Here is a 288,358-nt window from a genome sequence, read left to right as displayed (position 1 = left end):
TCATAACAAGCATGGAGGCAAAGTGCTTCTGTGAAAAACGTCCTGCATTTAGTGTGTGTTTTTTTTTTTTTTTTGATTGGAGATACACGTTGAATATAACTGTCCATAGAAATGCACAATTTAATTTCACTGTGAGAAAAAGAACCGAGCATTTGAGCAACGAGGTAGAATACATTTCGAAAAGATTGTTTAGGTTTAAAACGTTCTTGAGGGAGATCAGGTTGCAATTTTTAAAACCGACAACCTCAGGGTTTTCCAGGAAGTGCAGTGAGATTTTTTTTGAAATTAACTTTTGGAATGTGTTTTTATTCAATTAATAATGGCATAGCAATGTAGGGAATTAACATAGGCTTTCCTTTATCATCAGTGGCATTTAGAAAAGAGAAACCGGTAGGCAGAAATGAAATGAACATATTATTGAAAGTTCTCATTTTCCCCAGGTCAAATCCCTGCTCTGTAATAGAACAATTATCTGTCCTGACCCATGGTGTGCCCCTTCTCTGTTTGCTGTCAACTCTGCCTGTTTAATATCACCCAGTAATAAAGCTAAGTTTTCCTATTTGTTGATATTTCTTTAAAAATACATATATATCTGGCTGTCATCTCTCTTTTGAACTTCAAATCAGTAACCCCGAATGTCTAGTGGGACAGTTTTGTCTCCATATAATCAATCTCAAAACATTCATAATAAAATAGTTACTTTTGTGCTGCTACCATCCCTCAATCTACTTCTCCCTTTTCTGATTCTTTTCTGGGTTGGTTAGCAATAACTCTATCAAAACTTTAATGCAAGTAATAAATTGTTTAAAAACTAACCTCATCCTTTTTTGTTACCCTTTAAGTCCAATAATTTACAAGTTCTTTTTAAGCTTACCACTCGAGATTCTGCTGCATCTTCCTTTCTTTTCTATCTACAATACTGTTTTTCTAAATGAGGTTTTCATTCCTACCTCAGAGCTCTACATCCTTCAACTTATTCCCCACACTACTGATTGTGTGACTTAAAAAATGTAAATGTGACAGTCTTCATTGCTTCTGCATCACCTACCTTACAAACTAAATGGCATTCAAGGCCTCTTCTACTTATATATTTGCTCAGAAAACTGTATACCTTGAAAAACTCTCCATGTGGAAACAACACAAAATTATTGAAACAATATTTCAGAAAATCACCTTTATAAAATTATTACAGAGCTGCCAAGAAAATAAGTGACTTCCTCAGACACCAAAAATGAATATTAAGACAGATTTGTAGAAGCATATAGCAGGAAAGATGGAGCTGCCTTATGGACATCTACGAATCAGTACTGATCTGATTCTTCATTTCTTTTGGCTGTAAAATGAACAATAAACAAAACCTTGGAAATGAGCATGAAACTAAGTTCAGTTTGGAAACTCCCCTTCCTTTATTAAGCCAGGATTTAGAGACAATACAGCTCTTTAGTTATGTTGTGACAGAGAAATTCCCAAGCTGAAGTGTAAAAATGCCAAAGGAAGGGAAGGAGGGAAGGTAGGAAGGGAAGGAGGGAAGGTAGGAAGGGAAGCAAGGGAAGGGAAGGGAAGGGAGGGGAGAAAGAAAGAAAGGAAGAAAGAAAGAAAAAAAGGAAGGGAGGGAGCGAGGGAGGAAGGAAGGAAGGAAGGAGGAAAGAAAGAAACGTCCACACTTAGACATACTGTTGTTTTTTAAAGAGTTTTTAAAAGAGTTTAAGTTTTTTAAACAGGACTATTAAGCAGTTAAGAAAAAAAAAAAAAAGATTATTTATAAAGAATCCAAAATTAAGTCCAGGCAAGCAATCAAGACGACAGAGTAGTAGAAAGTGAAGCTCACCTTCTCCCACAAATACATCAAAAATATATCTACATGTGGAACAAATCTCACAGAAAATCTACTGAACGCTGGCAGAAGACCTCAGACTGCTGAAAAGGCAAGAAAATCTCCACATAACCAGGTAGGACAAAAGAAAAAAAAAGCGAGAAAGGAATTGGGACAGGACCTGTGCCCCTGGGAGGGAGCTGTGAAAAAGGAAATGTTCCTGCATCCTGGATGCCCCCACACCTGCGGGGAGATCGGCTGGGACAGAGGGGGGCTTCAGAGCCTTGGAGGAGAACGCAGCTGCCAGTTTGTGGCAGCCAAAGTGGAGGGAAAACTGCACAGATGGTCAGTGCCACCACCCTGCACTCCTCAGCCTGAGACACATGACCACCTGTGCTGGTGGTGGCTGGCAGCTGGAACTCAGGCTTCAGAGCTCAGAACTAGGGAGAGGACTAGGATTGGCTGTGTGGAAACAGCCTGAGGGGGGCTGGAATCCAATGCGACCACAGCTGAGGGTGTACATGGAGGAAGCTTGGACCGCCTTAGAGGCCAGTCACCATTTTTGGGGGGATGCATGAAGGGAGAGACAGGACCTGGATTGTAGCCTTTTTCCCTGTGCCAGTACTGCCTACATGGGTCCAGGGGCAGTCATGAACCATCACTACTGCCCTGCGGTCACTAGCCACCGCAGCTGCCCACCCAGACTCCAGGAGTGGTTGCAAGTTGCCTTGGCTCCCACTGAGTGCTCCGGGGATGTGTCTGAGCTGCCACCACCACATGAACTGCCACCGCCACCAAGAACTCCAGGACTAGGCACCAGCCGCTGCATCTGCACATCCCCATCCAGGGGATAACAACCAGTACACGCTGAGGAAAGAAGCGACAGGTATCCATACTAAAAACAGCCTTCACACCCAATATATTAAATCCACACAAGCTACCTGGGGACACCCCCACATATAAATAGCCCTCTAAGACCATAGTAGATAATTGTTTCTCCTAAACTCACAGAATAAGAGAAATATAAGTAAAATGAAGCAGAGGAACCACTCCCAGTTAAAAGACCAAGAGAATTCCCCCCAAAGTACAATGAGACAGACCTCTTCAGTCTAACAAACATGGATTTCAAAAAGGAGATAATGAAAATACTGAAGCAATTAAGAAAGGCTAGCGACAGAAATGCAGAGTACTGTAAAAAGAAACTAGAAACTATAAAGAGGAACCAAGAAAAATTAGAAAACTCATTTGCAGAGGTGAAAGCTGAGCTAAAGGCAATGAATAGCAGAATAAATAATGCAGAATAATGAATAAGTGACCTGGAAGATAGAATAATGGAAATCATCCCATCAGGACAGCAGACAGAAAGCCAAATAAAACAAAACAAAAACAAAAAAAATGAAAGCAATATAAGAGACCTATCGAATAATATAAAGAGTGCCAATCTATGCATAATAGGGATTCCAGAAGGGGAAGAAAGAAAAAAGGGGATCAAAGATGTATTTGAAGAAATTATGGCTGAAAACTTCCCAAACCTAAAGAAGGAAACAGATATGCAGGTATAAGGAAGCAAAGAGGGTCCCAAACAGACCTACATCAAGAAATATTATAATAAAAATGGCAAAAGTTAAAGAGAAGATTCTAAAGGCAGCAAGAGAAAAACAAAAGAGTTAATTATAAGGGAATCCCCATAAGGCCATCTGCTTATGTTTCTGCTCTACAGAAACGCTGCAGGCCAGAAGAGAGTGGAAAGATATACTGAAAGCCCTGAAATGGAAAAATCTGTAACCTAGGATACTCTATCCAGCAAGATTATCATTTAGAATAGAAGGAGAGAGAAAGAATTTCTCAGACAAGCAAAAATTAAAACAATACAGCAATATTAAACCTATCTTAAAAGAAATATTGAAAGGTCGTCTCTAAATAGAAAAGAAGAATCTATAGAAAAGAGAAAATCACAATTGGAAAGCAAATTATTTAAATAAGTGAGTACATACATTTTAAAAAATCAAAAAATGTCTGTGAACGTGATGATAACCACAATGAGCAGCAAAAGGATGAGCATGAAGATGTAAAAGAGGACATCAAAATCATAAAATGTGGGGGAGAAGAGTAAGAAGGTGTAGGTTTTTTTTTTCCTAGAACGTGTTTGAGCTATATGACTACCAGTCTAAGATCATGTCAATAAAATCATACACTTATCATGAAAAAAAAATTAAGTCCAAACTCACCTCTTAAAACAGAAGGCAAATGAACAAACTCCTCCCCCCAAAAAACAAAACACAAAACGAAATGACACCTTCAAAATTTAGAGGAAAATAATTATCTAAAGATAAGTACAGAAAAGCTGAGAATTTAACACTAACAGAACCTCACTCAAGCTTTGTTAGTTTTCTCTTGATTCATGATAAATTACCACAAAGGTAGATGTTGAAAACAACCCCTATTTATTATCTCATAGCATGGCAGGTCAGAAGTACAAGCAGACTTGACTGATTTCTCTGTCTGGGTCTATCAAGTTGAAATCAAGGTGTCAGAGCAGGGCTAGGCTCTATGAGAGAATCCACTTCCATGCCCATTTCTACTACTGGCAGAATTCAAGTCTTTGTTATTTTAGCACTGAAGTCCCTGTTTTCTGTTGATCAGGGACCGCTCTCCGCTCCTAGGTCCTTGCTTTACGGCATCTTCCTGATCAAAGCCTCCAGTGGAGGACCTCCTTAACGTAAATCCCTCTCATAATTTGAATCTAAATTCCTCTCCTGCAACCAACTAAAGAAATCTCTCTGTTTTTAAAGGGCTTAAGAGATTATGTTAGGCCTACTTGGACCACAGTAAGTCAGAGACTTAACACACATTGTTTTATTTAATATAACATAAAATCTTCACAACCATTATATTCATAGTACTAGTGATAAAAAGCAAAAGTTTAGAAAAAAGGTAAATGAACATGGTCAAGGTCACAAAGGAAGATAGTGCAGGGTGGGTGTTTGAACCTAGTTAACTCCCGAACCCAGGCACACTTCCTAGAACCACACCACTTTACCCCCTTTCAATCTACAATACTTGCTTAAGACTACTTATTTACCTAATAAATAAAATAAAATAAACAGTTTACCTAAATTATTCCGTAACACTGTTGCCTCAGCACACCCATTTTGTGTGGACAAGAAGCCTGCAGGGGCCTTGAAGTGACACTAGCCTCCCCTGCAAGCACATGCTCTAGATAACAGTCCTCAGTCACAATTAATCTAAGTTCCTGATAGGACTCAGCAATAGTCCTTGTACGATAAGCAGTCTCCCCCACCTCCCAGGGTCTTCCTCTTGTATGTCCCTTTGTAGCTTAGCAAAACCTGCTCTTTGGTTTGTATTGACCAATCCAGCCTTAGCCTAGGAACCCAAAGGACTCTACCCACGGACCTTAATAAAGTCCACAGGTCCTGCTGCTCTCTCTGCTTATATTCTGCCTTAACCTTCCCATGTGACCCTTCAGGCTGTGCTGTGTGTACCTGTTCCAGGACCTGTGAGCAATAAACTTCTCTATTTCAATTCTCTGGTCTTTTGTTGAACTGCAGACACCCTGAGGCTCTACTTAACAAATGTTAATTTAACAAACTCACAATACTACAAAAGCTGCATTTTTACCCTGTATACTTAATTTTTTTTTCCCCCAACACAGTATGTTCCTACCCTGCTCCCAAAATTTTGTGATGCTTCTCTTCTGCCATTATCATTTTCAAGACTTGCTGACACTTCCTTTGAGCGTTTTATGCTTCCTAAATACACAGGACAATGCCAAGGCAACAATCGGTCTCAAAACAAGTTTGTGATGACACATTTAATCAAAAAGAACTGCCACCTAAGAATCTCGACAACACTTTCGGAGCACAGGTGTAGCATTTCTTCATGTTTATTTACCAAAAAATATGTAGTCTCATAAAAATCTATATTCAGATGCAAAACGATTTGCCTTGCACAGCTGTCTCAAACTCTAAGTTGACTAATCAGCTAAGGATTGTGTAGGGGCCTCACAAGACTACTTATTGTTCTTGTTCAGGTATGGGCACTTTTCAAAATGCAGGAACACTGCAACATTCTGAGTTTCCTTAAGACAATTATATTCAGCTGTTAATTAAAGTGGAATGTTGCTGATTTTTCTTTCATAACTCCACAGGTATAAGACATGTGCCAAGAAGGAATGAGGAAGAATAGCTCCACCATCACTGGATACCGACTGCTGAACATTTTGAAGTATATAAACAAAGCTATTTTTAACACCATTGAAACAGAAACCTTATGCCTATATAAAAGTGATACTTTTCTGCTTTTTCAAGGATCTTCTCAAAAATTAAAACATAATTGTTGTGAATTCTATTCTTGTCCCTGAGACATTCTGGGTTTTTTTGGGTTTTTTTACTTTATATTTATGCATTTATTGAAAAATAAGTGAGCAACTATTATGACACATGCATAATAGACAACTGAAAAAGTCTCTGCACTCAAACAGTTTATGATTTGGGTAATGGAGAAAAATTCCATAGTCCTCAGATTTATTGTAGAGTAGAAAATAATGCTTGTCCATCTTTGTTATGTTCAATTTATATTTAATGACTTATTTTTGGTTTTCATATCCAACTCACTGAAAGTCCCTTGCCATATTTTGAGCATCCATATTCATTTCCGGACAGCCTCTCTAGTCTAGATCCTCTTCATCTAGCATTTACATTATTTCAAGAGCCTCCTTGATGTCTTAATCTCATTGATTTCCCCCTACTACAATTCCACTCTCATAAAATTCTCATGAAGAAAATGTTATCAAACTATTCAATTGTTGTGCTTCTCAACTATAGGTAAATAAAAATCATGTTCCTTTATCCCATCACACATTTAACAAATTGTTATTGAGCATCTACATTTGCAAAGCATATGCTACATATTACAGTCCCAGAGACAGATAAGATGTCCAAACATGTCTCTCTGTAGCTAACTTATATCAAGTTACAGCAGTATTACTTTGAAAATAAGTTGGCACAATTTGCAAATACATGAAAATATATTTCTCATTTAAAAGATAAAATATGTCCAGAAGACTCATGCATGGCAACAAAAGAGAACTGTTTATCATCCAATCCCTGTTTGGAAGTGGCCAGTTTCTCTTTCTTACAAAAAAATTACATCATAACTTCAGTATGACTTTAATATTGCATTTATGAAACATATACAATGAAGTTACAATGTATTTGTAATACACTTCTGCCCAGAAAAGGAAATCTGATTCATATTTTTCGTACCATTTAAATAATAATTCTGGCAACAAGAATAACTTGTTAACATGAAAATTTTTTTTTATCCAGTTCCATCAACTACTTTATTTTGTTATTGTCATGAATTACAGCTTTATACACTGTGTGCTCATTAACATAGGTTTATAATTCGCACTATTATTTTTCAACATCTTTATTGGAGTTTAATTGCTTTACAATGTTGTGTTAGTTTCTGCTGTATAACAAAATGAATCAGCTTTATGTATACATATATCCCCATATCACCTCGCTCTTGCATCTCCCTCCCACACTCCCTATCCCACCCATCTAGGTGATCACAAAGCACCGAGCTGATCTCCCTGTTCTATGCAGCTGCTTCCCACTAGCTATTTTACATTTGGTAGTGTATATATGTCAATGCTACTCTCTCACTTCGTCCCAGCTTACCCTTCCCCCTCCCGTGTCCTCAAGCTGATTCTCTACGTTTGAGTCTTTATTCCTGTCCCACCCTTAAGTTCATCAGAACCATTTTTTTGTTTTGTTTTTAGATTCCATATATATGTGTTTGCATATGGTTTTTTTTTTTTTTTTGCATTTTGATTTAACTTCACTCTGTATGACAGATTCTAGGTCCATCCACCTCACTACAAATAACTCAAATTTTGTTTCTTTTTATGGCTGAGTAATATTCCATTGTATATATGTGCCACATCTTCTTTATCCATTCATCTGTAGATGGACATTTAGCTTGCTTCCATGTCCTGGCTATGGTAAATAGTGCTGTAATGAACATTGAGGTACATGACTCTTTGAGTTATCGTTTTCTCAAGGTATTCGCCAAGTATTGGGATTGCTGGGTCATATGGCAGTTCTATTTTTAGTTTTTTAAGGAACCTCCATACTGTTCTCCATAGTGGCTGTATCAATTTACATTCCCACCAACAGTGCAAGAGGGTTCCCTTTTCTCCATACCCTCTCCAGCATTTATTGTTTCTACATTTTTTGATGATGGCCATTCTGACTGGTGTGAGGTGATACCTCACTGAAGTTTTGATTTTGCATTTCTCTAATAATTAGTGATGTTGAGCATCCTTTCATGTGTTTGTTAGCCATCTGTGTATCTTCTTTGCAGAAATGTCTATTTAAGTCTTCTGCCCATTATTGGATGGGGCTGTTTGTCTTTTTGATACGGAGCTGCATGAGCTGCCTGTATATTTTGGAGGTTAATTCTTTCTCAGTTGCTTTGTTGGCAGATATTTTCTCCCATTCTTACGGTTGTCTCTTCATCTTGTTTATGGTTTCCTTTGCTGTGCAAAAGCTTCTAAGTTTCATTAGGTCCCATTTCTTTATTTTTGTTTTGGTTTCCATCTCTCTAGGAAGTGAGTTAAAAAGGATCTTGCTGTGATTTATGTAAAAGAGAGTTCTTCCTATGTTTTCCTCTAAGACTTTTATAGTGTCTGGCCTTACATTTAGGTCTTTAATCCACTTGGAGTTTATTACTGTGTATGGTGTTAAGGAGTGTTCTAATTTCATTCTTTTACATGTAGCTGTCCAGTTTACCCAGCACGACTTATTGAAGAGGCTGTCTTTTCTCCATTGTATATTCTGGCCTCCTTTATCAAAGATAAGGTGATGATATCTGTGTGGGTTTATCTCTGGGCTTTCTATCCTGTTCCATTCATCTATATTTCTGTTTTGGTGCCAGTACCATACTGTCTTGATTACTGTAGTTGTAGTATAGGATGAAGTCAAGGAGCCTTGATTCCTCCAGCTCCATTTTTCTTTCTCAAGATTGCTTTGGGCATTCGGGGTCTTTTGTGTTTCCATACAAATTGTGAAATTCTTTGTTCTAGTTCTGTGAAAAATGCCAATGGCAGTTTGATAGCGATGGCACTGAATGTGCAGATTGCTTTGGGTAGTATAGTCATTTTCACAATGTTGATTCTTCCAGTCCAAGAATATGCTATATCTCTCCATTTGTTTGTATCATCTTTAATTTCTTTCATCAGTCTTATAGTGTTCTGCATTTAGGTCTTTTGTCTCCTTAGGTAGGTTTATTCCTAGGTATTTCATTCTTTTTGTTGCAATGGTAAATAGGAATGTTTCCTTAATTTCTCTTTCAGATCTTTCATCATTAGTGTATAGCAATGCAAGAAATTTCTGTGCATTAATTTTGTATCTTGCTACTCTACCAAATTCACTGACTAGCTCTAGTAGTCTTCTGGTAGCATCTTTAGGAATTTCTATGTATAGTATCATATCATCTGCAAACAGTGACAGTTTTACTTCTTCTTTTCCAACTTGGGTTCCTTTTATTTCTTTTTTGTCTCTGATTGCTGTGGCTATAACGTCCAAAACTATGTTGAATAATAGCGCTGAGAGTGGGCAACCTTGTCTTGTTCCTGATGTTAGAGGAAATGGTTTCAGTTATTCACCATTGAGAACAATGTTGGCTGTGGGTTTCTCATATATGGCCTTTATTATGTTAAGTCAAGTTCACTCTCTGCCTACTTTCAGAAGAGTTTTTATCATAAATGGGTGTTGAATTTTGTCAAAAGCTTTTTCTGCATCTATTGAGATGATCATATGGTTTTTATCCTTCAGTTTGTTAACATGGTATATCACATTGATTAATTTCCATATATTGAAGAATCCCTGCATTCCTGGGATAAACCCCACTTGATCATGGTGTATGATCCTTTAATGTTCTGTTGGATTCGGTTTGCTAGTATTTTGTTGATTATTTTCACATCTATGTTCATCAGTGATGTTGGCCTGTAGTTTTCTTTTCTTGTGACATCATTGTTTGGTTTTGGTATCAGGGTGATGGTGGCCTCGTAGAAAGAGTTTGGGAGTTTTCCTCCCTCTGCTATATGTTGGAAGAGTTTGAGAAGGATAGGTGTTAGCTCTTCTGTAAATGTTTGATAGAATTCGCCTGTGAAGCCATCTGGTCCTGGGCTTTTGTTTGTTGGAAGATTCTTAATCACAGTTTCTATTTCAGTGCTTGTGATTGGTCTGTTTATATTTTCTATTTCTGCCTGGTTCAGTCTCAGAAGGTTATGCTTCTCTAAGAATCTGTCCATTTCTTCCAGGTTGTCCATTTTATTCGCATATAGTTGTTTGTAGTAATCTCTCATGATCCTTTTTAATTCTGCAGTCCCAGTTGTTGCTTCTTTTTCCGTTGTAATTCTGTTGATTTGAGTCTTTTTTTTCTTGATGAGTCTGGCTAATGGTTTATCAATTTTGTTTACCTTCTCAAAGAAACAGCTTTTAGTTTTATTGATCTTTGCTACTGTTTCCTTCACTTCTTTTTCATTTATTTCTAATCTGATCTTTATGATTTCTTTCCATCTGCTAACTTTGGGGTTTTTTTCTTCTTCGTTCTCTAATTGCTTTAGGTGTAAGGTAACGTTGTTTACTTGAGATGTTTCTTGTTTCTTGAGGTAGGATTGTATTGCCATAAACTTCCCTGTTAGAACTGCTTTTGCTGCATCCCATAGGTTTTGGGACGTCGTGTTTTCATTGTCATTTGCTTCTAGGTATTGTTTGATTTCCTCAGTAATCTCTTGGTTATTAGTAGCATATTGTTTAGCCTCCATGTGTTTGTATTTTTTACAGTTTTTTTTTCCTGTTATTCATATCTAGTCTCAGAGCGTTGTGGTCAGAAAAGATACTTGATACGATTTCAATTTTCTTAAATTTACCAAGGCTTGATTTGTGACCCAAGATATGATCTATCCTGGAGAATGTTCCATGAGCACTTGAGAAGAAAGTGTTTTCTGTTTTTTTGGATGGAATATCCTATAAATATAAATTAAGTCTATCTTGTTTAACGTATCATTTAAAGTTTGTGTTTCCTTATTTATTTTCAGTTTGGATGATCTATCCATTGGTGAAAGTGGCATGTTAAAATCCCCTACTATTATTGTGTTACTGTCGATTTCCCCTTTTACGGCTGTTAGCATTTGCCTTATGTATTGAGGTACTCCTATGTTGGGTGCTAAATATTTACAACTGTTATATATTCTTCTTGGATTGATCCCTTGATCATTATGTTGTGTTCTTGTCTCTTGTAATAGTCTTTATTTTAACGTCTATTTTGTCTGATATGAGAATTGCTACTCCAGCTTTTTGATTTCCATGCATGGAATATCTTTTTCCATGCCCTCACTTTCAGTCTGTATGTGTCCCTAGGTTTGAAGTGTGTCTCTTGTAGACAGCATATATACAGGTCTTATTTTTGTATCCATTAAGCCAGTGTATGTCTTTTGGTTGGAGAATTTAATCCATTTACATTTAAGGTAATTATCAATATGTATGTTCCTATTACCATTTTCTTAATGGTTTTGGGGTTGTTTCTGTTCCATCTCTTGTGTTTCCTGCCTAGAGAAGTTCCTTTAGCATTTGTTGTAAAGCTAGTTTGGTGGTGCTGAATTCTCTTAGCTTTTCCTTGTCTGTAAAGGTTTTAATTTCTCTGTCGAATCTGAATGAGATCCTTGCTGGCTAGAGTAATCTTGGTTGTAGGTTCTTCCCTTTCATCACTTTAAATATGTCCTGCCACTCCTTTCTGGCTTGCAGAGTTTCTGCTGAATGATCAGCTGTTAACCTTATGGGGATTCCCTTGTGTGCTATTTGTTGCTTTTCCCTTGCTGCTTTTAATATTTTTTCTTTGTGTTTAATTTTTGATAGTGTGAAAAATATGTGTCTTGGCGTGTTTCTCCTTGGATTTAACCTGTATGGGACTCTCTGCACTTCCTGGACTTGATTGACTATTTCCAATCCCATGTTAGGGAAGTTTTCAACTATAATCTCTTCCAAATATTTTCTCAGTCCCTTTCTTTTTCTCTTCTTTTTCTGAGACCCTTATAATTCGAATGTTGGTGCATTTAATGTTGTTCCAGAGGTCTCTGAGACTGTCCTCAATTCTTTTCATTCTTTTTTCTTTATTCTGCTCTGTGGTAGTTATTTCCACTATTTTATCTTCCAGGTCACTTATCCGTTCTTCTGCCTCAATTATTCCACTATTGATTCCTTCTAGAGAATTTTTTTATTTCATTTATTGTGTTGTTCATCATTGTTTGTTTGTTCTTCAGTTCTTCTAGGTCCTTGTTAAACGTTTGTATTTTCTCCATTCTATTTCCAAGATTTTGGATCACCTTTACTATCATTACTCTGAATTTGTTTTCAGGTAAGACTGCCTATTTCCTCTTCATTTGTTTTGTCTGGTGGGTTTTTACTTTGCTCCTTCATCTGTTGCATATTTCTCTGTCTTCTCATTTTATTTAACTTACTGTGTTTGGGGTCTCCTTTTCACAGGCTGCAGGTTCACAGTTCCCGTTGTTTTTGGTGTCTGCCCCCAGTGGGTGTGGTTGGTTCAGTGGCTTGTGTAGGCTTCCTGGAGGAGACAACTGGTGCCTGTGTTCTGTGGGTGGGACTGGATCTTGTCGTTCTGGTGCACAGGGCTGCGTCTGGTGTTGTGTTTTGTGGTGTCTGTGAACGTAGTATGATTTTAGGCAGCCTCTCTGCTAATGGGTGGGGTTGTGTTCCTGTTTTGCTAGTTGGTTAGCATGGGGCATCTAGCACTGGAGCTTGCTGGCCGTTGTGTGGCACTGGGTCTTACCACTGAGATGGAGATTTCTCTCACAGACTGATATTATGTTGGGCCAGGAGGTCTCTGGTGGTCCAATGTCCTGAACTCAGCTCTCCCACCTCAGAGGCTCAGGCCTGACACCAGGCTGGAGCACCAAGACCATGTCTGTCACATGGCTCAGACGAAAAGGGAGAAAAAAAGAAAGAAAAATAAATAAATAAATAAATTTTTATGTATTAAAATAATGGTTTTTAATTATTAAAATAAAATAGAAAAATAATCAAAAAAAGAAGAGAGCGACACCAATAAACAAATCCACCAATGATAAGAAGTGCTAAAAACTATACTAAGATAAACATAAAAATCAGACACAATTCGGTTGCAGAAAGCAAACCCCAGGTCTACAGTTGCTCCCAAAGTCCACCACCTCAATTTTGGGATGATTCGTTGTCTACTCAGGTATTCCATAGATTCACGGTACATCAAGTTGATTGTGGGGATTTAACCCACTGCTCCTGAGGCTGCACGGAGAAATTTCCCTTTCTTTTCTTTGTTCACACAGCTCCTGGGTTTCAGCTTTGGTTTTGGCCCCCACCTCCGTGTGTAGGTCGCCCTCAGGCCTCTGTTCCCACCCAGAGAGGATGGGGTTAAAGCAGCAGCTGACTAGGGGGCTCTGGCTCACTCATTCCAGGGGGAAGGACAGGTACAGTAGTTATAATTGGTATGCAGGGCAAGCCTGCAGTGGCAAAGACCAGCGTGACATTGCAACAGCCTGAGGCATGCCGTGTGTTCATCTGGGGAAGTTGTCCTTGGATCACAGGACCCTAGCAGTGGCGGGTTGCACAGGCTCCCCGGGGGGAGGTGTGGATAGTGACCTGTGCTTGCACGCAGGATTCTTGGTGGCTGCAGCAGCAGCGTTAGCAGTCATACCCATCTTTGGTGCCTCAGCTGATAGCTGTGGCTCGCGCCTGTCTTGGGAGGTGGTTTAGGCGGTGCCCTGCCTTCTGTGGGCAGAGTGGGAAGGAATCCCCTCTCCTCGCACACCCTGAAACAATGGCCTCTTGACTCTAAGGAGTTCCAGACTTTTTCTCGGACTCCTTCCCGGCTAGCTGTGGCTCACTAGCCCCCTTCAGGCTGTGTTCACACAGCCAACCTCAGTCCTCTCCCTGGGATTCGACCTCCAAAGCCCGAGCCTCAGCTCCCAGCCCCTGCCTGCCCCGGCGGGTGAGCAGACAAGTCTCTCAGGCTGGTGAGTGCTGGTCGGCACCAATCCTCTGTGCAGGAATCTCTCTGCTTTGCCCTCTGCACCGCTGTTGCTGTGCTCTCCTCTATGGCTCAGAAGCTCCCCCCGCATCCACCCCTCGTCTCCGCCAGTGAAGGGGCTTCCCGGTGTGTGGAAACGTTTCCTCCTTCACAGCTCCCTCCCAAAGATGCAGGTCCCATCCCTATTTTGTCTCTGTTTTTTCTTTTTTCTTTTACCCTACACAGGTATGTGGGGAGTTTCTTGCCTTTTGGGAAGCCTGAGGTCTTCTGCCAGCATTCAGTAGGTGTTCTGTAGGAGTTGTTTCACATGTAAATGTATTTTTGATGTATTTGTGGGGAGGAAGGTGATCTCCACGTTTTACTCCTCCGCCATCTTGTAGGTCCCCCCAAACATAAAAACTTTTAATGTGCCAAGGATTTATTATAAATTGGTATTAGTTCAGATATTGTGCCATTAGAGGAATTTAAATTAGAGGATTAAAACATACTGTTCCACATACTCATAATAACTTGCAACAATGTATTATGTTAATTAGCTCATAAAAGAGAAAATTTGGCAATTTCCGCGAAGTTAGAAAAACCAACTTAAAATGTGAGAAACACCAGAATCATTATTATAGATATGAGTACATAATCATACACACTGTTTTACATTAGCTCAAGGCCTTTTAGCTGGAGTTGGTCAACAGTAGAAAAATGTCAGTTATATTAATGTAGATGGTATGCCAAGATTAGAAAACATGATTAAAAAATAATTCCAAGTTTCCAGTGGAGATACCAAGCCTATGATCTGAAGAGCAATGGAAGAATCAGGACTGCAGCATTAGAGCTGATTCTCAGTTAAATGTAATCTCTTATTTTTAGCACCTTCAGAATCTGTTCTGTTAGTTCCTCAAAAGCAAAGTGTGGCACTCAAACTTTACAAGTGATAGCTAAAGCCAGTCTTGAGTCAGTTTGAGGATAACAATAAATTTCCTGTTTCCTCTGTGTTCTCTATTTCATATTTTTTCAGATTCTTATTTTTACTCATGTTTCTATTTTGGATAGGTATAAACTCCTTGAAGAAAAAAATCATATATATTATGAAATAAACCACAATCTCATGATAACAAAAAGTTTCAACTATACTTAGTGTTTCTTAATAATTTGTTTAAATATCAAAATTTATAAACTGAAAGTTCATCATTACAACATGGTCATTATCCAGCCCTTAACTACTTGCTTCGAGCAAATAGTTGACATCCATTGAGAAAAATAATTCATTGTCTAAAAGGGGTTGATTAGAAAGAAGCTAATAATTTCTGAGTGTCTTCCTATTTGGCAGACAGTTTGCAAAGTGGTTTTTAATCGTTCCCCTATTTATATGGCCATGGACTCTGATAGTTGTGAAAATGTTTTCTCCTTTGGGTACACCAATAGTTCAGTGCTACAGAGATGAGACAGTGAGCTAATGCTAATACACAGCAGGGCAGCCTATTGTAAATTTTATTCTGCTAGCAGCTAGTCTTCCTGTCTGAATGTTTACAGGTTCACCAGCCACTTTCTATCTGTAAATTTTCTATTACAGATAAAAATATTTTTAACCAGGGGAGAAGACGTTTGATTTTGCTTTTTATTTTGAATGGCTAAGATGCTAGGGATTATGTGTATACTATATACTCCCCAACACACCTCAAAACTTACCTTCCAACCTATAAGATCTGACTATTTTGTGACTTTTAAAGAATTTTTTTTTAACTCCAAGTTAGGGTGTGTAAAATACAATTAGAGCAGAAACTGTAAGTCCGCTTAGAAAAATCAACAGAGAAGAGAAAGTCCGACTGAAGACTTTCAAAGGTTTTTTTTAATCCCCCAACAAGACCCAGAAGTATCATAAACCTAAGCAATTCATTTGTTTTTTTAATCTTCTACAACTTCAAAATCAATAAGCCGTCTTTCCACATATTTTAAAAATTTATTTATTTATTTATTATTATTATTAGTAGTAGTAGTAGTAGTAGTATTTTTTGGCTGCATTGGGTCTTCGTTGCTGCGTGCAGGCTTTTCTCTAGTTGCGGTGAGCGGGGGCTACTCTTGTTGCAGAGCACAGGCTCTAGGTGCACGGGCTTCAGTAGTTGTGGCACATGGCCTCAGTAGTTGTGACTCACAGGATCTAGAGTGCAGGCTCTAGAGCGCAGGCTCAGTAGTTGTGGCGCACGGGCTTAGGTGCTCTGAGGCATGTGGGATCTTCCTGGACAAGGGATCAAACCCGTGTCCCCTGCATTGGCAGGTGGATTCTTAACCACTGAGCCACCAGGGAAGTCCCTCCACATAATTTTTGCAAGATCATTTCTATTTGTTAATATTATTTCTGTATGTAAACTGTATTTATATTAATATTTCATTTCAGTTCAGAATTCAATGCAATTGTGTAATATAATTTCACTTATTTCTTAACTTTCAATAATTATCTTTTGGTCATTGTAGACATATTTGTCTCACCACCTCAAATCACATGGGGCAACCCTCTGAATTTAATAAGCATATTAGTCAGCAGAGGAAAACATACTAAAGATTCTCTCAGTAACGTGCAGTGAACAGGGAAGAGTCAGAACTGAATCCCTGCCTGGTGATGCAGCTCTGGAAATGTAGCACAGGGAAGATCCACTCCCTGGTACTACCTGCTGCTAGGAAACCCAACTCCTTCTGACGGAGGCCCAGCCCATGGGAGGTGTGAGGCCAATAGAGACTCCTGGCTCTCATCTTCCTGGAGTCCTGCTGCTTAGCAATGCCGCCCACCTACAGAGCAGGTGGTAAATTCCATCTAAGGCTAAATGTCAGCACAAGACCAATAGTAGATATGGCAGACATATATTTAAGACATGATCAGCCCTTAAGCAATCAACTCTATGTCTTGAAAAACCTCTTCTAAGGTAAATACAAATAAGAACTCCCTAAGTTCAGTTAGAGATACACAAAGTAAACAAACAGCTTACATGAGTTACAGGGCCTTCTAGAATACTCGACAGGAAAATACCTTGTAATATTTATTTTTTGCACAGCTTAGTTGCCTGTTTTAAGCTAGACAACTCTTACTAGTTACTTGGTTTCTCCCTCATATGAAGTAATAACAGTTATTTCTTTTAAGTTATTTTATGGAAAAGTAATGCAGCAAATGTTGCAAGTCAGTCATAAAATTCTATTATGGACAAGGTTTTAGCAAGAAACTAGTCTTATCTCTCGGTCAATTAATGAAGCAGTAACATTCAATCCTGCTCCAGTCCTCAAACTCTACCTGATCAATACCTCAGAAATCCTTCAAACCAAGTCTCTGCAAAGTTTCTGAGCAGAAACTCCTCTTACTTTACATCAGACATTTTCCACATTTGAAAAGTTCTACTATTAGTATATATTTAATATATTGAAATGAAACTCTAATATTAATTTGTATCAATAATTTATACTTTCTAGGCAAAATGTACTTGAAGCATAGAATAAAATATGCATATATAGTGTTAAAATTGATTAAAAATATAACTGTCATGAAGAAATATGTATGATTACACATTTCAGTTTATCAACCCATGTTCTATACAGAACTTAACTCTATATTTGTGTTCTGATGTGTCACATACACTGATCATGAAAACATCCATTAAAATCAAAGATGGTAAACACAAGAGCTATATAGCTACTTACATTACTGAATTATGCAGTGACAGATCAAAATGGAATGAGATATAAAGGACTTCTAATACAAAGAAGTAGACTGACATTGTTATATCTGTGGTTTGTTAGAAGCATTGGAAAGGAAGGCAAGAGCTAGCACCTCCTTGGCTTACAATGAAGCAAAGACATTAGAAAAAATTTTAAAGATGTATGTATTTAGTTTGTGGAAGGATACATTAACATTTCAAATGCAATTTTGATTTGCAGGCACAGAAAACAAATGTCTGTCCAATAATATTTGATAGAAGCATGCAGGTATGCATATAGATATTTATAGATACAGATATATAAATATGCTAGTTTTCAAATATGACAATTAATTTTGGAGTGGTGTAGTATTTAGTAGTATCTATACACACACACAGAGGAAAAACAACAAATCATCATACTTGGAATAAAAAATAGTTTGGTTTAAGTCTAGTTTCAGTTATTCTTTAGTTATAAAATCTTAGCCAAGTCATTTATTTTCTCAAATAAAAAATATATTTTACTCAATTAAAAGTTAAGCTACGTATGTAAACATTGTTATGCTGTTCATTTATTAAATACTTGTAACGTGAAGGCCTTCTATTCCAATAAAAAATCTTTCATCCTCTACTGGGTACCATGGTAGATGAAGAAAATTACTGAAAGCAGGTATTTCTCTTCTTTACTCTGTATCATTATGCCTCTAGTTTCCATTATGTTAAATACTATGTAAGGTAGTTTATGAAATTGAAATATGGCAAGATAAAATAATTTTAAATCAGTAAGAAAACTGTTACAAAAATATAATGAAAATAGAAAAATTAGATGGAACTAATAAATAAATTTAGATGACAAAATACCATGACGTCTCATACTCCTGATACAATTTATCCAATATTTGGTCCTAAGGTTTCTAGAAGCCATGTGGGTAAAAATGAGTAAGTCACCATGATATTAATTAAAAATTACTCAGAAATATGACAATTATTATTCACCTTTACAGACACCAGACAAAAATTTCTCATTTAGGCTGCAATATAAAGATAATATTCTCATTGTGTGATGAAAAGGATAATGTTTTCATCTGAAACACAGTGAAAATATCTATTAAGTTGCTTCTAAATGTATTCCTTAAACATGCATAAGACTAAGCCAATCAGTTTAATAGAGGCCAATATGATGTGGTTCAGGTTCCTCTCTGAAGAACTACCACTGTACATATATAGGTGCTAAAGTAATGGCTCTTAAAGTCTTTTAGACAGTGCCAAATATGAGAAATATATTTTGTATCATGATTCAGTAAAAACATATACACACATATCCACCCAAGAGAAATTTTAAGAAAAAATAATTATGTTTACACTATTTCTAATATATTCTATTTTATTAAAAACATGATATCTGCAACAAATAAATTGATTTTATGATCTACTAATGGTTCAATAACCATGGCATGAAAAATACTGTGCTAAGTGATATGTAAAAATAGGTAAGGTAAAAAACCTCCATAAATAGAATCTTAGGTGAGCTACTGAAATGTCACAATAAAATCAAGACTGTACCCCTGAACCAGTACTTTAGTCACAGACTTTAGTGGTCAGCTAGGGTTGCCTATATTCCTGCCAAACTACACCCCAGTATATCCTTGGACCATCATGTACTTTCCCACATCAAGCCACTGTACATCCTGTTCCCTCGTTCCCTCTACTTGGAAGGCATTTCCCTCCTCTCTAGACTGACAGGTTCCTGCTGTTGCCTCCGGTTTCACCTCAGCTATAAACCTATCAGAAAGGATTTTTTGACATCACTAATTAAAGCCCATTCTCTCTACTCCTTCTAATCCTACTCCTCATTATTTTACATTCTCTGTCAACACAAATATATCTTCTTCATAGCATGAATGGGCTAAATTCACCATGTTCTTCTAAAATTAAGGTGTTTTAATAATTTAGACCATTGAGACTCATCTTGGACTTCGCTTTCTAGAACTGTAAAATAATAATCTGTTTTAATCACTAAGTTTGTGGTAATTTGTTACAGCAGCAATAGAACACTAATACATAGATTTTTAAGGTAAATTAATGTTAAACACATGCCTAAATTATTAGTTCTATATTTCTAACTTTCCTTATCCCCCCAAATCAACTTGAAATAGTCTTAATGAAGAGTTTAATGGCTTTGTTACATCCTATAAAAATGGTTTTCCACAATTAATAGCCTCTTATGTGGATATTTTGATACAGCACACTTTATAAATAACACTGTAGAGAGTATCTTTATTCATACTTTAAGCTTCATTTGCTCCTGTATTCTTTAAATACATTTGCAAAGGTAGGATTATTAACAAACTATAAAATTTTATACGATTCTGGAAGTACATTACCAAAATATTTTCAAAGAGGACTGAACCAATTATTCCTACCACTAGCACCATTTATTCGTTTTACTTGAAAGTATATTAACACCATTAATATTGGTGTTAATATACTTGAAAGTATATTAACACCATTGATTAATTTTGCAAATTTAGTAGGCATAAAATGGTACTTATTTGAAGCTCTGATAATTTACTTTTCTGCAATAACTAGTGACGCTGTCATATTTTCATATAAATTTTTATGGACTTAACAGTTCTTTCCCAAGTTTCCTACAGATGTCCCTTGTTCATTTTCAAACTGTTCATATCTTCTTCTTGCGAATTAACTTCAAGGATATTTTCATTACTTACAATTTTTGTGAGTAATGGTCCATTCTTCATTCTTTGATTACAGAGTGGATTTTAAAGGAACAAATTCATTCATTTCACATTCATTTCATTATGAAGATAGCTTATTCATTCATATTTATTGTCCAAAATAATTTAATATGAAATTTATAAAATATAAACATAATAGACACAAATCACCGTCAACAGAAAGAGCGTCAAAAAAAGTATAAACAGTTTTCCTTTTTTTTGTTTTATTTTATTTTATATTTTAACTAAACTCATTGAAAGTGAAACAATCCCCCAGCTATACATGCATAGCCACCATTTGTAGGTTTGCCCTTGTTAACTCATTATGATTAATAATATGGAATACAGAAAGAGAATCACTCTTTGGAACTGTTTATTAAGCACTTGGTATGTCAAAGATAATTGTGAGTTCTGGAAAAGTAAAACATTAACAAATAATATACAGTCCTTCAAGTTACCCACTTTGAATGAAAAAAGCGTAAATTTTAAATTCAATGATATCATAATACTAGATTTAGAAATATGTACATGATGCCACTATGCTTAAGGAGGAGGAGATGCCTGACTCAGGACAAAAATGATGAGCTTACAGCTAAGTTGATGAGAATGAGAAAGAACTTAAATAAAGACTGAAATCAGTTCCAGATATAGGGATCAGCAAGAGTAAAATCACAGAGGCATCAGAAATAGGCATGCTTGACAAACCACAAGAAATTTAACAGGTCTAGAGTTCAGGGTATGTGTGGGTAAGTATTAGGAATGGAGCAGGAAACATTTTGATATTACCAGATCATTTATATCTTCATATGCAGAGAACAAATTTAACTTTTACACTGTGGATTTTGTGGAGCCTTTTACACTTTATAAGCAGGAGAGTGGCATGATCAGATTGTGATTCGGAAATACTAATTTTGTAACAAGGTGTAAAAATATTTTGAGTAGGAATCTTTGGAATCAGACAAGAAAGGATGACTCTGAGTTATTCAAGTCATGATATATGAAGCCTCTCTCACCTCTTAAAACATGTTTCAGAAGTGCTGAAACAGCCAGTAGGTCTATAAAGGTAGTGACCATATAATTTATTGTCCAAACTGAGATACTTTGTAGAATAAAAAGGGGTGTTATTAATAATTATATCAGGTTGACAGGCATATATTAGAATCTTTCTGGGCAAGTTAAGACATACGGTTACTTTATCTTTAATAACTTGATCTATCATTCAAGATCCGGCTGAAAGTGTATCTACTTCCTGTTCGTAAATAAAATGCCTACATAGTAAGGCACTGAAGATACCTAAGTGGGAAAGGGTTAAGTGAGTAGCCTCTGAATAGATTAATTTATATAATGTACTGGGGAGACTTCGAGGCATAACAAAAAGAATCTGAAAGTAGTGGCATTAGAAGGATTGCTTCAGCTGCTATAATCAGATGGCTGTAGAGCCTGCACATTCTGATGAATTCCTGTGTGAAAATCCTTTTCATTCTTGACAGAACTATCTTGGATAGAAGCTTTGCAATTTATTTATTTATTACTTGGTGGGGGGGAGGGATAAATAAAGTAATCCCTTTAATCCCACTTCCCCTAAGGAACTGTCAAAAGATGTAGTAAAATGTCACTTAAGGGAAATGTCTATGCCTGATTTTCTTTGTATTCCCAGATAAATTTGTGTTCCAATAAATAGAAAAGAATGATGAAGTAATGTACTTTGTTTTTCTTTATTGTTTTCTACATTTACATGTTTTACCTAACTAGGAGAAATTTTAAGATGTAGGTTTTATTCAACTTTGAAAATATCACAACACCAACACAGTGTGATATATATATAGTGGGAGATCAATTAAATTTTATAGAATTTAATTGAGTTGAAATAACATGCAGTCAGATTGTCTTACTCCATGTTCTTAAAGAACGTGAATTTCATTTTCTTTATTTTTGTAAAAGCATTCTTCCCAATGCTTGTTATTCATATCCTTATAAAAGGCTCATCTTCAACATAATTTTTTTTTCTCCATCAGATTTATTCCCAAAATGGAGAGTCATTTAACGTAGGTGATCCATTTTCTGTATATTTTTTCTTTTGTCACTCTAAATGCATTATTAATTCCTTTATTTTTTGAGTAAACATTTATTGAATAATCAGTTGTGTTCCAGGTGCTTAGCTGAACACTGGAAATAAAAAGACTGACATTAAGAGTTCACAGTAGAGCAGGGGAGAAAGATCTTTTAACAATATAGTAATGGGAAAGTATAGTAGAGAATACAAAAGATAATTGTCATTATTATGACCTGTTATTTGCTAGACACTGCACATATCTCATTACAGTCAAAGAAGTTAAGTACAAAGCCCTTTGGGAATAAAAAGGAGAAAACGATTAATTCAACTGATGAAGTTAGGAAAAGATTGAAAGTAGATTTTATTTGAGCAGAGTCTTGAAGAAAATCTTGAAATTCAGCACACAGAAAATGAATAGAGAAATACCAAGAAGAATGCAAAATATTATGCAAAGACTCTGATACCCTGTGTGAGAGCTTACAAAATAATGTCTTTGATTTCAGAAATAGTATTAAGAACCTAGGTGAAAAGATGTTCTGTACAAAAGAATATCATATTGAATCATTAAACAGTATTTATGTGTTAAATACTGGTGACTATGTATATTCTCCCTTTATAATCTGATATGTATTACAGAATTGTTTTTTTCCTCCCAATTCAGAGATGTGCAGATAACCATCTAAAACTACAGAAATTTAAAATTAAAGACACAAACAGATTATTTTAACATAAATCTATCAGATGCCCTTGCACCAATTATTATTTTCATGACTAATTTAAATAAACATGTACACATATATGTATGTATATATGTGTGCATATATATGTATATGTATTTTTAAAAGACTGAGCAAAAGTTCAATAAATAAAGGTATATAAGCTAAGACATCTCTTTATACTCATATACAGACAGAAGAATAAACAGACATTTTAAAATCAGGGGCCATACTGTACATGTCAATTTTTATGTACAAAAGTACTGTTAAATGTAATTGAATTTTATAGATAAAAATAACACTCAACTGAAATAGGGAAATTTGTTCTACTTCATACAAATGTTTTCATCACAATTAGGGATATTAGTAAAAGAAAATCCCCTAAGGTCAAGAAATTTGACTACAAAGAATTTACAGATATTCGAGTCTTTTTGTTTTGCTTTTCCTTTATTCCATCTTTCATATTTAGACAGTACTGATTGATATCCTGTTACTTCAGTTGCATAAATTAGCAGTAACACCTCATTACACCTCACCTTCTGTGATTTTTCAGTTATATCATATTTTTAAATGGTGTTTAAACAAAAACATAAATAAATAAAACAAGAACCTTCTGTTTAGTCAGTTCAGGGTGCTATAACAAAAAATATAGGCTGAGTGGTTTAAACAATAAACATTTACTTCTCACAGTTCTGGAGGCTGAAAGTCTGAAAGCAGGGTGCCAACATTAGTAGATTTCTTGGTGAAGACCCTCTTCGTGGTTTACAGAAATAAACTTAGGAATAAACTTAACCAAGAAAGCAAGAGACTTGTACAATGAAAATTACAAAACAGTGCTGAAATAAATTAAAGAAGACAAACACAAAATGGAAAGACATCTGTGTTCATGGATAAGAAGACTTAATATTGTTAAAATATCCATATTACCCAAAGTGATCTACAGATTCAATGCTATCCCCATCAAAATCCCAATGACATTTTCTGCAGAAATAGAAAAAAAAAAATCCTAAAATTCAAATGGTACCACAAAAGACGCAGAATAGCCAAAACAATCTTGAGAAGAACAACAAAGCTAGAGGCATCACACTTCCTGAATTCAAAATATATTACAAAGTTACAGTAATCAAATCAATACGGTACTGGCATAAAGACAGACATAGAGACCAATAAAACAATGGAGAGCTCAGAAATAAAGCCACATATATGCAGTCAGGTGATCTTCAACAAGGCTGACAAGAATACATAATGGAGAAAGTAGAATCTCTTCAACAAATGGTGCTGGAAAAACTGAATAGCCATATACAAAAGGAAGAAGGTGGACCCTTATCTTACACCATACACAAAATTCAACTCAAAATGGATGACTGAAACTTTAGACCTAAAACTACAAAACTCCTAGAGGAAAGCATAGGGGGAAATCTTCATTGGTCTTGGTAATGATTTCCTAGATATGACATGGAAAGAACAGGCAACAAAAGCAAAAATAGACAAATGGTATTACTTCAAACTAAAAAGCATCTGTACAGTCCCCTCCCCACCCAGTGCAGCAGGAAACAACAGAGTGAAAAGACAACCTACATAATGGGAGAAAATATTTGCAAACCATATATCTGGTAAGGGGTTACTTTCCAAAATAAACTAGGTACTCATATAACTCAATAACAAAAAAAGTAAATAACCTAATTTTTTTAAATGGGCAAAATACTAAATAGACATTTCTTTTTAAAAAAGACATACAAATGGCCAATAGGTACATGAAAAGATGTTCAACATCACTAATCATGAAGGAAAAACAAATTTTAAAAAATGAAATGATGTTATCACTTCATACCTCTTAGGATGGTCATTATTTTAAAAATAATGTTGACAAGAGTGTGTGAAAACTACAGCCCTTGTGCATAGCTGGTGGAAATGTAAAACGGTATAGCTGTTATGGAAAACAGCATGGGGATTCCTCAAACAATTAAAAATAGAACTACCATATGATCCAGCAATCCCACTTTGGGCTATTTACCCAGAAGAATTGAAAACAGGATTCCAAAGAGATATTTGCACTCCCATGTTCATCTCAGCAATTATTCACAATAGCCAAGAGGTGAAAAAACCTTAAATGTCCATTGATAGATAAATTAATAAAGAAAATGTGGCATATACATACAATGGAATATTACTCAGCCTTTGAAAGGGAGATCCTATTATATACTACAGAATGCACAAATCTTGAGGCCACATGCTAGGTGAAATAAGCCAGTCATAGAAGCACAAATATTATATGATTCCACTTATGTAAGATATGTAAAGTAGTCAAATTCCATGTGAGTAGAAAGTAGAATGGTGGTTGCCAAGGCCTGGAGAGAAGAGAAAGTGGGAGTTGCCCTGCAATGGGCATACAGTTTCACTCATGCAAGATGAAAAAGTTCTAGAGAACTGTTATACAAAAATGTGCATATAGTTAACAATATTGTACACTTGAAATTTATGAATAGGGTAGATTTCATGCGCAGTGTTTTATACCACAATGAAAAAAAAAAGTTCCCTTATTGCTTATCCTTAATAATGGTATTCATTCTCTGTCATTCTCACAGGTATGTACTATTATATTTATTTTAATTAAAATTTTTGAACAACCTTGCTTTATCTCTTCACTAATTGGATAATAAATAGCTAATTGTAGTTTTTAATACATGCTCAATTTTTCTGTTTACCTCCATCCTAGGTATTATATGTATACTGCAGTTCATATCATTATGTGTGATACATAGTTCATACATATCATAATACAATTTTAATAATAATAATAGTAATAATACGATTTACCAACAACCCACCTTAAGAAATGGAGGTCAAACATAACTTTAAAATCGCTATTTTCTCTGATCCCATCTTCCTTCCATTCCTCACATCAGTGACTATCATGATAAATATGTGCTTATCCTCTTGTTTTATAGCTTTATTACAATCCCCATACTTCCCTGAATATTGTATTTTTTAGTTGTTTTTTTAAGCATTTTATTTACTCTATTTATTTAATTTATTTATTATTATTATTTTTTTTATTTTGGCCACGCCACGTGGCATGCGGAACCTTAGGTCCCCGACCAGAGATCCAACCCGGTGCCCCTTGCAGTGGAAGCGCCAAGTCTTAACCACTGGACTGCCAGGGAAGCCCCTTTAGTTGTTTTTCTTAATGTCAGGTTTATTTAAATATACAGTTCTATAAATTTAGAAAATGTATATTTTTCATGTACCCAATACAAAGAAACAACATATGAAACATTTCCATCCCCATAGAAAGTTCCATTTAGTTCTTTTCAGGTCAATCCTCTCTTCTTTCCTGCAGTCTCTAGCAACTACTAATCTGATTTCCATCCCTATATTTTGGCTTTTTCCAAAATGTAGTTTGCATACGATGCAGTATCTAGTCTTCTGTACCTGGATTTCTTTTATTGAGAATAATGTTCGGACATGTATCCATCTAGATGCATGCAGTAGTAGTTTTTTATTTCTGTTTTGTTGTTGAATAATACTTGTATGTGTGAATTGCATTTTGTTTAGTATTTCTTAGTTTTTTTGTGTTTTGAGATTCTAAAGCAGATTCATACTGCATAAATTTGTGACTTGCTTTGTTACCCATTATTATGCATGGGCCATTCAACCATACTGATGTATAAAAATGAAGTTAATTTATCTTCATTATTGAATAATATTTCATTGTATAAAAACACCATAATTTTGTTGCTATTCTTTAATGAATGGATACTTGGATTTTTTCCAGTTTTTCTTCTATCAAAACCTAGAATACTATTTACAGTCTTACGTAAGTCTCTTAGTTCACATGAACTAAGATTTGTTATTTGGAAGGAACACCAGGCCTACAAATTTGTTATTTGTACCAGTATCTGGAAATATTTCTGGCATTATTTTCACTGTCTATCTATGGTTTTAAAATAACTTAGCGAGAGACGCTGAGCTGGCACTGCGAGCTGGAGTGTGAGTGGCATGCCTGCACCAGGCCCACAAGAACTCTGCTCCCTCTCCACTGATGAGATCCCTATGAACCAGTCCTGCTGACTGACGCTCTTTCAGGGAGAGCATGGTTTCTAGAATGCAAGTTCCCACCTCTCAATTCTCTGACCAAAGAATAACACTTTCCTTTGCTTCTGAACTGGAATCTGCTTCTTCTGTTGGCTTGAATGACACCAGGCAGAAGGACCCTTGTTGGGGACCAACTTGGAAAGGATTTAGTAAATAAACAATCAAACCCAACAACTTAAAGAAAATTTTGGTCTCCAGCAAAACCATATCTATATAATTGCACTACAACATAGACTGTGAGGATAGTCCCCAAATTGTCAGCATCTCAAGACACTCATAAGTTCCCCATGACAGAATTTGGACCACTGAAAATCTAGAGATATGGCAGTAAAATAGATAGCTTCCTTCAAAACCTCCTCACATTTTAGAATTAAGAAGAATCAACTCGAGGACGTTCAAGACAGAGGAGTAAGACGTGGAAATCACCTTCCTCCCCACAAATACATCAAAAATACATCTACATGTAGAACAACTCCTACAGAACACCTAGTGACCGCTGGCAGAAGACCTCAGACTTCCCAAAAGGCAAGAAACTCCCCACGTACCTGGGTAGGGCAAAAGAAAAAAGAAAAAACAGAGACAAAAGAATAGCGATGGGACCTGCACCTCTGGGAGGGAGCTTTGAAGGAGGAAAAGTTTCCACACACTAAGTAGCCCCTTCATTGCTAGAAATAGGGGGTGGGCTGGGGGGAAGCTTCAGACCCACAGGGGAGAACACAGCAAAAGGGGTGCAGAGGGCAAAGCGGAAAGATTCCCACACAGAGGATCGGTGCTGGCCAGCACTCACTAGCCTGAGAGGCTTGTCTGTTCACCCACCAGGGTGGGTGGGGGCTGGGAGCTGAGGCTCAGGCTTCAGATGTCAGATACCAGGGAGAGGACTGGAGTTGGCTGAGTGAACACAGCCTGAAGGGGGCTAGTGCGCCACAGCTAGCCGGGAGGGAGTCTGGGAAAAACACTGGAACTGCCTAAGAGGCAAGAGACCACTACTTCGGGGTGCACTAGAAGAGGGGATTCCTTCCCTGTATGCACACAGAAGGCAGAGCACCACCCAAAGAAGCTCCGGGGACGGGTGTGAGCCAGAGCTATCAGTGCGGACACCAGAAACGGGTATGAAATGCTAACGCTGCTGCTGCAGCCGCCAAGAAGCCTGTGTGCAAGCACAGGTCACTATCCACCCCCTGCCGACCCCCCCGCAAGCCTGTGCAGCCCGCCACTGCCAGGGTCGTGTGATCCAGGGACAACTTCCCCGGAGGAAAACACACAGTGTGCCTCAGGCTGTTGCAACGTCATGCTGGCCTCTGCTGCCACAAGCTCGCCACACATTTCGTACCCCTCCCTCCCCCGGGCCTGAGTGAGACAGAGCCCCCTAATCAGCCGCTACTTTAACCCCGTCCTGTCTGGGAGAAAAACAGATGCCAGAGGGCTACCTACATGCAGAGGCAGGGCCAAATCCAAAGATGAATCCCAGGAGCTTTGCGACCAAAGAAGAGAAAGGGAAACTTCTCCGTGCAGTCTCAGGAGAGGTGGATTAAATCTCCACAATCAACTTGATATACCCTGAATCTGTGGAATACCTGAATAGACAACAATTCATCCCAAAATTGAGGTGGTTCACTTTGGGAGCAACTGTAGACTTGGGGTTTGCTGTATGCAACTGACTAGTTTCTGATTTATAAGTTTATCTTAGTTTAGTTTTTAGCACTTGTTATCATTGGTGGATTTATTTATTGGTTTGGTTGCTCTCTTTTTTATTACTTTTTTAAATTTTAATAACTAAAAAAATTTTTTTATTTTAATAACTTTATTTTATTTATTTCTTTTTCCCTTCTTTCTTTTTTTTCCTCCATTTTCTCTGAGCCATGTGGCTGACAGGGTCTTGGTGCTCTGGCCGGCTGTCAGGCCTATGCCTCTAAGATGGGAGAGCCGAGTTCAGGATATTGGACCACCAGAGACCCACGTAATATCAATTGGCAAAAGCTCTCCCAGAGATCTCCATCTCAACATTAAGACCCAGCTCCACTCAATGACGAGCAAACTCCAGTGCTGGACACCCCATGCCAAACAACTAGCAAGACAGGAACACAACACCACCCATTAGCGGAGCGGCTGCCTAAAATCCTAATAAGTTCAGAGACACCCCAAAACACACCACTGGACATGGTCCTGCCCACCAGAAAGACAAGATCCAGCCCCACCCACCAGAACACAGGCACCAGTCCACTCCACCAGGAAAACTACACAGCCAAATGAACCAACATTACCCACTGGGGGCAGACACCAAAATCAACGGGAACTACGAACCTGCAGCCTGTGAAAATGAGACCCCAAACACAGTAAGTTAAATAAAATGAGAAGACAGAGAAATATGCAGAAGATGAAGGAGCAAGATAGAAAACCTCCGGAACAAACAAATGAAGAGGAAATAGGCAGTCTACTTGAAAAAGAATTCTGAGTAATGATAGTAAAGGTGATCCAAAATCTTGGAAATAGAACGGAGAAAATACAAGAAACGTTTAACAAGGGCCTAGAAGAACTAAAGAGCAAACGAACAATGATGAACAACACAATAAATGAAATTTTAAAATCTCTAAAAGGAATCAATAGCAGAATAACTGAGGCAGAAGAATGGAAAAGTGACCTGAAAGATAAAATACTGGAAATAACTATGGCAGAACACAATAAAGAAAAAAGAATGAAAAGAATTGAAGACAGTCTCAGAGACCTCTGGGACAACATTAAATGCACCAACATTCAAATTATATGGGCCCCATAAGAAGAAGAGAAAAAGAAAGGGACTGAGAAAATATTTGAAGAGATTATAGTTGAAAACATCCCTAATATGGGAAAGGAAATAGTTAATCAAGTCAAAGAAGCGCAGAGAGTCCCATACAGGATAAATCCAAGGAGAAACACGCCAAGATACATATCAATCAAACGACCAAAAATTAAATACAAAGAAAAAATATTAAAAGCAGCAAGGGAAAAGCAACAAATAACATACAAGGGAATCCCCATAAGGTTAACAGCTGATCTTTCAGCAGAAGCTCTGCAAGCCAGAAGGGAGTCGCAGGACATATTTAAAGTGATGAACGGGGAAAACCTACAACCAAGATTACTCTACCCAGAAAGGATTTCATTCACATTTGACGGAGAAATTAAAACCTTTAGAGACAAACAAAAGCTAAGAGAATTCAGCACCACCAAACCAGCTTTACAACAAATGCTAAAAGAACTTCTCTAGGCAGGAAACACAAGAGAAGGAAAAGACCTATAATAACAAACCTAAAACAATTAACAAAATGGTAATAGGAACATACATATCGATAATTACCTTAAATGTAAATGGATTAAATGCTCTAAGCAAAAAACATACACTGGCTGAATGGATACAAAAATAAGACCCATATATATGCTGTCTACAAGAGACCCACTTCAGACCTAGGGACACGTACAGACTGAAAATGAGGGCATGGAAAAAGATATTCCATGCAAATGGAAATCAAAAGAAAGCTGGAGTAGCAATTCTCATGTTAGACAAAATAGACTTTAAAATAAACACTATTATAAGAGACAAAGAAGGACACTACATAGTGATCAAGGGAATATCCAAGAAGAAGATAAAACAATTGTAAATATTTATGCACCCAACATAAGAGCACCTCAGTACATAAGGCAAATGCTAACAGCCAAAAAAGGGGAAATTGACAGTAACAATAATAGTAGGGGACTTTAACACCTCACTTTCAACAATGGACAGATCAACCAAAATGAAAATAAATAAGGAAACGCAAGCTTTAAGTGACACATTAAACAAGATGGACTTAATTGATATTTATAGGACATTCCATCCAAAAACAACAGAATACACTTTCTTCTCAAGTGTTCATGGAACATTCTCCAGGATAGATCATATCGTGGGTCACAAATCAAGCCATGGTAAATTAAGAAAATTGAAATCATATCAAGTATCTTTTCCGACCACAACGCTATGAGACTAGGTATCAATTACAGGAAAAAACTGTAAAAAATACAAACACATGGAGGCTAAACAATACACTACTAAATAACCAAGATCTCACTGAAGAAATCAAAGCGGAAATAAAAAAATACCTAGAAACAAATGACAATGAAAACATGATGGCCCAAAACCTATGGGATGCAGCTGGGATGCAGCAAAAGCAGTTCTAAGAAAGAAGTTTATTATAGCAATACAGTCGTACCTCAAGAAACGAGAAAAATCTCAAATAAACAACCTAACCTTACACCTAAAGCAATTAGAGAATGAAGAACCAAAAAACCGCCAAAGTTAGCAGAAGGAAAGAAAACATAAAGATCAGATCAGAAATAAATGAAAAAGAAATAAAGGAAACTATAGCAAATATCAATAAAGCAAAAGCTGGTTCTTTGACAACATAAACAAAATTGATAATCCATTAGCCAGACTCATTAAGAAAAAAAGGGAGAAGACTCAAATCAACAGAATTAGAAATGAAAAGGGAGAAGTAACAACTGAATCTGCAGAAATACAAAGGATCATGAGAGATTACTGCAAGCAACATGTCAATAAAATGGACAACCTGGAAGAAATGGACAAATTCTTAGAAAAGCACTACCTTCCGAAACTGAACCAAGAAGAAATAGAAAATATAAACAGAACAATCACAAGCACTGAAATTGAAACTGTGATTTAAAATCTTCCAACACACAAAAGCCCAGGAACGGATGGCTTCACAGGCGAATTTTATCAAACATTTACAGAAGAGCTAACACCTATCCTTCTCAAATGCTTCAAAATTATAGCAGAGGGAGGAACACTCCCAAACTCATTCTACAAGGCCACAATCACCCTGATACCAAAACCAGACAAAGATGCCACAAAAAAAGTAAACTGCAGGCCAGTATCACTGATGAACATAGATGCAAAAATCCTAAGCAAAATACTAGCAAACAGAATCCAGCAGCACATTAAAAAGATCATACGCCATGATCAAGTGGGGTTTATCCCAGGAATGCAAGGATTCTCCAATATACGCAAATCAATCAATATGATACGCCATATTAACAAATTGAAGACTAAAAACCATATGATTATCTCAATACATGCAGAAAAAGCTTTGGAAAAATTTCAACACCCATTTATGATAAAAACTCTCCAGAAAGTAGGCATAGAGGAAACTTACCTCAACATAATAAAGGCCATATATGACAAACCCACAGCCAACATCGTTCTCAATGGTGAAAAACTGAAAAACCATTTCCACTAAAATCAGGAACAAGACAAGGCTGCCCACTCTCACCACTACTATTCAAAGTAGTTTTGGAAGTCCTAGCCACAGCAATCAGAGAAGAAAAAGAGATAAAATGAATTCAAATAGGAAAAGAAGAAGTAAAACTGTCACTGTTTGCAGATGACATGATACTATACATAGAGAATCATAAAGATGCTACCAAAAAACTACTAGAGGTAATCAATGAATTTGGTATAGTAGCAGGGTGCAAAATTAATGCACAGAAATCTCCTGCATTCCTATATACTAATGATGAAAAATCTGAAAGATAAATTAAGGAAACACTCCCATTAACAACTGCAACAAAAAGAATAAAATACCAGGAATAAACCTACCTAAGGAGACAAAAAACCTGTATGCAGAAATCTATAAGACACTGATGAAAGAAATTAAAGATGATACAAACAGATGGAGAGATATACCATGTTCTTGGATTGGAAGAATCAACATCGTGAAAATGACTATACTACCCAAAGCAATCTACAGATTCAATGAAATGCCTATCAAACTACTAATGGCATTTTTCACAGAACTAGAACAAAAAATTTCACAATTTGTATGGAAACACAAAAGACCCCAAATAGCCAAAGCAATCTTGAGGAAGAAAAAGGGAGCTGGAAGAATCAAGGCTCCCTGATACAAAGCTACAGTAATCAAGATGATATGGTACTGGCACAAAAACAGAAATACAGATCAATGGAACAGGATAGAGAGCCCAGAGATAAACCCACGCACATATGGTCACCTTATCTTTGATAAAGGAGACAAGAAAATACAATGGAGTAAAGACAGCCTCTTCAATAAGTGGTGCTGGGAAAACTGGACAGCTACATGTAAAAGAATGAAGTTAGAACACTCCCTAACACCATACACAAAAATAAACTCCAAGTGGATTAAAGACCTAAATGTAAGGCCAGACACTATAAAACTCTTAGGGGAAAACATAGGCAGAACACTTAACACATAAATCACAGCAAGATCCTTTTTGACCCACCTCCTAGAGAAATGGAAATAAAAACAAAAATAAACAAATGGGACCTAATGAAACTTAAAAGCTTTTGCACAGCAAAGGAAACCATAAACAAGACGAAAAGACAACCCTCAGAATGGGAGAAAATATTTGCAAGTGAAGCAACTGACAAAGGATAATCTCCAAAATTTACAAGCAGCTCATGCAGCTCAGTATCAAAAAAACAAACAACCCAATCCAAAAATGGGCAGAAGACCTAAATAGACATTTCTCCAAAGAAGATATACAGATTGCCAACAAACACATGAAAGGATGCTCAACATCACTAATCATTAGAGAAATGCAAATCAAAACTACAATAAGGTATAACCTCACACTGGTCAGAATGGCCATCATCAAGAAATCTACAAACAATAAATGCTGGAGAGGGTGTGGAGAAAAGGGAACCCTCTGGCACTGCTGGTGGGAATGTAAATTGATACAGCCACTATGGAGAGCAGTATGGAGGTTCCTTAAAAAACTAAAAATAGAACTACCATACGACCCAGCAATCCCACTACTGGGCATATACCCTGAGAAAACCGTAATTCAAAAAGAGTAATGTACCACAATGTTCATTGCAGCACTATTTACAATAGCCAGGACATGGAAGTGACATAAGTGTCCATCAACAGATGAATGGATAAAGATGTGGCACGTATATACAATGGAATATTAGTCAGCCATAAAAAGAAACAAAATTGAGTTATTTGTAGTGAAACATGTAAGACACATGTAGTGAGGTGGATGGACCTAGAATCTGTCATACAGAGTGAAGTTAAACCAAAAAGCGAAAAGAAATACCGTATGCTAACACATATATATGGAATCTTAAAAAAAAAAATTGATTCTGAAGAACCTAGGAGCAGGACAGGAATAAAGACGCAGACATAGAGAACGGACTTGAGGACATGGGGAAGGGGAAGGGTAAGCTGGGATGAAGTGAGATAGTGGCATGGACATATATACACTACGAAATGTAAAATAGATAGCTAGTGGGAAGCAGCTGCATAGCACAGGGAGATCAGCTCGGTACTCTGTGACCATCTAGAGGGGTTGGATAGGGAGGGTGGGAGGGAGACCCAAGAGGGAGGGTATATGCGGATATAAGTATACGTATAACTGATTCACTCTGTTATACAGCAGAAACTAACACACCATTGTAAAGCAATTACACTCCAATACAGATGTTTAAAAAATTAAAATTAAATTAAAATTAAAAAATAAAATAAAATAATTTAGTGATTACTGTCTAGAACTTTATCTCATTAGAGGTTTCAAAATGGTTTTGAATTAGTCACCTATTGCTGCTTAACAAGCTACCTCAAAACCAAATGGCTTAAAACAATAACCATTTATTATTGCTCATGAGCCTCTGGTCAGTTATGTGATTCTGTTGGGATACGCACAACTGATCTCTGCTGGGCTAGCTCGTGTATTTGAACTCAGCTGGCAGTTTAGCTACAGCTGGCTGCTCTAAAATGACATCCAACAGGGTAGCCAGGGCTTGATCACACGGCAGTTCAGGGTTACAGAAGTGAGAAGAAAAGCATGCAAAGCCTCTTGAGCTCTAGGTTTAGAACTGGCACAACATCATATTCTTTGAACTCTTATTATTCAAAGCAAGTTATATAGCTCGATTCAAAGAATGGGGAAACAGACTCCACTTCTTGAGATGAAAGGCTGTAAAGTATCACTGCAAATGACATGGTAGATAATTGTGGAAATGTCTGTAGCCCATCACGGTTATTACCCTTATTTTACCATTTCCTCTGAATTTATTAGTTGGAATACTTTTATTCTTTCCCTTATCAATTTGTTATTAACTTGACATACAGATGATACTGGAAAGTCAAGAATAAATGTCTAATTCTATGTGTGTGCATGTGTCTTGTTTTTGTTTGTACTTTTTTTTTGTAAATCATTTAAAAAAAATGAATTCGTGTCATAGCAATTTTCAATGTTGACTATAACTTCTTAGCTTCTCCTAGATTCAAAATTATTGTCAAATCCATTCCTGAAGATTCCACTCACAGCACGGTCTCCTCTTTTAAGTGTATGGTTTTTTGGTGATTTCTGAGTTCTAGCAATATTTCCTTTTTTAATACATTCTTCAGAGCGTATTTAGACATGTATATGTTAATCTACAAATGCTTCATGCAATCCATAAGAATAGACTATATGAAAAATTCACTTGGTCAAGAAACTGAAAATTAATAAAGGGAAACCTAAATGGAGTTGGGAGGTCAGAAGGGAAAGCTGTTATGCAGATATCACTCAACATCAATACAGATTTCAACAGGAAGAGATGTACCTTGCATCTCCTGTAGGAAGTGACAATATTTTATTCCCACTAGCAGAAGAAAAAAAGATTTTCCCTTTGCTTGGCAACAGCTTAACCAATGAGAGACTGTCACAACTCAGCCAATGAAAAGCTACTATACTTTGAACTCTCAGTTTGCTCCAATGGACATTTTGTTTATAACAGCCCCTCCCAACTTCCCCTTCTCCTCTATGAAAGAGTTTCCTCTTCTTTGCTTTACCAGACATGCATGTGGTTCACCATAGTGGTATGCCCTGATCCGCAGTTCTTTGCTGCTCACAAATAAATCCACTTTGCTAGTAAAAATAACTGGCCATTTTATTGTTTTAGGTTAATGAAACACATCCTTGGGCCATTTCTGATAATAATTTAAATATGCTATTCACATAACTGCATGTGACCTGCAGCATCAATTCTACACATAAGAAGCATGCTTTATTCATATATCTTACATATTCTAAACATTTAGTTTTTTAGTTGGTATCCCACAGATGCTACAAACTAAACCCTGTAAATAAGCTATATATATACACACACATAAATCATGAGTACCACATATATAATTTTAATTTTTCTGGAAGCCGCATTTTAAAAAGTAAATAGAAATGGGCAAAACTCATTTTAATAACATTTTTTATTTACCTGAACTATTATGGCATCGACAGAAAATCATTTGAGATATTTTTAACCATTTTTTAATAATAGATCCTTGAAATCAAGTGTATTATTTTTAAACTAATATCACATCTCAATTTGTATCTACATGTTAAGTGCTCAATGGTCAGATATAGCTAGTGAAGAGTGTATTTTACAGCACAATGAAATCTAGAATAAGCATGCATTTTATATTACCATAAGGCAATAATTTCCTTCTTCACTACTGTCCCACCTTGGGAGTAGAATTACAACAGATTTGCTAAAACGCACATACACAGGCACACAGACACACAAAACAAAAACAACAACAAAGGAACACTATACTTTATCCTGAAACAGAACTACTGGTCTTTTCGTTTGACCTGCTGCGAAGCTACATCCTTAGGATAGGACAAGAGTTCAGGAGGGTAAGGACCTGTACTCTGCCTCAGAAGATAGAGTGGGTAGCTTTCACATGGCTACTCATGCCTAACTTCATGCTGCAGCCAGAAGAAAATTATATAGTGGAACCATGAATGCAGACCTAAAGCTATACAATATCATCACAGCAAAGGGTTGATAAAAATCCTTATAAATTTCTGATTATTTTATCCCAAGACTATGGTAACCATGTACCTAATATAAGTTTACTTATTTCTGAGAATTACACTCAATACTATAATTTCCAGGTTTTCCTGATCATCAAATAAACTTAAAACACTTCATAAAACTGCCTTCATTATACTGAATAATCCAGCACAGAAGTAGATGCACTTTGCTTTCCATTCAAAGGAAAGGATTTAGTTATCGAATTGCAAACATTTTAAAACATACTCTTCCATAAAATAGTTCCATAGTATGGATCATCAAAAATAGCAATGAAGTAAAGATGCCACTGTGTAACTGTAAACATTTTAGATGCAGTAGTAGGGTTAAAATTATATTTATTCATCTTGTCTGCCCAATAAAATATAAGTTTTACTATAAAAGCAAAGGGCTCTGTCCACAGAACACTATAAACTCCTTAGCCCTGAATAGATATACCATTAACCTGTTAATACTTTTAGGAGAAAAAATGTGAATTCGAGAAAATAGTTATGCTTTACACAGAATAAATAACATTGTACTATTGCAGACTGGACAATTTTATTCCCTAATAAGTTAATAAAATGAGACTAATACATGCAGCTGCCTAACATGGGATCATTCGTTTGACTAAACTCCTCTGTATATTATGAAGGATGAGAGGTAGGAAAAACCAACATCCATGATTATTACAGGTCAAAACTATTCTAGGTACATTAAGTGTATCTTCACTAAACTTCACTACAATATATAAAGAAATTATCCATCTTCAATGTATACATAGGGAAATACGCTGTAATTAATTAATTCTCAAAGGTCACATAGCAAAATGTGGTGGAGCTGGGTTTCCAGGCAGATAAGTTTGCCCCTGATGCCCAGGCACTTCTATTACCACTTAATATGTTTTCTTCTACATTAACTGACCTTACACTTCAACTGAACACTGGAAAAAACTTGCAAATGGAAAGCACAGTTGGTGTTTTGGAACTGACAGTCAGCAATTTGCAGGCTAATAAATCTAAGGATCCAACTGTTTCTCTTATTGGCAGTAATGGAGCAGCCACTTTAGCTTCTGCATTTTTGGTTAATTAGAACACTTCTCAGGTGGTAAAACAGATAGCCTTCAGCTTGGTATGCTTTAATGCCACCTGAGGCATGCTGTTATCATTCAAAAATGCAGTGCCTGCCAAGTACTACTGCTAATCCAAATAATTAGTTTAGCACTATAATCATTGGACAGTTTTTCAAATAGGATATGGAAGAAAAAAAACTTTATATACATATATATACTATATATATATACATACATGCGCACATTTTAAATTATTTTTACATCTGGTATTAGAGATTCACCTTTTTATCACTTTAGAGGTCCACAGAATTTACCAATTGTCTTTAAAGTGAGAGTTAATAATACAAATATAACAATAAAAATCAGGAAAAAATGACTACTTATGTTCTAGTCACTCTGGTCAGATACCTGGTTTATTCCTTGAGCATACTCTGTGTTGTGGTAGCCAAGGTTATTCTAGTTTTCCAGATGAGCAATCTGAACTTCAAGGTGAAAAACAACTTGCCCCCAAATCATACAAATATTAAATGTTTGTCTGAGAGTCCAAAACAGATAGTCTTACCCTAGACCTTATACTCTTAATAACCATATATTTTTTAAGTTGTTAAAGGTTCTAAATATAGTAATTTCTCTATATAACTACCAATACATTCATTACTGATTCAAGATAAAGTAAATTTTAAAAATATTATATTACGAATGTTTAAATGAACATATATTAACATTGCAAAAGATGTAACATTTTAGATCATCTTAATAACATGTTTTAAGCCAGTTTTGATGGCATCTCATATTACATGAGGTATTTTATTTTGAAAAGCATCTTCTGTGAAGTGTCCCAATGTGTACGTTTTGTCCACCTTGAGAAAGATAACTAAATTGAGAGGTTCTTCCGTGAAGTAATGCATTAAATATCTAAAACATACTTTACTGAATTTATAAAACTTTGAATAGTTACTACTTTTACTTACTTATGTTCTGGGATTAATTAAAACTGTAATCCTGTTGGAGTCCCTTTGGCCTGAGAAGTATACATAAGATTTCAACATTTGTTCTCTCAAGTGGTAGCAGAAGGGTGAATTTTCAGTGCATAGAGAAAGGCCTGAGAAGATGGATAAACATAGAGATGTAAACTTACAAAGTTACTTTTATTGATCAAAACTAAAATGCTACAATGGTGGATATATATATATAAAATGTCATGATATAGATCATATATATCTCATATATATGTACCATATATTTATCATATATGTATGATGTCAAACTCATAAAATGTACAAGACTAACAGTGAACCCTAACGTAAACTATGGACTTTGGGTGATAATGATGTGTCAATGTAGGTTTACTGATTGTAACAAATGTACCAGTGTGGTGTAGGATGTTAATCCCGTGTGTGTGTGTGGACAGGGGGTATATGGAAGCTCTTTGTACTTTCTGCTTAATTCTGCTGTCAACCTAAAACTCCTATAAAGTTTATTAGTTTAAGAAAAACTAAAATAGGAATCACAACAATAAGAATCACTTGTGTTTGGTTATGCCTCTTTTAATACATACATAAAGATTCCATTTCAAATGTAAATTAGTATTGTTGCATGTCAGAACTTAACCAGGTTTAAATGTACTATATCCCTTAATGAATATTGCTAAATATGATAATTACTTTTGTTTTGTACTGCACACTAGAGAATTCACAAAATATTCACTGACACCCCAAAATAAAAATGATATGCACTGCTGCTTATACATAACACACAGATAACCTGAGGGAAACATTTCATTAGTGAACAGCTCTATATATGCCAATGAACTACAGTTGTGGAAAGAAAACTGTAAATTAAAAAATCACTTGAAAAAATACTTAATTATTTCAGTACTTATTTCCCTTGCTAATATTTAGAAGAGGTGAGAAGGGAGAAAGATATACAGGAAATGTGTGTGTGTGTGTGCGTGTGCACACGCGCGAGCACCTGTGCTTTCTCATAGAGAACAAGACTGTGTTAAATATAATAGTTGTGCTTAATTGTATTCCTAGCTACTGCTGTTTATTTTAAATTGCCTACCTGGAGTTCTACAGCACTGAAAATACTGAAAGGCTCTATCTTCACAGTCACAGAATTTTTAATTAAGATAAATTATTAAACATGATCTAAATTTTTTTTGTTTTGCTTTTGCTTCACATGTGAAATGATCCTTTCACTATTTGTAACTGGTAAAGGTGGGATATAAAAATTAAAAACATTTTATGGATACTCAGTAACATGACAGCAGCAATTGTAAGATATAAATTTTTAAATAAAATTTAAGAAAAATCTTAGTGAGCCATGGAGTTTAATCAATAGTCACTGTGTTATGGCGCCTTAAATTTTATTACAGGGCAATGAGATAATGGTGAAAAATATTTAATGTCACTTCATGAGAATTTTGTCCTTTTGATTGCCAACATGATAATGTTATCAAATATTTGCTGTCTGCATATTATGTGCCAGGCATTCTTCTAGTCAGTTTATAATAATATCCCATTTAATCCTCATAAGAACCATTTGAAGTAGATACCCAACTTTACAGCTTAGAAAACAGAGGCACAGAGAAAAGAAATAATTCAATTAAGGTCTCATAGCTAGTACATATTGGAGCTGGAATTTAAACAAAGTGAGTTTAACACCAGAACTTGAAGTCTTAAATACAGGGGCTAAAAGAAAAATTACAATGTGACAAGCTGGAAGCGTATCATATTTTATATATTTTTTACCTCTAATGTTTTCAGTGAAAAACACAGACATTTTGATCAACATTAAAAAATAATTTTTGTCACAAATGACATAAAAATTAACACTGCCCCTGCTAGGCCTGCCTCCAAAAGGCACTTCCTACCCTAGGATATTTGTCAGTCGAACGTATGAAATAAAACTGCATGTTAATATAGTTTAGTAAAACAAGCAATGATAGTTAAATCAATGTGGAATCCATGAATTACTATAAAGAAGTCAAGAGGGAATTTAAAAAAGCAGATTGACAAACTTAAATAGCCTCTATCTTCATATTAAAAGAATCAGATATATGTCCCATGGGGATTGCATACAGGGAATCAAATTTTAACTTCAGAAATGCATGTTTTTTACTAAGACTGTTACTGTTACAGTACCTAACATGCTGGAAATTATAGTATGGACATATCAATATACTTTTTCTCATGAAAGAATTTCTATGTTGTGATATATCTTCTCAAAGTTTCACTTCTAAACTTATGACTCCTGTTTTCACACTTGTCCTATTTACTGTCCTATGAACTGCCCCATGATATTGTCACCTTTAGACTCTAGACTCTCCACTACTATATGATACCTTGGGCTTATTGATGTTTTTCTTTTTTTTGGATTATTTCTATGCTAGCTTTTTCCAAGCTTGAAGCCTCAGAATTTCCCACATAAGTAAAAACAAAACTTTAATTATTTGCTAACTCTAATACTCTTGTGAGACTTAAGCTGTTCCTACTGGCTTTGGTTTACACTGCAGCATTCTTTCTATAGAAAATAATAATTTGGCATAATCATAGAAAATATTATTCCCTCATTCTCATTCTCACTCACACATTCAAATACACACCATATCCTGATCCATCACATTGTTTTCTCTCTCCCAAGTAAGGCAACATCTTCCTCCTAAGATAAGTCTAATCTATTTCATGCTCAACCATATGTTTACATTCTATCTCAGGCCCATAAGTATATAAGATTCTTCCCAAAGAGTAAACCATACTTCATCTGAGTTCAAAGTAGGTCTCAAATCTTTTTTAATTCTAGCCTCTTGGATGCTTAAAGCCTTAGTCTTCATTGACCTTCAGCAAGTCTCTTCGATTTATTGTCTCTTACTGTGGAATACATTTCTCGACTTTGTAGGAGACTACTGATGACAATATGATTCATAAGAGATCTGGAGTTTCAAGAGGAAGATTAACAGTGGTATTTCATTTTTACAGCTCCCTGCACCCATTACGTCATATTCCCTCTGATGTCATTACAGAGCTGAATTAAAGACTGCAGCTGGAAACCAGGTGCATAATAGAACATATCTTAAAGAAATAAAACTATTTCCGAGTTCATTTCCACGTAATATTTTAATTCTTCAGTGAAAGACCTGAGAAAACTACAGCACAACAACAAAGCAACTTATAATTCCTATTCTTATTCTACAGTTGCACAATCAAAGACACAGAAATTAAGTAACATGTCCTAGGCCACACAGGTATATAGATGGCCAAGCCAAGATTTACTCCAGAGCTTCTAGAACACACACACAGCTTGACAGTGCATTCTTCAAAAGATCTCTGAATGACCAAGTCAACTTTTATCTTTGTTCAGTAGCAATTACTTACATTGGTCTCTTTCTATATTTGTTACAATTAAAATCTGTAGCAATTTATTTAACATAAATAGCATTCTCATTGTTCTGTATGCCTTACCCTCGGCTTCCACACAAGGACAGGAACAACGTGATACTATATAAGCAAAGTCACTGATTTCTTTAATCCATATTCCTGTATTCTATAAAGGCATAGCTCACAACTAAACTAGGTGTGTCCATATTTAGAATCTAAATGTTGATCTCTATGTATTGCTGCTTAAAACCTGACTTCCTGGCTGCTAACCCTGATCCCAATTCAACTGTAGAACTTAACCCATACATTAGCCTGTCTGAGCCTCCTTTTTTCATTCCTTTGAGTCTTTGCTATTAGATTTCCAGGTCTCCGAATCCATCTAAAATGACCATTAATAAAAAACTGTCTACCTGAAACTTCTATGTTATTACTACATTGCTTTATGTTATCTCTTAAGATTATAATTTTGATTCTTTCTCTGGATCCCTGATTCTTAGCTTATTCTGCTCTTTTTGTCCCTGTCCTTGAGGATCTACATCACAGGCTTTAATTTCATTAAGCTGGAAATAACTGTTTCATTTTGTGACCATTTGAGACCTTAATAATATTCTCACTGTCTGCGTATATAAAAGTGGCTTGGCTACCATGTATTGGTTAGCTGATTTTAGCTTATACCCAAGTATATTTGAAGTTCTCAGCTACTTCTCCAATCCTTGACTTTCTTATATCATGTCTAAATATTTGAAATTTTTCTATTTATTTATATACACACTTGAATTTATATTTTCCAAACACTGATGTCTTCATTTTGACAAAGTACAATGATATAATCCTCAATAACACGAGGCTTCAAGATAATATTTTGGAATATTCGTCATAGGTACAAGAGACAGTATAGTATACCTGAAACATCTGTAAGTTTGTAATTTGAATTCATGTAAAATAAATGACATTCTAAATTTATCAATTTTGCAAAATATAGCAGACTGAGTTTAATAAAATCTTTTAAAAACTTCTAAAACTTAGTTTAAATGACCTATCCCTGTAGATCCACTTGGAAAATAACTCCAGGTGTGCACAAAGTTTCCACAACAGTACCTTTAATATGAAGTTTGATGCATTTAAATTAACCCTTTTAATGAGACTAACTGCACACCTACTGACTAAGGTACACTGACAGTATTAAACAGGCTTTGGAAACGCATTTCTTATTATCTGGCTACCTTTGTAGTTTCCCCAGATTCTAATCAAATTTTCTGCAGTTATTTTCAATTACCATTTAACTCATTTTACAGTGTAGTTTCTATGTGCCTCTCATTTAACTAGCAGTCATTGATTTTGTCTATTCAAACACTTCATATGAGTTTTCTTCAGCTTAATTCTTTCAACTCTTTACAGCTCTGAAATCCTCAGAATATCCTTTGAGATATGAAGAGGAAAACAGTCTTTCCTGTGCCTCTCTAATTCGTGTCTCTCTTTCAAAAGAGACACTAACACATTTATGCTTGATAACAGTACTGTGGTCACAAAGATGAAGGGTCTGGATAAATGAATCCCAGGGAAGATATCTGAAAAATGTGAGTGTGGTTAGCATGTAGAAGAAATAAGGTGTTGGGTACTTGAGCTTGGGATATCATAACAGACAGCTTCAAATATTGATGGGCTGCTTTTTACATAAGAACATAGGCTTATTGTGTAAAGTTTCAGAGGGCGGAATGAAGATTAATTTGTAGAAGATCCAGAGAGGTAGGCTTAGTATAATTACATTGGAGAACAAAATGAATAAATAATGAAATAATCCACACAACAAGAAGCTTTTATTCACTGTATTTCAATTTAATTCAACAAATATTTATCCAGTTCCAACCGCTGGCACAGTGTAGAATCAATTCAGATAGCTGTCTGTGCCACTACCTCTGGATCTCAAGAGCTATTTTATCTATAGGCTACTGACTATGCAGCTTCTCAATATCTTCTACAGGTTGGAGTACTTAACACCTAATGTGTTGAAGTTCATGTTTCTTACCACAGTGACCTCTGAGGACACTTATCTCTATTTTGTCACTCTGACCCAAAGCAGATGCACATGCATGACTCAATTTTCTTTTGTACTGAGACTAGGTTGAAATAGTTTAATAGCTCTTTACCAGAGATTCAAGGATAATAAATGGACAGTATTAAATAGATAATGCAAATAATTAAAATTAGCAGACATGACAGAAATTAAAATACACAGCCCTGACACATCTTATTCAATTCATTACAACAGGGCTTCTCAAACTTCAATGTCCATTATAAATCATCTGGGGATCTTATTTAAATGCAGATTGCGCAGTAAGTCTGAGGTAGGGCACATGCTCCTGGTGATGCTACAGTATAGAAAGAACACTAACAGAACATATTCAAGCCATTTCATTATTATGCAAAGCACTTTAACTCCTTACAATCATAGTCCCTCATCCCCTTTCAATTACAGTCTCTGTTATATTTGCATAACAGTCCTTTACTTATCCTTCAAGTATTAGAAAACAGACCCCTCCACAGGAGTTCTTAAGCTTTATCTCATATTACACAGAAAATGGCTTACAGTTTCTTCTGACTCCATGACCTATCAAAATGTTTATAGACATCTCTCCCCTTTTTATCCTACTATCGTCACTGTAAACACATATATATTTAAATCATAAATTAAAGGTAAAAAATTTAACCCACAATTGTGTTTGGAAAGGAATAAAAAGGGCATCTCAAGTTACCATAAATGAAGAGAGCTGAAAGGCAGTGGTAAACATATCATTTGATTCTGTGGTGGCCCAGGAAGCTCAAACAATGACACTAGGAGCTAGACCATAATTGCCATTAGAACAGGGGTCCCCAACCCCTGGGCTGGACAGCAGGGGGTGAGCAGCGGGTGAGCAAGTGAAGCTTCATCTGTATTTACAGCCACTCCCCATCGCTGGCATTACCGCCTGAGCTCCACCTCCTGTCAGATCAGTGGTGGCATTAGATTCTCATAGGAGTGCGAACCCTATTGTGAACCCTACTGGGAGGGATCTAGGTTGCGTGCTCCTTATGAGAATCTAATGCCTGATGATCTGAGGAGCTGGAGGATCTGGAGCTGAGATGGTGATGCTAGTGCTGGGGAGTGGCTGCAAATACAGATTATCATTAGCAGAGAGGTTTGACTGCACAGACACCATAATAAATCAATTGCTTGCAGACTCATATCAAAACCCTATCAGTGAGTGGCAAGTGAAAACAAGCTCAGGGCTCCCACTGATTCTGCATTATGATGAGTTGTATAATTATTTCATTATACATTACAATGTAATAATAACAGAAATAAAGTGCACAATAAATGTAATGTGCTTGAATCATCCCGAAACCACCCCCATCCCGCCCCAGTCTGTGGAAAAATTGTCTTCCACGAAACTGGTCCCTGGTGCCAAAAGGGTTGGGGACCGCTGCATTAGAAGATACAAAAGGTGGAATTAAACTCATGTGAAGTATAATGCTGTAACTGAAGATCCTCAACTAAAGCTTTTTAAAAAGGCTGACTTGACTTTGGAAAGGAATAATTTTAAAAAAACAAAAACAAAAACAAACACCTCCATTGGCTTAGAAAATATCAGGGAAACTTGTCACAGCTCAGAAATCCAGTGTGTCTTCAGTGTGGAATGTAAACCTGAGACTCACATAGTATGGGTCTGAATTTATATTTCTGATGAAGCAAGAGATACAGACAAAGGAAACTGAATTGTTCTGGGGGTGACTAAAACTCTGGGACCACAAGAGGAATCACTGCAACAGAAAAAAACATTCTGTGGCTACATCTTCCCCACTCGTGTTGAAGGTAGGGAGATGAAAGAAACTCTGCAATTCTAAATAAACCAAAAATGGATTAAAGACCTAAATGTAAGACTGGAAACCATAAAACTCCTAGAAAAACACAGATGGAACCCTCTTTGATATAAATCGCAGTATCATTTTCTTGGATTTGTCTCCTAAAGCAAAGGAATAAAAGCAAAACCAAACAAATGGGACTTAATTAAACTTAAAAGCCTTGGCACAGCAAAGGAAACCATCAACAAAATGAAAAGACAACCTACTGAATGGGAGAAAATATCTGCAAATGATATGAAATGATATGACCAATAAGGAGTTAATATCCAACATATATAAACATCTCATACAACTCAACATCAAAAAAAAAAAAACCCAATAAAAAATGACAAGACCTGAATAGACATTTTTCAAAGAGGATATACAGATGGCCAACAGACACATGAAAAAATGCTCAACATCAGAGAAGTGCGATGCTCTTAATCATCAGAGAAGTGCAAATTAAAACCACAATGAGAGATCAGCTCACACCTGTCACAATAGCCATAATCAAAAGGACCACAAATAACAAATGTTGGTGAGGATGTAAAGAAAAGGGAACCCTTGTACACTGTTGGTGGGAATGTAAATTGGTGCAGCCACTGTGCAAACAGTATGGAGGTTCCTTAAAAAACTAAAAATTGCACTATCCTATGATCCAACAATTCCACTCCTGGGTATACATCTGAAAAATATGAAAACACTAATTTGAAAAGATGCATGCACCCCAATGTTCACAGCAGCATTATTTACAACTGCCAAGATATGGAAGCAACCTAAGCGTCCATCGACAGATGAATGGAAAAGAAGATACATAAATACACACAATGGAATACCACTCAGCCATAAAAATGAATGAAACTTTGCCATTTGTAACAACATTGATGCACTTGGAGGCTATTATGCTTAGTGAAACAAGTCAGACAGAGAAAGACAAATACTGTATGATATCACTTACATGTGGAATCTAAAAAGTAAAACAAACTAGTGAATATAACAAAAAAGAAACAGGCTCAGATATAGAGAACAAACTAGTGGTTATCAGTGGGGAGAGGGAGGGAGGGAAGGACAAGATAGGAGTAGGAGATTAAAAGGTACAAGTTACTATGCATAAAAAAAATAAGCTACAGGATATATTATACAGCACAGGGAATATAGCCAATATTTTACAGTAACTATAAATGGAATATGATCTTTAAAAATTTTGAATCACTATGTTGTACACCTGAAACATATAATATTGTACATCAACTATACCTCAATAAAAAAATTTTTTTTAAAGGAACAAGCATGGAATATCATCTTTTAAATTTGTGTGTGGCAGGCCTATGAATTTAGGTCTGAGACCATGTCCTGTGATTGATTTAGATGAATCCTCTCATAATCATGTTCAATACTTAAAAGGGCTTCTCTCTTCCCTGGAAACTCTGAGACATAAAACGTAATAAGAACCTGGAAGGACCTTCCGGAAGAAGTCTGCTACCTCAACTAACCAAAAGATTTCATCTACATAAAAGTGATGTGCAGGAAGGACAGGTTGTCACTGCACTGGGAGAGACCCCTTCAAGTGCTGCTGATCGCCCATATGGCCATCAAAGTGGAAAAAACAACATCTGGCTTCATGCTTCCCATGTGAAGTAAGCACCTCAGAAGAACTCGACTGTGTTTCCTACTAAGGTCTTAAAATCTAAGTTTCCTAGAGTAACTAAAATTGGTAGTAAACTAAACTAAAAAGAGGTATTCTACAGGCTCTTTACTATTCTCATAGACACACTGCTGTCCTATTCACAGTAGGGTTATTTTAATCACTTTAAAAATCAAATTTTATTAGAAAATAAACATGATTTTTGCTACCTTATTTTTTGGTTCTGTGCTCCCACTTACAGCTCCCATAACCTCATCTCCAATTAACTCTAAATTATACTCCCAGTTCAAACACGGTCTGGACTAAATCCAACAGATTAATTACTGACAGAGTAAAGGTAGGAAAATATTCATTAGTAATTTTTGATAATTACAAAGTAAAAGTAATTGATATGCATATCCAAGTACTTATGCCCTAAATATGACACAAAAACATGTGACTAGAAGGATGATATAGAAAAGAAAATGGCATCCATTTAATAGACAAACAGAAATCTGGCATTTACAGATAGAGACTGAAAAAAAAAAAGCAGGTCTAATGTCACTAGATGAACTTTGGGATGTGAGTTTTCTCTGGACCCAGTATAAACAGATAAACAAAGATGAACTGTGTTATTTATGGAGATTTAGTTGATTATTATAAAAGTATAATTATTGATTTATACCTGATACAAGATTTGAAACAGAGCAATATGCATTAAACAAATTTCACTGGGTGCTACATAATAAGATTTTGACACTAGATGATGGCCATGAATGTCTTTGTGTATCGCATCTGGGAAAAATTACTGGTAAGAGAACAATTATTAAGTGACAGTCCAAACTGTCACATAAATGTTACGGTACTTATGTTACTGACTGACTCTCAGGTGACATTTATTGAGCTTCGCCAAAAAAAAAACAAAAAACAACTCAACTAAAAATGTAGATTATCAGTCTTCAGAGTTAAGCTACTCCTTAGGTTTGAACTGCGTAAGACTTCACAAGGAATTGCCAAATAATACTCAGAGTTAATCATTTGAAAACACAAGCAATGGAGCATCACAGCAATTTGTAAAATTAATGTATGACTAAGAAAAATGCTGCACAATGCTAATCAAGCATCTGATTTAACTTTTCACCACTGGTATGCCATACTCAAAGGTTATTCCCCCAGGCAAATAACGTACTGACTTTTAAATTTTTCAGTAATTCTATGGTAATTCTGATAGTTGCTTTTCTTTATTATGGACTTTTTGGATATTTAGACGACTGAGAATTACCCAGAGGAAGGTAGAAACAGCAATGGAGATGGCTAGAAAATTGCAATGCTACTATTTTACACTAATGCAGGGAGGATATTTTAAGGGCAAATACAACTTAAAAATAAGCTAATTTTTCCCTTGAAAACAAGGGAAGAGACTCACCCTCCTCCCCCATTTACCCCCTGCCTTTTTACAGCAGTTACTTCAGAAAACTTAAGTTCTTCCTCTGTCTTTCTGAAATCTTATAAATCTTTTTAAAAGCCAAATAAGCCTCTTGCCAGCTATGAGACCCAGTATTATTTTTCTTAAGCATCTAGGAACCATCTTTGAAATGCAATCATCAAGGATACTGCCCCTATCTCCCAGCTCCTATGGGAGTTCAGGAGCCTAACTTCAGTGGGTCTCACTCCAAGTTGCAAAAAGACCTCTTTCTTGGATAAAGAAAATTAGCTAATTACCAAGTATATTTAGAATGAATTATATGTGACACATGGTGCTATTAAGTCCTCTCTCTTATTTGTGAGCTATTTATTGTTTATCTTGAGAACATGTGTGTAATGAGTTACATCTGCTTGACTATATAAAGGGGTGAAATTTCTGTCTTTGCATCTCTTAGTGGGTTGCCTGTGATGCATACTACATTCTGATATAATACTTATTCAACAATAAAATTGTGTTTTCTCTTCTACCTTTGTGAAGAGGTTTTCCGGGTTGGGAGGTGGTCTGGGTTTTAATTGTATTTCCGCAACAGGCTGAAGCACATAATATTCAACAAAAAAATATAAATCAAAATATATCAGTGACCAGAGAAAATATCAGAGTAAATTTACTTGGAGTTTGATGTAATTGCAATGAATTTATGTTATCAACTGGGGGGAAATTATCTTTACAATATTGATTCTTCCAATTCATGCACATTGCTTTATTCATGTCTAAATTATAATTCTGTATTGAAAATCATCCTTTTTTCCTATTGTCATCATAGTCTTCTCTTTTTTCAACATTCATATTGGTTATTTTTAAATCCCTTGCTAGCTCAAACATCTAGATCATCTGTGCTTCTTCATCTATTGCTTTTTTTTCTCGTGACTATCAGTCATATTTCTAATTGCTTTTTTAAATAAATATGTTTAGGATGAATATTGATCTGTAGATCAGGGTCTTTACCCTATTGATGTGATGGATTACATTACTTGGTTTTTGAGAGTTGAACTCATCCTTCATGCATGGAGTAAGTTCCACCAGGCCATGGTGTATAATTATTTTTATACCTTGTTGGATATGACTTGCTAATATTTGAGGATTTTTGCATCTTAACGTTCAGAGATATTGGCCTGTAGTTTCTTGTGGTGCCTTTGTCTGACTTTGGAATCGGTGTTGCTGGCCTAATAAGACGAGTTAGGGAGTACTCTCTATTTTCTATTTCTGGAAGAAATCGTAAGGAATTGGTAACATTCTTTCCTTAAATGTTTGGTATACTTCACCAGTGAAACTATCTGGGTCTTCATGCTTTCTGTTTGGGAAAGTTACTAGTTAATGATTCTTTTTTTTAGTAATATAGGCCTATTGAGAGTACCTTGTTTCTCCTTGTGTGAGCTATGGTGCTGTATCTGTCAAGGAATTAGTACATTTCAACTAAGATATCAAATTTGTGGGCATAGAGATGGTCATATTATTCTTTTATTACCCTTTAGTGTCCATCAGATCAGTAGTGATGGGCCCCTTTTCATTTCCAATATTACTAACTTATGTCTTTCCTCTTTTTTTTCTTGGTTAGGTTGGTTGGAGGTTTATTAGTTTTATTGATCTTTTCAAAGAACCACTGTTTGGTTTTGTTGATTTTCTCTAATGATTTCCTATTATCAATTTCCTTGATTTCTTCTTTTTGGTTTTTCTTTTCTTCTGCTTACTTTCAATTTAATTTGCTCTTCTTTTATACAGTGGAGGCACAAATTATTTTAGAACCTTTTTTTCCCCTAATAAATTAATTGAATGCTCTAATTTTTCGTCTAAGCACTGATTTTGTTTAATCTTACAAATCTTGATAAATTAACTTTTCATTTTTATTTAGTTAAAAATGTTTTAAATTTCTCTTAAGGCTTCTTCCTTATCGCATGTGTTATTTTAAAGGCTTTTACTTATTCTATAAATATTTTGAGGTTTTCTAACTATCTTTCTGTTCTTGATTTCTAGTTTAATTCCATTGTAGTCTGAGGGCATACTTTGCAATACTTTCTATTCCTTTAAATTTGTTAGTGTGTTTTGTGTTCCAGACTGTGGTTTATCTTGGCAAATGTTTTGTGTGAGCTTAAGAAGCATGTGTATTCTGCTGCTTTTGGATAAAGTATTCTACAAATGTCAATAATATCCAGTAAATTCATGGTGCTGTTTAGCTCAACTATATCCTGAATTAGTTCTGCCTGATGGATCTGTCAATTGCTGATGTATTGAAGTCACGAACAATAACAGTGAATTCTTCTGTTTCTCCTTACTTCTCCTTCTCTATCAGTTTTTGCCTTATGTATTTTGATGCTTTCTTGTTACACCCATACACATTAGGGATTGATATGTTTTCATGGAAAGTACCCTTTATCATTATGTAATGTCATCTTCATCCCTGATAATTTGTCTTGTTCTGAAATCAGTTTTATCTGAAACTAATAGTCCAGTTTACTTTTGATTAGTGTTATAATGATTTATCTTTATCCCTTTGTTTTTAATCTTTGTGTCTTTATATTTTAAATGAGTTTCTTATAGACATAATTGAGTTTGTTTTTTTATCCACCCAGACAGTGACTTGCAATTTTTATATTTAGACCATTCACATTTAAAGTGATTACTGATACAGCTGAATTAATACTGATTATGTTTGTAACGTTTTCTATTCACTGCTCTTGTTTTTTATTTCTTTTTATTTGTTTTGGCTCTTTATATGCATTCTCTGGTTTTAACTGAACATTTTACATAATTCCATTTTTTTTCCTCTGTTAGCACATAATTTTTCTCCATCTCTTTTTTTTTTTCCCCTTAGTGGTGCCATAGAGTTTGTAATATACACCTAAAATTTAATCTGAGTTCACTTCAAATAATAGTATATCACTTCACAGGTAATGCAGGTACCTTATAAAAAATTATTCTTGATTCCTTTCTCCTATGCCTTTGTAACACTGTCATACATTTCACTTATGAATAGGTTATAAAAACCAAATACATCCTTGCTATTATTATTTTCAACTTAATTGTAGATAAATTAAGAATAAGAAAATAAAAGATTTTATTTTACCTTCATATATTCCTTCTCTAACACTTTCCTTTTGTTTATGTAGCTTTCAGTTTCTAAGCTATGTCATTTTCTTTCTCTCTGAGTAAGCTCTTAGTATTTCTTGCAAGGCAAGTCTGCTGAAAACAAATTCTCTCAATTTTTATTTTTCTGATATAGTCTTTATTTCTTCTTCATTTTTGAAGGATAATTTCACCTACAACTCTAGGTTGATTTTTTTCTTTCAATACTTAAATATTTCACTACACTCTTTTCTTGCTTGCGTGGTTTCTCAGGAGAAATTTGACATAATTCTTACCTTTGTTTCTCTCTAGGGTAAGGTGTTTCATTTTACTGCCTTCCTTCAACACTTTTTGTCTTTGATTATCCACAGTTAGAATATGATATGCCTACCTTCAGATTTTTTGAAATTTATCTTACTTTGGGTTCTTTCAGCTTCTTGCATCTGTGGTTTGTTGTCTGTCATTAATTGTCAAAGAAAAGTATTAAGAATTAATTCTGTCAACCGTTAAAAGTTCAAATATTTCTTCTGTTTCTTTCTTCCCCTTGTGTTCTCACTATGCACATGTTACACATTTTGTAACTGTCCCACAGCTCCTGAATATTCTGTTGCTTTATTCTTCATACTTTTTTCTCTTCTCTTTTCTGTTTGGAAGTTTCTGTTGACAAATGTTCAAGCTCTATGAGTCTTGGTCGTGTCCAGTCTACTGATGAAACCATCAAAGGCATTTGTCATTTTTGTTACAGCTTTTTGATTCCTAGCATTATGATTTGATTCTTTTTTTCTTTTCTTTTTTTCCCTCTTTACAGTTTATTAGCATCAAATGACATAATACGTGAAGAGTTCTCAGAATAGCACACAATACAGAGTATTGTACACACTATTGTTTTCTCTTTACTTATATCACTAAGCATGTTACTCTAGAATCTAGTCCAAAATTTATTTATTTTTCTTCCTGTTTCATTTTTGGATGTTCTTATCCCATAAGTTGATTTTCTCACTTCAAGTTAACATCCCAGTTGGATTCCTGAAGGGACTATTAACTTTTTTTTAAACATCTTTATTGGAGTATAATTGCTTTACATTGTTGTGTTAGTTTCTACCGTATAAAAAAGTGAATCAGGGCTTCCCTGGTGGTGCAGTGGTTGAGAATCTGCCTGCCAATGCAGGGGACATGGGTTCGAGCCCTGGTCTGGGAAGATCCCACATGCCGTGGAGCAACTAGGCCCGTGAGCCACAACTACTGAGCCTGCGCGTCTGGAGCCTGTGCTCCGCAACAAGAGAGGCTGCGATAGTGAGAGGCCCGTGCACCGCAATGAAGAGTGGCCCCCGCTTGCCGCAACTAGAGAAAGCCCTTGCACAGAAACGAATACCCAACACAGCCAAAAATAAATAAATAAATAAATAAATAAATTTTTAAAAAAATCAGCTATACTTCAATTTAAAAAAACAAAAGAAAAAAAAAGTGAATCAGCTATATGTATACTTATATCCCCATATCCCCTCCCTCTTGCATCTCACTCCCACCCTCCCTATCCCATTCCATCTAGGTGGTCACAAAGCACCGAGATGATCTCCCTGTGCTATGCAACTGCTTCCCACTAGCTATCTATTTTATCTTTGGGAGTGTATATATGTCAATGCCACTCTCTCACTTTGTCCCAGCTAACCCTTTCCCCTCCCGTGTCCTCAAGTCCATTCGCTATGTCTGCATCTTTATTCCTGTCCTGCCCCTAGGTTCTTCAGAACCTTTTTTTTTTAGATTCCATGTATATGTGTTAGCATATGGTATTTGTTTTTCTCTTTCTGACTTACTTCACTCCGTATGACAGACTCTAGGTCCATCCATCTCACTACAAATAACTCAATTTCGTTTCTTTATATGGCTGAGTAATATTCCATTGTATATATGTGCCACATCTTCTTTATCCGTTCATCTGTCGATGGACACTTAGGTTGTTTCCATGTCCTGGCTATTGTAAATAGTGCTGCAATGAACATTGTGGCACATAACTCTTTTTGAATTATGGTTTTCTCAGGGTATATGCCCAGTAGTGGGATTGCTGGGTCATATGGTAGTTCTATTTTTAATTTTTTAAGGAACCTCCATACTGTTCGCCATAGTGGCTGCGTCAATTTACATTCCCAGCAACAGTGTAGGGGGTTCCCTTTCCTCCACACCCTCTCCAGCATTTATTGTTTGTAGATTTTTTGATGATGGCCATTCTGACCGGTGTGAGGTGATACCTCATTGTAGTTTTGATTTGCATTTCTCTTATGATTAGTGATGTTGAGCATCCTTTCATGTGTTTGTTGGCAATCTGTATATCTTCTTTGGAGAAATGTCTATTTAGGTCTTCTGCCCATTTTTGGAGTAGGTTGTTTGTTTTTTTGATATTGAGCTGTATGACCTGCTTGTATATTTTGGAGATTAATCCTTTGTCAGTTGCTTCGCTTGTAAATATTTTCTCCCATTCTGAGGGCTGTCTTTTCATCTTGTTTATGGTTTCCTTTGCTGTGCAAAAGCTTTTAAGTTTCATTAGGTCTCATTTGTTTATTTTTGTTGTGATTTCCATTTCTCTAGGAGGTGGGTCAAAAAGGATCTTGCTGTGATTTATGTCATAGAGTATTCTGCCTATGTTTTCCTCTAAGAGTTTTATAGTGTCTGGCCTTACATTTAAGTCTTTAATCCATTCTGAGTTTATTTTTGTGTATGGTGTTAGGAAGTGTTCTAAGTTCATTCTTTTACATGTAGCTGTCCAGTTTTCCCAGCACCACTTATTGAAGAGGCTGTCTTTTCTCCATTGTATATTCTTGCCTCCTTTATCAAAGATAAGGTGACCATATGGCCGAGCTCTCGCCAGTTGATATTATGTGGGGCTGGGAGGTCTCTGGTGGTCCAATGTCCTGAACTCGGTTCTCCCACCTCAGAGGCTCAGGCCTGACAGCTGACCAGAGCACCAAGACCCCGTCAGCCACATGGCTCAGAAAAGAAGGGAGAAAAAAAAACAAAGAAAGAAAAAAATAAAATAAAATAATTAAAATCAAAAATTAAAAAAAAATTATTAAAATTAAAAAAGTAATAAAAATAAGAAAAGAGCAACCAAACCCATAAACAAATCCACCAATGATAACAAGTGCTAAAAATTAAACTAAGATAAACATAAAAATCAGAAGCTGGCCAGTCACAAACAGGAAACCCCAAGTCTACAACTGCTCCCAAAGTCCACTGCCTCAATTTTAGGATGATTCGTTGTCTATTCAGGTATTCCACAGATGCAGGATACATCAAGTTGACTGTGGAGATTTAATCCACTGATCCTAAGCCTGCATGGCTAAATTTCCCTTTCTCTTCTTTGTTCGCACAGCTCCAGGGGTTCAGCTTTGGATTTGGCCCCGCCTCTGCATGTAGGTCGCCCTCTGGTGTCTGTTCTTCACCCAGACAGCAGGGGGTTAAAAGAGTGGCTGAGTAGAGGGGCTCTGGCCGGGGGGAAGGGAGGGGTATGGAATGTGGGGCGAGCCTGCGGTAGCAGGGGTCAGCATGACGTTGCAACAGCCTGAGGCGTGACATGTGTTCTCCCAGGGAAGTTGTCCCTGGATCACGGGACCCTGGCAGTGGCGGGCTGCACAGGCTCCCAGTTGGGGGGGTGCAGGGGTGTGGATAGTGACCTGTGCTTGCACACAGGCTTCTTGGTGGCTGCAGCAGCAGTCTTAGTGTTTTATGCCCGTCTCTGATGTCCGCGCTGATAGCCATGGCTCACGCTCGTCTCTGGAGCTTATTTAAGCGGTGCTCTGCCTTCTGTGTGCAGACAGGGAAGGAATCCCCTCTCCTCGCGCACCCTGAAACAATGGTCTCTTGCCTCTTCAGCAGGTCCAGAGTTTTTCGCGGACTCCCTCCCGGCTAGCTGTGGCACACTAGCCCCCTTCAGGCTTTCTTCATGCAGCCAACCCCAGTCCTCTCCCTGGGATCTGACCTCTAAAGCCAGAGCCTCAGCTCCCAGCCCCCACCCATCCCAGCAGGTGAACAAACAAGCCTCTCAGGCTGGTGAGTGTTGGTCAGCACCCATCCTCTGTGCAGGAGTCTCTCCGCTTTGTCCTCTGCACCCCTATTGCTGCACTCTCCTCCGTGGCTCCGAAGCTTCCCCCCCGCCCACCCCCCGTCTCTGCCAGTGAAGGGGCTTCCTAGTGTATGGAAACTTTTCCTCCTTCACAGTTCCCTCCCAGAGGTGCAGGTCCCCGCCCTATTCTTTTGTCTGTTTTTTTTTTTTTCTTTTGCCCCACCCAGGTACATGGGTGGTTTCTTGCCTTTTGGGAAGTCTGAGGTCTTCTGCCAGCATTCAGTACATGTTCTGTAGCAGTTGTTCCACATGTATTTTTTTTTTTTTTAATTTTATTTATTTATTTTATTTTTGGCTGTGTTGGGTCTTCGTTTCTGTGCGAGGGCTTTCTCTAGTTGTGGCAAGCGGGGGCCACTCTTCGTCGCGGTGCACGGGCCTTTCACTATCACGGCCTCTCTTGTTGCGGAGCACAGGCTCCAGACCCGCAGGCTCAGCAGTTGTGGCTCACAGGCTCCAGACGCGCAGGCTCAGTAATTGTGGCTCACGGGCCCAGTTGCTCCGCGGCATGTGGGATCCTCCCAGACCAGGGCTCGAACCCGTGTCCCCTGCACTGGCAGGCAGATTCTCAACCACGGCGCCACCAGGGAAGCCCTAAAAATATATATTTATTTTATTTATTTAGGCTGCGCCGGGTCTTAGTTGCCGCACACGGGATCTTCCTTGTGGCATGTGGGCTTCTTAGCTGTGGCATGCAGACTCAGTTGTGGCATGCATGTGGGATTTAGTTCCCTGACCAGGGATCGAACCCAGGCTCCCTGCATTGGGAGTGCAGAATCTGACCCACTGGACCACCAGGGAAGTCCCACATGTATTTTTGATGTATTTGTGGGGAGGAAGGTGATCTCCACATCTTACTCCTCTGCCATCTTGAAGGTCTTCTCACGATTTGATTCTTTCTTTAGAGTTTTCATCTCTCTGCTTACATTACCTATTTGTTCTTGTGCATCTACTTTTTCCATTATAGCCCTTCGCATTTTAATCAGTTGCTTTAAATTCCTGTTGTGATAATTCCAAAATTTCTGCCATATATGTATTCAGCGCTGTTGCTTATTTTGTTTCTTCAGACTGTGTTTTTGCCTTTTAGTATGTCTTGTAATTTTTCATTGAAAGCTGGACATGATGTATTGGTTTAAAAAAAAAACTTAGGTAAATAGGTCTTTAGTGTGATGTTTTATGTTTATCTGCCTAGAAGTTAGGCCATGTCTAGTGTTTGCTGTAGCTATAGTATCAGACACTAAAATTTCTCTAGTGTCCTTATTTTTGTCTTCCCTATGGTCTTTGATTTTCCAAGAGACTCCTGGTTAAATAAGGTCTGAGCTTTGCAGTTATTTCCTTTGTAATCTCTGTTATTATAAAGGAGCATTATTGATGTGATGGTAAGGTATGGAACAGGTGAAGCATTCTAAAATTCTATAATTAAATCTTAGTCTTCTAGTGAGTTTGTGCCACTGGGCTATGACCTTCACAAATGCTTCTCAGCTTTTTTTTTTCCTCCCTTCAGTTGTAACAGGAATGTTTGGTGAAGTTGGAGCTGGGTTTTCCCTTTCCCTATATTGAAAGCAAGATGAGGCTGTAGTTGGCTATTTCCTTTCTCCCAGGATAGTTGGGCCCTGGTAACAGTTTCTCTTAATGGCAGTCTGTTAGTGTTTAGGAGAACAGAAGAATCTGGGTGTATTTCAAAAGTTTATCTTTCTCCTTTTCTTGGAGGATGGAGAGGATTTTTCTCCAGCCTTCATTCTGAGAACCTGGTGGGGCTTCGGGAGGTAAAACTCATGAAAAGTGTTGGACTCCTCCTAAAGTTGGGCTTTCAGGAGTTTTCTCTTTCAAACTTGACAGGGCTCAGTTTCTAGACATTAGTAATTACCTTTAAGTGTTCCTGCCAGTTGCTGGATCCAGCAGCTGCTCAACTTAAGATGTGATTTTCTGTATTCATCTATCTTTTCAAGTTTGGGGGATAGCGATTTTCCTTGCGACTTCAATTCTCTGATGGATCCGAGAAGAGTTTTTGATTTTCAGTTTGTTCAGCTTTTTCTTGTGATGAAGGGAGTGCTGAAGTCTACATTATTTATATGTCAGACTGAAACTGGAAGTCTTACTACATTTTAAATGCAAACTACTCAAATTATTTATCAAGTCTATTGCTAATAATAAAAGTGCACAGCTTGTAAACTTTATTTTAATCTGTACCTGGATGTACACTACAACTTTGACTGTCTAATGGCATTCTTTGCATCTCTCTTTCCTCTCACTGGAGTGCAGAGAGATGTTTCGATCCCCTAAACACCAAAAAACGACATCTATAGCCCAATTTCCCTCTTCTGCTGTTGCTCTCTTATGACCCTTCACCAATATTATGTAGGGAAGAGACTTCCTTGTGCAGTGGTTTCCTTCTCAGGGTTCCAAACAGGAACAAGTGAAAATCGTCCCTACTTTCAGTTTTCCTCCTAATGTTTCTAATGTATTTCCCATGTTGGACTTTGGCTTAAAGACATGGGTATATCCATGCTCTATTTCTTTGCCCCAGCTCTGTTTCCTTTCCTTCTTGTCCATTCTTATTGGATCAGAAAAATAATGGAATTTCTCCTTCCTCTTTTGGTTTGAATGGGATATTTTATGTCATATATCATTTTCCCTATCCTATAGTTTATAATGACAGTGATTTTTCAAGTATGCAAGAATGAGAAGATGGACTCACGCTCAAGTGAGCTAAAGTAATTAAAAACCTCTTATCTCAAAAAAGGGGCATTTATTTTTTTCTGGAAACTAAAAAATAATTTTAAATGATAGTCAAAGCTAAATGGTTACATCTTTACTCTGGTATACATCAATCCTTCTCTGGAAGGATTAACCATTGTTTTAACAAGTGGAAAGACCAAAGAAAAAAATTTGTAGGGTATATAATTAAAAATTGAATGTATTTCATAATATATATATATATATATGCTTAGTGAATAGTCATACTTAATAGTATATTTTTCACAGATTTTCTTCTTAGTTTCTTTTTAAATTTTTTCTCTTATGAATGAACAAAGTTACATAAGGCTCAAAAATGTCAAAAATAATAAAGTTAAACAAGTCCTCATTTTAGAAGTGAGACAGCTTATTTAGAGTCAACAAGTATGGAAATAAAATAGAATGAGCCAGCCAGCTTTTAACTTCAAGTTTTAGCATTCCACTCTGAGCCATATTTTACGAGATGCAGAAAAAAATATTCTTTTAAAATGAATAACAGTAATCCAATGCAATCAATGGCAACAATAAAACATAATTGGCTGATCTGCAAAGTGTAAAAACCTTTGATTGCATATATGCAAGATCAGATGTAGCAAATCCATATGCCTGCAAAACAAGCAACAATTTCAACAAAGATGTTGTCTCAGTTCAAAATGAGTGTGATGTGGCTAACTGAGACATCAATGCAAAAGTTTTTAGCAGCAGTAAGTTTTGGTCTGACTGCTTCTGGAGGCAATGGTTGAAATAAAATCTACTTATTCCTATTCAACGAGGAACTTCTATACACCAGGCATTGTCCTATTGACTGAGGATATAATGGTCACCAAAAGTAGACATAAGTCATGCTCTCAAGAATTTACATTTTCATATAAAGTAGAAGTAGTACAAAATACATAAATAGATATACATTTTCAAGTGCTATAGGTACTACAAAACCAAAGTGTAATGAGAGAGTATGATATAGTTTTGACCTGGTCAGAAAATATGTGAAATATTTTTTGAGAAAGGGATAAATTGACCTGAGATCTGAACAGCAGCAAAGAGTTAACTAGAAAAAACAAAAACTGGATAAATATGCCAGTCAGGGGAAACAGCATGGGTACAATTCCAAAGCCAGGAAAACAAAAGTGTAAAGGAACCAAACAAAGTCAGTTAGATTGAAGTAAAGGGGATGGGGCAGCATGGGAGAAAATGAGACCAACAAGCCCATTTATAAAAGGCTTTTGAAAATTTTGTCTCTTTTATTAAAAGGAAAGAATACCATTTGAAGTGTGTAAGTGTAAAGGAGTGTTAGAAGAAAATGAAGGTATTTTGATCAAATTCATATCTCCAAAGGATGGCGTTGGGAACAATGTTGAGAAAATACATAATGAGACAATAAACACAGGTAGAGTCATTACGCAATTATTTCAGTATTTAAGAGATAATAGTAACTCTGATTAGAGGAAAGAAATGCAGAAAAGTGAATCAGTTCAAGAGATATTGAAGAGGTACAATTAATAAGACTGATTATCTTAATCATCAGGTTCTGTGGCATATTAAAAAGCTTGACAATCCTTCTGGCTTACAACAATAAACATTTTCATGCTCACAGGTTACAGATTTGCAGGCGTGCAAATCAACTACCATTTATTTTATCCTGACTGGACTTGTCTGAGACTTAAGGGACCACAGGCTACTGGCTGGGTTCAGGTCTGCTCCATGTGCCTTTCCTCTGAGGCTTGGGATAAAGAGGTACAGCTACCTGTGACATGCTATTTTAATGGTGTCACAAAAGTGCATGAGGGAAAACTTAATCCCATCAGTAGAGTGGGGAAGTATGAGGGAAGTATTGTAAATAACATGGGAAATGGCATAGATAAATGATCCTACTCTAGGGGACTGAAGAATTTGAACTATAATCCAATCTACCAAAGTTTTATAGACAATACAGTGGTTATGGGTAGGTAGGTTACAGGGGCAGGTAGGTAGACAGAATGATGCCTATATTTGCATAACTTCTATACATTACTGGTTGGATGACAGTGTCACTAGTGAACTTTGGGAACAATAAAAATAACTCTATTAATTGGATGGAAAACTCAAAAATTCAGTTTTGGACATGTCAAATTTTAGTTGCCTTTTAAGGAACTAAAAGGAGAACTCAAGAAAACAACTAAATATAACACTCAAGCTCAGAGAAGAGATAGATGCTGAGAATGAAAGTTAGGATGGCTTCTTTGTACAAGAGGCAATTTCATCTTAGATATGAATAAGATTTCCCAGGGATATCACATAAGGAAAAAGGGGTAGAACAGAAAACTGGTATTGAGGAACTCCAGTATTTTATATTTGAAAAAAGAACTGCACACCTCTAAAAAGACAGCAAATGATCTGCTAGAGAGACGAGGAAAAGTAGGAGATTGCTTTGTTATTTAAATCAAGGAAGAAAGAGTTTCAAGTATCAAGGCTGTATCAAGATAAATAAAGCATGTCTACTGTATTTCGTTACCTAAGAGTTTATTGCTGACTTGGGATGAACAATTTGGGTAGATGATAGGGTTTACAATTATAGCTGTTTTAAGAGTGACTAAACAGCAAATAAATGAAGGTAATGCTTAAAACACTTCTTAAAAGTTTTGCTAGAAGGGAAAAGATATAAAAAATAGGATATCATCTTGAGATACAAGGATGGTAGAAGAAAAAATCTTTTTCTTATTTTTATATTTTCTTTTCAAAGGTCAGAGTGTTAAGGGTACTTAAAATCCAACGGGAAATATTCATTTCAGAAAGAATAGTTGAATATTCAGAAGACTGAGGAGGGGGTAAAGTTCATGCAGGAGGCACTATGTTCCAAGGCACATGATATGATTTAGCTTTAGATAAGAGAAGTTAGGTGAGGAAGAAAGATAAGATAGGAGTTAGATGAGACAGAAGAATTAGGACATTAGGAATCCCCAATTCAAACAAAATTAACAAGATAAATAATTTAGAGTAAGGGTAAAGAGAATTTAGTCTTGACAAGATCATGATTAACTTGATGGATCATGAAATATATGCTGGATATCAAATAATAATAGTAACAATTATTATTATTATTATTTACAGACAATGTGGATGTAGAACATCCAAGGTAATCTATAAAATAACCTGTTAAATCTAATAATTGAATTAGGTTACAGGGCCATTTTTCTCATGCTTTTAAAAACCACCCTAGTAGCATGTTCATACAATCTTCTAGGGTTCTTTTAGCATATTAAATCTTGTATCCCAGAAGACACCCAAAGACTAAATCACCTCTATTCTAATTTTGGTTCAACATCCCTTGATCAAACACACTCAGAAATATATCCCTTGCACACTCTCCCAGCTTCTGCTGGTATCCACTAGCTAAGTCTAATTTTGGGGGGGTTATAGTTCCTTGCATTTCTTATCACACCCTGCTTATCCTTAAATAGGACAGCTGTAACTTAACCCTGTTCACTGGGATTTGGGCAGGGAGGGAAATTGAGTACATGTTCTGAGAGATACATGTTGTCTTGGGGAGAAGTTTCTTCATCCTCTTCAACCAAGCCTTAGTGACAGCACTTAACCAGAAATATTGGGCCATTTATACAGGGTCAGAGGGTTCTGAAGAACATGGACTTCTGAGACTTTTCAGTGCACCAATCCAAATTTCTCATCTCCTGGATCAAGGTTCCATTCTTTCCTAAACAGGACCCTGAACTTGCAATATCAGATCTACCTCCTTGGGAGCTCAGCTAATCTGATGGTTTATTCCTGGACCAAGTCCTCAGTTTTCTCTGCTCTCCCTTGAAAGGGATGATGGACTTATAAAATGCAACTAAGGAGACTCTCAGGCTTTTGCACTTAAGATTTCACTTGCTGGGCTTCCCTGGTGGCGCAGTGGTTGAGAATCTGCCTGCCAACGCAGGGGACACGGGTTCGAGCCCTGGTCTGGGAGGATCCCACATGCTGCGGAGCAACTAAGCCCGTGAGCCACAACTACTGAGCCTGCGCGTCTGGAGCCTGTGCTCCGCAACAAGAGAGGCCGCGATGGTGAGAGGCCCGCGCACCGCGATGAAGAGTGGCCCCCGCTTGCCACAACTGGAGAAAGCCCTTGCACAGAAACGAAGACCCAACACAGCCATAAATAAATAAATTAAAAAAAAATTAAAAAAAAAAAAAAAAGATTTCACTTGCCTATTAATTTCTCTCATCATTTGATCACTGTACAACCACCAAGAGTGCTTACTAATAGCTACCCCAACCATCAACAGTGCTTAGTAATAGCTACCCAATACCATTGATCTTATAGTTACTATTTTTCTCATATTTTCAAATGCTGCCTACTTCATACCAACTAGCACATTTCTTCCCAGCAATATACCATCCCAGTTCACCAAAAGTGAAAATTTTAACAATTGCACTTTTATCTTGTGTCAGGATCTGTGTTCCACCAATAGGAATCATCAGTGAGAAGGCCTTATTGCCAGTCTGGCAGCAAGTAATCCAGCCATAACACATCACCCTATCATCTACTTTCTTGGTCCACTTCTGATATCAATTATCTTAGGTTGAGTTTCCTGGGAAGCAGACACTGATAGGAAGATTAACTTTCATGAGGCTTATTATGGCATGTGACTAATTCCTATTCTTCCTTGTTAAAGAAAAACTTTAAATAAAGTTTAAGTAAATTCTGAGGACCACACTGATCAATACTATCGATGTAAATCAACTCTGCCATCATGCTAAAATTAGTAGGATGACATTACATATACCAACTGCAAAATTTTGCTTATAGAAAAGGCTTGAGTGATCTGCTCATATAATTATCTTTACAGGAAAATAAATTGCTTTTTAAGTGTTATAAATAAAATAAAATGTTCTTTGAGTAGTGTTTCACACTCCTAAAACTGTAGCTTAAGAAAAGAAATCAGAGGTGATTGTAACTATGATTTTAAATACATGAAGTATTTTTGCTGGCAAATTTTCACAAGTTAAGGGTTATAATGGCTACAATAGCAAAACTGAGATCCCTAATGTACTTTTAAGATGTTCAGCACCAGTCCTGTCAACACTACAGTTTACTCTTTAAACCTGGAAAATTCATATAAGTTAATTTTTTGCTTTGAATGCATTTTCTCGGTAGTTTTATTGATTTAGATTACTTATACTGTTCTTCACCTTTTGGTTTTTCAAAAGTCATTTTATTCCTAAAGTAAGAGCAAACCTTGACAACTTCAGATCCAAGAGACAGCAAAAAAAAGAAACTTCTGCTGTTTAATTATTTAGCCACATTTTCAGTTGTTACCCTCAAATCCAATAAAACTGCACTCACTATATTCATTATATACCTCTCAATTTTCAAACGCATTTCACACTTTTATTCCTTAACATCCTTGACTTATAAACAGTGTTACATCACTTCTTTAAAAAAAATCTCTTTCCTCTCTTGGATTTGATGATCCTACTCTCGTTAAACCTCATTTGTTAGTACTTCTGTGGATGTCCCTTCATCTATCCTGTCCTGTGAAGGATTATACTGCCCGAGAGGTCTGTAGCTGACCCTCCTATTATTTTCATAATCTCTGCCTTTGAAATTTTCTGCATTCTTATGGCTTGACTGTAATAATCTGCTGCCTTAATTCTTACTCTTAATTCTGTATCACTAAAATCTCAGCATTTATTCCAAATTCTTTTTAGATATGTAAATTTCAGCTTGTTTAAAATATAACATATCTTCTTTTCCCAAATTTGTTCTTTCTTCTGTATTCTGTAACCATGATAATTGCATCATCCAACTATATATGATTATATTGACTCCACTGTTTCCCACAAAATTCACATCAATTCCTATGTCATGTTCATTCTATTTACCAAAATTAGTCCGAACTATAATTTTTATACCGTCAAGACTAGTTAAAAAAAAATGAGACTAAATTATCCTTAGTCTATGCTGTTATCATCTCTTACTTGGACACCTGCAAAGGGCTTCCCACTTTCTCCTTTCTCTTTCTACCACTCATTTTCTATTCTCTCTCCAGAGTGATGTTTCTAAAATGTGGAACTGATATATTAATTTCATATAACCAGTGCCTGGTATATACCAGGGGCTCAACAAATATATGTTGAATTCATTGAGACCACCACCTTCTCTCCCAGAACTCTCCAATCTATAACAGAGTACCTTCAACAGCACACAAGGTAATGGTAATGAAACTGCTATCTACATGTTGTCAGGAGCTTCTGTCTTTTGGAAAGGCTAGACATCACCTTGAAGCAGATTATATGTATTCTGCAAATAACCACTTGAATGATCCCCCTTAATTATGTAAATGTTGGGTGAGTCAGCATCCATTGACCTACAGAGAAAGATGTAGAAGAAACTTTGATGACTTCATCAAGGACATTACTGAAATGTAAAAATATTCCCGGACATTCAAAGCTGGCTGTGGAGCCTGGGGGCAGGAGTGTAAAATCTGCAACATCTTTCACAGACACAGGCCTTTCTAGAGGTAAGGAAAAAAAGCTCCAGAATGTGCCCTCCAGGTTTGAAGTTAGGGAGGCCTATCATGGTGGACCAAAGTGTCCCTGACCGGAGCACAAAGGCAGAGAAGAGCAATAGTTGCCTGAAATAAAGCTACCCTAAAAACCTGAATCTGGACTCCTGGCTGAAGTTCAACATGGAGGTCTTAAAATAGATAAGGGCATTTTGTCCTCGTTTTGTAAGCCTTGCTCAAAATTTCCATTTAGAAACTAGAATGCCTTGTGTTTTAACCCTGTGCGGTTCAGAGCAGGCTGCCCCAAAATATGCCACTTTGATCTATAGATTATTTTATTTTGAATGAAAGTTACTTAGGGAACAGCCAGGGCAAGAAGGACATTCTGAACTTCCTTTGTCCCCCTGAAAGCAGGAAATAAATTTTCCATGTGAAAGATACCACCCCACTCCCCCATCCCCATACCAGGAGGTAGAGAGACATCCTCATCACCAGAGATAGAGAACTTTGGGCTGAGAAGGCTATATAAACAAACCTTGTTATTCTTCACCAACTTACTACCCCAAGCCCAAACTCCTTTGTCTTGTCAATTCTTCACAAATGTATTGTTTCCTCATCTAAAAGGTATATAAACAGCCTGCTTTGGTCACTTCACGGGTTCCATATCTGTCAGACCTCTGTACATACAAAATTAATCTTTTGTCTATTAAACTGCATGTGTCAATTTAATTATTAGACCAGCCAAAAGAACCAAGAGAGGTAGGGGATATTTCCCCCTCCTGGATGGTTCCGAAGATACCCAATTAAATGTCATATTACCAATAAAACATCCAAAATAATCATATAGTTTTTAATATTTTACTTTATGTTTATGGAAAATTATATGGCTTTATTTTCAAATATTAATCTTGTATTCCTGGCATAAACTCTGCATTGACATAATTATTATTTTTTCTCCATACTGCTGGATTAAAGTTTGTATAATTTTATTGAGCATCCATTTACCTATGTTCTCCTTAAGGTTACTGATTCTTCTATAAGGTTGTTCTTCTGATTTCTTCCTAGGGTTTTGGTACTAATGATGGCATTAATTTTTTATAGTTAACATAAAATATTAATTTTACATTATTTCCTCCTCTTCTATTTTCTGAAAGAGGGTTTCTCAATGTGAGATAATAGAAAATATATATATTGGTCTCTGCCCCCAGTTCCTGGCACAGAATTCCAAAAACCTTTATAAATTCCTAAGTGATAAGAGCATTATGTACATCTTTTGTTCCCAGAAGGTGACTCTGAGTGGCTCCTGGATGGTTCCTGGATGGAGTCTGGTCACCAAGAAGACCAAGCGTGGAACTTTCAGGTCCAACCACCACCCTCCAGAGAGAGGAGAGGGGTTGGGAATGAAGTTTATAATTGATCATGCCTGCACAAGGAAGCCTCCATAAAATCCCAAGAGTTGGCAGTTCAGAGAGGTTTAGGGTTGATGAACACATGGGGGTGCTGGAAGAATCACACTTTTAGAGAGGATACAGAAGTTCTGTGCCCCTTCACTCATACCTTGCCCTACACATATCTTCAACCTGGATGTTCATCTGTATCATTCATTGTATCTTTTAATAAAGTGGTAAATGTAAGTAAATGTTTCTTTGAGTTCTATAAGCTACTCTAGCAAATTAATCAAACCCAAGGAGAAGGTCGTTGGAACCCCTAATCTAGAGCTGGTTGGTCAAAAGCACAAGATGATAACCTGGGTTTGCTACTGGTATCTGAAGGGAGGCGGGGCTGGAGGAGGGACAGGCAGTCTTATGGGACTTAGCCCTTACCTGTGAGATCGGATGCTATCTCTGGGTAGATAATGCCAGAATTGAGCTGAATTCTTGGATGCCCTGCTGGTGTCCAAGAATTACTTGCTGATGTAGGGAAAAACCTCCATATATTAAGTGACCAGAAATGTTAGAAGTGAAGTGTTTTGTGTTAATGGTAACTGAGACTCTCAGTAGAGAAACACATAGTAGGGAAGAACTGGGATTTCCCCTACTCAGGAAGGAAAAAATCTGAGTGTTTCCATTATACCCAACCTCAGCACTGTTTACATTTTGGGATAAATAATTGTTTGTTGTGGGGAGCTATCTTAACCTGGGGTTATTAGAAACATGAGTTTTATTTCCAAATAATTAAGGATTTTCCAGATAAGAGAGATGTAGCCAAGATGGCAAAGTAGAAAATCCTGAGTTCACTTCCTCCCATAGGCACACCAAATACAACTCTTTACACAGCAACTATATTTGAGAACACTTGAAGACTAGCAGAAAATATTTTCCATAAATAAACATATAAAGGATACATAATGAGAAGCCTAGGAGAGGTGGAGACATGGTATAGACAAGGCCCACACCCAGAGTCAGACAACCCACAAAATGGGAGGATAATCACAACTGCAGAGGTTCCTTCTACCCAAAAAGTGACGGGTTTGAGCCCCACATCAGGCAACCCAGCCCAGGGTTCCTGCACCAGGAAGACAAGTCCCCAGAATGTGGCTTTGAAGGTCAGCAGGGCTTGCATACAGGAAAGCCAGAGGACTTGAGAAATAGAGACTTGGCACTTAAAGGGCGAGCATAAAATCTCACATGCTCTGAGTCCCAATGCACAGGCAGTAATTTGAAAGGAGCCTGGGTCAGACTCACTTGCTGATCTTGGAGAGCCTTCTGGAGAAGCAGGAGGAAACTGGCTCTCCTCCAGGGGACACAGATGCTGGCAGCATCAATATTTGGGAGCTCATTCTAACAAAAGGACACTGGTGCTGGAAGCACCATTTTGTAGTACTCCCTATAGCATGTAATAGCCGAGGGCTTACCTACACACCAGTGGGCTGGCACCAGTCACAAGCCCCCTGACCTTGGCCCCAGAGACTGTCACCAAGACCAGGCCATGCTCACCAGCAGGTCAGGACTCTCAGCACAAGGCAGGGCCTGGCAGCCAACCAGACCAAGGGACAGCTCTGCTTAACAGAATGCCCACATTAGTCAGCCCCACCACAACAGAAGGGCCCTTGCAGCCCACATAGAGGGCATCCTAGAGCATAAGACTCTGGCGACCAGAGAGCACTGTGCTGCTGGGCCCCACAGAACATCTACTACATAAGGCTTCTTATTCATGACCAGGAAATGTAACTGACCTACTTAATACATAGAAATAAAACAGAGAATTGAAGCAAAATGAGGCAACAGAGGAATATGCTCCAAATGAAGGAACAAAAAACCCCAAAGAAGAAATAAGTGAAGTGGAGATAAGCAATCTATCTGAAAAAGAGTTCAAGGTTTTGATCATGAACATACTCAATGAACTTGGGAAAGGAATGAATGAACATAAAGAGAAGTTTAATTAAGAGGTAGAAAATAAAAAGAACAAAATAGAGCTGATGAATACAATAATGAAATTTAAAAAATAAAATAGAAAGAATCAACAGTAAACTAGATGATACAAAGGAACAGATCGGTGAACTAGAAGACACAGTAGTGTAAATCATCCAAGCTGAAGAGAAAACAATTTTAAAAACCTTAAAATATAAAGATAGTTTAAATGACATCTGCGACAACATCAAACATACTAATATTCACATGATAGGGGTCCCAGAAGGACATGAGAGAAAGGGTAAAGAACTCATTTGAAAAAATAATAGCTGAAAACTTACCTAACCTAGGAAAGGAACAAACATGCATGTCCAGGACGTATAGAGAGTCCCAAACAAGATGAGCCCAAAGAGGTCCACCCAAACACACACATATTTGTAATCAACACAGCAAAAAAGAGAGAATACTAAAAGCAGCAAAAGAAAAAGCTTTCCCAGGTTACGTACAAGGGAGTGCCTTTGAGACTATGAACTGACTTTTCAGCAGAAATTTGCAAGCCAGAGGTGATGTATTCAAAGTGATGAAAGTAAAATCTGACAACCAAGAACACTCTACCCAGCAAGGCTATCATTCAGGTTTGAAAAAGAGATAAAGATCTTCACAGACAAGCAAAATATATAAGAGTTTAGCACCACTAAACTAGCTGACAAGAAAGGTTAAAGGGACTTCTCTAAGCAAAAAAGAAAAGACCACAGCTAGAAACATGAAAATTATGAAAGGAAAAATGTCATTGGTGAAGGCAAACATACAGTAAAGATAGTAGACCAACTGCTTACAAAGCTAGTAACAAGGTTAAAAGACAATAGTTAATTATCTGTATCCACAATAAGTAGTACAGGAATACACAAAACAAAAAGATATAAAACAGGACATCACAAAATTAAAAGTGCTGGGGTGGGAGGGCAGAGGGGAATGCAGGATGGTTAGAATACATTCAAACTCAAGAGATCATCAACATAAAATAAGAGAAAGCAATCCAAACGTAATACTAACAATAGTCATCAAATCATAAACACTAAAGACAAGCATCAAATCATAGAAAACAATTTAAAAATAGCAATAAGTACATACCTATCAATTAATAACTTTAAGTGTAAATGTACTAAATGATCCACTCAAAAGACTGAGTGACTGAATGGATAAAAAATGAGATCCATAAAGATGCTGCCTACAAGAGACTTCAGATCTAAAAACATGCACACACTGAAAGTGAGGGGAAGGAAAAAGGGATTACATGCAACTTGAAGTGAAAAGAAATGAAAGCCGGAGTGGCAGTACTTAAATGAAACAAAATACTCTTTAAAACAAAGACTGTAACAAGAAACAAAGCAGCACTTCATATAATGATAAAGAGATCAATCCAACAAGGATATATGCCAACTGTAAATATATATAAGCAACCAACATAGGAGCACTGAAAACATAAAGCAAATATTAATAGAAATAAAGGGAAAAATTCACACTAACACTGTAATACTAGGGGACCTTAGCACCCAATTTATATCAATGGATAAATAATCCAGACAAAAAATCAATAAGGAAACACTGGCCTTAAGACACATTAGATCAGATGAACTTAATAGACACATATAGAACATTCTACTTAAAAGCAAGTATATACATTATTTTATTTTATTTTTTTTGTACATACTTTTTTTTAATCAGATTAAGGAAATTCCCTTCTATCAGTAGTTACAGACCTTTATTTTTTTTTAATAGATCTTTATTGGAGTATAATTGCTTCACAATACTGTGTTAGTTGCTGTTGTATAACAAAGTGAATCATTCACATGAATACATATATCCCCATATCACCTCCCTCTTGAGCCTCCCTCCCACACTCCCTATCCCACAGCTATAGGTCATGGCAAAGCACTGACCTGATCTCCCTGTGCTATGCTGCTGCTCCCCACTAGCTAACTATTTCACATTCGGTAGTGTACGTATGTCGATGCTACTCTCACTTTGCCCCAGCTTCCCCTTCCACCCCCATGTCCTCAAGTCCATTCTCTATGTCTGCGTCTTTATTCCTACCCTTCCACTAGGTTCATCAGTACCATTTTTTGTGTGTAGATTCCATGTGTATGTGTTAGCATATGGCATTTGTTTTTCTCTTTCTGACTTGCTTCACTCTGTATGACAGACTCTAGGTCCATCCACCTCACTACAGATAACTCAATTTTGTTTCCTTTTATGGCTGAGTAATGTTCCATTGTATATATGTACCACATCTTTTCATCCATTCATCTGTCAATGGATATTTAGGTTGCTTCCATGTCCTGGCTATTATAAGTAGTGTTGCAATGAACTTTGTGGTACACGTCTCTTTTTGAATTATGGTTTTCTCAGGGTATATGCCCAGTAGTGGGATTGCTGGGTCATATGGTAGTTCTATCTTTAGTTTCATAAGGAACCTCCATACTGTTCTCCATAGAGGTTGTATCAATTTACATTCCCATCAACAGTGCAGGAGGGTTCTTTTTCACCACACCTTTTCCACCATTTATTGTTTCTAGATTTTTTGATAATGGCCATTCTGACCGGTGTGAGGTGATACCTCATTGTAGCTTTGATTTGCATTTCTCTAATAATTAGTGACATTGAGCATCTTTTCATGTGCCTCTTGGCCATCTGTATGTCTCCTTTGGTGAAATGTCTATTTAGGTCTTCTGCCCATTTTTTAATTGGGTTCTTTGTTTTTTTGATATTGAGCTCCATGAGCTGTTTGTATATTTTGGAGATTGATCCTTTGTCTGTTGTTTCATTTGCAAATATTTTCTCCCATTCTAAGTGTTGCCTTTTCGTCTTGTTTATGGTTTCCTTTGCCATGCAAAAGCTTTGAAGTTTCATTAGGTCCCATCTGTTTATTTTAGTTTTTATTTCCATTATTCTAGGAGGTGGGTCAAAAAAGAACTTGCTGTGGTTTATGTCAAAGAGTGTTCTTCCTGCCCAGTCTTACATTTAGGTCTTTAATCCATTTTGAGTTTATTTTTGTGTATGGTGTGAGGGAGTGCTCTCATTTCATTCTATTACACGTGGCTGTCAAGTTTTCCCAGCACCACTTACTGAAGAGGCTGTCTTTTCTCCATTGTATGTTCTTGCATCCTTTGTCGTAAATTAGGTGACCATATGTGCATGGGTTTATCTCTGGGCTTTCTATCCTGTTCCACTGATCTATATTTCTGTTTTTGTGCCAGTATCATACTGTCTTGATTACTGTAGTTTTGTATTATAGTTTGAAGTTGGGGAGCCTGATTCCTTCAGCTCTGTTTTTCTTTCTCAAGATTGCTTTGGCTATTCGGGGTCTTTTGTGTTTCCATATGAATTATAATATTTTTTGTTCTAATTCTGTGAAGAATGCCATTGGTAGTTTGATGGGGATTGCATTAAATCTGTAGATTGCTTTCAGTAGTATAGTCATTTTCAGTAAATTCTGGACTTGATCTGCTTTGTGGTCATAACCACATTCCACATATCCTCATACAGGTTTTACAAGTACCGGCTTCCAAGTGCCATTATGTAATATTGTAACAGTGAAACGTGCCATTCTTTGATCTACCCAATCCCAATCAACTCATCATAGAGAAGAAAAGTTCCATGTTATTTTGTGACCAAGGGCATTAAAGAACAATATTTGCCACATTTTCCATGGACAACATGCCTTAATTTAGACTGGCAACAGATCCCATCCATACAACCTCCTGTTTCCCCTCTCTAGCACTCTCAACCACTGACCTTTAAAAATACTGAGTTCTAATAAATATTAGAATATTCACTAGTCCTTTCTATGAAAGTACAAGACTTCTCCCAACATTGGTAATGATTTTCCATGAGAATAATTATTCAATTTGTCCATTTGCTTATACCTTTATTAAATCTTTCAGGTTGATTCCAGCCATGGTCATTCTCCTTCGATAGAGATCCCTCTAGTTCTCGCTAGTGTTCCTAATTTGGCTTAGCAAGTCCTTGGCGCCTAATGACAAAGCTTTAGTAGTGTTATTTTGGCCACACTCAGTACTCCAAGACCAACTCCCTAAATCTTTCACAGATTATCTTAGGCTGCATGGCCAGTTCTGATCAAGCCACAATATACATTACTGCTATTGATATTTTATTGTTTTTGTACAATTTTGGAAACTACTTGCACCCTAAAACATTATGTGTCCCGTGAAACTGTCACTTAGGTATATTCAATCCCCTACTATATCCCCATCTGGGTGTGATATAAGGTTTCACATAAATATTCCTTACATATCTCCAGAGGGGTATTATTGGTAAAATTAGGACACCGTATCACATGCAAACTCCCTTGAGGCTCTTCAGGTTCCATTTGTACCTTCTTTAAATGCGTTCTGTTGACATTGACATTCTATATATTCAAAGTAGCAAATAAATTTCTGACATGCTGGGAAGGTAGAAGCAATCTGCTTTCTGTCACACCCAGGCAGCTGTCTTAGCAATGCATCACTTTGATTAACAGCCACACAGTGACAGAAGCTCTGCTGTTCAGCATTCTCCACCCTCTATGATTCATTGGTAGTATTTTTCTCAGGTAATCAGAAAAATAACCAGAATGGTAAATATAGACTATAAACCATGAATCAAATGGTAGTAGGTGGCTAGTGATAAGTTGAGTTATCAAGGGTAGTGTGTCACAGCTTTTCATCAAATTATCTAGGTGGAATTTTGGGGCAAAGCCCATAAATCATCAAGAGTCCAATTCTGCTTTTCTGGAGAAAACAGATCCAGAGGTTTCTCCGAGCCATCTGCCACTAGTGAATGCTAGATTTGACAAAGATAGCTAACGGTCTCCTTTTCTTGCTCTGAGGTACTCCTGTGGAAATAATTTGATTGTATTCTTACTTGAGATCATGATTCACTAATGAGCATACTTTGTTTGCCACAATTTCCCCTATTTCCATGTATCACTTCTTTGGACCCACATACTTCCCACCATGGTGGGGTTTTTCTAGCTCAGATATATGGGTCACCCACAGGCTGAGCAATAACAGTATACTTGCTAATGCCTCTTCTCTTTCCTAACCCAGAAGGATTTCTAAGTTTGACAGGTAACAAATATGCAGACAGGTGCATACTGCTAAGAGCATTTCATAGGAAAGGCCATTCCTTCTACTAAGCCCATTAGTGTGTTTATCAGAATTTCGGTAATCAGAATGATTCAGGTGGATTTTAGAACTCACTTATCTCTCTTTTCTGGGTATTCCAAATAGAGGATAAAAAGATTACAGGCCTAATGCTAACTCCTTCCTTTCCAGTAATGAATGGTCACGAGCATAGACAAGAATGCATGATGAATAAAGAATTATTTTAATGGAATTTGTACTATTAATGTGATTGGGTTTATATCTTTGTACTTGTTATTAATAGATAAAGAGAAAAATGAGCCATATGTATGAAATACATATGCCCTTCCACAGACCAATATAATGTTCCAACAACCAATGTGAAAGAACAATTATAAATGGTTTTGAATGCAGCTAAGTGTAAGTGTTTAGTCAAGATTTATAAAGAAAACACCTATACAGTAAGGAATATTTACCCTGTTGAACTATGTGTAAAATATACATATATATGCATAATATATATAACATAAATATATGATTATGTGTATATGTGTGCATCAATTGCTAAACATGCTTTGTGTATTTTCCATGTCTGAAATTGTCTGGGAAATTGATGCCACACACATTGATACATCTGAAAATCCATTTGTTTGGAGAGGTGGCAAACTTCTTAAATCAACTGATCAACTGGAAATATATGGAAAACTGGAACTAAAGACAGTAGAGGTACTGAAGGAAAGTTTTCAATCTCACTCATGATAAGGAAAACATAAATTACTAAAATGTTAGCAAAGCCATGTGCAGATGGAGAACAAGAATCAAAAATGTTTTTTACCTTTGAGTACACATCTACAGAAATAATGTGTAATAAAGGCAAATACTTCTGAAAAATATTAATTAACTTCTTTGAATATAAAAATTGTACTTTCTTATACTATCTTAAAATCCTCCTTTCTAAAACATATATTTTTCAGGCCACCTTTACCACAGCTGGAACATTCTATGTGGCCACAGGTTAAAGAAATAACTACTCAAACTTTTTCAAGGGAAACTGTAGGGTTTTTTCTTTTTGTTCATTCCAACCAATATTATGTTCTCAGTATCTCAGCAAGTTTTCTTAAAGATTCACAGACCTCTTGCTACAATGTCAATGTCAGAGATAAGATCACAGCAAGACAGACAGACTTCTCTTTATTTAAACTATCAAAATTTGGAAGAAGAAGATTAAACACTATATATAAACCTAGACAACCTGGTCACCCTCATCCACAGGATACTGGAATGCTGTTCTCTGCCCTACTTAAGTCTCACTTTAATTCATAAGAGGAACATAGAAAGTTCACAGAGTTCTGTATGTCATAGTTAAAAATTTACCAAAACTCTGAATAACATCACTAAAATATTTGATCTGGTCACTAGAGAAGGAATCAAAATTGGGACGATCATAAATCAATAGCTAGGAATACAAGGTATTTTCTTGAACTCTAGAGGGGGTACATGTGCAACTCTCAGAGAAAATCCATTGTACCCACGTCCCTAGAGATCTCTCTGGAATATTTAGAGAAAATACCTGAAAAATAAATTAACTGTTAAACCAACCCACGTCTAGAACCAAGATTTTTTTGTTCTGGAAACTCAGGGTTAAGAACTCTTCATGTACAATTCTGTTTTTTATAATTTGAGATTCCCTACTGAGTTCTGCTCAACTTTACTGTAATTATTTTCTTTATTGTAACTCTTCTTCATTCACCTAGGTTCTTCTATACTGCTCCTTAAGCTGGGAATTTCTTGAACAGTTGCAGACAGTAGCTCTAAGGTCCTTTCCCCAAAACTACCGAAGTTGCAAAGGTTTACTCCTAATCCAAGTATTGCCACAGAACTTAATGTACTGGGAATTTTGGTTATCACTGCAATGCACCCAAGAAATAAACCTTCAAGGCCACTTTGCAGATGCAGCTGAAAAAAGCCACAACTGTGTTTATGACTGCATTCTAACTGAACACTGAAGTCTGTAATCCCCCTTATTCATTTTCAAATTCAACTAACTGTGCTTATCTTTATTTTATAGATTTAAGATCAACTATATCACTTTCTATTTCTCTAGCTACATCATAATGAGAATGAGGATCAGTGTCTGAGTACCATGTTGAGTAACCATTTTCCTATTAATTTCCCAATTAATAATTGCTCCTCTTTGGGTGACATTTGAAGACAACCAATATTAAACATACACAGGAAAATCTTTAATATTTACTGTGTAATGGTCCTCATATAATTTCTTTTATAGCTATGTTCTAAATCTAGGCTTTGTTCCATTTTTCAGTTATCAATAAACATGCAATTTATGTTTCCTACTTTTGATTTACTGACAGAAAGCTGAGGTCTAGATTTAATCCTTAATTATAATTTTTCTTATTCCTTTTTTCCTGGAACCAATTTTGTTCACTTCCTACATAACCTCGTCATTTATCCTTTGTCTTAAAAGACCATGTAAACCCACTGGCAACCTTTATTCTTCATCCAAGTATTGATACCATACTTTAAAAAGGATTAGTTATGATGATGATATTAATAACAGCTAACATTTATATAGCACTTACTGTGTGTCAGGCCCTATGCTAAGTACTTTAAACATATTGGTTCATGTAACCTACATAGCAACTGTCTGAGGTTGGTAAAATTATTACTTCCTTTTTTTTTTTCTTTTTAGATGGGAAAACTGAGACTGAGCTGTTAAGTAACATGTTCAAGGTCACGCAGCTATTAAGTGGCAAAGTAAAAAAGGTGAACCTTTTAAAAAATAATTTCACATTTACAAGTGATCATTTGATATAATTCCAACTGGTTTGCAGAACACGTACAAATTCAACCATAAATTGATTGCTTGAACACAGTGTTGAGAAATTTGTCTTCTAAAATAAAAACTAATTCCTAGTAATAGACAAAGTATGTTTTGCTAGGAAAGGCATATATATCATTTGATGTCATAAGACCTATGTTTTATTTATAGCCTACCAACATTTTAGATTTATGCTAGTGGGCTAGTAAGATAGTCTTTGCTCATATTAAATGTAGAAATAATATTACTGGCCTACCTGGATCATAGGGTTCCTATGAGGATGAAATAGAGAATAGATAAAATGTTATAATCATTCAACTCTTACATACAGTGAGTTTTACTAACAAAATAGGTTAAATGACAAACAAAGCAGTAATTAAAGCTTCAACTGTGGAAATAACATTGACCCTATTCCAGAGGATTTTTCAGGAATTGACAGTTTCTCTGTACATAGTTAGAATCTACTTTCTATTCTAAGGTAATATTAAGAATGAAAGTGTCTCCTCTAAGCACTAGATATCCTAAAGCTACCCACTTATTAAAATATGGAGATAAAACTGAATTTATATGGGATGAATGGACTGAAGAATTTACTAGCTAAAGTGGATAGGTAAGCTCAGTTTCATGATAATATCTTACTGTTAGTTAAATATTTACTGACTCTCAATTACTCATTTAAATTATTTGGGAGTAAAACAAAACAGAAAATGTTTTTTTTTTTTCTTTAATCATGTATTAGTTTAAACAAATATAAAAGTACTGCTCACGGCTTACCTGAATTCTGGATATTCTTCGAATAATTGTAGAACCAACTGTGCCACTGGTGAATAGTGATGGCACATATTTAACCACTGGAGGAAAAAATCAGTTGAAAGACCATAGAGACCTCCCTTCACCACTGCCTTTTTCCTGAGTTATATACCCTAGGGTTTCTACCAAACATGGAACTGAGCAGAATTTTTTTCCTTATGTGTCTACTGTAACCCAAATCATTTTTCTCAATTCACCACCACCCCATGAAATTCCTCTCATTCTGTTTGCATACAAAGTTGCCATTTCAAGAAAACAAGAAAAAAGGAATAATACTGAAGCATCACCTGAAGGGAAATGTAATACTAACAAGAAAAATGCAATAAGAAGAAAATATAAGAAGAAATGTAAGTGTATGCTGGAAAAAAATAGATGAGCTAAAACACCTAGGGAAATAAAAGGAGGGGAAAGTATATCATAGATTATTATATTTTGCCACCAGTGAACTTTGAACCCTGTCCTGCTCTTCAGAATACCAACCCATTTTTCCCTCCCATTCCACTTACTAGCCATTTTAGGCATTTCTGTCACTGAACTCAAATAATGTATAAATATTAATGAGATTATGATTAGTCTTATTGGTTAGTAACTTACATACATAAGGTTTCTTTAAATAATGAAAATATTTTTGTCAAGAAAACTTCCAACAGGCTTTCATTGTGTACTCTGCGACTCTGAGCAATAAATCTTGTGTAATTTATATAATTGCAGTCCTGCTTACCATGCATATGTCACAATATAATTCTCAACAAGACAAATACATGTGATTACATTCACTAAGTAACACTGAAGAGTTCCAAATCATTCACGGTGAAAGCTGTAACTGCTTAAGTAAAATTAGTTCGGCTTTTCATTTAGTTTCTATTTCCTTTCATTCAGAGACTTCACTTTCAATACTTAGGAGGAAAAGAAAAGGGAATTTTTGCCTTATTCAAGTTTAGAGAGCAGAGGGATCAGGGAAGGCTTGGATGCTGAGCTAAATAACTGATCTCTGATGTTTTTATCTGAAATTAGGAACATTAATTTAGGGAGGGTAAAAGAGAAATGACTAATTTTACTTAAAATTATGAGTAACATCAAAGTGAAGGAAATAAAATCATTGTAACATTGAGTTTACTTATTCATCTATGTCCTATCTAGTTCTTGAAAATAGGGTTTTTTACACAAAAATAAGTATACAGATATAAAGTAATAGGTCACTAAAACATATATAATTATTGTATATAAGCACAAAGCCAGCCCAAAACTGGCCCCATCCTGTTTCTAACAAGATAATGAGTTGATTTTCAGAGGCAACAGAACGAACGAAACCACAAGTCATGCAGCCAAAGCATGCTCAGAGGAGAAAATTTTGACCTCATACAATACCCTGAACCAACGTTTCTCCCCTCCACGGAACGAAAGGACCATGACATGACTGGAAACTGAACGCGGGGAATCCTTTCACAAGGGAAGCGTCTATTGTCCAGAAAGATCCAGTACTGAGCCCTATTACCATACTTTACCATAAATGGCTGAGTTCCCAAGCCCTGCAATGGAAACCTGCCCTGCCGATGCTTCTGCATCTCAACCCTCTTGCCCTAAATCATAAAAGTTTGACCAAAAGCCAGATCAGGGAGACAGACTTCAGCCCTGCCTTCCCATCTCCTTGCTGGTTGACCTCAAAATAAAGCTTTTCCTTTTCCCAAAAGCTGGTGCCATGGTATTGGCTTCCATGCCTGTTGAGCAGCAAACCTTTGCTTGGTTACAGTAATAATTACCTAATTATTGAGGACTTTCTAGACACTTTACCATGTACTCTGTATGCATCATATATTTTAATCCTCACAAATCTCTTCAAGTAGGCATTGTTAACCCTATTTTACCACATAGAAAATTCAGACCTACAGAAAAGAGGTAACAAGTTCACACAGCTGCTAAATGGCACAGCTGAATTGGAGCAGAGTCTGTGTGACGTAAAATCCCACCACCATAGAGGATTAGCAGATGATGCCAGGAGTGAAGCTTCAGGCATAAACCTGCCTGGTTTATTAGGTTATAAACCATAACCTAATATCCTTTATAGCTGCCAGAAGTGAGTGACAGATTTGGCTCAGATTTTCCAAAAGGGAAGCATGGAAGCATAGGAAGTTAGTTGCATTATTTACAGTAGATTTTTCTTTTCGTGACAAGAGTCCCATCTAAACAAATACAAGTTAAAGGACTCCACAAAAGCTTTTAAAATGCTCCAGAAGGGAACAAGTAATTAGTATCAATTATCTATAAATACTTTCTTTTTTTAACATCTAAAAGAACGTACATTTTTCTCAGTGGATTTGGCCTTGTTCTATAATTGAAGCATTTGTAATACTACTAATTCATTCTCCTAATCACTGTATTTTTAATGTTTTTAATCAATACAACAGCATATTCAGAAAGGTACTCTTCACAAGTAAGAAAGCTGAAGGTCACAGAAGTAAAATAATTTTAAATCCCAGTTTGCCTAGCTCCTGACACATGCTCTTACTACAACACATCTGTAGCCAGAATGCTGAAACAGTACTGTGATATTGTGATTTACAGTAAGAAAAATATACTTGGCTTTCAGCCCCATTTCTGGCACAGAGCTCCTAAAACTCCTGTTTCCTAAGTGATGAGAGCTAGAAAGGCGTCTTTAGTTATGTTAATGAGGATGGGGCTGGTTGCCAGGACAGCAGACCACGTGATCAGAGGGCTTGGACTTTCAGTCTCCCCACCACCACCCCCATCTCCTGGGAGGGGAAAGGGGCTGGAGGTTGAATCAATTGCCAATGGCCAGTGATTTAATAAAAACTGTCTATGTAATGAAGTCTCCATAAAAACCCAAAAGGACTGGGTTCTGAGAATCTCAGGGTTGGTGAACACTTGGAGATTTGGGGAGAATGATGCTCTCTGAGAGGGCACAGAAGCTCTGCATTCTTTCCCACATACCTTGCCCTATGCATCTCTTTCATCTATCTGCTTCTGAATTATATTCTTTTATAATAAACCGAAGACCTAGTAAGTAAAATGTTTCTGACTTCCATGTGCCACTCTAGCAAATTAATCGCTCCAAGGAGGGAGCTGTGGGAACCTCTGATTTATAGTCGATTGGTCAGGACGGGTGACAACGTGGGGGGCAGTCTTTAATGTGTCGGATCTGATGCTATCTCCGGGATGCAATGTCAGAATTGAGCTGTATTGTAGGACACCCAGCTGGTGTCAGAGCATTGCTTGTTGTGGGGAGACATTCCCACAACAGAAATTGGGGTTCAGAACATCCATTCAAGTACTATATACCATTTTTCAATAGTTTGTTTTTCATTGAATTCTAGTCGGCATACAAATTTTATCTTAACTATCTGGCTTAATGTATTAGGGACAAAGAAAACATCTAGGTTTATATTCATCATACACTTTAATGTGATTTCTTACATAAACTGATGATAACAAATGATTAAAGAAATGAGAAAAATGTATAAAGCAATAAATACGTGCATTTGCACTATATTCTGAGTTATTACTACCAATAAGATGATACTTCTGGGACATCCCTGGTGGCGCAGTAGTTAAGAATCCACCTGCCAATGCAGGGGACACGGGTTTGATCCCTGGTCTGAGAAGATCCCACATTCGGCGGAGCAACTAAGCCCGCAAGCCACAACTACTGAGCCCACGTGCTGCAACTACTGAAGCACACACGCCTAGAGCCCGTGCTCTGCAACAAGAGAAGCCACCGCAAGGAGAAGCCCACGCAAGGCAATGAAGAGTAGCCCCTGCTCGCGGCAACTAGAGAAAGCCCACGCGCAGCAACGAAGACCCAACGCAGCCAAAAATAAATAAATAAATAAATAAATAAAATGTTAAAAAAAAAAAAAAAGATGATACTTCTGCCTACATATAAACAATAGCATCTTGTAAGAAGACCAGGTTACTATGACTAGATTGAGGACCTAAAATAAGAAAAGAAGAAAATATTTCCTCCTTTCCTTCCCTCTCCTCTCTTTATAGGAGAATTTATTTTGAAGGAAGGAGCTTTTAATATATACATTCCTCCTCTATAGCATTATGTGAAATTTTATTTCAGTTAAAAAAAATTAAAATAACACATACATCATTTTTCTTTATTCTCAACCAAAAATATAGATCACTTAGATTATAGAAATTAACCTAAATCATTAATTGAGGCATACAAATAAAAATCACTAGTGAGTTCTATAGTAGGTAAATGGATTATATGGATTTCCTATGAAGAATCTTTTGCTTGGGGAATATTAAAGTTAAAATAGTGTTTGAGACATGCAAACAACTGCTCATTTCAAGCAAATGACAATCCCTCCTCTAGGCATCCATAATTCTTTACTTGCACCTCTGTTAAAAACTTACTGTTAAATCTCTGCCCACCTTCTATTCTTCTCTCACTTTAAATCACCAAAGATTCAGCTAATGTCTCTCAATACCACAATTCTTGATGTATTTAAAAATATTTTTACATTTTCATTTATTTTAAATTAGATGATGTATGCATGCATAGGTACACAAACAGATTAATTAAGAACAATGCTCTAGAGATATTTAAAATGATTCGGTATAATTCCTGATTATCAACAACTTTCTATTTGGGACAAAGTGCAAAGAATCCATATGTTAACTGCAAACAATTTAATTTCAGAAAGGTTTGTGTTACTTAATTTAGTTTTCTTTGTTTTGGAGGGTTTTTTTTGGCCATGCCACACGGCTTGTGGGATCGTAGTTCCCTGACCAGACCAGGGATCGAACCTGGGCCCTCGGCAGTGAAAATGCAGAGTCCTAACCACTGGACCACCAGGGAATTCCCTGTTTTACTTAATTTAATACACATATGTTAGATACCTCTATTAGTGTGCACAAATCGTGACAGAATCCTCGAAGACAAACTGTAAGACTGTCCTGGGCTTGGAAGACAAAATTTCAGTTTCAGTTTCAAATATCAAGGTTACTGAATAAAGATGTACACATAGTAAACAAAACAGGGATATAAATGTTGCTATGTATCAAGGAATTTTAAAACAATATTTTTTGTGGGCTTTTTGTTTAGAGGGATAATTTTATGGCAGAACTCTAAATGCAAGAAAAGAAATGTATCCACTTGCACTTGAGCAACAACTGAAACTTGTCCTAAAATTTATAAGGGCTTAATACAAGCACTAGAATCTTAAGGAGAAATGAGGGCAAAATCAACAAAACAAATAAACACAAGAAAAACAACAAACAAAAAAAACAAAGCAAGGTCGGGACTTCTCTTGGTGGTCCAGTGGTTAAGACTCCCTGCTCCCAATGCAGGGGGCCTGGGTTTGATCCCTGGTCAGGGAACTAGATCCCACTTGCCACAACTAAAAGAGCTCGCGTGCTGCAACTAAGACTCGTGAAGGCAAATAAATAAATAAATAGTAAAAAAAAACAAAACAAAACAAAACCAAAAAAAACCCACAAAGCAAACAACCAACCAACCAACAGTATCACTAAAGATGTCCTAACAAGTCACAAGCAAAAAAACAACAGCTGTTAAACTGGCTTCAGAATTTGCCTCTATAACATTAAATTCAACACTGAAGTCAAAAATAAGATGAAATAAATAAATAATGTTAATAAATTTTGATATGAATATATTACAAACCAATAATGTAAATCCAACTATATTTTTCCTGCATGAAGAAAACAAAGTTTTCTCAAATATTCAAAGGATTAGAAATAACACCACCTGCTCACTGCGGCTGACAAAATTATCTTATAAATACTAAAGCCCTCTGTCAGGATATATATAAAAATTAAGAATTCAAGCCTGGAAGGGACATATACCTTAACTCCTAATCAAGGACCACCGAACCTAACACTGCAAGTGCATTATAAGGGAGTGGAAAGCAGACAAAGGTCAGAAACTCTCAATATGAATCCTGGATAAGTGTGTGACCTGGGACAAATCAATCTCTCTTAGAGCGCATAAATACACACACCTGCATATACGTAAAATATGAAAAATCACTGATGAGTTTTTAAATTATCTAGCAGCAGTAACAGAAGTTTGTACTGCTTCTAGCAGAATCCATATAAAAATACAGGTAAGCTTCTTCCTTATACATGAATAAAAAATTTGTATCTGGTATAGTATTGATATATTCCACTAATTGGAAAATTCTTCATTCCTTATGACAAAAATTAATCCTCAATTTACCCAGAAAGTAAAACAATTTGTCTTTGCTAAAGGAAATAAGTCTTTAACCTGAATACAATGCCCAGAATCTCACCCTTTTTTCTAGTCAAGCTCTTTTTCTCTATCTCCCATCATGAACCAGTTAAGCTTGCCCCCTTGCATATCATAATCCCTTTCTTGGGCTAACTGCTCAGAACATGTTCAGTTTTGTCTTATGTTTTCTTCTCATTGTGCTCCCTGCTCCAACAGTGTGACATTCTCTGTCCTCCACTAATTTCAATTTGCTTATTCTGTACGGTACTGCTGATGATTTTAGCTATTATTGCTGTTCTATAACTCACCATTTAGCTTATTCTGTGAATGGCAAATTATATTTTATTATAATCATGATTCTAGATTTACGTACTATGCATGTTAGTAATACACAATTTTAAGCTTTACATATCTTGTATATATTTTTTACATGAACTTCAATGTCATTGAATTAAAGAGCAAGGGATAGAATGATGAATTTAAATAGCAACACTAAATATTATCTCAACTAGTTTGGACGTGTTCACTAATATAAAAGTTATTTGAAAGTTCAGGCTTGCTGCTCAATGCCCAGAAAAAAATCTGTCCTTACGTGCCTAATCTGACAAATATAAACTAATAGATGTATACAATACCACAGTAGACGACAGAAATTCAACTTATTAACTTATACAAAGCTATTGAACTTAAACGCACTGCCATTAGCATTCAAAGAGATAATGCATGTGAAGCCTGAAACGTAGTGAGCACTTAATATACACATATCAGTTATTATCTGTTTTACTTCTTATTGTCCAGTTACATAAGAATCAAAGCGATTATAGTTTCTTTGAATTTCTGATTGCACATTGACCATGTTCAATATGCACTGAACATTGCAATTTCAATGCAATTAAAAACATTTATTTTCAATATTTATTAGAATATTTCAATATTTATTAAATAGACTCCTTTTCCTTTGGGTTATTTTATCTTCTCTGGCTATCTTTAATTTTCCCACTGTGAGTATTAATGTCATTTTCTGTGGCCTAAATTTGTCTTGCTTCTACAGAGCAACCTGGCCTTAAGCTATACTCAGATAACTTGACTAGGAGAAATCCATAAACTTTTCTTAAAACTTACTGTAAAAGTCTGTGATTTAAGAATTTAACAAATTCCCCTATTAAATGTTTGTTCCCTGTTTAACTGTCAGAGGTCAGTAAAAATTAATTCCCTCATTTTCAAATTTTAGGGAGTTGCCTCACTGTATCACCTAAGAATTGAAAACAAGCATGCATCTAGAACATTTAATGCCCCAATAAGCATGTTGGAATCTGAACCAGTATTTTTTTTATGATAGCTATGAATTTTTTCCTAATGACATACCCATGGCAATATATTTAGCAAAATTTATTTGGTTCACCTATTCATCTTTGATTGATTCATTGCAAGTAATTAAGTAAAACAGATATGTGCTTTAATTTGTGCTAGTCAATCAAGCACCAGGGAAACTGACCCCCAGACCGTATATTCCCTTACAAACAAGTTTAAGGTATCTACTTTATCTTAAATTAGTAAGCATATAGCATTTCTGAAGAATAAAATGGCAATATAAAGATTATATATAGATTTTTAATTCCCCTCAAATACTTATAAAAGCAATTTTGAATTTTCTGTTGACGATTCAACACATCTAAATTAATCCAGGCTATTGTTCCTGAACATATCCAGAATATGCTGTCACTGAGGATATTTGCAGAGCTTAGTGAAGTTTGAAAATTATATAATGCAACAGTAACATTATATAATTTCAATAAAGTTAACCATTAACTTACTATCAATTGTTGTAATGGAAATAAAATATGAGACAAAGAACAAACATGACTGATTCGAAGCCTTGCTATTTCCTGAGCATTTAAATATATTCAAGTTACAACCCTTCTATGAATGCTGCTTAGAACAGGAGGTAATATATATTGAGGATAAAAAGCTATAAAGAGATGTTGTAAGATACGATTCAGAACTCCTATATATATATATAGGAGTATATATATACACACACACACACACACACACACATAATGCAAATTGTGAAATCTGTGCAAATGTATCTTAGCACTGCCTAAAATTGAAGACACACATCATTCACTAGGGAGCAGGAAACCCATGCCAGCCCCAGCCCTGCAGCTTCTGGCTCCTCTTCCCCCACTTCCTTGCATGGAGGTACAAAATAAGAAAGAATAAAAAAATAAAGACAAGGACTACCACTTCCAGCATGATCAAGTAGTTCCTACTGGACCCAATCCTCCTGTGTAAAACAACTATAAACTCCAGACAAACTACAAAAAAGGAATGACTAGAAGGCAATGGAGAATAATCAAATGAAGGTACATTCAGGAGCTGAATTGACACTTGTTAAAAAAGAATGGTACTGTGTGAGTATGTGGTTTTTTTCTCCTGGCTTTTAGTTTGAAGTTAGGCCAACATTTTCTATGTGTGAAGTGACTATAATTCTTAGAGAAATCCTGCAGGCTTCCTGACCTGAAAAAACAGAAGACATATCTCAAAGCAACTGTATTTCTAAAAACTGAGAGGAGACTTCCAGAAGGAGAAAGCCACAGAGGAGGAGACCCAAATTATAAGCTCTACCCAAGTCTCTGGCTTGCTTCTGACCCATAAATGCATAGGGCAGACTCAAGGTAGCTTGCAATGGTTCTAAAATAACTGAACAGAGATTTGAGATGTAATAAAAGGTTTGAAATTTAAATGTAACCAAATCGATTTCCTATTAAAACAAAACCAAAAAAATCACCATTCTTAAGAATATAACCAAATGCAAATATATCACATATACAATATCACATTCAGAATCAGTGGGATATAGTCAAAATTACTCATGTATGAGGAACCAGAAAAAATTGTTCCTCATTCTTAAAGGAAAAATTATCAACAAATTTGAACCCTTAAATTATACAGATGTTAGAATCATCATAGAAGGACTTTTAAAGCAGCTTGTGTGTGTGTGTGTGTGTGTGTGTGTTGAGGGAGTGTGAAGAAGAAACACTCATATAAAAATCTAGGAAATCTCAGCAGAATAAAAAAATAAATAGAAACTCAATAGAAATTCAAGAAAAATACATATCTAAACAAAAAATTCTTTGGATATGCAGAATGCAGATGATAGAGGACAGAATCAGTAATCTTAAAGGTAGATCAACAGAAATAATGCAATCTTCAGAACACCATGACATAAGTTTGGAAGAAAAATTAATAGAGCTTCAGGAACCTGTGGGACATGTCAAAAGTATAAAGTACACGTAATATGAACTCAAGAAGGTTTGGCAAGAGAGAACAAGACAAAAAAAATTTGAAGAAATAAAGGCCAAAAAACTTTCCAAACGTATGGTAGATGTATTTTTACACAAACAAGAGGCTCAGTAAACCTGGACTAGGAATAATATAAATAAAACTAAATCCCAGCAAAGAAAAGTTAACTTGCTAAAAATCAAAGAGAAAGAGAAAATCTTAAAATTAGGTAGAGAAAATGGAATATTATACACAGGGAAAGAATAATTCATATCACCATAGACTCCATATCAGAAACTATGGAGGCAAGAAGAAGGGGGAAGAATGGTTAAGCACAGAATTCTATATGAAGTGAAAATATCAATCAAGAATAAATGGTAAATAAAGACATTTTCAGATAAAAGAATAGGAAACTTTGTCACCAGCACTGCACCTAAAAGAAATGCTAAATCAATTTCTTGCAGTCAGAAAAAAAAAATAGTACCAAAGGAAAATACGGACCATCTGGAAAGAACAGATTAAATAATAAATATATTGATAAATATAAATTTTTCTCTTAGTTTAGTTAACACACACATGACTATTTAAGCAAAAAATATAAATTTTTCTCTTAGTTTAGTTAACACACACATGACTAAGCAAAAAATATAATATAACCTTTTTGGTGTATAACATTTTTAGCACAAGATAATAATTAAGATACATAGAATGATGAGGTTATGGTAACACATGGATGGATCCACGTGGTTGCAGGTTTTCTATATATCATGTGAGGTAGTAAAATATTAACCCTATATAGACTGTAAAGACTTAATCCTAGAGCAACTACTAACAAAAAAATCCAATAGATAATTTCTAATGGAATTCTAAAATTCATTCAAAGAAAGAACTAGAAAATCAGAAAAGGGTAGAAATAGAGGGGATATTCACCATAATAAAATGGTGATCAATAATGATATCAAATGATATCAAATCAAATGATATCAATAATGACAGAATGTTTATGGATGAAACCCTCTAACTAAAAGGCACAGATTAACAGAATAATTAATAAAAGCAGGACCTAACTGTATGTTAAAGATGAGATGAAATTTAAATGTAAAGCTCAGATAGATTGAGGGCAGATGTATAGAAATTATATATAATACAAACCCTAAGAATAAGAAGGCTGGATTACCTATTTTAATATGAGATAAGGTAAGCGTCAAGAAAAGTCTATTGCCAGAGATAAAGCAGGATATTTAACAAAGGTAAAAGGCTAAATTCGTCAGGATGATCTAACAATCATAAGTGTGTATGACCTAAGAACCAATGTTCAAAACACATGATGCAAAAACTACAGTATTAAAGAAAGAATTAGATAAAATCTCCTACTATGATTGTGGAATTAACAGTCCCCTTGAACAACTGATTGAACTAGACAAAAAAACTAATGGAATCAGCATGCACAACCTAGATATGATGGATAATTACAAAATACTACATATGATAATGTCAGAATACATTCTTTAAGCACTCATATTACATTTACCAAGATGGCCCATAAACTGCGCCAGAAGTCTAAATCAACTTAATAGAATTGAAATCATATGGAATAAACTCTCTGATTACACTATAATTAAATTAGACATCAATAACCGTATCTAGGAAAACTAAGTATTTTCAATCAAACCCACTTCGAAAAAATCCATCAAACAAACAAAAAATCAAAGTAGAAATTATAGAATAATTTCAACTTTATGGTACACAAAATACAACATACAAAATTTGGATAGGTAGGGGAATTCCCCAGCAGCCCAGTGGCCGGAATTCCCCAGCTGGCCGGAATTCCCCAGTGGCCAGAATTCCCCAGCGGCCCAGTGGCCGGAATTCCCCAGCTGGCCGGAATTCCCCAGTGGCCAGAATTCTCCAGCTTCCACTGCAGGGGACACGTTCGATCCCTGGTGGGGGAACTATGATGCCTTGCTGGGCAGGCAAAAAAAATTAAAACTTTGAGAGGCCACTGAAAATTATTAGAGGGAAACTTTTAAAGTGCTCATATTAAAAAAAAATTTAAAGGTCTAAAATTAATGACCCAAAATTCTGCACTGAATAAGTAACAAAAATAAAAAACGCAAAGGAAACTAAAAGTAGAAATCAGAAAAAAATAAAGATAAAAGTATATATCAATAAAACAGAAATGAGGCAAGCAGTGTACAAAATTAACAAATGGGAAAGCTGTCTTATGACTCAGAAAATCTGAGGCAGGGCTACAGAAGACGCTGCGCGTCCTCCCCACCCCCACCCGGCAGCTGACTGAGCTGCTGACTGTGGAGCGGTCTCCTCAAGGCGCAGACCAGCCCCGAGCGGGCCGCACCGGCCCTCTGCTCCAAGCCTCCTCCAGTACCTCCACAGGGCTTACCTCAGGACGTGGGGCCCGTCAGCTGGGGATACCATTCCCAGTCGCCGACATGCTGCGCTTGAGCCACGTGGAAGTTGCTCCCACTCCGTCGGAGGCCCTGAGGCAGAGCTGAGGCTCCGAGCCCACCGAGCCTCACCGAGGCTCACACCGTCGCGGGTGGGCACTGACAGCAGGCAGGCTCCCAGGCAGGTGAGCAGAAGGGAACACCGCCCTGGCGTGGAGAGCGAGGCGGGCCTCTCCGAGGGGCTCGCAGCCCGACCAGAGGTGGGCTCTCTGGGGAAGAGGGAAGGAATGTCTCTTCCCAGAGCCTGGGTCTCCTCGGGCTTCCGGGTCATGGTTGGGGGCGGGGGGGGGGGGCGGCCTGCAGCCTCACAGAAGCCCCAAGGCAGCTGTGCCAACCGAGGCCGCTGCCAGAAGCCAGAATTGTCTTTGCTTTCCTTACGCTTGGCCTCGGTGAAGGCGATGTCGAGGGCTGGAGGCTGAAGGGCAGAGGCTGGCGCCTTTCAGGGGCCTGAGTGGGCGGGACGGCAGAGTTGTTGCTGAGGCGGGCGTGGAGGCCTGGCGGCGGGTTGTGATGCGTGAGGCTCTTCAGAGGGTCGTTGGCCGGGATCTGGCTGGCCGGCTTGGACCGGAAGTAGTTACTGGCAGTATTTTCTCTGTCTCTCTGACTGAGCATCCCTTGCAGCGGTCTTCCTCCTGCACGCCTGGTTCGCTGCTCTCGGCTGCCGAGATTTGGGGGGCTGGTTTGTTTTGTGGCCCTTTTGAAACTACTGGGAGACTGGTTTTTACGATGATGGGCTCGGGAATCTTCCAGAAGTTGGTTTCCTCACCCCAGCAAGACTCGCGCCTAATCGTCTCCAGGTTGCTGTAGGACAGCCCCAGCGAATCAGTGGCTGCACCTGCGCCAGGAGCTGCTGGAAGAGCAGAGTTATGTTCTCGCCAACAGACGGTTACCAAGCCATCGATCTTCTCTAGCTCAAATTCCGACTATTGCAGATCTTTGACCTCCACACACACCTCCCTCTCTCTCTTCTCTCTCTCTCTCCCTCTCCCCCACTCTCTGCCCCCTCTCTCCCTCTCTCTCTTCCCCATATATATATATCACAAATAAAAAAGGAATTAATTATCAAAAAAATTCTCACAAAAAACTCTTCATGGTTAGATGCGTTCACTGAGAGTTCCATCAAACATTCAATCCTGAAGTTTTTCAGATAAAGCAGAGGAGGATGGAACTCTCCCTCTCTGAGACACCTTTTGAGACCAGCTAACTCTAAATATGTATCCTGACAATGAAATTAGAAAAAAAAATTGCAGACATATATCCACCATGAACATAAACAACACAAAAATCGTTAACAGTATTGTCAAATTGAATACAACAATATTTAAGAGGGTAGTACCTTATGAACAAATAGGTTCAATTCCTGGAATAGAAGGATATTTGAACGTGCTTAAATTAATCAGTTTAATTCATCATATTAACAAAGGAGGTAAAATATATCATTTTGATAGATGCAGAAAAAGAATTTGGTAAAATTCAACACTCCTTATTCATTAAAAAAAAAATCTCAGCAAACAAGAAAGAGAAAGAAACTCTCAATTTGTAAGTCACCTAGGAGAAACATAAGGCTAATATATACTTGATGTTGAAATATTTAATGCTTTTCCTGTAAGATTAAAAACAAGACAATAATGCCTGTTCTCACATTTATTTAACACTGTACTCAAGTATTTACATTTGAACCATGTGCATAAAAAATATGCAATTTTATTACCCATGTAAGTTCTTTTAACCACCAGTGTAATCAAAATGCAAAACCATCTGACAGTTGTCTTTCTTTTATTGATTTTAATTTGATTTGATTATGGTTAGAGAAAACATTTTGTATGATTTCAGTTCTTTTAAATGCATTGAAATTTATTTTATGGCCTGGGATACAGCCAATCTTGTTGAATGTCCCAAGGGCACTTGAAAAAATTTGCAATCTTATGTTGTTAAGTGTAATATTCTATATGTGTAAAATATATTCTTTTGGATGATGGCATTGTTCAGATCCTATATGTGTCTGCTGATTTTCTAAGAGTTCCTTCAATTTTTGAGGGGGGTAGGTGGGCTGAAGTCCCCAACTATAAGTTCAGATTTGTCTCTTTTTTCTTTCAGCTCTATCAGTTTTTGCTTCATGCAGTTTGAGTCTCTGTTGTTTGGTGTGTATAGATTTAGAATCATTATATCATCCTTTTCTTTTGGGTCTTTTAACATTATGTATTTGAGGAGAGGAGGCTGTGTTTCCAATGGCAGTTTAATTTTGAAAGCCTTTGCAATCTTATTTTGGTCTGCTCACTTTATCTGGTACTGCTTGGACTCCTTCTGGTCTCTGTTGATGTTGCATGAGTAGGCAGAACAGGTTTTCCAGAACCGCCAGGAGTGTCTCTTGGTGGGGAAAGCATGTGTGGAAATGGTCTGTCTTATCAGTGCCCCCTGGTTGCCCTCATATCCCCAGCTGGGAGAGCTGGAGGTGGCTTTCCTCTATTGGTTGGGAGGATACCAGACCCCTGACATAATGCTATTCCTCCATTCCTGTGGTCAACTCCTTACCTTTCTCTTACTACCTTTAGAATTCTCTTATGTTTGTTTCTTGTGTCATTTCTAGGATTTATAGTTGTGCTTGATGATGAGCAGAGGGGAAAAAAATGGTTCTGCACTGTCTTGTCCAGACTACAAGTCTCTCAAAGAAATTTTTAGAAAGAAAAGGGTGGAGAACTTATATTACCTGATTTCAAGTCTTATTATAAAGCTACAGTATATAAGAGGAGGTGGTGTTGGCAAAATGATAGATACTAGATCAAAAGAACAGAATAAAAAGTAAAGCAATAGAATCACCATGTACCTTTCATTGATTTTCCCTAAAGTTTCCAAGGTAATTAAATGGAGAATGGTAAGATTTATAAACAATTAGTGCCTGAAGAATTGGAAAGCTGTGTGAATAAAAAAGAACCTCAAACTTTACCTCATACCATACACAAAAATAAACTTAAAATGAGCCATGGATCTAAATATAAAGGCTAAAATTATAAAATTTCTATAAAAGTGTTTATGATTTTAACATTGTCAAATATTTATTAGGTAGTAGTATAAAGGAAGAAGCATAAAATTAAAACAATAAGTTATAAATTGGAATTTATCATAGTTGAAAACATTTGATCTTTGAAGGATACCATGAAGAAAATAAATAGCAAGACACGGATTGGAATAAAATATTCTTAATAAATCTGACAAAGACTGGACCTGTATCCATAATATATAAAGAACTCTTAAGACGCAACAGTAAGAAAAGAATCAATCCAATAGAAAAATTGGCAAATGATATGAACAGATGATTAACAAAAGAGCATATACAAATGTCTAATAAGCACACATTCTCAGCATCGTTAATCATGAGGGAATTACAATCTAAGAACACAATGTGATGCTAATGCACAACTCTTAGAATGGCTGAAATTAAAAAGATTTAAGTTCACAGTTGGTGAAGATGGGGAACAACTTCTCATACCCTGCTGGTGGGAATATGAAATGCTACAACCACTTTGGAAATCTGTCTAGTAATTTCTTTAAAAGTTAAATATTCACCTATCACAAAATTCAGCCTTTCCACTCGTAGGTATACCCCAAAGAAATGAAAACAGTCCGCACAAAGAACTGTATAAGAATATTCATAGTAGCTTTTATTCATACTAGTGAAAAACTGAAAACAACACATACTCATCAACTGGTGAATGGCTAAGCAAAATGTGAAATATCCATGCAAAAGATTGTGACTCAGCAGTAAAGATGAACATGCCGCTGATAAAAAATAAAAAAAAAAATGATGAATCTTAAAATCATTATGCCGAGTTAAAGAAGCCAGAAATAAAAGTGTCTATGATGGCTGATTCTATTTATATATATTTTAGAAAAAGAAAACCAATCTATAGTGACAGTAACAGTGTGCAAAGATTGCAAAGTGTTACAAAGAAACACTTGGTGATGAAAATATTCTGTACCTTCATATCAGCAGTGATTTTACAAGTGTATATACATGTAAAAATGCATCAAATTGCATACTTTAGCCAAGAGTTTCTTTCCCTTCTTCCCTCCTTTTGGGACCTAGAGGAATAAGAAGAAACTGATCACACATCACACATGTAAAGATAGTACTAAATTGTTTCTCTGCCTCTCAGGATATAGACAGCTTGTCATTCTTTCCCCTACAACTATGTATGTGAAGGTATAGGACAATCAAACTGTTAAAAAAGTGTGTTTTAATTGAAAGAAGAATCACATTGGGATTGAGTACAGAGATACAAGTGTTAGTATAAATATTTTTAATTTCTACTCTATGCACCCTATGTTGTTTAAACTGTTTTCATAGGGTATATACTCAAATTATAATTTTAAATTGCAAGAATAAAAATAGAAAACAATACTTTTCATCTTCCCATCAATCAAAGATAATCACTGTCAATATTTTAGTATATATTTTCTCACAATTTCCCTTCTATTTTTTCACAGGGAACTGCTTTGATTATAAAACAATGTATGATTTACTGTAAATAATTTGAACTTTACATACTGTCGTTTGGAAGAAAATAAAAATCACCTAAAATCTCATTATACTGATAACCATCAGCAACAGTTTGGTGTCCATTCAGAGATCTCTTTTATTCATGTATATGCATACACACACCCTTCTATAATTTTTCATAAACTGAATTATACATAATTTTAATAGCTACCTCTTTTTAAAATGCATTACATATGTTTTATACAGTGAAGTTCACTAAAACACTTTATAGTAAAAACGTCCATGCTATTAAAATGTTAGATGAACACCAACCTTACCCAGATTGAGAGTAATTGTCAATACCGTTTGTACAAAATAGAAAATTTCTTGATTTTGCAATAGAGAAAAGTATGTAATAGGACTAGTATTACATAATATAATTGTATAGGTCAGATTGATAAGTTTCAAGAAGATTATGGAAGATCAGTGATATGAAATCATCAGGAAAGGCTTTTGAGTGGGGGAAAATAGGAGAAGCCTAACAGTAGGTATAAAATGGCCATTTTTTATACAGATAGTAGATAATCAATGCCAAAAAACAGTTGAATTTGTAAAAGGGCTTCAAAAAAGCAAACTTGAATATAGGATGTATTGGCTTTTTATTTGCTGAATATCAAATTACCACAAACTTAGCATCTTAAAAGAACACAATTTTATTACCATATAATTTCTGTGGGTCAGGAGTCTGGGCACAGTTTAGCTGGATCCTTCATTCAGGGTCTCACAAGGCTAACATCAAAGTGTCAGCCTTCTCATCTGAAGGTATTGCTGGGGAAAGATCTGTTTGCAAGCTGATCTTGGTTGTTAGCAGAATTCATTTCCTTGCAGTTGAAGGTCTGAAGTCAACATTTTCTTACAGGTTGTTAGCTGGAGATTTATTTATTCTTACAGGTTGTTAGCTATTTTGCCCATCAGGATTTGCTTCATCTGAAGCCCAGTAACAAAAGTCAGTAATATATATTTCCAAGCTTTTACTTTGAACTGATGTCTCATTAAAACTATCAGTCACAAAGAATTGCTTAATTGCATAGTAGGGCCATACTCAAAGTATCCAATTACATTTTCTTCAATTAACTTTTACTCGCTGATGTTTACACTAATTTAGTGAAATTAGGTGAAGGTTAAATTACTGTAACAATCAGAGGTGTATTTAAGTGGTAAAATATAGAGAAGGAAGTTCTTGTTCTTATAAATATGCATATTAACACCACTGCCCTTAGGATGTAACATGTACCTTACCAACTTAATGCTAGTAATAAATCTCCTCGTGCCACTGCTTCAGAATGTAAAACTCCATGATATATACTCAGCCATTTAAACAAATTAGCTTTCCGTAAACAAATTTTTAAACTATGCCCTTTATAGCTATATTGCATTTATCTGCTGATATTCCCCAATCTGTATTTCTAGCTGTAACATTTTTGAAATTCATACCTAAACTTCCAGCTTCCAGTTAATTATTACTAACTTCTAAGTCCAAAGTTTCCCTCACTATTTTCTAAGTTGAGTTTATCAGTTTCCAATACAACTTTCCTTTCTCATGAATTCTTGAGAACATGTAGTGTTGCCATTTTCTAAAACAAATTTTCCTCATTCCCATTACTTCCCCCCCACCCCACCCCCCGCCCTCATGCAACTTCCTTAATTGGCACTTAAAAGCTTTAACCACAAAAAAAATGTTTCTCCATTTTATCTCTCAAAACATTTATTAAAAATTATTTCAGGAGTAATTCAGTAATGCTCATTTTAGAAAATGTAAAAAATACAAAAAAAAAAAAAAAAGCACCAGGAAAATAAAATGGTCTCTAATCCCATAACTTGGAATTTTTTGTCTTTAAAATTTTCATATATAAACTCTGGTTTCTTACACAGTCATAAACATATTTAACAACATATCATTAAACATGCTAGACATATCATTAAACATCCAGATTTAGGGCTTTTGTACTAGTTTTTTCTTCCTGGGAAATTATTTTAGTTTAGCTTCATTGTTATATTTGAAGTTATTTTCTTGTAAATATCATATATGTGGTCCATATTTTTTTCCATTCTGATAATCTGTCTCTTAATTTGTGTGTTTAGACTATTTACATTTAATGTAATTATTGATATGTGTAGATTTAGATCTACCACATAATTTTTGTTTGTTTTCTGTTTGCCCTCGCTATTCCTCTCTTTCCCTTTTTATGGGAGGAAAGTGTTATTTGACCTTTTCTTATATTTTATCTATTATTATTTTGACTATATCTATAGTTTTTTTCTTGCAGTTGCTGTAGGGATTACAAAAGACATACTTAACCTTTCACAATCTATTAAGCATCAGTATATTTAGCACTTCAATTTTAATGTAGAAACATTACCACCATGTGGGGCTATTCATGCTATAGTTGTTTTATATATTACATCTCTACATATTGAAAACTCCAGAAGAAATTGTAATTTTTGCTTTGAACCATCAGAAAAATTCTAAAGAACTAAAAAATAGAAGAATAATCTGTTGTATTTACCAGGATGTTTACCATTTCTGTTGTCCTTCTGTCTTTCCTGGTCATTGCCCTTTAGTCTGAAGAACTTCCTATAGAAAATATTTATTGAGACAGTCTGTTTAGTATGAATTGCCTTAGCTGTCCTTCATCTGAGAATGTCATTATTTTACTTTTACCCCTAAAGTATATTAATACTGAATATAGAATTATGGGTTTACAGGTGTTTTTCTATTAATCCTTTAAAATGTTGTGCCACATCCTTCTGGACTTCACAATTTCTGATGAGAAATATGCAGTCATTTGAATCATTGTTCTCCTATAGGATATGAATCATTTTTTTCTCTGTCTGGCTTTAAGATTTTATCTTTGTCTTTAGCTTTCTCAACTTTGATTATGATATATCTAGCCCTGCATCTCTATAGATTTATTCAGTTTGAGGTTCATTCAGCCTCTTGAATCTCAAAGTTTGTGTCTTTTTCCAACCTTAGGAAGTTTTTGGTCATTATCTCTTCAAATAATTTTTCAGAATGACAATTTTTTTTCCTCTACTTCTGAGAGTCCAATTACAAGAATGCTAGACCTTTTGTTATTGTCTCACAGGTAAATGAGGCTTTTTTTCCTTTTTATTTTTTTTCATAATTTTTTTCTTTTTATTGTTCAGATAGGATAATTTCTATATTTAAGTTAATTGACTCTTCTGCCATGTCTATTCTGTTATTAAATCCATCCAGTGAGTTTTTCATTTTAGTTATTGTATTTTTCAGTTCTAAATCTCTATTTGGTTCTACTTTATATCTTTTATTTATTTTTTTATTTATATTTTGCTAAAAGATTCTAACTTTTTGGTAGTTTTCCTAGTTGCTCACTTGACATGTTTATAATAGCTGCTTTGTTTGTCAGATCTTTGTTCATGTCTGTTGATTATCTTTACCTATGTGAGCAAAAGTGCAGGTGGTATTTCATACGCCAAGTAATTTTGGATTGTATTCTGGACCTTTTGAGTATTATGCTATGAGATCCTGGATCATTTAAATCTTATGGAAAATGTTAGTTTTGTTTCTGCAGGCAATCCAACCTGGTTAGATACAGGACACAAGTACCAACCCACCTTTTGTAGACTGTGGTTTCAAAATCAGTTTAGTTCTCAAAGCCTTTGTAGAGCTCTTCAGGTCTGTCCTGGATGTGTTCCACCTCATGGTCAGTCAACAACCTCAAGATGATCTATTTCTTAGTTCAGTTTTTCAAAGTCTTTTGTGTGCTCATTAGGATCACATTTGTGCATGCATACCTTGGAGGTGACACCGAGTTCATAAACTTTATGGTCTGGATTTCCTGATCTCTTCCTTCTCTGTGATCTCTATGGTACCTTCTGATTCCCTGAGGCTCCCTTTTTGGTCCTTTGAACAGAAACTTGTGACTCTTAAATTGTAGAAAGACACAGAGAGAAGACAAGCAAGAGGGTGGGGAAGATTGACTCAACCTTCTTGGAACTTTAGCTCCATCCAAGGAAAAGAAGTTTCCCTTTCCTCAGAGTTTGACTCCTCTGGGTTCTCCTTCCTGGATGCCGCCCCCATACCATGATATTGCTTGGGGCTGGGGAATTAGGGAACGGAGAAAAGTAATAAGGAAGGAAGGAAGGGAGGGAGGAAAGAAAGAAGGAAGGGAACAAGAAAATTTCTGCACTCTCTTTTTTGTAAGATTTATCTCCAGCAATTCAGCCTGTGCTAGAGGGCTTTACTTAGAGCTCTTCTTTCTGCACCTCTGTACTCACTTCTGATTTCCTGATTTCAGTGATTTCAGGTTGGAGTGGGATGGGGGCTACTAGAAGGAAAATTAAAGATTGAATGTCATATATTTTCCTAACACATTATTTTATTTCAGGCTTAACATTTTACTGTATAAAGATACAAAACAATATGTGATTGGAAAGAAAAAATGACATTGGTCTTAAATTTTTTTCTACAGTGTCTTCATACAGTCAATAGAATGAGCTTGATATATACTTAATTAGAAAAATGTTTTTAAAGTCGTTTCCAATATTCAATATTAATATTTTAATATTAAAATATTCATAAAAAATTGAAATATTAGAAACAGTATGATGCTAAATAAAATGTGAAGTTTTAATTTCAAACATAATTTACTTAGCAGTTGGTTGTGAGCATTTTTTTTATTCCAGTGTGCACTGCACAGTGTCATCTATTTTCTTTAATAATGGAGTTTTCACTCTCTACATGCCTACTCTGCTCTCTTGCTAGGATCACCATTCTCTTAGCCAGCTATGTTCTCTCTAAGATAATGTGATACAGAGAAAAATTTTATTCAGCAACCTTTGATAGAAGTGATCACTTGGTTGAGTTTTACCTTAAAATAAATTCCTAATTACCTGTTTTGTTGCATAATATATATTGCAGTTATAGAAGTATTACACTAGACCCTCTTCTCTGACAACTAAAAACTTTTTATTAGCTCATCCAAAATGTTTGTCAACTTCCTTTTTGTTAAAATAATTTATTTCTCACTTTTTCCCAGCCATCATACAAAGAGGCCTATTAAAGGCCTATCACATAGGCAGCCAGACTTGCTAGGGAAGCCTGAATCCTAGTAGTAAACCCAGCTTCATTTAAAGCTGTATCTCTCACCCCTTCTCCTTTCAGATCTTCTGTCCTGACATACACCAACATGATAATAATAAAGAGTTGGTAAATTCAATGAAATTATTATTCAGATATTCAGTATTTGAACTATCCATGTTGCCTAGGCCCCTCAAGCGTTGAACTTATCGTTACTTCATTACTTTCTGACCACCAAGAACTTTGCTGGTTTGTCCGTTCTCCAGGAGAGCTAAGCCAAATCCACAGCTTGCAACAAGACTCTAAATTCCTCCCAAGAAAAAAGGGGTTGGAAATCATGAGTTTATTTTTTTTTTATTTATTTTTTTAAAAATGATAACTCTATTTTTAAAAAATTAGTTAATTAATTAATTTATTTTTTGGCTGTGTTGGGTCTTCGTTTCTGTGCGAGGGCTCTCTCTAGTTGTGGCGAGCGGGGGCCACTCTTCATCGCGGTGCGCGGGCCTCTCCCTATCGCGGCCTCTCCTGTTGCGGTGGTTCACGGGCCCAGTTGCTCCGCGGCATGTGGGATCTTCCCAGACCAGGGTTCGAACCCGTGTTCCGTGCATTGGCAGGCGGATTCTCAACCACTGCGCCACCAGGGAAGCCCCTATGAGTTTATTTTTAAAGGTTGCTTTCCTATGTGAAATTTTAGTCTCTTTACTCCTTGGTGCTCTCACAGTTCGCTTAGGCCTTATAATTATGATTTTGTAATTTCTCCAACATTTTCAGTTCTTATCATTAATTGCATTGACCTTCCATATTTTATTACATCATAGCTAGAAGTTGAAATTAATAATGGAAAAAGTTAATGCCTTTTAGTAAAATTGAAATGAAGTTCCCTTTTATTTGACAGTGACATCAAAAATAAGTTGGCAAGTAAAACGTAAAGTATGCAAATATGTATTTCTATGATTAAATTCTAAATTCACCAATTTATTTTCAGCAAAACAACATTTATTATATTAAATTAATAGCCCTATTTTGAATCAAGCATAGTTTCATGAAACATAACTGCATTTTGTCCAAAAGATAATATAGATAAATGATATAAATAAGGTAAACAGAAATATAAAAAATGTATATTTTTTTTTTTCTGGAAGACAGTACTAGTTTTACTTATTCCTTCATTTTAGTTATTTCATTTTTTGAAGGTTTATAATACCTTATTTTCTTCTTTCTTATGTTTTCCTTAGTATAGAATGCATATATTAGGATATATTCAAATTATTTGTGTTATTTCCCCATATGAGAACATCAACTCCATGAGAAGACTGTAACTGATTTATCTTTTTTCTCCATTGTACCTATCATAGTGTCTAACAGATAATAATGGAGAGTAGAGAAAACAAAAATTTGTTGAATGTCATCTTTCACTTGCTAGACATTTAGATATATAATGCCGTTTGTCTTACAATGTTTCTGAAAGATGGTTATTATTTCTGTTTCATATGTTTAGAAATTAATGGTCAGAGGATTTAGGTAATTATGCACAATAACACAACTAAGAGGTACAGGTGCTACTTAAAACTATGTTTGGCTGTAAAATCTTTACGCTATATACTATTCAAACAGTAGATACTTCATATATGTTTGGCAGAAGAATTAAAAAATAAAGGATTGGAGAAAGAAAGAAAGTAAAATGTGTTAATTACCTATTATGTAGTTTAGAATAGGATGTTTAACATTCTGTTTATATTTAATTATTTAGTTCTCTCATATGGCCTGGGGCAATAATTTTTCCCTGTAGTATAGATGAAGGGGCAGAGGTTCAGAGAGATTAAATTATCTGTCCAACATGTGACAGCTAGTATGTAGTCTGGAAGGATTCTTGGCTGAGCTACTTGCAGAGAGTGCAAATCACTTTTCTAAATGTAATGTAGTATCTCACTAATTTAGAGTAAATTTTAAGAAGGCCAGTCTTAAATACTGAAATGTTACTCTTTTTTTTTTATTAGTATCTAAGTGCTTCATTTACTAGACCACTCTTGAATAGTGTAAAATCCCATTACAAGTAATTGTCCTCCATTAATTTGCTAAGCAAATTAAATCTTTCTAGATCAGTACAAATGCAATTGGATAATTTCTTTACACTATCACACATGCCAAATTAGTGATTCTGCTTTTTAAATATTATCTCATTCCTCTTTCAAAATATGTAAATAATTGTAGAATAGATTTGTTATTTGTTAGCAAAAATAGCGAAGTTGGAAATGCTGCTTCATCTTCTATTTTAACCTACCTTATTCCTCTTTATCCTTCAGGCCTCAGGTTAAACATAATTTCCCTAGGAAAGCCTTCCTTGGTACTGCTTTCCATATTAGGATAGACCTCATACTGCACATACAGCTGTTTACAAAAAATATTTCTAATTAATTGCTTAATGCCTTTCATCTCCAATGAGCCATAAGTTCTATGAGGGCAAGCTATATTTGCTTTGCTTACTACCCTGTCTCAAGTTGCTTACTACCCTATCTCAAGTGCCTCATTCACTTCCTGGTATATAAAAATGTTTTTAAGAAAATGGTTCAGTAGAATAAAGATTAGTGTTTCTTGCTGAATTCTCTTTATGTCCAAAGCATTTTATCCAGATATCTGCATTTGTAATACTCGTGAGTTTTTCCATTTAAGACCCGACTGTAATACCTTTCTATACTGTATCACCAGCAACTGGTAGTAGGAAACTGAATGAATGCAAATTGACAGTCACCTAATTTTAACTAGCCATATAGCACATATGTTTATTTACAAAAGCACTCTACCCTCAAGCTTTTTCTTCCCCTTTCTACAGGACTGAAATCAACATACATAGTGATAAAATAGGTATCACAGCCATAGTAAATTGCCAAATGGCTTAGGTACTCTAGTACATTGAGTAGTTCATCTCTTTATTTGTTTAATCACTGTTGTCCATTTGTAGATATAGATATGAATTTCTTTTCTGAATATATTTTCCCCCCCAAGTATTTGGTATGCTGCTGCTTGGTGTAATTTCAAAACCCCTTACTGATAAAAACAAGTGAAAATCACTTCTTTAATCATACTACTATATCAAAGAGAGGACATTTAGAGCTTTTTTTCCCTTAAAATATGGCAGACAACAAAATTATTTTGCAAAAAGATTTCAGTCTTATACTTTGAAGAGAGGCAGGGCATGAAGTCAATTTCATTAGTGTGTGGAAAATATTATTTCAGTTTTTACAACTTTTATGTGCTATTTATTATGTGTTGTGATGAACAAGTCAAAAGCTTTCTGCAAATATCCCTTCATCACAGAGCTTACTACTCAACCACACCTTCCTATGGGAGATGGTAAATTGAATTTTGTAATAATTATTCTTTTTTTTTCATTTAGCAAATATATGTTGTGTTCACATTATGTAGTAGGTACAAGGCCATGTCCAGCAGTTACAGGGGCACATAGGACAGTCCCAAACTTAAGGAGCTCATAGTCTCAGGCAGGTAGAGATGGATATATAACATTCAGGGCTCAAAGCAAAGAAAAAAAAATGCTGGAACCCTTGTTTAAAAAACAGGAAAGAAGTGCCATTAAATGTAATAAAAGTGTCTTTCTTGACCTGTGATTTTTTTTTTTTTTTTAATTTGCTGTTTCATATGGCCTTGTTTCCCCTGGATCACTGACCTAACCCCCAGTGGAGAGCCTACACTCAGGACCTTGCAATCTAGTCAGGCACTGTTTGATTTCGGGACCAGGGATGGGCAAATCACTCTCTGAATGCACAGTGATGTGCCAGCCCAGGGTGGAGACAGCCACTATACTCCCCCACTGAGACACCCTAGAGCCATACACCCAGACTCTCCAGCCCCAGCTGGAGCACAGAGCTGCCGTGGTCACTGGACAGGAGGGGGAGATGGAGTGGGGCCCAGGGCACCAGGTGGCAGAGGAATGGGAGACAGAGAACCCATTCAGGGAGGTAGAAGGCAATAGGAGGTCAGATACCTGTTAGCCAAGGCTCCAAGCCCCCTCTCCACCACACACACACTCTCTCTCTCTCTCTCTCTCTATTGTCCTATGAGACTTCATTTATGAAACACAAATTCAAGATGAAATTATTAAAAATTTCAAGACAGTGACTGTATATCATTGAAACCCAAGTGTGGAACCCTTCTGAGAATTGGGCACTATACAACTGCACTAATCATATTCCTGTGAAGCAAGCAGGAGAGCATAAATAGAGAATTAAAATGTGTTGTGATGAGTCAGTGGCAGAGTATTATGGAGACCCAGAAGAGGAATACCCACCTCAATGAGGGTATGCCTTTGTGTGTGTGTGTATTCAGATGGGCATTGAGAGAAATTTTCTTAAGAAGTGTGACTTCTGAGCTGAATCTTAAAAATGAAAAAGAATGGGCCAACTGAAGAAGCAAGACAAAAATATTCCAAGTAGAAAGAGAAAAATCAGCAAAGACAAATTCAATAAAAGATTATGTTTTTAGCTTGGAACAGTTCAATGTTTCTGGATAGAAATTGAAGCAGGGAGATAAAGAAAATGAGAAGGTAGAAGAAAGCAGGTCAGTGTTGGGTCTTGTGTGTCTTACTAAGGAGCTTAGATGTAATTGTGTGGAAAATTGGGAGTCACTAAAGGTTATGAAATATGGGCGTATCATGGCCCAAAATGATGACATGCATTTCATCTGAGGACAGCCTAGCGGAAGAATACAAACTAGTACTCTACAGTCCTTTCCCAGTGATACTTTAGTATTGGAATATAGAATCAGTCTGAACAAAAGTGGGGTAGCGAGAGGGAGTAAGTTAGATTCATACCTTAAATAACTAAGACATACATCCATAATGTAACAGATGTAACTGAGATTAACTGGGATTATAATGATTAAATTTACTTAAGTGTATGTGTGTGAGAGAGTAAATATGTGTGTGTGTGTGTGTGTGTGTATTGTCAGTTTGTCCCAAGTCTGAAGTTGAAAGTTATGGCATAAGTAAGTTTCAAATTTATATATTCCATTTATTTAGTCAGAATAAAATCTGAAATATTCCTTATCTAATCCAAATTTTTGCATTTGTGGGCTTAATAATATTATAGTTGCTACTTAATATTTTTAACAAACATCACAAGTGATTTGGAGACAGGACCATGAATCATATTTGAACAAACTAGCTTGGTTGTACCATGTGAGGTCAAACAACTCTCCACCATATGGAGTGGTGGGACTGTTTGGGGCTATTTCTTGCTTGTATGTAGACCTGTCCTAAAAATGGCTGGAGAATGGTATTTTATTTCATCTGTGCTCGAGTCTTAAGAAGTCTTGGGCCTTTTTTTTTTAGGTTTGTCTATTTCTACTTTTATTCTACTATTGAAATACTAAGAGCTCATGAACTCATAAAAATGAAAATGATAATAACAAGTATTATTATTGAATCCTAATTCTGTGTCTTGCTCTGTGGTAGGCACTTCCTAAGCCTTATCTCCTTAAACCTTGACATCAAATCCTTGAGTTATATACATCAAACAGAAATCTAGAGAAGTTTGTAGCAGGCTTAAGGCCATAGAGCCAGGAAGTATCTGAGGTAGGATTTGAACACAGACCATCTGCCTTCAGAATACTTACCCTTAAACTCTACTATGGCCTCAAGGGAGAAGGACAAAGTGGATAGCCTGTTTTTGTCAAGATGAATCTTAAAATCAGTTATTGTGCTTATATGTAATTTGGCCCAATATACCATGGTTATGAGTTCCCAAAGCCTTATAGAAATAAAAAGAACCTTTGCCCTGAGTCTCTCTTCCACATGTTTCTTTCAGGAACCTGGGGAGGCTGGACAAACTGGTTGGGATTTGATGATTGAGAATCACAGAAATTTCTCTCTTTCTTTCTATGGAGCAGCAACAACAGAAGATTCTAAGGTAATGAAAATTTTACTGACAAATTCAGAAAACTATTTACTCATTTATGAAATAGTGTCTTGCTCTTTTGGATTCCTGAAATTCCGGTGTGTGTATTAGGGGGCAGGGAGGATCTCCACACCAATAAGCAATTCTCAGATACCAGCAGGGTGCCATACTACTAAACTCAATTCTGAAACTATCTACCCAGAGATAACATCAAATTCCACAAGTTGAGGACTCAGTCCTACAAGACTTCTGCCTCTCCAACCCCCACTTCCACTGCCAGTCACAAGTCCAGGTATTACTAGTGCTTCTGACTGACCAGCTACAGATTGGAGGTTCCAAGACCTTGGGTTAGATTAATTTGCTAGAGTGGCTCACAGAACTCAGAGAAACATTTTACTTTCTAGGTCACCAGTTTATTATAAAAGGATATATCAATAACTCAGGAACAGCCAGATGGAAGAGATGCATGGGGCATGGTATATGGAAAAGTGCACGGAGCTTCCATGTTCTAATTCTGCCACTCTTCCCAAATCTCCACATGTTTACCAACCCAGAAGTTCTCTGAACCCAGTTCTTTTGGGTGTCTGTAGATGCTTCATTACATAGGAATCATTGATTAAATCATTGTCCATTGGCAACAGATTCAACCTCCAACTCCTTTCCCCTCTCTGAAAGGTCAGGGTGGGTGGGACTGGAAAGTCTAACCCTCTAATCGTTTGATTGGTTCTCCTGGCAACCAACCTTCAACCTTAAGTGCTGTTGAAAAGTCATCTCATTAGCATAACAAAAGACAACTTTATTGCTCTCATCACTTAGGAAATTTCAAATTTCAATTTAGGAACTCTATGCCAGAGAAGGAACAAAGACCAGCTATATATTTCTTATTATGAATCATGATATCATACCTGCACATATCATAATAATGATCAGATTAGATATTATTTATCAGGCACGTTTAAAACACTTTTTACAGAAAAATATGGAACTCAGTCGGAATTACAAATAATTTAATAATGTTAATACAGATAGGAAGTATAAAGAAAATGGTTGGATGCCTTAGGAAGGAAGCAGTAAAGAGATAACGAAGTCATCTGGGCTCTTGTCTCTGAGAATTTAGTTTCTAGTAAATATATCCAAAATATTTATCATCTATAAATTCCTGAGTTTATTATTTTAAATTTGAGGTGTAAACACAGTTATATCACTACTCTTATCTTAATTATTTCACTTTTCCAGTGCTTCAAAAATGTTCAAATGGATTGTATAATAATTTCAGAAATAGGTACCATATTATTTTCTCTAGGGAACAATTATTAATATTCTGTAATATTTATGAAGTTTGAAAACATAAATATGAACACACTTCAAATTCCACAGCTGAACAATTTCTTAGTATAAGCGGGTAACAATCAATTGCAAAAGAATAAAGGTCTGTAGTAGTAATGCATGGTGGTGAGTATATTTTTTGTATATACATTTTATATCTGTGAAATTCAGATCCAGGAAGGATTTTGCATGTCAGGGATGTTGCAGCTAGTTAATTTAAAATACATTATTTATAGAAACCCAGTCCATTTTTACTCATGGAGAATGCTGTAACTGCTGTTCTTAGCATCCCTGATTCTAATGCTTGGAAAAAGAATGGAAGCAGACAATATAAAATGAGTAATTCTGAAAGAATCAAACACAGTTCTATATGTATTTCAGCATTTCCAATAATAACACTTACACTGTAGTTCCCTTTTTTCAGCTACTTATAACTTTCCTGCCTAAGGAAGGCATTAAATTAAAACTTAGGAAGCAATAGATTAGAAAAGCTGTTTTGGTTTTATATGTTTTATTTAACAATATAGCTCAGAAATATCTACTAATATTATGAGACCCAGGGAAGAACATTTCTATCCAAGGTAATATGCTAGTTAAGCATGTATCATATAAACCAGGATAAATGGATAGAAAAAACACTGGACTCTGAGCATGATTTTTGAAATATGGCCTTACATTCAAATCCATTTATATATTCAAATGCATTCAGATAGAAAATCTGAAGGAATGTTCCTTATCTAAAGAACGTTCCTTATCTACATTCAGAGTGTATAGCCTTATTAAACCAGAGAGATTTGAATCATAGAATCTTAGAATATTACAATGAGCTCTGGTATTGTTGAATGCTATGAAGCAGAGATCCTGGGTTATACTTTTTTTTTTTTTTAATTATGTATTTATTTATTTATTTGTTTTTGGCTGTGTTGGGTCTTCGTTTCTGTGCGAGGGCTTTCTCTAGTTGTGGCAAGCAGGGGCCACTCTTCATCGCGGTGCGCGGGCCTCTCACTATCGCGGCCTCTCCCGTTGTGGAGAACAGGCTCCAGACGCGCAGGCTCAGTAGTTGTGGCTCACGGGCCCAGTTGATCCGCGGCATGTGGGATCTTCCCAGACCAGGGCTCGAACCCGTGTCCCCTGCATTGGCAGGCAGATTCTCAACCACTGCGCCACCAGGGAAGCCCCCTGGGTTATACTTTTGATGTTGCCACCTTCTTGCTGATGTAGTTAATCAGATCACTTCACCTCTTTTTGCTTTTCCTTCCTATATGTAAATGAGGGAATGGTCTATTGATTTCACTGGTCTCCTCAATGCTATAAATATTTATCAATTTATTCATTGTAACTCACATGCTACATGGGTCTTAGATTCTTCTTCTCACTTGAGGTCTAGATATGATTGGCTTAAATGGAAATTTTCATGCTCTGGAATTCCAGAATTGTCCCCAAGTATTTTGAAGTGTCTTGGAAGACGGGAAAAATGATTCATATTCTCATGGTTCACTTACTTCCTTGGTTGATATGCTTTCTTGCCATTCTGTATGTGCAACATCTGACCTACGTAATGTCAACGTAGACTTGAAAATGAGCCAAGCCCTTGCTTTTGGGGAAAAATAAAACATAACACCACCCGTCCCCCACCAACACACACATAAACACACACCACTTTAACCCAAGAAATTCAGTTGTTTGTTAGATGTTATTGAAGATTTGGGAAAAGATGGGAAGGGGAATGTGATATCAGAGCAATATAAACACCTTCAAATTGAATATTAGCAACCCTGTTTCGTGAAGAGCCTTTGGCCACTGAGTACTTTTAATACCTACTTAAACTTCTGTAGCCTGGAATTCTCTGGATATTTTCATGCTTCTCTTTTCTCTCCTTTTCAGTTCTTCTTTATCTTTCTCATGAGGAAACCAAATCTCTCATTTTGTCTTGCTGAGAATTGTGACTGTTTTTTCTTGGCTCCAGCACACATACCCACCCCATGTCTCATGGTCCACCTTCCTTACTTTTACCCCATTAAAGAAATTTGCTACTGGCTTTAAATGCTCATACATTTTGGCCACTAGTATAAAAATGCCAAACACCACATTGGATGTGGGACATATCATTTTCAAAGTAGAAACAATTAATTTTTGAACATGTCGAGTACTAGGAAGAAGTAGATAGGTGATTAACCACACCTTTACTCATTGTGCTGAGAGAAGGGAATGTAGTGGAGTTATAAAGTTTTTCTCTTGGGAACCAGCACCTTGGAACATGTCTTTCTGGAAAGTATGTATGACTTAAAAGTAATTATTAAAACTAATAAATAGTTTTTTATTTATTAGCAAACTTTTATGGTGGTAAAGCCTGTGTTCATCACTGAGAATTCTGACTTCAATACCATTGTCCTGTAGTTACTGAAAATACCACTCATATTCAGGCATTATGTCGGTTTTCAGACTTCCCTTTTGGGGTTATTAACTTGTTTCTTATTTTCAAATAGTTTGCTAAGAATTTGAGAGACAATGCCATAATTTCCTAGCAAGATGATGTTTTAGACTAGAAATAGTTTTAAACAACTTAAAAGATTATGTATTATGTTAATGGTGAAGTCAGTAATGTAGGGATAGATGATGAAATATAATAATCATAATAATTTAAAAGGATAATGACAATAAAATACTTTAAATATCTGGGAGATATTTTTGAGATGCATTTCCACGCCTCCATTTCTTCAACAGAAAAGGAGGATGAGTCTTTAATAGGTTGGTGACATTATATGTTACAGGACAAAAGAAAAGTTCTTTGTTTAAAAAAAATGTTTTTTTTTAAGTATTCCTAGGGTCTGAATATTTTTCCTTAAAATTCATATGTTGAAATCCTAATCCCCAAAGATGATAGTATTAGTAGGTGGGACCTTTGGGGATGATTAGGTCATGAGAGCAAAGTTCTGGTGATTGGGATTAGTGCCCTTATAAAAGAGACCCCAGAGAGTTAGCTTGCCCTTCTGTCCTTTGAGGATACAATGAGAAGTGTGCAATCCAGAAGCGGTCCCTCATGCAGCCATGTGGGTGCCTTGATATTGGACGTCCACCCTGCAAAACTGTGAGAAGTAAATTTTGTTGTTTATAAACCACCCAATCTATGATATTTCTGTTCTAACAGCCAAAATAGGTAAGATAAGTGTTATTGGATTATTAATGAATTCATTCATTCAGCAATTCACTCATTCAACTTGAGTTCACCATTTACTTCTAAGTGAAATTTTGCAAAATTAGGTCAAACTTAATGGCATGTCAGTATTGTCAATTTTCTTGAAGCCACAAAAAGGCTATCTAAAAATTAGTTAAAAGTTGAAGGAGGCTGATCACATTCCTTGAGCTTTATGATAGTATGTGGGCACCATTTATAATTATGAATTAATGCTACTATATAGTGATAATTATAGATACAATATGAATCAGAATGCTTTTTCACTAATTTATAGAATATTCTTCTTCTCCTGCATGGTGCTTTACTTAGTTAGGCTCAGATTTAGTGTGTGTGGATGATTTCATAGATCAGGGACCTCTACTGTTGTCAGATACCTTTTAAGCGGAGAGTATTTAATTGGAAGGAGATCTTTCACTGGAATTAATACATATTTTATGCCTGTTTTACTTAATACTTATCTAGATGACACTTGGAATACTTTTACTCTTTCTTCTAGAACGATGATTTTCATTTTCACATAAGCTTTCTAGTAGTCCCAAAGCTCATTCACATATATTATTTGAATCTATAAATAAATTATTTTACAGGTTTACTTCCTGTTTCCCAGATAAGCAAAAACAGTGCTTTTAGAAAACACTACCAAGTGACTAAAAGATGTGCATACCCTAATAATGTGGGGAAATATGCCAACATGATATGAACCTTTCAAACAGTTTGAGAGATTCAAACACATGTGTAAATCAGGTCTTGGTAGGTGGCTAGAATATTGCAGTAGGCAAATTTATACTACAATATTCCAAATGTCCAACTTCCCTTTGATGTCATCATTCATACGTTCCTGTTTTGCAACTAAACCAAATAGTTCGTTCCTCAGAGGTCTAATTTAGTCAGCCATAGAGTCCTTTGTAGGTAATCAAATTACTCTTGAATACAACATCTATTTTTCATAGGAACTAATGGTGGCCTTCATTCACAGAAATATACTAAAAGATGAGTAGAGTACCTCTGAAGGGTCTCTTGGGAAGGAAATATCTTCATGGCCCACAGGTACATACATATACACCCAAATATATATATATATGAACATGTTAAAAATAAATATAGCATTCATGAGTATTTCCTTTAAATTTTAAAAGAAGTATTATTAAGTATTGAGTGAGAATTTTGGCCATCTTAAAACTCTTTTTATGTTTATCCAATTTGCCCTCAAAAAAATATACCATTTAGCATTGTCTCAAGTAGTATAAAGAGACCTGTTTCACTTTCCTTTGCTAACCCATTTGCAATTATATGTTTCTCAATTTGTTAATCGATAAAGTGGATGCTTATCATTTAACTTTATTTTGTTTCAATTACTAGTGATAAACATTTTCATATGTGTTCTGGTTAGGCAGATAGTGGTATTTGGATCTAATGGGTATATAGTTAAGCACCAATGACTTGTTTCCTTCCTTCCTTCCTTCACTCATTCATTGAACAAGAATTTATTAAATGTTCGGTGTGAGCCAGGTTGTGCTCTCTTTGCTGGATTTACAATATTGAACAATCAGGTGAAAAATCCTTGCACTCAGGAAGCATTTATTCCTGTGGAAGAGACAAGCAATAAATACAGTAAATAAGTGGAAAATATATGTTAGATGGTAAAAACTGCTAAGAAATGAAGATGGAAAGAATTTAGGGTATGATGGTGACAGTGTACTTTGCAGAAGAGTAGTCAGGGAAGACCACATAGAGAAAGTGATGTATGAGATAATGTCTGATGTAGATAATGGAGCTGGCCTCTCAGATAACTGGTGTTCCAACCTGAGAGAACAGCAAATGCAAAGGCCCTGAGTCATACACTTGCTTAGTCAATTGATTCAACAGGTTAGGAGATCAAATTGGAGAGAGTGGAATGAAGAAAGTAAAAGTGCTGGGAGTCAATGGAATAGCAAGGAGTCTGTGGCAGCTGCCCAATCCTGGATGAAGGCAGAAGGGGTGTATTTTCTGCAGAAAATTTATAACTTGTAATAAAACTGACTAAAAGTGATTTTGCTTTCAATTGTCACCATGTATCTGGCGATTATATGCAATGTCAGTGGTAAAACTTAACCTCTCCCCAGCGCAGACCATTTCCATCATTCTTACTTTGATTTGACCTTGGTGAGATCAAAAAGTTAATGGGGAAATCAGATCATATAAGTTCTTAAAAACTATGTAAAGAACCATATAAAATAGACAGTCACTGGAAGGTTTCAAGCAGAAGAGTAACATGATCTGTCTTACATTTTAAAAGGCTGGTGCTAGATATTGTGTGGAGAATAGAATGAAGTGGACAAGGATAGAAATAGAAAAATCAATTTGGAACAATTGCAAAATTTTATATTAAAGATGATAGTGGCTTGGAGTAAGGTGGCAAATGATGAAACAGGGAAAAGTGGTGTTTTTAGATCTGTTTTGTAGAATGGAATTCATAAGGTGGCTTTGGAGGAGGCAATTATTTTGTGGTAACATATACATAACACAAAAATTACCATTTTAAGTATTTCTAAGTGTACAATTTATTACCATTACTACATTCTCAGTGTTTTGCAATCATCACCACTATCCATTTCCAGAACTTTTTCATCATCAGACAGAAGTTCTGTAACCATTAAATAGTAATTCCCATCCCCCCCGACCAGTCCCTGATAATATCTACTCTGCTACCTACCTCTATGAATTCGCTATTCTTGGCAGCTCATGTAAGTGGAACCATACAATATTTGTCCTTCTGTGTCTGGTTTATTTTAGTTAGCATAATGTTTTCAAGGTTCGTTCATATTGTAGTAATACTGGAAGAGCTTTATCAAAAGTCCAGGCTCTTGTTCAACTTATCCAAAAGACACCAAGGAAAAATAAACACAAAGACACACACACGCACACTGAGGCTGAGGAGCATAGAGAACAAAGAAGCAGTTTATTTAGGGCAGAAACGAAAGTTACACACTCCATAGGAGAAGTGTGGGAATGAGTGAGGAGCGCCCCCTGCAGGGTTGTTGATCCCCACTTTTTATCTTATTTTTAGCCCTTTGAATGGGTGGGGGTCTTTTTGATTAGGGGCGGAATATTCATTGGGGGTTGGGTTGAGGTATGGCCTGGATTGCACCGGGTTGCATCAACTTCTGGTCCTGTGCATTTGTCTCCTGAAGCCACTGTACATGAGCTCTAAGAGCTGTTTTCCCTTAAATTTTCCCTTACTAGTCGAGGGCCACATGTGGAAGGTCGTAAAGGGTCATCAGCAACCTGTGCATTTTTATGTGCTGTGTACTCCACAGTTTTCATTGTCAATTTCTTGCTCAGCTGTTACAAAGTTTCTGTTTTAGATGCCATTCCTACATGCATCATGGCCTTACTAAGTGCAAAACAAGGAGGTGGCTTTGCCTTCTGCCTAATGCCTCTACATGAGGAGGCTGTCCTTAGACCCAGCCCTGTCTTTCCTGCCTCAGTAACACAAATCAGAATTTATTTTTATGGCTAAATAATATCCCATTATGTACATACCACATTTTAATTATACATTCATCTGTTGAGGGATGTTTGGGTTGTTACCACCTTTTGTCTATTGTAAATAATGTTGCTGTGGTCATTAATGTAGAAGCATCTGTTTGAGTTCCTCCTTTCAATTCTTTTCTGTATATATATCCAGAAGTGGAGTTGCTGGATTATATGGTAGTTCTATTTTTAACTTCTTGAAGAACTGCCAAACTGTATTCTGTGGCAGCTGTATCATTTTGCATTCCTACCAGCAATGCACAAGTGTTCTTATTTCTCCACATCCTTGCCAACACTTACTATTTTCTGTTTGTTTGTTTATTGTTTGTTTTATAATAGCTAGCATAATAGGTAATGAAGTGATATCTCCCTGTGGTTTTGATCGTCACTTCACTAATGACTAATGATGTTGAGCATCTTTTCATGTGCTTATTGGCCATTTGTATATCTTGTTTGGGTAGATGTCTATCCATTTATTTTTCTAGGACCATAGCCCAATTTTTAAAGGAAAGAATCAGCAAAATGTAACTAATGAAACAGTATCTTCTTAAATTGTAAAAAAATAAAACTAAAAAGTGAGGTAGCTGTCATGACTATCTAATTCAGCAATGCTAATGTTAATTAAAGGGATTGAGTGGTAAAAAGATCATGTTCTCACTCAGACTTCCTAACTTTGAAGTACGACTAACACCTACTACCCTTGACTTTTGGCAGTGTATTGACCTCTCTGTTTCATTGTCCTCATCTCTTATTATTAATTGTGAAGACTAAAAGAGTTAAGGTAGCTTAGAGGAGTGACCAGTACATAAGTAGTCAATAGTCACTATTTTTATTTCCTAGATGCTGTGCTTTTCAAAATTATTTGTTGAAGGTTTCACATCTAATATGTGACCTAGTTAACATTTTCAGTAAGGTCTATTTGAACCTCAGAATTTATGCTCAGTTTGAGCTGCATTCTAAGGTTGGTAGCATAGCTATTCACCAACCTGAAAGGCAAGAAAAGCTGAAAGAGGAAAGAAGTCAAACACCTAGAAAACCCATAAACTGGGTAATCCGTTTCTGAATAATCAGTGTGGATATAAATTGTGTTTGAGAAAGGACTTTAGCTCAGTGGATTTAGAGCTGCAGCCAAGAAAAAACTTTTTGTGAAAGGCTCATTTTAGGCTTATTTGTGGAATTATTTTTAAAATATGCAGTCTGAATTGTGGCAGCATTTTGCTGTTAGAGCTTGGTACAGGAAATAAATATATTTTTCTAAGAATATCTTTGAAGGTAAAATAGTGACATGGAGGATTTAAATATCTTTGCTGTAAACCACAAATACCCTATAGCTATTATGTTTAACAGAAATATATATACATATACACATATGTGTGTGTGTGTTCTTTTGGATAATCAGTTTTTCCCAACAGATTTAAATGCAATACCTGTCAAATAGCATTTAAAGCAGCTGCAGATGTGTAAATTACATGCTCTGATCTGTTCTTCTGTTTACCTTGTCAGTTTCCCAGTGAGCCACCTACTTAGCAGTTTCTCTGTCTTCCCTATTTGAAAATTAACATATAGCATGAGAAAAAGCTGCTCTTAGATTTAAGGTTCTGCTCTGTGTTTTGAAAAGATAATTGTTAACACTGTGGCATTTCTGTTCCAATCTTGTTTATTTAACATCAAAAAAAGGTAAAAGTTTCAAAAGGGTTATCTTAATCAGAATTCTCATTAAAAAGTATTTGTATACTTTTGCAATTAAAATTAATAAATTTTATTTTCCTCTGTAGTTATAGAAACTGTCCAAAACTTACTTTTAAATGAATATTTTCATAATAAGCATGTCTGGATTCTCCAAGTGAAGTCTTTGGTTTAATACAAACATTTATGATTTGATTCCTTTCCAGTATTTGATATATATGTATTCATCTGAGATACTACATATTAAAATCTCTACATATATATATGAACATACATAAAATGTGCTATTTACATTTTATTTAATGCTATGTTCACTTAACTTTCTCACGTCAATGTCATAAGTTACAAAACATTTCAAATCCTGATTTATTTCACCATTTTAAACTAACAGTGTCCTTGTAAGGGCATTTTGATTTATCCCATATATTGCTGTTAAAAAATAATGCTATAATGAGAATTTTTCATGATGATAGGAGAAATCTGTATATTATTATTTATTTGCATGTTTAATTATTGCTATGATTGAACAGTTTTTTGTATATTATCAGCCATTTCTGTTATTTTCTTTACATTTCTTATTCATGTCCAACGTATTTCCCCCCTGGATCATTAGTTTTGTTTTATGTTGAAGTTACTTGTATATTAAGTCCACCACACCCCAGTTTGAGGACAAAATCAGGCATAAATTAAAACATAATACAGATAAAATATAGTATTACAAATTGTAACTCTTTTTATATATGCTGCATGTATTCTGTCTTAGTTTATTGTTTGCCTTCAATTCTGTTTGTGGTATTAACTGGTATAAAGTTCCTTTTTATTTATATAGTTGTGACTAACATTTTACTTTTTTAAAAGAGATTTCTTCCTTTGATTGTATATATGAAAAGGTATATCCTAAGTCAATGCCAAAGAAATAATGCCTTTCTTATGTATTAGATTTCAGTGGTTTCATTTTCATATAGTTTTTATATTTTAATTCATCTTCTAGCTTCACTGGCTTAGTAATAGTTACAATAGACTCTCTCTTTTTTAAATGTTACTTTCATAATACCACAAGGAGAGAACAGTGGGTGGGTGATTAATTGGAAAATCTTTTTTGAGAAGGTCATTAATTAAAGGTTAATTTGATAATTAAAGAAACAATGTGTATAAAAAGTGCTTTGTGAATTTCAGAGCACTATTTAAATGTTAGTTATCACTATTATTGATGTGACTAAATATTTTTCTTTTTTTTTTTCTTCTCATATCACTAGTAATGAATGCTGGCAACACTAAATTATAATTCCCTCTCTGTAATCAGATCAAGCAGAAAAGTTATGGAAGGGTAATGAAAAGGAATATCATGCATTTGTAGCAGGGTTTATTTTACTTACTCTCTTGGAATATGCACCTGTAGCCCAGGTTAATGGTTTTTCTTTGTTTAAATAGTTTCATCTGTCTGTCCTTTCCTTTTCCACATGTAACACTTTTTTTGAAGGGAAAAGACTCAACGAATTATGTGGATGATTTTCCATTAAGAATGTTTATCTGTTGATATCTTACCCTGTATTTATTTACTACCTTTGTTATTGATAAACAAAGTGCAAGTTGTAGTGGATATAGGTTGAATTTAATTAAAAATAAAAAAGACATTAAATAATTAAAATATATTAACAATGAAATTTTGTCTTAAAAATTTTATCCTTAAAAAATATATCTTTAAGGAACTTTTACATGTTTAATCTCAAAATGAATAATTTCAAGCTTTTGTTGGTATGAGTCAAAAGTCTTTTGCAACTGCATTAACATTTAAATGTAAAAATTAACCAATATTGAGACAAAGTTTCACTTTATATTAATATGATCCTGAAATAATAAAAAGGATAGTATATTTTTTAAACTGCTTTTAAATTCCTAAAAAATGAAGCTTATATATGGCTATGTGACCTGTGGTGCCACTCAGCAACTAGGAAATAAAACCTGTTGACAAAGATGATTTTGCGAAATTACTGTTTCCATCTTTATATGTTTATCTCCTCTTTCCCAGGGCTTACCCTTCTCCAGGAATCTCAGAGTCTAGTTAATGTCTAAGGTCTCTGTAGCTGGAAAAAGCCTCCCTCCTTAGAAAATAGCTAAAGCTTAATGAATAAAAAATTACAAGGTATAACCCCTCACCTTTAAGGTTTACTTGTGTGCTGTCTTTTCAATTATCATTGGTGAAGCAATTATTTCCCCTACTGCACTCTGATATCAGGAGCATTTGCAACCTAAACAGTACGTTGCAAAATGTTTATTCCTAGACCAGGTAGGCAGATATAATAAATGGTATGCAGAAAGTTTTTTTCCTAACTCAGCAACTTGAGATAATTTGGATTTGCTAAACTTGGTATTATCATACAGCAGTGTATTGAACACAGTGGTATTAATTATTTAAAGCTATACATATTATCAATACAATGTCTGTCTCATTTTTCTGACTAATATTCTTGTCCCAAAGACCAGAGTCCCTGGTAAATAGGAAGTGCTCAGTACATAATTTTTTTAATAAAACACTTAAACTTTTTGAAATTTTAGAAAAATGATATTACCTTATTTCTTGAAATACCCATCTTTTGTTTATTATATTCATGCTTTTAAGCTAGATTTTCTAAAGAGCACCAGAGCATAATGATATTAATTAATGATATATAATCCTACACAGATTATCCTATACAGATAATCAGTCATTAAACACCCAATTTCCTTGGCCTACCTCTCTCAAGAGGAAAAAAAAAAATCATGATTGTGCCAAAACATACTCTGCAATGAGTTCATTGCCTCAGGTAGCACTTAACCATATCCATGTTTTCTTTCCTAAGTCACAGGAATGCAATTTGCTGGCATCCCAATGGAGAAGTCACAACAAGCTAGAGCTAGAAAAGCCACAAACTCATTCCTCCTCAGGAATTTGTTTGACTGCAGTATGTAAACCATGCTAACTAAAATTTTTATATTTATTTTGTATATGAGTGGCAAGCCTTTAAAGGAAATTTAAGGAAGATAAGAAAACAGCAAAGATTTATGTTTTAGAGAAGTAAGTCAGTTTGGCTGCATTGTGGAGAACAAATTTGGGTGATGTAAGACACAAGTAAGGAGGCCAATCATGGATAAAAGAAAAAGAAATTGAGGTCCAGACTGAGGAAGTCATATTGGGAATGGAAAGAGTGGGATGGATTTGAGAATGCCTGGGTGGTAACAGGGAAGCAAAAGCCCATAGTAAGCCCTAAGTCTTGCTTTGCTTATTATTTATACATGAGAAAGAGCACACAGCATGGGGAAGAGGGTTGATGGAGTACATGATAAAGTTAAATCTCAAAATGTTTGTAGAGTTTTCTACATTGCAGACAATAGGACAATAGTGAAAGTAAAAACACAAAGACCACACACAATCTTACTACCTATTTTTCATGTAGATACATTTATATAAAATCATGTATACATATAAATAGATTAAAAATGAAATTGTGATCATGCTATTTAGATAGGCTTATAAACTGCTCTTTTCCCTTAAATTGTATCATAAACATTGTTGTAGTAAGCTCAGTCTTCCATAACAAAATACCGTGAGCTGAGTGACTTAACAGAAATTTATTGTCTCATAGTTTGGAGGCTGGAAGTCTGATATCAAGGTGCCATCATGGTCAGGTTCTGGAGAGAGTTTTATTAATGTGCCTTAGCAAGGGAGAAATAATACCAGAGGAATCATGAAATGTTTCAAAAGGGAAGGAACCAAGGACAGTGCTTGCAAGATTTGGAGGGAGGACGACTAGAGTTAATCACACGAGCCGTTTTGGAGTTACTCCTAGATCAGCATGTCTGTATCTTGTACCTTGGCAAGTTTAATTACTGACTAGAGTGTATTCTTATGTGTATAGAAATGCCGCTCTGAGAATGTCTTTATACATGTCGTATGCATAGGTATCTGATTGTTAATTCTAAATGTTCAGGTAAGTCTAATGCTTTTAAGTCTCAACTAAAATGAGTGCATCCAGTACACATGAATCATACATTCTAAAAGGGGGGGAAAAGAGAACAGTGACAAAACAGACTTCTAGATTTACGGAGAATGTATGCTACTTTGAGACCATATGTATTAAAACTTCCCAGACAATGGGAACATTTTAATCCTTTTAATAAAAGAATCTTGTCAGTGACAAATGGAGAAACAAGTTGTTATAATTAAGACATACAGAACTACCATGAGAAATCACTTCATTCCATACATGTGTCATTTGATTTATAAGAAGCCTTATTATACAAGGAACATAAGAGCCGGGTGTTAAATTACCATTCTTGATTTGAAGAGAAACGGAACAATCTTGGACTCAAAATTTATACAGATCAGGGAAACAAGAAATAGAACATCATTTTATTCCTCTTACTAAATTTCTGTTTCTGACAATTTGTTCAACAATATACTGGCAATATTTTTTTATCTCAGATACATGCCATCAATTTACTGTCCCTGTTTTGGAAATCTGAATTAAAGATTGACTAGTACCACTTAGTCACCTGTGGCCATACTTAAAAGCCAATAATACACTGAAATAATTTTATTTTTACTTACACTAATTTCCAAAAGTGAGAACTCAAGGTCTTCTAGATAAAAATGAGAATTTATCAAATAGGTTGTAAGTTTATTGCTTGTTTTAAAAGACAGGATTATTGAACTTCTATTTTTATGTGTAAATTAACTGCAGTGATAATTGCCATTCACTTTAAACAACAGGAAAAATGGAAAAATATGTGAAACCACATTTTTTTAAGACACTGGAAAACAGGAAGCACAGGATTGTGATTTCAGATAGAAGAGAAGTAAATGATCACCTTTAGATTATTAGCTGAAGGCGGTTTCCAGGCTCTAGAGAAGGGAGACAGAATACAAAAATAGTGTCAGTCCTGTGAATTTGAGAAGACAGAGACCAGAGTTCAAGGAGGAAGAGGTAGTGAAAAGTTGGGGGGCAGAGTGCTAAAGAAAATGGCAACTCTTAACATATGCAGAGTAATTCCTTTTTTTTTTTTTAACATCTTTATTGGAGTATAATTGCTTTACAATGATATGTTAGTTTCTGCTTTATAACAAAGTGAATCAGCTATACATATACATATATCCCCATATCTCCTCCCTCTTGCTTCTCCCTCCAACCCTCCCTATCCCACCCCTCTAGGTGGTCACAAAGCACTGAGCTGATCTCCCTGTGCTATGCGGCTGGTTCCCACTAGCTATCTATTTTAAATTTGGTAGTGTATATATGTCCATGCCACTCTCTCACTTCATCCCAGTTTACCCTTCCCCCGCCCTGTGTCCTCAAGTCCATTCTCTACGTGTGAATCTTTATTCCTGTCGTGCCCCAGGCTCTTCAGGACCTTTTTTAAAATTTTTTTTTAGATTCCATATATATGTGCTAGCATGCGCTGTTTGTTTTTCTCTTTCTGACTTACTTCATTCCGTATGACAGACTCTAGGTCTATCCATCTCACTACAAATAACTCAATTTCATTTCTTTATGTGGCTGAGTAATATTCCATTGTATATATGTGCCACATCTTCTTTATCCATTCATCTGTTGTTGGACATTTAGGTTGCTTCCATGTCCTGGCTATTGTAAATAGACCTGCAATGAACATTGTGGTACATGACTTTATTTGAATTATGGTTTTCTCAGGGTATATGCCCAGTAGTGGGATAGCTGGTTCATCTGGTAGTTCTATTTTTAGTTTTTTAAGGAACCTCTATACTGTTCTCCATAGTGGCTGTATCAATTTACATTCCCACCAACACTGCAAGAGGGTTCCCTTTTCTCCACACCCTCTCCAACATTATCTGTTTGTAGATTTTTTGATGATGGTCATTCTGACTGGTGTGAGGCGATACCTCATTGTAGTTTTGATTTGCATTTCTCTAATGATTAGTGATGTTGAGCATCCTTTATGTGTTTGTTGGCATTCTGTGTATCTTCTTTGGAGAACTGTCTATTTAGGTCTTCTGCCCATTTTTGGATTGGGTGGGTTGTTTTTTTGATATTGAGCTGCATGAGCTGCTTGTATATTTTGGAGATTATCCTTTGTCAGCTGCTTCACTTGCAAATATTTTCTCCCATTCTGAGGGTGGTCTTTTCGTCTTGTTTATGGTTTCCTTTGTTGTGCAAAGCTTTTAAGTTTCATTAGGTCCCATTTGTTCATTTTTGTTTTTATTTCCATTTCTCTAGGAGGTGAGTCAAAAAGGAGCTTGCTGTGATTTATGTCACAAAGTGTTCTGCCTGTGTTTTCCTCTAAGAGTTTTATAGTGTCGGGCCTTACATTTAGGTCTTTAATCCATTTGGAGTTTATTTTTGTGTATGGTGTTAGGGAGTGTTCTAATTTCATTCTTTTACATGTAGCTGTCCAGTTTTCCCAGCACCACTATTGAAGAGGCTGTCTTTTCTCCATTGTATATTCTTGCCTCCTTTATCAAAAATAAGGTGACCATATGTGAGTGGGTTTATCTCTGCGCTTTCTATCCTGTTCCTTGATCTATATTTCTGTTTTTGTGCCGGTACCATACTGTCTTGATTACTGTAGCTTTGTAGTATAGTCTGAGGTCAGGGAGCCTGATTCCTCCAGCTCAGTTTTTCTTTCTCGAGATTGCTATGGCTATTTGGGGTCTTTTGTGTTTCCATACAAATTGTGAAAATTTTTCTTCTACTTCTGTGAAAAATGCCATTGGTAGTTTGATAGGGATGGCATTGAATCTGTAGATTGCTTTGGGTAGTATAGTCATTTTCAAAATATTGATTCTTCCAATCCAAGAACATGGTATATCTCTCCATCTGTTTGTATCATCTTTAATTTCTTTCATCAGTGTCTTATAGTTTTCTGCATACAGGTCTTTTGTCTCCTTAGGTAGATTTATTCCTAGGTATTTTATTCTTTTTGTTGCCACGGTAAATGGGAGTGTTTCCTTAACTTCTCTTTCAGATTTTTCATCATTAGTGTATAGGAATGCAAGAGATTTCTGTGCATTAATTTTGTATCCTGCTACTTTACCAAATTCATTGATTAGTTCTAGTAGTTTTCTAGTAGAGTCTTTAGGATTTTCTATGTATAGTATCATGTCATCTGCAAACAGTGACAGCTTTATTTCTTCTTTTCTGATTTGGATTCCTTTTATTTCTTTTTCTTCTCTGATTGCTGTGACTAAAACTTCCAAGACTATGTTGAATAATAGTAGTGAGAGTGGGCAACATTGTCTTGTTCCTGATCTTAGTGGAAATGGTTTCAGTTTTTCACCATTGAGAACGATGTTGGCTGTGGGTTTGTCATATATGGCCTTTATTATGTTGAGGTAAATTCCCACTGTGCCTACTTTCTGGAAGGTTTTTATCATAAATGGGTGTTGAATTTTGTCAAAAGCTTTTTCTGCATCTATTGAGATGATCATATGGTTTTTCTCCTTCAGTTTGTTAGTATGGTGTATCACATTGATTGATTTGCATATATTGAAGGATCCTTGCATTCCTGGGTTAAACCTCACTTGATCATGGTGTATGATCCTGTTAATGTGCTGCTGGATTCTGTTTGCTAGTATTTTGTTGAGGATTTTTGCATCTATGTTCATCAGTGATATTGGCCTGTAGTTTTCTTTCTTTGTGACATCTTTGTCTGGTTTTGGTATCAGGGTGATGGTGCCCTCGTAGAATAAGTTTAGGAGTGTTCCTCCCTCTGCTATATTTTGGAAGAGTTTGAGAAGGATAGGTGTTAGCCCTTCCCTAAATGTTTGATAGAATTCGCCTGTGAAGCCATCTGCTCCTGGGCTTTTGTTTGTTGGAAGACTTTTAATCGCAGTTTCAATTTCAATGCCTGTGATTGGTCTTTTCATATTTTCTATTTCTTCCTGGTTCTGTCTCGGAAGGTTGTGCTTTTCTAAGAATTTGTCCATTTCTTCCAGGTTGTCCATTTTATTGGCATACATTTGCTTGTAGTAATCTCTCATGATCCTTTGTATTTCTGCAGTGTCAGTTATTACTTCTTATTTTTCATTTCTAATTCTATTGATTTGCATCTTCTCCCTTTTTTTCTTGATAAGTCTGGCTAATGGTTTATTAATTTTGTTTATCTTCTCAAAGAACCAGCTTTTAGTTTTATTGATCTTTGCTATTGTTTCCTTCATTTCTTTTTCATTCATTTTTGATCTGATCTTTGGGATTTCTTTCCTTCCGCTAACTTTGGGGGTTTTTTTGTTCTTCTTTCTCTAATTGCTTTAGGTGTAAGGTTAGGTTATTTATTTGAGATGTTTCTTGTTTCTTGAAGTAGGCTTGTATTGCTATAAACTTCCCTCTTAGAACTTCTTTTGCTGCATCCCATAGATTTTGAGTCGTCGTGTTTTCATTGTCATTTGTTTTTAGGTATTTTTGGATTTTCTCTTGGATTTCTTCAGTGATCTCTTGGTTATTAAGTAGTGTATTGTTTAGCCTCCCTGTGTTTATATTTTTTACACATTTTTTTCCGGTAATTGATATCTAGTCTCATAGCATTGTTGTCAGAAAAGATACTTGATACCATTTCAATTTTCTTAAATTTACCAAGGCTTGATTTTTGACCCAAGATATGATCTATCCTGGAGAATGTTCCATGAGCACTTGAGAAGAAAGTGTTTTCTGTTGTTTTTGGATGGAATGTCCTATAAATATCAATTAAGTCCATCTTGTTTAATGTATCATTTAAAGCTTGTGTTTCCTTTTTTATTTTCAGTTTGGATGATCTGTCCATTGGTGAAAGTGGGGTGCTAAAGTCCCCTACTATGATTGTGTTACTGTTGATTTCCCCTTTTATGGCTGTTATCATTTGCTTTATCTATTGAGGTGCTTCTATGTTGGGTGCATAAATATTTACAATTGTTATATCTTCTTCTTGGATTGATCCCTTGATCATTATGTAGTGTCCTTCTTTGTCTCTTGTAATAGTCTTTAAAGTGTATTTTATCTGATATGAGAATTGCTGCTCCAGCTTTCTTTTGATTTCCATTTGTATGGAATATCTTTTTCCATCCCCTCACTTTCAGTCTGTATGTGTCCCTAGGTCTGAAGTGGGTCTCTTGTAGACAGCATGTATACGAGTCCTGTTTTGTATCCTTTCAGCCAGTCTGTGTCCTTTGGTTGGAGCATTTAATCCATTTACATTTAAGGTAATTACCGATATGTATATTCCTATTACCATTTTCTTAATTGTTTTGGGTTTGTTATTGTAGGTCTTTTCCTTCTCTTGTGTTTCCTGCCTAGAGAAGTTCCTTTAGCATTTGTTGTAAAGCTGGTTTGGTGGTGCTGAATGCTCTTAGCTTTTGCTTGTCTGTTAAGGTTTTAATTTCTCCGTCAAGTCTGAATGAGATCCTTGCTGGGTACAGTAATCTTGGTTGTAGTTTTTTCCCTTTCATCACTTTAAATATTTTCTGCCACTTCCTTCTGGCTTGCAGAGTTTCTGCTGAAAGATCAGCTGTTAACCTTATGGGGATTCCCTTGTATGTTATTTATGTGTTTCCCTTGCTGCTTTTAATATTTTTGCTTGTATTTAATTTTTGATAGTTTGATTAATATGTGTCTTCGCATATTTCTCCTTGGATTTATCCTGTATGGGACTCTGCACTTCCTGGACTTGATTAAATATTTCCTTTCCCATATTAGGGAAGTTTTCAACTATAATCTCTTCAAATATTTTCTCAGTCCCTTTCTTTTTCTCTCTTCTTCTGGGCCCCTATAATTCAAATGTTTGTGCGTTTATTGTTGTCCCAGAGGTGTCTGAGACTGTCCTCAATTCTTTTCATTCTTTTTTCTTTATTCTGCTCTGCAGTAGTTATTTCCACTATTTTATCTTCCAGGTCACTTATGTGTTCTTCTACCTCAGGTATTCTGCTATTGATTCCGTCTAGAGAATTTTAAATTTCATTTATTGTGTTGTTCATGACTGTTTGTTTGCTCTTTAGTTCTTCTAGGTCCTTGTTAAACGTTTCTTGTATTTTCTCCATTCTATTTCCAAGATTTTGGATCATCTTTACTATCATTATTCTGAATTCTTTTCAGGTAGACTGCCTATTTCTTCTTCATTTGTTTGGTCTGGTGGGTTTCTACGTTGCTCCTTCATCTGCTGTGTGTTTCTCTGTCTTCTCATTTTGCTTAACTTACTGTGTTTGTGGTCTCCTTTTCGCAGGCTGCAGGTTCATAGTTCCCGTTGTTTCTGGTTCCTGCCCCCAGTGGCTAAGGTTGGTTCAGTGGGTTGTGTAGGCTTCCTGGTGGAGGGGACTAGTGCCTATGTTCTGGTGAATGAGGCTGGATCTTGTCTTTATGGTGGGCAGGACCGTGTCTGGTGGTGTGTTTTTGGGGTGTCTGTGACCCTATTATGATTTTAGGCATCCTCTCTGCTAATGGGTGGGGTTGTGTTCCTGTCTTGCTAGTTGTTTGGCATAGGGTGTCCAGCACTGTAGCTTGCTGGTCGTTGAGTGGAGTTGTGTCTTAGTGTTGAGATGGAGATCTCTGGGAGAGCTTTCACCGTTTGATATTACGTGGAGATAGGAGGTCTCTGGTGGACCCATGTCCTGAACTCGGCTCTCCAACCTCAGAGGCACTGGCCTGACCCCCGGCCAGAGCACCAAGACCCTGTCAGCCACATGGCTCCTGCGTAAAGGGGAGATATACAGGAATATGGAGCAACTCCAGAGTAATTCCTTTAAATTTTTGGATAAGTACTGACTTGCACGCACATGAGTTAAAACTCCATAATGCCAGGAAAATAAGTACCAGAAAGGCTGAAAAATTCCCTGTTTTCCCACATGTTGGGAAGGATTTGTGTTCCTACCAGTTAGAAAAATACCTTTGTAAGTCCTCAGAGGTGTCACAACTTAATAATGGGGCTAAGTCAGTGGGAGAGTAAAAGCTGCTCTGAGTCTATTTTAACAGCTTTGACAGGATCACACTAATCCCAAGTCATTTGTCAGTGTGCCATGACAAAGTCCAATGCACACTGAATGAATACAAGAAAATCTAGCACTCAACAATCTAAACTTCAATCTGTAATCAAATGAAAAATTCCTAGGCATGCACAGAAACAGGAAAAATAAGAATCATTACAAAGAAAAAGCAAACAAGAACTATAAAACTTTATAAATATTTTGAATATTTACATTACACATTTGTTTATAAATATGCACAATAATACAAAGCAAGCTATGAACAAATTGGGGGGGAAGTAGTAAAAAATGGAAGGACAATTGCAAAGGCAACAACAACAATGAAACTTCTAGAGATGAAAAATACACCATCTGAAATGAAAAATGCCTGGGTAAAAATAATAGACTATTAGAGACTGTGGGGGAAAAGTTCAGAGACTTTGGAAATGTAAAAATAGAAACTATCCAAAATGATGCACAGAGAGAGAAATAAACATAGACTCAGTGACCTGTGGGAAAATTTCAAGTGGTTCAGTATGTGTATAATTTGAGTCCGGAAAATAGAAAGGAATCAAGACAAAACAAACCAGAAAGAATGACTTAAAATGCTCCAGTTTTTATGAAAACTCTAACTCAACAAAGAAGCTCAACAAATCCCATGTGGGAAACACAGAACAAACAAAAAAACCCCGGAATGCATTCCAGGCAAAACATAATCAAATTATAAATAATGGTAATAAAGAAAAAGATTATAAAAGCAACCTAAGAGACACATTACAGAAGAATGAAAGTTTTGCAGACTTCTCGTGAAAACTTATGCCAGCAAGAAGACAATGAAATTGCATCTCTAAAGTGTTAAAAGTTGGAAAAAAAACTGTGGGACTTGCACTTGATGTTAACAGAAGTTCTTCAGGCAGAGAAAAAGACACTAAATGGGAATTTGGACCGTATTTCTGCACTCCTTTTTTAGAAATTGATAGAAGAATAGATGAGTCAGTAAGGATTTAATAGACTTGGTAACTCTGTGAATAATTCAACCCACTTGACCTTTATAGAACTCTCCACTCAACAGCAGCAGAATACGTATTTTTTCCAAGATCACATGGATAGCTCATGAAGACAGACAGTATTCTGGCCCATAAGAATAAATCACAAGTTTAAAAATACTGAAATTATAAAGTATGGTCTCTAGCCAAAATGTAGTTAAGCTAGAAATTGATAGCAGAAAGATCTAGAAAATTTCTACATAATTCAAAATTTTAAAACATTTTTGTAAATGACATTAATCAAAGAAGAGATCTAAAGGAAATTAGAATTATTCTGAAGTGAATTAAAAGGGAAACAGGAGATATCAAAGTATGTGGGCAATTGTTAAAGCAATGCATAAAAGGATGTTTATAATGCTTATCGTAGTAAAGAATAAAAGCCCAAAGTGATTGAGAATGTAGACAAAGAAAAGCAAAGTAAGCATAAAGTAAGCAGAATGAAAGTAATAATAAAAATGTGAACAGAAATCAATGGAATAGAAAAACAGAAAATAATAGAGAAAACCACTGATGCTAAGTAAGGGTTATTGGAATGGTCACTAAAATTGATAATCTGAACAGAGTGATAAAGAAAAATAAAGATAAAGACATAAGTTACTAATAACAGGAATGAAAAATGAGATATCACTGTATAAAATAGTGACATTAGAAAGATAATGAGTGGGATGTTATTAAAATTTTATCTCAACATATTATACAACATAGATGAAATTTAAAAATTATTTAAAAAATACAAACAACCAAGGCTTACTCAAGAATAAATAATGTGAAAAGCCTTATATTTATAAAGAAAATGAAATTAATGAACAGTAAATTTTCCTGAAAGAAAACATCAAGTCCAGATGCCTTTACTGGTGGTTTCTCTTAAACACTTCAGGAAGAAATAATGAAAGTCTATATGAATTTTTCCCAAGAGCGACCATCCCCAACTTATTTTATGAAATCAACATTAACCTGATACTAAAAACATTACCAAAAAAAGAATAGTACTAATCAATATACCCCAAGAATATAGACACCAAAATCATTAACAAATATTAGCAAATCCTCTCCAGAAATATTTAAAAAAGAAAATACTTGATGACTAAGTATGATATATCCCAGAATTGCAAAATTGGTTTGCCATTAGAAAACCAAACAATATAATTCACTATATTAAGAAAATAAAGGGAAAACCATATGATTTTTCAATTGGTGTATATCAAATGTTTGACAGTATTCAATACCAATTCATAACAAAAACTCTCAGCAGAGCAGGACTATAAGAAAAGTTTCACAACCCAGTAAAGGTTATTAATGAACAACCTACAGCTAATGCCAAACTTAACATAGTGACAAATTGAACAGTTTCCCCTTAAAATTAGGGTAAGGCAGAGATATTGTCTGTATTCTCTTTTATAATCTAGGTCCTTCCTAGTAATGAGCAGTAAAAGGGAATAAAATAAAAAAATATTAGAAAGGAAAAAGTAAAACATGTAACAAATGATATGATTATCTATATAGCAATTCCTATGGAATCTACAAAAATACTACTAGAATAAGTGAATTTAGCAAGGTCACAAAATACAAGGCTACTATGTAAAAATAAATTGTATTTCTATATATTAGTAACAAGCAATTGGAAATTTAATTTTAAAAATACCATATTAAAGAAAGTCATGAAATACTTAGGAACAAATTTATTCAATTCTGTGCAAGAAAACTATAAAACCTCAAGGAGAGGAATCAAAGAAGACATAAATAAGTGGGGAGATTCATCATTTTCTTGAGTCAAGAGATGTTAAGATGTCAGATTTTCCTAAATTGATCTATAGATTCAATGCAAACCTAATTAAAATTCAAGATTTATGTGGAAATTCAAAGGGATCTAGAATAGCAGAAAGTTTTCAAACAGAAATACAGTATTGGAAGACTTATATTAGCTGATTTTAAGACTTTCTATAAAGCTACAGTAATCAAGTAAATGTTGGGTTAGGGTAAAAAGATATATACAGATAAATGAAATAGAGAGGTTAGAAATAGATTCACACATATATGGTCATTGATATTTTGTTTTTGATGCAAGTTCTTTTATTGTCATTTTCCTCACATCCATGAAGAAAATATGTGATCCAGTCTTAATTCCTCAGCCTTCCACCCCTACCCACCTACCAAAAAATAGGTGCTGTCTCTGTCTTCCCAGATAATTTAGTAAGGACTGTAATTAGCTTCCCCTTCACTCAGCCTGGAGTCAGGGAGAGTGTGGTGACAGATGATCATGAATGCAGAGATACATGGATAAGTTGAGAAGGTCAGAATGGGAAGGAAACAGGAAGAGCTACTCTAGATACATCTTCCTCTTTCCATCCTAGCCTCTTGGGCATTAAGAAAAGGAATGACTGTCCATCAAGGTCAAGGTTTTACCCAGCTAGACCAGAATCTTAGCCATGAAGTAGCCCAATAAATATTTTGGATGCTTAGCCTGTTTGCTGCCTGATTTTGAAAGGGTGCTGTGTGTCTGTAGACACTGTATTGGTCTTGGTATTCTTGTCCACAAACCCTTGGGCGAGGACTTGGATTGGTGGGAAAGGGATGGAAAGGGAGGACATGCCCTCCCTGGGAGGCAATTACAGAATGTCTCAGGGGATCAGTCAACTGGGTTTTGGGGCAAACATTACCCTGGCAAGGCCAGGTCTGAGAATGGCTAACTCACAAATGCTTTTATTGAGTGGTACCCTCTGGAAGAGGACATCTAGATTCCAGAATAGTGGAGAAAGAGAGACATATAAGCACTGGGCAACCCCAGTGTGCTGGAGCTGGGTGGGTGCAAAGGCCATGGAGAGCATGGCTAGTGACTAAGGTCATTGCTATGTTGAAACTGTAATGGGCTAGTTGGAAGTAGGCAAAGCCCTGTGCCTACCTATCAAAACTCTGCCCATCATACCCTGAAGCATTTTGGAGGGGCCTGGCCCAGGGCTCAAGGTTGAGAGGGGTATGGACCCAGAATGCTCCTTCATTTTCCCTGAAACTGAAGCTGTCCAACAGAATGGGGAGGAGGTGGAGAGGACTTAGATCCTTCTCACAGGATAGCAAGGGCTGCAGGGGAACTGCTTCCACCCCATCCCCATGCTATCCAGAGCTAGGCTTGTGGATGGGCAGCAGACAACACCAGAATGCCCCTTTCCCTGGCACATCTTTGATGCTGAAGTTCTCACTGGGCAGTGGTTGCAACCTAGGCCACCAGTTAGATTAGTACTGTAGGATAAGATTCCCAGAATCTTGGCAGTGATGATGTGTACCCCTGCCCTTTCTGTATCTGTGTGTTGGCTGTGATTAGGCTCATGTCACCTGACCATTGATTGCCCTTTGTCTGGTCTTTCTCTGTAACCTTGGGCATCTTGGCACAGCATCAGATAGAGGTGAAGGTATGGCAGTGAAGTGTTTCCAGAACAAATACATTATTGAAGACAGAGTACATGGCTTAGATTTAAGAGATAATCTAAGTCAGCTTCAGCCTGAAGGAGGGCCGGGTAGATCACCAGAATGGTAATGGCTGAGCTTATCATAATTCAGGTGTTGTTTCTCCCTTCTTTTGGAGGGCCAAGGTTGGTGGTGGAGGGTGGAGTTTGCCTTGGGGCCCAGTTAAGGTTTCTGGAAGTGCCCATGCAAGGGGAGGAGAACAAACTTGGCAGGGTCTAGGCCCATAGTGGAAGAGTAAGAATACAGGAACTTATTCTTATGGGATTGTATGGGGAGAAAGGGCCAGAGCCAGAGATTGGCTGGTAAACTGATCTTCCGCAAATGTGTCAGTGATCATCTTCTCAAGAAATAGTGCTAAAATAACTGGATGTTCATTTGAAAATAAATAAGTAAACCTCAAAACTTACCTCACACCATGTACCAAAAAAAAAAAAAAAAGAAAAAGATAAAGAAGCTTGGCATGGATTATAGGCCTAATATAAGAACTTTAAGCTATTATACTTTTCAAAAAAATATAGGAGATTATGTCCTTGTGTTAGGGAAAGATTTCTTAGATATTCTTTAAAAATGAACTGTAAAAGAAAAAAGTGATAAATTGAACACCATCAGTAATAAACTTTTTTTTTTCTGTTTGAAAGATACTTAAGAAATGAAAAGGTGAACCACAAACTTGGAGACAATATTTACAAAACATGTATTTGATAAGGGTCTCATATCCAGAATATGTAAAGAACTCTTGCAAATAAAAGTGAGACGACAAACCATATAAATTTTTAAAAATAGGAAAAAATATCTTGAAAAGAAACTTTGTCAATAAAGATATATGAATAACAAGCACATTAAAAGATATCTAAAATGTACTCATCATTAGATAAGTACAAATAAAATCACAAGAAGTTACTACTACACATCAACTAAATTGGCTAAAATCAAACAGATTGACAATAACAAGTGTCACAGAGGATGTGGAACAACTCATCCTCTCATACATTGCTGGTGTGAATACAATATGGTATGACCACTTTGAGTCACATTTGGCACTTTAGTTAAGTATATACTTACTGTATAACCTAGCAATCACACTCCTATGTATTTACCAAAAGGAAATGAAAATACAGATCCATACAAACTTGTACACTAATGTTCACAGCAGCTTTATTCCCAATTACCAAACAGTGGTAACAACCAAAATGCCCACAAATAAATTAACTGTGAAAATTAACAAATTGTGGCACATACAATGAAATACTACTTGGCAGTTTAAAGGAAAGAATCCTACTAATACACAAAACAACATGGGTGAATCTCAAAAGCTTTATGCTGTGTTAAAGAGGCCAAATTCAGAAGCCTACCTAATATATTACTCCATGTATTTCATACTCTCGAAAAGACAAAACTATGGTAATAGAAAAAAGATTGGTGGTTGCTCAGGCTAGTGGTGGTAGATGGGGATTGCCTTCAAAGGAGCTTGAAGGACCTCTTTGGGGTGGTGGGAGTGTTCAACACTCTGTGATGATGGTTTCCTGGTCATCCACATTTATCAAAACCTATTGAATTGTAAAAGTAAAATAAGTGAATTTTATTGTATGTGAGTTAACTCAATAAAGTTGATTAAACATTAAAAACTACAAAACAAAGAACAGGGCCATGTATTTATAAATGCCCAATCCTGAGTCTCATTAAGAGATACAAGCCAAGGAAGGTAGACTAAGAATTGGTAGTCTGAGAGCACTATATCATCATCAGAGTATATGAAATAATGACTGGCTTATTATTATGTTGTATTTAAATTTTGTAGATCATTCTTCATTTCTTTCTTCTACTCCTCCTCCTTCTTCTCTCCCTCCTCCTACTTTTACTTATTTTCACACACCAAGGTTTCAGTGATCTTCACTTTATTTTTGTATTGAAGTGTAGTATACATAAAGCAATGTGAACAGGTATTATGAATATGGCTCAATGAATTTTCACAAAGTGAACACGCATGTAACTGAGACTCAGATTATGAAATGTGGTTCACCAATATCCCAGAATCATCTCCCTCATGATCCAATTCTAGCTACTAAACTCTCCCCTGACTTCTAACAGAATTAATTCATCTTGTCTGTTTTACTTTACCTGATTGGAATAATAAAATATGTATATGTGATATTTTTCTTGGGATATTCATACATATCTTTGCATATACTTGTAGGTTATATGTTCTCATTGATGTATGCAAGACCAGCTACGTAATTTTCAGAAACCCTTTTAAAAATTATTAAGAATTTGATAGATAGCTAGTGGGAAGCAGCCGCATAGCACAGGGAGATCAGCTCGGTGCTTTGTGACCACCTAGAGGGGTGGGATAGGGAGGGTGGGAGGGAGGGAGATGCAAGAGGGAAGAGATATGGGAACATATGTATATGTATAACTGATTCACTTTGTTATAAAGTAGAAAGTAACACACCATTGTAAAGCAATTATACTTCAATAAAGATGTTTAAAAAAAAAAAATTATTAAGAATTTGAGATGGTGACAACATAATAGTAAACCAAGCAAGCACAGGGCCCTTTTGAGTGAAGGGCTCTATGTGACTTCCCAGGTGGCACTCATGTGACACTGGCTCTGGCTGTACAGTATTTCATTGTGTGAATATACCATAATTTTAAAAACATTTATTGCTGATGAGCATTTGTGATGTTTTCAGTTTTTTGACTACTATTAATAATGCTGCCATGAATATTTTAATTCTTTTAGATAAAATTATTTCTATGTACATTTATACTGGATATATAGTTGGACATGGAATTTTAGGTAATGGAGTATGCATAGATCCAGCTTTAGTACATTATGTAAAACGGTTTACCAAAATGCTGTGCTAACTTATACTCTCACTAGCAGTTAGAAGAGTTGCAGTTGTTCTATATCCTCACCAATACTTGGCATTTTCTGTTTTTTCTATTTTAGAGGAAAATTTCGTAGGTAAGTATGGTATTCCATTATGGTAGCTTGTTTTACAAAAATGGCTGCAGCAATTCTGCTTACACACATGCCTCTTTATGATATAACTATGGAAATAGTATGAAAAAAGTCACATATTAATATTGTATTTTTATTATGCCAAACATATATATTCTTACAGCTCCTATAATTTTTGAATATATATTATTTCTTTGAATCTATAAGTTAATGATCCCTTTATTTCATCTGAAGTATTATTTAGTAGTCTTCAAGTAAGATTGTATTTTCTTCTCATTACTAGGCATTAAGCAAGGAATCTTGCTGGATTCTGTATTTTCATTCAAACAGGATTTATGATTTTTCTTATTCTACAGTGTTTACATGGCTATTTCATATTTTTTTCTCAGATGGTAGTTAGGTTAGAGTTTACTTCCCAGGCCTTAGGTTTCTAGAAGGTTTTCATTATCTCTTCAGGAGCTAACTTGCATGTTAAATCTCTCTAATATTTTAAAACCTTAGAATATGTGGAAAATTCTTTTTCTCAGTATATACTGCTAACAGCAGTGCTCTCACATGAAACACTTTAGAAATTTGGACTAAAGAATCCACTTAGAATATGCTACATTTAGACCCCTATTCTGTGAATTTTATTTTAGTAATTTCACTTTCTGCCTAAAGGTAGAAAGATATCAACTGACAATGATTGGATAAAGTGGGATGGAAAGAGAGGAATCATTATGGCTGGTATTAAAAAAAATAGTATCATATAGAAGAGAAGTGGTTGATTATGAGAGATGCCATTTACCAAGGGCTTATATGTACAAAATATATATATATATATAAAATGATGATTCCTTTAACTCGCCATGGAAGAAAGATGCTTGTATTTATACCTTACAGATGAGGAAACAGAAGTGTAGCAAGTTGAAATAACATGACCAAGTTTCCTCAGTTAATAGATAGCAAAAATAGAATATTTCCCAAGTATTATTTATTCCAAAGTCATATATTTTAAGGTTTTTAATATATAATGAGGTGACATTTCCATCAGGGTGCTGGCAAATGAACCCAATATAAAATACCAATATTCCATAAAGTCAGGGTTTACAAAATGTGTATATATTTATAATTAAAATATGGTTAATTTATAAAATAACCCAAGGATTATTTGGTTCATAAAACTTTCTAAAATCACTGATTTCATAATGAGAATGCATTTATTTATATATCTGTATCTCAAAAGAAAAAAAAATTTGGAAGATTAGGAGGTGATGTGAAATTAAATTATGATCTTGTATTTCTGTTTTTCCAAACTGTATGATGAGAGCAATAGGCAGAATGAATACGATTTCCAGGTGTGAGTTGAAAAGACAGACAGGTGATCTTACATTATTGAGCACAGTGAGCAGCTTATGATGACTAATGTTTTCATACAACCACCTGAAAGTACTAAAACATGAATTAAAATGTCTAGTGTTTGATTTAATGTTACATTTCAGCACTGAATGCATGACTTTAATTGGGCTGTGCTTAGTTATTGAAACTACAGTCTACATCACTCAATACAAGCAAAGTTAATATAACATGTCCTTTTATTTCTTAAAATTAGTTGTGAAATGTGAGTGAAAGAATGACAACCCAAAATCTTCAAACCTTTTAGTTCCCCCAAAAATGTCATATATATGAAAGCAAATGATTGAAATAGCAGCATGGGAAGTACCTTATAATCGGGATTTGTTTTCTTCAGTCATCCTCAGGGTTTTTGTAAATATTTAGGGAATATCTCATGTTAGAAATTGTAACATTTGAGCGTTAGAAAGTCATCTAGGATAACATCTTACTCATCTAGATCAATCTCAGAATGTACCAGATGGCACATTTTTCAGTGAACCTTAAACACAGGATTGCTCCAACCTCAGAAGTGATATCATAAAAAGACCTAGCTGACTCACAACCTCCTCTAACATTCTCTCCATGGACCAGAGCCTTGGCAAAAGGCCATTCAACTGTTGGACAGGACTAATCATCAAAAAGTAGTTAGATACAAACCAAAATTATTCTTTGTAACTATTCTAGTCTTAGGCCATTTTATTTGTTTTTTAAATTAATTGTCAAACGTTCATGAGGCAGAAACTTTAGTATTAGTTATTCTGTGATTGTAATGGTTCTCAACTGGGACAACAACTCCCTCTAGAATTATTTTAGAAATCCTTAGGGTACTTGCTATTTTTCCCAGTGATTTTGGTACATTAATGACATTTTGTGATTAGATGCCAAGGATATTAGACAGATGCAAAAGGCAGAATATTCCTCCTGTACTTGGAAGAATTGACCCATGTTCCACACAGTTTTTCAGTGTCCCACTGGACATTCAATTAGATGAAGACAAACTGTTAATAATTATCTGAGCTCTTATCCTAACGTACATAATTACTAAATATTTTTCCTCGCTTAACATATGCTAAATTCTGCATGCAAGATAATAGACTACTATGTAGTTATAAAAATAATAATAAATTCTCTGTGGAAAAATCTCCAATATTTATTTTATATGAAAATGTTAGATATAGAACAGTATAAATACTAGACTCCATTTGGTATTAAATAAGAATGCATACTGTGTATGAAAATATCATATATGTTACACACATATACACATATAAAGAAATTCTGGAAAGATACATAAGAAACTGATAACAGGGATTACTTATGGATGGCATGGGGGAGACCTAGGCAAATAGATGATAGTGGTCCTGAAAGAAAATAATAAACAAGTGTGCGTATAATTTTATGGAAAATCTGACTGCATTACCTATTGAAATTAAGTAAAACCACTATGCATCAAACCTATTTTTTAAAATTTGTTTTATGTTTTGTTTTCTTACTAAATTATCTAAAAATAATGATAAATGTCAGGGTTTTGTCAGTCTTCTCAGTAACACTGAATTCCATAAAAGCACTTTCTGTAGCATTTTGATGAAAGATGTTGACCCCCAAATGTTTCCTGATACAAGTGTTCCCTTACATGTAAAGGCAACAGAAAGGAAATACTGATAGGTATTCAAAGGCTTAAAAATATATGATTTCTGAGAAAAAAAAGTTATCTCAGCTGTTTAAGAGATAAAGCAAAACAGGAATTTAAAAAGAGGGAAGACATGATTTAGATGGAATGATTTTTTTATTGCATCACCAATTTATACCAAGTTAATGCTAGAAAACCCAAAAAAATGTGATAGAAAGACAGTAAAATTAGAAATCTAAGTTGTCTGGGTTTGGTTCTTCTTGCCCTATCTACAGAAGGCGATCTAGTAAAGAATAATTCAATTTCTTTTTGTCTCAATTTCATTAATTAAAATAATGACAGATATTTCATAGTTATGCCTTTAGAATATAGTAAGAATTGTGAAAGCTTTTGAAAATCAGCTGGATAATCTCTTTATAGCATCTTCATGCCATCCTATGTGTCCCCACTTCCATTATATCTCTAACTCACTTTTTTTGCCTGATATTTAGTTTTAACCTGCCTAATTAGCAACATTTCCCCTACCTTGCAAAACCCATCTCAAATTCTGCCTACCCAGTTAATCATCCCTGATGATATTAGACATCATTAATGATTTGTAACTGCCTTTTTACATTATCTAAATCTTGCCATCATATTATTATATTAGTATATGTAATCTATTATTACTTCCCTATAATTTTCTCAATGAGAAAATAATGCCCATGAAAAGTGTCATTGATATGGCCAGAAAACATATGACATAATATCTTGAGAAAATAAAGTTTCAAAATTGTTTAAGGGGAATACTTTCAATTTTGTTCAAATATATCTGTGATTGTCTTCCCAATAATTTATAGCTCAATCTAATTATGATAAAACATCAGATAAAACCAAATTGAGAGACATTCATCAAAATACTTGACCAATGCTCTTCAAAAGTTATGAAATACAAGACTGAAGCATATTACAAACTGCAGAAGATTAAGAGGAAATAACAGCTAAATACAATGTATCCTAGATAAAATCCTGGAACCATAATACAACATTAGCAGAAAAATTGATGACATCTGAATAAAGTCTATAGTTTAGTTAACAGCATCAAAACAATGTTAATTTCATAGTTTTGATCACTGTACCATGCTTATGTAAGATGTTAACCTTAGGGGAATCTGGGTGAAGTGTATACAGAAATTCTCTCTAGTGTCTTTGAAACTCAACATTAAGTCTAAACCTATATCAAACTAATAAGTAAATAAATATAAAATAGTAAGTTCTAAATAAAATTTAGTAAGTTTAAAAACATAAGAAATATTAAAGATAAATATGCTTAATGTTAGTTATTATTTAATAGGTGGTGGAATTGGTGGTGAGTTTTTCTTACATCTTTATAGTTTCTATAGTTTCAAATATTAATTGGCATCAGTTACATAATAAAGATATAAAAATAGGTAAAAATCAAAATGCAAAGTATCTTGTGCAAAATAAGGCTGCACTCATGTACTCTTTTCCATTAGGAAAAGGTTGACTGAAACCAGTCTAGTATACTATCCAGCATATATTCTATCTAGTTGTTATAATCTTGATATTTTTTACTCTTGAAATGTCCTTTATATGATAGTGGACTATTGAAAAGTCTGGCTGGTTGGACTAAAAGCCTCTCTTTTAATTGAGAATGGGAGAAATACTAAAGGGACTACATCATCATGATATTCATAATTACATTATGGTGGATATATTTATAAACACTTTTTCATTTGTTTTTATAAAAATTTGGTTTATTTCAAAGTTACTATAATTAAATAATTTTACCCTGTTGGATCTCTCTTAGTTTAATTATTCCTTGTAAGAATTTTCCAATATTCCAAATTATCCATCAAAATACCATATCTCTGCCCCTCTAATTTATCCTCATCCTGAAAATTTTCATCAATTTCTTATGTAAGTTTTGTGTACTTCCATACAAATGAATTATTTCTTGGTCTACTGTTGATATCTTTCATCCTTTCTTCATTTCCTGTGGATAAGGCATGCTATTTCCCTGCCATAATCATGATTTTCATTCCATTAAGACTGCTGGTATCTATAGTATGACTTTTGACAATTTTTGTTAAATGTTCAGGTTTATATGCTTCTCTGTGCATGGATGCATAGATATAGGATACTTTGAGCTTGGCTTCTGAACTTCTTTTCAGCCATTTCACTGCTAAGAATTTTCAGACATCTGTTTTATTATCATAAAATTTTAGTTCTACATAGAAATTTTTTGCCATTATTAAATGTCATTTTTAGCCTCCCAGATATAGTATTCAGCACTTTACAAATCCACTAATTCTAATTTCCATAAAAATTCATAAGATACATGCTGCTCATGTCTCTATCCTTTTGAGAAGTCTGGTCTCATATAGATAAATCACACTTGATTTTTTTACAATTAAGCCAACTATTCATTTCCATTATCCTCCCCCAACCCAAACCCACAACGTTTAATAAAGAAGAAATAAGAATAGTAGATATCTGTGCTCTCAACACTTCCATAGATCCCAAATATATACTCATACTACAATTACACTGTATTAAATGAACCACAGAAATCAGCAATAGTCAAGGACATTAATCTTGGTATACTCAGCCCCGCATTTCAGAGGCAAGAAGGTCTGGTAGAGCACTTGAAGCAGAGGGAAACTTGTTTGTTCAGGCAATATGAAAACTGATACTTTGGATGTTTAGAGAGGTGGTATTGGTGGTAATAAATAAGGCTGGAAAAATAAACCTGGATGAAATATTACATTTTTTACTCCTCAAACGTGTTAAACCTAGACTATTTTGAAATTTTAAAAATCATTGAGAACTCCAACAACTTTTGATTATGTGGGCTGTATCTATATGTATTGCCATATTAGAAATTAAGGCAAAAGTTACAAATAGTTATTAGTTAATTTGAAAATAACAATAATAAACACAGCAGAGTTAGCATAAATAATGATTTTATGCAAAAAATAGTTGTATTTTCCAAACCCCCAACTTAGTTTAAGGAATGGCATTATTTTACACTTTAAAAATCTCTCTAAAATTTCTGGCTTAATAGAAAACAAGTACATGCTCATATAGTCTTCTGCATTTTATTTGTTACAGTATTTTTTGGTTGATGTACTTGAAGAGAATTTGATCTCACACAGATTTGTGGTTGGGAAAGGGAAGAGTATTTTAATAGATGTTTCAAATAATTTTGGATATTCTTTGATACAAAATTTGACGAGTAGTTTCATAAGGTTAGTTGCAGTGTAAAATCTAAAATCATGTAAATTAACTTTTTGCAAGGTTACATTAAAATACATTTCTGTCTTGCATCTTGAATGAACCTAACCTTTTGCCCATGCATAATTTCATAACATTGTACATTGGTTATTTGGAAAATATTGGTTCACTGACTCATTATGCAGCTCTTTCAAATGGTGACTCATTTCACTACACAATATCTTAAAAAATGGTATTCATTAATAGCATCACCAGTCTCCTCAGAAAAGCCTTTATTATTTAAAAAGTGTGAAGCTTATGGTAAATACACATTTTCCAAAACATTTTTTTTTTTTTTCCTGAAAGCTCAAATTTTATCACTGGAAACACATATTGGCAGTTGTTTTCTTTGAAGTGGTAGCTTTGCTTAGTTCATTTTTGATAGCACATCTGCCATTTTTGAGAATCCTACTCAGGATTAAATAATGATAGTTTTTCTCTTAGTGATTCATCCAAGTAAAAATGACGTTTCGTAAAAAAGCCACATAAAAATAGCATTCCATAAAAAACAGCCATTAATTCACTACAAAACCTGTACTATTGCACAAGTACCTTTTCTTGAGATAACCGTCACACTTTGGTATATAGTAGAACTGCTTTATATGAACTTCCAGTCTCATCACATAGAAAATGACATATACTCAAGGGTTGAGATTTAATAAAATTAATAATTTGTACTATTATACATCATTACGTACATTCTGAAGTGAAATTTGCTGCTTTTTAAATTTTTTTTTGGCAAGTTCATGTGATGAAGAATTCATAGACTATTTACTCTAGTTTGTCACTGCTATTGGGATTCATGCTAAAGCACAAGCACTTTATACGTTCAAGTGGTTGAACCGTCATTGTAAATGTCAGGGCAATGAAAAAGGCAAATACTGTCTTTGCATTATTATGAAAATAGTTTTGACTGCTCAGATCTCCTGGAAGGATATTTGAGAAGTCTATGAATCACACTTTGAGAATCTCAGTTGTAAAGGAACTTTAACTTTATCCTATGAGCAATGCAGGCCATTTAAATATTTTAAGCAGAGGAATGGTGTAGGCATAATTATATTTCAAACACTGTTTCTAAACTTTGAGAAAAAACTCTTATCATAATACTAAAATATATTGTTTTCAAATTAAATATGTAAGATTTAAATTGGTACCTGGCCAACATCTCCTAAAACAGTTTCAATAATACAACTACCCATGAAGGCACAGGAAGCTAAGACAATTCATAATAACACTGAAAACTAAAAATGCAAGAAAACCTGTTATTTTGTTGAACAAATGCATATAATCCAATAAATCAACTTTAAAAATATAGTAAGTTTATTTCAAGAGTGAAAGTCATAAATCCATCAGGGTGGATTCAGACACTCATAGTAAGGGATAAGTCATTATTACTATGCCTGGGGTGAAGGAACAAAAGAACAAATGGGGTTATTAAAGCTAAGTGAGACATGGAATTTTGACAGAGGGACCTCCTGGTAGTCATTGTAGCCCCACAGAGATACAACTAATGTCAGGACAGGGAGGGAGCATGTAAGAAATATCTTGACTTCTCTCTCCTCCCACCTTCTGTTCTTTGCATATAATTTCCATGTGCTGAACCCAATCTGAAGCTGACTATAAAGGAAGTCTGAATGAATTAATACTCCATAGGGCTTGGTCTTCATTTCACAAAGTGGGGAAGAGAAAATGAATAATGGATTCCTGGGGAAGGAGGTGACAAAAAAATAACCAGCACCATGCCCTCCTTTTTATCCTATTCTTTTCATCTTTCCCTTTAATTATGGATATTCTGCCTTAAATAGGGAATTGGTAAATTTAGAGTAGATTGGGAATTGTTTATAAGGCAGAGCAGTACAGGATTTGTAAGAGGAGTGAAATATAAGAGATAAGATTTTTAAAATAGCTTTGCTGGATTTGGGGAAATATTTAGGGTTCTTCATATGAACAGTAGGGATTGGGGGTCATATATGTAAAGAATTAGGTAATGTATAGTCTTCAACTTGCATTTCCTTACCAAAAAAACTGAATTACTTGGAAAAACCTGTGATTTATCAGAGTCCACAGGTCATGTGTTTGGCATTTACAACCTTTGCATTTGCTTCCTGAACTAATGATGCTGATCAAGAAAAAAGTTCAAAAAGCCCAAGCTATGTAGTAAAGCCTAGACTTCCAAGGATTTGTGAATAGATGTCAATAATGATAAAAATGCATAGATTTAAGGAGACTTTTAAAGGATTGTTCTCAGAACAATTATTTTTCCTTTACTGATAATATTCTCTCTGTTTACCCCCATCTCCATCTTCACTTCTCAAGTCCTGTAACTTATATTTGGTTAGGCTAGAATGGTAGAGTACTGAAGAAGTGAAGACTGGCTCATGAAATCTTTATACAAGAATCACAGAGTCAAGAGTGAACTTGAAAATTCCTGATAATGGTAGTTATTAGGAACAAGATGAAGTCAATAAAATCCCTTAAATTCTGCCTTCCGTCAGTGTCTTTCTGTGACCTTAAGTCCCTAGGGGCCATGCTACATGAGGGTCTGTTCTTGATAACTCTCACACTGACCATCCTCAAAATTGTTCAAAAGAAATAGAACTGAGCATATTGAAATGGTGAGTTTCAAAAATTAAAAAATTTACTTTCAAAAACAAAGTATATTCAGTTTCTCTAAATAACAAAACAGCCTATGAGCTTCTGTGTTGCAGATTTAACCAAGCAGGATGATTTTCTAATCACAATACAAGTAAAATTTTTTCTTATTGAAGAAATATGTTCAGGCATATTGTACTCCAACCTCAGATTAATCTTGCTGGAAGAATCCTATTGCACTGGCAGTTTTCATATGCTGTTAAATATTTAATACCTATCTTTAAAAGAATGGCTCCATACAGTATCATGTTCCTTGCAGAACTTAGCTCCAGTTGACTTTTGACAAGTAAGTGAATGAAACTGATTATAAATAAAAATTCAACACTTCAAAACTCTGAAACATTAAATACTTTTCCTCTGTGTCTCTTTTGATATGATGACATTGTCAAAAATATTTTCTGTTATTATCAAGCAAGGGATATTACTTTAAAATGTTTTTATATTTAAAATAACACATGGCTACTATTAAAATAATAGAATGAAACCAAAAGAAGTTAACAAAAGTTTCCCTATCTAAAAGCATCACTTAATATTTTATCGCATCACATTTTCAAATTTTTCTATCCCTTTTTAAATTTACTTTTAATTTTCAATTCACTTTTTTTTTTAAATGGTGACCTTATTGAAAATTTTAAATCACATTCCATCACACTCATCTCAATGTGTCTGAGGTTCATATAACATCTTGAGAAAAACTTAAAACAGAAATACCAAGTACCTGACTTTTTCCTTTGACTAGTATAGGAGATAGAATTACCAGTGATGCTTAGTAAATGTATCAGACTCACATAACCAGAATGGAAGGGGTTAATGGGCTGACAAATATCCTCTTGTTACTCACACGGCATCCCAACATGTATGTCTCAAGACTTCATGATACAGCTTTTTTGACATAAGGCTAATAAATGAGGCAGAATTTTTCATTTGGTCTTTATTTTATTGTGTGTGTGTGCATGTACATTTGTTTTTGTTTGTTTTTGAGTATACATAGCTTTGAGTTTATTTATCTAATGAAAAGAAAATATATTTTATAAAACAGTCATGTAGTTGGGCCTGGGAATATCTTGTTTTGGTAGTTCTAGAAAAAAAAGAACACTTGAGACACATTTTGGGGGGTTCTTTGCAGTTGAAAAACCAATTTGATTAGGGCCTAGAATATATCACAGAGCTTAGTTCCTAGAGCATCTTCTGGTCAATAGAAACTAGAGAGATAGAAAGCCATTTAGATTTATTCTAAAAGGAGACCTTTATTAGAAATGCAGTCCAGTTGCTTCCATGACTTGGCTATTATAAATAGTGCTGCTATGAATATTGGGGTGCATGTATCTTTTCATATTAGAAACCTAAATGTCCATCAGCAGATGAATGGATAAAGAAGATGTAGATATACACAACGGAATATTAGGCATGAAAAAGAATAAAATAATGCCATTTGTAGCAACATGGATTGACCTAGATATAATCATACTAAGTGAAGTAAGTCAAGCAGAAAGAGACAAATATCATATGATATCACTTATATATGGAATCTAAACTATGATACAAATGAACTTATTTACAAAATAGAAACAGACTCACAGACATAGAAAACAAACTTATGGTTACCAAAGGGGAAAGGGTTGGGGAGGGATAAATTAGGAGTTTGAGACTAGCAAATACAAACTACTATATATAAAGAAATAAACAACAAGGTCCTACTGTATAGCATAGGACACTATATTCAATATCTTGTAATTAACCATAATGGAAAAGAATATGAAACTGAATATAACTAAATCACTTTGCTGTACACCAGAAACTAACACAACATTGTTAATTGACTATACATCAATTTTAAATTTTTAAAAAATAAATAAAAGCAAAATAAATTTTAAAAAGAAATGCAGTTAGTGTTTATGAATAGAGTAATCCTGCTTATATAATTTTGCAATGGCACCATAATTGCTAGACAAGAGTCCTGGACTATTAAAAAAGAAGGAAAACCAATAATTACACATCTCTCATCTGAACAATAGATTTCTTAGGCTTTAACTTTTCTGTGGTTATGGGGCTGTTCTATAACTTGATATTCCCTTAGTTAGAATAAAATACCTTGAAGTCCCAACACATTTGAGGGGTTGTTTTCTATCATACTGCTGTTTCCCAACACTTAAAAATCTGTTCATTCACCTGAAGGGTATTTCCCAACGTTCTTGCTGTCACAACACACTTGACACACTTACATCCACGAATCATTACAGCAATGATTCAATCATGCTACTCTGGAGAACAGTGTATGTTGAAAGCAGTGAGTGATTAGGATGCACATGGGGTTCAGTTTTGCTCTTTAGCATAAAGGGAAACATACTTGCACTCACACACCAGCACATTCTACAGGTAGCACTGGCTTTGCTTTACAAGATGCCCGGAAAAATATTCATTTTTTTGATGGTGGTCTAGAGGTACTTGTTAGTTAACTGTTTGTCATCAGCTAACTATTATCAAGTTGTTTTCCTTAGTTTTAGAAACAAAGATTACAAAAGCTAAATGGATAACAAAATCACATCTTCCAAAACAACTGGGAAAACATGCCATTCCTAGTTTATTTCTTTTTACAATAGTAACAAACTTATTTATGTGTCTTAAAAACTGGCAGAATTATTTGTATCTTCCTTAATCATTTTGACCACCAATAGTCTAGGGAAAGAAAAATAGAAATATAATAGGGAAATCTGCTTGGGTATACCACGCTGCTATTGCCCCTGAGGTAAGCCATACATTTTAATTAATTTTGGAGTTTTATTCTGAGCTCAGTTCTTGTTTCCCAAAAGAAGCTTCTACAGGAAAGAAATTCCATCAGTCTGATGCACATGGAAAGAGATTCAAACATAATTCAGAGCTAATTAATCACAAGGGAATAAATGCTTGAGAAAATAATGAAAGGATGAAAGCTCAGTCCCTATTGGCCATCAAAATGAAACAGGGAAAGAAACCTAATCAATATAAAGAATAGAAATATGATTTGTAGTGACATATGGGTGAACAGGAAGGAGTAGGATAAACATTTTAAAACTTCAGGACACATTCTGAAGTACAAGTTAGGTTTCTCATTTAAAAAAATCTATCCTTTCAGTGGAAACTTGGAAACTTGAAACTAAGAGTTTGAGGAAAATATAACTTCTCTAATAAGGAATTACTTTATGCCTTGGATGAGAAATTTCAAAATAAAAATTAAAGAAACTTTAGGAGATATTTGATATGTTGAACCTGATTAACACCTGGATCCAGGGGGAAAATAAATGGTTAGATCCCTCCAGTTACAACTAAAGAATTAGTTGTCACTGTAATTTTGTTTTGAGCAAATTCAAATTTAGCTAGCTTATCAGATTATTGTCATGTGTGCTTGATGAATTTTCTAATATAAGAAAAATAGCTCAGTTTTCTTATCTCTCTGAGATCCTTTGCTCATTTAGTTTATGAGAGAAGGAACCTACACTCTTTTTGTGGTAGAGCATTTTAATGGAAGAAGTAGAAATTAAAATTGTGACCTAGTAGCCCTAGATTCTATTCTTTGTGAAAGTTTCCTAACTATTTTAGTAAAATACTACATGGGATAATTGGGTTATTCTCTGAGGCTAAGGTAAGCATAGAGCCATTTATTAATCATGGATTGTCATAAGCCTTATCGCAAGAAAATATGCCTGTGTCCAAAGGTTAGGACATTGCAATGGAAGAAAAAAAAAAGAATCAAATAATTAAATAATTGTACATATCTTTTTTTTTTTTAATTGCTGATGAGTATCAACAGTGGGATTGCCACTTTGGGAGTTGGTATTAACAGGAGACAGCCTCTCACTGAGCTGAAGCATGAGAGAGGGAAATTATTGGGTACCATTATGTCGTCAAATTAATTACTCTGAATGTCTTCCTGGGGATTTCCATAAAATATTTTCAGTAAACTGATGGGAATTTAAACTTAATAGATGAGAGAAATATTGCCTGGGTCTTGGTATGGCCTGCAAATCCTAAATTCCATTATTCTAGCATCCAAAATGTAAATACTTTCATTTCTACATTTCTTTGTTGGATATGAGACATTGCCACACCTCAAGCAGAGAGAGAGGACTATGTAATTAGCAAGTCGATTAAAGTGTATGGTAATGTTGGATACAACTTTAGTTCCTTTGGAATGCATATTTATTTAGTGAAAACATCTCAAAAAAGTTGTTAATACCATTTAATTATCAGAAGTAGAATTTTAGAGAGGCTGCACTTTTCAGTAATACCTATATCACACATTGAGATTTACCCTAATATGCATGAAATGTCCAAAAAGACACCACAGTTTATGGACAGATTGTTCCAGGGAAGGTAAGGTCCAGGAAGCTTGGTTTGATGTAGCATATGTTAAAAAGCGTGGTCTCTCGTTGGGTGTGAAAAGGATTCCAAATAAATAGAATAAAGCCTCATAAACAAAAAACAAAAAACATATATCCCAAAGAATTTTGAATTTCTTCCTAAATCTATATCTCAAAGAATTAATAAGTTCTTGGCACAACATTGTAAATCAACTATACTTCAATTAAAAAAAGAAATTCCTTGCAACAATAAAAAAAAGAATTAATAAATTCTAATATGAAATCTACTATCATTCAGAACAAAGCCAAGTATAAAAAAGAAGATACTGAAAACTTTCAGGTAGAACCTATGGTTACCTAAAAAGACAGTATATACTTGGCATTTGGCTTTTCAAAAACCATAGTGAGACAAGACTACAATCAATCAATGGCTTCAGTGTTCTGAGGGGAAACTATTTCAGCCCAAAATTCTGTATCAAGCCAGCTTTGCAACCAAGTGTGTATGTTTTAGTGAAAAAAAAACAAAACAAAACATTTTAAAATAGGCAGTGACTCAGAAAGTTTACCTATGGCATACTCATTCTTTCTTGGGAAGTTACTTGATAAACTGCTCAAAATTAAGAAGCAAAAGGTAGAAACATAGGCTGTGGAGAGCAGTGTAAAGAATTCTGCAAAGCAAAGAATGGAAGGGCCAAGTTGTTACTGTTCAGCAGATGCAGAGATCAACCAGTTTAGATTGAAGCTGAAGAAGAGAGGAGATCTCTGAAACAAAAACCTTGTATTTGATTAAATGAAGTTGCAAAAAAGTTTTAAATAATATTTAAATAGTGCCAGAAAAAATATTGATTTAAAAATATAGAGAAACAAAACAAAACTCAGTACAAGAAAGGAGAGATAAAAGAAATGATTATTAGGATTTATGGTGAATAATATTTGCCAACTCAAAACAATGGAACCTGAATTATGATTACAGAAGAAAGCATAATTGTTATAAACTTTTATGACATGCAAAAATAAAAGTACAGAAAGCTATAAGAAAAGTCACGGGAGCTTATACCATTCAACAGTTTTGTTTATAGTTGTTAAAAGAAGGACATAAAAGATGGACGCATTATTTTAAAGTTACAAAGATAACCGAAAGAGAGATTTATCTTTAAACGTGATAGTGGTTGAATGGGAGGAAGATGTGTATGAGCTAAACAATAATATATCATATCCATAAAAATCATATCTAAAGTTGATAAAATGGGAAAATAATTGATGCAGATTATTATATAGAGTTGTGCTATCTAATGGAATAGCCACTAGTCAGTCATATGTGACAATTCAAGCTTAAATTAATTAAAATAAATTTAAATTTAAATTTCAGGTCCTAAGTCACACTAGCCATATTTCAGGTGTTCAGAAGTCACATGTGACTGGTGCCTATCATATTAACAGTACAAATACATATCTATAATCATAGAATCATACATACATGTATGAAACTTAAGGACATTATACTAAGTGAAATAAGCCAGTCACAAAAGGACAGATACCACTTACATGAGGCACTGAGAGTAGTCAAATTCATAGAGACAGAGTCATCATGGTTGCCAGGGGCTGGAGAGAATGGTGAATGGGAAGTTATTGTTTTTATGGTTATGGGGTTTCAGTTTTGCAAGATGGATAGAGTTCTGGAGATGGATGGTGATGATTCAATAAATGTGAATGTACTTAATGCCACCGAACAGTGCACTTAAAAATTGTTAAGATGGTACATCTTAAGTGTATTTTAACACAATTTTAAAATAAAATTAAAATAAAATAAAAAAAATAAGAAAAGCTAATAATAATAGGTATCTTTCCATTGTGTATCTTAATCAGTCACGTTCCAAAAAGGAATTTTAGTCCTTGAGAGGTACATTTCAGAAAATTCTTCACTTACTAAAAATTTCAATTACTGACCTCTCCATACAGCTTATGGTAAAATAAAACTTTGAATGCATGACTCACTTTGAAGTTATGTCCAATGATTCACTTTGAATCTGAAAGAACAATCTCAACCAAATCAGTACACAGCTTTTAAAGCAGTTAGAATCTTCAGTTTTTCTGCAACATATCATTGTACAAGGGTAGGGTGAAACCAGTGTGGAGATTCTCATGACCTACAACAGGGAAGAATGGATTTAGTAGTGGAAGACAAATGAGGATGACCTGAAAGGCTCTGTTCTTGATATGAGGGACATGAAGGATCATAATTTCATGGGCCTGTATGAGATACAATTAGCCACACTGGACAATGAGAAAGCAAAGCAAGAAAATATATTTTGGTGGAAATCTTTGAAAAAAGAAGGAATATTTGTCTCTTCAGATTACTCAAATTTGAACCTAACTCATTGTCAGTTAAGTGATTTTTTTTCTTTTATGTATCTTATTCAGGATTAAAAGGAATTTATCAGTGCTTTGGCTCTGAAAATGTACATCAGCCCTATAATTAGCAATTTTATAAAAATGTATACTTTACAACTGAAAAATGTTCAGAAATATCAGTTGATTTTCTAAGGATCACCATAGTACTAAATCCTCAACCTGAAAACAAATTATATTTTAAACTATTCAAATTATATGTGTAACAGAACATTCATAATCTCTCCAAGAGAGACAATCATCCTGATTGTTTTAAAAGGAATATAATGTGTCTTTTCCTTTTAGAGAAACATACAATTCACAGTAGCCTGAATTGCTATTGCAGTGATATTCAGTCAAATTACTTCCTCATCTACCATTAAATATTATAGATGCCATGAAATGAAGCTTGAAATGTAGGGTCAGAGACCATGCTCTCCTCTCTTTGCATCTCATTAATTCCAGTATGGCTTCAAGATAAATATTAGATACTGGACAGAGAATATTGTATGCATTAGAGAATATAGTGTTGATTTGCAAAAATAGAAATAATGAAATCAGCCATTTTTCATCAGAATAGAGAATGCTGGATTTTTGAGAAAAATCGATAAAGAATCCATACCCTTTCCTTCAATGAGCTAATAGTCTAGTGAGGGATATCAATGTAGACAACACTTAAAGTACCTTATATTAGTTGTCAAACAGCTTATGTTAGTATTATAGAAACAACTCAGGTATCAGGTGTTTTGGTCAAGGAAAGTCAAAAGTTAGATGACATTGGATATGAGTTATAGCAGTAGAGCAGGTAATTACTAGGTAGAAAAAAAATAGAAAAGTCATTCCAAAAGCAGGACGGGGGGTAATGGTATGGAAAGTAACAGAAACCAAAAAGAGCACTGTGTACTTATAAAATTAATAGTAGTTCCATATCACTGAAGTACAGCAGAACATAATAAAACAATGATAGTAATAATAATAATAGTTGTACTAATTCATACAACAAATTTTCTAGAATGCCTATCAAATGCCTTTGTTTTAGGAGCAAGATATAATTTTTTAATGAAGTATAGTTGATTTACAATGTTGTGTTAATTTCTGCCGTACAGCAAAGTGATTCAGTTATACATATACATATTCTTTTTTTTAAATATTCTTTTCCATTATGGTTTATCATAGGATACTGAATATAGTTCCCTGTGCTACAAAGTAGAACCTTGTTGTTTAATCCATTCTATATATAATAGCTTACATCTGCTAACCCCAACCTCCCACTCCATCTCTCCCCCAATCCCCTCCTCCTTGGCAACCAAGTCTGTTCTCTATGTCTGTGAGTCTGTTTCTGTTTTGTAAATAAGTTCATTTGTGTCATATTTTAGATTCCACATATAAGTGATATCGTATGGTATTTGTCTTTCTCTTTCTTACTTCACTAAGTATGATACTCTCTAGTTCCATCCATGTTGCTACAAATGGCATTTTTTCATTCTTTTTTATGGCTGACTAGTATTCCATTGTATATATTTATATACCACATCTTTATCCATTCATCTGTCAATGGATATTTAGGTTGTTTCCATGTCTTGGCTTTTGTGAGTAGTGCTGCTATCAACATAGCAGTATCTCTATGCATGCATGTATCTCTTTGAATTATAGTTTTGTCTGGATATATACCCAGGAGTGGGCTTGCTGTATCATATAGAAACTCTATTTTTAGTTTTTTGAGGAACCACCATACTGTTTTCCATAGTGGCTGCATCAACTTACATTCCCACCAACGGTGTAGGAGGGTTCCCTTTTCTCTACACCCTCTCCAGCATTTCTTATTTGTATACTTTTTAATGATGGCCATTCTGACTGGTGTGAGGTGGTACCTCATTGTAGTTTTGATTTACATTTCTCTAATAATTAGCGATGATGAGCATCTTTTCATGTGCCTGTTGGCCATCTGTATGTCTTCTTTGGAGAAATGTCTATTTAGTTCTTTTGCCCATTTTTCCATTGTGTTCTTTGTTTTTTTGTTGATGAGTTGTATGAGCTATTTGTATATTTTGGAAATTAAGCCCTTGTCTGTCACATCATTTGCAAATATTTTCTCCCGTTCCATAGATTGTCTTTTCATTTTGTTTAGGGTTTCTTTTGCTGTGCAAAAGCTTGTAAGTTTGATTAGATCCCATTTGTTTATTTTTGCTTTTATTTCTATTGCCTTGGGAGACTGACCTAAGAAAACATTGGTACAGTTTATGTCAGAAAATGTTTTGCCTATGTTCTCTTCTAGGAGTTTTATAGTGTCATGTCTTATGTTTAAGTCTTTAAGCCATTTTGAGTTTATTTTTGTGTATGGTGTGATGGTGTGTCCTAACTTCATTGTTACATGGTGCTGTCCAGCTTTCCCAACACCCCTTGCAGAAGAGACTGTCTTTTCCCCACAGCTAGGTATAATTTATTGCATGCTTTCTGTGCTTTCTAGTTATCTGATGCTGTTTAAAGCCGTGTGTGTATGTGTGTGTGTGTGTGTGGTGTGTGTGTGCATGGTTTTAAATAGTGTGGATATCTCTATCTATTTATATGTATCTCATGTGATTTAATTCATGAAACAAATAATTAGAATTTATACATATATATTTTATGTATGATACATATATCTTGTCATTTAATTCATGTAACAAATAGTAACATAGAACTTATTCCTATTTTAAATGTGAGAAAACTGATTTCCCAAAAAGTTAAGTAATTAAGATGTCCTACTTGGTAAGTTGTTGAGGTAGGATTCAAATCTGATATGTTTGACTCATAAAATAAACATATCAGCTCTAAGAGATGAGGTTGGGGAAGTGTAGACCTTACACTTAATCATTAGGTTAAGTCTTCTAGTCTCCCATGAACCCAGTGCAAGTGAAAACATGAAATATTTATATCTATAATATTTTTTTCATTCTTTGAAAAATCAAAAATTTTTGTAAAATTATGTCAATATGCTGGAGTTTCACTCCACATAAATGATAGGCAAGCTTGCATCATAAATCAGGTAAAAATTTATGATTATGTTCTTAGGTAACAAATTATTATCAATGTCATGTTTGCATCCTATGAAGTTTCCCTTAAATGGAAGCAAAGCGACTCTACCTTGTTATTAAGACTATGGATGTCTTTATTGACTTTTACAACAGGTCTAGTATTAGTAGAAAGTGTCAAAGAAAAAATATGAATATTTTATAAAACTTTGGTTTTATTTTTTTACCAATGTTATTAGGTCACAAAAGTCAGTGTTCCTTGTGTTCAGATCTCTTACTAATGAAAGCAAGAAGCTAACAAAGCTGTAGAACCACCTTAAGTGCGTCCGTCTTGTAAATCATGTTTTTTTCCTGCTGAGTGTTTCAGTGAGAAGGATGCTGAAGTGAAAAGGCTGGAATCATAAGAAACTGATAAAGCAAAAACATAAAAATAAAAATATTGCCTCTACCGCTATTTTAAAAGGTTATAATTGTATTTCCAAGCAAAAGAAATCAGACACAATTGGAGGCGTATTGATGAAACAAGTTTTCTGGTTATGGCTGAGCTGTTTTATGACTTGAAGCAGTGGAAAATAGTTGAAACAGATTCTTTTAACAGTTATTCTATCAACCCTATATTAGATATGCTTTATATTACATATGTTGAAGCATCCCATGGGGAAAAAAGAAAAAAGTTCATCTCTCCCTTTACTCACCATGCAACTGGTATAATTTTACTGTTAATTTTCAATTCAGCCAGCAACTGATTTTCAACTGATACTTGCTAATATCAGCAAAGTAGAATTCCTAATTGTTGAGGCTAGTGCCTCTTTAAAGAGGTAAACATATTTTTTCTTAGAAAAACTGCCTGACTTCAAAATTTTGATTCTCTGACCACAGACATAGCCCCAGGGATGCTTTTTAATGCATGTGATTTCGCTGCTTTAATGCAGAAATAAGCCCAGATGTCTCCGTAAGTTTTATCCTTTAATATTGCAAGCATTGGCTTAGAGATCCTCAAACCATCTTATTTGTTGAAATGAAAATTGTCACCATCAGAGCCTAGGAATTTTCAAGATATTTTGTCAAGAAATGAAAACAGAATATGCAGTTCTTCTCTACTAAGCAAATATTTTATTTCTTTCCACAAACACATCTTTAACTATTTGATTGGATTTATAATGGGTGTTTTGTTTTCTTTTGTTTGAGAAAAATGAAAACTCACTTTCAGAAAAAGATCAGTTTTTGCATGGCTTGGACGACTTTATTCAAGGGAATAAAATTATGCCTTAAAGTCAAAGTTTTTTAACCATAATGGATACTTTTGAAATCCTTTTTTTTTTTTTTTTTGGTCAGGTTGTCACTCAACAAGAAGGGAATGAAGGTAGACAATTAGACAGACTTCCTAGTGCTAGATAAAGTATTTCTACAAGCTGCTGTTATGACTGACATATTTAAAAGCCTTTTAAATGCATCTGTAGATAATTCTGCAAACACTTGGATACACTTCTTAAGTCTTTTGACATATACTTATGTCATTTAAGTATGCATTTATGCTAAATGCAGGTAGGCTAAATTCATACTTAGGTATGCATTTACTGTTCTCAATCCCTCACCTCTTCTATACCCATGCCATTTGTCATGCAACTTTGCAATGCCCTTCTATTGGGCTTGCCCATAACTTGCTTTGGCCAATGGGATATTGGACAGTTATAATACAAGTTTGAAGATGGCTAGCCTGTTTCCACTTGCCTTCCTACACCTTTGAAATCTCTTAGGTTAAAAAATTATCACCTAGACTAGTTACTAGCCCAAGGAGGAGGATGAGAGACATATTGCAGGGCCATCTTGCATCAGCAGAGCCCAGTCTAGGTCTCCATATGCATGAGGCTTATATACCAGTTGTATACCCCTGAGGTTTTGTGAGGTTTTGTTATCAAGTATTATTGTATAAAAATATAACTGCTACAGGTTTCATAATTCTTTCTTTGCTGATATAAATAGAATCAAATGCTGTTCCACATCAAATATGACTGCAATTATTTGAAGACAAAGAAAATTTTGCAGCATAGATTCAACAATATAGCACTTTATGTAACTCTGTTGTGCTGTGACATGTCCTTTTATGGTCAAGCACATTGTGAGTACTTTTCTTAAAATAACACAGTTCTGAGAGTTCAAGTTTGATATGAAAATACTACCTTTCAATCATGAAATAGGTGTTATCTTCATAGATATAGGCTAGGGCTAGGGTGCTCAAGTGAGGTAGGAGAGCACAGATTGAGTTTAAACCTTGTTTTGCCCCTTCAGCTGAGTACTGCAAAACAGTTATAACATTGTGAGTCAGGAAAAAAAGTTAAATTAAAAGTGAAATGTAATGAATGAGATATATAGGCAGAGCACAGAAGATTTTTAGAACAGTGAAACTGTTCTATATGATACTATAATGGTGGCTACACGTCATTTTATATTTGTCAAATCCATGGAATGTACATCACCAAGAGTGAACTCTAATGTAAACTATGGACTTTGGGTGGTAATGATGTGACAATGTACGTTCATAATTATACAAAATATATCACTGTAGTGTGTGATTTTCATAGTGTGGGAGGTTGTACCAGGTATATGGGAACTCTCTGTACTTTCCACTCAATTTTGCTGTGAACCTAAAACTGCTCTAAAAAATGAAATATATTAAAAAACATAATGAAGTTCAGGCATACATTTGCATTGCAAGACCAAAGATGGTTCCATAATATGAACTACCTTCTCAAGCAAAACAATGAATTTCTTATGAAATTGACTTCTGAGTTAGAATAAAATTTAACTTCTTAATTGGCACAATTTAGATACATTAATCCTTTTATATTAAGTGGCTATTAATTTTTAACAAAAATGAGATATAAAGATACAAAGATATTTATAAATGTTTATAAAATCAATGTAAATGAAGTGACTTTCAGTGTATTACTTTCTGGGTATAGATTTATGCACATATTGCGCGGGAGAATATATTTTCATTGGTTTCTCAGAGAGGCCTAAGGTCTCAAAAAAACAAAAAATATGGACTAGAATTACTCAAAAGCAGTAAGAGAATAAATAAATACAATTTTACTTATTAAATAATATTTATTAAATAAATAAATGTTATTAAATAACTTTATTGAAGGTGAATTGAAAACTGAGTGGGGAAAGGGAGAGAATGATTGTGAAAGGGGAGGCAGGAAGGGAACCCAAGTAAGAGGTCCTTGCATTAACTCGGGTTAAAGGGCTTGCATTAGGATTGCAGCAGGGTGTTGGAAAATATAATTCCTGTTGTCTGCAGTATATTTCTATATCTACTGTTTAAGGGTGATGCCAAACCTGGGAAAAGAAGCAAAGTCATAGGAATCAAGCAGCAGCCAGAGTCTACCCAAATCATGACATATAGACAGTCAGATGAACACCACCATGTTGCTGCTGCTGCTGAGTACTAAATGCCATAATTTCCACACAAGTACTAAACAATAGCATCTGCCATTGGAAATCCTACCCCTGGTTCTCCAATAAATTGAATGCTAGTATTATCATATTTTCATACATTTTCATCTGTCCCTGCTGTTTTATTTAGATCCCTAACTCATAATTCAAGGTCGAGGCTGTATATGATGAGTTAAGCTGGTTATGTGTCGAGCTGCAAAGGAAGCTTGAAAGTCACTCTGTTGAATTGATCTTCTAAGTGGGAATCAGACTCAGTTTCTTACTGAGATTTCCTAGGTGAGGAATTTACAAAATATGAGGAAGTTAATAATAGTAAGAAAAGACAAATTATCATTATATCCAAAGCCATAAACACAATTCACCACTTAATTCACTTATGCATTTAACATATATTTATTGAGCTCCTGCTGTGTTTTAAGATGTGTGTCAGGAATTTGAAGAAAATAATAAGACAAGCAACTTGCTCTCTTGGAGTTTTTATTCTCCTAGAGAACAATACAATAAAATAATAAATGAATTAAAAGTTATAGACTGTCATATGGTGATATACACTAAAGAGAGAAATAAATCTGGGGAAGAAGAAAAGGGGATAGAAAGTTTTGGAGAAAGATACAATTTTAAAAAGTGTAGACAGTGAGAAGTAAGTTAACATTGGAATAAAGACCAGAAAAAGTGATATAGAAGAAAGCCATTTTAATATGTGGAAGAAAATTAGAAGGTAAAGAAATCAGCAGCTGCAAAAATCTCTGAGGTGTAAGCATACCCAGCATGTTCAAGTAACAGCAAGATGACCTAAGAGGTTGCTGTGGAGTGAGGACAAAATCAATAGATGTTATCAGAGAGATTAAGAGAGTGGGAGTGTGGATTTTGTGGCACTTTTTTGGACTCTCTGAACAAAATAGAAAGCCATTGTAGAGTCTGACAAATTTTTTGAGTAACAACCATGTGCAGGCACTGTACCATTAACTTAGAATACAAATATGATGGTTTCATGACTGTGCACTATGCTAAATTTTGTAGTTGAGAGATATGTTGTTTATGAACATAATGATTCCTGTTTTTAGGGTCTTTAACGTGTTATTTTCAGGAAAAATGCATATGAAAAATTGAGCAAAAATTTATTGTTAAACTACATGATACTGTCAAAATGTGCAATAAAAGTTGAGAGAATTGGAACAGTATGGTATGGAGAAGACATGGAGTATTTTATGGAGAAGGAAAGATAGATAATGGCTTTAGATAAAGGAGAAAAAATCAAACAAAAGTTTATAAATTTTCAGCCCTCCCTCCCTCCCTTCCTTCCTTCCGTCCTCTTTTTGTTTCCTTTTTAATAAGAGGCATACTGACAATCAGGAAGTTTGCCTAGAACAGGTGGGAAATTATTAGCCAGGCAACCAAAAAGAGCATTTCAAAAGGAGAGGCAAGGTCAACTGTGCAGAATGCTGATGAAAGGATGATTTTTAAAGAGAGAGAAAGTCAAGTAGCCAAAGCAGTTGTCATCAGAGAGAATCACTGCTTACCTTGACAGGACATTTTCATTGTAATTGAAAAGAAAGAAGCCAATTAGAGGGAGTTGAAGAGTGAATGAGTTATTCAGCTTCTAGCAGAGTTATAGACTAAATATTAAAAATTAAAATATTAAAATTTTTGTTGAACATTTAAAATGTATTGCTGAACTAAAAGAAAAAAGAGAAAATCACTAAAGGACTCATCAAAATAAACTAAGATCAGAAACAAGACTATAAAGCAAAATCAGAGACCAAGAATAATCTGGGAAAAATACCAATTCTGGGAACTTATATCCTTAGGGATGTACAGTCTAAATCAACAGTTGAACCTGAAAGAGGTCCCTTGCAATGGCTATAATTTCAGTGGAAATGAAGGCTAAAATAAAATAAAATCACAAGGAACATGTCTGATTTGCTCTAACTAGAGAATGGAAGTACAAGTCCCATTTGAGAATAAGTAATTATAGTCTGTTGTCACATGCTTCTGGGGATAGAATATTTAGTATCCTTGAGGTCAGGGAAACCCCAAGTCAAGAGATTAAATGTACTACCTAATTAACCTAGCAGAATCAAACTGAGATTTCCTCCAGAGGAAAACAACTTTAACAGAACTTGGTACTTAAGTTTCCAAAATTAAATATGGTAAACAACATATTTAGACACCAAATAATCCAAATATTCACATACAAAATATAAAATAACCATGTATTAAATATTTAAGTAAAAGATTCATCAAATAAATGAGGTAAAAAAGTTATCAAAATTAACCAGAAAGATTAAAAATTAGAGCAGAGATCTCTAGGTTAAACTTGAAATATAAAGAGTTTGGAAGATGTCACTGCCATTTATGCAAGAAGGCAAAGCCGGACAAACTAAAAATCAATTACCTTTCTTGGACCCATCAGAAAACTTAGGTTTCATGGCAAACTGCACGCTGAGATCTGGAGATCCAAGTGCATCTACAGAAATATAAGAACCAAGATCTGCTTTCCTGGAACAGAAACCACTGGAGCTATAAATTAGTAGGAACAATTAAACAAGTAATTTGGATGAATTACTAGAGGCTGAGTGCATTACAAATGACATAGAAAAATGAATAATAGAGAAAAAATTCTATAGTAGTGCCAATGATGTATGTATTGGAATATATTGCCCAGGTCTATGGAAGAAAAAAGAAAGAAAAAAAACTAACCCAGAAAATTTGTTAAAAAAAGATATTTCCCAGAAGATAGAGGAATCCAGTAGAGGTGTTGATACCTTGTGTTTAAGTGAAATCAAGATGGGTAAAGTGGGTTAAACAGAAATTACAGGAATCCTCACAGAAATTGACAAATCAGCTTGTGCTGATAATATGGGAAGAGCCAGAGTCAAATAGGTCACCTGAAAAAGGCAGAGTTTAATAGTTCCAGGAAAAGATCCATAATGTAAGACTTGAAAGATGACAGCTCATAAGGGTTGAGAGACTTTAGACTGAGTAATTTGGCTGCAATCATAACTGATCCAAATGTGAAAACAAAGGGATGGGATATAGTTAAAAGGAGAAATTTAATGTTCCCAGAAATCTCTAAACAGCCCAATTCCCATAACAAACAGGACAGGATGCCACCAATTGACAAGACTAGTGTCTGGAAGGATAGAGCTCATACTAGAGGACGCAATATATTCTGGGAAAAAAAGAGAGTTTTAGAGCAAGAACATAAAGGAAAAGAAAGGCTAGCCACTTGGAACAGATATAATATTAATTAACAGGTATAATATTAATGACAGATTATGGGTAATTGGAACACTTTGAAAGTAAAGGAACCTCAATATTTACATCCAATAATCTCTTGAGACAGTTACATATCTAAATCTGATTTTTTTAAAAAGTTGATAATAGAGTAGTCAAAGTTACTAATGACATTTCAAAGTTATCTATTGTTAGAGAGAACCTTTAATAGTTTCAAATATATCTGCTTTTTGTAGCATAATATTGGTTTCATGTGTGTATTTTGGCTCTTGATTTCTGTAATTATTTTCCAACATAGTCACCACAGAAACTTAACACAGTGATACATAAGTGAGTGTTCTTCTGTGGCCCAGTGTGTTTTTAATCCTTATTTTAATGTCTGATTAATAAATGATCAGAGAACACAAAAAGAAAAAATGTAGAATGTGGTATTTTTGAATGTGGTATTTTACTTTTCAAAAACTGTCAAACATTGCTTTTTATTTTTATTTGTACAATAATTATTAAAATGCTTTTCACTTTGCTGTTAGTTTAAATAAATTTCTGAAGATGAACTATGAAGACTTTAGGCATTAATACACAGTTTGCTCTCTTTTTCTTTAAGAAAATACGCATAAATTTCTTACCCTAAAATCTTACATTAATAAACAGATCTTAGAATTAAAATAGATATAATACAATTGACTTATTAGTATCTAAATAGGTAACCAATTATTTAGAATATAACATTGCTTCAAACAAATAGTAACTGAATTTGATTTTGTGTCCAAGTTGTATATTATTACAGATGATTAAATCCAAACGCAAGACACTCATTAACATAGATTTAGCAAACTGGAAAGAATTGATATCTTTTCTGTTTTCTTTTCCATCCCTCCCTCTCTCTATTTCCTCCTTTTGTCCCTTCCTTCCTCCCTATTTGCCTTCTTCCCTCCTTGTTTAAGGAAATCTGCTGCTAAACTGTCATCCTCTTTCCTTTAACTCTGTGCCCAACCTGTAACCAAGCATGTTTCCCTGACATCAAAAGGAAAATTTTTATTTAAAACTGAAAAATACAAGGGAGGCATTGAAGGGCATATGAATACAATGAATTTCAATACATATGGCTTGCTCTCCTATAAATTATTGAAAAACCTCTCAGAATGAGTCCCAAATCCATAGTACATATTTATTTCTCTGATGATCTTAAGTCTTTCGATTTTCTTTTTTTTTTTTTTTTGCCTTCTTGAATTGAGGTATAGTTTTGCCTATTAAAATGCCCACTGTTAAAAGATACGCCTGAATTAATTTTACTTATGTATATATCCATGATTTTACCTATATATTGAAGATTAGATGTATAAACCAGTATACAGGGCTATAGTTTTATCTCACTGTGGTCTTAAATTGTATTTTCTATATGCAAAATGATGTTAAGCATTTTCATATATACTTACTGTCCATTTAAATGTTCTCATCTGTGAAGTATCTATTCAAGTTTTTTAACCAATTATAAAATTGCATGCCAATTTTATCTTTTCTTATTGATTTGTTCTTGTTATTTGTATGTTTTGAGTAAGAATTTTCAGATATTTTCTCCCATTTTGTGACTTGCCTTTTCATATTTCTATTAACCCACATAGTGTAAAAAGTAATTTGTTTTTGTTTTATTGCTTAATATGTTTTATACACACTGCTCACATTTTTATTGAGTTAATGTATTATTCAGCTCTCAGTATTAGAACATAATGGGAAATAGATGTTATGATTTTTAATAACTTTTTGTATATTCAATATTATATAGATAATCCAACATAAAAAGTTATATTTTTTCATTTTTTTCATGTTTCTCGTCTTTATTTTTAGCTCAGTAGTATTGTGATTTCTCCAAGGGTCAACTACAGGAAAATTATTCATAAAAGTAGGCTCTTTTACTTTAAGAATTGTGTTCCTTAATCTGATGAATATATGTACATTTTTCCAATCACTATATTTCTTAAGAGTAAACTGGAGATATCTCTGAAATGAAAGTTCTGTGAGCGTTAAAGGTGTATGTTATTGATTTAAGCAAGAGGCAGAAAATGTTTGAAAAGTACTAACAGGGGAAGTAAGGGTATCTCATAGCTGGCAAACTACTGATTTATGACTTTCATTATGCTTTTACGATTAGAACAAAGATCTGAAACTTTGTGTTTAAATTATTATTCTTTCTAAGACCAGATTTATTTGTAGATAAGCTCCATAAAATAGCCATGTTAATAATCTTCCACAAAAAGAAGAATCAATACAAAATTCCCAATGAGGTTTGCTTTGTTTCTGTTACATTCTCTTTCATTTCCTTTCTTGAGAAGGCAAAATATACTAGAATAATTGAAACTAAATTATTCATGCTTTTCCTACCTCAGCTAATTTTTCAACAAAATAACTGGAATCTATAAACTATGCACACACTTCCTCTATGAATAGTGATGGGAAGCCAGAATTATTACACTTTTTAGCAATACCATTTTTCTGGATTTTCCAGAAACTTCCTAGCAAATATAATTATTCAGCAAATATTTATTTGGTGCCTAGTAATTTTAAATTCCTATGAGAGCCATAAAGATAAAAAGATAATTTGCATCTTTATGGAAAAAATAATACCAAGCTAAAAGAATAAGGCTGTACAAATTATAATACAGAGACTGGTATAAGAGAGATACAAATACCCATGCAAAAAAGAAAAAGTACTGCAAGAAGATATATGTAAAGATTACAATGACAACACTAAAGGAAGAAGGTGTCACAACATGTTTACAAAACAGAGGGGATTCTTAGAGAGGAGGCAAGACTTGACTCATTTTTGAAATTGATGTTGGTTTTAGGCAGTTGGTCTTAGAGGGGAAAATATTCTAGCTAAGGCAAAGGACATGTGAAAAGTCACGAGTATGAACAGGATAGAAATCTTAGAATCTTACAGTTAATTTGGTAATTTGTCCCTTGTTTGAGGACAAACAAGGAATGAGTTTAGAGGGGTTGTCTGTGGCCAGTCTGGATTTTAGCCTGAAGAAGAATGGGGATATCAATATAAAGGAATATAATGTGTTTATTTGGAATTTTAGTAAGATCACGATGGCCAGTAGTTGGTGAAGGTAGCATGCATAATAAATAGGTTGGTAAATTATCATAGAAGGTAAGATTTAGAGCTCATCTTCCCAACTTGTGTCCTAGGCTTTGCAAGTGGCAGAATGATCAACTCTGTCATCTGGAACTATCCTGCTGACATTGCCATTAAAACAGTTCATTTACCCCTGCACACAAGAAACAGGACCATAGAAAGTAATTTTACTAGGTGCCAGCACTCACACCTAATTGCTACTTTCTAAAACTATTTCCCTCAGGCCATGATGGTTTTACTGGGGACCACTACACACAGGTACTTGGACAAGTGTCACATGTAGGAGTGATGGACTTTAATAAAAAGCGTAACAAAATTATATCAAAATAACAGAAATCATGAGAACAAACATAGAGAAAGTGTGACACTAATAGGGCAACTGCAGTAGTGACCACAGTCTGAGAAGGAAAGGTTAGAAGAAGTGGAAGGTTGAGCTGAGGTAAGCTATAACTGACAAAATCAGCAAGACCCTGGACTTTTGCTTCTCTCTTACTTTTATACTTGAAAGGCAATACACTCAGCTTTACCTGTTATTCATTGGTCTACCATATGAGTTTGTTTCAATGTGTTCCACTGTCACTCAGTTTATTTTGCAGAAATAGAAAAGAGGAGAGCACTCAATACAAATGCCCTTTGAAAAGGGAATAGATTAAAAGTGCAACATAAGGATCAAGGGAGGTACAAATCAGTACTCTTATAAAAATAGATTGAATGTCATGGAAAGTGGGGAAACCTTTCACAGAAAACCTGTGAAAAAATAAATACTGCTCTAGTTGAGATATATGTACATGGAGACCTAGGTTTATTCATCTTTATATCCCAATACCTAACATAATTCCAAGCACATAAAAGGTGCTCAGTAAAGGTCCATTGAATGAAAGAATTAGTAATGTTCTATAGCATACTAAATGAACCCCAAGCACATTCGTGTGACTGCATCATTTTTTATTTGTTGTGGGGGAAGGGAAAGACAGAGAGAGTAGGTACTGCAAGTTTAACGAAATTGGAGTTGTCCAACCTGGTTGGGCAGTTTTTGTTTTGTTTTGCTGTGAGTATTGTACATAAGTTTAAGTGGTCTTTATCAAATGGCTTTAGATTTCTAGAGAGTAAAGATATTGCTATTTTCTTAGATACAAAACATGCTATGCGTTCTATCTTTCCTTTGCATCTCAAGACTCAGGCTGCTTCTTTCTCATCCCACACTGCCTCAGGAAACTGACCCATATTGATTGAATTGGCTGGTTCTCTTGTCTTCTGGCTTCCTATTGGATTTGGCCAAAGGGAAGCACCATTAAGAAATGTCAGTAAGGGAAGGAGGATAAGGTAAGGGTACATGTACCTCTGACACCTTCCCCGAAAGTCATCTAAGACTGGCTGCATTCCTGTTAGGGGGCTGCGTCAGCCCATCCTTCTTTTCAGTCCCTTGTCTTTTCATGCCTAAGGGGGATACGTAACCTCATTATTACTAGCCCCAAATTACTGCAATATCGTTGTGATTTCTCTGCATCCTACAGAGATGCTTTATTATACTCTCTGCAGATTATTCAATTTTATTTTGACATTCACTTCTTTGACATTCATTCACGTCAGGCCCCCTATGTATATACATAATAATTAATATTAATCTAATACATCTAATTTGACATTAGTTGTAGGATAGTCAATATATTTGTAATTCATCTGTTTTAAAACATACACAAATAGGGCCATTAAAGTTATGGTATTTTTTTACTTTTAGAATCTCTTGTCTCATCTATTTATTTAAATTCTTCATTTGATGGCTAACAGTCTATCAAAACATCCAGATACATGTAAGCAATAGCATTATGTGAGAATAGAAACATACCTAAATGGAAATAACTGTGAAAGCAATGCCATTCACTTTCATGAATAGACATTTATAAATGAGTTTAATAGAGAGAATAAGGTGTGTAAACTATGCCAGATTCAATAAGCATATGATTCATGACACTCAAGCTCAATGTTTTCAAATTATCTATGTCTTAAAATATATGAAAAATAAATTTATTTATAAATTTATTTGTAAAAAATTGTGAATTTATTTATACAGATTTATTTATAAAAATGAAAATTATTTACTTAATAATTTTTAAGAGAAATTATCTTGGGAAGTTTAGTACTTAGGCCAAAAAGTGATATTAAATCTCTTATCAAAATTATGAACTATTTCTATAACAGTATATGTATGTATATATATACACAGACATATAAATCGTTATAAAGAAAATCATAATTTAGATGTGTTATTCATTTTTTCACATTACAACATGTTTTATTTAGATTTTTAAAATTTAGTTAAACATTTATTTTGAGATAACTCTAAGTTATCTGTATAAATCCATATATAGTTATAAGAATTAAAACAAATATATTCCATGTATCTTTTACCTAGTTTCTCCCAGTAGTAACAAATTGAAAAAATACAGTGCAATATGACAACCAGGATATTGAAATTGATTCAATCCACATCTTATTCCAGTTTCCCTAGTTTAATTTTATGTGTGTGAGTGCATCTGAATTTAAAAATCATCATTTCCTCTAGGGTTCTTCTGTCACTTTTAAATTATACTCAGACTAAATTCAATATGAAAATTTTAGAGATGAAAGGCTATTGGAATAAAAGTCCTTGAATGAATGACAATTTATTTGAAAAAGTAAAAACATATTATTTGGGGTCCTGCAGCCAGCTACCCCATGACCTGGCTCTGCCCCACCAGTGGGGCAGCACCAGCCCTGGAATGCCCCAGCACTATACCAGCTGTGCCAGGACCCAGCCCCGCTCACCAGTAGGTCAGCAGCCTCAGCACAATGCAGGGCCTGGGAGCTAACCAAACCAGAAGCTAGCTCCACCTACCAGCACACCCATAGTAGTTGCCCCCACCAAAACAGAAGGGCCTATGCAGCCCACATAGGAGATACCCCTAGATCATATAGCTCTGGTGACTAGAGGGGACTGTGCTGCTGGGCCCCAGAGGATGTATCCTATATAAGGCCACTTCTCCAATATCAGGAAACATAACCAACTTACCTAATACATAGAAATAAAAACTGAGAATTAGGCAAAATGAAATGGCAGAGGAATGTGTTGCAAATGAAGGAAGAAGGTAAAGTCCCAGAGGAAGAACTAAGCAAAGTGCAAATAAGCAGTCAAACTGATAAAGAGTTCAAGGCTATGATCTTAAAGTTGTTTAAGGAACTCAGGAGAAAAATGGATGAATACAGTGAGAAGTTTAATAAAGAGTTAGAAAACAAAGAAGAACCAGACAGAGCTGAATAATGCAATAACCGAAATTAAAAAATACACTAGAAAGTGTATAACAGTAGATTACATGTTACAGAGGAATGTAGCTACGAACTGGAAAACAAGATTAGTGGAAATCACTCAAGCTGAACAGAAAAAAGAATTTTAAAAAAATGAGGACACTTTAAGAAATCTCTGGGACAAAATGAAGTGTACTAACATTCACATTATAAGGGTCCCAGGAGAAGAGAGAGTGAAAGTGGTGGAGAACTTCTTTGAAGAAATAAGCTGAAAATAGCTAAAAACTTTCCCTAACCTGAGGAGGGAAACAGACCTTCAGGTCCAGGAATCACAGAAAGTCCCAAACAATATGAACCCAAAGAGACCCACCCAAGAAACACTATATTTAAAATTCCAAAAGTTAAAGAGAGAATATTAAAAGCAACAAGGGAAAAGCAACTAGTTACATATAAGGGAACTCCTATAAAACTGTAAGCTGAATTTTCAGCAGAAATTTTGCAGGCCAGAAAGGAGTGGCATGATATATTCAAAGTGATGAAAGGAAAAAATCTGTAACCAAGAATACGCTACTCAGCAAGGCTATCATTCAGATTTGAAGGAGAGATCAAGAGTTTTATAGACAAGCAGAAGCTAAAAGAGTTCAGCAACACTTAACAGGCTTTACAAGAAATGTGTAACTGAATCACTTTGCTATACACCTGAAACTAACACAACACTGTTAATCAACTACACTCCAATATAAAATAACAGTTTAAAAAAATGTTAAAAAAAGGCAGAAAACACCACAGCTAGAAATATGAAAATTACAGAAGGAAAAATCTCATTGATAAAGGCAAACATACAGTAAAGGTAGTAGATCAACAACTTTATAAAGCTAGTATGAAGGTTGCAAGACAACTTTATAAAGCTAGTATGAAGTTTGCAAGAAGTTGCAAGACAACTATATCCACAATAAGTAGTTAAGCGATACACACAAAAAATATCATCAACTTAAATTAATCATTCCTATATATATGTATATATATACACACACACATCTCATGGTAACCACAAACCAAAATTCTATAATAGATACACACAATAAAAGAGAAAGGAATCCAAATATTACAATAAACATAGTCATCAGATTACAAGGGGAAAGAATAAAAGAAGAAGAAAGGAACAGAAAAGAACTACAAAACAACCAGAAAACAATGAGCAAAATAGCAATAAGTGCATGCCTATCACTAATTACTTTAAATGTAAATGGACTAAATGGTCTAATCAAAAAATTAGGGTCAGTGAATGGATTAAAAAACAAGACCCATATAGATGCTGCCTACAAGAGACTCATTTCAGATCTAAAGTCACATGCAGACTGAAAGTGAAAAGATAGAAAAAGGTATTTCATCCAAATGAAAAGGGAAAAAGAAAGCTGGGCTAGCAATACTTATATCAGACAAAATAGACTTTAAAACAAAGACTGTAACAAGAAACAAAGAAGGACATTACTTGATGATAACAGGATCAATCCAACAAGAAGATACAATAATTGTAAATATATATGCACCCAACATAGCACTTAAATACATAAGTGTATTTAAATACATATTTTAAAAAATGATACAAATGAACTTATTTACAAAACTGAGACAGACTCACAGACTTAGAGAATAAACTTACGGTTACCAGGGGGGTAGTGGGGAGGGATAGATTGGGAGTTGGAATTGACATGTACACACTGCTATATTTAAAGTAGATAACCAACAAGGACCTACTGTAAGAAAGAAAAAGAAAGAAAGAAAGGAAGGGAGAGAGAGAGAGAGAGGGAGGGAGGGTGGAAGGAAGGAAGAAAGAAAGAAAACTTGCAATGACTAAAAAAAATATATTAGCACACATAAAGGGAGAAATTGACAGTAACACAATAATAGTAGAGGACTTTAACATCTTACTTAAATCAATGTACAGATCATCCAGACCGAAAATCAATAAGGAAACACTGGCCTTAAATGACACATTAGGCCAGATGGTAGACTTTATAGATATCTACAGAACACTCTATCCAAAAGCAGCAGAATACATATTCTTTTCAAGTGCACATGGAACATTCTCCAGGATAGATCACATGCTAGGCCACAAAACAAGTCTCAGTAAATTTTAAAAGATTGAAATCATATTATGCATCTTTTCCAACCACAACAGTATGAGACTGGAAATCAACTACAAGAAAGAAAAAAAAATACAGAAAACACAAACACGTGAAGGCTAAACAATATGCTATTAAACAACCAATGGGTCACTTAAGAAATCAAAGAGGAAATCAAAGAATACCTGGAGACAAATGGAAATGGAAACACAATGATCCAACATGTATCGACACAATAAAAGCAGTTCTAAGAGGGAAGTTTATAGTGATACAAGCCTACTTCAGGAAACAAGAAAAACTCAAATAAACAACCTAACCTTACACCTAAAGGAACTAGAAAAGAAAAGCAAACAAATCCAAAGTTAGTAGAAGGAAAGAAATCATATAGATCCAAGCAGAAATACATGAATTAGAGACTAAAACAGATAGAAAAGATCAATGAAACTAAGAGCTGGTTCTTTGAAAAGACAAACAAAATTGTCAGACTCATCAAGAAAAAAGAGAAAGGACCCAAATAAATAAAATTAGAAATGAAAGAGAAATTATAACCAACACCACAGAAATGCAAAGAATCATAAACAATTACTATGAACAATTATATACCAACAAAATAAGGAACATAAAATAAATGGATAAATTCCTAGAAACATACAAGACTGAATCAGGAAGAAATAGAAAGTGTGAATAGACCAATTATCAGTGATGATATGAGTCAGTAATAAACTCCCAACAAACAGAAGTTCAGGACCAGGTGGCTTCACAAGTTAATTCTACCAAACACTTAAGAGTTACACTGTTCTTCTCAAACTATTCTAAAAAACTGAAGAGGAAGGAATGTTTCCAAACTCATTCTCTGAGGTTGGCTGACACTGATTCCAAAAGCAGACAAAGACACTAAAAAAAAAAGAGAAAATTACAGGTCTATATCACTGATGAACATAGATGCAAAAATCCTCAACAAAATACATTTGACTTTTGAACAACACAGAAATTGGGGTGCTGACCTTCAGTGCCATGGAAAATTGATGTATAACCTATAGTCAGCCTTCTATATACATGGTTGTAGTTATTTCATATCTGCAGTTTCACATCTACAGATTCAACAACCACTGATTGTGTAGGACTGTAGTATTTACTACAGAAAAAAATCCGGGTATAAATGGACCCATGCAGTTCAAACCCTTGTTGCTCAAGGATCAACACTATTAGCACACCAATTCAACAATACATTATGACATTGATAGGAAACAAATTCACTCCCCCCATACCCTGATCACTATAGAAATGAATAACAGAAATATAAGAATCAAGGAGGACCCCAAATGGCCCTGAAACTTGGAAAACTGTTCATTTATATGCCAGAATATTTTACTTGTAGAAAATAAAAGCAGGAAATATGCTGATTTGTAGTTACTTCTCCTGAAAAAGATGGAGAAAAAATGGTAGATATACAAAACCTCACTAATGTCCCCCACATTGTGAGCCTTAAAGACTGAAGCAGACAGTAAGCCAACAGAAGCTATTGCCTGGATCGCTAGCCTTTGAAAGCAGTTTTTAAGAAGGTGAAGTGTAATGCAGCAGCAGCTATTCTAAGGCAAACAACAGTGACTAGATTGTCCTTGATTTGGAAGTACAACTATCCTGTAACAATGGAAATGAGGCTAGGCACAGACACAACTTGTAACTGATGTGGTGCCTCGGCCAAAAAATCCAGGATGTGCAAAATTGGCTCCTACACAGTGTACACATAAGCTTTATCAAACACAGAACTCTTGTCAGACATCTGTTGAGACCACCTATAGCTCCAACTCCCTTCATTTTAGTACAATGCTGAGATAGTAATGTAAGTTTATATCAACTAACCATTTAATCTAACATACATTGGGTAGAATCTAATGGTAACCAGGTGCACTGTGGTGTTGGCAGCGAATCTCATTTCCCTTGCTTTTGGACAGATATCAAAGTCATAAAAATCTCTGTTTATTTAAGGAGGAATAAATGTTAGAACAAAAAACAACAAAGTGCCTGGAACACTGAAAATACTGTCCATTGTAAAATCCAGAAAATGTTTTACTTAAGATGCAGTAAATAGAAATCATTTTTTTAAATTACTGTAGTTAAAAAAAAAGAAGTCTCAATGGATTTGAAGAATAGGTAGAGGAAATAATAGAAATAAAGTTGAAAGGTGAAGATGTTATTGTGAGGAAGTAAGAATTAAAGAATTAATAAGTGGAAAACTTCCAGGTAATGATGATTTACAGAGAAAACTGTGGGAATAGATGATTTAAGTACATTGGAGGTGAAGCTCAAGTAGAGTTGAGAGTAAGGAAACCAGAGACTCAGCTGTGGATAAGCTAACCTTGAGGTCACTGAAGATACTGTAAAAAGAATTAATGTCAAAAGTTAACCGAGAGCCAGAACTAAGCAAGTAAATCATAGGATGACAGGTGGCAATAGTAGAGACAGGGAAGAGAGTAGTGTTAGAGACCATAAACCCCAAGTAGTTTTCATATTCAAGTGAAGAGGAGGATGGAGATTGAATAGTCTGTCAAGTACACCATAATATGACTGACACATCATAGGTGTTCAATATGTGGAAACTAATATTATTGCTGTGGTTTAAGTCATAAAGCAGGATATCAGGTGGTCTACTCCTCAGTAATTGATTGATATATTCGTTTTATATTTATGAAATGCATTTTTTTTTCTTTAAGGGCATTTTAATTTTATTGTGGAGCTGCCACAGTAACATAAAAAGAGTTAGTATGGACTAAATATAATACTTGGTGGTAATCCAGATGAAGTGAACATCTCATTTAGAAAGTCATCCCACAGTACTTTCATAATGCCCCAAAGACTGACGAGCAGATCTCATATCTGAATAATACAATAGTAGGAGATTGTTAAATACATTTAAAAATACCTATAGATATTTTTTCAAGGCCAAAGGTGGGGGTAGGGTGGTACTGTGCATTGCCTCAATGGCACATATCAGCTCTGCTAAAGAAAGAAAAAATTAACACGGTACGATTCAGCCTGCTGCTATACTTGCTACGCCACCTATAGAGGTTGTAATAGGCCTCTTCAGATATTCAAAGATATTATTGAATTAATTTTAACTTATTTTACAAGTTCTATTTCTTTATTGTGGTATATATGGAATATAACAATGCATGTAACTACTGTATTTTAAATCTGTATTTTAAGGATGATGACTATTTTAAAGCATTCCCTATCCTGTGCCCCTCAAAGAGAGGCTATAAGTGGGTTCTTTGGTGCCAGTCTGCCTGGGTTCATATTTTGGCTTTACTTCTTACTAGCTGAAGAACCTTAAGTGATTTACTTAGCTTTGGGCTGGGGGGCGGTTAGGTTTTCTCACTTATAAAATTGGGGATATTAGGGCAATATGTAATGAAAGAATAACTTTTCCCCGGTATCAGGTATATACTACCAGTAGTATATGTATTTACTATATAGTATTAGTAGTATAAGATGTATAGTTGCACTCAGTAAATCTTAAGATGCATTATATTATTGCTACTATTACTATTAGTAATAGTTGTGGTAGTATTTGGAAAAACAGAATATCAAGAAGTTGAAGAAAATTTTATCTCATATACTGAATATTAAATGCAAGGGACTTAAGTATTATCTAATCTAATCCTCACAATAAGCACATAAGACAGGTATTATTATTCTATTTTACAGATGTAGAAATTAAAGCTTACTGAATCTAGATGAAATTGATTCTAGATGCTATTCTTTTCCCCTTGTGTCATTTGATCTTATCTCTTTCATTGAGACTGTCACCATGACTAATTGATTTAATTCCATATAGAAAATCATGTTTTATTTGCTCTCCTTACTCATAATTCTTACCTTTGAATACCTAATTTCCATTAGGTTATGTCATGCTTTTAGCTTTTAAAGAGGGAATATAAAATAGGAATATTAACCTCAATTTTTAGTCACTCCCATCTGCCGACTAACTAAACATAAAATTTTAAATACTATTTGATACAATCTCTGGTGTTTGGAACATCACCATATTTTTATTGTTATTTTTGTGTATGGAAGCAATTGGTACTTGATTTAAAACAAATACGAACTTGAAATGACATTTCTTTCCACTTTAAGTCTCTATACTTTTTAAATTTGTTTATATAAGCTTACTATAAATTTTATAGTACTCTATTATATTTTAGAAATGACAGTTCTGAAAGTCTATATAAGATATATGCGTTCCTCAATTTAAAGTATAACCCCCGCCCAGAACAGAGCCCGTGTTTCCGCAGAGCTGGAACTCCAGGCTTGTGGTCTCTTCCCTCCGCTGTCACTGAGCTGCTCTGGAGCACAATGGGATGGTGGCCTCACTGAGGCTGCCGGCTTTGGAGGGACCCCACTAGCTGAAGCCACGACCGTCCTTGGGACTACGGGCCACTTACCTGAAACCTGGACCTCGAAGGCCATCTTTATTCACACAAAGAAAGGATTTTTCCATTTGAAGGTCAACATGTCAGAGTTTCTTACCAGTCTTGCATATTACTCTCTGGTGATTACAGTGTGTTGACTTGAGCTCTATGTGCTACACGTACTTTTCCTGAAGTGGGAGCCGGTTCTGGGAAGGTTGACCACTGTATATCTCTCGAAGTACAGCTGCAAAGCATCTCTGCCAAACACCAGTCTATAGATGAGGAAGCAGACACTGAGGCACACAGAGGTTAAGTCACTTGCTCAAAGTCACATAGACACCATGTGGCTGAAAGGGTCTTGGTGCTCCGGCCAGGTGTCAGGCCCAAGCCTCTGAGGTGGAAGAACCAAGTTCAGAACATTGGACCACCAGAGACCTCCCAGCCACACATAATATCAATCAGCGAGAGCTCTCCCAGAGATCTCCGTCTCAACGCTAACACCCAGCTCCACTCAACGACCAGCAAGCTCCAGTGCTGGACACCCCATGCCAAACAAATAGCAAGACAGGAACACAGCACAACCCATTAGGAGAGAGGCTGCCTAAAATCATACTAAGCTCACAGATACCCCAAAACACACTACCGGATGCGGTCCTGCCCACCAGAGAGACAAAATCCAGCCTCACCCATCAGAACACAGGCACCAGCCGCCTCCACCAAGAAGCCTACATAACCAACTGAACGAACCTCACCCACTGGGGGCAGAGGTTTGGTGCCACTGGGCACCAAAAACAACGGGAACTACAAACCTGCAGCCTGAGAAAAGGAGACCCCAAATACAGTAAGTTAAGCAAAATGGGAAGACAGAAATATGCAGCAGATTAAAGAGCAAGGAAAAAACCCACCAGACCAAACAAATGAAGAAGAAATAGGCAGTCTACCTGAAAAAGAATTCAGAGTAATGATAGTAATGATGATCCACAATCTTGGTAAACAGAATGGAGAAAATACAAGAAACATTTAACAAGGACCTAGAAGAACTAAACAGCAAACAAACAATGATGAACAACACAATAAGTGAAATTAAAAATTCTCTAGAAGGAATCAATAGCAGAATAACTGGGGCAGAAGAACGGATAAGTGACCTGGAAGATAAAAGAGTGTAAATAACTGCTGCAGAACAGAATAAAGAAAAAGAATGAAAAGGATTGAGGACAGTCTCAGAGACCTCTGGGACAATATTAAAGCACCAAAATTCGAATTATAGGGGTTCCAGAGGAAGAAGAGAAAAAGAAAGGGACTGAGAAAATATTTGAAGAGATTATAGTTGAAAACTTCCCTAATATGTGAGAGGAAATAGTCAAGTCCAGGAAGCACAGAGAGTCCCATACAGGATAAATCCAAGGAGAAACACGCCAAGACACATATTAATCAAACTATCAAAAATTAAATACAAAGAAAAAATATTAAAAGCAGCAAGGGAAAAGCAACAAATAACATACACATGAATCCCCATAAGGTTAACAGCTGATCTTTCAGCAGAAACTCTGCAAGCCAGAAGGGAGTGGCAGGACATATTTAAAGTGATGAAAGGGAAAAAACGACAACCAAGATTACTCTACCCAGCAAGGATCTCATTCAGACTTGACGGAGAAATTAAAACCTTAACAGAGGGGCTTCCCTGGTGGCGCAATGGTTGAGAATCTTCCTGCCAATGCAGGGGACACGGGTTCGAGTCCTGGTCTGGGAAGATCCCACATGCCACGGAGCAACTAAGCCCGTGAGCCACAACTACTGAGCCTGCGCGTCTGGAGCCTGTGCTCCGCAACGGGAGAGGCCGCGACAATGAGAGTCCCGTGCACCACAATGAAGAGTGGCCCCCGCTCGCCGCAACTGGAGAAAGCCCTTGCACAGAAACGAAGACCCAACACAGCCAAAAATAAATAAATAAATAAATAAATAAATAAATAAATTTATTAAAAAAAAAAAAAACCTTAACAGACAAGCAAAAGCTAAGAGAATTCAGCACCACCAAACCGGTTAGCTTTACAACAAATGCTAAAGGAACTTCTCTAGGCAGGAAACACAAGAGAAGGAAAAGACCTACAATAACAGACCCAAAACAATTAAGAAAATGGTAAAAGGAACATACATATCGGTAATTACCTTAAATGTAAATGGATTAATGCTCCAACCAAAGGACATAAACTGGCTGAATGGATACAAAAACAGTACTCATATATATGCTGTCTACAAGAGACCCACTTCAGACCTAGGGACACATACAGACTGAACATGCGGGGATGGAAAAAGATATTCCATGCAAATGGAAATCAAAAGAAACCTGGAGGAGCAATTCTTACATCAGAAAAATAGACTTTAAAATAAAGACTCTTACAAGAGACAAAGAAGGACACTACATAATGATAAAGGGATCGATCCAAGAAAACATAACAATTGTAAATATTTATGCACCCAACATAGGAGCACCGCAATACATAACACAAACGCTAACAGCCATAAAAGGGGAAATCGACAGTAACAAAATAATAGTAGGGGACTTTAACACTCCACTTTCACCAATGGACAGATCATCCAAAAGGAAATACAGAAGGAAACACAAGCTTTAAATGACACATTAAACAAGATGGACTTAATTGATATTTATAGGACATTCAATCCAAAAACAACAGAATACACTTTCTTCTCAAGTGTTCATGGAACATTCTCCAGGATAGATCATATCTTGGATCACAAATCAAGCTGTGATAAATATACCAAAATTGAAATCATATCAAGTATCTTTTCTGACCACAACGCTATGAGACTAGGTATCAATTACAGGAAAAAAAACTGTAAAAAATACAAACACATGGAGGCTAAACAATACACTACTAAATAACCAAGAGATCACTGAAGAAATCAAAGAGGAAATCAAAAAATACCTAGAAACAAATGACAATGAAAACATGATGACCCAAAACCTATGGGATGCAGCGAAAACAGTTCTAAGAGGGAAGTTTATAGCAATACAATCCTACCTCAAGAAACAAACATCTCAAGTAAAAAACCTAACGTTACACCTAAAGCAATTAGAGAAAGAAGAACAAAAAAACCCCAAAGTTAGCAAAAGGAAACAAATCATAAAGATCAGATCAGAAATAAATGAAAAAGAAATGAAGGCAACAATAGCAAAGATCAATAAAACTAAGAACTGGTTCTTTGAGAAAATAAACAAAGTTGATAAACCATTAGCCAGACTCATCAAGAAAAGAAGGGAAAAGACTCAACAGAATTGGAAATGAAAAAGAAGTAACAACTGACACTGCAGAAATACAACGGATCATGAGAGATTACTACAAGCAAATATATGCCAATAAAATGGACAACCTGGAAGAAATGGACAAATTCTTGGAAAAGCAAAACCTTCTGAGACTGAACCAGGAAGAAATAGAAAATATAAGCAGACCAATCACAAGCACTGAAATTAAAACTGTGATTAAAAATCTTCCAACAAACAAAAGCCCAGGACCAGATGGCTTCACAGGTGAATTCTATGAAACATTTACAGAAGAGATAACACCTATCCTTCTCAAACTCTTCCAAAATATAGCAAAGGGAGGAACACTCCCAAACTCATTCTACGAGGCCACAATGATACCAAAACCAAAGATATCACAAAAAAAGTAAACTACAGGCCAATATCACTGAAGAACAAAGATGCAAAAATCCTCAACAAAATACTAGCAAACAAAATCCAGCAGCACGTTAAAAGGATCATACACCATGATTAAGTGGGGTTTATCCCAGGAATGCAAGGATTCTTCAATATACGCAAATCAATCAGTGTGTTACGCCATATTAACAAATTGAAGACTAAAAACCATATGGTCATCTCAGGAGATGCAGAAAACGCTTTTGACAAATTTCAACACCATTTATGTTAAAAACTCTCCAGAAAGTAGGCATAGAGGGAACTTACCTCAACATAATACAGGCCATATATGACAAACCCACAGCCAACATTGTTGTCAATGGTGAAAAACTGAAACCATTTCCACTAAGATCAGGAACAAGACAAGGTTGCCCACTCTCACCACTATTATTCAACATAGTTTTGGAAGTGTTAGCCACAGCAATCAGAGACGAAAAAGAAATAAAAGGAATCCAAATCGGAAAAGAAGAAGTAAAGCTGTCACTGTTTGCAGATGACATGATACTATACATAGAGAATCCAAAAGATGCTACCAGAAAACTACTGGAGCTAATCAATGAATTTGGTAAAGTAGCAGGATACAAAATTAATGCACAGAAATCTCTTGCATTCCTGTATACTAATGATGAAAAATCTGAAAGTGAAATTAAGAAAACACTCCCGTTTACCATTGCAACAAAAAGAATAAAATACCTAGGAATAAACCTACCTAAGGAGACAAAAGACCTGTATGCAGAAAATTATAGGACACTGATGAAAGAAATTAAAGATGATACAAATAGATGGAGAGATATACCATGTTCTTGGATTGGAAGAATCAACATTGTGAAAATGACTCTGCTACCCAAAGCAATCTACAGATTCAATGCAATCCCTATCAAACTACCACTGGCATTTTTCACAGAACTAGAACAAAAAATTTCACAATTTGTATGGAAACACAAAAGACCCCGAATAGCCAAAGCAATCTTGAGAACGAAAAATGGAGCTGGAGGAATCAGGCTCCCTGACTTCAGACTATATTACAAAGCTACAGTAATCAAGACAGTTTGGTACTGGCACAAAAACAGAAATATAGATCAATGGAACAGGATAGAAAGCCCAGAGATAAGCCCACGCACATATGGTCACCTTATCTTTGATAAAGGAGGCAAGCATATACAGTGGAGAAAAGACAGCCTCTTCAATAAGTGGTGCTGGGAAAATTGGACAGGTACATGTAAAAGTGTGAAATTAGAACACTCCCTAACACCATACACAAAAATAAACTCAAAATGGATTAAAGACCTAAGTGTAAGGCCAGACACTATCAAACTCTTAGAGGAAAACATAGGCAGAACACTGTATGACATAAGTCACAGCAAGATCCTTTTTGACCCAGGTCCTAGAGAAATGGAAATAAAAACACAAATAAACAAATGGGACCTAATGAAACTTAAAAGCTTTTGCACAGCAAAGGAAACCATAAACAAGACCAAAAGACAACCCTCAGAATGGGAGAAAATATTTGCAAATGAAGCAACGGACAAAGGATTAATCTCCAAGATTTACAAGCAGCTCATGCAGCTCAATAACAAAAAAACAAAGAACCCAATCCAAAAATGGGCAGAAGACCTAAATAGACATTTCTCCAAAGAAGAGATACAGATTGCCAACAGACACATGAAAGAATGCTCAACATCATTAATCATTAGAGAAATGCAAATCAAAACTACAATGAGGTATCATCTCACACCGGTCAGAATGGCCATCATCAAAAAATCTAGAAACAATAAATGCTGGAGAGGGTGTGGAGAAAAGGGAACACTCTTGCACTGTTGGTGGGAATGTAAATTGATACAGCCACTATGGAGAACAGTATGGAGGTTCCTTAAAAAACTAAAAATAGAACTACCATATGACCCAGCAATCCCACTACTGGGCATATACCCTGAGAAAACCATAATTCAGAAAGAGTCATGTACCAAAATATTCATTGCAGCTCTGTTTACAATAGCCAGGACATGGAAGCAACCTAGGTGTCCATCATCGGATGAATGGATAAAGAAGATGTGGCACATATATACAATGGAATATTACTCAGCCATAAAAAGAAATGAAATGGAGGTGTTTGTAATGAGGTGGATGGAGTTAGAGTCTGTCATACAGAGTGAAGTAAGTCAGAAAGAGAAAAACAAATACAGTATGCTAACACATATATATGGAATCTAAGGGAAAAAAAAAAAAGAGGTCATGAAGAACCTAGTGGCAAGATGGGAATAAAGACACAGACCTACTAGAGAATGGACTTGAGGATATGGGGAGGGGGAGGGGTGAGATGTGACAGGGTGAGAGAGTGTCATGGACATATATACACTACCAAATGTAAAATAGATAACTAGTGGGAAGCAGCCGCATAGCACAGGGAGATCAGCTCGGTGCTTTGTGACCACCTAGAGGGGTGGGATAGGGAGGGTGGGAGGGAGGGAGATGCAAGAGGGAAGAGATATGGCAACATATGTATATGTGTAACTGATTCACTTTGTTGTAAAGCAGAAGCTAGCACACCATTGTAAAGCAATTATACTTCAATAAAGATGTTTAAAAAAAAAAAAAAAAAAAAAAAAAATCCTCAACAAAATACTAGCAAACAAAATCCAGCAGCACGTTAAAAGGATCATACACCATGATTAAGTGGGGTTTATCCCAGGAATGCAAGGATTCTTCAATATACGCAAATCAATCAGTGTGTTACGCCATATTAACAAATTGAAGACTAAAAACCATATGGTCATCTCAGGAGATGCAGAAAACGCTTTTGACAAATTTCAACACCATTTATGTTAAAAACTCTCCAGAAAGTAGGCATAGAGGGAACTTACCTCAACATAATACAGGCCATATATGACAAACCCACAGCCAACATTGTTGTCAATGGTGAAAAACTGAAACCATTTCCACTAAGATCAGGAACAAGACAATGTTGCCCACTCTCACCACTATTATTCAACATATTTTTGGAAGTTACAGCCACGGCAATCAGAGATGAAAAAGAGATAAAAGGAATCCAAATTGGGAAAGAAGATGTAAAACTGTCACTGTTTGCAGATGACATGATACTCTACATAGAGAATCCTAAAGATGCCACCAGAAGACTACTAGAGCTAATCAATGAATTTGTGTGGAGTAGCAGGATACAAAATTAATGCACAGAAATCTCTTGCATTCTTATACACTGATGATGAAATATCTGAAAGAGAATTTAAGGAAACACTCCCATATACCTATTGCAACAAATAGAATGAAATACCTGGGAATAAACCTACCTAAGGAGACAAAAGACCTGTATGCAGAAAACTATAAGACACTGATGAAAGAAATTAAAGATGATACAAACAGATAGAGAGACATACCATGTTCTTGGACTGGAAGAATCAACATTGTGAAAATGACTCTACTACCCAAAGCAATCTACAGATTCAATGCAATCACTATCAAACTACCAATGGCATTTTTCACAGAACGAGAATAAATAATTTCACGATTTGTATGGAAATACAAAAGACCCCGAATAGCCAAAGCAATGTTGAGAAAGAAAAATGGAGCTGGAGGAATCATGCTCCCTGACTTCAGATTATACTACAAAGTTACAGTAATCAAGACAGAATGGTACTGGCACAAAAACAGAAATATAGATCAATGGAACAGGATAGAAAGCCCAGAGATAAACCCACACACATATGGTCACCTTATCATTGATAATGAAGGCAAGAATATACAATGGTGAGAAGACAGCCTCTTCAATAAGTGGTGCTGGGAAAACTGGACAGCTACATGTAAGAAAATGAAATTAGAACACTCCCTAAACCATACACAAAAAGAAACTCCAAATGGATTAAAGACCTAAATGTAAGGCCAGACACTATAAAACTCTTAGAGGAAAACATAGGCAGAACACGCTATGACATATATTACAGCAATATCCTTTGTGACTCACCTCCTAGAGAAATGGAAATAAAAACTAAAATAAACAAATGGGACCTAATTAAACCTAAAGGCTTTTGTACAGCAAAGGAAACCATAAACAAGACAAAAACACATCCCTCAGAATGGGAGAAAATATTTGCAAATGAATCAATAGACAAAGGATTAATCTCCAAAATATAGAAGCAGCTCATGCAGCTCAATAACAAAAAAACAAAGAACCCAATCCAAAAATGGGCAGAAGACCTAAATAGACATTTCTCCAAAGAAGACATACAGATTGCCAACAAACACATGAAAAGATGCTCAACATCACTAATCATTAGAGAAATGCAAATCAAAACTACAATGGGGTATCACCTCACACCGGTCAGAATGGCCATCACCAAAAAGTCTACAAATGATAAATGCTGGAGAGGGTGTGGAGAAAAGGGAACCCTCTTGCACTGTTGGTGGGAATGTAAATTGATACACCCACTATGGAGAACAGTATGGAGGTTCCTTAAAAAACTAAAAATAGAACTACCATATGACCCAGCAATCCCACTACTGGGCATATACCCTGAGAAAACCATAATTAAAAAGAATCATGTACCACAATGTTCATTGCATCACTATTTACAATAGCCAGGACATGGAAACAACCTAAGTGTCCATCAACAGATGAATGGATAAAGAAGATGTGGCACATATATACAATGGAATATTACTCAGCCATAAAAAGAAACGAAATTGAGTTATTTGTAGTGAGGTGGATGGACCTAGAGTCTGTCATACAGAGTGAAGTAGGTCAGAAAGAGAAAAACTAATACCGTATGCTAACACGTATATATATGGAATCTAAAAACAACAACAAAAAAAGTGGTTCTGAAGAACCTAAGGGCAGGACAGGAATAAAGATGCAGATGTAGAGAATGGACTTGAGGACGTGGGGACAGGGAAGGGTAAGCTGGGATGAAGTGAGAGAGTGGCATTGACATATATACACTACCAAATGTAAACTGGATAGCTAGTAGAAAGCAGCTGCATAGCGCAGGGAGATCAGCTCCGCGCTTTGCGACCATCTAGAGGGGTGGGATAGGGAGGGTGGGAGGGAGATGCAAGACGGAGGGGATTTGGGAATATGTGTATGCGTATAGCTGATTCACTTTGTTATACAGCCGAAACTAACACATCGTTGTAAAGCAGTTATACTCCAATAAAGATGTTATAAATAAATAAATAAAGTATAACCACCCGAAAGTGTCATTCATAATGAGGTTTTCCATCAACTTTCGTTATATCATTCAGCTAAAGCTAATATACTACATACTGACATGACAAATTACAAGTTCATAAATTAACTTTCACTTTTAAGTTGAATTTCTAGATGTTTCTGATTACAGTTAAGGAAAAGGTTAAAGTTCCATAATATTCCTTACAACCTTTTTCTTCCCAAAATATCCTTTGTGTCTCTGATAAAATTGGTAGCTTTTACTGAAAAGAATTCTGATAATTTAATACAATCCTGTTTTATATACTAAAGACAACACATTTGCTCTATCTGTGCCACCACTTTTAAGCACTTTGTGCTTTTTGACATATTTGTTTAATATTACCACTCTAATGTTTGGAACCCTAAGACAAGCAAATCTGAGAGACACATAAGTACATACAACACATCACACCCACTTCTACCAGCTCTTCCACCCTCTGTTTAGTCAGGGTGGTATGTATGTGTGTGTATATACATACAAGGCCTATATACATCTTCACAAAGCTTTAATTTTTTCTTGCAGTTTTGAAGAAGCTTCCATTTTCTTATGTGTATTTCACTAACTGGCACTTTGATGCAATTTATTGCAATTTATTATGGCAGAAGTCATAAATACAATCATTTTTAAATGTTCCTCATTCATTAGAAAGTGATTATTGTCATTTTATTAAGAATGCCTTACCTGTACTATTTACAATAGCCAAGACATGAAAGCAACCTAAGTGTCCAACAAATGAATGGATAAATGAATGTGGTATATATATACAATAGAACATGAATCCCCTATAAAAAAAGGAATAAAATAGTACCATTTGCAACAACATGGATGGAGCTAGAGATTAGCATACTACATGAAGACAAATATTATATGATATCACTTAAATGTGGAATATAAGAAATAATACAAATGAACTTATTTACAAATGAGAAACAGACTCACAGACATACAAAACAAACCTATTAGATTTGTAAACAACCTATTAGATAAGTAAACAACAAGGATTTACTGTATAGTAGGGAACTATATTCAATATCTTGCAATAACCTATAATGAAAAAGAATCTTAAAAAAAGTATATATATACACACACACACACACACACACATATATATAACCTAATCACTTTGCCATGCACCTGAAACTAACACAATATTGTAAATCAACTATACTTCAATTAAAAAAAAAAGCATTACCTAGGTATAGACAGCCTTTCTCCATATTTTCCTTAGACATACAATAATGTTGCTTTACCTGTCTCCAATTTTATAGTAAAATAGAGTTCTTCAGTACCAATTCATTGAAAAGAGCTTTTTTCTTCTCCCACCTGGCCCAACCAACTAATGCATGACCTAAGTCTTGAAAGAGGATTCTAACCTGTATACTCCTTTTTTCCTCTCTCATTCAATAATTATAGTTTGGGTCTTTAGCAGTTTTTCAGAAAAAAAAAATCTGTATAAACTCAAACTTGCCTTCTATTAATGACTCAATCATAGTCACTAACCAGGAATGAAAGAGACAATATCACTACAGACCTTACTGAAATTTTTAAAAAATGAATTTTATGTCACCAAATTAGATAACAGGTGAAATTCCTAAAAAGATGGAACTACCACAATGGGCTAAGTAAGAAATAGCATATCTGAAATTGTATAGACCTGAAGCTGATTCTAATAAGTTAAGATGAATATGACAAGCCCTGTAGCAACAAGTAAGGAAATAGCTCAAAAGATATAATGAAAAATAATTAAAAATTTAACATGCTATGTTAGAATTTTATGGTGAATATTCATATAATATAAGGCAGTAAGGAGTAAATAGAGAAAGAAAAGAGACATGAGACATATTTTTTATAAAAGCACCTAGAGTCTGTCATACAGAGTGAAGTAAGTCACAAAGAGAAAAACAAATACCGTATGCTAACACATTTATATGGAATCTAAAAAAAAAAAGAAAACTTCTGAAGAACTTAGGGGCAGAACAGGAATAAAGACACATGTAGAGAATGGACTTGAGGACGTGGGGACAGGGAAGGGTAAGCTGGGATGAAGTGAGAGAATGGCATGGACATATATACACTACCAAATGTAAAATAGATAGCTAGTGGGAAGCAGCCACATAGCACAGGGAGATCAGCTCGGTGCTTTGTGACCACCTAGAGGGGTGGGATAGAGAGGGGATATGGGGATATATGTATATGTATAGCTGATTCACTTTGTTATACAGCAGAAACTAACACACCATTGTAAAGCAATTATACTCCAATAAAGATGGTAAAAAAATAAAATAAAATGACAGATGTAAACACAATTATGTCAATGAAAACACTAAATGTCAATGGACTAAACAGTCCAATCAAATGGCAGCAATTGTCAGACTGGATAAAAAATAAGGTCCAACTATATCCTATCTACAGGAGACACAAGATTCAAAGATACAAACATATGGAATGTAAAGTAAACCTCAAAAGATTGGGAGAAGATAAATCATGCAAACACCGCCCAAAAGAAAGCTGGAGTAGCTATACTAATATGAGACAAACTTTAAACCAAAAATTTTAAAGTCACTATAAATAAAGAGAGATAGTTATAATACTATAAAGGTAAATCCATCAGACTGCTATAACAATTTTAAATACATATTCACCTAACAACAGAGCCCCAAAATATGATGAAGCAAAAACTGACTGAAGTGAAAGAAGTAAATAATTCGACAATAGCTGGGGAATTCAGTACCCACTTTCAATAGTTGATAGAACTAGGTAGAAAATCAACAATGAAATAGAAGACTTAACTATAAACCAACTAGACCTAACAGACATCTATAGACCACTTCACTCAAGAATAGTGGAATGCACATTCTTCCCAAGTGCCCTTGGAACATTCTTCCAAAAAGGCAATATCCTAGACCATTAAACAAACCTTAATTAATTTAAAATGATAAAACACAAACTTTGTTCCTTGAACACAATGGGATAAAATTAGAAATAATAACAAAATTTGGGAAAAGTATGGGAAACCCAAAGATTTGTGAAAATTTTAAAAGTGTAGTGCTAAATAGCCAATGGATCAAAAAAGAAATCAAACGGGAAATGTAAAAATACCATGACATGAATTAAAATAAAGACACAACACACAAAAAAATTTATGAGATGTAGCTTTAGTGCTTAGAAATTTAAAGCCGCAAATGCTTGTATTTCAAAAGAAAAATATCAAATTAATAATCTCACCTTTCACTTGAAGACTCTACAAAAGAAAAAATTAAACCTAGAACAAGCAAAAGGCAGAGTAAAATAAAAATTAGAGAATAACTTAATTAAATAGAGAATCAAAAGCAATAGAGAAAATCAATGAAACCAAAAACTTGTTCTTAGAAAAGATCAACAAATAAAGGAATATTATAGAATACAGACACACACACACACTCACACGTATTTTTAAAAAGAAAAAATATTTGAACAGACATTCAAATATCTTCTTATTCAAAGATGATGTCAAATGGCACATAAGGATACAAAAACACTTAATAGCTTTTGTCACTGTGGAATTACAAATTAAAGCAGTAAGATACCAGTACATCTTTAGAATAGCTAAAATCCAAAAAATTGGCAATATCAACTGTTGGCAAGGCTTCGGAGCAACAGGAACTCTCATTCATTGCTGGTGGGAATGCAAAATGGTACATCCACTTGGAAAGAGTTTGACAGTTTCTTACAAAGCTAAATATAGTCTTACCATACAATCCAGCATTTGCACTCTTTGGTGTTTATTCAACTGATTTGAAAATTTTTATGTTCATCCTAAAATCTGCATACACGTTTGTAGCAGCTTTACTCATGATTGCCAACAACCAGAAGCAACCAAGATATTTTTCAATACGTAAATGGATAAACTGTGCTATATCCATGTAATATAGTATTATTTACTGATTAAAAAAGGGGCTATCAAGCACAAAAAGACATGGATGAATTTACGTGTTACTAAGTAAAAGAGACCAGTCTGAAAAAGCTACATTACTCTGTGATCCCAATTATATGACATTCTGGAAAAGACAAACCTATAGAGATTATAAACAAATCAGAGGTTTCCAGGGAGTTGGAGATGAGGAGGAGGCTGAATAGGTGAAGCACAAGATTTTTGAGCAGTGAAACTATACTACATGATACTGTGATGGTAAATACAAGACATTAGGCATTTGTCAAAAATCAGAGAACTTTACACAGCACTTTACAACTGTGAGTAAACCTTGATGTATGCAAATTTTTAAAAATGAATTAGGAGGTTGGGGAATCTCAGGATGGAATGCAGGATGTTACCCCCCAAAAAATCTAAATGTAGTACAAATGTATAAAACAAACTTATTAATGGGAGCTGGGGAATGAGGTGCTGACTTAAGTAACTTTTGAAATTAGTGGTGTCTATAAGACTAAAGACAAAGGAACTATATATAACCACTGTACTGTTGTTGATAAAGTTGTTTCTCATGGGAGTACGTATTAATAGTTCAGAAACCACTGTACATTTATATTATAATTGAACAATTAACTAAATGAATGCAAATGGTGGGAACTCATTGTAATGAGAGGTTACAGATAAGAAAAAGGAGTAGTCTAGAATGTTCCATGTGGTAATGGATTAGAGTTGGAGACATCAGTATGAACTCATATAACTTAATATAGATATATAGGATTACATATAGAATTATGTGTGGAGGGGTGACGGGTTATTGTGTGTACATGTGTTCATATACACACAAATATCTCCTTGCTTTGTCAGCTGAGAGGGCCTAGAAGCAATGATGCCCCAGTAACAGTGAACATACCTGAGCACCCAGATCTTGGATTCAAATACCATTCTCCAATAAAAGGAACCACAGACCCTTGGAAGAATAATTTGTTCTAGAACTGGTATTGGGACAGGAATTTTACAAGATGAGCCTAAGGTATCTTGCAGTGATGGAAAATAAGAAAGTGCTAAAAAAAATAACAAATAAATAATGAGACTATATCAAATGGATCCAGGAGCCAACTGAAAGAGCTCCCAAAGGTTAAAGCTGGAACAATTTGAGCAATAAAATAAGTAATGTAGTATTGCATTATAATCCAAATTATAAAATAAATATTCACGAGCCCATACTGCTGTAAGTAAATAAATGGGGAAGAATAGACACATCTCCCATGCAGAAATTTTCCAAATAATTTATGTAGATACTCCACTCTAAAGGAGGTGAAGTGTAATTCTCCACTTTTTAAATGGAAGCTGTCCATAGTGACTTCTTCCAAAGAATACAGTATGAAAAAGGGAGGGGAAAATTACTTTTACAAAGGAAAAATCTGACAAACACTAACTCAAGCCAGGTGATCAAAGTTAACATCAACAGTGAAATGTCATACTGATAGTACATGCCCTTGACATGATATGATGAGAATGGCATTTGACCTCTGTTATCTTTTTCCCCAAAATATTACCCCAGACTAATCATGAGGTAAACAGCATACAAATCCCAATTGCAGGACATTTTACAAGTTACCAGACTATCAAGGTCATCAAAAATAAGGAAAGTCTGAGAAATTGTCAAAACCAAGAGGAACCTTAAGAGACAGGACTAATAAAGGAAATATGATTTCCTGGATGGGATTCTGAAACATAAAAATAACATCAATGAAAATCCAAGGAAATTTGAATAAAATATCAACTTTTTAAATAATAAAGTGTTAATTTTTGTTAATTAATTATAACCAATGCACCCTCCGAATGAAAGATGTTACTAATAGGGAAGAAAACTGATTGTGGGGTATACAGGAACTCTTGTACTATCTTCACAATAATTCTGAAACTTCTGAAATAAAATGCTTACTTAAAAAACTAGTGTCCCGGGCTACCCTGGTGGTGCACTGGTTAAGAATCCGCCTGCCAATGCAGGGGACACGGGTTCGATCCCTGGCTCGGGAAGATCCCACATGCCGTGGAGCAACTAAGTCCATGCACCACAACTACTGAGCCTGCGCTCTGGACCCCGTGAGCCACAGCTACTGAGCCTGTGTTCCACAATTACCGAAGGCCGCATGCCTAGAGCCCGTGATCCACAGCAAGAGAAGCCACCACAATGAGAAGCCCATGCACAGCAACGAAGAGTAGCCCCTGCTTGCCGCAACTAGAAAAAGCCTGCGTGCAGCAATGAAGACCCAATGCAGCCAAAAATACATAAATAAATAAATAAATTTATTTTTTAAAAAATAAAATATACCTGTGAAAATATGGAGTGGTTTCTATGAAAATTCAAGGAAGTGCTTTGGAAAAGTTTGTTTCAAAAATCCTGTAGCATTAATTTTATGAAATGATTAGGGAAAACATTTGTAAAAGTCTAGGTGATTCCTCTTTCAGATATCTTTGAAAGTGCTTTTAAATTAATGTTACATTTTAAAGAAATACCAAAGTCTGTGCCATAGGTTATGTATTATAATTGCAGTTTATGTAGGAAAGATTATATAGAGTTGTAATCAGTCATCTTAAAGAAAAGAACTTACCGTACATTAAATGATGGCAATTATTTTTTTTTCTAAGTGAAGGTTTTGTTTTTGAAAAAGACATGATATCCTAGTCAATGAATTAATATGTGGCTTCAGTTATATGCTTGTGCATGTGTGTGTGCGTGCGTGCAAGTGTGTATGTAAAAGTTAAGGTTATATTTCCAATTATATGTGACTTTTCAATTATCCAACCAAAGATTGCTTTTGATTGAATAATATCCCAGGGTTTTTACTGTACTCCCATATATTGTCAATCATAAAAATAAACATTAGTGGCAAATCATCAACCAAATAAAAGGGACATCTACTGAATGGGAGAAAATATTTGCAAATCATATGCCTGATAAGGGGTTAATATCCAAAGTATATAAAAGAACTCATACAACTAAATAGCAGCAAACAAACAATCCAATTAAAAAATGGGCAGAAGATCTGAATAGACAGTTTTTCCAGAGAAAACATACAAATGGCCAGCAGACACATGAAAAGATGCTCAACATCACTAATCATCAGGGAAATGCAGATCAAAACCACAGTGAGATACCACCTCACACCTGTTAGAATGGCTGTAATCAAAAAAAGAAGATATAACAAGTGTTGGCAAAGGTGTGGAGGAAATTGAACCTTTGTGCACTGTTGGTGGGAATGTTAATTGGTGCAGCCACTGTGGAAAATTGTATGGAGGTTCTTCAGAAAAGTAAAAACAGAACTACCAAATGGTTCAGCAATTCCACTTCTGAGTATTTATCTAAAGAAAACGAAAACACTAACTTGAAAAGATAACTACACTCCCATGTTCATTGCAGCATTATATACAATAGCCAAGATATGGAAACAACTTAAGTGTCCATTAGTGGATAAATGGATAAAGAAAATGTGATATACATATACAATAGAATATTATTCAGCTGTAAAAAACAATGAAATCTTGCCATTTGTGACAACATGGATGGACCTCGAAGGCATCTTACTAAGTGAAAGTCAGTCAGGGAAAGGCACATACCATATGACCTCTCTTATATGTGGAATCTAAACAAAACAAAACAAAAAACAAACAAGCAAAAACAACCAGGATCATAGATACATTGAACAGATTGGTTGCTAGAGGCAGGTGGTTGAGGAGACAGGAGAAATGGGTCAAAAAGGTAATAAATATTAAAAAAAAATCTAAAAGCCAAGTATGTATATTACTATGTCAATTAATAAGAAAAACAAATTTGCAACATATTTTACAGTTTAAAATAGAGCACTCACACATGTAGTTTCATGAAAACTGTGAGGTAGAGCAATGTATTGCTTCAGGATGAAAAAACCAAAATTTGGAATTACTAATTGATACATCAGAAAAAAGTCCATTTTCAATTAACATTACAATATTTCACTAATTGTGCAGTTACTTTATAACAAAATATTCCCAATTACTCCCTTCTATCCTTTATAAGATTGCTGTCATTCATTTCACTTATCCTTATTCTATAATCGCAAGTACATTGTTACTATTATTATTTGAACAGTTATCTAATAAATTAATAATAATATATTTTGCTTTCAAAAAATAAAATAAACATTAGTGTATTTGTTTGTCCTTAGCTTTTATATAGTACACCTTTTCCCCACTTTGTTCTTAAGTATGCTTTGAGTATGTACTCCTTATTGAATGCACAGTAATATATTGTATGAATATACTAGATTTTTTGTGTAATTTCTCCATTTTTGGACAATGAAACCTATGGCCTCTGAATTTTCTCTCCACATTTTCTTTATCTCTGAGGATGAAGTATCTCTTGTGTTTTCGGGGAAGTATATGACCTCTTCTCATCATTTTCTTTATGTGTTCCAGTCATAAGAAGTAAGCAGTCAACAGGCTCTGAGTTGAATTTCCACGTTCCTGGAATATATTATATAACAGTCATGCTTAGTCAGGCATTAATTGGCAAATATCTATCAAGTTCACGCCTATATTTACCAAGCACTGTTCTAGAAACTGACCCCCCAAAATGGCATCATCCTTAAATATGATGGCTAGGTTCCCATTTCTGTGAACCCAGTGCAGAAAGGCACTTACATGAGAAAGGAGTTTGTTAAGAGCTGAGTACAGTCACCAAAATGTGCTTACTACAGAAGTAAAATATATAAACATGTTTCTTCTCTGCTTTCACTTATAAAATGTTGAGCAACGCCTAAGATCATGCATACATTTTCCCATATGTTCTCGTCTACATTTCATGAGGTTTTTTGTTTGTTTCACATAGTCTTCATGTGGTATTATTTTGGTATGTAGTGCCAATGTAAACACGACTTTATTTTTTCAAATACTTAACCAGTTATCCCTGTACTAGCTATTGAATAATCCAAATTTCCCCTACAAGTATTTATCATCCTTGGGTTTGTTTTTAGGTTTTCTATTCTGCTTTTTTTTTTTCTCTGCCTGACCATTATTATGTCTATATTATACTATCGTAATTTACGTAGCTTGTTAAAACACCAAGAATTCTTGATTATTTCAGAAAATATTTTGGAGTATATTTTAGGTACCAAAAATAATTGTCATTATTATTTTATTATATTCACATTAATATAAAAATTGATTTGAAAATATTATTTTTGCGATATTGAGCTTCCCATCTAGATATTTAGTATGCTTTGACTTCATTCCATTCTTCTGTATCATAGTGAAGTTTAAGATTTTTCTTCTTTGGTTTTTATGCATTTCCTGCTAATGTTCTTATATATTGAAATCATTTTAATATACTTATTTTATTAAAGGAATATAGCAAACTATTGATATCTAAAGATTATATCTAAAGATTTATTTCTATAATGCCCTCTAGTTAGAATTTCTACCCAAATTTTATTCTTTCTCAGTTAACATATTGGAGCACAAAGTATTCAATCATATTATCTCTAAATATTGATTCTTTAGCATTCCTTTTTTCTTACCTCTTAATTATTTTTACTCCCTTGCATTTGCTGGAATTTCAAGAGCAGTATGAAGTAATACTGTTGAAAACTTACATAATTTTTTTCTGATATCGATGGAAATACATCTATTGTAAGTATGGGAGATTTGTTTTATATTACGATGCCGAATTCAATCTACTAATAGTAGTTGCTTTGAGAATATGTTGTGAAGGTTTCTAAAGTCATGTCTGAGCTCAATGGAAACTAATATCATGGTTAGTTAACAATGTCTTGTGTATGGAGGTAAACAAGAAACAAAAACGATTTTTCACCCCTGTTTTAGTGTTTAACATTAATTATACATTTTAGTAGAAAAATTGAAACTAGATGCATTAAAAGCTTTGAAATGTTCCAAATATTTCACACTTTTAAAATATATGCTAAAGAAATAGTTTTTGATGAGAAAACAGTACAGAAACTCTTTATGTTCAAGAAACCAGACCACAACCGTAACGTTATCATTTTACACATTAATATCCAAAGGTGATGATCTCAGAGCAAATCTCTAACCAAGTGAACTGGTTCACCCAGGGTCATGAGTCTCAGAGGGTCAAAATACCCCATGGAGACAAGAGACATTATTCATGTCTAGATTTCACCTTAATCCTGACCACTGTGAAGGAAATGTTATCTATCAACTAGGATAAATTAGGATCAGGGAAGAATGTTGATGCATCCTCAGAAATAAAATATAAATTCAGGAGCTTCTATTTATCATCTCATCAGAAAAGAAGTAAGATAAAAAGACACAGTTATCTGTTGTTGTACAACAAAATGCTATTAAACTTAGTGGATTAATACATCACTCATTTTATTACCTGTCCGGGTTCTTTTGGTTGATAGTGTCAGCTTGGCAGTTCTTCTAGTGGCCTCAGTTACAGTCATGAAGCTGGCTGAAGGCCCCAGCTAATGCTGGAGTCACCTTGAGGTTCAGCTGAGATGCTGGAATGATTGAATCTCTCTTCCTGTTCATGTAATCACAGTACCTCTCCTTCCCACATAGCTTTTTACATGGGTCTCTACACATGGTCTCTCCAGCAGAGTAGATGGACTTTCATCATGGAGGGTTAGAGTTTCCAAAAGCAAGAGTTCTACGTGAGGGTGAAGCAGAAGCTGTCAGTCCTCTTAAAGTCAAGGAATGGAACTGGCAAAATGCCAGTGTCCACCATATTTGTTGGTAATTGCAAGCTACAGACTGTCCTTAGAGATTGGCTACCATAGTTGACCCGGCCCCCAAGTATTAATAGTCTTCTTTCATAAAAAATGCACTCAGACCCAGGAACCCCAAAAGCCTTATCCTACTATGGCATAAGGCTCAATCTTGAGGCTAGATATATTTACCTTTAAATGAGGTCAGGTGTGGATAAGTTTCCTTGGGTATGTACATCTCCTCCTGATCCAAAGACCTGTGAACTAAAATGACAAGTTATTCTGTCCTCCACATACACAACATAAAATTGTTAAACAGGTTCAGGAGAACTGAACAAATAACAATAACAAAAGAAGAAGGATGTCAAAATGGGAGCCACAAAGCAGTCCCTGGCAATGCTAAAATGCAGCCAGGTATGTGTTGACGGTTGCCCCTGCTCCATTGATTAGCTCTGTTTCTATTCCCTGGTTCTCCTCAACTAAGCTTTGCCCACTGGGCTCTTAACTATTCCATTTTTGAGGAAAAATGGTCCATTGTTTACATTTGATTAGCTCTCCTAGCCTGGTTCCTGCTTGTAGGAAGTTGGAGAGTCAAAGATCTCTTTGCATTTTGAACAATGTTTGTACTTCTCTTTTCAAGCTGTGTAACTTCTTTGAAGTCTTTGTAGACTTTCTGTATATCAAATTATAATCCATTCCATTAGACCGAAGTCATACTCACAAATCTCCTTGAGACAGACTTCCCTCTGCCTTGGGCTGAGGGTGAAGGTGTTGAAGGATAATATTTTAAAAGACTTACAGAAGCCCTCTTATTTAGAAGAGTTGGTCTAAGAAGAATGCCCATAAAATTCTTAGAAATCTTGTGTCTAGCTGAGAGGATTTATGAGGCACCATCCTAAATCTTTCTGAGGTCTTACAAAAGAGCATTATGGCCACACCCTTGGGATTTAACCCTGAGACCATATTTTACTGACAGAGCCCTGGATCTGATCTTTTCTCTCAAGCCAGTTCTTATTTTGAGACCTGTGTGAAACAGTTTTATCCTCAAACCCAGCAGGATCTTACATGGAAATGTATTCTCTGGATTCTATTAGAAACTTGTGTTTCTCATTAGTTCATCATTCTGTATCAGATGATAGATAGATAGATAGATAGATAGCCTTATCGAAACTGATTACACTTTCAAAATTCTGCTCAGAATTCTCCTTACCCAAATACTCAATTCCATTAGGTGTATTTTTCATTTTCCACACTATCATAAGAATCACTGTGGCTTAACTTTTCACCACTACAAAACACTGGTCACTTTTTTCCCTTAGAAACAATTAAAATTGGTGTGGGTAGATCAGCAGCCCTTACAGGATTACCTTAGAAGAGGTCATTGCACGTTCTCCATTCAAGGAGAGATTCACCTCAGATGTGAAAAAAGGGTTGCTGGTACTGGCAAAGGAGGGTCAAAACAATGTAAGGCTTCAAAATCCTCAGCTTCACTGGCAATTGCCCAAATGACACCAGAAGAAGTTTCAGGGGCTCCTTCCCAATCAAAGCCTTAACTTTAACAATGGTCTCTGCAAGATCGTGACTATAATTTGTGGAATAATAAAGCGTCCTCTAGGATTAAAGTTTGTGTTTAGTTTTGAGAAGGTCAGTCCTGTGGTTGTTAGCAGACAATGGTTTCTTTGAGGGCAGTTATAGAAGCTTTTTGGATCCTTACCAAAGTATGAGCAGATAATTAAAAGCCTAAGCTCATCATCTTATTTCTCCAAGTTTTTCAATGCAATTAGAAGTAACAGATTAAATTCATTATACTCCTTATGTTCATTTATGCCGTCATTTTCACTATTGCAGCAACTTTTTGGTCACCCAAATATTTACTTTCTATAGGCAGTTGTTTCCTCATCATAGTGAAAGCCTCCATAATTTCACAGCCAAGTATTTGGACATGGGCTTTGGGTTGCTAGTGGCCATCAGGACCAAAAAGTTGGGAAGGAGAGATGGACATGTAGTGGCTAAGGACAAAGATAAGCTGGAAGCTGCTGGCATGTCTCACTCTGCCTCCAACAGTGACATATTCCAAGTATAGTGTCCGCTGCTTCACTTACACGTCCTAAATATTATGGTTTTCTTTTTTTTCTTTTCTTTTTTTGACTAATGTCAACCTAGAATCAGAGTTGGTGTTCTATGAAATTTAGTTTCAGATGAGCCAAGTTAATATGATTGGAAACAATCACAATGGAACCATAAAGAGAAGTAGCACTGGCTTAGCCAAGTTGACACATGTTTAGGCAATTTGACACAGACAAGACTGTAATACTTTTATGAGCTCAAGTTATTAGTATTTGTTAATGTTCATTGCCCTGTTTTCACATAATTATAAACAAAATTTATTTTAAGCAAAACAAACAAAAGTCCTCTATTGATATGTTCTGTGTATTGAAGAATCAGAAAATTTGAAGGAAAAAAGAACTGTTCACCATTCAGGTGACAGACTTGGAAAATACAGAATCAGAGATTTGATAAATGAAGTTGGATCATGTAAGCACCATGAATGGGATGTAAAGCGAAGTAAGACAGGAGGATAAGAAGCTGTTGGGAATTGAGAATGGAGGCCTAAAACATGGTAATTAAAATTTAAACAAAGAGGTTCTGTGGCAATGACCATATGAGTGTGTGTGTGGGGGTGGGTGGGTGCGCGCACTGGAATAGTGAATAAGAGACTTTGTTCCTTGGATCATTCTTGAATTTGAGACTTTGCAGTGTCTGAAAGAGAGACTGAAGTACAGAGTTTTGTACATAAGCTTATTATAGAATTTACTTCATGCCAATAACTTAGATTTTAAGCATTGCATTTTAGAAAAATAATATTGTGTTATTTTCTAAAGTTTGCAATACTATCAATTTAAAATAAAAATGAAATGAAATTATTTCTGTGTATCTAAATGGGTACCTTTAAATGATTATACAAGTTATTTTAAAATGAGTAGTACAGGGTCTTCTTAGGAAAAGCACTAGACATTTGATGGAAGAGCTGAAGAGCATAAAAGAGACAATGATTGATTTTAACTAGTCATGCTTTTAACCTGTTAGAACTTGAAGTGCAGCAGACTCTGAGATAGTCAAAGATGATTTAAGAAATAACAGACACAGGAAAGCCACAGTGAAACAGTTGCTGCAAAAGCATTGCAGTGAACAAATACATCTCAAAAAGAAAGCAATTATCCTTTACTCTTTGTAATATGTTGCAATCATCAACATGATTATAAACAAGCGATAGTACCAGAAAAATAAAAAGTGATTTTTGTTGCTTGCATCTGTCAGCTTTCCTTCCCATTAATTTTTTTTTCCCAGATGCACATGTGAACTTTACATGAGGTCAGTGTTCAACTAAAGCAAGAGCTTCTTGTAAGAGTGATGCCTTGATTTGCCCTTTTAACACAACTCTTAAGGAACAATTACAGGGATTTTTCTGGGAAAGATGGAGCAAAGGGATTCAGGGAATATTGGAAAGTGAAGTCTTATCAGTAGAACAACACTTTATGTAACTGAAGTTACATCAACAAGTATTACAGTCTTAGAACTATGTCTCTTTTCTATATTGTTTGTTCTGTGCAGTTTTGTTTCAGTATATGGAAATAAATGGGAGAAAATAGGATATTGTATTAGTTCGCTAGGGCTGCCATAACAAAATACTACAAACTGGGTGGCTTAAAAACAGAAATTTGGTTTTTTTATAGTTCTGGAGGCTGGAAGTCCAAGATCAAGGTGCCAGGAAGCTTGATTTCTCCTGAGGCCTCTCTCCTTAGCATGCAGGTGGTCCTCCCTCTTTACACTTGCACACTTAGTGTTTCTTCTTCCTCTCCCCCCTCCCCCTCCTCCCCCTCCCCCTCCCCCTCCCCTACCCTCCCCTTCCCCTCCCACTCCCCCTCCTCCTCCTCCATAGATTTCATGATATATACTCTGTTTTTGATTCTCGTATCAATAGCATGGGATTCGTATTATTATTACTACTCTCAAATAACAAGATAAAGCTCAGAGAGATTTAGTGAATTGCCCTTTTTTATTCAGGAAGCAGATGCAATGCCAGTATATGACCCTAGTTTTGCTGACTTTACTACTCTCTACTAAAACTGCCTCTGGATTTTATTCAAGAAATGTTAATAAGTTGTGAATCAACATCAGGAATTGGCAGATGGTGCCTAGCTATACACATTATTCAGCTTAATTATATTTAATTAGAATGATCAAAATGTGTGTGTAGGAATACAGATGTGTATTTAAAAACTCACTAGCTTTATTAATGTGAGACTTGAATAGTCAACTAAATTGTATCTTTCAAAATCTTAATTTCTTATAAATTCCTTTTAGAAGTTTTTTTTGAATTAGAAACTTGATTATAAAGCTGAACTCCTACAAATATGCACTGTGTACACAATTCTAGCTAGTGTTTATAGTGAAAGACAGACATAATGTCTTCTTAAAATTGAATTGTCAAAAGTAATTCCCTATCTTTAAAAAACATAAGCTACAATTTAGCACAAGAAATCTAAAGAGAATACACATCACATTGGCCCAAATATTACATGGATTTTTAACATGTGATGTACACTATACACTAGGCATTGATTTATTATAATTGTGAATATATTAAATGGAATCCCAGAAATCTATGCAGTCCCTTAATTAAGCAATGAATTCCATGAGGTTCAGTTGAAAAATAAAAGAGGAAAAATTTTCAGTCATTCTTTAATATTGGAACCGGGTAGGCCTGCTGACTATAGACCTCCAGCCTTTATCACATACTCAGATGTCCCATAAAGGCAGAGGCAACTAGACTCCATTCTCTGTGTTCTACCTGAAGTCCTCATTCTTGTTTGTTTTTCCTTTGTTTCATGTTATAAAAGCACCTCTCAAACTTACCCTTTCAGTTAAATTATTTGTTTTAAGTCTACCTGTTTTTGTCTGATTCTAAGCTTTTTCAAACTCTTTAGCAGAACCCATCATTGTCAGTGGGCACACCTCACTTCATCTCAGTACATGGCACATGTACTGAGCACATGTACTCATGTACATGTGCACATGTACTCAGCACATGGTACAAATCACTGTATTCTTAATTACATCCAGTGGTTGAGTAAGAGGAAACTGCTATTCTTAAGTGCCTATGTTTTACCAGGCACAAACTAGTTGATTTATATACAATTAACCCTTTTAACAACTTAATGAAGTAGAATATATTATTTATGATTTAACTATTATTTTCAGAAAGCTGAAATACTGAGATAATTTAAGAAGCTTACTCAAGGCACATACATAGCAGAACTGAGAAAAAAGTCTATACATTAAAATGTTGGGAAAAGAACATAGACATTGTAGAAATAATAGAGCTTAGTTGAAGTATCAGCTCTGCCACTTACCATTGAAACCTTAGTTTTCTCATTTTTAAAATAAAAATATAAATTATATTTATCTTAGAGTATAGCAAGAATTAAATGGAAAAAAACAGGGAAAGTTCTTATTATTTGGAACAAGTTATGCTATCAATCATCATTGCTTATTTTTTTATGGTTGCACTTTTATCCCACCATTCAACACTACTGAATTACTTGAAGAATAAATAAGGTTGCTTTAGGATAATAGCAGCTGACTAAATCTGAATTTCTCAACATGTCCTTCCGGATGAGCATGGTATGAACAAATAAAGCAGAAGAAATATGAAATAAAAACATATGTTTCACCACTTAGCTACACTAGAAGGCAGAGATTTTTCACAAATGCAATTATTTATAAAGAAATAACCACCAGATTTCAATAATGCATGTTGTGGGTGCAGAGAATGAGGGAGAGGAGACTTAAGAGACTCTCAAAAGAGGAGAAGAGAGTGGAGGTCTTAGACAAAGCACAGATAAAGTCACCCACAGAAAGACAGAATCTTAAAACCAAGGTCAAAATACTGAACACACATCTGGGAGTTGGTAGTTCACAACACTAGCTACATAGAAGGGGGTTCAAAGAGACCTACGCCAACAGTGACACTCTCAGAGAAGCATTGTTTTTTCTAGGAGAAAAGGAGCTATATAGAGGTAAGTGGTGCTTCTCATAGAAATGGCAAGGATGGGGTAGAAGACAAGATGGAATACCCTGAAATAGGCAAAAGTCAGACCAACTGTATACGAAGCTCCTGTAGTAAGTAAGCATAGAGAGAATGTAAATCAGATGATTAAAATTTCTCACAACAAAAGACCTTCAAAATGAAAGATGATAACGTTCCAAATCTTCAAACAAACATGAACAAATATTAAACAAGAATGGAATCAGCAATTCAAAACTTAAGAGTGAATTTGCATTTAAAAAACACAACATGAAATACAAAATTTGATTGAACTCAAGAAAAAAAAAATTTATTAAAAGTCAATCTCATCATTAAAATGAAAAATAAATTACAAAATGCCCAAAAGAGATAGATTTGAATGATAATTTAGTAAGGGCCTTTGAAGAAAGATAGGAAAAAACAGCCAGTAGAATAAAAATTAGATCCTAAAAAGGATCAGATGAAAAGTGACTGAAATGGAAGACAGGCAAAAAAAATCCAACATATATAATTGGATGATCTGCAGAAGAAAAAGAAAACAAGGAAACAGAATAATGCTTAAAATTAGAATACAAGAAAAATGGTCTTACCAAAAAATCCACATGGACTTGGGAAAATTGGCCTAGAACAATCCACTGCAAGACACAATTTAGTAAAATTATTGAGCCAAAAATCATAATATAGATGTGTATAAGTTTCACTTATAACATGTATAAGTTTCTATGTACCCAGCAACCACCTATATGGAGCAGAAACTACAGAGGATGGGAGAAGAAAAAGAAATACTCATAATCAAATACCAAATACTTTAACATAAGATTCCCAGTGCAAGATATGTCAAGAGGTTAAAAAATAAGTAAGAATAAAGATAAGGAAGATCTTAGGGATATATATCAAATAATACCCTGATGATAGCCAATAAATATGTTCTTCTGAAGGATGTATGATAGTCATTAAAAATGGATCATATATTAGGTCACAAAATAATCAATAAATTCCATAGTGTAGAACAATTGAAAACAACATACTCTGATGATAATGGAATAAACTAGAAATTAAATTGAAAATAATTTATCAATATCTAAATTAATTTAAAATGAGAAAGAAAACCTTTTATTAAACAACACTGGACAAAAAAATACAATAAATGGAGAATTTCTGAAAAATAATGATGGAAACAATACACATCAAATCCATGGTATGTACTTTAAGCAGTGATCTTAAATTCCTAACGAAAAATGCTAGAGAAAGATCAACAATGCAATCCAAAAGAAAACACAATAAAGAAAATAATAAATAGTAGATAACAGAAAATGTAGATAACAGAAAAGTAGTAGATCATATTAATAAATGAAATCATGGTTTTTTGAACAGAGCTGACAAATCAGTAAATAATTTGATTAATAAAAGGAGACAACACAGATGTAGAAAATAAGAAATGACAAATGGAAAATATCCACACATAAGAAATTTTTAAAATCTTAATTTTCTACCTACTACTTAGCACATATCTATACAATAAATTTGAAGAACAACCTAGACAAACTAGCTAATTCCCTAGACAGATACAATTTACCAAAATGAATCACAATGGAGATTAAAGCATTAAAGAGACCAATTTGCACATATATGGACACATGAAAAGTTATCAAGAGAACATCCCATTTAAAAAGCACTAGTACTAGATGGTTTTACAAGGAAATTCAACAAATTTTTGGAGAACAGATAGTTTTTTTTTAGAGCAGGTTCTTATTAGTTATCTGTTTTATACATATTGGTGTTTATATGTCAATTGGGTGTCAATCCCAATCTCCCAATTCATCCCACCGCCACCAAACCCACTTTCCCCCCTTCATGTCCACATGTTTGTACTCTACATCTGTGTCTCTATTTCTGCCTTGCAAACCAGTTCATCTGTACCATTTTTCTAGATTCCACATATATGCGTTAATATATGATATTTGTTTTTCTCTTTCTGACTTACTTCACTCTGTATGACAGTCTCCAGGTCCATCCATGTCTCTACAAATGACCCAATTTCATTCCTTTCTGGGCTGAGTAATATTCCATTGTATATATGCACCACATCTTCTTTATCCATTTGTCTGTTGATGGGCATTTGGGTTGTTTCCATGACCTGGCTATTGTAAATAGTGTTGCAATGAACATTAGGGTGCATGTGTCTTTTTGAATTATGGTTTTCTCTGGGTATATGCAAAGTAGTGGGATTGCTGGGTCATATGATATTTCTATTTTTAGTTTTTAAAGGAAGCTCCATACTGTTCTCTGTAGTAGCTGTATCAATTTACATACCCACCAACAGTGCAAGAGGGTTCCCTTTTCTCCACACCCTCTCCAGCATTTGTTGTTTGTAGATGTTCTGATGATGCCCATTGTAATCGGTGTGAGGTGATACCTCATTGTAGTTTTGATTTGCATTTCTCTAATGATTAGTGATGTCGAACAACTTTTCATGTGCCTCCTGGCCATCTGTATGTCTTCTTTGGAGAAATGTCTATTTAGGTCTTCTACCCATTTTTTGATTGGGTTTTTTTTTTTTAATATTGAGCTGCATGAGATGTTTATATATTTTGGAGATTTACCCTTTGTCCGTTGAGTCATTTGCAAATATTTTCTCCCATTCTGAGGGTTGTCTGTTCATCTTGTTTATGGTTTCCTTTGCTATACAAAAGCATTTAAGTTTCATTAGGTCCCATTTGTTTATTTTTGTTTTTATTTCCATTGCTTTAGGAGGTGGGTCAAAAAAGATCTTGCTGTGATTTATGTCAAAGAGTGTTCTTCCTATGCTTTTCTCTAGGAGTTTCATAGTGTCTGGCCTTACATTTAGGCCTTTAATCCATTTTGAGTTTATTTTTGTGTATGGTATTAGGGAGTGTTCTAATTTCATTCTTTTACATGTAGCTGTCCAGTTTTCCCAGCACCACTTATTGAAGAGGCTGTCTTTTCTCCATTGTATATCTTTGCCTCCTTTGTCCTAGATTAGTTGACCATTTCTGTGTAGGTTTATCTCAGGGCTTTCTCTCCTGTTCCATTGATCTATATTTCTGTTTTTGTGCCAGTACCATACTGTCTTGATTACTGTAGCTTTGTAGTATAGTCTGAAGTCAGGGAGCCTGATTCCTCCAGCTCCATTTGTTTCCCTCAAGACTGCTTTGGCTATTCGGGGTCTTTCGTGTCTCCATACAAATTTTAAGGTTTTTGTTCTAGTTCTGTAAAAAATTTCATTAGTAATTTGGTAGGGATTGCATTAAATCTGTAGATTGCTTTGGGTAGTATAGTCATTTTCACAGTATTGATTCTTCCAATCCAAGAACATGGTATATCTCTCCATCTGTTTATATCATCTTTAATTTCTTTCATCAGTGTCTTATAGTTTTCTGCATACAGGTCTTTTGTCTCCCTAGGTAGGTTTATTCCCAGGTATTTTATTCTTTTTGTTGTGTTGGTAAATGGGAGTGTTTCCATAAGTTCTCTTTCAGATTTTTTATCATTAGTGTATAGGAATGCAAGAGATTTCTGTGCATTAATTTTGTATCCTACAACTTTACCAAATTCATTGATTAGCTCTAGTAGTCTTCTGGTGGCATCTTTAGGATTCTCTATGTATAGTATCATGTCATCTACAAACAGTGACAGTTTTACTTTTTCTTTTCCAATTTGTATTCCTTTTATTTCTTTTTCTTCTCTGACTGCCATGGCTAAGACTTCCAAAACTATTTTGAATAATGGTGGCGAGAGTGGACATCCTTGTCTTGTTCCTGATCTTAGAGGAAATGCTTTCAGTTTTTCACCATTGAGAATGATGTTTGCTGTGGGTTTGTCGTATATGGCCTTTATTATGTTGAGGTAGGTTCCCTCTATGCCCACTTTCTGTAGAGTTTTTATCATAAATGGGTGTTGAATTTTGTCAAAAGCTTTTTCTGCATCTATTGAGATGATCATATGGTTTTTCTCCTTCAGTTTGTTAATATGGTGTATCACACTGATTGATTTGTGTATATTGAAGAATCCTTGCATCCCTGGGATAAATCCCACTTGATCATGGTGTATGATCCTTTTAATGTGTTGTTGGATTCTGTTTGCTAGTATTTTGCTGAGGATTTTTGCATCAATATTCATAGGTGATATTGGTCTGTAATCTTCTTTTTTTGTAGTATCTTTGTCTGGTTTTGGTATCAGGGTTATGGTAGCCTCATAGAATGAGTTTGGGAGTGTTCCTTCCTCTGCAATTTTTTGGAAGAGTTTGAGAAGGATGGGTGTTAGCTCTTCTCTAAATGTTTGATAGAATTCACCTGTGAAGCCATCTGGTCCTGGATTTTTGTTTGTTGGAAGATTTTTAATCACAGTTTCAATTTTATTACTTGTGATTGTTCTGTTCATATTTTCTGTTTCTTCCTGGTTCAGTCTTGGAAGGTTATACCTTTCTAAGAATTTGTCCATTTCTTCCAGGTTGTCCATTTTATGGGCATAGAGATGCTTATAGTAGTCTCTGATGATCCTTTGTATTTCTGTGGTGTCCATTGTAACTTCTTTTTCATTTCTAATTTTATTGATTTGAGTCCTCTCCCTCTTTTTCTTTGTGAGTCTGGCTAAAGGTTTATCAATTTTGTTTATCTTCTCAAAGAACCAGCTTTTAGTTTTATTGATCTTTGCTATTGTTTTCTTTGTTTCTATTTCATTTATTTCTGCTCTGATCTTTATGATTTCTTTCCTTCTACTAAGTTTGGGTTTTATTTGTTCTTCTTTCTGTAGTTTCTTTAGGTGTAGGGTTAGATTGTTTATTTGAGATATTTCTTGTTTCTTGAGGTAGGATTGTATTGCTATAAACTTCCCTCTAAAACTGCTTTTGCTGCATCCCATAGGTTTTGGATCGGTCACGTTTTCATTGTCATTTGTCTGTAGGTATTTTTTGATTTCCTCTTTGATTTCTTCAGTGATCTCTTGGTTATTTAGTAACGTATTGTTTAACCTATTTGTGTGTGTGTTTTACGTTTTTTTCCCTGTAATTTATTTCTGATTTCATAGCATTGTGGTTGGAAAAGATGCTTGATATGATTTCAATTTTCTTAAATTTACCAGTACTTGATTTGTGTCCCAAGATGTGATCTCTCCTGGAGAATGTTCCATGTGCACTTGAGAAGAAAGTGTAATCTGCTGTTTTCACATGGAATGTCCTATAAATATCAATTAAATCTATCTGGTCCATTGTGTCATTTAAAGCTTGTGTTTCCTTATTAATTTTCTGTCTGGATGATCTGTCCATTGTCGTAAGTGACGTGTTAAAGTTCCCCACTATTACTGTGTTACTGTCGATTTCTTCTTTTATAGCTGTTAGCATTTGCCTTATATATTGAGGTGCTCCTATGTTGGGTGCATATATATTTATAATTGTTATATCTTCTTCTGGGATTGATCCCTTGATCATTATGTAGCATCCTTCCTTGTCTCTTGTAACATTCTTTATTTTAAAGTCTATTTTATCTGATATCAGTATTGCTACTCCAGCTTTCTTTTGATTTCCATTTACATGGAATATGTTTTTCAGTCCCCTCACTTTCAGTCTGTATGTGTCCTAGGTCTGGAGTGGGTCTCTTGTAGAAGCATATACATGGGACTTATTTTTGTATCCATTCAGTGAGCCTGTGTCTTTTGGTTGGAGCATTTAATCCATTCATGTTTAAGGTAATTATCAATATGTATGTTCCTATTACCATTTTATTAATTGTTTTGGGTTTGTTTTTGTTGGTTCTTTTCTTCTCTTGTGTTTCCCACTTAGAGAAGTTCCTTTAGCATTTGTTGTAGAGCTGGTTTGGTGGTGCCGAATTCTCTTAGCTTTTACTTGTCTGTAAAGCTTTTGATTTCTCTGTCGAATCTGAATGAGATCCTTGCTGGGTAGAGTAATCTTGGTTGTAGTTTCTTCCCTTTCATCACTTTAAATATATCGTGCCACTCCCTTCTGGCTTGTGGAATTTCTGCTGAGAAATCAGCTTTTAACCTATGGGAGTTCCCTTGTATGTTATTTGTCATTTTTCCCTTGTTGCTTTTAATAATTTTTCTTTGTCTTTAATTTTTGTCAGTTTGGGTACTATGTGTCTCAATGTGTTTCTCCTTGGGTTTATCTTGCCTGGGACTCTCTGTACTTCCTGGACTTGGGTGGCTATTTCCTTTCCAATGTTAGGGCAGTTTTTGACTATAATCTCTTCAGATATTTTCTCGGGTCCTTTCTCTCTCTCTCTTCTCCTTCTGGGACCCCCTATAATGCAAATGTTGGTGCGTTTAATGTTGTCCCAGAGGTCTCTTAGGCTGTCTTTCTTTCTTTTCATTCTTTGTTTCTTTATTCTGTTCCACAGCATTGAATTCCACCATTCCATCTTCGAGGTCACTTATCCTTTCTTCTGCCTCAGTTATTCTGCTATTGATTCCTTCTAGTGTATTTTTCATTTCCGTTATTGTATTATTCATCTCTGTTTGTTTGTTCTTTAATTATTCTAGGTCTTTGTTAAACATTTCTTGCATCTTCTTGGTCTTTGCCTCCATTCTTTTTCCAGTGCCTGGATCCTCTTCACTATCATTATTTTGAATTCTTTTTTCTGGAAGGTTGCCTATTTCCACTACATTTAATTGTTTTTCTGGGGTTTTATCTTGTTCCTTCATCCAGTACATAGTCCTCTACCTTTTCATTTTGTCTGTCATTCTGTGAATGTGGTTTTCATTCCACAGGCTGCAGGATTGTAGTTTTTCTTTGAGAACAGATAGTATTAATTCTACCTAACTTTAAAGCATAAAAAAAAGAGGGAAAAATTTCAAATGTATTTTATGAACGAAGTATTAAATTGATAAATAAACCTGACAAAGATAGTATGAAAATAACAGGATGTATATCATTTATGCATATTGACACAGGACTTCAAAAATAAAATAGTAGCAAATAAATCAGATTAGAGATGGTAACTTGAGGTGATACTAATAAAATATTGTATGTCAATTATACCTCAATAAAAATAAATATCCAAAAAAGAGTGCTTAGCTCATGGCGATGTTGGAAGGATTAAAAGTGTTTATGACTCTGAAGTGTTAGAAAAGTGCTTGGCTCCATAAATATTGACCATTACTGCTGAATAAACAAAACATTAAATGAGTATTTATGACACACACAATACACACACACACACACACACACGAACACAAAGAGATTATGCTAGGATTTGTACTTATGACCATGATTTTGTCAGAAGAACCAGATTTACCTTCTGGCCTTAGACAGCAGAACTGTGTGTGAAAAGAAGAAAAATTAGTTTAGTTCCCTAAATGTCCCAGTATACTACTTGGAGAGTATTCAGATCCCAGTGAAAGGAGTGGTAATTCAAAGAGAACCAATGGTCTTGCCTATAGAGATGATAAAGATTATTATTTGGAAAAGACACGGTAGCTAGAATTTGTAAAGTAGAATATCCTGAGAGGTATTTTCATAGAGATCTTTGAGGATCTAAAAAGATTCCCCTCAAATTTTTGGCTGAAAACTAATCCACACATGTGTGATGGAAACTATGTGAGAAAGGGAAAAGAATCACTGGAGAGCAATATACTAAAATACTCTCATAGTTTACAGAGAATAGTTTTTGTTTCCACCTTTCAGAATGAAAAGACCTCTGAATGTATAGTTAGTGAGGTGGAGTGCTCAGATCTATTATAAACACATTTCATTTGTTTAATAAACATAGAGGAAAACACTGAATATGATGAGAAAAATGTACTGAAAATTCAAATGGAATGCTGGAGATCAAAAATACGATAGCTGAGAAAGAAAAAAAACACACCGGATAGGTTAAACAGTATATTTGAAACAACAGAAGAAAATACCAGTGAAGTTTTGAAATATTCAAAATGGAATAAGAGAGCAAAGGAATTAAAATCAATAGGCAAACCTCAGTAAGCTGTAGGTCAATATCACATAGTCTAGCATACATTCAGTTCAAGCCATTGAAGCCAGAAGTTGGGAAACAAAAAAAATTGAAGAAATAATGGCCAAAACGTTCCAAATGTGCAGAAAATTATACATGGATAGATTCAAACAGTTCAAGAAGCCACAATAAATTTAGGATAAAGAAAATCACATCAAAGCTCACAATAATTAAATAGCTGAAAATCAGAGATAAAGGGAAAATATTAAAGGCAGTCAGAGAAATGTGATACATATAGACTGCAGATAAACAGACAAGCAAATATGTGATAAACAAATCCTTTTCTTATAATAGAATGCTAACAAATATAGAATAGATTATGAATTGGAAAGTTACTGTTTTAGAATTAATGTAGTAAATTGTATTCTGGTAAAAATCATTGATGGGTACTAAAACCATAGAGCGGAGGGATTGATGTGGAATGGGATATTTATACAATCTCAGATAGTCCATCCCATAAATTCATTAATGACAGAAGGAAAAATTGTAACTAAGTGGTGAAGGAATCAGAAAATACTATAGCACGTCTTATGGTGTGTTGGACAGACTCTTAGATGGCTACCAATTATACTCTCCTCCTGGTAGTCATGCCTTGTCTAAACCCATTTCTTTGGGTGTGGGCAGAAACTGCTACTCAAATCAATAGAATACAGCAATGATTGTAGAATACCACTTATAAGAGAACATTAGATAAGGCTGTAACTCATCTTGCTAGTAAACTCTTTCACTTGCCGATTTTGATGAAAGAAGCTGCTGTATTGTGAGCTGCACTACTGAGAGATCCATGGAACTATGGGAAGCCTCAGACCATTAGCCAGCAAGAAACTGAGGCCCTCAGTCCTGTGGCCTGCAAGTGTCTGAATTCTAATAACCAAGTGAGATTTGAAGGAGATCCTTTTACAGTTGATCCTTGAAATGTCATCACAGCCTCAATTGACATCTTGACTGTAGCAAAGATTCTGAAGCAGAGGACCCAGTTCAGTCTAGTCTTCAGAGCCAGTGAAACTGTCATACAATAAATGTGTGTACTTTAAGCTGCTAATTATGTGGCCCTATTGTTATACAGCAATGGGTAATTAATACACCAAGCAATCAAAATTAACATCATGAATAAGGGATAAATAAAAATTATATGCTACCAGATGTGAGAGTCTGAAAAAGACACATCATTTATGTAGTGTCCAAGCCCAAAATGCATAACTTGAATTTCTTCATAGGGGAACATCAGCAATACCCAAGTTGATGAATATTTTATAAAATTACTAGTTGTATTCTTTAATGGCACAAAAGAAAGAAAATATAAGAAACTGCTCCAGGTTAAAAGCAACTAAATAGACATAACAGCTAAATACGGTTTCTGATCCTAGACTGCATCTTGTATTAGAAAATAAATAACTATAAATCATATCATTGTGGCAGTTGATGAAATTGGAATATTCAGTGTTAAAGTATGTAAGAGGTGTATTGATGTTAGATTTCTTAAATTTTTTACTATATCGTGTGTTATGTGTATGTAATTAAATAATTTTGGTCTTAGGAAATGCAAGCTGAAGTATTATAGGTTTATAAAGCTACTGTATGACTTTATAAAGAAAGGATAATAAGGCAAATGTGGGAAAGTGTTAAAATTAATAATCTGCAGAAAATATTCAGTTATTTTTTACAATTTTTTGCAAATTTTCTCTTTTAAATTATTTTAAAATAAAATGGCAAAAATAATGATAAACAGGCATTCAGGTGTTTTTCGACACATTGTATTACACTGAGAAACCTAATAGAACTTAAGATTTCATAGGACTTAACCAAGGGACTGTCACACATTGAGCCCTATATATCTTTAGTTACAAATGCACAAACTATCAATGCCTTTTAGCTTCTACTAGCTTGCAGAAATCTTGACATGTAGAGGTAGAAAAAAATATAATTTTTCTCTATTCCTAGTTTAGAAAGTATCCTAATGCATTTTATCAAAAGCTAATTAAAATTCCATGCCACTGGTAAAAAGAACATGAACACGAAATTTAGCAAAGGTAGATAAATCACTGGGACACTGGGAATTGACTGCAAAGGAAAAGAATTTGAATATTGCAGCAAAACTAGGCCGTCTATTCACTTCAGCAGGAATCGATCACTTATAATTTCTCTGCAGAGCTGCTTGAGAAAAGAGATGGAAAGCCACAGTATCATTATCATCACCATACAATTACTTATGTGTTAATTGGTAATAAAGCGTGATGATATGCACTGAAAAGTAGAATGGGAGAAGGATCAGAATAAGATTTGGAAAGAGGAAAATTTTAGTTGTAGGCAAGACACAAATAAACCATTTTCTCACTACAACTTCTGTCTCTCTGATCCCCAGACTTGAAAAAAAATGCATTCGGATTTTACTAAATTACTGTTGCTTTCTCTAGTAGTTACAGTGACATTTAAAGTTTTGAAGCATATATATGCTCTACATTATTTTTCTCTGAAATTTCAAAAATGTTATTTAATGACATAGCAACTTCAAAATCAAAAGAGTTTTAAAAAATTGGTGGCAGGCTGATCATCAAAAAATCTACAAACAATAAATGCTGGAGAGGGTATGGAGAAAAGGGAACCCTCTTGCACTGTTGGTGGGAATGTAAATTGATACACCCACTATGGAGAACAGTATGGAGGTTCCTTAAAAAACTAAAAATAGAACTACCTTATGACCCAGCAATCCCACTACTGGGCATATACCCTGAGAAAACCATAATTCAAAAAGAGACATGTACCACAATGTTCATTACAACACTATTTACAATATCCAGGACATGGAAGCAACCTAAATGTCCATCGACAGATGAATGGATAAAGAAGATGTGACACATATATACAATGGAATATTACTCAGCCATAAAAAGAAACTAAATTGAGTTATTTGTAGTGAGGTGGATGGACCTAGAATCTGTCATACAGTGAAGTAAGTCAGAAAGAGAAAAACAAATACCATATGCCAACACATATATATGGAATCAAAAAAAAAATGGTTCTGAAGAACCTAGGGGCAGGACAGGAATAAAGTCGCAGACATAGAGAATGGACTTGACATGGGGAGGGGGAAGGGTAAACTGGGAGGAAGTGAGAGATGGCATGGAAATATATACACCAGCAAATGTAAAATGGATAGCTAATTGGAAGCAGCTGCGTAGCACAGGGAGATCAGCTCCGTGCTTTGTGTCCACCTAGAGGGGTGGGGTACAGAGGGTGGGAGGGAGACGCAAGAGGGAGGAGATACCGGGATATATGTATATGTGTAGCTGATTCACTTTGTTACACAGCAGAAACTAACACACCATTGTAAAGCAATTATACTCCATTAAAGATGTTAAAAAATAATAAAATAAAATTGATTCTAAAAAAATAATAATTAAAAATAATTAAGTGTTCCTTATATCCACAGTCAAAAACATCATAGTGAATGACAGACATTTTCTGAAATTTCACACCTGAACCAGGGAAATTGGAAGAAACAATGTTTAGTTCTGAGTTTTGAGAAGAGTACCCTTAGTATAAGTCTGAGTAGTGGACAAGTTATTAATTCAAAGGGTTGAGAAAGAAGATTATATTTTTGCTGTGTGTTCATGCAGTGTTACTGATTGGAAAACTAAAATTGTCATGGATCTCAGCCCTGAGATTCCAAATTCCCTGTAACCTGCAGACATATCCCAGATTTAAGAAGGAAAATGTTAATAAAACAGCATTAGTTGAGTATCATGTTATTCAATGAGGTGAGTATTGACTCACTCACCTAATTTAATTACCTCACTCCAACCCGGAAAAGAAGGCTCAGTGAAGAACAGAAACTCACCAAAAGCCTCAGAGCTCCACAATTCAAACTAAGTTCTTCTAAATCAATAATACTGATATCATGTTGTCCCCAAGGCAACAACATAATATGCTGAATTTGCCGTGGTCGACCATGTATTATAGAGAGATAATTATTAGACTCTAAGTTATTTTCATTAAGTATTTATCTTCTTTCTCATGTGTCCCTTACACTTGACCAACTGTTATCTTCAACTCTTTCCCCCCAAACTTCCAACAACACTGATACCTGTTTAGGCATTTATGACATGTAATGAAGCTTGAGCAACATTACCAAACATTTGCCCTGAAAGGAGAGTCTGTCCCTGTTGTTTCTTCTTCACTTGTAAAATCTCTATCAGGGTCTCACATGTAAAATCTAGTCTCTGGTTTTAAACTACGATTAATATTTTCGTAAGCGATCAGTGCCAGTGTGGCCTTATGAAAAAATAAACAGGCATTTTTAAATAAAACTATGTTGCAAGAGAACACTTCCTCTATCATTTTTTTTTACCTCCTTGTGTTCTTCTCAATGCTACTTTTGTATCAAACCCTAATAGAATCAAGTTATTTCGCACTTTCTTTCCCTGTTGTCTTTCATTCTTTGTTTCTGGCAAATGTAGACTATGACTGAGCTGACACCCGTGCCTTATTCTTTTCTTCAAAAAAGTCTCAGACCATCACGATCACAGTTGACACATATTTTTTAAGTTATCAATATTAATTTAAACAAACAATTGAAGATATATTTCTCTGATACTAGAACATAGTTATTTCACTTAATCAAAATCTTCAAAATTCTCTAAGGCATAGGAATGAAAGTGTGATACAGCTGTCTTGATTCTCAGATATTTAAGCTACAATCTGGGCAAATTAAAATCTTAATAAATAATTCAACTGACTGAACTTGCATTCTCCTAGCCAGCTTTGTATGTTTTTATGCTTGTGACAGTTTGAAAACTCATGGATCTTACCCACCAATGGAAGTGCTTTTTTTAAAAAATAGATTTTCACAGAAAACTAAAAACATTTTCATGGCAATTATTTAGTAACTTTAATGAAGATTGAGGCATTAAGGAAAAGTATCACCTACAATTAATTTATGTCTTTGAATATGAAGCATATCTGTTTTAAATAGCACATTAAAAAAAATCTGTTCTGCCAATCTGTGCATTTTAATTGAAGAGTTTAAATCACTCATATTTCTTGAAATTTCTGAAAAGAGAAGACTTAGTTCTGCCATTTTACTATTATTTTTCTATATATCTTAATGTCCTTTTCCTTATTTCCTCCATTGCTGCCTTATTTTTTGACAAATAGATTTTAATCTACTATTTTAATCCCTTGCTATTTATTTTATTATATACTTTCAAGAATTGTTTTCTTAGTGATTTCCCTAGGGAATACAATTACCATCTTAATTTATAATTATCTAGTTAAAATTAACACCAAACTAATTTCAATAGCATATAAATTCTTTGCTCCTATACAGCTCCATATCTCACCTTCCTTTATGCTGATATGATCACAAATTACATATTTATACATTTTTTATACATTTTGTGTTCATAAACATAGATCTGTATTTATTACCTTATGCAGTTGTCTTTTAAATCAGATATAAAAAATTTACACATAAAAATGAGTTATACTGTCTTTTATATTTACCTTTTATCTATTTACCTTTTTACCTTTCCTGGTGTTCTTTATTTCTTCATGTAGATTCAAGATACTGTTGTTGTATTTTATTTCATTTCTAAGGATTCCTTTTATTATTTTGTGTAGGGCAGGTAGGGTAGCAATGAACTCTCTCAGTTTTGGTTTATTTAGAAATGTCTTGATATCTCCTTTATTTTTGAAGGAGAGTTCTGACAGATACAGAATCCTTGGTTGACAATTGTTTTCTTTTCAAAACTCTGAATGTGACATCCCACTGCCTTCTGGCCTTCAGTTGATCAGATTCTCTGATGATTAATCAGCTGTTAATGTTACTGAGGATCATTTGTATGTCTGAAATGATGATGAGACATTTCCCTCCTCCTATTTTCAAGATTCTCTCTTTGTCTTCAGTTTTTGACCGTTTGATTATGATGTGTCTCAGAGTAGATCTCTTTGGGCTTATCTTATTTGAGCTTCTGGATGTATAGATGACAGTATCTTCTCCAAATTTGTAGTTTTCAGTCACTATTTTTTCAAATATTTTTCCTTTTGTATCTTCTCTCCTTGGCGACTCCTATTATGTGTATGTTGGGTACTTAATGGCATCCCACAGATCTTTGACGCTCTGTTCATTTTTCTTTCATTCTGCTCCTCAGATTGGATAACCACAACTGACCAATTTTCAAGTTCACTGATTCTTTCTTCTGCCAGTTCAAATCAGTTTCTGAGCTCCTCTAGTTAGTATTTCATTTTAGTTGTTGCACTTTTCAGCTCCAGAATTTCTGTCTTTATAGTTTCTATCTCTTTATTGGTATTCTCTATTTGATAAGAAATCATTTCTGAATTTTCTTACTTCCTTGAACATATTTATAATAGCTCATTTAAAGTTTTTGTTTAATGAGTTCAATATCTGGGTTTCCACCGAGTCACTTTCTATTGATTCCCTATTTTTTCCATGTACATAGTCCATACTGTGTTATTACTTTGAATGTCTCATACATTTTGTTGGGGGACAAAATAAAGTAGCATTGGATTACAAAATAAATATACATTAATACACATGAGTACATACTGAAATGTATCTCTCTAAATGCCTATATTAAAAAAGGAAAAATGATTTCACAATAACCTAATTTTTTACTCTTATAAATTAGAAAACAAATAGCAAATCAAACCCAAGACAAGCAGAAGAAAGGAAATTATTTATATTAGAGGTAAAATAAATGAAAAGGAATATAGGAAAACAATAGAGAAAACCCAACAAAACCAAAGTTGAAATTACAGATTAATTTGAGAAGACTTGATATCTTATTATCATCTGCAATCCATGAAACCATTATATATTTCTTTTTGCTTAGGTCTTTGATTCATGTGTGTATTCTAATTTTCAACATCTTAAATTACACATATTTTGCTTGATTTATACCTAGGTATTTTATGTCTTTTAAGGCTATAGTAAATAGTGTTTAAATTTTTTTCAATTTCCAATTTTTTATTACTAATATAAAAAGTACTTTTGTATATTAACCCTGTATCCTACTAACTTGATAAACTAATCTATTACTTCTAGTAGTTCTATTGTGTATTTATTGAGATTCTTTTCTGTAGAAAACACTGTCATTATGAATACAGATGTTTTTATTATTTGACTTTGTTTTGGTATTATGATGGGAACAATGAACTTTCCAGCTTTCTGCACCTTAAGTGGCAATGGAGTCCTTATTTTCATAGCTTTTGATATGGTCTTTATTTTTTTTTTAAGTTTATTAGAACCCAGTAGAAGGCTAGGGCAATTTTATCCTTCTATATCTATTAGCTTTCAAAATGAAAATCAAAAGGGATTATTACAGGGATTCCATGTACTGTTCTGTGCCCCACTTCAAAAAGTATTAATGATAGATTCTTTTCCCTTTGTATTTCCTTCCCCAAGAAGCCTTTCACGCAAGATACGCAAAAATATACTCACTGAATAGAGTCAAAAGCTCTCTTGAAGAGAATGTTAGTAAGACGTGTGTTTCTAGAGACAGAAGATTTGAAGATAGCAGTAATCTCTGCTGACAGCAAATGAGAAGGGCCCTACCAATAAAACAGTGACATTAGACAGGAAAAGACAGATCCAAACAAAGGAAATCTCAGTGCCTGGGTTGTAAGAAGATAATAAATTAAGGCAACCTATGTGTGGTCTAGGAAGTTGAATTAGAGTGATGGGGAAATAGAAACATACAATCCCTTTCTTAATTCTGTACCTTTTACATGGCTCTTCCTCAGGGTAGGTAATATGTAAAGAAAGGAGTGTGTGTGTGTTTGTGTGTGTGTGTGTGATGGAAAGCCTGGTTAATAAGAGAAAACCTAATCCAAGAACAGGGCCAGCTATATGGACATGCACCTGTACAGTCACTCAGGACTCTGTGATCAGTTTAATGCTCTTCTGTCACTTTCTGAAATTCTTATTAATTTTTAAATGAAGGAATCTTGCATTTTCATTTTATATTGGGCCCTACAAATTATCTGGACAATCTTGTACAGGACATATGAAGAGATATCAGTTTATACCTGTGAATACTAAATCAATTTCTTTCACTTTTATCAACCTGAGGACTCGATAAAGAGTTCTGAGCAGTGTCTGGCGATTTTCTATACAATGGAAGAAAGAGAGGTTATACTAAGAGGGTGTAGGGAATTGCTATATAGTTATAAATAGTTTTTTTTTCATATTAAGTTTCAGATGCCATTCTGCAGACAGTTAGACTTAGCTATGTTCAGCTTTAGGGACCGCCTTTCTCCTTTTTCTACTTCTTCTGCCATTATTTCATGCAATAAACATTTGCACTGGGCATTCCCAAAAGTAGGCATTTTTTTGATCTATACACCTGCATGTTCGTTCACTGAACACCCACAGGATCAAATGGCCTGATGTAGAATATGCCAGCTGATTATCAAGTTGATGCCATTTGAGATTTTACTCGGTTAATAAGCTATTTTCCTCAAGATCAGAATTTAAGAAATATTCTATAGTCACTCTGAAGATATGTGGCATTCAGCATGTCACTTTCAAGTTCTCAAAACTTCAATTTTCTGAGGACCTAATACTCCAACACAATTGGGAGGTTAAAATAAGCTTCCCAGAAACGTCTTCAACAACTGGCACTCTGTTTATAAAACGTGGCACTCTTAATTAGCTGGCACTGTATATTAAAGCAAGTCAAATTGTGTATTAAAGCAAGTCAAATTAAGGCTACTGAGAAGGATTGGGGAGGAAGCAATCATCACACTAATCACACTACAGTGGGAGGAGCAGTAGTATAGGTGTCATGCTGACTGTGATTTAAATCCTTTCCCATCACTTCTACCACAGGGTACCTCCATTTCTTGTCTGTAAAACAAGGGAAAATGCACAAATGAAACAACACCTGTATTAAAAATATTAATCCCCTTATCCTTAATAGGATGCCTAAAGATTTTATGTATTTGCATAGCCATCATCACTGCTATACCTGAATATTATTTGTCAGCCCTTTCATTCTTCCTATACTTCATTTTACTATTTTTTAATGCATTAAGTATTTTTCATGTTGTTGTTCTATTTTCTCTAATGTAAGCTATTCAGATAACTTTTGGAGAATTTGGAGCAACAAAAACAAAGTGAATTAATTAGATAAGAGACCCTCAACTTTGTGGATGATAGAAAATGCAATTTAGATATCTAACATTGACCTCTCTTTAGAATGAACAATTTTCAAAATCTGGAATGTTGAAATTTAGCATTTAATAATTACAGCAAGGTAAAATGGTGTTAAATGTGTATAAGCACTTTCATTTAATGTATGCACATATTTAAACAGAAAGCCCCAAAGAATGCATACTTTAGATGTTTCGAGAAAAAAATATTTTTGTTCAGAAATGCTTAGCATCCCCAAATATCCAGGTAGTTATCTCCAACATATAATTTTTCTTAAAATAAATTACCTTTGAATTTGTTCGAAATTCTATAACACAGATGCAGTTATGGGACTGAAATAAAAGCCTAACAAGGTAGCTCAATCCTACTAAATAACAGCTCATTAAAAAAAGGCATGCTCTTGTCTCACTTTCAATTAAAATCACAGTTTGATTGCCTAATTTCATTCCTGTAGCTAATATTTCCTTAGAGACAAATATCTACTATCCCCTAGGCTAATCTGCTCTTCCTCCCAACAAATTATCTGATCTCAGATGTCACTTAGTAAATATAAATATCACTTTATATATGTTTTCAAACACTACTTAGCAGTGTTTAGTTTATCAAAAAATATTTGGAGTGGCATCAGGGATTCAGTTGCCTTCCTCTTAGGCTATATTTAGCATAATTAAAATAAAAGCAATGAAATAAAATGCAAAAACTAGCATCTTAGCCCTGAAATTTCATTAGCTAACTTATCTTGATGAAGTTTTCTAACCTCTGTGTTTCTTATTTGTGAAAAGCAGGTTTTACTGATTAACAGTCAACTATGGCCTCTATTGTTTTGGGTGTGTTGACCTGAAACACATAAACTGCCAGATATTTCTCCATCAAAGATGGGTTTATTCGGGATCAGTACAGAATTGCATCTTGGGGTCTGCAACCATAGGAAGCCATGTGCAAGTCCCCACATAGCAAGGGAAGGAGAACACTTTCTTAGAGGAGAAAAGGAAGTTGAGAGGGCTACAGTAAACAGAGTCCAAGGCTTTTCATTGGCTGAGTCCTTGCCAGGAAAGAAGAGGAATCTTTCTTCTTCCTTTTGGGCTCTGCTATCATTGCAGGGCATGAGAGCACACCCTTCTGGTTTGCCAACTCTATTTAATTCAGATTTCTGTTTATTAATTTTTCACTGGTAGGTGTTACCCCCAAAATATTAGGTGATAAAGTTTTTTTAGGGAGAAATGACTGAAGGCCAAGGTCACATCACAACTGCTTTTACAAATTGCAAGCTGTATGCTTCTGTGATTATAGAATACACACACACACACACTATGCACCCATTTTACTACGGTTCATGAAAACCAAGTAAAGAAGCAAAGTACCTAAATGTCATATTCCCCTATTTTTGTTTCATTCCTTTCTGTGATTTGCAGACATTCCCTGTCTGACAGAGTTTCCAAGGCCTGTTAATCACAGTTCAAGAGCAACAGTGGTCAGTTGCCCTTTCTACATGAGCAACTTACTCCTTTAATTGACAAGAGACCTAATGAAATAGGAAGGATGGAATACATAGTAAAGAAGACTTATTTCCTCAAATGATCACTGCTTTATGAGATAACCAATCAGATTTCAAATTCAAAACCAGAGACCTCATTTTTACCTTTATTCTTACTTGACAATGTAGAATTTGTCTCTTTTAATGGCCCTCTTCATTTTGAAGGTTCTCTTCCCTTAGATTTCACAATTGAAACCTGTCCTAATTCTACTCAATCTTTCTGAAAAACTCTTCCTTACTCCCACTCCTGAGTCAGCTCAGCATGCTCAGAGTATACGTGTATGTACATATATGAATATATATACACATATGCATACATATATACACATATAGGTATATATACATAAACATATGCATATGTGTGTTTGTATACATAAATATGCACTTTGAGGATGTATGATAAATATATTTAATATATATGTATGTATATATATACATATGTGTATGTGTATATATGTATATATATATATAATCTTTCTGAGTTCTGCCCTCAGTCTTTGTCTTCTCAACTTTCATACATTCTTTAGTCCAAATCTATATTTGCAGCACCACAATCCCTACTCAGTGAGAAGGAGTTGCTTAATTGGCAACTTATCCACGAGGTGCAACAGATGTCAAAAAGTTAATATGCCATCATCTTCCCTGCACTCCTCCTCCCCCACAATCTGCTTTTTCTCCTTTGCTCAATAGTCTGACCACCTATTACAATAGGATGTATTAAAACATGTTAATTAATATTATTTTAGACACATCCCTCTCAGTAATTTGTCATCAACCCAATCCAATATTATTTTGCAAATATATCATGTTTCACATGGTTTCCCTTGTCTATTTCCTACCTTAATTCAACATTTTATTACCTTTGTTGGACTATTAACATAGCCTTCTTAAGATATCTCTGGTTCCAATTTCTGTCCAAACTCCATCTCCACCAGCCAATCATTCCTCAAATTAAGTCGAAGCTATCTTTATCTGACTTGAAAATCTGATCATATTTTTGCTATAATTAAAAGTCAATATGCACACATTCAGATGTCATTTAATGGTTCCCAATTCTTTTAAATTGTATCCATGGCTATTTATATGTGACTCAATTGTTCTCGATTCTAGATGCGCAATATATTTTAACATAACTTTCTCAATAATTGACAGGACAAGTAGAAAAATATTAGTAAGGATACAAATTATATTAAAAATACTCTCAAACAAATTACCCTAATTAATGTTTACAGGATAATACACCTAATAGCCGGCAAATACACATTATTTTTAAGTGCACACAGAACTTTCACCAAGGAAGTTTTTTTTTTTATTACAGTCTTACATAGTATAACCTTTGACTACAAAGACATTTAATTGGAAATTAATAACAAATATAAATTTGGAATATTCGCTATTTGGAGTTAAACAACACACTTCTATATATCTCATGAGTCAAAAAGAAACCGCAAAGAAATTGAAAAATACTTTGAGTTGATTAATATATAATCAATGCAACATATCAAATTATATGACAGTGGAAACACAACATTTTTAAATTTGTGGAATGAATTTAAAGCACTGCTTAGTGTGGAAATTACAGCTTTAAATATCTATATAAGAAAAGAAGAAAATCTTTAATTCTGTTAAGTAGAAGAAAATAATAAAGGTAAGACTAGAAATCAATGAAATAAAAAACACATGAACAATAAATAAAATTACTAAGACAAAAGCTAGTTCTTTGAACCCTTACTAAGGTGATAATCTCGTAACAAAGAATAGTGAAAGAAAGAAAGAGGAGAGACAGTGAGAGAGAAAGAAAGGAAGGAAGGAAAGGAAGGGAGGGACGGAGGAGGAAGGAAGGAAGGAAGAAATAAATTTCATTATGAAGTGAAAGTGTGTATATCACTACAATTTTTTCAGACATTAAAAGAATATGAAGAAATATTATGAACAACTTTATGTCAATAAATTCTACACTTAGCTATAATAAACAAAATCTTTGAGAAACAGCTTACCAAAACCGACTGAAGGTAAAATAGAAAATGTGTTTCACCCTACATCTATTCAATACAGTAAATTCATATTTAAAAACCTTCCCACAAAGAAGTTTATTTCATTAAAAGGAAACATTATCTTCTCAAAAAGACATTTTTTAAGAAAGTTAAAAGGCAAACCATAGACTAGAAGTAATGATTTGCATTACATGTATCAGACAGAGGACTTATATCCAGAATATATGAAGAATTCTTATAACCCAATAATAAGGAAACAACACCCCAAACTTCAATAGTTACTTCACAAAAGAATAAATACAAATGGCTAATAAGCACAAGGAAAGATGCTTAATATCAATTATTATCAGAAAAAATGCTAATTAAAATGACAATGAGATATTTCATTACCACAAGAATTGCTAAAAGAATAAAGACTGGAATATCAAATATTGTTGAGATTGCTGAGCACCTGGAACTCTAATACATCACTGATAGAAATGTAAAGTGGTGCAACTACTTTGACAAACAGTTTGCTAGTTTATTTTAAAGTTTAAGCATTTACAAAACATGTAACCCAAGGGTTCCGTTCCTAGGCATTTATGCAAGCTAAAGACAAACATATGCCCACAAAAAGACTTGTAAGCAATTGCTCATAACATCTTTACTGATAATAGCAAAAAAAAAAAAAAAAAAAAAAAAACTGGAAATAATTTAAATGTTCATCAAAAGATGGATTGAAGATTTTGATATCATATTTGTGTGTGGATGATATCCTACCTTTACTTTATGCTTGCCTTTACTGGTGAACTTTCCCATTCATAATTTTCTTGATTCTAGTTGTGGCCTTTTCTGCCTAGAGAAGTTCCTTTAGGATTTTTTTGTAATGCTGGTTTGGTGGTGCTGAAGTCTTTTAGATTTTGCTTGCCTGTAAAACTTGATTTCTCCATCGAATCTGAATGAGAGCCTTGCTGGGTAAAGTATTCTTGGTTGTAGGTTTCTCCCTTTCATCACTTTAAATATGTTGTGCCACTCCCTTCTGGCCTGCAGAGTTTCTGCTGAGAAATCAGCTGATTAGCTTATGGGGGTTCCCTTTTATGTTATTTGTTGCTTTTCCCTTGTTGCTTTTAATATTTTTTCTTTGTCTTTAATCTTTGTCAGTTTGATTAATATGTGTCTTGGCATGTTCCTCCTTGGGTTTATCCTGTTTGGGACTCTGCACTTCCTGGACTTGAGTGAGTGTTTCCTTTCTCATGTTAGGGAAGTTTTCAGTTATAATCTCTTCAAATATTTTCTCAGACCCTTTCTATGTCTCTTCTCCTTCTGGGACCCCTGTAATTTGAATGTTGGTGCATTTAGTGTTGTCCCAGAGGTCTCTGAGACTGTCCTCATTTCTTTTCATTCTATTTTCTTTATTCTGTTCCATGACAGTGATTTCCACCATCCTGTCTTCCAGCTCACTTATCCATTCTTCTACCTCAGTTATTCTGCTATTGATTCCTTCTAGTGTATTTTTCATTCCCATTATTGTATTGTTCATCTCTGTTTGTTTGTTCTTTAAATCTTTCAGCTTTTTATAAACTGGATGGCTCAGTCTTTGAGTCCACTCCTCTTTTCACATGATTCACCTACTTCATTTTGACAATCTTCTGGAATTAACAGCTTGGTTAGTGGACTCAGTGTATGTGTATCTTGAACTTTTTTTCAATTTTGGACTCTGCTCTTGGATTAATAAATCTGGCCAGCTCTTTAGGTGCTGGTAAGAGATAATGCCCAAATCTAATTTATCTCCTCCATAGAAAGAGAAATAGATCTTCACTGTAAATATCATCAAAGGTAGCAAAATGGATCAGGCCAAAACTGTATAAGAAAATATTTTAAAGCAAAACAAAAATCTAAGCATCAACAGGAATTTTCTTATTTATAAGACTGGAAAGCAAGGATATTAAGATTGGAGTCTTAGACTCCAATGAGGTGGGCATTTTTGAAGTCTATTATACTGGAAGAGTCTCCTAGTTTAGTGATATATGAAACCTCTTTCTACATTAATGTGAGACTGTTGAAACAAGTGCAGGTCAGACACACAATAGATGTGCTAGGAAGAAACTTTGGAAGCATCATTTAGAAGCAGTTGTCTGGACAGAAGTCCCCCACATATCAAACCATATTTAGATAAGGTTACCTAAGAAATTAAGATTCAGCTAGGAAGTAGGCATAAGGAAAATTAATGAAAGAACCATATTATTTTTATTATGCCACTGATTTTAGATGGCATATTGAGGTCATTTATGTTTATGTGAGGATTATAGGTTTGTATTTACCAAAAATATCAAAACTGTCCATTTCTGTCCGTTTTATCACTAAGTGCTATTAAAGAGAGAATTCCACTTATGCAACCTTAGAAAGAAAATTTAAAACTTATTCACTTGAACCTTTATTTTTTTCTCTAATCCCACAAGTACACACAAGGACATAAACAGTGTGTTTAACTCCATTTCCATGTGAGACAGTTTTTAAATTTATAAGGTTTAATTTATTTAATCATGTTCCTCGCTCAGTTTTCTCTGCCGCATACTCCCTCCAACAGTCAGTCTCTTCTGTATTTATGTGGGAACAGCAAACATCAGAAATGTACTGCCTACATAAATAAAAAAGGTACTAGGTAGGTAGCAGTTAGAAAACAGAAGGTTGAGAGTTCCTGAGAATTGAAGTATTTCACAATTTAAATATTCATGGAAGAGCCCTCTTGGTTTCTGTATAATTGGCGTAACCTGTTTTAACATTTATGTGATTGTCCTTGCCCTAGATTTCACTCATTAATGTTAGAGAATAGTGTTTTTGACGAGCAGGCTGCTGTTTCTGGTTAAGTTTTATCAGCTAAGATGCCATTTCATGTTTTAAGTTAAAGAAGTCACGGTCAATAATTTTATAATAGTCAGCATATCCTTCTTAACAGGAGATTAAAGAATAAATCACTTCCATTGATTAACAATATTTTTTCACTTTAGTAAACCAAATCTTTGGACCTTTGATTCCACTTTTAAATATTTCTGAAGTGTTAAAAAAAAAAGCTATGTTTTGTAATTAAATTTTTAAATGCAGAGAATATTATCCAGTTTTACTTTAAATATGATCCAAAGGTCTTTCAGTGGTTTTGTCTCCAGTACAACTCAGAATGGCTTTACATGTAACACATATGCTTGATTTAAGGCCTATACTAGGTAAGATTCCTGCCTGTGCTATCTCTTTTCGACCATGAGTAGCTGTGAGCTAATGCTAATTTTATTTTCTATTTCCATTAACTATCCTACCTCTCAAATGGACAAAAATAAATGGGAAAATTGAAATCTAGAAAAGTTGTATTTCTAAATTGAGTCAACAAATACTCACATTAACATTTTCATGCCTAAGCAAACATTTTGTTATATTTATACAATCCTTTATATTATAGCTTTGATTTTGTAGACTTGTATGTTTTATTAAGCAGATATCCATCACAGAGAGATCATCACAGGTAAGAGGTCTAAAATTAATTAAGTTAAATTTACATCTTTGAAAAGAAATGAAACAAAATAATAGCATGCAAAAAGGATAAAATTACAATAATATAGAATTACCACATAAACAGAATACCTATCTGAACAAAATTTGCTTTGCAATTAAAAAGATTGCAGACTCCAAACCATAAAAACTTAACAAATATCAATACACACCACTGGGAGATACCAATTTCTCACCCACCTAACAAAAGTTGAAAATTATTGCTATTACAAATGTTGAAGAGGAGGTGAAACAAGAGCATTTCATTCACTTCTGGCAGGAGTGTTAAGTCCAACCTCTTTGTGAAACTGATTGGTATTGTCAACCATTGTAGAAAATATGTATGTTCTATCAATGAGCAGTTGCACTCCTATGAGTGTATCATAGGGCAGTGTTTCTCATATTTCATTAATTACTTGGGGATCTTGTTTAAATTGGGATTCAAACATATTAATTCTGGATGGATTCTTAGATAGCACATTTCTACCAACTGCCCAAGTGATGCTGATACTTCTACACAGATCACACATTGAGTTGCAAGGCCCAAGACAAGATAATGCACATTTTGTACAAAGATACATATAAAATATTTATGTCTCTATTTTTCATAAAAGACAAAAACTGAAATCCATACCAGTGCCCATCAAAAGTGAATTTGATAAATTATGGTGTATTCAAAGAAGTGAATACTGCACAGCAATGAAAATTAAAATGTGATAAGTTCACACAACTAATGGTGAAAGGTAAAAAAGCCACAATTATTTCATTTATGTTGAGGATCTTAACAGACAATACTATGTTATATGGTATAGAGATTTCATTAATGCATCATAAAACTATGTATTAATAATACAAGGAACAGTTTACCATAAAATGATGATAGTGTTTACCTAAGCTAACTTTTATGTTAAAAGAAACTATTATGACTAAAATAGTACATACAAGGACTTTCTGGAATGTTAATAATATTCATATTAAACATAATTTAGAGCAGTACATCCATGTTGTATGTTCTTTTACCTATGTGTGTTTTATTTCACAAAATTGAAAATAATATAAGAAATGCAATGTTATCAAAGAAGAAATGATAAAGCAACAAAAATAAGTTTAATTTAAAAAGAAGAATTAATATAAGGAACAAAATGGAAAAAATTACCTAAAAATAATAATAGAGGCAACAGTTTACAATAAATATCCTAAACATCTGAATTAATAATATAAATTGATAGTTTGAGAAAATCACACAAAATGAGCAAAAAGAGAAAATGACTGAAGTGTAATTAGAAACTATTACAGACATGAAGAACAGACAACAGAAATCTAGAGTAAACTTTACCAATATCGTTAACAAAATAATCTATGCATTTAACACATTTAATAATCTATGCATTTAACACATTTAACACAAATTGAACCTTAATAAAAACTACTTGGAAATGGAGAAGTAAAATAATAAAATACTGGCAGTAAGTACAGAATCAATCAATTAAAGATGGAATTAAAAACTGAAAAAATAAAATTAGTTGTGGTAGCAAAACAATGTATTTATTTACTATAATACAGTTTCTGAAATATAAAATAGATAATGTAAAAGTAGTTTGTTGATAATAGCTTGGGTAAATCTTTTCATAACTTTCTAGGAAGAAGAGGAATTTCAGGTAGATAGGGGAAAAAGGCATCTAGCATCAGTTTTGTTCTTCATCATAACAGATTTGTGACATCAGGTGTTCCTTACTCTCTGTGATTCATTGTTCATTCGTGACCCTTCTACGTTTTTCTTTCTATCACTGGGGAGGAGCTTAGAAATAAATGTCCCAGAATCACTTTCCACGTTTACTTCTAGGTTAGAGTCTGTCAATGAGAGGAACTTGCTCAAGAGGCAAAAGCCCTTATTTTCTCTGATAGTTACAGGCACAGAGAAAGTTCTTGCAGTCACCTGAACCAGTGCTGTGGACAGCTGAGGTAGTTTGTGGCAGCTTTCCTCCTATTCTTGAAATTCACAGCAGTTTGGAAGAAAGTTACTATCATTTGCTGCTTCTGGTCTGCAGGCAGCTGGGATACTGGAGGGTGATGCCACTAAGAGTGTGGTGTTGTTAGCAACTGAGATGACCTGCTGTTGCTTCACCTCAGCCTTATCACCTACTCATCCTTCCTGTGCTGTGTAAAACTCTAATTTCCTGTGTTAGAACTCTTTCTACTACAAACATTTACAGTAACTTCTGCTTTCCTGCCTGAACTCTGACTGGTTCGATTATTTCTTCATTCCTATAATTGAGATGCTGAGAAAAATTTTACTTAATGTTATAAAAGTAACCACTGGTAAAACTAGACTACAATTCTTCTAAATTATGGAGGAATGGGGGTTAGAGGAGATGGAAAAACGTCAGACAAAACACATATATATTTAAGTATTTACATTTAAACGTCACATGAACATATTGAAGCAAAAAAGATGGGTAAAGATATGAGGCTAATGCCCAATAGAAAGTTATCATAGATTAAAATCTTAATATTGGACACAGCTAAATACAATTCGAAATTTATTAGATAAGACCAATCAGTTTATTATATAATATTAAAGAGTAAAAATCTTCAATGATACCATGTACCATTCTGAATATTAGTCTGTGCCATTAAAGAAAAGCACAAAACAGCAAAAATTCATTGTTATATATCAAGTTATATATAATATGTTTATTTGTTGGTATAATATATATTATTATAGCATATTATCTTATAAATATTAGGAGACAAATGTATCATTATTTGGAGGAAGCATGGGGACTTTTATACCTAGAAATAATGTTAAGAAATATATGAAAATATTTTTAAAACATAAGAGCTTGTTAAGTTTGTTGGTTACCAATAAATATACAACCCAATCATTTCCCTATAAAGAAACAGTGACATAAATATAATAGAAGAAATAGAATATAATGAAAATGATACTTTATATCCATATATTATGCATTATGCATATATTGTGCAATATATAAACATACAATAGAAAAAATGATTCCATTAATGGTAGCATAATGGCCACAATAACATCAACACAACATGGTGGAATTATGAGATATGTGTAGTTTTTATATAAAGAAAATTGTAACTGTGCTACATTAGTGAAACCTGGAATAATAGACATATGCCTGATTTCTGGTTATGTAAGGCTATTAACTCTACTATGTATTTTATTTTTGAGAATTTAATTTAATCACAATAAAATAATAAGCAACAACAGAATTGTTATGAAGTTGAATGTTAAATTTATTTGGAATTAAAAGAATCATATAAATAGCCAGGAAAATTCTGGAAGTCGGAGGGGTATAAGGAAAATTACATTAGTATTGAGTGCTGATAGGAGTATAAATTCATACAAAATTCTCTGAAGGCAATTTGGCAAAATCCATCACTTTTAAAATATAATTTAACTAATCTGGTTATAGGGATTTAGCCTTTAAATTTTTTTTTCACGAGTTCATACACACACACACACACACACTCCAACATTATTCCAATCTGGAAACAATGGTTACAACAAATAGGTTTATCTATACAATGAAATCACATTTAACTGTTAAAAGAACCTAGTAGATGCATTAGCATTGATACGGGAAGTACCAATATATTAAAAAGAAACAAGTTGCAGAGAATAGGTCTAGAGTGAATCGTTTCTTCTTAAAATAAATAATTTTATGTGTTTATAATATGTGTACATTAAGAACTTGGAAGTAGATACATTATACTATTAACAGTGGATGTTTATGCCTTTTGGGTTATTTGTGAGCCTTACTTTCAACTGTAGGCTTTTCTGTATTATCTGAATTTTTCAACTTTGTTTTACTTTTGTAATCAGAAAAATCAAGCCATTTTTTAAAGAAAGATATAAGTTCCATATTAGCTGTTTCGGTTGATTACAGAAAGAATTTTATATATCCCAGATTTATTGAAGCTTGAGGTAGAGAAAATAGGAGAATGCAATTACACAGGAACTTCTATATCCTATTGTTTTGTTTACCTTGTATAGCGTATTGAAATGGAGAACTATGGTTACAATGAAAATGAATCCTGTGAGACAGTCATTTTGTGGATAGATTTATTTTTATGGTTTTCTTCATGTTTGAAGGGGGAAAATACATAAGATGAGAATGGGAACAATAAAATATCTCATTCTGTACCTTCTTTTATTGACAGGTATAAGTAATACCTTATGTTTACATATCACCTATTTTAGAGAGTGAAGTATGTTTTTTTTTTTTAACATCTTTATTGAAGTATAATAGCTTTACAATGGTGTGTTAGTTTCTGCTTTATAACAAAGTGAATCAGTTATACATATACATATGTTCCCATATCTCTTCCTCTTGCATCTCCCTCCCTCCCACCCTCCCCATCCCACCCCTCTAGGTGGTCACAAAGCACCGAGCTGATCTCCCTGTGCTATGCGGCTGCTTCCCACTAGCTAGCTATTTTACATTTGGTAGTGTATATATGTCCATGACACTCTCTCACCCTGTCACATCTCACCCCTCCCCCTCCCCATATCCTCAAGTCCATTCTCTAGTAGGTCTGTGTCTTTATTCCCGTCTTGCCACTAGGTTCTTCATGACCTTTTTTTTTTTTTTTTTTTCCCCTTAGATTCCATATATATGTGTTAGCATACTGTATTTCTTTTTCTCTTTCTGACTTACTTCACTCTGTATGACAGACTCTAACTCCATCCACCTCATTACAAATACCTCCATTTCATTTCTTTTTATGGCTGAGTAATATTCCATTGTATATATGTGCCACATCTTCTTTATCCATTCATCCGATGATGGACACCTAGGTTGCTTCCCTGTCCTGGCTATTGTAAACAGAGCTGCAATGAATATTTTGGTACATGACTCTTTCTGAATTATGGTTTTCTCAGGGTATATGCCCAGTAGTGGGATTGCTGGGTCGTATGGTAGTTCTATTTGTAGTTTTTTAAGGAACCTCCATACTGTTCTCCATAGTGGCTGTATCAATTTACATTCCCACCAACAGTGCAAGAGTGTTCCCTTTTCTCCACACCCTCTCCAGCATTTATTGTTTCTAGATTTTTTGATGATGGCCATTCTGACCGGTGTGAGATGATACCTCATTGTAGTTTTGATTTGCATTTCTCTAATGATTAATGATGTTGAGCATTCTTTCATGTGTCTGTTGGCAATCTGTATATCTTCTTTGGAGAAATGTCTATTTAGGTCTTCTGCCCATTCTTGGATTGGGTTGTTTGTTTTTTTGTTATTGAGCTGCATGAGCTGCTTGTAAATCTTGGAGATTAATCCTTTGTCAGTTGCTTCATTTGCAAATATTTTCTCCCATTCTGAGGGTTGTCTTTTGGTCTTGTTTATGGTTTCCTTTGCTGTGCAAAAGTTTTTGACCCAGCTCCTAGAGAAATGGAAATAAAAACACAAATAAACAAATGGGACCTAGTGAAGTATGTTTATGGGCACCAATTCGTCATCAGAACATTCCTATGCCTGCATGCAGGAACCCACAAGCTGACCATCTGAATAAATTCAGTCAAACAATTATCTAATAACAGCTAATTTTTTAAAAATCCCTTGTCAATTAAATCCAGTTAATTTATTTTCTCATTTCATTAATTAGTTGTCTGGTTTGATATTATAACCAGATTTTAATACTGTGCAAAGTTGTGCTATAATAGGGTAAAACTGGCACAATCTCTCTATTTTTTAAAAATATCTTTAGCATATTCAAAAATAGAGTCACATTGAAGTCCTAGTACCGGAAATTGTCCATAATTCCTCATTGTACAAAACCTGATTGCCTAAATTTTTGAGATTCATGACATTCTGGAAGATTTACATTAGGTAAAGCATCTAAGTCTTAATCTCCCAATCATTCTTTAATTTAGTACTTAATAACTATTGAGAACCTACTATAAACTTTGGACATGCAAAAATGAACACAATCTTTCAAGGAATACAGTCTATTGGATACATGAAGAGTATATAATAAGATGAAAATGAATATGAATTGGTAGTTCTAAGAAAACTACCTACCTATTAAATCAAGAATAACCTGAACAAAAAGGGTAGAAAAGGCATTGTAGTAAACAGGTAGTATCTTTTGGGAAAGAACAAAATAGTTAAATAGCCTGAAAAAATCAGTATCTATCTGTTGGTTGGAACAGAAGTTGAGTAGACAAAGTGGCAGGTGATGCTGATGCTTAGGAGGTATTCTTATATACCATGCTTAACCAGTATCCTTAGGGAAGCCGTTGAAACAGAGGAGTGGCTCAAACTTGAGTGAATAGAATGGAATGGTGTTAGTATCACTGGAGATTGTGATCAGACTGGAAACCATAAACCATTACCTTTGGCAATACACATTTCTCAGAATTAATCCTGCACAAGGCAGGGTGATAAAAGTTGAAATCACAGGCTCTGGACCCTAATCTCTTGGCTTTGCTGGGTCCTGGCAAACTGTGTGTCCAGTTTGTGTGATCATTAGGCAGTTCATTGTTTTATTCTCTCTGTGTCTTAGGTTCCTCATCTATAAAAATATTAGTCATGATAGTGCTTCATAGAGTTATTATAAGAATTTAATCAATGTATGTAAAGCAGTGCAGTATCTCAATAAATGTTAACAGTTTTATCTGTCTTGTCTTATTCTCCATTTTAAAAAATGGCTTAGTCATATACCTTTCTTTACAGTAAATTCCACTTTCTTGTCAGGGAGCTACATACACTGTCATGCTGCTTTCTTAATATTCTTTTTCTTCACTCTCTTAGAAGCGCTTTGTAATCCTATGGTTAATATTTTGTTATTTAATCTTCCACCCCATGTGAAAGTCTCATACTGCTAGTTCCTAATATTTTTTCCCTATGACTGGTGCAAATGCTTGGAGGAAAGTGTGGTCAAAGCAAGACTGGTTTAGCCCATATTACAATGAATCCTTGCTAGGCAACGAAGGAGTCTTGAAGACCCATGAGGAAGGAGGGAGGGGGCTCTGACTCTAGGGACCAAGATTGTGTCAAATCTTAGCTCACAAAGTCACAGCTAAAGGATGAGTTTATTACTGGCTTTATTTCAGTTTCAGTCCAGACTGACTCAAGAATCATTATAAACAAAGGACTTAGACAGTGGAGAATCAGGGTTAACTTTGGAATGGGGTGGGAGGGAGTAAGATTTTTAACCATTAACTCACTTATTCAGATAAAAACTATCAAGTGCCTAGTGAGATTCCGTCTTTGATAATGGGGATACAGAGATGAATCTAGCATCAATTTTGCCTTAAGATTTGTAGCTAGTGGGAGAAACAAACAGGAAAACAGACAATATGGATCAGTGCTCTAAATGCTGAGATGAGGAAAATTCTCTGTTGTGGAGGCTCAGAAGACAGCCACCTAACATGACAGCATTTTCTGCAGGTAACATCTGTTGCTGAAATAGAGCTGTTTATTCTCTGCCCTTTCTTTCCTTTTGCTTTGTTTGGGTGGGCAAGGACACTGCAAGGGTGTTTGCCGCCCCAGTGAGGAGCAGAACCCTGCAGGTGTCTTTTGCTCCTTATTAAATGAGGGGCTGAAGGTGAAGCCTTCAGGGTATTCCCCTCACAACCTTTGGACTGCTTAGATGAATGATAATATATAAATTGAAAACTTTGATGCTTGCCTATGGTCTCAGTTTCTCAAAGTCCTGGATTCTCATTAGGGTCACTGAGATATTCAAATTTCCAACTAGGGCCCAGATGGGATATTGCAGGGAAAGAATAAGAAACAAAAACACTCTATATGTAGATTATTAAACTAGCTTGTTAATATGCTAAAGTTATTGTGAGTATAGGGAGCCATTACAGGTGAAATATCATTATGGTCAATAATTTTAACAAAACTTTTCTTGTCTGTCTGTAGATTAATTATTCTCCTTTTATACTCCAGTTGGGATTCTGCTTCTTTTTTTTTTTTTTTTAGCTTCTTCAAAAGGAAAAACACAGGAAAGAATTGCATGACAAACAATTTAGCTTCAGTTAAAAACTTACATGGATAGAATTCTGCTTTAATAATAATAATAGCTACTTTTGATATTTTCCAGATTTTGTGTAAGGATCTGTATGTATATTATCCCTTTTAAAAACATAACAACCTCATCCATCTATTTTGGAAACAATGGTTGTAAATATAGGACATCAACAAACAAAATAGATCTCTGAGCAGCCAAAATAGATGTTAAAATATTATAAACTAAATTTCATGTCATTTGTCATAAGAACAAGGAGTCTTTCCCTGCAAGAATTCATGTGTGTGTGTGTGTGTGTGTGTGTGTGTGTGTATATTTATATATATATATAATCTTATGTATCTTAATAACTTTGTTTCCTGAAATGTTCATTGGCTGAAATTCTGGAGAATTTATTTTGTAAATGTAGCTTCCCTCCTGGAGCTGAGGAGCACTCTGTTTACAAGTTAATTTTGCACATATATAGATTAGTTTTAAACCAGTCTTTCTGAGATGTGATTCATATAGAATGTTAAACAAATATCTAACTATGCTATAGCAGTTATCGTCCTATAGCCTACCCCTCTAAATGTAAGGATGTAAGGAGGACTGACAATATTTTTGCCCAATAACTTATTATCCCACTAATTTAACTCCACTTAGGAAAAAACATGTATTTTCATTATTATTTTATTTTATTTTTAAATTAATTTTTACTGGAGTATAGTTGATTTACAATGTTGTGTTAGTTTCTACTGTAGAGCAAAGTGAATCAGTTATACATACACATATATCCACTCTTTTTTAGATTCTTTTTCATTATTTATTTTAAATCTTTTTTCTAAGAAATTAAAATAATAGAAAATTAGAAATAATAATAGAATAAATACACATATCCTATGATTGACAATTTCTCACATATTGTCATATTTGCTTTATATTTTAAATTAATAATGTAAATGTCAGTATTACAGATAAAGTCGAATTATATTTTGTTTCCATCCCTAGAACCATTATTCACTTCCCTTACTAGAAGTGTATTTTGTTTAATTTGCATAACATATGATACAGAAATTATTAATCTATACCTTGCTTTTTCCCCACTCACTGTTTTCATTTTTAAAAATCTATTCATGTTCAATACATAGTTCTAGCTCAATCTTTTATCTACGATGTAGAATTCCATTTCATAGATATATCACATTTTATTTATCCATCCCCTTGATGAAGGGCATTTGGGCTGATTTCTTCTTCTGCATTCTGAACTCTGCTAAAAGGAAATTCCTGTCTGCACTTGTCAACATGTTTTCTAGGGAATTACATAGACAGAATTATTGGGTTTATGATTGTGCATTTGTAGTTTTACCAAGTACTGCAAAATTGTACTCTAAAATAAATTTTACCAACTTATACTCTCACCAGGAGGTTATGAGAATTCCTATTCTCCACAGTCTTACCAGCACTTTTTGTCAGATTTTTTGTTGTTGTTATTGCCAAACCGATAGGTGAATAAGAATATCTGTATGTTCATTTACATCTCAATAATTTTAAACAATTAAAAGAAATATAAAAGCATGAAATAGTATTCTGAATCTCCTCCGTTAGTGAAATAATTGGAATATGTTAGAGAGAATCTATGTGAACACATATCCTAGGAAGAATGGAGCCTGTTTTTTGCCAGAGAACTTTTATTATTCTGCTATTTTAGTCTCTGTTTTGGAGACACATCTTGCTGAATAAATAAAACATTAGAATGTAAATTTTCTACTTCAAGTAACCCTGAACAAATGAAGGCCAGATTAACTAAAGACTTTGGTAAGCATTAGTTTAAATTTACAAAGTTGTTTATAATTAAGAAATAATTATACTGGCTAGCCCTACTCAAACAAGCTCCCTTTGCAATGCAATGCTCCTAAAATAATTAGTAAGCATACAAAGCTTTGCATAAATTTGAGTTATTTAATTAATAACATTGGAAAAACTACTAGCTTCTCTACCGTCATTATCTTTCATTTTCCCCTGCACCCTATATTCCAAGTGTATTGAACTCTTACTTCTGCAAACCTCCCAAGAATTTTTAACAACTCAGTACCATTGTGCACATTGTACTTACCTGTGTGGAAGGGACTGCTAAGAGTTTTCTTTTCTTCTTTGGCACATAGACACTATTTCCCTCTTTCCCACATAGTTGGATATGCCTTGTCACTGGATTCCAGACAATAGAATGTAAGCAAAAGAGACATGTCATTTCTAGGTCTCACCCATAAACTGTCACATACATGGTCTTTCTTGCTTTTCCCTTTCCCTCTGACTGGAAACATCAAGTTCTCTCTTGAAGGATATATAAGTGGTATACTTTGATAGCCACCCCAAATATATAAAATCAGATCTTCACACTATTCCAAGAGGAATAGGATATTTAGCTAACTGCACATAAATGGTTGTAGCATTGGATACTATTTGTTGCCAACACAATTTCCATTTTCCCCTCTATTCCTTACTTACTGTAGCCCCCAAATCACATGCCCAAATCTCTAGCTCCAGAGGTGAATTCCCAAATGAATGCCCCCGCCAACCAGGAACATCAGAATTAAATAGTTACGTAATTGAAAAATAAATGTCTGTTTTGGTTGGAGCCATTACGCATATTTGGATCTATCTTGCTATAGCTAGCACGGCCCTAAGTAATACAACGTAAAAGCCCATCCCTCCATGTTCCACCAGGGAATCCAACTTTAATAGGAAGTTGCTTAGAGTCTATGTTGACTTCTACAAGCACGGATATTTAGTATCTTCTCCACTGAGTTTTCAAGTTCTGTTTATACCTCTTTTAGAGTGTTTTCCAATTTGCATTATTATTATGTATTCATCTGCCTGAATCTCCTTTTAAACCTCTGAGTGCTTGAGAGAAGTAAATTTTTCTATTAATTTTTATATCCATGTTGCAAAACACAGAGCTTTGTGCCAAGCAGACATAATTTAAATAAATCCAACAATTAAATAAATAAATTAGTATAGGTGGAACTACCTTACAGAATATATATCATGGGATGGATCAAATGATTAAATACCGTGTCAGCTTGGGTGCTCCAAGAAGCAGAATTAGAAGTGTAATAAATTTATTGGGGAAGAATCCTGTGAAGGATAAAGAGGGAGGGGAAGAGCCTTCAGACCCCAGTGCATGTCAGATACCTGTGAAAGGAGAAAGGGAAGAAAGGATTGGATAGGAAGAGTCTCATATTCTTATAAAGTTCTGAAAAAGTTTCAGCCAGGCCATTGGTGTCCCTGAGCAAAGGCTGCCTGCTGGAAAATTTCAGCCTTAGGCAGGAAGGATACAGCAGTAGTACCTCCAGCACACTGGCTCAGTAATGGACTTGGAATAGCCTGAAGGAAAGTGATAGTAGATCCAAAGGGGTGGCAGTGGGCTATTAGTCAACTAGGCTCTCACGGCAGGTTCTCTACGAGATCTGAGTGGCACACTTTCATAGTAATCACAAAAATATAATATCAAAACTTGGAACTAGAAAAAAAAATAACAGGTAATTTACCTATGAATGGTTATTAATAGTAAGCATTATTAGGCATTATTTGTTGCCTACTTCCTTATTTTTACTTCCTAAATCCCATAAATTGCCTAATTCCATCCCTGTCTTTAGAGGAAGATACTATTTAGATTCACCCATCATGATAATCCTATTTCTTTCACCAGTGCCTCATTTTAAATAAGTAAGGGGATCTGATTCTGGCAAATGACATAGAGGAAGTCTATTGGTGATTTTCTGACAAAGGTTTGTTCTCTCCCAAAAAATACATACTGAATGTGTTGGCCTCTTGTCTTCTGGAAGTTACTGCCTCTGGATGTGACACCTAGAACTGCTCCCAGCTTGAGCCAATATGCTAGGGAGGGAGGAGTCAGGATTATCACAGAGAAGCCAAGCTAGAGACCTGACCTCACACATCTAGTGCCTTTCTTACTTCTGGAGCTTTTGACCTTCTGGACTCTTAAGGGAGAAACATGATCTCTTTATAATTTAAGCAAGATTCATTTGTATCTATTATCTGATACTGAAAGCATCCTATCTGTTTCAATCATTTTATACATATTTTTTAAATTATATGAAAACTAAAATACACCAATGAAGTATATAGCAATGTGACTACCACAAACTAAAACTAAAAATAATAAAATTTCAGAGAGAACATGTAGGAAAGATGTGTATGGATACTCTTCCAACTACTGCAAGTAGTCAAAGAAATGGAGTTGTAGAGGCATAATTTGACTTTGATAAATTTTTCAAAACATGATATTCAATATGGTATAAGACTTCAGGGAAACTAAATAATTAAATATAATTTTAAAGCAGTTTAAACTATGAGGTTATGGAAAATAAATTTGCAATAGATATTAAAATTCCTAAAATGATCATAAACCTTAAGTCCTATCATTTAAATTATAAATATTTATCCTAAGGAAATAATTATAAAACAATATAATCTCCCTATAATGCTGATCATTGTGACTTTTTTACCTAACAATGATGCATGGCTAATTAAAAGATGTTCTTCAACCAGAATAATTGTTTCTCATAAAAGCCCACTAATACGAGTTACATGTGATACTTGTTAAAAATACAGACTCCTGGTCCCTTATTAGACTTTCTGAATAAGAATCTCTTGGGAAGTTACCAAGAATTTACATGTTTAACAGTCATCTCAAGTGATTCTAATGATCAAACACTGGGTGAGAAATAATGCTCACTTTAAAAATTATTACTATGAAGACTATGCACAGGTATTTAAAAATGTGTCATTATATTGAGAGAAAAATAAAGAAATATAGAAAATATATTGTGTGCATTATGATTACACATATCTACAAGTTAGTAGATAGACAAGGTTAAAACAATTTGTTAAATGTGTATATATTTCAAATTTTTAAAGAAAATTTTATAATGTTAACATTTTCTTTAAAGAAGGAAATGACTGTAAATTGTATTATAAAACTGTTACATATATATATGGATAATTTATCTAAATTATAAGTATATAGAGAGAGATATATAATTTTTATGCTTATAAATTTACCCCCAAATTAGATTTGTCCATAAAAGTCTCTTCACATATTACACCAAGTTTTACTCAATATTGTACACACAGTTTTGATCCTTAGTTCTCAAGAATGAATATAAATAACTTTCAGAATGGAAAAAAACATTTAAAAGGACATAGCAAGTCTGCTAGAAAAAGTGACTAATAAAATGTTCATCTATTATGGAAGAGTATAATGCAATCATGAAGCTGAAACTTTTATATACTCACAAGCCAAAAAATGTTGCAGTTTTGATAAGCTAGAAAGCAAAATATTTGCTACATTTTGGATTATTTTGAATCATGATAAGACATTGCAGAAAAGAACCAATAATACTTGCACTTACATCTAAAAAATTCTTTAAATGGGTTCTGTTGTTTTTTTGTGTGTGAAGTTGTATATTACCAAGAATCAATCAATCAAGAAATCATTCTTCCAATAATTTCATAGTAATTGAGTTATAATCTATTTCTGGATCTGTCAACATTACTGATGGATGGCTTTGTCTTACAATAATTTCTTATTAATATCTATTGACAATTTCCCATCATTCATTTGTTTTAAGATGGTAATATCTCAACAAAAATAGCACAAATGGATAACAGTAATACCGTCATTTTAAATTTTCACTGACACCAGAAATTACCTCAGAAAGAAAAAATAAGTTATTGTTATTGCAAATGAACATTTGTGGTATATTTTAATTTCTAAAATCCAGCTAATTCTTTAAAAAAAAGTAGTTTGTACAGTTTAAAAATGTTGTATAATGTATTACACATCTGAATTTCTACCAGTTAAGTATATCTGGAAAAGTAAAAAGGTATATATTTTTTTAATCCCAAAATGATAAAAGGAAGCTGTGAATACTTAAAAGAAGGAGAAGAGAAGCTGCCACCAGTAATATTTATGGTTTTCTCAGTATGTGCCAGGCTCTGTTTTAAACACTCTGCATTTAATCCTCATTATGAGCTTGTGCAGAAGTATTGTTATATCCTTTTTATAGATGAACAAGTTAAGATAACGGTGGGTTAAGTATCTTGTCCGTGATCCTATAAAGAGTAAGTAGTGGAGGGAGGATTCAAAATCACACAGCCTTGGGATCCAGAGCTCACACTTTTATCCACTGTACCATAGTTATAGACTGAGTTGGACGGACGTGGATTTAAATTAAAAATCCACAAACTCCTATTCAATGTGAAAATCACTTAATTTATATTTCCTTTTCCAATTTTAAAATTCAAATAATATAAACATAGTGAAAGTAGCATATGGATTTCTTCTCCCCCCACTTTTATTTCTTTAACCTGAATATAAGTGAGGACTACAGTAATTTTGAAGACCAGTGCAGTGATAACTTCTTTCCCCAAATTTATCATTCTCATAAAAAAAACAAGGAAAAGGGTTATATCAAGAATGCTTGAGACTACACAATGATATATATACCTGCTCATTACAATTTCAGTATTTTTACAGAGAGTGAGAGCAGGTAATATTATCTAGGGGGAAGGGTAAGCTGGGACAAAGTGAGAGAGTGGCATAGATTTATATATACTACCAAATGTAAAACAGATAGCTAGTGAGAACCAGCCGCATAGCACAGGGAGATCAGCTCAATGCTTTGTGACCACCTAGAGGAGAGGGATATGGAGGGTGGGAGGGAGACGCAAGAGGGAGGAGATATGGGGATATATGTATATGTATAGTTGATTCACTTTGTTATGAAGCAGAAACTTACACACCATTGTAAAGCAATTACGCTCCAATAAAGATGTTAAAAAAAATACATCTGCCAATAAGAAAAATGATGCTGCTCAATAAATTAAATGACTTGCACAAAGTCACACTGATTACAAAGCTAGATTCTAATCCTTGCTCTGCCTGTATAAGCTGTATAACTGTGGACAACTCCATTTCTTCATCTTTGAAATGATTGATTGCTATCATATAGTGCACAGAATTTCTGTGAAGAGAAAATGAAGTGATGCATTTGAAACACTTGAAAGATGAAAAATATAATACAAACATGCTAATCAACCTAAATTTGTTTAAATGATAGTGAGTAGATTCTATTTTTAAAATATATATATATATATATTGCAAAAGATCACATTAACAAATGTTACACAAGAAAACATCACATAACATATTAGTTCTCCTTCCTGTGGAGTCACAAGAACCACAAAGTACAGAAATCACTAGTACCACCAAAACCATTAGAACTATCAGTCAGCTATCACTAGTTGGTTAACTTGTTGCTAGGTAGAGGAGAGTTATGTACTCCATAAACTATTATTTTTCAGTATTGATGTTGATTAATCTTACTTGAGATTATATTTGCCCCTTGTGTGCATTCATGTTTGAATGCTTGAGGAAATAGGTTTTGCTTACATAATTCTTAGCTGTAATAGTATCCTTGGTTAAAATAAATGTGACTTCTGTGTGTTTATCATTTTGTCAAACCCTACAGTTATGGTTTGGAAATTTCCCAAAGGTTTTTAAAAAGCAACTTGAATGTGTTTCAACGAAAAATCTCTTATTTTGTTACAAGTTAAAACATAAGATTCTTCGTGTTGACAACTAGGGAAGAATGATTTGCTTGTCATTTGAAATGGTTGAGCTATAAAGTACTGACATATGAAACTTACAACAGAAATTCAGAATGACCTTACCCTCAAATGATAAAAATAGAAACTTTGTAATAAATTTCTCCAAAGTAATACCTTAACAATGTACTTCAGTGTTTCAGCTCTATAGAGTTCTTCATGATATACTGGCTTAAATCAAGTTAACTATCAAGGACTCTTGAAATGGCTCAGTATCACTTTCTCCCAGCTAGAAGAAGGTTAAACAGAGCTGGAATACTCCATACTAGATGAAACAGAGAAAAATTACATTCCCCTGCTTTTTTCATCTTTGAATCCAATCTTCTTCTCCCCTATTTCTACCCCTATTTCTTCTTTCTTCACAACCTCTGGACAGCCTCACTCTTCTTCCCTTCACTTCTGCAGTGCTCAGTGGATCAGATTTTCATTAATAAATGCATGAGTAATTCAATAACTACTAACTGATTTATGTTCAGGCTCATATTTTATAATCCATTATGTAATCTAGTATTAGTTTACTTTTTCTAAGGCACAATCTTTTACACCCAAATATCTTCCATGCTCAAAATTATTCAATGTCTCCTTAAAGAAAAATCCATTAATGTATTTATTCAATAAATATATATTAAGCACCTCTATATATTAAGTAATAGGCTAGACAATTAACAGTGAGCAAAATAAACACAATCCCTGGCATCATGGATTATATTCTGAGGTGTACAGGGGAGAACAGGGGATGGAGAATGAAGTAAACAGACAAAAACAGAGTGATTTAAAATTTTAGCTAGTGTTATAAAGGAAAACATGGTGAAGATGCAGAATACTAGAAGGTGTTCTACTTTATATAGGGTAGTCAAGGAATACCTCCTAGAGGAGGGGTCCCCAAACCCCGGGCAACGGACTGGTAGCGGTCCACGTCCTGTTAGGAACCGGGCCGCACAGCAGGAGGTGAGCGGCAGGCAGCGAGTGAAGCTTCATCTGCCGCTCCCCATCGCTCCCCATCGCTCCCCATCGCTCGCATTACCGCCTCAACCATCCCCCCCACCCGCCCCTGTCCGTGGAAAAATTGTCTTCCACGAAACCGGTCCCTGGTGCCAAAAAGGTTGGGGACCGCTGTCCTAGAGAACAAGACCTTTAAACTGAGACCTGAATGATAAGAGTGAGCCATGAATCTACCAAATGAAAGTGGTTAGAAAAAAAAGAGTACTATATTGGCAAAAATCCAGAAGCATGAAAGAGTTTGCCATGTTTTGGAAACCAAAAGAAAAACAGTGTTGCTGGAGCATCATAAGCAAGGGGAAAGTGACATGAGATGAGGCTGTACCTACAGGTAGGGGCAGAAAATGCAAGCCTCATTAGAATATCTGATTTTTAGATTCTATTCTAACCATAATTTAAGAGGCAACTCTTTGACGTAGAATTCAAAGACCTTAAGATATGGCCACGAATACATTCTATGCCTTTTTACTTCCCTGCTTTCAGGTAATCTGGCCTGCTATATTCCTCATTGTGATTTATACCTTTTCTTCTCTAAAATGTTGCTGAGGTGGTTTCCTCTACTTGCTACAACTTTGTTACCTTAATTCTGCCTACCAGCAGCTACACTCTTCAAAGCCTGGGGCAAAGTGCACTTCCTCTGTGAAGCATCTCTAAACTCTAACCAGAGCATCCCCCCCCCATCCTGTCCTCCTTTCCTCTATTTCTCTTTTCCCCCTTCCCTCTTCCTTTTCTTTTTAAAGGCTTTTACAACTTAAAATATTCATATAAGACACAATAATAAAGAAAACTATATTTTCATAGAGCTTTAGAAATTACAAAGTGATTCACATATATGCTGCAGCTATGTGGTCTATTAGCCAGATTTTAGAGATGAAGAAAACAAAGGGCACACAAGTTAACGGGACTGTCTAAGTATGTTCAGCTATAAACTAATGGAGCTCTTATTCAATCCAGATACTCTGATGGTGAAGCCCATGCTCCTAACAACTGCCATGCATGCATAACACTTCTGCTTTTCATTTTAATTATCTATATGGCTAACGTTTGTATTTTTAGGCAGGTCCTTGAAATATGAGATCAAATCTTATTTGTAATTTTTTTCTCCTTCTTAGTGTTTAGCAGAGTATCATATATTGCACAATAACATTAGCTTAATTAAATGAAATAATTCATTGCCTTTCATGAATGCAAGGTGCCGACATACATCAAAGAGAAATCGTGTCTTGATTCCTTTCAAACATCAGTAATGTATGCTCAAAAAGCACTTATCTTCTCCCTAACCAGCTCCATTATTTACCCATTTTCATTCTCATAAGAATGTCATCAAGGAATACCTCCTTGATGTCATAAGAATGTCATCAGCAGCTTCAAGCTTTCAATCTACTTAGTTTTCTTTTTTACTTAAATGGCTTCCTTCTTCATAGGGAAAATAAAGGCAACTAATTATGAACTCAGTCAGCTGCCCAACCACATTTAGAAATGTGCCTGCATCTAAATGTATTGTTAATTCCTTCTCTTCTGTTTCAATTCTTTCTCTTTTCTAGTCCCAGGACAATCTCTCTACATGTGCACTGATTCCTGTATCCTCTTATCTCTTCCATGACTTTGTTTCATCAATTTCACCAACTCATAAATATATTCAGCTCCTCTCTCTCTGTGTCTACTAAATTCTTCCCTTCTGTTTGCCTTTATGCCCAATATAATCACATACTAAGGCAACTTCCCCTAAATCTGAGCTTATATTAAACTAAACATTTAATTATTTGAAGCATTACTCATATTACCTTATTTTTCTTCCTGTGGTAGATTAATTTAACTTATGCCTGTAATGCCTTATTTTTTCTTTCTCAAGAACATAGGATATTGTCTAAAAATATAGTTAGCCAAGATGTCACCTGGCTGCTGTCTATTCCAGGTCAATAAAGCCTAGGTTAAAGGAGCCAAAGGAATCTTAGTAAAGTCAGGCATGATCAACACTAGTAAACTTAACTGGAGAAAAATAGTGACAGAATCAAAATGCAGTCAGCCTAGATTGCTGGAGGTCCTAGATCTATGAAAGTGATGGATGGCATAGCAGATTGGAAGAGACATATTAAATCTTTCATGTGTATCACTAGTGATCCATGAACCTGAAATGTTACATGTGTGTAAACAAATTCAATGTTTAAAAGATTTGATTGTTTTAGAAATCTATCATATATTGCTTAAATTAGGAAACATTTGATAAATTTTTCTTTGTAATTTACCCAAATAAGAAAAAATGGATAAATTTTTTTTTGAGACATAAGTACATGGAGAAGCAAATTTAATCATCTCTATACCATTTTTGATCTATGTTGGCATAATTTCCAGGTCAATTTAGTCTGTAGCTCTTAACAAAGGTAACATAATGTAATTTTCTTCTTCTGGAGAATAATTTTTCTGTATTTTAAGTTATTTCACTTAGATATGAAAATAGTGTCCATATGTAACATTGGAAAGCACAAAATATGTTAAAGAGAAGGAAATCATGCATAACTTTTCACCCAGAAACAGTTATTGTTAACATAAGTTTCTAAATTCTTTTCTCTTGTTCTAAGCATGTGTTTTCAAACATTTAAAGCTCATCCTGTTACACATTTTGCATTTGGATTTTATTTTTTCTAGTTAATTTAAATATGTTACTTTAATTTTAAACTATTTTTTACTTAATCTAAACATTATACATTCTCCATAAGCATTCTTTTCAAAGGCAGAAGAATTACACATTTACTAAAGTTGCATAACAATTATTGTATTAATACTCATTTGGAATGTTTCCAATCTGTCTTTCAAAATAATAAACATTTGCATTGTAGAACATGAAGTTTCATTTTATAGTTAATATCATTTCCTTAGTATAGATTCCCAGACATGGAACTATGAAATATAAGTGATATTCAAGTTTTGACCATTTTAACTTTTGATGCATTGCTTTCTATTTATCCCAAAAAGAAATTCACCATCAGTGTATTAAAAAGCCTGTACCTTTGCCACAACTGATTGTTGCCATTAGTGAACCATATATACTGAATAAATATATTCAAAATAACATCCAATTATTTATTGATTATGTATTTTATAGATTGCTAAAATGGCTAGGAAATTTAAAAATTGCATTCATCACTGCCATTTCAGATTTTGTTAATTTTGTTACCATTTTAGGACTCCTCTTCAGGAGTCTTGATTGCTAGAATGACTGGCATAGTTTGTTGTCTACTACAGCCCTTAACCTATTATAGTCCCTTATTTAGTACATACTAATCGATAAATATTTTGAATGACTTACAAGTGAATTGATTAATAAATAAATACATTGATGAATGAATAAATTCCCCTATCAGTCTGGTTGGCAAAAACATGAGAATATTTTAATCCTTGTGGAAACACAGTTCCATAAGTGGCCAGCACTAGAACATTTCAAGATCTTATCAAGTGTGTATTTTTTCTAAGGAAGACATTTTCATGCCCACCTTATCTTATGATAGTTTTCATCACTTGACAAGAAATGGCAAAAACATACTAAAGACATCAGTAAATTCCCCCTAATTCATAGTGCCCTCTGTTTTCTTTGGAGATGTTGACATCTTGAGAATCTTTCAATATCTGACAGTAGGCACTTAAGGATCCTAACATTACTAACCATTTCAAGAGTGACTCAGATCTCCTACCCAGCATCAATATATCTATTGAATACCGGAATACCAGAATATTCTGAATAACAGAGTCAGGTTGTTACTTGATGGCCCAGTTAATAAATTATTTGGAATGGGGTTGCTATACAATTCTTCCTCCATAAGGTCTTCAGACCTACTAAAATGAAACCTTCTGTGCCTTTGTTCTTTCAGCCTCCACCATTGTTGCAATAAACAATATCACTGTTCTCTGATTTTCCTTAATATGGCTAGATTCAGAATCAGAAGTGAAGGACTCAGTCAGTCTAGGCCGCGATAGCATCAGAGTCAGGTCATACTCATGGCTGTCATTGGGAATTACATTAGAAAAGGAGATCTGTTTTTGAGCAAATGCACTGCCTCTTGGCCTTTTCTTGACCAAAGGCAGAAGGAAGTAGGAAAGAACCAGTGGATAGAATAACTCTGAGAATAATGGCTTTGCTTATATTTCTGTTAGCTATAGTGGTACCAAGTTGGTGTGACCCAGGGAAACCTCTATTAAACAAAGATAACCTGGGGCATGTAAAATATTATGTTTGCCTTGAGTTAGTCAGGTTTTCTAGGAAGCAGACACTAAGACAAGATGAAACATGAAAAAATTTTTGAGAGGGAACTCCCAAGAGAGAAGAAGGAGAGGGGCCGTGAGAAGCCTGAGAGGGCCATCAGAATGCAAAACACTGCAGGTATGACTGACTGAAGGAAAAAAGAAAAAAGGAGAGTTGGGCTGAAGTGTCTGAGACTGCAGTGCAGTTGTAAAGAAGATTCAACCAGGTTTCCAGGTGTTTTAGAGTCAAAGTTGCCCATCACAGTAGTTCTGTGTCTCCTAGAAAGACTTAGAGTTTCCCTGCCATTCTCAACCATTGACTAGGAGAGGCACATAGGAAGCATGGTCTTGGCATGAATGTGGAGATGAATTTCAAAGCACAGCAGCTGGGACCATGAGTCAATTATACCTTCTGCAGTGAGAGATCTCAGAGGCACATTCTCATGGCTGCCGCAAACCCTAAGGTGTGGTCTTTGCTAGATGACTAATTGTCTTCAATAGAATGAGAATGAGCAATGACAATGCATAAACTCTCCTCTTCAAGCGAAGCTACAGAATGCTATAACCATCAATCAGTTTCTAATTGTGCATTAGTAAGCATACTACAGTAATATTTTTTTAGTTCTGGTCAGTATGGTCGATGTTCCTGATTTAAATTTCTTCAAAAAGAAAAATCTCACATGAATTGCTCACAACCTGTTCACTAGAGAAAACTTTTGTTGTATACCAATAAATCATGCCACTCCATTATTACCAAACGTTCTTGAACAAACATAGATAACATAGCAAAACAATTTATCTTATCACTTTCCACAACAGAAAGTTTCTGCATCTTCCTCACCTCTACACAGTTTAAATAAATTCACTAAAAAGAATGACATCCTGAAGCCATTTTACATCCATGCAGTTATTCATACATCCAATTGTTAGAGTGAGTTTTATTTCATTTTTTTAAATTCACCTGAAGGACCTAATTTGAATAGCAGATACAGATGCTCCATACACAGGCAAAACCATTTTACACCTATAATGGGCACATTTTACAAGGAAAATGCCACACATTTTAGTGTCCGTAAAGCATATTTAAGATCTAGTCATTGGTTACTTCAGCAAAGGTCAGTGCTATATTTTCAGCCAATTTTCAGTTTGCTTGTTATGAGCCTGGGATCCTTGTTACAGGCTCACAAAAAGAAACAGAGTTGAGAAAAACTTATTTATATGTTTAGTGTAAATGAGTGCATCAGATAAAAGAAGCATATAGTCCATGTCTTATCTTTTTCTCAGTAAATTCAGTGAACAAATAACATACAGTGCTGAAGAGGTTCTGTTTGTTTCCTGCTAAAAATAATTGGCTTTCAACTGTGATGTACACAAAGGGCATAGCTGTAAAGTGCAATGGAATTTAATAAAGACCTTATTATGTCTCTGCTTGAGACATATGAGAAACGTGAGAAACTTTCTCATAACATGAGAAAGTCAAAAGAATATAATTTTGTTCACATTGTGTAAAACATAGAGCACATCTAGCAAAAGCTAAAGGCTAAATTTTTTTATTTAGTCTTAGTTAAAAATAAAATAACTATAAGCATAACCTTAATTTTATATGTAGGATTACTGTGAACCAAGTAGCAGGGCCCATCTGTCTGTCTTTCTTCATTTTCTCTTTCCTTCCTTTCTTCCTTCCTTTTCCTTTCCTTTCCTTTCCTTTCTTTTTCTTTCTTTCTTTTCTTCTTCTTCCTTTCTAATTATTTAGTCAACCAATTATTTTAGTAATGTTGAAGAACAAATCTATTTTGTGACTTTAAATTCTGGGCTATTTATTAAATATCTCAATCAGATAAAAAGGAACACTTTGGAGACCATATATTATTCTGTGATTGTAGGAGTATAATAGACATAGGAATATAAAATGCAGAAACTATCCAGTTAGGGTAATGTACTTTTGAAATTTTAAAGTTACATTTTCTGTTCATGTTTGTCATAATTACAGTTCTTTCCATTATGTTTACAATCAGTGCGATAGTCAGTAGTTCTACAATGTTTGATTTAATCTCCCAGGAATGGAAATATCAACTCTGAAGTTTATGATAACCACAAAATTGTATAAAATGCTTGTTTTAGCAAGTGTTTGTTCAGTTAAACCACCATAAAATGTATATACTGGGTAATGGAATTGCTCCCTTTAACTGTAAGTGAACTCACCAGCTTTTTAAGTTGATCAATACACTACTCTACAAACAAACTTAACAACTTTGTGCTAACTAACTCTAGTCTGGTAGTCTGACTTAAGTCTGCAGTCTGTTGGAAATAAAGATTGCCTCTAGCAATTGAGATTGTTTGTCTAATTATAACAAATATAATTAGAAGTGAAAAGGAAAAGAAAAAGGGCTTGATTAAACCTAATCAACTGCTCAAGGCAAGATAACTAATGTGTAAATACATTTACATCTCTAATAGAAATGACTGGTTACTAGGTGTTCAGAATTAGTGCTAGTCCAGGTAGCCGCTGTACTTGAAGAGCCTTCTTGTCTACATCTCTGAATATACAAGTCCTGCCCAACTTGCTCAAACGCTTTTCACAGACTTTCTGCTGAGTCCCACCGCAAGAAAAAACCACTGCTTCGTGTAATCAGGTGTTTCATGGTTATCTCTTACATTCTTAAAAAATCTTTTGGGATCAATCCTGAAGTACTGCAGTATTCTAAAAGCTCATTTTCTAAAGAGTATTTCTTAAAATTTTTTGATGTTTTACTTATTTCTCTCAAAGGATATGAAAGAGATCTAAATACATATTTCAAGACACCCAGTATATATATTTCCTTTCAGCTCCTAATTACATATTCTCTTAAACTAGTCTGTTGCATCTCTTTCTCAACCCTGAAATATGTCATTTCCCATCCTTCCTCTGCCATCCCCTACCATATGTCTATTCTCTCACTTTCTCCCTTCCTTTCTCTTTTCTCTTTTAATTACACAGATGATTTAGCCTTCTTTCCTCTAGAAATTGGAATTTGGGAAAATGAACAACATTTTCCTTGGCAGGAAGGAAAAGGGATGAAGTCAGTGAATACCTTGTGCTAATATTTGTGTCTTATTATCTACAGAGTCAAGATAAATGCTTATTGAGAGCCTACTATGTGTTAGGCCTTGTACCAAGTAGATGCTAAGTGAGATAAGTGAGATTTTGGAGTGGAGAAATAATTCAGGAATATATCTCAAACTGTCTCATAAGACATTGCAGAACCCTTCTATTAAATTCTATTTTCTTTTAGTATATGCCCTTCCCCATTATTAACACTTTGAGAGCAGATACTCTGTCTTACTCACACTCATATATTACAAAGTGCCAAATTCATCACTTGACACAGAGTAGGTTCTCATTAAATCTTTCTATGGTTTTCATTATATGAATTACTTCTCCTACTAATGATAATTTACACCCTTTATTAGACTCCCTACCTATTAACTTAGAACAATCCATTGTGATTCAATTGTTTTAGTGTTTCTGATCTGTTAAAACATCTCGTCAAATAACACACAAATAATAATACTGGAGTTTATGCTTGAGTAACAGCTTATGTCATCCACGCATGGAACCTCAAACTAAAAGAGATGAAATAACTTGTCCAAGTGTATGAATTAGAAATGAAAATGTCATTATTTTCATAAGACATATGATGTTTTCTGTTTCATGCTTCCTTCACTATCTGCTTCCTGTCTCAGAGAATGAGACAGAAAAACTGAAACACTGATACTCGAGGCAACCAGAAAACAATTTATCTTACCATCACTTCTCCAAATTCCTCAGAGATGTTGCATCCTGGATGGTAGTAGTTTTATAAGTAGTAGTTACTAGCAGAACTGTTTAACGGTAGTTGCTGTGAATTATTGTTTTCATGGACTCAGTTGCTTCAAAGTCAAAAAACTTGTTCTTGGGAGCCAAAGAGTATGTGGCCTCATTAGAGAAGAGATGATCAGGTATATGTTAAAACCTAGAATTTAAATTGGGAGTATTATTTCCAGTTGTATATCTGAGTTCCAGATTCTAGCCACTTAGAAGAACTGAGTTATAGGCCAAAAACAATCTTTACTTCCTTTCTATAGACAAAAACCATACCTGAATGTATTTCACATTTTTTCAAGAATAAGTTTTAAAAAATAAAGGATATATGGCGACAAAGGAAAGGCAAGATCATCTAGAAAGCACAGAGTATTATTTGTGGCAGAGTAATTATCTGTTGTATAATTAATGCAATTGTCAATTTTGTTTACTGTAGCCTAGTCTCCATTCTCACCAGTCTCATCTCCTGCTAACATTTTAGATGGGCACATGAACACCTAGTTAGAGACATCATTGCCTAATCTCTCTTGCAGATTCATGTAGCCATCTGACTAAATTTTGGACCTTCGTATGTAAACTGAAGTTATATATACAACTTTGGGAACACGTGTTTATAAAGAAATGTTTTTTAAAAACAAAACAAAAATAACAACTTGGACTAAGACCTCAGAAAATAATTTTACATAAATAGGTATACAAATAAACAAAGCAGTGTTCACATTGTTAGAGTTTGGCAATGTAGAATTTGAAGTAAAAAGCATTAAACTGGAAGAAAATAATTATTTTATATTTATAAAGTTTACCATCCATTACAAAAAGATAAGAGGATAAAAATGTGTGTGCTGAGTAATACAGCACTTGAATATATAGAGGAAAACTCTTAATAATTCATGGAGAAGTTGATAGAAGCAGAATAAAGATAGGAGAAAATTATGTACCTCTCTCAGTTCTTAGTAGCTCATGTGAACACAAACATAAATACAGATAGAGAGTACTCAAATGTTATGATTAATAAACATGTTGAAATATTTGCTATACTTTGTAAACGTTTTTATCACCACCACTGAAATAATTAAAATATTGTAAATTTAATGGTTCCATAAATTCCATGAAGCAGAAATTATCTAGGCCATATATCTGCTCAAAAAAAAAAACAACTAGAAATATAGTTTTAAAACCTTTAGCAAACCGGCATAAGGAAACCATATTTTAAAAGATGGTCCAAGATAATTCTTGAAATAAACAGAAAGTTGAAAGCAAGTTCTGACTATAGATATAACAAGAAAAAGAATATACCAAAAGCTGAAATATTAGGAAAGCTCACATCTAAAATTCTTTCAACTTTGACAGAGAAAGAGAAGAAGTAAAATTAAGTAAGAACTGGGTCCCTGGTGGCGCAGTGGTTGAGAATCTGCCTGCCAATGCAGGGGACACAGGTTCGAGCCCTGGTCTGGGAAGATCCCACATGCCACAGAGCAACTGGGCCCGTGAGCCACAGCTACTGAGCCTGCGCGTCTGGAGCCTGTGCTCCGCAACTAGAGAGGCCGCGATAGTGAGAGACCCGTGCACCGCGATGAAGAGTGGCCCCCGCTCGCCGCAACTAGAGAAAGCCCTCGCACAGAAACGAAGACCCAACACAGCCAAAAATAAATAAATAAAATAAATAAATTTTAAAAAAATTAAATAAGAACTTTACTCAAACTTCATTTAAAAAAAAAAAAGAAAATTCATGGAAATCTACAGGAAAGAATTAATGAAAACAAAAGAAGTCTTCCTTCAGGATTTTGATCTGATACTACATTTCTTAAATTCTCCATTTCAATTATAACAATAAAATAAAAACTAGGATTAAAATCTCATTTTCAAGATAAAATATTAGACTGTCATCCATGCTTAGAAAAATTTAAGAGTTTTTATGCAATATAATAGAGATAGAACCAGCCTGACTGAAGTACTGACCAGTTTATAATCAATAAAATATAGAAGAAAAGTCAGTCTAGACATGAGTGATTATGTTGTAGTACAATCCCATTCAATGTCTAGGCAATAACAAATCAACAAATGACATCGTGAAGAGTAATGACCACAAGTATTTGACCTAATAAAGTGTTTCCCAAAGTTACCTGATAATAAGAAGCATCTTGCTATTTGTTAAACTGGTAGGTTATCAGGACTCATCTGGAGATTCAGATTCAGGGGGTTTGGGTAGTGCCCAGGAATGTGTATTTGTAACAAGCACTCTGAGGGAGTTAATCTTCAGGTAATTAATTGAAACTTTTCCCTAAGAAACCAGTGTTTCTGTGTGGTTTCTTGTCTAAGTCACTTTCACTTTGCAAGGGAGATAATTAAGTACAGAGAATAGAAGGGCAGGCTCTGGGCTCTGCTGTTTCTTTTTTTTTTTTTTAATTTTTAATTAATTAATTAATTTATTTATAGCTGTGTTGGGTCTTCATTTCTGTGCGACGGCTTTCTCTAGTTGCGGCAAGTGGGAGCCACTCTTCATCGCGGTGCGCGGGCCTCTCACTATCGCGGCCTCTCTAGTTGCGGAGCACAGGCTCCAGACGCGCAGGCTCAGTAGCTGTGGCTCACGGGCCCAGTTGCTCTGTGGCATGTGGGATCTTCCCAGACCAGGGCTCGAACCTGTGTCCCCTGCATTGGCAGGCAGACTCTCAACCACTGCGCCACCAGGGAAGCCCTTCTGCTATTTCTTTACATTGTCATTTTGGGCAAGTTACTAAACCTTTGTAAACTACATCTACCTTACCTAGTTCCTAGAGTTGTTTTAAGAATTAAATAGGTAATATTATAAAGCACTTAGCAAGGTGCCTGCACGTTTTAAGTGCTATTCATTGTTAGCTGTTCTTATTCTTATTCGTTTAAGCACTCAATACAGAATATTATATTTAATTCCCACAACAACTTTGTGAGACAGAAACTATGTTTAATTCCCAGCATAATGGTAAATGGCACAGTAGGAATTCAAGCCCAGGTCTATTTGGTTGGAGCGTCCATATTGCCTAAGTATAGTAAATGAAACAATAATAAAGCTTTATATATAAATATATATGTATATATATATATACACACACACACACAAAGACAAGTCACAAAAATGAAATAAAAACAAAAATTGCTCTAGCAATAAAATTAATGTTTTGCCTTTCATTAGCAAAGATATGAAAAATGCTTATTCTCAAAAGTAGGGATCAGGCATAATTGTACACTGTTAGTGACATTTAAATTAGTGCAACTTGAGGGGCAGGATCAAAGTGGTAGAGTAGGAAGACCCTGAGCTCACCATGAATACATCAATACTAAAACTATATATAGAGCAACTCTGGCTGAGAATGACCTGAAGATTAGAAGAACTGCTCTACTACAACCAAGGCTATAAAGAAAGAACTGCACAGAATCTGGTAGGTGGGGAGGAGAAGCTGTCTAGTCAGGGCCCACATCCCTAGTGGGTGACTCAGAAGAAGAGGGGGATAACACAGACTCAGGGATCCTCAATAGGGAGTGAGGAGTTTGAGCCCCATATTAAGCACCCTGACCCTGGGGTCTGACACCAGAAAGATGAGCCCCCTTAACTTGTTTGAAAACCAGCGGGGCTTACTGGAAGTTTGTAAGAAACCAAGACTGCTCTTGAAGAGCATGTGCACAGACTTGTTTGATCTCGATCCCAGTGCAGAAGCAGCAGGTTGAAAATTGCCTAGTACTCCAGCCAGCCTGCCAGGACCACCCCAGTGCATCCCCCAACCACCACCAGACTCCTGCTCCATTGCTTCCTGCTACAGTGCTGCTCCCTGCTAAGGCAAAGATCACCATTGCTGCTACATGTGCATGCACATGCACCTGGGGAAAAGGAAAGCCAGCTGACAACTGCACTCGAAAAACTTGAGCCTCAACCCAACCTCTAACAAGACACATGCACACAGTTGGAAGAAAGTGGAGCCAGCTCAGAAATGCGTCTTCAAGCCCTTGAGCCCTCGTCATAGCTCCAACCAAGATGGAGACTGCCGTCATGCTGGGAGAAGCCCAATTACCTAGAGGCTCCTGCTCCAGCCCCTCAAGTCCTGGCTCTGCCCACCCCCCCAATAGGGCTGTGACCACCACTGAACCAAGGAGAAACCTTGACTTGCACCTGGCTCTGGTTCTAAACCCTCTGCTCCAGCCCTATTTCCCACAAAGACATTCGCTGTCAGTTCACCCCAGGAGAAGATGTGGCCTGGCTGTGCTCACTTCAGATCCAGCTCTCCCACCAAAGTAGACTGCATAAGGATAATCCCACACAAGGACACACCTTCAAGACTGGGATAGGTAACTGTTTTGCCTAATTTCATAGAGACAGAGAAGGTCACACAAAATGATAACTGAATGGAATATGCTTCAAATGAAAAAAATAAGATAGAAATGCAGATTAAAAAACTCTAATGAAATGGAGGTAAATAATTTACCTGGTAAACAGTTCAAAGCAATAGTAATAAAAATGCTCACTGAACTCAGGAAAAGAATAGAGGAATGCAGTGAGAACTTTAACAAAGAACTAGAAAATATAAAAAAGAACCAATCAGAGATGAATAATACAATAACTGAAATGAAAAGTACACTGGAAGGAATTAACAGATTAGGTGATACAGAAGAATGTATAATCAACCTGGAGATAGAATAGTGGAAATCACCCAATCAGAACAGCAAAAAGGAAAAAAAATAATGAGCATAGTTTAAGGGGCCTCTGAGACAACATCAAGTGTACTAACATTCACGTTATAGGGTCCCAGAAAGAGAGAAGAGAGAGAAAAGGGTTGAAAATGCATTTGATAAAATTGTGGCTAAAAACTTCCCAAACCTGAAGAAGACAATAAATACCTAGGTCCAGGAAGCACAGAGAGTCCCAAGCAAGATGAACCCAAACAGATTCACACCAAGACATATCACAATTCAAATGGCAAAAGTTAAAAATAAAGAGAGAATTTTAAAGATAGCAAGAGAAAATCAAAGAGTCACATTCAAGGGACCTCCCCAAAAGGCTAAGAGCTGATTTTTTTGCAGAAAATTTGGAGAGCAGAAGGGAGTGACATGATATATTTAAAGTGCTGAAAGGGGGTAAAAAATAAAACTATAACCTAGGATACTCTACCCAGCAAGTTTCTCCGTCAGAATTAAAGGAAAGATAAAGAGCTTCCCAGACAAGCAAAAAATAAGAGTTCATAACCACTAAACCAGCATTACAGAAATGGTTAAAGGGTCTTCTTTAAGTGAAAAAGAAAAGGCTATAACAAAAAGAAAATACTAAAAGAGAAAAATCCCACTAAAAAGGCAAATATTGATATGTAACAAAGGCAGTAGATCAACCACTTAAATAAGCTAGTATGAATGTTAAAAGACAAGTATGTTAAGTCAACTATATGTTAAATAAACAGTTAAGGGATAGACAAGAAAATGTAAAATATGACATCAAAAACACAAAACGTGGTGGGAGGGTGTAAAAAATGTAGAGGTTTTAGAATATGTTTGAACTTAAATGACTATCAGTTGAAAACAAGTAGATATAGTTATAGGTCAACATGTATAAACTCCATGGTAGCCACAAATCAAAAAGCTACACTAGATACACAAAAAGAGAAAGGAACACAAATCTAACACTAAAGAAAAATCATCAAACCATAAGTGAAGAAACTAAAAGAAGGAGAATAGAATAGAGGAATCTACAAAAACAACCATAAAACAACTAACAAAATGGCAGTAAATACATACAAAAATCAATAAATGCATACCTATCAATAATAACTTTAAATGTCATTGGACTAAATGCTCCAATTAAAAGACATAGGATGGCTGATTGGATTAAAAAACAAGACCTATCTATATGCTGCTTACAAGAGACACACTTCAAAGCCAAAGACACACACAGCTGAAAGTGAGGGGTGGAAAAAGATATTCCACACAAATGGAAACAAAAATAAAGCTAGGGCAGCAATACTCATATCAGACAAAGGAGACTTTAAACAAGAGCAATAATAAAAGACACAAAGGGCATTATATGATGATAAAGGGATTAATCCAAAAAGAGGATATAACATTTGTAAACATATATGCACCTAATACAGGAGCATTTAAATATATAAAGCAAATATTAATATGCATAAAAGGAAAAATCAACAGTAATACAATAATAGTAGGGAAATTTAACATCCCACATACATCAGTGGACAGATCATCCAGACAGAAAGTCAATAAGGAAAGAGTGGCCTTAAATGACACATTAGACTAGATAGACTTAATAAATATCTATAGGACATTCCATCAAAAAAACAGCAGTATATACATTCTTTTCAAGTGCACATGAAACTTTCTCCAATATAGATCACATGCTAGGCCACAAAACAACTCTCAATGAATTTAAGAGGACAGAAATTATATCAAGCATCTTTTCTGACCACAATACTATGACACTAGAAATCAATTTGCAGGAAGAAAAATTGAAAAAATACAAACACATGGAGACAAACAACTTGCTACTGAAAAACCAATGGGTCAATGAGAAAATCAGAAAATACCTTGAGACAAATGAAAATAAAAACACAACTTTCCAAAATCTATGCAGCAAAAGCAGTTCTAAGAGGGAAGTTTACAGCATTAGAAGCCTACCCCAAGCACAAGAAATATCTCAAAAAAACTAACTTTCTGTGTGAAATAATTAGTAAAAGAAGAGCAAAGAAAGCCCAAAGTCAGTGAAGGAAGGAAATAACAAAGATCAGAGTGGAAATAAAATAGAGACCAAAAAAAAAAAGAAAAAAAAATAACTATAGAAAAGATTGATGAAACCAAAACCTGGTTTTTTTAAAAGATAACAAAATTGATAAACCTTTAGCCAGGATCATTAAGAAAAAAAAAGAGTAGAACAAAATAAACAAAATTAGAATTGAAAAAGGAGAAGTTACAACTGATATCACAGAAATACAAATGATCATAAGAGAATACTATGAATAGTTATACACCAACAAATTAGACAACCTAGAAGAAATGGATAAATTTCTAGAAACATACAGTCTTCCAAGGTGAATCAGGATGTACTAGATAATCTCAACAGAGCAATTACTAATATTGAAATTGAATCAATAATCAAAAAGCTCCCAGTAAAATAAAGTCCAGGACTAGATAGCTTCATAGGGTAATTCTACCAAACATTTAAAGAAGACTTAATATCTATCCTTCTCAAAGTATCCCAAAAAATTGAAGAGGAGGAAACATTCCCAAACTCATTCTACCAGATCCATACTCTGAAAACTATAGGACATTTGTGAAAGAAATTGAAGATCATACAAATAAATGGAAAGGTGTCCCATGTTCATGGATTGGAAGACTTAATATTGTTAAAATATCCATACTACCCCAAACAATCTACAGATTTAATGCAATCCTGTCAAAATACCCATGACATTTTTCACAGAACTAGAATAAATGAGCCTAAGATTTGTATAGAACCACAAAAACGCTGAATAGCCAAAGCAGTCTTGAGAAAAAAAGAACAAAGCTGGAGGCATTCTGCTCTTTGACTTCAGAATATATTACGAAGCTACAGTAATCAAAACAGTGTAGTACTCGCACAAAAGAAGACACATTAATGGAACAAAATAGAAAGCCCAGAAATAAACCCACCCAAGCATGTATGGTCAATTAGTCTACATCAAAGGAGGCAAGAATTTACAATGGGGAAAAGACAGTCTCTTCAATAAGTGGTGTTGGGAAAACTGGACAGCTACATGTAAGAGAATGAAATTAGAATATTTTCTCACACCATATACAATAATAAACTCAAAATGGATTTGAGAACTAAATATAAGATGTGAAATCATAAAACTCCTGGCATAAAACACAGGCAGCACAATCTTTGACATTTGGTCTTAGAAATATTTGTTTGGATCTGTCTCCTTAAGCAAGGGAAACAAAAGCAAAAATAAACAAATGAGACCTAATCAAACTTAAAAGCTTTTGCACTGTAAAGGAAAACATCAACAAAATGAAAAGGCAACCTACTGAATGGGAGAAGACATTTGCAAATGCTATGTGTGGTAAGGGTTTAATATCCAAAAAATATATATATAAAGAACACATATAACTCAACATCCAAAACAAAGCAAAACAAAAAACCAAACACCCCAATTAAAAATTGGGCAGAGGACCTGAATAGGCATTTTTCCAGAGAAGACATAAAAATGGCCAACAACCACATGAAAAGATGTTCAACATCACTAATCATCAGGGACATACAAATCAAAATCTCAATGAGATATCACCTCACACTTGTCAGAATCCCTATCAACCAAAACACATGAAATAACAAGCACTGGTGAGGATGTGGAGAAAAGGGAACCCACGTGCACTGTTGGTGGAAATGTAAGTTGGTACAGCCACTATGGAAAACAGTAATGGAGGTGCCTTGAAAAATTAAAAATAGGACTACCATACAATATAGCAATTTCCCTCCTGGGTATATATATGAGAAAACAAAAACACTAATTCAAAAAGTTACACATACCCCAATGTTCATGGCAGCATTATTTACAATAGCCAAATATATGGACACAACCTAAGTGCCCATCAATGGATAAATGAATAAAGAAGATGTGGCATATGTATATACAATGGGATATTTCTCAGCCATAAAAAAGAATGAAATTTTGCCATTTCCAACAACATGGATGGATCTGGAGGGTATTATGCTTAGTGAAATAAGTCAGACAGAGAAGACAAACACTATGTATTTTCACTCATACATGGAATCTAAAAAATAAAACAAACTGATATAACAAAACAGAAACAGACTCACAGATACAGAGAACAAACTAGTGGTTACCAATAGGGTGAGGGGTATGGAGAGGGGCAAAATAGGGAAAGGGGATTAAAAGGTACAGACAACTAGATACAAAATAAATAAGTTACAGAGATGTAATGTACAACACAGGGAATATAACCAGTATTTTATAATAACTTTATATGGAGTATAATCTGTAAAAATTTTGAATCACTGTTTTATATTTTGTAAGTCAAGTATACTTTTAAAAAAGTGAAAATAAGTGCCAAGCTCTAGGTAAGGCATCCAGAACACAGTAAATTTGAAATAACTGGGGTTTTAAGTTCAGACATATGTATGCTTGAATTTCAGCTTTGATATTAAGTTGATTTGTAATCTTGGCCAAGATGTGCTTTCTGGTCCTTAGCTCCCTCATCTGTACAATAAGGAGGTTTGACTAGAAGATCTTTTTTCTCTGACATTCTGATTGTATAAAATTATTAACCTAGAAGTCAAAAGGAGGAAAAGAAATTAATTGAATAGGCAAAATTTAAATAAATAAATAAATTGGTGCAGCTTTTCTGTAAGTTGATTTGACAAAATATGTAAAAAGCCAGTCAATGTGCATAACCAGTGATTCAACTATTTCATCACTAGGAAATATGGATGTTTATCTGTAAGAATGTGGATGTAACAATTCTATATATGAAGGTGAAAAATTATAAAATAATCCAAACATTTAACAATTGAATGGATAAGATATTGATGTTATCTTGTGAAATAGTAGGCAGCTTTTTACAAGCCATGTTTTTGGGAATTTTTTTTAAATGTTGAAAGTTCTCACATAAGGGTTGTACTTCTAGAAGAATGACAGATTAGATACACTGGGGCTTTGAGAACAGAGAAGTCTTTACACTTTGGTCCTACACAAATGTACTTTTTGTGTTGTTGCTGGATTCTCAAGTGATAAGAAAAAAATGAAAGCCATGAACTGAAAAGAGAGTGATGAGAGGAGATAGGATCTATTGTATGGGTGTATGGGTTGACCTTTGCATAAAGCACATTTTATTCATAGTAGTAAGTGGAAAGGCAAAGTATTTGGACACCAATGTCCATGGGTAAGTTGTTGTGGTGCCAGGTCTTTTGAGGAACATCTTTTCTGATTGCTTCTCTTTTCTCAGTGAAATTGGAGGTAATGTCATCAACAAAAAGTGAGTATCAGAGAGGTCATGGGGAATGTTTAAGCAGAGAAGAGAAGATGTTAATTCATTGAGAAAGAGTGAGGAAGAATGCGAATGGACAAGAGAAATACAGCGTAATTGTTGAGCAGCATTTCAGACACTGTAAAGTTATTATTATGACTTTGAAGTTAGACCGTGGTACATGTTTATTTGTTTTGTTCCAACCACAAAAATAGCTATTAATGGCAGAGAACTGGATTTAACCCAGACTGAGGTTTTTTCACAGGATTATACAATGGGTAACAGGAATTGAGACTGTATAGCATGGGGTGATTAGAATAATTAATCAAGTGATATAAGCAGGTAAGAAAGGAAGTTAGGAATTCAAAAGTGTACGATAAGTGAGTCCAAGCAAAGCACCTTTATACCTCTAAGACCTGTATGTGCTTGTATAGGTAACACAGATTTGAAGGTATTAGCTGAGGTGAGAAAATAGCAGCATGCTGAAATAGAAACCCAAAGTAATGATTTTGCTTCTTTTCTTAAATAAGTTGAGGGTTCATAAGGGTTCATTTTTAATACTTCATAACTTACAATATGTTGTATATATACTATTTATTTATTAAGCTTTACATGATTAAAATTTTTAAAAATAAACTTGCATTCTAACATAATTAGTGAGAATATTATGAAACTCATAATTACTCAAAATAACACCTTCTCTCTAAGACCTTCTTGAACCAAGTAAAGCATCATGCTCCTCTGGTCACACTTTATGATATTATACCATTTACTTCTACACAGAACATTTCAACATCTGATATTCTCTCATTTGCTAATTTGTTAACAAGCACATTGCTGTCTCCCCTTACTATAGTGGAAAGTCCTTGAAGCAAGGGGAGCTCTCATTCGCTACTACATTTCCATTGCTAGTGCCCACTTTGTTGTGGATGATCACATTTTTTGATACACTAATATTTTTAAAATGAATATGCTTAGAAGATACATAAAAGGAGGCAGAAAGATATTAAGAGTGTTTATAATTGGGTATAGACATCTAGGTGATTTTTATTTTCATTACCTTCTTGTATCAAGCTTCATTCTTGAAATGAGATGGCATTGCTTCTTCGAGGTAGTTATTTTCATCTGTAGTTACACAAAAGAACTGAGAAGACTCATGAGAAAAAAATTTGTAAAAAAATAAATAAAATGTTGGCATACATAGACATGTTTCATGGTCTGGGGCACTTAGAGTTTCCTGACCTAAGGTTTGAGTTTCCAAAACGTTAGTCATACCCAGTACTGATTGCATATATTGCATGCCTTGTTCTTGAGACATAGCTCCAATTCAGGTTGACAGTAAACAGTTGAACCAGGGAGCAGAAATATCTGATTTATGTCCATAAGATAGTGTCTCAGTTACTTCTATAAACATTTTGGATCCAGGCTATTCTGCTGAAGATACATACCCCAAGCTTAAGATGATGCATCCAGAGAGAATTATCTATTTTCACTTTGCAGAAATTAAAAGGTAGAAGGTTGATGTGTGTCTCAAGGGTCTCTGGCCCAGAGGAGCTGGATTAGTAATGTCAATAGCATTTCTAGCTGTGACAGAGGTCTTGTTCTAGAAAAGCCACCTTATCTCCAGCTCAGATCTGGTGGAGTAAGAACATTGTTGAATTTAGTAGAAGAGGACCTCATTAGAGCTCTGAGGTCAGGGATGCCAACCGTTCTGTTAGCAGTGACATTGGGAATGGAAACAGATCTCTAGCTCACCTAGCAACAAAGTGAGAGAATCTTGACTCAGTGGATCATAGATGAGGGAATAGAAAGTGGCAGTGTCAGCAGAGACCAGGAAGATGAGCATTGCTATTGGCGGGTCAGAGTAGGACTATCAGGGAGTCTCCAACAAAAGTGGAGGCAGCAATTGGTAACTGGAACTAACCTAGAAGTCTGTTTACTTCCCAGAACCTCTGTTTTCTCATTTGTGAAATGAAGGTGATAATAAGTACTTCATTAGTTTATTGTAATTAAAAAGATATGTAAAACAACTACATAAGTTTAGAGCAATAGAAGGCACTCAGTGCAGTGAAATAGTTGTTGTAATGATTATTATCATCATTACTGTTAAAGATATAATGTGCATATAGGAAGTGGATATAGTGAACATGCACATAAATGTTGATGTTGGTACACATATACGTGTATCCATTATCAACAAAAATAATGCTGCATAACAATGACAGGGACTTCCCTGGTGGCGCGGTGGTTAGGAATCCGCCTGCCAATGCAAGGGACATAGGTTCCATCCCTGGTCCGGGAAGATCCCACATGCCACAGAGCAACTAAGCCTGTGCGCCACAACTACTGAGCCTGCGCTCTAGAGCCCACGAGCCCCAACTACTGAACTTTCATGCCACAACTACTGAAGCCCGCGAGCCTAGAGCCCATGCTCCACAACAAGAGAAGCCACCGCAGTGAGAAGCACAGGCACCGCAACAAAGAGTAGCCCCTGCTCACCACAGCTAGAGAAAGCCCGCATGCAGCGACGAAGACCCAATGAAGCCAAAAATAAATAAATAAAATAAATAAATTTTAAAACAAACAAACAAACAATGACAAAACCCAGTGTCTTAAAACAATAAGTATTTATTACATTTCTGAGTTAGATGAGTTAGAGGGTCAGTTGGTGATTCTTCAGCTGGTAAGTCATCTGTGGTTGCCTTTATTGAGCCTTCTCATATGTCTGGGGCTTGGGCTGGGATAACTGGGATTACTGGGCTATGCAGCTCTGATTCACATAGCATCTCATCCTCCAGCAGACTAGTGTGTTCATGTCATGGCAAAGGCAGGAGTTCAAGGGAGAGGAAAGAAATCCATAGGACTTCTTGAGGTAGAGACTCAGAACTAGCACACCATCTGCTCCACTGTATTCTATTGGCCAAAGCAGGTCACAGACTATCTGTGAAAGAATCAACAAAGAGTGAAGGAGCCTAAAATATTACTGGGCAAAAGGCATGGATATTGGGAGGCCACCAGTTGCATCCGTCAATGCAATCAATCATCCTTGATAAGTTACCATCACTGAGTAGACATATTCTATAAGGTCATCACATTTCATTGTTTTTATATTTTTTTCTACTTTATAAATTTAATACAGTGAACGTGTACCTTTTTAAGATCTGAAAGTGAATAAAATATCTAAAAGAAAAATAAATTCATAAGTATCCCATTGTAATATGAGATTTTTTTGGAAGTTCAAGTATGAAGTTCTTAAGTAACTTGTGGACACCAAGAATTAAAAATATAAAAAACAAAACTTTGGAAAAGAAGGGAAAGAATTGAATGGAAAGGTCTGTCATTTGATTAATAAACCATATTTTTCTGCTGGCAGTAATAATATACTTCAGCACCTAGATTTCACTACCATCTGCTCTTATGCTAAATGACCAAATCCCAGCTAAGTACCATCGCACACCTGAGATATGTTTGTGCTATATGTATGGATACACAGTTTTGAAGGTATTGAGATGAGAAAATAGCAGTTTCCTGAAATAGAAATCAAAAGTAATTTTAAAAATTTAACATCACTATATGCAACACTAAATCAGGTATCCCTATAGTCAAAAAAAGCAGCTTCTTGATTTACAAATATGAACTGTTTGAAAGTTAAAAAGAAAAAAAATGCAATCTGGTCTTGGATTTGTCTTTTACAAAATGACCTTAGAAAAGACTTGCATAGTTGAGATTTAGTTGTCAGTCTCCTTATTTTACAGATATTCTATAAAATTCTACATTAAGATTCTAAGTCACTCCCATCCTCAACATTCTGTTTTCTAGAATTTTACCTTAGATTATTCAAATAAAATTTAGTCCTGGAGAGAAGGAGCATTTGCAGGAACTTACTAGCTAAAAAATGCTACATAAATTTGGATGAATTTCTTAGTCTCTGTCCCTCAACTTCCTCACCTGAAGCTAAAAATAATAGTAACTTCATAGAGTTGGTTTAAAGAGTTATATAATATTAGTTACTCAGAGGAATGTTGGAGAATAATGAGTTTCAGAGTAACAGTGTCGGAAATTTTCATCGCATTGCTGTTGGTGGTAATTCTCTCCTGCTCTACCACTCTGATCCATGTCCATTTTCTCTGCCCTGCTCTGTGCCTGGGAAGGATGATTCCAGCCCACTTCATTGGGTCCCCTTGTCAGTTGTTTACTATTTGGTTTAGTCAATGGGAGACACTAGCAAAAGATCAGAGAGAGTCAGAGGAGAGAGAGAAGAGAATCTTCTCCAGATTGGCTTCCTGCCAATCGATTATGATTTCTATCAGATGGCCCCCTTCTCTAAGGTTTCAGCTCTCACTGAGGTGGAATAATAATTTATCATCCTCCTGACCCATCAGCCTTAAAAGTAGTAACAGTTTCCCATTTCTGTTAATCTTGGGTGATACAGTCTCCCTCGTTTTTTCCCTGAAACCTACCAAAATCCTTCACTGAAGTCTCTTCATTTGAACCATGTGAATTTTTTATTCTGTGTGGGTCCTATTTAATAATTATACTGAATTTGTTAGAAGTTTCTATTAAGCAGTTTACTCAGAGTATATACTAAGATAATTTGTACTCTGTCGTTTTCATCAGCATTAGAGACAAAAGTTCTGGTTTATTGAGTAAAATTTAAAGAAGAGAATAGTAAGAAAACATTAGTAGAAGTTAGGAAAAGATTGTAAGTGAATTGAGAGAAGATACTAAAAATGCATTTTATGCACTAAGGACAAACATGATCGTGGTATGGAAATGTGTGTATAGGTATTAATTTGAAAGCAGAATGACTATGATGGAGATGAAAATACCCATTTCTATGCCTGTAAGTGCTTCTAAGTGTCAGGTAGATATTTTAAATACATTATCTGGTTTAATGTTTACCACAACCTGCCTCCAACAAAGGTACTCTTTCCAACACATCATGCTGCCTCTTATAGTTCACTCTGGACAAGTTAAGTATCAGGAGGCTGGTGAATATACCATCTTGAAACAATTAAGAAACGGAAGGGAAAACAAGTGTCTTGGAACAGTGGTAAAAGGTGAAAATTATGGAAAATATATTATAGTCCTTTTAGTTTACCTTAATATCAAATTGACCTTTACCAGCTGTACCAGCAGGATAAAAATGAACATCTGGCCCTTAAAGCCACAAACATTTCTCAAAGCAAAATCAAACAGTACCTCTTTTGCTTCTCGTTGCAATTTATTTACTTCTATTTTATTTATTACCACTTTCCTATAATTATATTAGTATTTATTCTCTTTTCCAGCTAAAGTTGTTTCCTGGACTTCATCAACTACATTTTATCCTTTTTATTTCTAAAATATTGCCTGACCCATATAAGGTATTTAAATTCATGAATGAAAAATTAATAACTAATTGCAGGTTCAGTTCTGCTGGTTAAAATTAATCCATTAATCAACACTAGCAAGGCACTCTTTTACATCAAGCTATGCATTATATGAAATATACTACCTGATAAACTGAATTTCCAAATTCATTTTACTTTGAAATGCTCTGAGTGTGTTGATAGGGCACCAAAACACAAATGCAGCCTATATATTCACACATCAGAGAGGCTTTCCTACAACTTCTTACAGTTCTCCCTGTTTCTTAAAGCCTATTATTACATAATGATGAGAAAAAAATAAATGCATACATCATTTTCTTATGTTTCATATAGATATTAATTTATATAAACTCTGGAAAAATTATTTTATGTGTGTGTTTGTATGCATATGTTTGTGTGTGTGTTTTCCTTTGACATTTGGAAAATAATATATTTTGGAAAACACTGTCTTTCTAAAATAACCACCTTAAATACCCGAACGATGCCATGTTTTAATCAGAACTCTACATTCTATAAAAGTCCACTATTCAAAAATTTTCACAATAGAGAAATAATAAAGTGGTATGAGTAGTTTGTATAGAATCTATTCAGATGTTAAGTATTTATCACAACCTACTTCCCAAAAAGGATATAATGTAGAAATTTGCATTAACACTTTTACTTCACGTAACATTAGTCACCAAGTCCTGTTAATTCTATTTATTAATTTGCTTTTGCATCTCTTCTTACCATTCCCCAATTCCTGTAACCATTTTAATTTCCACAAATTATCCTTAGTCCTGACCATTTCCCTCTAATGCAGTTACTGCAGTATCCCCTATCCGATAGCCTGCCTCTAAGCTCCGCCCCCTCTCATTTGGCATTCACACGCCAGTCTGCGTTATCTTCCTAAAATATAAATTTGGTTGTTCCAAAATTTATCCCAAAGGCCTTTTCACCCTTGCTTAAAGAAAAGTTCAATTTTGTGAAAATTAATTTAAGGCTATTAACACCTGACCAGGGCTGACCTTTCAAACCTAATCTTTGCTGATTCCCTTTCTCCTGTTTCTACCATATACTCACAGACTACCCCAGGATCCATCATCCTGCCATATGACTTCCAAATCATGTAACTGTTGATATGCTTTCCTCTTCCTGGATAAGGGGCTCCTAGAACAAGGACTGTTTTCTTTACATCTCTATCTCCAGAAAATAACATATAGCCTATCACATAGTAGAAGTACAGAACATTGATGACTTGCTATGGAAACTGTTCATTCAAAGCCAACACGATCATAAAAATTCCATTAAATTGTTTAAGTCCTAAAACTCCTTTCAAAATTTATTACCATTAGTCAATATTTTTTTCCCTTAGAATTTTTTTCCTTTGAATAGTGACTACACTATTTTAAATAATCACATCTCCTGGATACTTTTTATACTCCTTTTCTTGATGCTTTTCATTTGCCACTGATTAAATGAAGCTATAAAATCCGATTTTACCCTCTCTCCTTTCCTCTTCTCACTTTACATACTCTCCCCAGGCAATCCCATTCAGCTCATCTTTTCATTAAACATCTCTTTTCAGATGGACTCCAAATCCATAAATCCATCTTTGGTCATCTTCCTGTATGTGAATTAATTTCACATTACTTCCTGGATATCCAGGTTATTAAGGTGATCAAGCAACATTTTAAAAAAAAGAAAAATGGGTCCCACTTCAAACTTTATCTGTCATTGAAATCAACATCATTTCCTTCTGAGAGAGAAAAAAAAAACAACTTTGGAATCAACATTGATCACTTCCTCTCCCTCATGTCTCACTTCCGTTATTTATTTATTTATTCATTTATTTATTTATTTATTTATTTATTTATTTGGCTGTGCCCGGTCTTAGTTGTGGCACGCAGGATCTTTAGTTGCGGCATGCTTTTGTCTCTTCCTTTGAAATGCCCCTCAAGTATGTTTACAAGTTTTAATTCTCAAAAAACTTTTCCTGATTTTAGACTCACATTACACTTCAACTGAAATATAAAAAGTTGAGATGTTCTTTAACTCCCAGTTATTGGAGTGAATCCACATTAAGCATAACCCACATTATGTTTCAACTGAAATATAAAAGTCAATATGTTCTTTAACTCCCAGTCTCACTCCATTCTCCAATGTAATTTTGGGTTCACATTCAGGATATCTGTCTATGTAAAGAGATACAAATATTCTATAACTTTTTTATAAGAAAGAGTTTATACTATATTTTGTATGTAAAAAATATATTTATAAATATATATAATATATAAATACATATTTTTACAAGAAAATGTTTACATTTTATAACTTTTTTATTAAAAATGTTCTGTTTACAAGAAAGTGTACATTTTACTTGCTTTCTTTTTTAATTAATATGTATCTTAAGGGTATACCTTAGAGAATTTCCATAACAATAAACATGTACGGACAATTGTAATGAAAATTAAATTACCTAGAACATATGAAGTGCACATCGTAGTGCTTAACAAAAATACTGCATTGCTTGTTTTCCTGGGTTTCATAACCTGCAGTCTATCTAGATTTCCACTCTTTCTTTAATACTTCTTGAGGCTAAGTATAAATTTTTTTCTGCATATTACTTGTAGCATGAATCCCTTGATTTCTTTTGATTTTTTCTCTATGCAAGCAGTAGAACTCAATTAATTGAGATAACTCAGTATAAGTTCTAATAAAAAAGCATGGCTCGATTTATACAGTAAGAAACTTTTACTCCATACACTCAGAATCACACACTTGCTTGTCATTTTCCTTTTTCCCTCAGCTTTATTGAGGTATAATTGACAAATAAAATTGTATATGTTGAAGGTATGCAATGTGAGGATTTGATATACATGTATACTGTGGAATGATCCACATCCATCAGCTCACATAGTTACCATTGGGGAAGGGGGTGGTGAGAACACTTAAGATCTACTCTCTTAGCAAATTTCAAGTGTACAATACAGTTTATTTAACCAGAGTCACCATGCTGTGCATGGTATACATGTATGCATGTTCTGATCCCCAGAACTTATTCGTCTTACAGTTGAACATACGTGTTCTTTGACCAAATCTCCCCATTTCTCTCATCCCTTAGCCTCTGGCAACCACCATTCTACTTTCTGCCTCTACGAATTTGCCTTTTTTGCTTCCCTATATAAATGAGATTGTGCACTATTTGTTTTTCTCTATCTGGCTTATTTCACTTAGCCAGACAGAGAAAAACAAATGCCTTCCATGTTTACCTATGTCATAAATGACAGGATTTCCTTCTTTTTATGGTTGAATAATATTCCATTGCATATGTATACACCACATTTTCTTTATCCATTCATCTGTTGATAGACACTTAGGTTTTTCCCACATCTTGGCTATTGTGAATAATGGTTTAATGAACACAGGAATTCAAATATCTTTTTGAGACCCTGTCATTTCATTTCCTCTGGATATCTACCCAGCTGAATTCTAGGAGTAGGGGCAACAGAGCCAGAAAAGGAATGTCGAGAGCTGATGGATCCAAACTTTGTCATGTTGCTGGACAAGATCCAGAATAATATCTTTATTCTTTAATATTATATTTATTATTGATGAAAACAAGAAAAACTTATTCATTCAGCTGACACTGTTGAGCACATATTGTGGGCCAAACAATATGATAGACCCTGGAGATATAAAAATATATCTTCTATATGATTTTATGGAACATACAGCCTATATTTTAAATTGTACAGTATAGTCAATATATTGAATAAAAAGAATGCATATTACTATGTAATATGTATGGATAATAGTGGACAAACTCATACCTGTGAGAAATATATCAATCTGTATTCTAGGATGGGAAAAACAATATATGTGTATCTCTTTCTAGCCTGGAAATTTCTTCTCATGTTTTTACCAGTTATTTGTGTCCCTAATTAATCTTCATCTTCTCTCCACCCTTTAACCTGCCATATTTTTTTTTTTGTTTATTGTTGTTGTTTGCTTTAAATTTTTATTTTTTTTTAGTTTGGGCTTCTAGAAATTAATAGTATTTAGGAATTACAGAATTGCTAGCTACTCACACTTACCCTATCCTCAAAGGCACTGAAGACAAAGCCACCTTCTGCTTAAATGAGGGAGGGGGAACCTGAAAGAGGAGAGTGTTGGAATTAGAGTGTATAAAAAGAGAGAAAATATGTTTATATTGTTAGGGATCCTAGGAAATATTCCTTGTTTAGGGGTTCTTGGATCCTCCAAGCAAATGCCATCTTGTAGTATATTTTCTTACTATAGAAACACAAATTTTCCCTGTAATTAGTTGAAGATTGCACACCCTAAATCATGAGTAATTTTATGCCATTATTTTAATGTGCTGACTCATTTTTTTTTTCTTACAAGAGCTGTATAAGAGTATATTTGCTTTTAAGCTGTATAATTTTAAAGAATTATTATTACATAGAGTTACTATCACATAAGGGTTCAAATAAGAGGCATAAAATAAAGAACCTTTCCCTCCTCTCTCTGGAACACTGAGATTATAAACACCACTAAATGTCTTTTTATTGTCAGGTCAGCTGGAAACTGCCCTGAGCAGATGAGAAAGCCCAAGCATTCCTCTGAGTCCTACCTGCTTAAATGACATCTGCTCCTCTCTTCACCATCAACCTGGGCCATATACAGGTCTAGGTGGTGAGGAGTCCTAGCAGCCCTTTCTCTTCTCTGGGCATAGGATCCTTTTCTTCCTCTCCAACTAAGTCTCAGTGTGGGAGGGCATATGCAGGTGGTGGCATTAAAACTCCGAGGTTTTCTTGTCCTCAGAGATGTTGTGTCTCTGTTCTCTAGATAAGATCCAACCCAGAGGGAAAGAACCTGCTCTTGGTTCCATTTTGAATTAGGAAATTAATTTTTAATCACACTAATGCAGTCAACATCTCAGTATTTTCCCAACTGTAATTAATTAATTTAAACTGTGATATGTGCTACAAAAAAAAGAAATTCTGTAGCAAAGAAATTTAAGCAAGTGTTGTTGGGTTAAGCAAGACTTCTCTGAAAAATATTGTTCAAGACTGAAATGCAATATAGAAAGGTAATGCAGTATAGAAAAGTAAACCACACCGTATAAAAGGGGAAAATCCATAAATCTGGAACTAGTGTTAAGATCTCACTTTCTTGCATCTCCTTTCCCTACACTCTGCTGAAGTTCCTACACTGTACTACTCCTTTCACTCAAGCCTAAAGCCTCATGTACTATAGAGAGCCCTTCCATATTATATTAATTTTTTTCATATTTGTTTCTACTAACATGTGAGGTTTATAACATCAAGGCAGATTTTTCTCTTATTTATCTGCAAATGCTAGAACTTTATATTTGATGTATGATACGTAATATATTCTTAATAAATATCTACTTAATATGGCATTGAATATTACTTAGCTGTTTTTAACAACATGGTAACACCATTGTAACTATTCATCATTATAACTTATAAGATAATTTTTCATAATCCAAAATTATGGTGATCAGCTACATACTAATCACCATACAGAATTACCTGACACTCATCTTCTCAAAATGATACTCATCTATCTAGAACATGTTTCACCAATTATTTATCAGTATTCTAATTACAGTTGTATTGTCATAAGTTGTCAAAGTCAGAAATATTAAATAAAAAGGCATAAAGATTCAGCCATCTTTTTTCAAATCCACTGCTACATTTTGTTGAGTGTATATGAATTCCATTTTTAATTTCTCATTTATATTAATCAGAAAATATCATCTGTGATTGGTAGAATTTAATTTTAGTACTACTTTAAAACTACTCTAGAATCCATTAATATTTAAATCATTATAACTATTGATTTTTATTATGCAATGGAAATTTGAAATCATTTGAAAATATCCTCCTTATCATATACTATATAGTGTTGATATATTCATTCGTGCTCATGAATATAAGATTTTCCTAATAACTAAAAACTCTGTATATCATGATAAAGCATAGTCCTTTTAAAAATCCTCTTTAGAAGTATAAAAAAGATACACATCTCAAAATTTCTAGTAAATGATACTTCTTCTACTTCTGTGATGCCCTTGTAAGTAATTAGATCCTACCATAGAGTAAGCTTTGGGAAGGAATGTATATTCTGTGAAACTAAAAATCTTCCTTTTATCAAGGATGGTGTTGTACTAATCAGTCTAGCTAGCTCTCTGTTCTTATATTCAAAAATTTCTGAATCTGGTATCACTTGGACAGTCTTGAAACATGCAGCATCAGACTCAACTCAGAGAGTGAGAACAAACCTTTCCTCTTCAGCAGGACTTTACTTAACCCTGAGCTCAAGTACTGAATATATGTGCATCAAGTCAGCTGTATTGCTGGTTCTACCAGAGTCTTGGTCTGGTTTTCCTAATTGCTTTGTTTCTTTTGACCATTTCTGTACCTCTAGTAACTGGCTCCTCTAATTGGAATGCTATCTCCATACACTTGGGAATGTGCTGATTATTTGCTCTCAGTAGGAATTCTGGGATCTGGAATTCAACCTCAGATCTAGTCCAAGGCCCATATTATCATGTCTCCCTGGGCTCAACACTGAAAATGTCAGTGTCTGTAGACCAGATTTCCTCTAGGCTTCACTGACACCTCCTCCTAGCCCTTCACTGAGACCTTTTCAGATTGCATTTCCTGCCCCATCAATTATGTCTTTGCTCATTATTAAAATTCCTTGTCACTGTGTCTAAATTAGTCTGTTTTGTTGAGCTCTTCCCCATTATCAAAATATTTTATAAGCAGAAATAATAGATATCTAACAAGGAGGGTGAGGGGAAAGGAAAACTATCAGTGCCAGGAAACAGAGAATTTATGAGGCCTTGAATGTTGAACAGTAATTCTGGACAATCTTCTCCACTGCACTTCACTAATAAAATTTTTAAATTAGTCTTTCTTCCATCATGTTTGATGGCACTTAAGTTGTCTTTCTGTCTCTAGACTCATCTTTACTAACCTGAATTCCACATAACTGTCAAAATGATCTTTCTAATTAGCAAATCTGACCTTGTCACATCTTTTAAAATCCTTTCGTGGCTCTTATTTTTTTCAAACAAATGCCAATTTGTTGATATGACAATTAGCCTCCTCAATGAGCTTGCCCAACCTCCTTTTTCCTCATGACCTGCTACTGTCTTCCCACATTTTACTGTTTAGATATTCCAAACTCCCTCCACAGAGCACTTGATTCTACCTGGTGGTGTGCTGTGTCAGGCTCCTGCAGGCTCCTAATGACTCTCAAGAGCTGACTGTTAAATATTCAGAAATGTTGCCAATAATTATTAAATAATTTGGCATCTTGAAATTAGCCATTGTGGAAGTATACACTATGGAAATAGCAAATGCCACACATCAGGGCTTCTTCCGCCTCAGATAGGCAGATGACCAGTGCTGGAAGCAGCTCATGTACTTCAGGTGTTAAAATCCTAAAGGTTGCGTGGATTTCCATGCCTTCCACTTGGAAAGGGCAAAGAGTGGAGATAAAAATGGATGGCAGAGAGAGGGCTGCAATCTTGTCTCTATATACACTAATCTTTTCTTAGTGTGTATAGAAATGCCTAGTCAAGGTCCTGAGATGGGAAAAGTTTAATTTTATACCATAAATAAAAATAACAGCTGTAATAGCAATGATGACTAAAAATCCTTTATGTTTGGTTATTTACGTATATATTTTTAATGTAAATTATTTTGCTGTTGTGTAAAATTTTAATTAAGTTTACAATGTAGCCTTTATTAAATATTTCTAAATAAGATAATTGGTATTTGATTTGTACCTCACACTATGATACTTATACAATTTAGTATTCAAAATGATACTCATACTTTATGCATCATTGATTAAACCTATAGTGAGTAAGATTAAAACATGATTGGTAATTCTTTTGGTCTTTAAAGACTTATACTCCTTGTGTTTCATATAGGAACTTTCAGATCCCTATTGCAAATGATATAAATTCCATACAAAATATACTTATATAATGACTGTCCACTGATCTCTCAGTGGTTTTAGATTTGTGACTGTTTTACTTAGGCAGTTGGTCTGCAATTATTTTTTAACCCTCCTGTTAGGTGGAAGGACTTGAATTAAGAGATTTTCTCCATTAGAGTAAATTATTGACAAAAATATGTTTCTGAAACATAGCATATCTCTAACGTAGAAGGATTTCAGTGTACTAGTATAGGGTACAGTCTAAAGACATCCTGGATTTCAGACCTAAAGAAAATTTTGAATAATGGATTTTGATTGCTCAATTGGAGAAAAATTCTGGGTTTAAATATTGCGTGTTTTAACTTTATGCTGTATTTAACAAAGCAACATTATCCCTCATTATTTCTGTATCTAGTAAACAGTTCAAGGAAATTACAACCTCTAAGCTTTTAACTTTTGCCCTTATTGACAATGTAGGTTATATGAAGTACTTGTATTGGCCTATTAGCTTAATGATGCATGATAGATAGAAGGGAGGAACGAAGTGATAACTAAGAGAAAAAAATCCAGATCTTTCAATGGGTTTTGTGTGTGTGTGTACTGAAGATAAAATGTCTAGAGCTTATCCTTGAGAAGCCCTAGAACTGACCTAAAGTCCATGTGGATCCCCCAAATTGCATAGATTTTTAATCTTTCCAAGGAATATAAGTCTAATCTTTATTGGACTCTCAAAGATCATAAGCATCTGGGTAATTCCTGTCATCTGGTAACATATGACATGTCATGAGTGAGGGTGGAAATACATCAATACTTTGTTGTACATGTGTTTGCAGACATGCATGGGCATCCAGGCATTGACTACAGTATAGTATTTTGTCCTTCCAGTGAGACAGTTTTTGAGAAAAAAGGACTTGGTGGCTATCAGGACACAGTGCCCCTTTGACCACCAGGATTTTGCAGATGCTGGGACTTCCCTGGTGGTCCAGTGGTTAATACTCTGTGTTCACAATGCAGGGGGCATGGGTTCGATCCCTGGTCAGGGAACTAAAATCCTGCATGCTGCACAGCGCGGCTAAAAAAAAAAAAGATTTTGCAGATGCCACTCCTTCTTCCTAATATATCCTTCTTGCCTGATTTCCTTGTGACCCTCTGCAAATTTACCCATTTGATTGACTTGGAATTCATTAATCAAATAAATATTAAGCACTTACCATATGCTAGGCATTCATTTAGGCACTAGGAATTCAGGGAGTTTATATTCTGTTGGAAGAAATACATTGAAACTAATTAATTAAATGTGTGATAGAAAGAGAGAATCATCACTTAAGAATTGTTTAGACATCAACTTCTCTGGCGTGCCTTCCTTGATCACCCCAGTCTGTGTTCTGTTGCATTTACAGGTACTCCCAGAAGAAGCCATGCTTCCCTCCATTCAAGCAACAGCTCCACATTGTATCAGCATCTCTTTATGTTTGTCTCTGACAATAGACTCCAAGAATGTAAGTACCATATTTTCTCCATCTCTTTTAAAAGTGACTAGTCAAATTCCTGGGTCATGGAGTATATGATTTTAAAAAGCTATAACTTATTGAGTCATTTACTTATTTAGGGTATTATTCTAAGCCCTTTCCATGTAAAACCCATTTTCTTTTCTTGCATAACAAATTACCACAAACTTAGTGGCTTACACAAACACACACACACACACATTTGTTATCTCATAGTTTCTGTAGATCAGAAGTCTGGGCACAGCTTAAATGGGGTTCTCTGTTGAAGGTCTCACAAGGCTGTAGTCAAGGTGTATCTTTATTTGGAGACTTAGCTAGGGAAGAAACTGCTTCCAAGCTCACTTAATTTGTTGGTAGTATTAGTTTCCTGTAGCTGCATGACTTAGAACCCTGGCTTTTTAATGGCTGTTGGCTGGAAGCTGCCCTCAGTTCCTCGAGGCCACCCACAGGTTCCTACCATGTGACTCCATATTGCAGTTTACAACATTGCTGTTTCCTTCTTTACGGTCACAAAGTGATTCTCTCTTTACAGTCTGATAAGACAGAGTCCTCTTTAAGGAAATGTAATCATGGGAGTATCATTCCATCATTTTACCATATTCTTCTGCTTAGGAACATGTCAGAGATTCTACCCATACTCAAGGTGAAGGGATTTCATAAGGGCATGATTCATTGGGGGCTGCTTTAGAATGTACCTGCCGTACCATGTGTTCTCTCATTTAATCCTCAAAATTCTATGTCATATGCTCTTATTATGAAGTTAAAGGAACTAAGGGCACCAGCCAATAAAAAGTCAAGCCAAGTTTCAAGCCAGACAGTACGACTCCAGAATACAAACTTTTATCTTACACTATATTGACCCCACTAAATACATGTCCACTGAATTTATAAATGAAGTAGTGAGTAAACAAGTGAATGAATTAATGTTGATATAGCTTTTCCCTTTACAGATAATATGAAATGTATCTATGTACATAATAGAAATACACTCAGCACAGCATGTTGCTTAAACTAAGAAACTGAGAAAAGTTTATGTGTCTTATATGTCTATTGGGTAGAATGGAAGAATGAATTTTCTGGGCTATTTAACTCTTATTTTATTTCACTTTTTTCATCCTTAATTTTGATTCTTGTAGCATTTGTATACTTCAATTTCATTATTTAAAATTCCTATGGTACTAATCTATTTTGAAGTCATTAGTAATTATTGGGTAATATTATATCATGTTATATTATACTGATATTTCTTCATTCATTCATAGTATATTTTCCCTAACGAGTATAATTTTTTGTGAGGGCACGTCTTATCTGTTTTTAAAATAGTAGGCACACAGTAGGCACTCAATAAATGACTTTGAATGATTTCACTGAATCAAATAAAATAATATACTAGAAAAATAAATTTCAATCTACTATCATTTTTTTTCTTTTGCTCTAATATTGTGGTTACTACTGTTTGTGTTTTAAATACAAAGTACCTGGAGAATAAAATAGTAGAATGAATTCTCAAGCTTCATTTGGCTTTAATAGACAATCAAACAAAAACGTATTTTGAATTTTTGTTGTTGTTTAAACATCATAAGTATTTAATTAAATTTCAAGTAGCTAGTGTTGGAAAGAGTGTCTCACTCTGCCAACATAATCCACATAGATTTAAAGGAAAGTTGTGTTTTCCCATATGGGCTTAATTCAGAAGGCCTAACTTATAAAACATTGCTCTGATCTCTGAAGACACACTCATTTCTATGATATATTTCATATATTTCAAACTACCTAAATGATTTTGGAAACAAGATTCCAACAGCATTTTTCTCCCTTTCACTTTCAGCTAAAAAATATCCAAATCATTTATCATGGGGTAGATCTTTCTTGCATCTTATAGCAATAAACTCGTGGCTAACATATGGTGTTATTTAGCTGTGTAACAGAAAAGATTAATCAGCTGACAAAATGTCATTATAAAGGAAATATTTTAAGCTGTGATTTTCTTTTTTCTCTCACTTATGGGCATCCAGCCAAATTAATCTGCAGCTGACTTAAAGAACGACATGTGGAAATAAAAATCCAAACCCTTAAATTATCAGTGGCATTTAGTATATTCGAGATGCCACACTGGAGGTCCATTGCTTGTGAAATGTAAATGTTTCCCTTTAATGAGAAATTACATTGTTGTTTTAACTGTGTGTGTGTGTGAGTGAACTTTTGGAGGGTTCATTGAAAGCATTATCATTACCAGCATTATCAACAACAGCCATGTTCATTCACTTACTGTTGCCTAACTCACGACTTATGGTAAATGATTATCCTAGATCTCTTTGGAAAGAGAAGGTTTTAACCCAGGAGTGGGAGGACTCATAGGAATGACCGTAATAAAAGCTGTAGCTTCTTCTGAAAAAACACTTTAGCATTGAATTGCTTGATATGTTAGGTTGATCCTATTATTAGGGAAAATACTCACTGGCTGGAAAAATAACACCTTATTAACAATATGTATTATTGCTTCTTCAAAGTCATGTAAGTACTGTAATAAATTTAAAAAAATTCATTTTAAGAGCTTTAACAAATCATAGTAGCTTTTCCCTGGTTTTTTTTTTTTTTTTTTTTTTTTAAATTAAGCCAAAAAAAGAGTAATATAAGGATTGAGGATCCACTACTGCTTTTTATATGAAACCTTTATACTTTAAAATGTTGACAACCACTGCATTATCTCATTTACTCCTCATAAGTTTCCCATTAACACCTCAAATTGAAGAAACTAACATTAATTGCATGCTTAATTTTAAATAACCACTTTACTAATGAATCTTTGAATCATTCTGGGAGGTAGGCACTACTTATCTACAGGTCATGGATGTGAATACTGATCTGTTTTATTTTAAAACCTTTGCTTCTCAAACTGACCTGGACTGTAGTTTCCAGACCAATTTAATATTTGTCTTACCCATAAACATCTGAGGATTTTTAGCAGTTTTCCAGAATCAATGAATACTGCTCCCATTTTTATCTGGATTCTGTCATGCCACAACTTCTTTCTTCACTCTGGTTTTATATTTATGCATTTATATATTCACTATATAAATCTAACAAAGAACTCATTCCCATTACTTTCTCAAAACCTGCTGGATATGTGACACATTAATTTGGAATGCATTTGTATAAATTAACATGCTAAGTATCCAAACTGAAATTCAAACTAGCTAACAGTATGAACTCTACTTCATTTATATTTGCAGAGCATGAGTTACATTTTTTTCCAGAATAGGACAATTCTTCCTTACTGAGTTCTATCTAAAAATAATGAATACTATGTTAAACATGAAGTCACAAAGGTTGTTTACACTGGTAACTATTTATAAAATTAGTATTTCCTTAGTTCCCAGGGATAGTAGTTAAATTGTTTATTAGCAGACACAAACAAATTAATCTGTTGGAAGAAAAATAAGCACAATGTCCTTTGACATTTACATGCATGATAAACACTGGTTTATTCTGCCAAATTTATGTTGAACATAAAATAATACCTAGCCCAATTAAATAAATATGCATTGAATGTTTGCCATTAACATGTTATTCCACTAAATGTTAAGGCTCTAAAGATACCTAAAACACAGCTTCTGGCCTCAAAGAATATACTGTCTTTTAGGGAGAATAAGACAAGTAATTTTTCAAGTGAGTCTTAAGGGCCTAGTATTATAGGTTCTCTAAAAATGATGCAAAGTGCTATGGGAATTTAAAGGAGAAAGACCTAACATTGAGTTGGGGTGATTAAGAAGAGCTTTAAAGAATTGATACAGTTGAGATCTATATTTAATTATGTGTCTTTATGCTGTGAAAGTAGAGAGAAAGGTCATTACACTAGGGTGTATATCTTGAGCGATGATAGGAAAATGAAAGCATTCATTATGTTTGTGGAATAAGTATTCCCATTTGACTATAAAACAAGTCACTCATTCTTTCACCAATACTTAATGAGTACTTACCATGTATTAGGCACTCTTTTAGGGACTGGGAATTTAAGAATGAACAAAATAGGCAAAAATCTTTACCTCTGAAGTTTACTTCCTTGTGATAAAAGGTAATAGACCTATGAAAACATAAGTAAGTGAATGAATGATATGAAGTAGGGCTGCAAGGTCTATAGATGAACTCAGTAACAAGGAGTCTTGAATGCAGCTTGGGTTGTTTTTTTTAATTCTGTTTTAATTTAATAGTTTGAGAGCTTGTGACTGATAGTATAGACACTCTGACACATAACAATTGGCATGTGCCTGAGTGTGATGTGTTCAGAAAGGGAATCAGGAGACTACTTCAAACAGTCCAGGTATAATGTCACAAAGGAGTAAATTAGGGTAATGGCTCTAAGAATGAAAAGAGAGAATATGTGTGAAATACATTAAAATGAAGAGTTTGTAGGATTTGGCAACTGTTTAAACATGTGAGAATAAGAAAAGTGTAAAGTCTCAAGGGTCTAGTCCTCTAATATTGGGGAAAGTCTTGTGCAATTATCTGCAAAGGCAAAAAAAATTAGTTGAAGATGGTTTGAAAGAGAAGGTAGTAATTCTAGTGTTCAACATTTGAAAAATGATCAGAAAATACTTGTGATAATGTGAAGCAGGCACTTAGAAAGTTGGATTTGCAGCTATGAGTGAGGAATCAAAACTAGACATATAAAAGATTTAGAATGATTTTCATTGATTTAGTAATGCTTTTGAGTGTCACTTGGGAATGATCATGGAGAAAGAGAATGGAACTCCTTGGAAGTATCTATATTTGAAGGGTTTGAGATGGGTTAAAGTTAATGTTTGATAGAATGTGGATGAGATTATACTTTAAAAGTATTTTTATTCTAGAGGATGAATGGAGGAGAAGAAGGCAATTAAGCAGACAGAGAGGAAACAATGTACTGTAGAAACAGCATAAGGTTGATGGCATGAAGAAATGCAGGAAGCAAGTATGAGCCTTTTTGTAAAGATGAAAGAAAATGAGGGTGAGGAATATGTCATCTATTTGTAAAATTAAGAGATCATTTTAAAAGTGACTTTCTAGAAAGTCAGACACTAAAGAATACATACACTATTATCCCATTTATATGAAGTTCAAGAACAGGGAAAACTAAACTTATATGGTAAGGATTACAGTATGAGTCTTAGGAAATATTGACTGGGAGGTGATATAAGGGAAACTTCTGAGCATGCCAAAAATGGTCTACATCATGATCTAGGTTTTTACACTGCTGTATACATAATGTAAATATTAGTCAAGTTATATACTTAAGATGTGTGTACTTCACCATAAATAAGATAAATATCAAAAAAGTGAATAAAAAGAAAAAGAAATGAAGGAAGGGGGAAAGGATGGGAAGAAGGGAAGAAATGTGGACCATACTGGCTTTATGGAACACTGAATCCAGCTTCATATAAAATCAAGCATAATTCCAGACCCAGAAGTAACATGAGTCACTAAATTCCCTGTATTGTTAATGCCAGTTAGGGCTATGTATTCTGTTATTTTCAATATAAAGAGTCCTAACTTGTCTATATTTAGATCAAGGTTTAAGTGTCATTTTGCAATTTGAATTATAATTACAAATTGTGTAATGTTTTAAAAGTCATAATAAAAGAAAAATAAAGTATAGTTTTGGAATATGGCATAGGTTATATAATTAGATATTTATTTATTGTAATATTCAATATTTTGAGTATTCAAACTGTAAATTCAGAAATGCTATGTATTTTGTGAATTCAATTTAATGTTATAAAGCAAACTTAATACATGACAGTATCAGAGTCTAGGACAAATAGAAATAAACCATTAATTACACTATGTCATTATCTCTAATAGATATATATAAAAGATAGGTTCATGTTAATGAACAGTAAACATTCACATAAGAATTTTTAAAGTTTTATGGTAATTAAAATATTGAATATAAATGAAAAATACAAAACAAAACATGAAAAATTATATATGAATGTATGAATGTGTATCTATGCCTATGTATGCAGATAAAATTATCAAATAATCTATAAATTTAATATATTCCAAAGAAATATATCCATATGGATTCTGTGAAAGTTGATAGAGCTGATTCTAAAGATCCTCATGAAATTAACATATATAATAATGCTCAAGATATTACAGCAACATGGGAATACTGAGAGAAATTTCTGCAAAATATAACAATATATAAAGCTACAATATTTAAATAAGTATGGTATTAGTGTGGAGAATAAAATCAATGCAGCAGAATTAATCATCTAGAAGAATACTAATTTACATGTAGTACATTATAATGTATATGTATTTCAAATCAAATTACTAGAGTTAGTCAACAAATTGGGATAGGATGACTTTTGTTGTTATTGTCGAAGGGATCTAATTAGTCCATCTATTAACATCATTTATAGAAAAAAGTACAGATTTAAGAACTTTTTTCAGTCTATATGTCTATAACTTAGATTCTTCTTAAAGTAGAAAAAAAAAAGCACAAACTGCAGTGCAATAGTGATGAAATTAATCACCTTAAAATTATATCTGTGTGTGTGTGTATACACATATATATCCAACAATGATCATAAATAACTTTTGAAACCATAGACTATACTGATATGTTTGTGCACATGTGTGTGTTTGCATATATATATGACCTTATCAGGCATCCAGATATGTAAGGATCTTTTACTAATGCTTAAAAACAACAAAATAAACACAAAATTAAATCAAATCAAAACAAAATCTACTTATTAAAATGGTAGTACACCAAAATCACAAAACATCTGAAGAAATATAATGCCAAGAAAGAGAGCCAGCAAAAACAAACACTGAAACTCTGAATCAATTAAGATTAAATTAAACTTACTTAATATAAACAATCTGAAATGTCCACTTAGGATGCAGAAAGGTGAAAAGTGTTGTTATACAAGATAAAATTAAGTGTAACCTCTAGATGAATTGAAAGCCTATGGTGCACTGAAGGTAATCATAGTGACCTAAACCTGAATAGATTGACTCAAACTTCCACACTAGAGGCTACTAAGAGAAGAGATGTGCCCATTTCCAGGGATAACTACACAAGATACCAAGTTTATTCATAAGTTCTAATAATACAAAAAAGAGGATGAAGAAGAAGGAGAATGAGAGAAGAAGAATACACTATTGTATTATAAAATAGGTACACAACAAGGACCTATTGTATGGCACAGGGAACTATATTCAATATCTTGTAATAACCTATAATGGAAAAGAATCTGAAAAAGACTATATATAACTGAATCACTTTGCTGTACACCTGAAACTAATACAACATTATAAATCAAGTATACTTCAATAAAAATGTGTTTGTTTTGAAAGAAACAATTTTGAGAAAGAACAGAGTTGGAGGAATCATACTTCCTGATTCAAGATAGACTATAAATTACTGTTTAAGAAGAAAATGTAGAATTGATGGATAGATAGATAGAGAAAAAAGACAGGCTAGAAATATACTACACAAATATGGTTAATTGATTTTTGAACCCATTCTATTTAGTTCACCTCTGTTTTTCACATTTTGATACTTCTATGTTGCTTATCTCATGCTAGAGATTCTTAGGCAGTGATTTGGGCAAAGAAGATTTTAGAGAGAATAAAGAAGCTTTGGGAAAAAGCATTCTTAGCAGGGGGCACTAAATGTCTTACAGTATAGCAGTATGTACATCACAAAAAATCTCTGGGTTGTGTGAGTAATATATTGTGACTGGAGCATAAGGTGCATCTGTGGGCATGGCAGGTAAGAGGCTTGAAAAGTAGTTTGGAGCGAAATCACTAAAAGCCTTTTTGGCTTTTAACACCATGGGGAGCTACCACAGACTTCTCAGCAAATGGTCATAGGCACTGTGTTCCTGTGGTGGTGGAGGGTACATACCAAATGTGAGTGAGTTGAAAGAGCAGACGGCAGAGAGCCCAAGGGTCAATATTTAAAATGGCCCATAGGAGAGATTATATGAGTGAAATGCAGGAACAGAAGTAGATATTGAGAACAAGGAGAATGAATTTAAAAGACTTCTTTAAAATTGATGTTTCACATTACATGGTGACTCACTGAATGTGGGACTGGAGACAAGAAAGCAAGAATATGACTTTCAGGTTTCTGACCTGTGCAAGATGTCTTTAATTTGGCCAGAATCCATTAATGTAGTTAGCAGACACCAAAATGGCAGTCATTGGATGATGTGAGTGGAGAGGGCATGTGATAATTAGATAAGTTTTGGACTTAAAAAAGTGTGATTTAGGGACAGACACGTGAAAAATATCAAATAAGCAGTTTGAAATACAGGTCTGACAATCAGAAAAGGGAAGTATACTGGCAATATATATTTTTAGTTTATTCAAACCAAACATTCATTCATGAAATATTTTAGGGCCATACATGTCATTCCCTAGTTATAAATTATCTACATGTATGTATATAATCACTATGTAGAGAGATATAAACAATTAGATGACTATATATACATAGTCATCTAACTGTTTTTATCAACCCTATGAAGAAGATGTTTAGGCCATAGTAATGGAACAGATGGCCCATGGAGTGCAAAAATAGAGAAACTCAGCAGAGCTAAGGATGCTCCTTTGTTATCTCCAGTTTTAGGGTGCAGAATGAAAAAGAATCAATCAAGCAAAAAGACAGTATTTTAGGAAAGGTAAAAGAATGGTCAAGTTGGAGCCAAAGGTGCCTGGTTTCAATAAGAAGGAATGATTAAGAACTTTAGGTAACTTAGAAAGGATTAGATCAAATAGAAAATGAAGAGTCTTTGGATTTTCCAATTAGATGATTATGTGTGATGTTTGGATTTTTTTCATTAATTTGTGATACTTGAGGCAATAAAATGAATTAGTAAATTGGAGCTAGAGAAATTAAAGACTGTCTGTACAGACTATACTTTCAAGCTGTTAAATTAGAGAAAGAGGAGAGAAAATAAGAAACTTAATAAAGAGATTTTAGTATTACCAGTTATACCTGGGCATATTTGTAGTTTAAAAGTTGACAGAATGAAAGAAAAGAATAATGTAAGATTATGTGGAAGGATAGAGTCTCGATCAGCCAACAAACAGGATCAGAAAGAGAATTGAAAGCTTAAGAAGAGTAGGACGTGTATGAAAGCAGAAAATACTTCAGGAGTGGTAAGGTAAAAGGAAAGTCATGGCTAATGCAAACCCAATTTCCTTTCCAATCTCAGCATTTAATTAGGAAGTCCTTAACAGCAAAATGCTTACTTCCCATGTTTTACAGCATTTTAAAATAAACGTATAAAATAGATCCTTAGAGCTATTAGATTAAGTTTTTAACATATGTTCAAATAAGTTTGAAACTTGATTATTACTCTTATTCTTGGCAGATAAAATGAAATATTATAAAATTATTCTTAAATCTAGTAGCAAATCTGGATCCTTCAGTTTACTACTAATTTATACCTGGGTAAGATTTACTTCAATTAAATGTTTTGTGGAACACAGTGCATAAAATAGAAATATAGTATTTGCATAGAATAATTTATTTACACCTTTTAAAGATATACAGTTTTAACTGTAATTGAGTTGTGGGATATGAGTGAATTGTTTAAAGAAGACTGTTCATTAAATGATTTTTGAGACTTAATTATAGAATCACATCTTTTAAATTGTAAGGAAAGGTAATTTGCATTAATTTCTTGAATTAGATGATTCAATATACTTATTTATGTAACTACCTTTTAAGAATGAGATTGAGAAAAGTCTGCCAAGCGTTGCATTTCAGTAGACTCTAAATCACTCAACAATAACTTGCAGCGTAGGCTGACACTCTGCTAGAGAAAAAATCATGAATTTGTGCAGTATAAGCACATTTAAAATACCTGTGTAGTAAAAAACATAAACAGCCTGGAAAAATATATAAAGTAATGTTTAGCATCAGGTGCCAGACAGTCACTAAGGACAGATCAAGGAGGCTTTCTGAACTTATTTCTACACTTTTCACAAAACAAGTGTTTAAGAGTGATGATACTAAAAAGTATGTGCTTTCAAATTGAACATATAATGTAACATTTATATTAATATTAACTATTTTGTAATAACATTTTTGGGTTTATAAATTTTAAAAATCTAGTGAACTATCAGAACTCCTCTCTAGTTCACATATATTAAGAAATCTCAAAACTTATCCAATCCAAATATATAATATCCCTAATTCAATGACTCATTTGCATTCTCTCTTTATTAATTATAGCCCCACTTAAATATTGTCCAGTACAGAAAATAATTCAGTACAAGATGAATTATATCTGAGAGAAAAGCAGTTCTATTTATAATAAAATTCATTTTAAGGCAATTTATTTGTATGTTGTGCCCATATAATTTCCATGAGAATTTCCTGCAAAATTCCTGTTTAATTTTTAAAATATTCAAGACTGGCTCTACTCTTTAAGACCAAAATCTATAATGCTGTGTGTTTGAGAAGTGCTGTATTTTAAATCATTTGAGCTACACATTTCCAGCTCCTCTTGTACATGTAGACTGAAGACAATGAAAACTCTGTCAGCATAAAAAGCCAAATGATTTTTTAAATTATGAGTGAGTTTTACATCTGTGTCTTGTATATATAGAAACCAAAATAACTATTTGTTTAATTAATTCAACCAGTCTGTCATTTTTAAAGGGAATACATAGTTAAATAATTGCTATAATGTGGATTTTAAATGAAGATGCTTGCTTGAATGTTTTGGTTTTTTAATCCATGTTTATATCATAAAACATGATTCTAATTGACATATATCTGCTATTTTCCTATATTTATTTTTCTTAATTGCCTTTTTAAAATGGAAACCATAGACACTCAAGAAAAAACAATGGCTATGTACTAAGTATATATTTAGTAGTAATATAAACAATATTATTAATCATTTAAATTCATATGGGGCAACATAGTATCATACTAGTATCTGGATTTAAAAATTGTACAGTTACTGACCACAGGTCTTACCAGAGTTACTTATCTTCTCTAAGGTTAGAGTTCTGATAACTCTAGTTATGACCTAATGGTTTTATAAAGTGTATGTATTTTTCTTACAAAGTCTCTCCTTTTTTTCTTTTCCTTTTAGCTCCTCCCTCATATCAGTTTTTCAAGATTCAGATCAAATGCCTAGAAAACCTCCCAACATATCCCTAGAGAGGGTGTTTTTTTACTTGCTGTGCTCATCTAACAGTTAAAATAATTTTTAATAAGAAATATAATAATTTTAATAAGAAATATATTATATTTCTTTTAATAAGACATATAATATAATATATAAAATATAAAAATTAAAATAATTTTTAATAAATATAATTTTAATAAGAAATTTAAAATAATTTTTAATAAGAGGATTCAATGAAATAGAGATACATTATCACTTATATATATCACTTAGAACAGTGTCTGGCACAGAGTAATAGTAAGCCCATGGTAAATTCTGGTGTCATTATTAGTTTACGAAAAGAGTGCTCTAGCTGTAGTACTTTTGGTCTGTGTCTTGAAATGCATGATCATATTCATACCTTTTACTATATCTTGTTCCATTCAACTCACTGTCTTAATATATCTATTATGTTCAAGCAGGTTAAATAAATAATAATTTATTTATGTTTACATACATACTTTTTTTCTAGTTTAACTTTGGCACTTCTTTACAACAGTTCAGCCAGACTAATCTGGTACTATACATAAACTGTGTATTTTACCTGGCGAATGGACCTGTGAGCAGCACTTCCATGGAAATCATCCAACTTCAATGTGAATACTGGGACCTAATTAATTTACTAAGTGTCAAATAAGAACTTAATAGCATGTCATGTATACCACATGTAACAGGAGATGACTCATTAAGATGGAAGACAGTAAGAGGCAGATTTGTGGTTTTGCCTACTCTAGATAGTAATAATCACATCAGGTCATTCTTCAATATCTTGATAACAATCTCACTTGAGTTCTTCAGCTTTGAAAATTTTGAAGTTGACAGTATAATCTCTTGAGAATTAATGAGACTGCACTACTTACTGTAACTGTATGTAATGACCTATTTTAGTTAAAAAATGTAGGACCTAACAGGTATACAGAATATTCCTCCCAAAAGCAGCAGAATATACATTCCTCTCCAGAACAGATGTGTTAGGTCACAAAACAAGTCTTAACAAACTTAAGAAGCTTGAAATCTTATCAAGTTATCTTTTCCAACCACGGTAGAATAAAACTAGAAATCAATAGCAGCAGGAAAACTGGAAAGTTCACAAATACGTGTATTTAAACAACACACCTTTAAACAACCAATGGATCAAAGAAGAAGTCAAAAGAGAAAATAGAAAATATCTTGAGATAATTGAAAATAAAAACACAACATACCAAAAATTATGAGGTACAGCAAAGCAGTACTAAGGTGGAAGTTTTAGCAATAAATGCCTACAATAAAAATGTAAAAAGATCTCAAATAAACCACACCTCAAAGAACTAGAAAAAGAAAAAATTAAGCCCAAATTTAGTAGAAGAAAAAAAAATAATAAAGGTTAGAGTAGAAATCAAGAAAATAAAGAATAAAAAAACAAACAAAATCAATGAAACTGAGTTATATTTTTGAAAAGATAAAATTGAAAAATTGTTAGATAAACAATTTTTCCTGCTTTAACAGATTATGTATCAATATGTCATTCTAACATCACATAAACACAGCCCAATACTAGAGTATCAAACATTATTCCAGTAAGAAGTTCAAGAGTATATTTCGGGCTATTTTAAGAAATGGGATTACTTTAGCTCTTATTATTACATCAGATGAAAAAAGCAAATCAAAGAATAGTTTTCATCTCCTACTATGAGTAACAACAAAACCAAGTAAAAAATTAAGAAAGTGTACTTTAAGAAAAAGATATTCAAGTACTTTTTGAAGGACTTATTCTTGCTCTGTTTACTATACATACTCATACAAATTACTCAGTAATTCAATATGAAAAGTGGTTCTTCACCTATATTAGGAACTCAGCAAATATTTGTTGAATGAACTCTCTATGGAAATGAATCTACTACTTTAATTTGTGCTTTTTTTGAAGTTTTTTTCAAGTAAGAGCAATAGTAAACACAATGAAGTTCTTGTTTTGTCCAGATCACCAGCCTACAGAACAGTGATTGTTACAAATACATGATATATGAAAAGATGCTCAACATCACTGATCATCAAGGAAAAGCAAATCAAAACCACAATGAGATGTCATCTCATATCTGTGAGGATGGCCATCATTTTTTTAAAAAGATATAATTGGTAAGAACGTGGAGAAATTGAACCCTTGTATACTGTTGGTGGGAGTGTAAAATGGTGCAACAAAAAAATGAAAACAGAAATACCTTGTGATCCATCAATATCACTTCTACATACATATCCAAAAGAATTTAAATCAAGATCTTGAAGAGATATTTACACTCCCTGTTCATTGCACCATTATTCACAATAGCCAAGACGTGGTAACAACCTAACTGTACATTGTTGAATGAATGGATAAAGAAAATGTGGTGCACACATACAATGGAATACTAATCAGTATTAAAAAGAAAGAAATTTTGCCATATGTCATAACATGGATGAACCTTGAGGACACTATGGTAAGTGAAACAAGCTGGTCACAGGAGAACAAATACTACATGATACCATTTATATGAGGCATATAAAATAGTCAAATACACAGAAGCAGAGAGTAGAGTAGTAGTTGCTATGGTGGGGAGAGGGGAATGGGGAATTGCTGTTCAAAGGGTATAAAGTTTCACTTATGCAAGATGAGTAAGTTCTAGATATCTGTTGTACAACAATGTGCCTATAGTTAACAATACTATATTGTGCACTTAAAATTTTGTTAAGAGAGTAGATCTCATGTTAAGTGTTCTTAACACAATAAAAACAAAAAAGATGTGTATACCTCTCTCTCTTTTAAACATATATATGTATATATATGTGTGTGTATATATATTTATATATATATATACAATAATCTCATTTTAAATCAGCTTTATCACTAAATAATTTGTGAAAACCCTTAGCATATCAGATGAAGGAGAAATTCTGGTATAATTTAGATTTTTCTTTTAATTTGTAAGATTACTAGTATGTAACCCGCATTTGTCTTATCCTCTTTTATTTTCACTGAAAGACAACGTATTTGCTGCAGCATACTTATTCCTGAAGCCTGTTCTTTGCCAAGTCACCTTCTTGAAGTGCACCTTTATATCTTTATGGAAGTTTTGATCCCTCCAAGATCCTAAATGTGTGCATGATGTTTCTAGTCTGTGTCTCTAGTTTATGTAGCCCGTGTCTTACGTCGTTGGCAACTGTGTTGTCTCTATTGCAGCCAGCATTCTGAAGCCCTCTGCTGACACAATAGGCAGAATATTGCAGTAAGAATTGTTGGAACCTATGATGAAAATTAATTGCTTCAAGGTACAGCACCGTGACACCCCCCTGTGTATAACATTAAATATTCCCCTGACAAGGACGCTTACATCATTACTATTTAATCATTCTGTTCTCAATATCATGTATTGTGGATACTCTTCATCTTTATAAATTTGCATCGATTTAAAAAATTAAGAAAATTTGAAGGTCTGTCTCTATAATCAGTCAGGTTCTGTTAGATTTTGCTATAGTTAAAACAATTCCAAAATCTTAGTGACTTAAAACAACAGACGTCTGTTTCTTATTTTATGTGACTATTTCTGAACAAGGACTCAGGTTCCACCATCCATAACATCTTTGTGTCTACTATAGGAGAAAGAAGGAGGTGGAGAATTGTGCCTTGATTTTTAAGTGCTTCCACCCAGAAGAGACACAAGTTATACTACTGCTTATATTTTATTGGCCAAAATAAGTCCCATGGTCACACTTAACTTCAAAAAAATGCTGAAGTACAATCCTCTTGTGTGCACTGAAAGAGGTGAACAGGAAATATTGGTGAGCATCACTGATATCAATATATTAATATTAATATAAAATATTAATAGAATGTTTATTGTTCAGGTAAAGAGAAATAAAAAAGACGTAATAATTTCTAAACACCACATCAGTCCATTTAAGTAGTGTGTAGTATAGAGAACAACACTGCAAGTTTACGTTCAGCCTCTGGAAAATAACACCCTTCAAAATGTTTTATAAAGCTCAAAAATCAAAGCAAATTTTCAAGGAACCCTAAGGAGTTTAAATGATTTAAAAGCAGGCCACAAAAATTTTAGTTAAAGAGAGGTCAGACATAGAAGGACAGCTTCTTGATACCACAGGCTGTAAGAGCCATGATCCTTGATGAGGGCAGTCAGAGCAGGTTTTTAACTATCAGAGACATAAGTGGAGTTGGAAGCAGTTGAAGACATTGGAGACAAAAATTACTGCTGTGTCATAGATTTCTTTTAATGAAGGAGGAGGGCAGTAGTGTGATTCTCTGGAAACATTTAATTTTCTGACCAGAGTTCAGGCATTTGATTTTAACCATAACTGGTGTAGCCTTGAAAAAAAAGGAATGCACCTAAATCACAGTCCCTCTCTCCATATTACCAGGCTTCCTTTGGACACCTCCTCACCACATATTCTTTTCACTGCAAGTATTGCTCTCACATCTCTAACAGACATATCTATGATAAAGGTACTAAATCTAATTATTCTTTAAACAACTCAACTCATAACCATTCCTATTTAGCTTTTACCCAAACCACAGTCCACAAAACTCTAAGGCTTTTTCTCGGAAAACTGATCCAAATCAGCCTGTACACTTTTGTATTATTTTTCTCTTGTTAATATAATATGTAAACATCAGAAGCTCAATATTTCTGATAATTGGCATATACCTCTTCTGTCTTTCTGAGATGCTGGTCATGTTTAAAACTTCCTTGGTTTTAAATTTTACCCATATAAACTATTACTCAGGCAGCAATATTGAATTCTAGGACATAGGCTCACCCACTGCACTCAAGGGAAGGAAGTAATGCAGTTGGCAACATCCAAAAGAACCACTAATTGAAATGAGTGAGACTCAGTTTTGAAAAAGAAAGGAGCTGTTGTTAACAAAAAAGTAAGAATTGTACAGGAGAAAAGTAGGCATTACACACAAACTGTAAATGTCCATTATTATGGTTGTTAATGAGATAATAGTAAGAGAAGCCCTCATATTATTGCTAATAAAAGTGTAATCTGGAATCAACTTTCATGGGAAGAAAATTTGCAATTTTATAAAAAGCCTAAAATTATTCATATTTCTTACCTAGTGTCTCCTTTTAAAAGTATAGCTTGAATAAATAACCTGAAATTGGGAGGGACTTCTGAAATGGCAGTATGATGATCTTAGTAATTACCCTACTTAATAAAAGCAATGAAAACACCGGCCAAAAAAATAGTCAAAATCAACTTTTCCAAAATTCAGATTATTAAAAATATCCAATAATCTAAGAACCTTTTAATATGTAAAAACTGCTCAACCTCAGGAAGAGCAGCCATGTTTGTGGCCAGCTCACAACTATGGAAGTAATGTAGGCCATCAATCTTGCATTTATAAGAAGTAGTCCAGGTTAGAACTCCTCAAAAAGTCCCATCCCCAGAGCACTGTCAACTGGTTTATCTTGGAGCTCTGATGAAAATCCCCATGCTCAGTGTGTTGCTATTATTTAATCTTTCTTGGAGCTTTCTCAGTGAAAACAGCCTTAGCCTGGGGCATTGGTTGAAAACAATCAGCAGCAATTGTCAAACATCATAGTTACCTGAGTCTACAATATGAGTTGGGGCTAACAAGATCCTGGTCAAAAACTTAAAGAAAAGATCTGAGAAACAAGATGCCCACAGGGGGCTTTGGAAAGTTCTGCCATTTCTGAGTATATAGAAGGTCCCATACATGTGCAGGTCTTTATGCATACACAGAAAAAAGTTTAGGGAACCACAATGAGAAAATCAGTGAAATTA

Source organism: Eubalaena glacialis, chromosome 9 (genome assembly GCF_028564815.1).
Source record: "Eubalaena glacialis isolate mEubGla1 chromosome 9, mEubGla1.1.hap2.+ XY, whole genome shotgun sequence".
NCBI classification, from domain to species: Eukaryota; Metazoa; Chordata; class Mammalia; order Artiodactyla; family Balaenidae; genus Eubalaena; species Eubalaena glacialis.
This window is presented reverse-complemented; position numbering follows the sequence as displayed.